At 32.5% G+C, this 288358-nt stretch overlaps 8 protein-coding genes, 1 long non-coding RNA gene and 1 pseudogene across 12 annotated transcripts in view; 4 read left to right on the top strand and 6 right to left on the bottom strand.

The window, feature by feature from the left end:
* LOC143074176 (lysine-specific demethylase 2A-like) overlaps positions 1-27329 on the bottom strand; it is a 39982-nt gene extending 12653 nt beyond the window's left edge. The window contains exons 1-6 of the mRNA XM_076249724.1: positions 27271-27329; positions 18740-18878; positions 17824-17902; positions 17441-17487; positions 8083-8255; positions 1-58 (exon numbers count right to left, since the gene is read on the bottom strand). The exon at positions 1-58 is cut by the window's left edge and continues 49 nt beyond it. Of these exons, the coding sequence (XP_076105839.1) occupies positions 1-58; positions 8083-8255; positions 17441-17487; positions 17824-17902; positions 18740-18878; positions 27271-27318 (544 nt within the window). The 5' untranslated portion in view covers positions 27319-27329. The remainder of the gene's footprint in view (positions 59-8082; positions 8256-17440; positions 17488-17823; positions 17903-18739; positions 18879-27270) is intronic.
* Positions 2110-4578, top strand: LOC143076552 (uncharacterized). The gene is made up of 2 exons (XR_012978691.1): positions 2110-2277; positions 2805-4578. It is a non-coding gene; the product is annotated as an uncharacterized LOC143076552 (long non-coding RNA).
* Positions 27330-35798: 8469 nt separating the features above from the next.
* Positions 35799-88635, bottom strand: LOC143074175 (lysine-specific demethylase 2A-like). The gene is made up of 17 exons (XM_076249723.1): positions 88624-88635; positions 83529-83667; positions 82752-82830; positions 81979-82025; positions 79890-80062; positions 64297-64403; positions 61950-62043; positions 60435-60588; positions 59705-59820; positions 57468-58133; positions 56435-56518; positions 54957-55184; positions 46160-46381; positions 44630-44752; positions 43816-44052; positions 42647-42907; positions 35799-39649 (listed from the first exon to the last, which is right to left on the bottom strand). The coding sequence occupies exons 1-17, from the start codon at positions 88633-88635 to the stop codon at positions 38438-38440; spliced, it is 3954 nt and encodes a 1317-aa protein (XP_076105838.1). The 3' UTR covers positions 35799-38437.
* On the bottom strand, positions 65416-70886 carry LOC143076545 (uncharacterized). 2 transcript variants are annotated; one of them, XM_076252371.1, is made up of 2 exons: positions 70453-70886; positions 65416-66052 (listed from the first exon to the last, which is right to left on the bottom strand). In XM_076252371.1, the coding sequence occupies exons 1-2, from the start codon at positions 70796-70798 to the stop codon at positions 65988-65990; spliced, it is 411 nt and encodes a 136-aa protein (XP_076108486.1). In that variant the 5' UTR covers positions 70799-70886; the 3' UTR covers positions 65416-65987. The 2 variants fall into 2 exon arrangements, 1 of the variants encoding a protein (XP_076108486.1); XR_012978690.1 differs by lacking the exon at positions 65416-66052 and adding an exon at positions 66116-66664.
* On the top strand, positions 71175-74108 carry LOC143076549 (uncharacterized). Its single transcript, XM_076252376.1, has 2 exons — positions 71175-71251; positions 72338-74108. Exon 2 carries the CDS (start codon positions 72341-72343, stop codon positions 74006-74008), a length of 1668 nt encoding a protein of 555 aa, XP_076108491.1. The 5' UTR covers positions 71175-71251; positions 72338-72340; the 3' UTR covers positions 74009-74108.
* Positions 88636-98541: 9906 nt separating the features above from the next.
* LOC143076547 (lysine-specific demethylase 2B-like) lies at positions 98542-132709 on the bottom strand. The gene is made up of 13 exons (XM_076252372.1): positions 132634-132709; positions 127129-127235; positions 124795-124888; positions 123662-123815; positions 122689-122804; positions 120721-121386; positions 117957-118040; positions 115537-115764; positions 113278-113499; positions 112122-112244; positions 110161-110397; positions 108839-109099; positions 98542-99936 (listed from the first exon to the last, which is right to left on the bottom strand). The coding sequence occupies exons 2-13, from the start codon at positions 127149-127151 to the stop codon at positions 98842-98844; spliced, it is 3303 nt and encodes a 1100-aa protein (XP_076108487.1). The 5' UTR covers positions 127152-127235; positions 132634-132709; the 3' UTR covers positions 98542-98841.
* LOC143076548 (uncharacterized) lies at positions 128174-215235 on the top strand. 3 transcript variants are annotated; one of them, XM_076252374.1, is made up of 2 exons: positions 128174-128295; positions 213444-215235. In XM_076252374.1, exon 2 carries the CDS (start codon positions 213447-213449, stop codon positions 215115-215117), a length of 1671 nt encoding a protein of 556 aa, XP_076108489.1. In that variant the 5' UTR covers positions 128174-128295; positions 213444-213446; the 3' UTR covers positions 215118-215235. The 3 variants fall into 3 exon arrangements, with proteins under 3 accessions (XP_076108489.1, XP_076108490.1, XP_076108488.1); XM_076252375.1 differs by lacking the exon at positions 213444-215235 and adding an exon at positions 128883-130654 and having other exon boundaries at positions 128181-128295; XM_076252373.1 differs by lacking the exon at positions 128174-128295 and adding an exon at positions 212805-212922.
* LOC143076546 (lysine-specific demethylase 2A-like) lies at positions 175832-222876 on the bottom strand (annotated as a pseudogene).
* A 7051-nt stretch (positions 222877-229927) lies between these two features.
* On the bottom strand, positions 229928-271412 carry LOC143074174 (lysine-specific demethylase 2A-like). The gene is given in 17 exon segments (XM_076249722.1): positions 229928-232383; positions 235551-235811; positions 238292-238528; positions 239105-239227; positions 242831-243052; positions 243516-243743; positions 244977-245060; positions 246023-246690; positions 248641-248754; positions 249379-249532; positions 251261-251354; positions 253476-253582; positions 261645-261817; positions 268164-268210; positions 268829-268907; positions 270843-271033; positions 271408-271412. Coding segments are annotated over 17 exon segments (3999 nt in total). The 3' UTR covers positions 229928-231171.
* LOC143076544 (uncharacterized) lies at positions 255109-258068 on the top strand. Its single transcript, XM_076252369.1, has 2 exons — positions 255109-255195; positions 256283-258068. The coding sequence occupies exon 2, from the start codon at positions 256286-256288 to the stop codon at positions 257963-257965; it is 1680 nt and encodes a 559-aa protein (XP_076108484.1). The 5' UTR covers positions 255109-255195; positions 256283-256285; the 3' UTR covers positions 257966-258068.
* Positions 271413-288358: the final 16946 nt, after the last annotated feature.

Below are 288358 nucleotides of genomic sequence, written 5' to 3'. Positions count from 1 at the left end.
TCTGACAATCTTTGTAGTGTCTTGGCCATACTGTGTCCACCCAATCCACTTGTCTGACCTACAAAGAAAAAAACAAACAACTTTAGTTGATCCATACATCAAGCAATATGGTATACTCTAACCAGTACAGTGATGGATCCATTTGAATGGGGTAATATAGTTGAACCCCCCCCCCTTTTTTCAAATGGCTGGATGTGCCCCTGAAGGAGCTAAACCCTTTACAATGACCATAAAATACCTTTTAACTATATAGTCATGTAACTTAATCACTGATATTTCAGGTGCAGTCACTGAATCTTGAAAATGAGGCAATGACAATGGACAAATGAAAGACAGAATCTTTGTAAAATACGGAATATGCATACAAGGTATGCATACCTGTCAACCTGTGACGATGAAAATGCAGGTCATGACCTGCATTGAAGAATCAAATCTCGGGTCATAACGCGTACAAACTTTTTCGAGCTGAATTTCAGTATTTATGGTACATTTTCTTATAATGTATATCAAAGATACCAAAACATCAATGCATGTTCACTTTGTAAAGTCATTTTAAATCTTATTAAATATTATTTCATTGCACTTTTAAAGATTTTTATAAATTTTTGTAACTCAGTCTTATGTGCTTTACTTTTTGAGAAAAAATACTACAATCATCAAACACTAGAATTTAATGTACTTCTTATATGTTTGAGACTATTGACTATGTAGCCTTTAACCATAATCTTTTACATTTAACAAAGAAATTAGACTATGATAAAATATAGTAATACAGTTTAAGGAAGTATAAACATAAAAAATATTTTTCAACTTTTTTTAAAAAAATTGTATATTGAAGGTATTAAAATAATGAAAAGTTATTTTTTAATATGTATTTGAATTTTATATTTTTATGATTTAATCTTTTTCACCCATAAAACGTAAATATAAGGAATAATTTTGAATGGTGACAAATAAGGGGAAGTAACTCTAGTTCAGTTTGTAAACCAATGGTGCAATTTATTTACGACCTAAAGCTAAGGTAATTGGTGTTAATTAACAGTGTGTTTGACACCAAAGCTGTCAAGTGAAGCCATGCACTTAATGGGTCACTTAATTTGACAGTTTACATAGCTAGATGAACTTCCTGTTCATGGAAGAATTACGAATTTGCGGGTATTTCAAAGGAATATTACTTATGAAATCAATCTCAAGGCTAAGAAATACGGGTGAAATCGGGTCATTTTCGGAATTCCCGGGTTATTTCAATGACCCGGCGGGTGTTCCGGGTGATCCCTCAAAATTGAGAAAATCTCGGGTCACACCCGCAGAATACGGGTCAGTTGACAGGTATGGGTATGAAGAATCTAGGTCTTCTACATTTTGAAATATTTAGCTTTATACAATTTACTAATAGTTTATGCCGACTCCAGATATTAATCCCTTTGTTTCACATACAACAACTTTTGTGGCAGGCAGGGCAACAATTTTAACTATTATGTTTTCTATTATTTTGTTTCTATTATTTTCAGGTACATGTTACCATGGTTACTGGTGGGTTTTGTTTAAAGATTAGTAAAGTCAATAGATTAGACATTAGACTTTGTGTGGAAGCCAAATATAGTAATTTAACAAAAAAATTATTTAGTTTTATTAGTGAGGCTCATTGAATTATTTATTGACAGGATGATTCCTAAACTGAAACAATTGTTATTGTATAGAAAACATTGTTTCTACATATAGACAAAGGTTTAAATTATAGCAAAATCACACTATAATACAAAATAGCAAATATTTTGTCAACCTACAGATAAGATGAGAAACAAAATATATCCAGATTCTTCAAAAAGAATATTTCTGTATTAAATACTATTTACAAGGGCGGATCCATCCATTTTAAAAAGGGGGGGGGGGGCGGGGTTCCCAACCCACGATAAAGGGGGGTTCCAACCACATGTCCCCATTCAAATGCAATGATCATCAAAAAAAAAGGGGGAGTTCCAACCCCCAGACCCCCCCCCCCCTGGATCCGCCAATGATTTAGAAACATCTGTTAGTATAATAGCCCCAGTTAACATACACCATTTTTCTCTATTAGAAAATTTAAATCCTGTAAATGTCTTTATGACAAAAAAATATTTTGAACTTTTATAATTTGGGTCAATTATTTTCTATGTCATTTAAATATTTAATAATAAGCTGAATCAGGTATAGACATGTCCTAAATAACTTCCTGGTTGGTTGACATTGAAGAAATGGTGATAGAGAACTAAACTTTTGTCATAACAAAATCAACAGGTATTTGGTTAAATTATTAGTTATTTTATTTAATGACTAGGTATAAAATGCAGAGTAATGTGTATGTAACCTATGTCCATACATTGTAAAAAATATGTCTTATTGTTCAGAGGAGTAAGTTGGGTAAGGTCCTAAAATGGCCCCCTTTTTTAGCGTAAATTTCATGTTAGGATTTATTGAGCAATATCACAATAAATTAAAGCTAATACAGTGATAAGTAGGAAATAAACCATTTTGTTGAAAAATCATATTCCTGCGTTTTATGATGACGTCACAAGTTGTACATGTACTAATATTATATTTCCACGAAAAAATCATTGGAAATAGGCAAATTTCCTTAGATTATTGGACAGGAAACATAGAGATCATACATTCGTTCATTGTTATGTCCATAAATCAGTGTGTTAGTTTTCTCCTTTGAATTTTTTTACATTGGTCATTTCTGGCCAAGTATCACCATCCATTCACCATTAACTATTTGGACCTTGACAATAAAGCAATATAACTTTTATCTTTGAAATTTTCAGGTCATGGCATCCAGTAAACCTATTCCATGTGGACCTTGTATAGAAGGAAAAGTAAACACTAAAGCTGATATCTGGTGTTACAACTGTGATGAAGGATTATGCTCAACATGTTCTGGTCATCACAAAAGATCTAAGTTGTCACGTGATCATAAGATTATTGATATCAAAAATTATAAACCATCTGTCCAAGCTATTAGAACAGAATGTGACAAACATGGTCAACAGCTTAACTTGTATTGTCCCAGTCATTTAATGCCTTGCTGTGATCAATGTATTTCCAAAAGTCATTCAAAGTGTACCGGAATAAAAAGTTTAGCTAGCGTTGTGGAGAAAACCAAGATTGAAAAATCTAAAGAATCTGCAAAGAAAGAAATTAACTCCATCTTACAACTCTTAGGTAAAATTGTAAATAACAAATCACAAAACATTAAAAGAGGAGAACAAGAATATGAAAGCATTAAAGAATTCATTGTGAAAATACGCAATGAAATAGATAAACATTTAATCCACCTAGAGAAGAAGATATGCCAAGAGGCAGATACCATCTTGAATGAAGAAAAATCAAAAGCCACAGATTTAATTGCTGAAATTGGAGAAAAACAGAAAAACTTAAAGAAAATGCAAGACCAGTTACATACAGTCATACCCCATGCCTCAAAACTCCAATCATTTCTAGGTGTACATCAGATTGAACAACAAGTACATCAATGTCAACGATACATAGATAATCTGGACAAAGACGACAGGGCAAAAGATTTTACCATCAAAATGGAGAAAAATAATGAAGTAGAAAAGATAATAAAAAAGTTAGGATCCTTAGGAGAATTAACTGTTGTTAAAACAGATATGGATTAGAAGAAAGAGACAGGTGTGAGAAGGGAAGCACAAGTAGAATCACAAGAACAATCAAACATAAACAACATGACCATCAACATTGAGAAAAAGATAAAGATCAATATTAGGCAGGCCATAAACGACATGATTTGTCTGATGGATGGAAGACTTATAATAGTCCAATGGGATGACAAAGTTAACCTACTTACTCCTGATGGCAAACTACAGAAACAATTACCTATACCTGGTAAAGCTTTTAGTGTTACACAGATCAATCAGGACACTATTGCCGTAACTTATCCTAATGTGAAAGCCATTAAGATTTTTAATATGGAGAAAGAAACAGTAACCAAAGTTATCACATTAGACAAACAATGCAGGGGATTATCATCATCAGATAATTCTCTTGTTGTAGGTTTGATTGATAATGAAATCCGTATTATAGACTGGGAAGGAAATACACTGAAGTCAATACAAGTTAAGAGTGAATCAGACCTGGATTACCTTGTTTATATTAATGACAGGGTAATCTATAGTGACTATGATGGTGAAGCAGTATACTGTGTTGATCAATCAGGTAAACAGATCTGGCAATATAAACAGGATTTATCAGGACCATATGGACTTTGTACAGATACTTATGGTAACATTATTGTAGCAGATGAGGGATCTCATAGAATAATAGTTATATCAAAAGATGGAAAGGAGAGTAAAGTACTGCTTAGTGATGGATTGGAGTATCCTAAATATATTTGTTTGAAAAAAAATGAGTCTTCAGGTTTTATTTGTGATAGCAGTGGCAAAAACTTGACAAAATTCAATTTGTCTTCTGGATAAAATTTATATTAAGAAATCAAATGATTTTACCTGACATTGATACATGTACAACAATAAGTAAATTGTATATATTTTTATTAAATATTACACAGAATCAGTAAAATTAGTTGAGTCTGTCATCAGTTATTTTTGATCATATCCTGTGTTAAGATCTTACCATTATTTTGAAAATCTAAAATACTGAGGTCCAATTTGTTAGCCACCATGATGTTAAATTAGAGAATCAAAGGATTCAATGTTAAATATGAATAATATCTATAGGACAATGGCGTTGACAATAACACCACTCAGGTCCTATTATTTTCCTCATTTCACCACTGGTTGGAAAATTGACCCAGGTTCAAATTTTAGGGAGTTCAATTTTCTAATGTCACCAATACCAATAGTAAACATGGTACATGTTGCATGAAGTTTCCACCTGTAGTAATACAAGAGTGCACACACTGAAATGTCTCGCCTTCTATACTAATCATTGATATTATGTTGATAGTCCTAAGTATAAAGCTAAGCTTTATTACATGTTGCATCAAGTTTCCAGCTATAGTAAGAAAACCAGGATGAGTTCAAACAGAAATAGTTTGACACCTTTCTGACACATGTTTCAATTGAATTCCTGACTGAATACATACAAATCTAGGCTAAAACACACTAGTACTTTTCTTGTCCTTGAGGTTTAAAAAAGTTTGCACATCCTGAAATGTCTTATTAAAATAAGGACATCTGGTATGATTTCCAATGAGACAATTATAATTCAAAGTTGCCTGCTTTTTCTTGAATCAGGCCACACTTAAAAATATTTGGTTTGCCCAAACCCTACCCAAAGGTTGAGACAGTAGGTAGGTAGGTAGGCATTTTCTTTTTTTCCCCACAAAACGATATTTTATATATTTGATGTTTATTAGTCTTTGTGCCTATCTGATTAAAAAAAAACTTATTCAAATCAGGAAAATAAAAGATTTTGAGTAGGCAGCTTTTTTTCTAGGTAAGTAGGGTTAGGGCAAACAAACCTATTCTTTTTTATGGCCTCAGTCAAGTGAAAATGAGGGGTGACGATAAAGTGAACCCTGCCATACAGACATACCTTACAAACATTCCATTCAAAACATATATTTGACTATTGCTTAATGTACCTGGAAAACAACAAAACCATGACGTAATCATTGAGCATTGAAAATGAGGTCAAGGTCATAAGAACTCTGCCAGACAGACATGTAGATTTAATAATTCTATACACCAAATATAGTTGAACAATTGCTAAATGTACCTGATAAACAGAAAAATGAAAAAAAATAAAAAGTAACAATGACAAATGAACCATGAAAAGTAGGTCAAGGTCACATGAACCCTGCAAGACAAAGATTTACACTTTGCAAATGTTGTATACACAAGATATGGTTTACCTAATGCTTATAGTATCTGATTAACTGACAAAACAATGACAAGAGGCTGTCACAACGACAGCAAACCGGATTTATTATTATTTATTTGTGTCCTGGCAATATCACAAGAACCATTACTGATGAATGGTGAAAGTGAAAATCGTCAATATCAAATTTGACCTCCATTTTATCATCAGTATCAACATCTTAAAATTTGAAAAGCTTAGATTGAATGGTTCATGAGTAAATGCAACAACGTGAATGGAAACGCCATTTCACAATCTTTCAAGAACCATAACTCCTGAACGGTAAAAGTCAAAATCGTCATTATTGTAGTTGACCTCTAATTTGCCATCAGTAACAACATATAAAAATTTCAAAAGCTTTGGTTGAATGGTTCATGAGAAAATGCACGGACACGACTGGAAACAGCATTTTTCAATCTTTCAAGAACCATAACTCCTGAACGGTAAAAGTCAAAATCGTCATTATTGAACTTGACCTCTATTTGGTCATCAGTAACAACATATTAAAATTTGGGAAGCTTTGGTAAAACAGTTCATGCGTAAATGCACGGACACGACTGGAAACACCATTTTTCAATCTTTCAAGAACCATAACTCCTGAACGGTCAAAGTCAAAATCATCATTATTGAACTTGACCTCCATTTTGTCATTATTAACAACATATTAAAATTTGGGAAGCTTAGGTAGAACAGTTCATGCGTAAATGCACTGACACGACTGGAAACTCCATATTTCAATCTTTCAAGAACCATAACTCCTAAACGGTAAAAGTCAAAATAACCATTATTGATCTTGACCTCCATTTTGTCATCAGTAACAACATATTAAAATTTGGGAAGCTTAGGTAGAACAGTTCATGCGTAAATGCACTGACACGACTGGAAACTCCATATTTCAATCTTTCAAGAACCATAACTCCTAAACGGTAAAAGTCAAAATCACCATTATTGATCTTGACCTCCATTTTGTCATCAGTAACAACATATTAAAATTTGGGAAGCTTAGGTAGAACAGTTCATGCATAAATGCACGGACACGACTGGAAACTCCATTTTTCAATCTTTCAAGAACCATAACTCCTGAACGGTAAAAGTCAAAATCGTCATTATTGAACTTGACCTTCATTTAGTTGTCAGTAACAACATATTAAAATTTTAAAAGCTTTGGTTGAACGGTTCATGAGTTAATGCACGGACAACATTTGATTGAAGCCCACCCGCCCGTCGTACATCCCTAAATCAATAACTGACATTTTTGTCACAAAAATCCGGTTAAAAACTGAAAATTGACCAATGATCCATGAAAACAAGGTCAAGGTCAGATGAACCCTGCCATACAGACGAGCAGAAATTTAAAAAAAAAATCATACACCAAATATAGATGAACAATTGCTTAATGCATCTGATAAACTGGGGAAAAAAACATGAAAAAAGTAACATGGACCACTGAACAATAAAAATGAGGTCAAGGTCATATGAAACCTGCCAGACATACATGTACATGTTACAATAATTCCATTGCTTAAAGTACACTAGAAAAAGACCAAACCACAAACACTTAACATTGTTCAAAGATCCATGAAATAAAGGTTTTAAAAGGACAGATAAAACCAGTGTGTTAGACATTTTGCACATTCAGCTGACATTACAATCTGTCTATATGCAAACTATATTTAACCTATTGCCTATAGTATCTGAAATTCGCATCACAAAAAAATATGATATTTTTTCAAGCCATTACTGAACCATGAAAATGAGATCAAGGGCAATAGACAAATGACAGACAGGAACTTTGTAAAATAAGATATCTGCATACAAGGTATGAAGCATCTATGTCTTATACCATCTGAAATATAAAGCTTTATACAAAAAGTTCAAGCCATCAAATCCACTACAGGATTGTTAGCCCTACGTCTTGCAGTTGCAAGGCAGACAAAATAATAGCTACATATTCAGTTAAATATAGACTTTAATGTAACTGACTTTTAAGAGGGTGGTAAAGGGTTAGTTTCGTGCAACGTGTTTTATCATTTTTATTTCATGTGCAGCTGTGAAAAAAGTTCGTTATTCACCCTATTTCGTGAAATCGGTAAAAAGATCGACGTGCAAGAAATTTTTAATTGTTCTTTCATCGTGAAATGGCAATTTTATTTCGAGTTCTTCCGTGCAGATACCCCCCTTTATGCCCCTCTTTTAACTTACCAAAGCTGGTGATTCCACATAGTTCTCTAACTTGGTGTGACTAAATTCTAAACTGATGACATTTAATAACCTTGACCTTTCAGTATTCTCATAATACTGGACCCAGTCTCTCATGGACATCTCAATCCCTTTCTGAGTATTAACATCCATAACATCAAGCATCCGCCGACTCCCTGCAAAGAAATATAATAATCAGTAGTTACAAAATGTGCCAATTTAGGGACGACATCAAAAGTTCAATGAAGGATAAAAAACTTAATTTACATAGTTTTTTCACTGCCCCCCCCCCCCCTCCTCTTAACTTAATTTGGGAAAAATTGATTGACCAATAGGGATATATGTAAAATCGATTTTAGATTAACAAAACTTGCAGCAATGTTGACCCCCCCCCCACCCCCAAACTATTTGATTTAAGTGTTTTATTCTACATCGATCTTTTGATGTCGTCCCTTAGATATATCCTGTATTAAAGGAGTAGGTCCGGTAAGGCCCAGTTTTGGCCTCAAATTTCAAGTTCATCTGAAAAAAGATTTTGGACACTTTTTTTACACTTATGGGGAATACAATACAGTAGCAGGGGTCAATAATAACATTCTCAATGCTGTTCGTGATGTTTTTGCGATGTTGGTAACCAGAACGTTGTAATTTCCCGTGTTTCTAATAAGAACGTTAACATTTCCCGACGTCACTTTAAAAGAAGTCATTAATTTCGGTTGCGCGAATTTCAAAAAAGTACCTGCTAAAAAAGTGGCCATGCCATTTCTAAAAGATGGAGAAATCCGCCAAAAAGCAGTGAGATTAAAGGAAATACTTGAGATGTACAAAAATAAATCAAATACAATTTTGCATGACGAAATTGAAGAAATGGTGATAGACACAGAAGAGAGTACTGACAGTATAACATTACTATTTGTTGCTTAAACTATAACATGCTGAAAAACATTTTACCAATAACACAATTCAGAACAAAACGACATGCAATAGCTAATTATGAGTATTGGTAGGTGCTTAACGTCCAGTGGCAAATATTTAATTGTACATTTATAATATCCAAATGTTATTTTAATGAAACTTAAAGAAATGAGAAAAAATTAACAAAATCTATGGTGTGTAGGGTGTTTTCATTTATTGACAATGAATTTGAAGTAAATAATACTATCTTGAATTGAAAAACATCAGAATCAAAATAGTTAACTTTGTGTCTTTTTTTTCTTTTCTTGTTTAGCATTTGGCAGCCTCCAAATATTACGGAGAATTGTCATTGTAAGGCCAAATTTAACAGACTATCAATGAAATAACAAAACCGACTACATGTGCGAGACCCTCATTGGTAGACAAGGTCGTATAACACCCCTATTCGTAAATAAAATAATGAATAAAGAGAGTGTCTCATCCTGTTCTGGACTCGAAATTGGTACATAAAAAAAAATTGCTGATTTTAATTGATATTTTGAAAACATATAATATTGTATGTGTATGTAGAAAAACTGTCAATAACAGTCCGTTAAAAAATTTCAAAAAAATATATATTGGTGTCGTTTTTGGTTTGAATTTAAGCAAAATATTACCAATAGATGCAGAATTGTCACACGTTAGTTTGTTTAATTGGTTGTATTCTTTTTGTATATGAAACTAGATGTTATAGACCATTGATACATCTATGAATAGAATAAAACAAGAAAACACCCGTTCACATGCTGTTAAAAGGGCTTGTAATGAAACGCTGTCTTTTGGTATTTTTCATCATATTTGTATTTTGTTCATTGTTTTGTACTTAAATCAGGCCGGTAGTTTCCCGTTTAAGTTGTTTTGCATTTGTCATGTAGGGGCCTTTCATAGCTTACTATGTGGTATTGGTTTTACTCATTGTTGAAGGCCGGCCGATGTCCTATAGTCGTTTAGCCATTTGGTCTCTGATTGAGATTTGCCTCATTGGTAATCATACCACGTCTTCTTAATTGTATAAGCATGTCCCTATTGTACTTCAGTGTATAGAGAGACAAGAGTGCACACACTGAAATGTCTCGCCTTCTTTACTAATCATTGATTATGTTGATACTTCTAAATATAAAGCTTTATTGACTGTCACATAAACTTAACATTAACCAAGAAAACTAAACATTGATCAATGAACCATGAAAATGAGGTGAAGGTCAGATGAACCATATACCAGGCAGACATGTACAGCTAACAATGCTTTTATACAACAACTATAGTTGACCTATTGCTTATAGTTTAAGAAAATAGACCAAACACAAAAACCTAACACTGAGCAATGAACCGTGAAAACCAGGTCAAGGTCATATAAAACCTGCACGACTGACATATAGATCATAAAATATTTCCATACACCAAATATAGTTAATCTATGACATATGGTATTAGATAAAGACCAAAACTCAAAAACTTAACTTTGACCACTGAACCATGAAAACGAGGTCAAGGTCAGATGACATCTGCCCGCTAGACATGTACACCTTACAATCATTCCATACAACAAATATAGTAAAGCTATTGCATAAAGGTAGGAGAAAAACAGACCAAAACACAAAAACTTAACTATAACCACTGAACCATGAAAATGAGGTCAAGGTCAGATGACACCTGCCAGTTGGACATGTACACCTTACAGTCCTTCCATACACTGAATATACTAGACCTATTGCTTATAATATCTGAGATATGGACTTGACCACCAAAACTTAACCTTGTTCACTGATCCATGAAATGAGGTCGAGGTCAAGTGAAAACTGTCTGACGGGCATGAGGACCTTGCAAGGTATGCACATACTAAATATAGTTATCCTATTACTTATAGAAAGAGAGAATTAAACATTACAAAAAATCTGAACTTTTTTTTCAAGTGGGTACTGAACCATGAAAATGAGGTCAAGGACAATGGACATGTGACTGACGGAAACTTCGTAACATAAGGCATCTATATACAAAATATAAAGCATCCAGGTCATCCACCTTCTAAAATATATAGGTTTTAAGAAGTGAGCTAACACCGCCGCCGCTGCCGGATCACTATCCCTATGTCGAGCTTTCTGCAACAAAAGTTGCAGGCTCGACAATAAAAATTGAAGTATCGGCAAATGTACACTAATTGCAGACAGACAGATCAGAAAGTGTACACACGTTAAAACTTGTCATATAGTTAGACGATAGGACAGACGAACAAAGTGTTTTCAATATAGCTCTACTTCTAGACAAACAAGTACGCCAATATCCATACGTATACGCCGTAAAAAAGGTTATGTAACTTATTTATTGATAAAGACCTTGTTCAATATTATTCTCTTATAACGTCTGCTGTACTTCCTATGAAATATTATATTACAACTTCATTTTCTGTCGATTGAGGCAATAATGGCAAGAGTTAAATTGCACAAAACGGCTCTTTTTATAAAACAAGAAGTACTGCTTATAATTTAAATTTGAAAGATGATTATCTTTTGAAAATAAAAAAAAAATAAAAGTACGTCGGGACCTTTTCAAGTTGACTATATGGTATCGGTTTTGTCATTGTTGAAGGTTATAATGTTGTCAATTTATGGTATCGCCTCACTTAATTTATAGTTGGTTCACATTTTTTCATGTCAATAATGTTGTCTATCCTCTTCAGTACATGAAGTAATTTAGAACTAACGTCGGACGGAGATGCACCTTTATACTAATATCAGATTTTCTTTTTTGCTGTACATCTGACAAAGCAATCTGCTAAAATTCTTTTTTATAGTCTTTTTTTTTATTATGAAAAGGTTCCTGTCCAAATTTCGTTTCATAAATGTTTAGCAAAAATGTTTTTCCATTTTATGATTAACCATCTTATAAGTTTTTATGATAAGTATCAACGCTTTGAAAAACACCTGGATATACTTGACAGCGAACTTGTGTACGGCGGGAATGATTACACAACGTTGTTGCGATTAAAACTTAATTTAACGTAATTTAGCGCCATACTGACAGACATTGTAAAAAATTAAGGTATATGGCTTTTATTGAAAAAACAAGCACATGGACCCCAATATTTTTCTTTTGCAATCAATCAAGTACTATCAAATTTTTTCTGCACTCCCGAAAAAGACGCAAAAATATGGTCATTTTTTTATTTCGGATATAGCAATCTAAATCCAGAACATGATGATTTGGTTTAACCTTGAAGTTATTTCAGCATGTTGATGCCATGGATAAAGGGAATATTTTACAAAAAAACCGGTTAAGTTATAACTTTTCGTTCAAAAGTATTGTTACTTTCTTTAAAAGTCATAATTAATGAAATTTCAGGGATTTTCTTCCAAATATGCAAATTTCGAACCAAATTATCTCAAAAAGTAAGTCATGAAGGTACTTTTTTCTTTGCATATTTGAAAAGTACACATTGAAATTGACCTTGTATCAAAATTTTAAGAAAAAATCAACGAGGGATCTCTACTGTATCGTATGCCCTAAATGTCTATTTCAATTGCTTCAATCATTTTTTGTGAAAGATTTTAACTGATTCATTCATTAAAAATGCTACGATTCTACCTTACATGTGAAAAATCTATCAAATATGCTAAAAAATGTCACTTTTCATATGGTTTTTGTCAAAAATGAAAGTGGCGGCATCCGTATTCATCCTCGACCTCTATATATCTGATGTATTATTATTAAACACAACTTACATTTCAATATCAAGAATGAACATGAATGCGGCCACTTTCATTTAAGACAGAAACCGTCTGAAATCTAACTAAATTGCTGAAATTGTGAAGATTTCAGTAATTTAGCATGACTTAGTGATGTAAGTACTCAATATATGTACATTGTAATGACAAAATCAGCCCATATTTATGTAGCAGAGGCCTTATACCTTCCAAAAAAAACCTAAAAGTTTACATTTAAACAATCTTGTAAAACTGCTATATTTTGGGGCCAAAAGGAGGTCTTACTGAACCTACTCCTTTTTATACAGGTGGTCCGAGACCACAGTTATTTCATAGTACATTTCTTTTAGACAATAATGAAAATTCAAAAAATCCCACCTGCACTTTCTCAATAATATTTTTACAGTGTGTTGTACTACTTTTGGGACAAATTATATCAAAATAATAGAAAACTTCATTAGCTTGAACTAAAAATATGGACAATTTTATGTTAATGACGTCTTAAAATCTTTTGACAAGTAACACACTGTCCACACTAAAGACTATATTTGTGGACAACGAAAATCAAAGTACGATAACTGTGTTGTCAGACCACGATAACTGTGTTGTCAGACCAGGCAAACATATAACTTTGGTTTTTAATGTATAAAATTGATTGCACAGACATGACAGATGTTGTGTAAAATCTCTGACTGATGTAATCCAATATTAAAATTCTTTATCCCTTCTCCTGTTTTAATGCAATGGCTCTATCCAGTCAGGGGACTTACTTAAATGAGTGATTTTCTAAATAACTGATTCAAGTAACATTATATTCATCAAGGTTGGAAGTAAGGGTTGTCTTTCTTTAATAATCACTTATTTTTAAAAGTAGTACAATTTTATCACTAGACTAAGTGATTTAATTTTATTGTAGTTTTAAACATAGAATACTAATTATCCAGGGACTAATTATGTATCTAAAACTATCAGAACCATCATCTGTGTTGTCTAGGATGATCAGGTCATTTCAGGTGATGACCTTGTATTGAATCTAGGATAATGACATAAAAATCACTTGTTTAAAGTAATCTGAAATGAGACTGTTATTATAGCATTTTATCCACTAAAATAGAATTTGCAGCTAAATTATTGCACCAAAGGCATAAACCTTTCTACTTAAAAAGAAGCAAAAAGTTCATTTTTTTCAATTATACTAATGAAAAGATATTATCTAAACCTATGTGTTTAAAATTTTGGTAAAACTACAAATTCACAATTTATGACAAAATTTCAAATTTGCTACTTAAATAAGTGATTTAAAAATCACTTATTTCAATAAGTCCCTTGACTGCTATCTTTCTCGTAAATTATCTTTTTGTTAAGTTAAACCTAAATTTTATCTATAAATGTGCAGTGCTTCAGCAGCTTCAACAATTGTTTACAAGTTATACAGGTAAAACATATCTCAGTGTTTTTTACTTTTTCAAAGTAAAGATCTGGTGCGAGTTTAAAAGTACATTTTTCTCAATCAATAGTGTATAAATTTAAATATATATATACTTTTATTTTTATTTTACACAAAATATCAGTTTAAGATGAAAATAAACGTTAAGCTGGTCTGTAAGGTTTGTCCACTTCAGGACCAAATATTTGTTTCAGTCATAAGGTAGATAACTCTGATAAATTTTCAGCTTTAACAAAGAAAAGACAGTTTTTAAGACTTCATGACAACTAAATTTACATTGAAGAATTTTACTTGGGGGTTGCTAAATACCAGATTACAGATCCTGTTTTTTCAAGAATTTTTTTTTTTTGATTGATGATTGATTGTCCTGTCATAGAACTATAAACATCTGTCATACATTTGGGGAAGTTTAGCTAGCTATAAAACTAGGTTTTACTTACCATTTTCTTTGGATGCCAAGTCAGGAATATGGCAGTTGTTTTTCACTTCTGCCGGTAATTGATAGCGTTCAATTGTTGTCAGTTTTTATGGTGTTCCCCTTTTTGAGTTTGCCTTGCATTTCAGCATTATTTTTTTATACTTTCTATACATTGTAGTTTCATTTCAATACAACGTTACAAGGGCTTTATTCTCAATTACTGTTTAATCAAACAGTAACATATGAATTGTAAAACAAGAGGCTCTCAAGAGCCTGAATCGCTCACCTGAATTTTTTTGGTTTAATCTCTCATCAATGATTATTTTGGCTTTTCAATTTATTTAAATGTTCTTTGAATCGTCCTATTTTCTTCAAAAGCAAAAAAAAAATCATTTTCTCCTATGTTCTATTTTAGCCATAGGAGCTATGTTTCTTGACATACAAGGAAATGAAATATAAAATTTATACTAGATACTCTGAAACTCTAAAACTCATTTAGCTTGTTTGAAGTTTGGCTGAAATTGATACAGCAGTTTCAAAGGAGAAGATTTTTTAAAGTAAGTCAACATGATGAACAAATTGTGAAAAAAGTCTTTAAAGGGCAATAACTCCTTAAGAGGTCAATTGACAATTTTGGTCAAATTGACTTATTTGTAGATCTTACTTTGCTTAACATTTTTGCTATTAACAGTTTATCTGTATCTATAATAATATTCAAGATAATGACCAAAAACTGCAAAATTTCCTTAAAATTACCAATTAAGTGGCAGCAACCCAACAATGGTTTGTTTGATTCATCTGAAAATTTCAGGGCTGATAGATCTTGACCTAATGAACATTTTTACCCCATGTCAGATTTGCTCTAAATGCTTTCGTTTTTGAGATATAAGCCAAAAACTGCATTTGACCCCTATGTTCTATTTTAAGTAACGGCGGCCATGTTTTTTGACGGATCAAAAATCGAAGCACACACTTTGTGCAGGATAATCTAAGGAACAATCATGCTAAGTTTCATCCAAATCCATTCAGCAGTTTCAGAGGTGAAGATTTTTTAAAGTTAGCAAATATGATGAACAAATTGTGAAAAATTGTCATTAAAGGACAATAACCCCTTAAGGGGTCAATTGACAATTTTGGTCATTTTGACTTATTTGTAGATCTTACTTTGCTGATCATTTTTGCTGTTTACAGTTTATCTTTATCTATAATAATATTCAAGATAATGACCAAAAACTGCAAAATTTCCTTAAAATTACCAATTAAGTGGCAGCAACCCAACAATGGTTTGTTTGATTCATCTGAAAATTTCAGGGCTGATAGATCTTGACCTAATGAACATTTTTACCCATCGTCAGATTTGCTCTAAATGCTTTCGTTTTTGTGATATAAGCCAAAAACTGCATTTGACCCCTATGTTCTATTTTAAGTAACGGCGGCCATGTTTTTTGACGGATCAAAAATCGAAGCACACACTTTGTGCAGGATACTCTAAGGAACAATCATGCTAAGTTTCATTCAAATCCATTCAGTAGTTTCAGAGGAGAAGATGTTTGAAAAATTGTTAACGACGACAGACGACGACGACGACAACGACGACGACAACGACGACGACGGACGCCAAGTGATGAGAAAAGCTCACATGGCCTTTTAGGCCAGGTGAGCTAAAAATGAAACTACAATCAGGGTTTCCCCTTTGTCAATTATTTTTTTCGCCATGTGACACAAATATATCTTTCTTTTGAATTCCCCCCTCAAAAACCTAAATAAGATTACTTTGCCCCATTGCTGTCTAAGATTATTCTCTAAAACTATTCTTACAGCCAGTATTGTAATAAATAAATACTAAACATTTACCTTATAAAAAAAAGAACTGTATAGCGAAAATTGATTATATTTTGAACAAGTTTAAAAGAAGGAGGCCACTTACTTTTGAAATTAAAGAAGGTATAAATCCTGGAATATAAAAAAATCTTGGTTACCTGAAAGATGTCACAGTTCTTTGGGAACGTTTTAAAAAAAATAATAACATGTGTCCTTTTGTAATAAGAAGTGTTTTTTTTTTAAACAAAACAACAGGTTTTTTATCATTTGAAAATTGATCCCTCATGTAAGGTGTAGTCATAACATTGAAGGGTTATTTTCATTCGAGTGGTTGTTCCCAAACTTTTGAATAGATTTCTTCATAACGACAGTTTTCTTTTCTAGACCATCGTAAATACATGTGTAAGTAAAACTATGCTTTAAACAGGTTTGTCACTGAAACGACTTTAAACTACCCACTCAAATCAATTATCGATATCAAAGTTAAATGATAAAGCTTTAAAGACCTTTTTTGCTTTTGAACATTTTTCTTCATAGCAAGTTTTCTTTTCAGGACTATCATTAAAAGAAGGAGAGGAGTCGTCAAAATTTTGCTTCAAACACTTGCGTCGCAAAGTGGTTAATTGATCCTTTAAGTGACATGTAACGAACGCCATTCAACCATATCATTTGTCATTACAATCAAAACCTTTATTTATTAATTAGTCCTTTGATGTCGATAGGCATCAAATGCAATCAGCTGATTATTGATTTTCTGTCAAAATCTTAACGAGTTCAAGGTGAATTCCGAGTATTGTCTGACCAGGTAAAGACCGAGAAATCCGAAAAAAGTAATCAAACAAGATGGTTGAAAATAAATCGTTATATATATTTCTTTCGCCAATGACGAATTTTAATCGCCACAATTATTATTTTTTCGCAAATTGCGAAAATGGCGACCGCCAGCGGAAACTCTGTACAATATTTGCACAGGCAAAAAATTCATCATTTTCTTTTTACATGAAGGAATAGATTACATACCCACACACTGTTTGACATCACTGACTTTAAAGTTCTCACTAGGTACCCTGGAAATACAAAATATACAATGACAAATGTGTAATCTAATGTCAAATTTTAATGTCAGAAGTCGGTTTCACAAAAATTGCGATTGAAGACATTAAAAACCTGATTGACCTGTAATGTTCAGGGGTGGATCCAGCCATTTTAATAAGGGGCGTTCCCAACCAAGGACAAAGGCGGGCGTTCCAACCACATGTCCCCATTCAAATGAATTGATCGTCCCAAAAATAGGGGGTATCCAACCTCTGGAACCCCCCTGTATATGCCACTGATGTTTATCTTTGTCCTATGAATATGCATATCTACACAATATCTATTTATATGTGTGAATTTATACCCACCGTAAACCTAGACCACTCTTCTCATGGAAAACAATTGGTGTCTCTAACCCATGTTCTTGTAGATACTTTACAGTAAAATCTGAAAAATAAAAGATAGATTGCATCCACCTACCTCTTTAGTTTATACTTATCTGTTCACTGTATCTATATTAGTTTCCAACATTTTGCATTTCATTTACAAAACAACAAGCCTAACTTTCATTTTTGAGGCTATTTGTTTTCCATTTATTCCCATTGTTTACATACCTTGTTGCTCATTTCACAATTTGATTCTTTATATTTTTAATGGATTTAATTTGATATCCACAGTATTTGAATAATTTGAAAATAACAAACCTAGGTTGTATACCCATTTAGGGCTCGCCACAACCAAATTGAAATATTATTTGTTGGACTTGTTAATGTATGTGCAAGGATGTGAATTAAATTTGTTATCCACATTGATAATTCTAAACTTTGATTGTCTGAATTTTAACATATTTTTTGTTTCATTTTATGGATTTAATTTCTAATTCTCGCTGTTTATGCATGGTTTACAAACCCCTCTTCTGAAATAAAAAACATTTTTTTTTGTACTTTTTATTGACAACAAATAAATTTTGGCAAAGGGTACTTTGTTGTCAGTGTAACGGAATAATTGATTGTTATCAAGATCGAACATAGCATCTCCTTAATATGTCTTTTAATTGAGTTAAGCCATTTCAATTGATATTTCATAATGTGTCTTTCTATGTTGTAATGCTACACTTAGTCTATTATTTCAGATAAGGGTGAATGTTTGGTACCATTAAAACATTAAACCCAATTGCTATTGTTTGCACCTGCCTACAACTCAAGAACAAGACATGAACACTTGATTGCAATGAGAGTTACCTCCCCTTGTACATACTTTGTTCTCCATATACAGTATACTAACCTTCCCCTTTCAATATTTTGACAAATTCTTTGTTGTATTTTGTGGATTTAAGTTTTTCCTCCACACTGTATGTTCTTTTCCCTTCAATTTCATCATCGTCAATACCTTCCTCTGAATAAATCTTCTTTTCTTTCACTCTCTGGAAAAAGAGAAAAATATCTATAATACTAAAATTACGAGGTCCAATTTGTCAGCCGTCATCGGGTAAAAATGACAAATCAAAGAATTCAACTCTATATATAACTAATATAGGACAATGGTGTAGATTAAAAATTACACCACTCCAGACCCTTTTGTTTTCCACATAATTAATATTGCCAATAATTAACAAGTTCCGGGTCTAATCCGATACAAACACCAATAGTATATTCACCTGTTAGCTATTACCTTATCTGTACGTTCCGCATTTGACAGGCGCACCACCAAACAGTGTATTTAGGATTTTGCTATATACACGGGTCATAATCAAAGGGCTGACACTACTAAATTCAATCATTGTCAAATTGTTCCCTATTGTACTTTATTCAGCAATCAGCAAGACTTTCTAAGATAACTAATATAGGACAATGCTGTTGATTAAAAAATACCCCATTCCTAGATAGCCTGGACCTTTTGTTTTCCAAATAATTTAATATTTCCAATAATTGATAAGTTCCAGATCGACGGTTTCAAACAGAAAGATTTGAAAGCAGAGAAAACTGTGTATCTTATAATCGACATGACTTTATCAGATGACAATACCAATTACTAAAATAAGGCTTAGGCATAGTTATATACTTTAATTCAGTCATGGACCCACGATATCACGGGTGTGTACTTGTATTATTAAAGATTACTGTTGAAAATCTCCTAACTCTTCAGATTTCTAGTTCTCTGACAAAAAGAGAAAAATATCATTTAAGATTACGATTGACAACCTGAGTGATCTTCATGCTCCTCTAAACAGATCTTCAGATGTCAAGTTTTCAACTCTGTCATAGAAGGATAAATACATAAAAGACAATTCTGAAAAACTTTCTTCAACTCTCTGTAAAACAAAAGTTGTATGCTGAGCTCATGTGTAGAGTCAATGTTTTGCTTTAAAAATCTTTTAGATAGATCTTGACCTGATAAACAATTTTACCTATGTCAGATTTGCTCTAAATGCTTTGGTTTTTGAGTTATAAGCCAAAAACCCCATTTTACCCCTATGTTCTATTTTTAGCCATGGCGGCCATCTTGGTTGGTTGGCCGGGTCACGCCACACATTTTTTAAACTAGATACCCCAATGATGATTGTGGCCAAGTTTGGTTTAATTTGGCCCAGTAGTTTCAGAGGAGAAGATTTTTATAAAACCTCAGCTGATAAAAAATTGTTCAAATAAGGCCTTTGAAAATAGTGGAATAAATTGCTTTTGGAGTGTCAAAATTCGTTCGAAGTACTTGATAAATTGCATGCTCATAATTGGTGCTTTTGATTTTGCTACCCTATATACCACTTTGCCTCATAGTCTTATTAAGAAAAATTCACACACCTCATTAAATGGTCATTTTGAAAAAGTCAGAATATTCAAACTCTTTTAGGTCATTTTTTTATTAGCAACAAAGGGAGCTTCAGTCAATATATATAAACAATACACCAATGTTTCATGAGAACTGCTGAAAGCATTTTTTAGTTATTTTTGAAAACTAGAAAATACCACCTTTTTCTAATGAATTAAATCCCTTTACTCAATAACATAAAATCTAAAATTAATAAAAATCGAAAGGGAGTTTACAACAATGGATATAAACATTTCAGCAAAGTTTCATGAGAACTGCTGAGAACATTTTTGTGTTAATGTCTGAAAACTGGAAAAATCCCCCCTTTTTATTTAATAAAACCCGTTAACTCGGAAACGTAAAATCTAAAATTTATAAAAATTGAAAGTGACCTCATGTTAATTGATATAAACAATTCACCAAAATTCCATGCTTTGTGAAAGCCTTTTTGAGATAATTATCAGAAAACTGAAAAAACCACCAATTTCATTGAATAAAAACCCATTAGCCAGAAACTTAAAATCTAAAATTTATATAAAAAAAAAGGAAAAAAAAGAGAGCTCACGTCAATAGATATTAACAATTTCCCAAAGTTTAATGCAAATTGTTTAAAGAGTTTTTGAGTTAATGTCCGACATGTTGACAACAGTATACCATAATACGTTCCGTAAACGAGCGTATAAAAAATATTATAATATATTGAGTAGTAATTTAAACACATTCTATATATAACGTGACGGTACCCAAATTGCACCTACTTTGACAGTTTTTTCACCTACGTTTTTTTATGATAAAGACAAAAATTTCCAGTCTGTGTTTATTTTGTAGCCGTGACTATATCCTTCTTTATTATATAGGTACATAATATGGAACGCGTAAAGCACATTAATAGATAATCACAGTTTATCGGCGACAATGATAGATTATCGGTCGACCATTATAGATGTACGGCGTAAAGTATACTTTACGGTCGACCATCATAGATGGTCTAATTAATGTGACTCGCGCGCAGACAATGATAGTTACTTCTTTGATAATGCATTTACAGTCGACAAGGTGAATTGTTTCGACAATGATAGTTAACCTCGACCAAGTGAATTAAAACACAAGTCGTAAATTCGATAATTTTAGATAAAACCGGAAATGCTAGCTAATTGTAAAATCGATTTTGATTGGCGGTCAACTTTTTTCTTTGGAAGTTAATTCCTTGAAGTTAATTCCTTAAAATAAAAGTTACCCTTTCTAAAACATGTTCAACAGGTGTTTTAAAAAATAAATTTCGGACTTCACATCCTTGTATTAACTATGATGGTAAAGTGCATCGGACTATTCGTGCAACAGAATGGACACAAGAGGAACATAGTTTCCAATTTTCAATCCTCGAATATTGAAGCTTCTTGTAAAATTTAAAAGTTCCACACATAAATAAAGTTTTGTTTTCTCTATCGTTTACAAAGTAAAATACCTTTTATTATCATATACATGTATATTTGTATTTTTTCTCTAAAAGGTTTGATTTTTACAGGTAAATGCATATTACAGGTGGCTAGATGATCACATGTTTACCTGTAATATTGCTAAGAGGTGTCAGAAGTTAAATTTCTATAACAACTGGCCCCAATAAACGTTGACATAACAGGGAACAAGTGTTTTTTTTAAGAATTTTATAATCAATAAATTAATTCGAGACTGTTTAACAGTAAGAAACAAATTTTCAACATTCATAAACAAGAAATCTTTAAAGATTTATGCTCTATGGTTCTTTTTTTGTGTGTAATTATTTGGGTTGTTCTTTTGTTCAGAAATCTATATATCATTTCATATAATAATATTTTATGAAGTTAGTGTGTCTTAACACTGATTAGGACTCCTAAGTGCACTAAAAACTTATAATATGACACTCTTGACAAGAAGGAGTACTATTAAATGTAAAAAAAAATCATGTTATGTTAGAAATTGATATTTAATGCATAAACTCAAAATAATAAAATAAACAGAATAACAAATAAATGAAGTATTTAACAATGTTAATCTTGCCGGTTTTTCTTTGATTTTACCGAAAATCGATGAACCGCAATATATGGGTCAAATTACATATCTGATTACTCTATTATCTTAAAAAAAAATGAAAATTTTAAACTTATTTGCATAAGAAAATATCTCAGACATTATATATGTTTAACATAGAAAATACTTTAAGATTCCATGATTATTATTTTTAATAAGACATCTATAGATAAAAGCTTAAGTGTACCTTGGTGAATTCAATGTTGTGATGTCATAGCAGATCTTAGAATACAGAAAGTTGTTACTTATAACGATTTTTTTTTTAATGAATTGACAAAAAAAAAGTTTGTCCCGGGTAACCGCCCTCCCCCTCTATGATTTGGTATTGCCGAAGTGGGAGGCTAAAGTTTAAAAAAAAAACGCGACCTAACAGACTACAGAACAGCAGACAGTGGATACAACATTTGATATGTTTTAAAGACACAGTTGGACACAAAATGATTGCACTGGGTAATTTCAACTATCACATGATGCCCTATGAATTAATTGACATACTTGAGCTCGTCTTAGGAATATATTCTCAGTGAACAAAAACGAATTCAGTAAATGTTTACTATAAAAACAGACAACAGACTTGCTGTCTTGAATACAATTGTGGCTTGTATTGTTTAATTCATTTTTAAAGCAACATTTGATCGATTGTTGGTATGTGTTTTCTCATTTTTACGGCTGTAATTTGTTTTCAGCTTTGCCAAATTAGTGGAGATAACTCAGATAAAGTATTTTTACAATTATAGAAATGACCTATTTTAATATGTAGCATTTGATTTTTTTTTTGGGGGGGAGGGGGGGGGGGGTGCTATGGATTTTTTTTGGGAAAAAAGTTTGTTTCCAGGTTTTGGAGAAAAAAAATATTTGTTTTTGACCCTGAGAAAAAAAAGTGTTTGTTTTATCCTCGGCTGCAACTATATGTAATTCTAAAATTGAAAGAAAAAAATTGTTTTCGTCTTTTCGCCAAAAAAAAGTTTGTCCAGAAAAAAAAATCCTTGCCCCCTCCCCCGAAATTCAAATCTGCCTAAGAGCTATATACCGTAATTTTGATTACTTTTTTCTCAGTAAATTTTTAAATAGATATAGAATTAATGAGTGCAATTTAGAAAAAAGGAAAATTCATTTACATTCTTCAAAAATGAATTAAAAAAAAATAAGTATTAAAGGTTATTTTCCAATATTCCCGTTGTTTGTGCATGACTCTTCGATAACTAAAAAGAAGAACCAGACTTTCATAAAAAAAATTAAGAAGATGTAGTATGATCGCCAATGATTCAACTCCAAAATAGACCAAATGACACAGAAATTAACAACTGTATGTTACCATATGGCCTTCAATAAGGAGCAAAGTCCATCCCGCATAGCTATAAAAGGCCCCAAAATGACAAATGTAAAAACAATTTATGCACGGAATCATGAAAACAAATATGTTTTACAGCAACAAACGACAACCACTGAATGGATCCTGACTTGGGACAGGCACATATAGAATGTGGTGGGTTAAAACTTATTCGAAGACACTAACCCTCCTAATATCCTGTGACAGTGATAAAACAGTACAACATAAGAATAAACTATTAAATTTAGTGGAAAAAGCTTATATCATCAGTTGGGTACAAACAAAAATACATCTAACAAACCAAAAAACACAGAGTGCTATGACTATAGGATATTAATCAAGTGACTGCTATGATTGTAGGTTATTCTTCACGTAACTGCTTTGACTAAAGAATATTCATGATATTCATCAAGTAACTGTTTCTACTATATGATTTAAATCAAAGTAATTGTTATGATTAAAGGTTACTTATTAATTACATGCTATGACTATAGGTTATTCATCAAGTGTCTGCTATGACTATAGGTTACTATAGAATATTCGTCATTAAACTGCTATGACACTACGATATTCATCAAGTACCTACTTTGACAATAGGATATTCATAAAGTACCTGCTATGACAATATTATATTTCTTGTGAAACTGCTATCACAATAGGATATTCATTAAGTAACTGCAATGATTGCAGGATATTCATCAAGCAATTGCTATGACGATAGAACATTCAAAAAGAACCTGTTATGACTATATGATAATCAACAAGTAACTGCTTTGCCTATATGATATTCGTCAAGTAACTCCTATGACAATTTGATATTCAACAAGTACCTGCTTTGAGTTAGTATATGATATTTATCAAGTACATGATATAGCAATAGGATATTCATCATGAACTGCTTTGACTATAGGATATTCATCAAGTAACTGCTTTGACAATATAATATTCATCAAGTACATGCTTTGCCAATATGATATCCATCAAGTAACTGCTACGACTATAGGATATTCATCAAGTACATGCTTTGGCAATAGGATATCTTTCAAGTAACTGCTATGACTATATGATAAACTTCAAGTACCTGCTATGACAATAGGATATTTGTCGTATAATTCGTACAACATAGAATTATAGTTTTCCAACCACTCGCTCAACATTGGAATGGAAGTGACGACGCCCCTAAACGCACAAATGACGTTCACTAAAACCAGAGTTTTTGACGGAAATGCATCGAACTCGAAAGTTGTCTATTCCTTTACAAATTGCGAGAACTATTAGAAACAATAGCAACATGTACAAAATGTGTTTCTGAATATATTCTGTCTATAGATATTCATTGGTTATAGTTCTGCCAAATTAAAATATTTTGATTCTTTCAGATTAAGCTGTCTGCCTGTGAGGCTTACTTTCTTTTACAAATGTTTCACCGTCTATATGATTCTTTTTTGTTTCTCTTGATAAACTTTATTTAATTATGTACAATTAGATATTCACTAGACAGTATTTGTCGGCCTCTGATGAGGGTTTACCTTGGAATATTCCTGAAAGAACCCGAAACATTGCATATTAAATTCTATAGAATTAAGCAATATAAAGTACGTAGTGTCAGGTCAGAAATATTGATGCCATACCATGAATAAGTGGATTTATGGTTATTATATACACCAAATAAATTAATAAAAAGCTACTTTCTCGGCATTTCTTTTAATTTAAAAATTAAAATCTGGTAATGATCAGTTGATATTGCAAGAAACTTTTCTGTACCGCATTTATTTGCTAAGGTTTGCTTCTTAATTACACAGTAAAATTATATGTGTCCGATTTTCCAATAATTAGTTCTGTAGCCCGAGTTGTGACTGGATTTACAGGTGTGCGATTGCGCAATTTATTGCCCTCCAATTAATCACCTGAAATTAAGCTGGAGGAGAAGTTCTAAATGGATTATCACTTGGTAATTGTTTTTACAACTAAACAAATTACTTTATTTAAACAGAAGCACTGGGCAATACTATGGTATTCAATCCGGAAAAACAATATATGTCACGGTACATATATATTATATATATGTGTGTCTCTGTTAATGATAAAAAAAAATGCACGATTTTTTAATATAAAATATTTGATATAAAAAAAAATATTTTGTTATATATTAAAAATGATAAATGATGCATTAATATAGAAATTAGAAAGTAAATTATTCTACAACGACTTGCCATGTATATGAAATTAGTACCAGTTATAACTTATTAACTTTGTCACGGTAAAATTATTATAAGTATAATAATTAATAACTGTAAACTTGCATGTAATATGATTTCGTCTCAATTTTTACAGATAAACAGTATTCTAAAATACTATTAATTGCCGGTTGTTGAGATCTAGCTAGACGATCAATTTGACTTAAACGCGTTGTCATTTGAATCGATGGATATGATTGGACAAAATTAATTAGCATTGTCGATAACCTATTGTGATTGGGTACATATGAATTGCTATCGAAAACAGGGCGTAAATGCATTTACGAATCGCCCGTTAAACTGCAATTATCCAATAATGTGGTTCCCGCGTTCCTTTATTATAGATTGTCGACTGTTAATGCATTTATGATCGATAATGATAGATTGTCGACGATAAGTTCGTAAATGCATTTACAACCGTAAAGTATACTTTACGCCGTACATCTATAATGGTCGACCGATAATCTATCATTATCCCCGATAAATTGTGGTTATCTCATTTATGTGGTTCCCGCGTGCCATAGGTACACCAATTTGATTTTTAATCCATATGGAATCATAGAAAAATTGGTCTAAACTGACCTCCAAACCATGATTCTGAAATGAGGAGTACCCAAATTGCATCCATGCTTCAATTCGCACTGTCAAAATTCTAATAACAGAGCTTTTGTTTAATTTCTTCAAATATTTTGAACAATTGGATATTAGTCCATGCTTCCTCTTTAATTTTTTTTAAATGAATACTTGTAACATATTGTTTTTGATCATTTTAAAAAGATGACGTTTTGATGACGTCGCATGCGACGTTTCAGTACATTTTGCTTTTTCAGTAAACACTTCACCTGTTGATAAATACTGTGAACGTTTTATGCATATCTAAATAGTTTTACCTATGTTGAAAGATGTGCATAGTTTCAAATCATAAAAATACAAATTGTTTACGGTCTCTAGGAAATCTTGTAAGATTATTTTTACTATTTTGGCTTAATAGGTGCAATTTGGGTACTCGGTGCAATTTGGGTACCGTTACGTTAGCTAGCTACATTAATTAATAATTATACTAAAAACATAGTCATAGAAAATAGAATGCATTACAAAGGATTATATCCGTAATAAGAAATACTGATTTGTCAAAGACCGAATTATTTTAATATTTCATTTACTGTTATCTGTTTTTGTCCATTTTAATTCCTTATTATCTGTTATGAGCCAAATCAATTTTCTGTTTTGCTGTTATTGGGACCCCCCTTGCCCCCCTCTTAAATGCAACCCCGATTTTGCGACATGTTGTACGCCGGTATAAAGTCAAAAGGTTGTAAATTATAGCACTAGCATCTGCTTTTATCCATTCAAAACATGTGTAAGATAATATTTACCTTTCGTTGCGCTTTCCAAGTACAAAATAGTGGGTACACATGGTACATAAATCCATCGGTATCAGGTCGTTCCGGCCCAAAGTCAAACCGGCCCAAAGTCGATTCGGCCCAAGTCGATCCGGCCCCATAATAAAATATGAATAAACTATATTCACTATATGGAGGAATTTGTGACAAATTTGAACAGTATATATATATACGAAATCATTAGTTTGTTTATTCAACAACTGTCTGATGATTGCGAACTAAGGTAATGCCACTCGTAATCACTTAATTCAATCAAATATCCTGATTAATTAAAGTTACGTAATCAACAAGGTCTTTATAATTCGATCTTTTGTTTGGTGCATATAATAATAATTACTAATAATTGTATTTTTGTTTCAGGTAACATCAGAGGTTTCTATATAACACTTTTTTTTGTAATATCGAATATAGTCAATATATTAATTTTAAGTTTGTATGTATCAGCTCATTAGTGGCAAGGTTTCGGTGCAAAATATCATAGTTGACATGCATTTTGTGTCCGGACACATGGACACAACGATAAATTACAAATATTGAATATAGTAATTCAGTTTAACAAAGATGCTTGATTTAATATACATGACCAAATGACAAATGACACAATTGAAAATTCAATCAGATTCAATTTTCTTAAATAAATAAATTGTTTATCTGTTTATATAGTTATATATATACGTGTCCATGTATCCCCGGACACAAAATGCATGCTAACTATATTTTGCACCGAAAATAGGACATATCTATAGTGGCAAGGTTTCGGTGCAAAATATAGTTGACATGCATTTTGTGTCCGGACACATGGACACAACGATAAATTACAAATATTGAATATAGTAATTCAGTTTAACAAAGATGCTTGATTTAATATACATGACCAAATGACAAATGACACAATTGAAAATTCAATCAGATTCAATTTTCTTAAATAAATAAATTATACTGCAAATCTCTGTTTGCATTGTGTTTAGGCACCGGACACATCCATATAGAACACCGCTATACTAATATTTTTATTTAAATCATGCCTGGATAAAGGTGTGCTATATTCAAAATATAGAGTGGATTAATCGTCAATATAATACAATATTATACCCTTATATGAAGTATGAAAAGGGACAAACTTGCGTTGACCAAATTCTTGCAACTTTTACTGTAATGAACTTAAAATACGCAATGCGCAGGCGCACGTACAATCTATTTATCCAGGGTACAGGGGAACCACTGGAAGGTGTAGAGCCGACTTTTAAATTGGTCTTCATGACTATTGATAATAAAATCAAATGGCAATGCAACTATTTCAAAGTAAGAATATATATTATATTCCTAGATAATTATCAGATATCTATGCGTATTAGACGTTTCACACTCGCCTGGCGTTAATGTTCATAACTATAGCGAAAAAATGGGGGGAATAAAATATTTATAGCAGTATATGTAGTATAACACTAAATGATATAAAATATTTTAGTATAACACTATTTCAAACTACTAAAAATATTTTATTTCCTCCTTTCTTTCCGCTATATTAAAGAAATTGTCAGGCGGCTGTTGCATATCTGTCAACTGACCTGTATCCTGTGGGTGTTTCACAATCTGAGAGTTACCCGTGACCCGCTAGGTCGTTAAATAACCCAGGAATTCCGAAAATGATCCGTTTTCATTATGATTCCTAAGCCATCAGACTGATTTCATAAGTAATTTTCCTTTGAAATACGGCGGCAAATTCGTAATTCTAGCTACCATGAACAGGAAGGGTCGTTTAACTAGCTGTGTGTGCTGTCGGGCGTATGACATTTGCGCCGATTTTGAAAATTTTCATTCTTTCATTTGCGCCGATTTCATTTTTTCATTTGCGTCGATTTTATATTTGCTCCTAATTAGATTTACAGGTAAGTTAATACTTGTACATGTACTGTACTATACCATTGATAAAATCTGGTTATAATTGTTGTTCATTTATGTTTATTTTGATTCATATTGTTCTGGAACTTCGTTGTAACATGATGGACATATTACGCCTGAAACGAGCCGAAGAGTCAATTCTTTAATCATCGAGGGCCATACATATCGGAAGGTTAGTGTCCTGAAACATAAGAACATATCTTACGAATGTACCACAAATCGTGTAAACCCAGAGTCACCACGGATTATATTGTCAAAACACTGATCGAGCATAAACATGTGGCAGATGTCCGAAAGACAGAGGTTAAAGAACCACGGGTACTGTCAAGAAAAAGTCTGGAGGTGTATCTTACAATTGTGGGCCTTCTTACATCTCCCAGTAGTGAGCAGGGGACAACAGTTATATACATGTTATGATTGACAATTCATTAAATTTGTACAAATGGCTGATGGAAGAGGTCTTAAATGATAAATGAAAAATAACATGACTTGGATGGAGAGTTCTCTCATTTGCACTCATACCACATCTTCTTAATATATCTATTCACCTGTAATTTACCTGTAAAATAAATCGGCGCAAATGAAGAAAAAAAAATCGGCGCAAATGAAAGAAAAAATCGGCGCAAATGCAAAACGCCGGTGCTGTCAAATTAACTGACCCATTAAATGTATGGCTTCACTTGACAGCTTTGGTGTCAACCACACACTAATTACCTTAGCTTTAGGTCGTAAATAATTTGTGTATTTCAAATATAAAAAGAATATGTGGTATATGCGGATTGCCAATTCCGACCGTGCGAGGGTTGCCAATGAGACAATTCTCCACAAGAGACCAAATGACACATAAATTAGGTTACCGTACGGTCTTTAACAAATGAGTAAACCCCATACCGCATAGTCAGCTATAAAAGGCCCCGAAATGATAATTCAAAACAATACAAACGAGAATAATAATATAACGGCCTAGTGTATGTACGAAAGTGGTTTACAACAATTTGAGTTACTTCCTCTTTTTGTCACCTTTCAAAACAGACTCCTTGAATTTACGTTTATATAATTTGTAAAATAGACTTAACGAGTCTAAAACAAATCGAATTTAAAATACATACTACTTTTCATTATTTTTCTACCTTAGTACAGCGTGTAGAACACCACATGCTGGATGTCGGCTATGCTTGACATGGGGTGGCGGTTTCGAGCGGAGAAAAACGATCCCGGCAAGTTCAAGTACCAAAATTTCTTTTTTGAGAGTTGTTAGTACCAAATAATATATTGTACGGAAGGAACCGAACCATAATCTGTTTCCTGCAAGCAATAGTAGACGTTTCCAGTGGCCTGTTTTCTCAAAGACCTCTCCCTAGTTCTTCAAATGCAAGTTTCAGGATGAAATACTTCTTATGACGATTTTTTCATGTATAATTTACTTAGAAATGAAGTCCAATCATGGAATTTAACCAAATGCCAGCTTAAGGATGTATTCTTCTGACATTTTGGTCTCGTTCAGTCTCAATGAAATCTCGTTCTAGAATTATTTCCAATTCGCATTAGAATTACGTTTTTGTTAATACGAATTACAAGTTAACGTCGTTTGGACAGTAAAGTGAATTTGACGCGTATAGTCTATTGTAGGCTGGGTATCGATCTTTGTTTTAACTGGTGTGTGAATTGAACTCTTATATTTATTTATAATATCAATGTGACACTTCAATAAAATAACCATTATCTTATCTTATCTATTCATTAGATACTGATATTTTTCAATTATGTGGTCTGTGTACAAAATGGTGCTTTAGTAGCATTCGTCTACTTTTGTCTTTTGCCGAATATTCTAAAATTGAACTCGTCGCCAATATTACAGAATTTACACTAAGTACAACACGATTTTCTCTGTGAATCTTTTACCATCTACCAATTTCGATATGGATTTTTGTGTTCATTTTTCTAAATCAACAAATTGAAGCAACAATTTTGCGGTACGTCATGACATAAAAAAGTCCACCCAGGACAGAGTGAGTGTTAAGGAATGCTAATATATATATATATATATATAGTTCTTTTTTTTAAATCAATTTTATCGGCACGAGCCGTTATTTGGGGTTAGTCATGCATGATCGACGATCATATTCAATACCGTTATTAATCATATGATTAGTAACACAAAAGTGCTCATTTCTAGAAAATGTTGAACATAAAAAATAAAATAAAATAAAAATGACCCTGGAGACCGCTTTCTTTACCCAAAGTCACACGACAAAAATGTTTGGTGAAAAACCTGCACAATCTATTAAAATTGTGCATTTTCTCAATTTAGAAATGTCCTGTCATTATGCTGGTGTGTCCTGATGGTAAACGAAAAAAGTCACGAGGAAAAAAAGTCATAAAATACCTCGAAAAAAAAGTCACAGGAAAAACAGTCACAATATAATTTGTTTGGGTAAAATTCAACTGCAGTTTTTGTATGCATAGAAAAAAATCTTGATATACGTGAATATATAGACAATAACTGTTTAGTGTCTTTAAATATCAGCTGTATTTGTACGAGGCTAGGAAACAAGGTGTATGCGAGCTTTTAGCGAGCTATTACACCTGTTTCGAGACGAGTACAAATACAGCTGATATTTAAAGACACTAAACAGTTATTGTCTTTATCCTGCAATTAATTCTGTATATTATTTGTGTTTTGAAAGACACAAAAACACATGTTTTGCATTTATTTTCGATTTGAAATCCCTTGAGGCCCGTGTAGTAATACGATTCAGTGATCACACATTCAGCTGAAGACGGGTTCGCAAAAAAAGAATCTCGAATGGTCAACAATTATAATGAGGCACTACACAGGCGTCAAAAGGCATCAATATGTAATTTTCCTAATGTAATTTATTTCTAGGTTTGGTTTGTTTGGTTGCTTAGTTTCTATAAATTTATAAATGTTTGCTTTTATCATTGTAATTAAGAGCATATATCCAATCAATAGATAGACAGGGCTTCAGTTTGTGTACTTGAATGTTGTAGGATGCTAAATATAATGCAGAATATAATGTATACAAACTGAAGCCCTGGCTATCTTTCACTTTCAGATGTCCATCTTAATTACAGTGCTTGAACAAGCATGTATACATTTTTATATACACCCAATGGTGGCCTTCACTATTGTCTGATCTATGGTCTGGTTGTTGTCTCTTTCTAACAATCCCAATTTCCATTCTCAATTTTATACAAACAAAGCAAGCAAGCAAGCCAAACTTTTAAACTGCAAGCATTAAAAGATCTTAGAAAAATAGCTCTAATTTATTGGATTCTTTATATTTCTTCCTCTGTCATTTCTGTAAATTCAGAAACTATTGCTAAAAATGCGACCGAGTTGTAAACGCAATAATTTAAACACTCATTTTGAGATATTTTATATAAAATAAACTGTAAAACAGGATTTTTCTCAAAATTGCATTTAAGTCTAAAATGACAAAATCGCAATAATAAATGCATGCAATAATTTCTGAATTTACAGTATTTTAAATTAATAGGAATTGCCTCAGGTTTCAATGTTGTAGTGTATAGTAGTCGTTAAGTTTCATCCCTTTTTGGGTCAAGCCAAACACGTTTAAAAATGGTATTTGTTGCTTCTTCAACAAAGCATCTGACATTTAGGAAAAAGACAAATAGAATGATATGTCCTTGGAGGCTTGCATTGGTGCAACATTCCTAGCTCAAACGGAGTATGCCAGTTTTTACCCACTCTATCTAGAGGTATAACATGAATGTGTCCATAGTACACGGGTGCCTTACTCGCACTATCATTTTCTATGTTAAGTGGACCATGAAATTAGGATAAAAACTCTAATCTGGCAATTAAATTAGAAAGATCATATCATAGGGAACATGTGTTCTAAGTTTCAAGTTGATTGGACTTCAACTTCATCAAACCTACCTTGACCAAATACTTTAACCTGAAGCAGGACAGATGGATGAACAGAAGAATACACAAACAGATGGACGAACAGACATACAGACAAGAAAACATAAGCCCCTCTACTATCGTAGGTGGGGCTTAAAAAACAAGATGTGGTGTGATTGCTTATGAGACATTTCTTTACAAGAGACCAAATGACACTTAAATAATTAAATTAACAACTATTAGTCACTGTGCAGCCTTCAACAATGAGCAAACAAAGCCCATAGTCCTGTTTTACTAACTATAACTTACTTTGAGTAATATCAAACATGAAATGTTGTGTTATATGTTTTATTTTATGTGAATTGAGGCGTCTTATTATCACAGACCAATAATAACAAATAAACTATAAATACTACCAGTAAACATATACATATCAAGATCTCTACTTCTATATTTAAAGTTACAAAACAGCAAAATTATACAATGTAAACAAAATGATGAACTTTTTAATATGACTCCTGCAAATACATTCGGTTTGTGAGTTATATAGGGGGTTAGTAAATTTCATAGGGGGTTCTTGTCATCATTTCTACTGTTAATGATGACGTCATCTGTTAATGTTGTTGTGTTTCATTGTTTATTTTTCAAATAAACAGCAGAAAAATTACAGCGTGCCATAAATTTGTTATACAGTAAATTAATGACCCCCTACTGACCATAGAGGGTGAATAAAATCAAAAGGGGATTCAGCCTCCATCCTCACTCTCTATGGATCGGTTGGGGGTCAGTAGCGAACCATATAACTTACAGTACAAAATTTTATCTGACAATTGTCACAGATTCGTCCTCAACTTCAAAGACATTTTCACATCTGGTTTTTCACATTACAGAATTTTTTACAAAAATTCCAAGGATTTTTCTAAGATTTCTTCAAGACCTATTTTCAAGGATTGTATTGAATTAGATATGGCAGGAAGAAACTATCATTTACTCTCATTTCAGCTGAATGACTTTGGTTTAAACTCTAAATATGGTCTACCAGGCAATGTCTTATTGAAAAAAAAGCTTTTGGAACTGAAGGAAATTGTACTTCATATATAAAAAAACAAGAATGTGTCCACAGTACACGGATGCCCCACTCGCACTATCATTTTCTATGTTTAGTGGACCGTGAAATTGGAATAAATTCTCTAATTTGGCATTAAAATTAGAATGATCTAATCAAAGGGAACATGTATACTAAGTTTCAAGTTGATTGGACTTCTACTTTATCAAAAACTACCTTGACCAAAAACTTTAACCTGAAATTTGCACTATCATTTTCTATGTTCAGTGAACCATAAAATTGGGGTCAAAACTATAATTTGGCATTTAAATTAGAAAGATCATATCATAGGGCACATGTATACTAAGTTTCAAGTTGATTGGACTTCAACAAGGCCGTAGCGCCTGTCCATTTAAAGTGAGGCATTTCGCCGAGCGGAGCGAGGCGAAAAATTTTTGGGCCCTTTTTTTAGGGGGGTTTGGATGCATTAAACGGAAGAAGCTTATTTCAGCATAACTATCTATACTAAAAAAACAAAAATATAACAGAAATGCGGGTTTTTTTATTAGCTAGCCTAATAGGTAACAAAACAAGTTTCAATATTAAAGTTAATCTCTGTTGGTCGGGACCAAAACTTTCCGATTCTCCTGTGACCTGTACTATCAAAAAACTTCAACACACGTTCTTATGTATATATGTATATTTATGCCCAACAGCAAGTTATAAGCTTCTATAAGACGAGAACATATTATAAGCATCAATTAGGATACATCTATTATACATAATCATTAACCATAAGAATAGGCCGTGACAGAGAAGACTAGACCAACATTGTTACTTAATCAGATGTTTGACGTTCTAATGTCATAAGTTAAAACATTCCGCTGGCATGCCGGATGACATGTCAACCTACCTGGACACATTATTCTCCAATTTTCAAGTCATTGGTCTGACCTACCATTCGGTACAGACAATGCTAATCATAATAAAAAAAAAAGGAAACACGAATAAAATAGTTTCAAACATTACCAAAACTATATTTCATACTTTTATGAAAGATAGATAAAAAATCACGAATTGCTTTATACATTAAAGACTTTCATATAAGAGGCGCTTCATTATTTTGTTTAAATTAATTATTATAAATGATCATTATATTTTCAATGGTCAATGATTTATTTTATCGATTTGCATTTGCGGCATGTTTGTTGTTCAGTGTGTAAACATTGGTAGATTCAAAAATAAACCAAGAAAGTAATAAGCCAGCAAACTTATTGGGGCGTTTATTCTCATGAGTTTCCTTTTTAGTCCTTTTTTTCTCTTCAAAGAACCTGTCTTCAACCAGTTTTGTAACGACATAAATAAGATTTGTTTCAGTTTTTTTAATTTTGATTTGTAATCGGAATGTTCACTTATTTTTCAAGTTTACCGTCACCGCTATGGTAAAACAATTAGAATCGCTGCTGCAGATTGGACATACTGTATGTAGTGTGCCGGTAGATAATTTGTAACTTGAAACTCGCATATCAGTTGATAATGTAAAATACATGAAATAAAAAAAGTTTGACACTTTTAAAGTTTGATCGTCGTTTCAAAAGTGAGGCATTTGCCTCATTTGCCTCCATTACGCTACGGCCCTGTTCAACTTCATCAAAAACTACCTTGACCAAAAACTTTAACCTGAAATTTGCACTATCATTTTCTATGTTCAGTGAACCGTAAAATTGGGGTCAAAACTATAATTTGGCATTTAAATTAGAAAGATTATATCATAGGGCACATGTATACTAAGTTTCAAGTTGATTGGACTTCAACTTCATCAAAAACTACCTTGACCAAAAACTTTAACCTGAAGCGGGACAGACGGACGAACGAACGAACAGACAGACAGACAGACAGACGGACGAACGGACGCACAGACCAGAAAACATAATGCCCCTCTACTATCGTCGGTGGGGCATAAAAACAAGCTAAATTCTAAGTAAACAAGCTACAAATAAACTTTAAAAAAACTTCATACAATTAACATAAAACAATGTACAAGAACCATTCTTGTAAACATTAGATATTATAGACTTTTTCCAGGATCCTGACATTGCATTCTTGAAACTATAGCCATTTCAGGACCAGCAATGCTTACAAAAAGTCCTGATTTTTATCAGTTTGCATAATAGCACGGAGATTTTGCATGCAAGACATAAGACTTTTGATACCTGTGGCAATGAATTGAAAAAAGGAGGTAGAAAAAGTATGTTTACAAAATACATTTGTACAACAAAAAACCATAAAAGCTAAATCATCATCATCAACTACCGGTATACAGTAACAACTTATACCTTTGATTTTTGATGTCTATAAAAATATTCAAGAATATCAAAACATAACATGTCCTATTACACTGGAATGAAAAATAAGGAAGACCTGCCTCCATCAAAATGAAATGACTATAAATAATTTGATATTAAAGATTGTAAACCCAAAACATGTCCTGTTGACTTATATTTCATACTGTATGTATACCTTTCAATTGATACAAATTCAGCAAGAGTTACTTCCCTTATAATACCATTTTGGAGGTTTAAGTGCACAAACTCTTTTAAAGAATCTTGCATAAATTAGTCAAATTCAACTGTTATACAGACCGCTAGACTTGAGTAAAAAATAAATTTCTGAACAATTTAAATTTTGTATAGCCTTGCTTGCTTTTAACTCATCCCTATCCCATAAGAAGGATCTCTTATTAGACTTGGTTGTATAGCATGTAGCTGGTTCTCTCCAGCTTCCTCAACCTATAAAAACTCCATGTGACTGCCATGAAATAGCACAATAGTGTTGAAAGTGGCTTTAAACACCAATCAATCAATCGATGTATAGCATGTTGCATTTTGGTTAGTCAAACAAGAAATTTAACCATCAATCTGTCTAAAATGGCGACCAAGGGAAACAACTTAAACATGAAACTCAGAGTATATCAATCGAAACCAATCTATTCATAAAGATGAACTGATTGCATAACCATAGGTATGAATATTGAAATGAAATATAGGTTACATTAGCTTAATTTAACTTGCGTATTTAAATAACCTCTTTGGGTCAAGATAGAAAACTATGCACACAATTGTGGACAGAAACACTTAACAATTGGAAAAGACAACAAAAAGTAATCATAAAAATATATAACATGATTTCAAAAGTATACAAAATTGTCGCATGATAACTTACATACATAAGGTAAATGTTACCCTTTATAAATCTTACACACGGTTTTATGCTGGAACCTAAATATGGTAAATTATGCTGTCAAGTCAAAGGAAACAGGCAATATGGTCAGAAAAAAGCAACACTTCTAATGGGCATTAAACACTTTGTTTAAGGTGATAACATTTAGTTTAGATTTACTCATTTTTCTGATGCCACTTTAATTTTAACCTTTGTACTTATTGTTCATGGCAACGCCAATATGGGTACCGGTAATGGCTAACTGATATAAGTAACTTAACCTTCTATTTCAAAAGGTCACATCCCCTAAACTTTGTTTGATAAACTTCAACTCTCTTTGCTAAACAGTTGTAGTCAATTAAAATAAAAGGATAACATTCTGCTGATATTCTTGTATATATATGTGTGTATGTATAGTAGTATGCATGTAAATGCTTTAACGACTCCAATTACTTCTGAAAGTAATTTGCAAAACAAGAATGTGTCCCTAGTACACGGATGCCCCACTATAATTTTCTATGTTCAGTGGACCGTAAAATTGGGGTCAGAACTCTAATGTAACATTAAAATTAGAAAGATCATATCATAAGGAACATATATACTAAGTTTCAGGTTGATTGGACTTCAACTTCATCAAAAACTACCTCGACCAAAATTTTAACCTGAAACTGGACAGACGAATGAACGAACGGACACCCAGACCAGAAAACATAATGCCCCTCTTCTATCGTAGGTGGGGCATAACAACAATACCTAAGTACTAATCTATCCTATTTTGCTAAGCACTATCAAAATCAAATGTATGACCTGTGTCAGATAGCAATCAAATGTATGCAAATGATTATCAATTGAATATCAATACATATTTTTTTAACATTTTTTTCGGGTTGAAAAAAATTCTCACTAGTATTCCAATTTTGTAACTGTTAACAAATTTAGTGACATAAAAACCCTACAACACAGACCAAAGTTAAATTTTTACTTTATGTTCGAAACTCAGTCAACATCTTATACATGTACACGTACAGGAGGACTTGCATAAGGTCAATTTTTACCTGAGGCAACTCATATCATGTGACAAGTCATGTGATCTGGAATGAGGATTGTGTAATAAACGAGACCACAGGACATTTCTTCCGTATCTTAGCAGAGATATGCGGAGAGGAAGCCATCTTAACTGTTTGTAATTGTGTACAATGTTGGAATGAATCTCCTGCACGATCCGTGATCTTTGTGCATCCACTTATATCCAAAGCAATCAAAGACTGAGTTACAGAGTTGCCTGGCAACAGTAACTGTCGGATACCATCGTCAGTCATCCTTGGGCAGTAGCTGATGTCTAATTTTTCTAGTGATATTAAATGGTTGGGAATTTCTGATAGTGATGTATTGGAAATTTCTGTCCCTGCTACCGAAAGATGTTTTAATTTATGCAGACGACTTATATCTACCATCCCTGGGTGTCTGTCTGCTGGGGGACGAATTATGTCCCGAAACTGTTCGTCGGACATTGTAATCCAGCTGATGTCAAGAGAATACAAAAGAGGACAAACAGCAAATCCTAATGCACTAACAACGGCCCATGAACATGACGACAAAGAAAGAGTTTTCAGCTGAGGAATTCTAGCTAACAACCAAGCTAATTGTTTGTGTGTAAGTTTTGATGATTTAAGAATTAATGTCGACGGCTGTCGTTTCACAATACCAATCAAATGAACTTGATAAATGTATTTTCCACTGAGATTTATAGTTTTCCATAATGTATGATGCATGCACCATCGATTCCAAGTCTTACAGCATCCCAAACTTTTAACCAAGGATGTTGGATTTAGATGAGCAAATATTTTCATCCATATTTCTCTACAGAGTGGATGATTTTTACCATTGTTCATTACAAAATAGTCTGCTGGTGGAGGTGGGGGTGGGGGACGTATCACATATCGCTTTATATCTTTCTGAGGTTCTATTTTTAATGGTGCAATTATTTCTGGAGTTATGTCCCCTCTTCCAGGTGCAAACAGTTTATTTGGTTTCTGCAAATCATTAGTATTATTTGGAGCACTCTCAATCATTTTTTTTCTCTTCTTGCCTTGACCTTGACCTCTGAAACCTGACTTTGAAGGTGTGTGATTGGCTCCATGTTCGACGTATGAAGTAGACGGAACATCACTGTCCATAACATTTTCAACTAAATCTAATGCCTCTGTTGACAATTTCTTTCTGACCTTTGACCCAGCAGACCTCCTGAACTTTTTGAATCCATAAAGACGTCTTCCCCTTGGTGATGTAAGTGCCTATAAGTACAAAGATGTGGAGTTAAGGACACTGATGTTCCAAGTTCAAAGTTCACAAACTAGTTCCTGGTCTGAATTTGTGTTGGATCTTCTCTGTTCAAGAAACAGCTAGAAGGAAAATGTTAATTCAAGATTTTTTATTTATCAACTTTTTTTTGGCTTTTTTTACACCATTTTCAGTTCTCAAGGTCAAAGGTTGGGAGGAAGAACAACACAAATTCAGTTTGAACTATATAAAATTTATTTCATTCAAAAACATATCAAACAATCAATTAAAAGAAACATTAAAATGAAATCTTGATCTTCTGATTAATGATCTTAAAAGTATAGTGCAAAGGAAAATTCTATTAAATTTCGATTTTTTTGACTCACAAAAATGAAATTTGTGATTGTTCCATAAATTTTGCTGTGATTGAATACCAAAAAGGTACAAAAGAATAGCTTTGTCTTTTTTATCCAGTACTTCCTATACATTATAAAAAAAACAAATTTCAGAGAACTTTTTTCATTTTGATGATGTAACAATTTAAAAACAAATTTGTTTGTTTCTTCTTTTTTTTTGCGATTCAAAGAAATCAAATTAATTTAATAATTGAATACTGTAAATTCAGAAATTTTGTGATGTTTCTATTATCCTGAAACTAAGGATAGGAAGTTAAAGATATCATGAAAATTTAAAAACTTGCATTTTAAAAAATCTGACAGAATTATTTGTATGGAGCCATTCCTGAAATAATTACATATAATCTCACATTTTTATCAATTCTTCAACAGTCTTAATAAAAAATGTACACAGCAATTTCTGAATTTACAGTATTTCAAAATGAGTTGATTTACTTCCAATATTATTTAATATACAAAAAAATGAATAAATTTTTTTAATAACTTATATACATAACTTAAACCTGATAGTATGGCATTATACTACAAAATTACCAATGAAGTAATATGTTATGTGATTTATGTAAACTGTCCCTCATATATTTCCCTCAATAATATTACATAAACAATCATACTAAATGAAGAGGTAGCATTGTGTCAATTAAAGATGAATACAGTTGATTCATTTGTTTTCCGTGGGTACCAATAGTCATGGTTTGAGAAAAAATCATTTATTGGATATTTAATTTCAAGGCTTTTCCAAAGTCTGAAATGAGACCTATAGAAATTTGGCACCAGAAATTTGTACTTTGTCCAATATCTGAATTCCTGCTTTAGGCTAATTCATGAAGGTTGGTATCCCACGAACAATAATGAAGCCACAGTCCATTAAAACAAACATATTATTTATTTATATAAACATAAAAACAGCATACCTAATAAAAAAAGCCATTTTCTAATACCTTTCATTGCCCCAAAAGCCCATTAAAATAGGAATGATTCACCTTCTCTAGATAATGCAATGATAAAGAACGGAACACTCTTTGTCTGCTATCTAATTCAGTCATAAAATATTCAACATACAGAAATATATGAAGAATCTGACAGTATAGGTTGTTTGTTGAAAATATGAGGATTTTTTTCAAGAAATTTAAAATTTAGTTTTTTGGCAAAAATAAAGTATCACTAGGTGTTAAAATAAAAAATTTTTTTTAGATTTAAATATTAATTAGTTGAGTATTGATAGTATTCATTATTGGGGATAAGACTTATTGTTCTTAAATTAATTATTGAAAAAAAAAAACATGAAAAATTTTACTGGACAACAAAATCAGTCAATTTATAAAAATTTGCCAACTTCTACAATATTCAATTATGCAACTAATGAAAAATGTTATGTTTGATCAAACATTCATACTTCCTTTCAAAATGATGAAATTAAAAATAAACTTACCTTTAAAAATTATCTAATTACATTATATTAATAATAATCACAATTTCTCTTTCTTTTTTTCGATATGTATTAACAAAATTGGCACATTCAGATATTCATTAACAAAATGTTCTTCGATATATATATATATACATAAGGATTTGTATACAACCCTAGTAATGTCAATTTGGAATATTGGATCGCAAGATCATAAATTGGGATAATTTTCATACTAATCTACTTTAGAACTCAAACTTTATTATTCTTTTAGTTTTAGTACAATTTATTATCCTTTTTTTATTATAATTATTTACTCTCGTCTCAGTAGGTGCATTTTTAAGTTAAAGAAATTTTGATATCTATATTACAGTATCATGATATTATAGAATGTATGAATGGTCATATAATTTTATGTTATGTATATTATGCTCATAATTTGTCCAATATCCACTTTTTTCGAGGAAAAATTTAAAAAAAAAGCTTACTTTACTGAACAGGTATAACTAGTTATCTGATAATTTTATAAATTTCATGAATTTTGTCTTTTTATTTTGTCATTTATTTATTCAATAAAACTTGTCACTGCAAAACCTTTCCTTCTTTCCTATGAAAAATACCCTCCCTTTTTAATTAAAATGAAATCGTGGAACAAAACAAAACATATAGAAAATAAATTAAACATATATGGAATTGAGATCATTGGATTAATTCATTATACTTTTAAAACAAACAATTAATACTCTATATCAGTATCAAAATAAAAAAAAATAAGATAAAAATCAGCTGATTACAAAAAAGTAATAATGATGACATGAACAGAAATTATTTCAACCGCCACAAATCTTTTTAGTATATTGCCCTATATCTAATACAAACATTAGCAATTTAGAACAAAAATGAAATCCATGCCTTATTTTTATCTTGTTTAAATTATAAAGGAAGTTAAATATACTTTTTGGTTCCCAACTTTTATTTTTCAACATCTTAGATGTACCAAAGATTAAACCGTCTTTCTCTTTTACCCATACTGGCCTTTATAAAATTATATACACCGAGAAAAAAAAAGAAAAGTACAACAGATTTGAGCAATGATACACGGCAAGTTTTGAATATCCCCTGAAAGAAACTAGGAACATGAATAACGAATATCAACAGTAGTCCAAAAATCTACGAGGTGTAACTACCTCACGTCTCGGTCGCTTAGCCATGTGATCTGACGTCATGTTTTCATCGCTCAGAGTCGGTGACCTTTTTATGGTTCGTCCCGATCTTGTTTTGACAGACTCTGGTGTTTTTGCAACTCCATTGGTTTTTGGGTTATCTCCCTTGGGTGTCCCTTGTACTTCCACTGATGTTGGTAGAGGGTCATCAATAACATCACCATGGTCGTCAGGTTTGATGGTTTTCTTTAACGGAGAAGCTTTGACATTTGTTATAGACTTCTTCTACAATAGATTAAATATACAGTTAGAATGCATGCTCAATTCCAGCTTCTGTAAACCAACTTATTTTGCTTCATTTTGCATTTAGCCTTTTGTTTCCCAATACGTGGCGACTTAATTTTGCTATTTTCATATTTATTTGATGTAGCTTTAAATTTTCAAGATGATTTATATTGGAGAAAGTTGTAACTAGAGGCTCTCAAGAGCCTGTGTCGCTCACCTTGGTCTATGTGCATATTAAACAATGGACACAGATAAATTCAAGACAAAATTGTGCTTTGTTGATGGTGATTTGTTTGTAGATCTTACTTTACTGAACTTTATCTTTATCTATAATGAACTTGGCCCAGTAATTACAGTGGAAAATACTTTGTAAAAAATTTACAAAACTTTATGGTGAAAATTGTCAAAAATTGACTATAAAGAGCAAATTCTTATGAATATAGAATACTTTTAGAAAGAAAAACTATATGAAAGCTTAGTATTGACATTTTTATAGCAATTCAAAATAATAACAGTTTCTATAATGGTTTACTTTTTAAATTGTTATTTGTGTGGAGAGTTGTCTCATTGGCACTCACACCACATCTTCCTATATCTACCTTCAGCATGGAAATGACTATAATATACCTATACAAACTGATAGACTAATTTTGTCACAACATCATGAAAGTGGAGTTAAAGTCTTATAGGATTGTAGTAAAATTGAGAATGGAAATGGGGAATGTGCCAAAGAGACAACAACCCGACCATAGAGCAGACAACAGCAGAAGGTCACCAACAGGTCTTCAATGCAACGAGAAATTCTCGCACCCGGAAGCGTCCTTCAGCTGGCCTTAAATTTTTCAATTATTTTGCTTCATTCTAATCCATTGTTAAAACAAATTAAATAATATTCAACAATTATTTACCATTTTAAGAGGAGATCTCTGTTTAGACATTGCCGGTGATGACTTTTTCTCTTTGATTCCATCAGTTATTTTCCTTTTTGCTGTCAACTTCTTTTTCAGACCATCTTTCTTCCCTTTGATTGGTTCCTGGTTGTCTGTTGTTACTTTTTGCGGTGATACAGCTGCATCATCATAACATTCCATTTCTAAAGCCACTTCGTCTAAATCTGTTTCACTGGCATAGGATATTGGAGAGTGCTGGAAACAAATTTAAAATCAATTAAAAATACATACCAGTGGCAGATCCAGAAATTTTTATGAGTGGGGGACCTACTGACTGCCAAAGAGGGGACCAGCTCTGGTCATGCTTCAGTGATTCCATTTATAATAAACCAAATTTTCCCCAGAAAAGGAGAGCCCTGAAGAATTGCAGACTCATCTGTAGTTTTACTGTCAAAAATTAAGTTTACCTGGTGACCTGTAGGGGTAACAGGTAAACGGATATTTCGGAGAAATGTTTTCTTTGACAGCACAGCTAGTTGATGTCATAAGTATGTTGGGCGTATGATAGGTAAACACTGGACATTTCATAGCTTCACGCACACCTCAAAATGTAATAAAATTTACAAGCAAGTTGATTTCTAGCTACAAAATGTAATTTTTGCTTATCTTGGAGAAATTACATGTCAAAATTTAGGAATTTAAAATGACAATTCCCTTAGATACACATAAGACAGTTCGAAGAAGAATTGTACACTGATCGTCATTCTATCAGCACCATTGATTCAAAATAATTGAACCGGAATAATCAATATGATTTTAAGTCCTATTTTACCATCTGTTCTTTGACTGTAACCCGTTTTCCTTCAGTTTCCTTTGGTATATTTTTGACATCAGGCATCGATACTGCTGGTACTGCTATTGGATCCTCATTTTTTACTTCAGTTTTAACCCTAAGCTGCAACAGACATTACATAATTTAAATAAGGTATTCTATTGAAATTTTTAAAATTGGTTGATAAAATTTTACCGGTGAACAATATTGCATGTGTTGCATATCCCTACTTGTAATTCAAAGTGTCAGACAAATAGATGTCGGACAAAAGTTCACACACATGACTTTTGAGCTGATGACCAAATATGACATCTTTCTGAGAAAAGTGTGATGAAAAAGTTTCAGTTGATCCATCAGGGTTGAGGTTGTAAACTTCAAAGTATCTTTTCAGTGATTCTGTAAAGTACTTTTATAGTACAGTTTTATTTCATTACAGCTTTAAATAATTACATTGTATTTTATTTTGTAGAAAGTCAACAAGAGTATTTTCCTCTTATATTACTCAAGTTAACAAATTTCTACAACAAATTCAAATACTCTCAGATCTGTCCTTAATGTCCTTTTTTGTTTTACTTGGGTGTTTTATTTTTGTGTGATTTGTATTGATCTGATGAGTTTGGCCCTTTTCAAGTGATTTTTAACCAGATTTTTGTGTCAAAAATGTCGGTTATTGATTTGGGGATGAACGGCGGGTGGGCGGGCGGCAACCAAATGTTGTCCGTGCATTTACTCATGAAGCGTTCAACCAAACCTTTTAAAATTTTAATATGTTGTTACTGACAACAAAATGGAGGTCAAGTTCAATAATGACGATTTTGATTTTTACCGTTCAGGAGTTACGGTTCTTGAAAGTTTAAAAAATGTCGTGTCCGTGCATTTGCTCATGAAGTCAAGTTTGATATTGATAATCATAAATTTTACATATTAGGAGTTTTGGTCCTTGTAATATTGATAAATGCCAGAACACAAATAAATGTTAAAGAATCCGGTTTACTGTCATTTTGACCAGCTCTTGTTATGTTTGTTCTGATATTGTACTGTTACACAACTGTCCCAGGTTAGCAGGAGGGTTTTGTCCCAGCAAACATGTTTAACCTCGCAACATTATGTATGTGCCTGTCCCAAGTCAGGAGCCTCTAATTCAGTGTTTTTCGTTTCTTGTTTTGTACATAGACTGTTAATTTTCTTGTTTGAATTGTGTAACAAATGTCATTTCATGGTCTTTGATAGCTTACTATACAATATCAGTAATAAAATTCTGTTCACCTATCACTAGTATTATAGAAGTTTTAAAGCCATTTCATATACAAGAGTGACCATTTCTAACTGCGACAACTATTTATGACATTACAATTGATATTGTTGTACACATTTCCCTTAGAATCTAACACTGATTTTTTTGTACATGATTTCATTTAATAATCCCTTTAAGAATCCTGTAAACATATTCAAACAATTCTATTGTGGTAGAATGTATGTGTGCAAGTACATATTTGTGTGGTTACACATTAAAAGTACACAAATCTCTACCTGTAGTGGTCCCTTTGTTGTGTCATGTAAACACTTGGGACATTCCCATTGTTGTCGGATATCTTCGTTAATAACACCCTCACTGTTTAAGTTCTCGTACTTCTGATGTAAACAAGGAACGTGGATAATCTCCCAACACAAACTGCACTCCATTAACTGGTTTGGTTCTGGTTGGTCGGCTTTATTACAAATCAAACAGGTGGCATTGTGTGGTAATACAGGCTGTAACATGAAAAAATAATAGCTATTACAAATCAAATAGGTGGCATTGTGTGGTAGTACAGGCTGTAACATGTAAAAATAATAACTATTACAAATCAAACAGGTGGCATTGTGTGGTAATACAGGCTGTAACATGTAAAAATAATAGCTATTACAAATCAAACAGGTGGCATTGTGTGGTAATACAGGCTGTAACATGTAAAAATAATAGCTATTACAAATCAAACAGGTGGCATTGTGTGGTAGTACAGGCTGTAACATGAAAAAACCAGATGCTCCGCAGGGCGTAGCTTTATACGACCGCAGAGGTTAAACCCTGAACGGTTAGGGCAAGTATGGACACAACATTCAAGCTGGATTCAGCTCTAAATTTGGATTGTGATTAAATAGTTGACACAGCATAGGTTTCTGACACAGAATGAATGTGTTCTAATGAACTTAAAATTTTTGTTTCTCTTAGAGCAATTCACTATGCTGTTGAATATTAATCCTCTCAAAAAAATGTTTGAAGAAATTTTCTTTTTTATTTATGAAATTTCAAATGAGAAAAATTGAACCCAATTTTTTTAATCACATCCCCCTTTCCCTTATTCCAAAACTAATCTCAATTAAAATTTCTAATGGAGTTTGCAACAATAACTACTCATTTAAATACATCATAAAATATTAAGATGTAAAAAAACTGCTTGTTATCACTGAATGGTAAAGATTATTTTAATTTATCAGTTGGTAGTAAAAAGTGAATATACATTGTATATTGTATATAACAAAGATTTAAGTTGATTCTGGACAAAGAAAGATAACTCCAATTAAAAAAAAATCTTGCTATTGCACAATATTTTGCAATTAGATATTTCTTGCTTACTATTCTGGACAAAGAAAGATAACTCTAATTAAATTTCTTTTTGATATTTCACAATATTGTGCAATTAGATATTTCTTGCCATTGCGCAATACTGTGCAATTGAAAAGACTTGCTATTGCACAATACTTAATATAATAATTTTAGATCCTGATTTGGACCAACTTGAAAACTGGGCCCATAATAAAAAATCTAAGTACATTTTTGAATTCAGCATATCAAAGAACTTCAAGATTTCAATTTTTGTTAAAATCAGACTAAGTTTAATTTTGGACCCTTTGGACTTTAGTGTAGACCAATTTGAAAACAGGACCAAAAATGAAGAATCTACATACACAGTTAGATTTGGTATATCAAAGAACCCCATTTATTCAATTTTTGATGAAATCAAACAAAGTTTAATTTTGGACCCCGATTTGGACCAACTTGAAAACTGGGCCAATAATCAAGAATCTAAGTACATTTTTAGATTCAGCATATGAAAGAACCTAACTGATTCATTTTTTGTCAAAATCAAACTAAGTTTAATTTTGGACCCTTTGGACCTTAATGTAGACCAATTTGAAAACGGGACCAAAAGTTAAGAATCTACATACACAGTCATGACAGTTAGATTCAGCATATCAAAGAACCCCAATTATTCAATTTTGATGAAATCAAACAAAAGTTTAATTTTGGACCCTTTGGGCCCCTTATTATGTTGGGACCAAAACTCCCAAAATCAAACCCAACCTTTCTTTTATGGTCATAAACCTTGTGTTTAAATTTCATAGATTTCTATTTACTTATACTAACGTTATGGTGCAAAAACCAAGAAAAATGCTTATTTGGGTCCCTTTTTGGCCCCTAATTCCTAAACTGTTGGGACCTAAACTCCCAAAATCAATACCAACCTTCCTTTTGTAGTCATTAACATTGTGTTTAAATTTCATTGATTTCTATTTACTTAAACTAATGTTATTGTGCGAAAACCAAGAATAATGCTTATTTGGGCCCTTTTTTGGCCCCTAATTCCTAAACTGTTGAGACCAAAACTCCCAAAATCAATCCCAACCGTTCTTTTGAGGTCATAAACCTTGTGTCAAAATTTCATAGATTTCTATTAACTTAAACTAAAGTTATAGTGCGAAAACCAAGAAAATGCTTATTTGGGCCCTTTTTGGCCCCTAATTCCTAAAATGTTGGGACCAAAACTCCCTAAATCAATACCAACCTTCCTTTTGTGGTCATAAACCTTGTGTTAAAATTTCATAGATTTCCATTCACTTTTACTAAAGTTAGAGTGCGAAAACTAAAAGTATTCGGACGCCGGACGACGACGACGACGACGACGACGACGACGACGACGACGACGACGACGACGCCGACGCCAACGTGATAGCAATATACGACGAAAATTTTTTCAAAATTTGCGGTCGTATAATAATAGCTATTACAAATCAAACAGGTGGCATTGTGTGGTAATACAGGCTGTAACATGTAAAAATAATAGTTATTACAAATCAAACAGGTGGCATTGTGTGGTAATACAGGCTGTAACATGAAAAAATAATAGCTATTACAAATCAAACAGGTGGCATTGTGTGGTAGTACAGGCTGTAACATGTAAAAATAATAGCTATTACAAATCAAACAGGTGGCATTGTGTGGTAGTACAGGCTGTAACATGTAAAAATAATAGCTATTACAAATCAAACAGGTGGCATTGTGTGGTAGTACAGGCTGTAACATGAAATAAAACCAGGTGCTCCGCAGGGCGCAACTTTATACGAACGCAGAGGTCGAACCCTGAACAGTTGGGGCAAGTATGGACAAAACATTCAAGCGTTATACAGCTCTGAATTTGGATTGTGATAAAATTTTTGACATTACATGGTTTTTTTTTACACAAAAAAATTGTCAAGATTTTACAAATCAATTAAAGATTTCTTCTTCAAACTTTTTAAATCTACAATTAAATAGTTGACACAGCATAGGTTTCTGACACAGAATGAATGTGGTCTAATGAACTTAAAAGGTTTTTTTTGCCTTGAGCAATTCACTTTGCTGTTGAATATTAATCCTCTCAAAAAAATGTTTGAAGAAATTTTCTTTTTATTTATGAAATCTGAAATGAGAAAAATTTAACCCCCCCCTTTTTTTTCACATCCCCGTTTCCCTTTTTCCAAAACTGATATCAATTCAAATTTCTAATGGAGTTTGCAACAATAACTACTCTTTTAAATACATCATAAAATATTAAAATGTAAAATAAAGTGCTTGTTATCACTGAATGGTAAAGATTGGTTGGTAGTAAAAGTGAATACACATTGTTTATTGTATAAAACAATAAAAAAAAACTTCATCAGCAACATTTTATATTGGGAAATTTCCAATGAAGTTATTCACATAAAGTTATTGGCAAATAAAAATAGAAAATGACATCATAGTCATGTCTGGCAAATGTCCAACATACATTATCTTAAAACATTTTAGATAAGATAAGGAAAAAAAGCTTCTTCAGCAACATTTTATATTGGCAAATTTCCAATGAAGTTATTTACATAAAGTTATTGGCAAATAAAAATAGAAAATGACATCATAGTCATGTCTGGCAAATTTCCAACATATATTATCAACTACTATTCTATACAAAGAAAGATAACTCCAATTGAAAATTAATTGCTATTGCACAATATTGTGCAATTAGATATTTCTTGCTATTGTGCAATACTGTGCAATTGAAAATTTCTTGCTATTGCACAATACTTGATATGGAATCCTGATTTGGACCAACTTGAAAACTGGGCCAATAATCAAAAATCAAAGTACATATTTAGATAAAGCATATCAAATAAGCCCAAGAATTTAATTTTTGTTAAAATCAAACTTAATTTAATTTTGGACCCTTTGGACCTTAATGTAGACCAATTTGAAAACTGGACAAAAATTAAAAATCTACATACACAGTTAGATTTGGCATATCAAAGAACCCATTTATTCAATTTTTGATGAAATCAAACAAAGTTTAATTTTGGACCCCCATTTGGACCAACTTGAATACTAGGCCAATAATTAAAAATCTAAGTTCATTTTTAAATTCAGCATATCAAAGAACACCAAGGATTCAATTTTTGTTAAAATCAAACTAAGTTTAATTTTGGACCCTTTGGACCTTAATGTAGACCAATTTGAAAACGGGACCAAAAATTAAGAATCTACATACATAGTTAGATTCGGCATATCAAAGAACCCCAATTATTCAATTTTTGATGAAATCACACAAAGTTCAATTTTAGACCCTTTGGGCCCCTTACTCCTAAACTGTTAGGACCAAAACTCCCAAAATCAAACCCAACCTTCCTTTTATGGTCATAAACCTTGTGTTTAAATTTCATAGATTTCTATCTACTTATACTAAAGTTATGGTGCAAAAACCCAAAATAATGCTTATTTGGGCCCCTTTTTGGCCCCTAATTCATAAACTGTTGTTACCTCAACTCCAAAAATCAATCCCAACCTTCCTTTTGTAATCATAAACCTTGTGTTAAAATTTCATTGATTTCTATTTACTTATACTAAAGTTATTGTGCGAAAACCAAGAATAATGCTTATTTGGGCCCTTTTTTGGCCATTAATTCCTAAACTGTTGGAACAAAAACTCCCAAAATCAATCCCAACCTTCCTTTTGTGGTCATAAACCTTGTGTCAAAATTTCATAGATATCTATTCACTTAAACAAAAATTATAGTGCGAAAAACCAAGAAAATGCTTATTTGGGCCCTTTTTGGCCCCTAATTCCTAAAATGTTGGGACCAAAACTCCCAAAATCAATCCCAACCTTCCTTTTGTGGTCATAAACCTTGTGTTAAAATTTCATTGATTTCTATTCACTTTTACTAAAGTTAGAGTGCGAAAACTAAAAGTATTCGGACGACAACGACGCAGAAAACGACGCCAATGTGATAGCAATATACGACCAAAAAATTAAAATTTTTGCGGTCGTATAAAAATAATAGCTATTACAAATCAAACAGGTGGCATTGTGTGGTAGTACAGGCTGTAACATGTAAAAATAATAGCTATTACAAATCAAACAGGTGGCATTGTGTGGTAGTACAGGCTGCAACATGTAAAAATAATAGCTATTACAAATCAAACAGGTGGCATTGTGTGGTAGTACAGGCTGTAACATGTAAAAATAATAGCTATTACAAATCAAACAGGTGACATTGTGTGGTAGTACAGGCTGTAACATGAAAAGATAATAGCTATTACAAATCAAACAGGTGGCATTGTGTGGTAATACAGGCTGTAACATGTAAAAATAATAGCTATTACAAATCAAACAGGTGGCATTGTGTGGTAGTACAGGCTGCAACATGTAAAAACCAGGTGCTCCGCAGGGCGCAGCTTTATACAACCGCAGAGGTCGAACCCTGAACAGTTGGGGCAAGTATGGACAAAACATTCAAGCGTGATACAGCTCTGAATTTGGATTGTGATCAAATTTTTGACATTATATGGTTTTTTTTTACACAAAACAAATGTCAAGATTTTACAAATCAATTAAAGTCTTCTTCAAACTTTTTAAATCTAAAATTGAATAGTTGACACAGCATAGGTTTCTGACACAGAATGAATGTGGTCTAATGAACTTAAAAGTTTTTTTTTTGCCTTTGAGCAATTCACTATGCTGTTGAATATTAATCCTCTCAAAAAAATGTTTGAAGAAATTTTCTTTTTATTTATGAAATCTGAAATGAGAAAAATTTAAACCCCCCCCCCCTTTTTTCACATCCCCGTTTCCCTTTTTCCAAAACTGATATCAATTCAAATTTCTAATGGAGTTTGCAACAATAACTACTCTTTTAAATACATCATAAGATATTTAAATGTAAAATAAAGTGCTTGTTATCACTGAATGGTAAAGATTGGTTGGTAGTAAAAGTGAATATACATTGTTTATTGTATAAAACAATAAAAAAAAACTTCATCAGCAACATTTTATATTGGCAAATTTCCAATGAAGTTATTTACATAAAGTTATTGGCAAATAAAAATAGAAAATGACATCATAGTCATGTCTGGCAAATGTCCAACATACATTATCTAAAAACATTTTAGATAAGATAAGGAAAAAAAGCTTTATCAGCAACATTTTATATTGGCAAATTTCCAATGAAGTTATTTACATAAAGTTATTGGCAAATAAAAATAGAAAATGACATCATAGTCATGTCTGGTAAATTTCCAACATATATTATCATTTACTATTCTATACAAAGAAAGATAACTCCAATTGAAAATTAATTGCTATTGCACAATATTGTGCAATTAGATATTTCTTGCTATTGTGCAATACTGTGCAATTGAAAATTTCTTTCTATTGCACAATACTTGATATGGAATCCTGATTTGGACCAACTTGAAAACTGGGCCCATAATCAAAAATCAAAGTACATATTTAGATAAAGCATATCAAATAAGCCCAAGAATTAAATTTTTGTTAAAATCAAACTTAGTTTAATTTTGGACCCTTTGGACGTTAATGTAAACCAATTTGAAAACGGGACCAAAAAGAATCCACATACACAGTTAGATTTGGCATATCAAAGAACCCCAATTATTCAATTTTTGATGAAATCAAACAAAGTTTAATTTTGGACCCCGATTTGGACCAACTTGAAAACTGGGCCAATAATAAAAAATCTAAGTACATTTTAAGATTCAGCATATCAAAGAACCCCAAGGATTCAATTTTTTTTTAAATCAAACTAAGTTTAATTTTGGACCCTTTGGACCTTAATGTAGACCAATTTGAAAACGGGACCAAAAATTAAGAATCTACATACACAGTTAGATTCGGCATATCAAAGAACCCCAATTATTCAATTGTTGATAAAATCAAACAAAGTTAAAATCTGGACCCTTTGGGCCCTTTATTCCTAAACTGTTGGGACCAAAACTCCCAAAATCAATACCAACCTTCCTTTTATGGTCATAAACCTTGTGTTTAAATTTCATAGATTTCTATTTACTTATACTAACGTTATGGTGCGAAAACCAAAAAAAATGCTTATTTGGGTCCCTTTTTGGCCCCTAATTCCTAAACTGTTGGGACCTTAACTCCCAAAATCAATACCAACCTTCCTTTTGTGGTCATAAACATTGTGTTTAAATTTCATTGATTTCTATTTACTTAAACTAAAGTTATTGTGCGAAAACCAAGAATAATGCTTATTTGGGCCCTTTTTTGGCCCCTAATTCCTAAACTGTTGGAACCAAAACTCCCAAAATCAATCCCAACCTTTCTTTTGTGGTCATAAACCTTATGTCAAAATTTCATAGATTTCTATTTTCTTAAACTAAAGTTATAGTGCGAAAACCAAGAAAATGCTTATTTGGGCCCTTTTTGGCCCCTAATTCCTAAAATGTTGGGACAAAAACTCCCAAAATCAATCCCAACCTTCCATTTGTGGTCATAAACCTTGTGTTAAAATTTCATAGATTTCTATTCTCTTTTACTAAAGTTAGAGTGCGAAAACTAAAAGTATTCGGACAACGACGACGACGACGCAGACAACGCCAACGTGATAGCAATATACGACGAAAATTTTTTCAAATTTTGCGGTCGTATAATAATAGCTATTACAAATCAAACAGGTGGCATTGTGTGGTAGTACAGGCTGTAACATGTAAAAATAATAGCTATTACAAATCAAACAGGTGGCATTGTGTGGTAATACAGGCTGTAACATGTAAAAATAATAGCTGAAGAGGCCTTTTTTTAGCAGGACCAAAGCAAATAGAGAAATAAATATATAGCGGGAAATTTGGGTAATGACTTTACTTTTTCCTAATTTTGTGAATGAAAGGAACCACGAAATAAGAATGCTAAAAAATGAAATATCAGTCAGATTTGGTCCTTGAAATCATAAAAGAAGAAGGTTCATGAAGGGTTAAAATTGGCCCTAAATTTTTAATGTTTTTTAAAACGGGCCAAAAAATTACAAATTTCACAAAGAAGTACTTGTAATAATACTATTAAGACAAAAACATATTTTTCTGGCACCTTCCTTTACAATTTATGAAGCTATGACCCCTTAAAAAAACATTATTTGTATTTTAAGGTCAATTTTGGTACTTTTTCCCCATAATTTCAATTGTTTTTGGCATAATTAACCATGGCCTCCATCCACGATCCGAAAAGTTTTTATATTGATGAATTCTATATAAAAAATGGAATCTTTTGGTACCAACACATTCTGGATCGTAGGTGGCGGCCAATGTGTTTCTTAAGCTTTTAGGTCTGAAAATTGCACAAAATCATCATATTTTGACAAACTGTCCAAAATGGGCTTACTTTGGAGAATATTATGTACTTTAATGAGAAGAACTGATGTATCTAGCATTAAGATTTATGAAATAGACCCATTTATGAACCAAATTGGGACCTTTATGGTGTTTTATGATAAAGTTGATATTTAAGACCATTTTGTGCCATAAGTGAACCTTGTCGTTTGAACTACATACAATTTTGGCCATTGTAACTTGATTGGATGAATCACTGCTGCCATTTATTGTTTCCAGTTTACAATTTAATCAAAGTGTTATAGCACTTTAAAAAGCATTTGCTGTCTATCTAAAAGAAAATGTAAAAATGTTTATAGTTTCGTTTAAACTGTTTTCCACTAAACTTAAATACATTTGCTCAGCTTTCGCTATACTTACAGAAAGACACTGCTTGCTTTTACAACATTGCTTCATTCTGCCTGATCCACCAAACTTCTTCATATCTTTACAGAAATTACATTCCCCACAATCTGACCGTGTGCATGGTTCACATTTCTTACATCTTGTTCTCCGACGACGCACAACCTCCGACTTTTGTAATTTTCCCTTTGCAGCCTTAGGTGCTTTCTGTCCAGTGGACGTATACTGTTTTTTTGGTTTGATAACCTGTAGCAGAAAATACAGATAAATTAATACTGTAATCTTATACTTTATTTTAATTAAACATCATTATAATAATATTAATTGTTGCATATAAAGTTAGAAACCCTTCTAAGGACCCCCTTTTTCTTACGGTTTGGTATTGTAAAAAAAATATAGTTTTGAGTGTTGTTTACATAAAATCATTTTTTTTCCTGTCAGGGGTGCTTTTGATTGATTTCATTGGCGAACTGTCATCTGATCTCTATTTTCAAATAAAGTATGGAATATTTTGAATCTGGAATAGTCACATGGGAATAGTTTTGAATTCTGGAAAATTGATAAGAAATGTAATGATATTTCCTTCAGAAATAACTACGGTAAATTCAGAAATTATTGCATGCATTTATTGTTGAGATTTTGTCATTTTTGACTAAAATGCACGATTTTGTTATTATAAATGTTATAGTCAGGACCACCAAGGACTAGAAGCACTTAGATAACTGATTTCTTGTTGTTAGCTTAAAGTCCAGTGGCAAATATTTCATAAATAGTCAAAATGATCACTTATACAATATTGCAGTGTAAAGTTTTATGACCAAGAACCCTGCAACTATTTATTTAACATAACAGTGTAAATTTATCTACCAATACGTTTAATAAAAACATCAGAAGTAAAACTTTCATGAAATTTTTAGGGGTTTTATATCAATCATTTAAGTAAGATTTTATAAAATTTCACATTTATTTAAAATCCATATTCCTATATGATTGTCTGATCGCAAATAAATGAGGAATGTACATGGGACAGATGACCCCCCCCCCCTTTTTTTGGCATATAATGTTAAAGGAATATAACTCAAGAACTGTAAAAGTGACGCTATTCAAATTTGTTCTTGATCTGAGTTTTGTAGAAATGAGCATTGTGTATACGTTTCAAAACATTTAGTTGAGGTAAACTTTAGTAAGAGAACCTTAATGAAAAATCAAGCAATTTTTCATTTGTAACATGTGTAAAGGGGCACAACTCAAGAACATTAAAAGTGACACCACAAAAAATCAAAATTTATCTGTATTATGGTAATAAGCATTGTGTATAAGTTTCAAAACATTTGGTTGAGGCAAACTCAAGTTAGAGAACAGAAACCAATTTTGGGACGCAAGTATGGACGGACATACAGACGGACAAGGGCTACGGCGGGGGCATAAAAATGTTCAAGTAGAATTTTAATTAACCACTTAAGATCTTATGTAATTTCCATCATATATACTCTCACCTTTTTTGATGGTGGCCAATAAGTAATTGCCTCTCCTGTGATTGCAAGCTGCGCATTGTCCTGAAGATGGTCTATTACCAATTGCTGCAACAACACACATTACTAATTAACTTGGATAGTTTAAAAGCTTCAAAAACTTTTAAGTTTAACAAGAAAATGTTCACAATTTGTTCTCCTCTATGTCAAAAATAATCAAGATGACAAGCTTTCATTAACTATTTGAAAAAATACAATTTCTTTTCCGAAAAACCTGCAAAATTATCTCCCTTTTGAAAATATAATCTTTATCAAAAGAACAACAGTTAATTTAATGCCTTAAAATTTGATAATGAAGGTACATGTATAACAATAATTAATGAAACAGCAACCTGATAACTTAAAAAGTCACTTGTAAATAAAATGTATATGTTATATAGTTAATTTTATTTTATTTATATTTAATTCAATATAGTTTAAATCATATATTAAAATAAACACAAAACAAATCAGTCGTCTTTTGGTCAAGTTTTTAACTAGCCAGGACAATATCAGGGTGATGGATTTTCTGGAATTGATGTTACTTAAACTTGCATAAAAAGGTCATCTTCAGACACAGAGAAAACTGACATTATCAAATGTAAACTTTGAATTGAAGTTTGTAATTCAAACATTTTTCTACAGTGGGAAAAGAAATTGACATGACAAAATAGGGCTACATGTTATAAAAAATACCTTTATTGCAGGTTTGACTGTATGCAAAAGAAGTGACTTTTATAGTGGGTCTCATTGAGGTCTTAGTGTGACGTGGAATTGCTGATTTTTTGTAAGCGTGACATGTGAAAGTCAAATTATTGTGCCATGAAAACGGGAAATGAAGTCTATAGGGACACAGGAAATTACAAAAAATTGAGAATTGCTTACATACATAGTGTAAGCGGGATACGGTAATCTGACAAAACAGTAAGCGGAATCCTGGATCAAAACCCCACAATATGAGACCCCCTTTATAGTAGGTTTCACTGTATCTTGATATTCTGTTTTCTTAGTAACTTACCTTTGCCTCTCTGAGTACACCCTCGGGATCAATTAGATCTTTAGGGATACCTTTCTTAGATAGAGGCAAGTCTTCCAACCATTCAATCATTTTTTTCAATCCTTTTATCTCCCACTTCGTTAAATGAACATTCTTACGTTCTCTTTTCGTTCGTCTGATTTCGATTGATCCTGCCGAACTATTTGAATCCTCATTCATTTTCAATTTGCTTGCTTTGGAAGTTATTTCTTTTGATACATTTGAAAAATCAATATCACCATGGTGACCAGCAATATCATCTGGTCTCTCGTATATTTCAGTGTCTGCAGAACTACAACTATCAGATGTAGATTTCCGAGGTGATTGTTTCAACTTTATTGCCGATTTTTCATCATCAGTGGAAGGAGATTTTTTCACACTTTGGTGGTCTATTCTAGTGAGTTCTATTTTGATACTTTTTGAAATATTTGAAGTTCCAATTTCAGGTGAATTTTTTGATTCCATTTGTCCATTTTCTTGTGAACATCTTGACGAGGGTCTAGAATCATCTTGACAATCTGGTTTCTCATCCTCCTGATTCTCAGATGGAAGTTCAATGCACTGCTTCCCTGTCAGACAGCACAAGTATTGAGCCAAAACATACCATGCTATTTCGGCATAAAATGGATATCGAAATTTATGAGGCACCTGTAAATAGAAATAAATCTGTCATAATCAGAATCACAGGTATGGTTGCCAAACTTGTTTAAGTACATGGTATAAAAGTATCAATTTGATTTGTTACAACAAATTCAGGTGTTCTTAATTTTGGCGTTTGAATCATGTCAGGATATACAAATGACTGCGATTTAAAATGATGAAGGTATTATTTTCCTTATATTTAAATAATAAGAAATCAATCCACACATTTAGGTGGGTCGCAGGATTGCTGATTTTTTGTAAGCGTGACTCGTGAAAGTCAAATTATTGTGTAGTGAAAACGGGAAATGAGGTCTAGTGGGACCCGGGAAATGACAAATTTGAGAATTGCTTACGTACATAGTGTAAGCGGGATACGGGAATCTGACAAAACAGTGAGCGGGATCCGGGATAAGAACTCCCCAATGAGACCCCCATTTAGTATGTAACCATTATTCACAATAATTGTTTTCATCTATCATCCTGACCTGAACATGACATAATCAGAGGATGTAAGGTGCCTGAATTGATCACTTTTGTTTATTTTGCCAAAATAGCCTTAAAATAAGCTTTTTATCAGTACATAAATCAAAACATAAAACATATATAGCAAGTTTGGTTTCACTTTGTTTAGTGATTCTAGAAAAGACCTTTGAAAATAAGTTTGGTTTCACTTTGTTTAGTGATTCTAGAAAAGATCTTTGAAAATAAGTTTGGGTTCACTTTGTTTAGTGATTCTAGAAAAGATCTTTGAAAATAAGTTTGGTTTCACTTTGTTTAGTGATTCTAGAAATGATCTTTGAAAATCAAACTAATTGGCCTCTATTTTTTTTGCCAGCTAAAGTCAAAGTAACAACATTTGGTAAGTACCTTCGAGGAAACGATTTGTTTTCAATTTACTTTATCTACTATTGAAAAAAAACCTGCCATTTCCTAGAGAGTTTAAATGTCAAATGTGACCTCAGATGGTGCATACCTGCCAACTGGCACTATTGGTGGGAGGATTTCCCACCATGGAGGCTCCAAAATGGAAATTTTAAAAGAGCAATTGTGTCCACAATTTAAACAAAACAATTAATTTTACAATTGCTATAGACTTCAAAAAGTATGACTATGAGAGCCATCTTGCACGCAAAACCCCCATGGGCATTTTGAAAAGTTTGCAGGTATGGTGGCCATTTGTAATTTCAGATAAAGTAATAAGGAATTAAAAAGGGAGTTAACTTTAAGCAATTGTTGCAGGATAATCTGAAATGTTTACTGTTATGCTAATTAAAAGTATATATATATATATATATATCAAACATAAGATCACGTACAATAGTTGATCGATGCTGACTATTGAACTCATAAAAAATCTTGCCGATTCAAACTTTTGATATCAATTTTATTAAACATGTGATACTGTGGATTCAGTTATTTTCGTGCGACCAATTTCGTGGAAAACTTGCAAGTTGGTGGATATTTAATTAAGTGGTTTTGCACAAGTTTGCATACACGCCTATAGGGAATGTGTCATTCGATGAAAATTTAATTTCGTGATTCACTTATACCAACAAAATCCACTAGAAATTACTTACATGTGTTCTGTCCTCAATATCAGACACAGTTAACTGGGTCTCCATGTTGTAATTGTGAAGAAAATTACCTCCAAACACTAGAGAGTCTTCAGGTGTATAAACTCCATGAATCCAACCTAAAAACACATAATAAGTATTATAGGTTATATTGATCTCAAGTTTTATATTTATTTCATTCATACCATTATCAATACGTCAGTAAAATATCTTTATTTCTAGAAATATGAATTTTTGACAAATGAGGAAGGAAAACATTAATGTATGTTTCAATCTTTAAAAAATACAAGATGAAGCATGTGTCTAAAGTTTTTAATATTCACTAAGGTTCCAACATCTTGAAGGGCCCCAACATCTAAATGGTCTAGGTAGTGCATCTCATGGCACAGTGGTTTGTAATCAAAAGACAGACACCAATCAGACTTTTCTATGATTGTCAGTATTTAATATTAAGCAAACTATCAATCAATCCTTGCCCAAGTACATGCCTTTCTTTGATAACGGGCTGTCTTTTTCAATCAACATAAACTGAACTCTTTTCAGCTGTTTTTATTCAAAACAGAAATCCATTGTGAAATATCTTGAAACAAATGATTATCAAACTCTTTCTTTCTTTTACAAAATCTATATTCTTTTTCTAAAGCTCTATTGTGTTACTTGCAATAAATTGTGTACCACTTAAACCATTAACTGAAATACACATATAGTTTCAGTTTCCGTGGTAACTACTTACCTGATGGTATGATGAAAGTGTACCCAGCATGCAATGTAATTCTTTCACATCCCTCAACCTTGTCTGCCAAGAAAATGTCACCTTGTTTCCCTGACAACACCCAGGTTAAGTAGATTTCCATGTTTTTTGGTGTTGGTGGAATTAACCAAAATACCTGAAAACAGAAACAATTTAAATCCACTTTGTATGTACATGTGCTGTTTATTTCTTTTTAATGTGGATATAACTGCATTTTATTTCTTTTATTTCATTTCTGTACATGTGTGTTGCATATCAAAAGTTCAAAATTGTGATGAAAATCTTCACATAAAAATCAAAGGCTATCATTTGACATTTTGAACTACATTGTATTTTATATTAAACTAAGCAATGGAACAAATTTAAACAAAAGTTTTTAACTAGAGTTATTCCTCTTTGTCAATAACAGTTAGATTCATCATTGCAACTTTGATATGAAATCTTTAATACAAGAAATAGATTTTTTTGTTAAATATGGTTATTTTGAAAAATTTACATCATTTCATATCTTTACTTTACTGCAACTCTGTTAGTAATTAGGGTAAAGATAAGGTCTGGAATATAGGTTAATATAGCTGTGTCAATAGGGTTAATATAGCTGTGTCTATAGGGTTAATATAGCTGTGTCAATAGGGTTAATATAGCTGTGTCAATGGGTTAATATAGCTGTGTCAATAGGGTTAATATAGCTGTGTCAATAGGGGTCAATAGGGTTAATATAGCTGTGTCAATGGGTTAATATAGCTGTGTCAATAGGGTTAATATAGCTGTGTCAATAGGGTTAATATAGCTGTGTCAATAGGGTTAATATAGCTGTGTCAATAGGGTTAATATAGCTGTGTCAATAGGGTTAATATAGCTGTGTCAATAGGGTTTTAAGTGCAATAGTGCATACTTGATTCAAAATAAATTTAGAAAAACAAATCAAAGAGTTCAACTAAACATAAATATTCAACTGGTGATCAAACAGCACATTAATTCATTTATGTGTGCAGCACATGAGTTAATTATTAGTATTGTTCAGTCTCACATAGAACATTTTTTTTTATATTCGATTTCTTGGATTAGTAATTCTTTTTATAACCCTGATCATAGGCTTTCAAGTGAAAATATACTTTTTTAATTCACAATATTATGATTATAATGGTATTTAGATAAAGCATAACATTGGTACCTATTAAAGGTTTAAACCCACTGCATTTGTTTGCATCGGTCCCAAGTCAGTAATCTGGTGTTCAGTAGTTGTTGTGTGTTAATTTGGTTCATAACTGTTTCTCATTTTTTGTGTAGATTAGACCGTTGGTTTTCCTGTTTGAATGGTTTTAAACATCATTTTGGGGCCCTTTATAACTTGCTGTTTAGTGTGAACCAAGGTTCCATGTTGAAGACCGTACATTGACCTATATTGATTTACTTTTACAAATTGTGACTCGGATTGAGAGTTGTCTCATTGGCACTCATACCACATCTTCTTAGATTTATATATCTAGCACTTACTTTTTTCCCGTGTAGTATATGATACCATACAGATGTACCACCAAAATCTACATGGAAATCTGTATAACATCCCTTCACACTCATTAAACAATACCTAAAACATATTAATATATATAATATAAAATGTTGTCACAGACGTATGTCCCACCTTGTTATTTTAATATTGCAAATGTTGAAATTATAATAGCAATACTCTAACATGTAAGTTTTGCAAATAATCAAAGTCGATAAACCATGACTGAAGGTACATGGCTACACAATCTCCATAGAAATGAAGATATGCCAATGCCAATACAACTGCAAACCAAAAACCATTGACTTATTGTAAGCTGTTTCATTTAACCAACCCTAAACACAAACTTGTTTACTATGTAAAAGTGTCAGTCAATTAACAATGATGCGGGTTGGGGCTATATGATCCCCAGGCCATAAAAAAGAATAGGTTTGTTTGCCTAAACCCTACCTACCCAGAAAAAAGCTTTCTACTCAAATTTTATTGTCCTGATTTAAAGAAGTTTTTTTTTTAATCAGATAGGCATGAAGACTAATAAACATCTGATACTTCAATTTCTTTAAAAAAAAATTTTAAAAAAAATGCCTACCTACCTACCCACTGTCTCAACCTTGAGTAGGGTTTGGGCAAACCAAAATATTTTTGATTGTGGCCCCATGGAAATGATACTTGCAAATGCCAAAAAAATTTGCATACCAAATATCATTCACTTAACATTAGCATTTCATTTTAAACTAATCTAATCAAAAACTAATACATGAAAAAACTAAGCAAAAGTTTCAAAGTCTATAGACCATGACTTAGAGGGCAAGGCCAAATATTAGTCATGGAACTAAGATGTGCTAATGCTTATGCAACTGTATACTAATCAGCATTGGCCTACCACTAATGGTTCCCATTGAAATGACCTAATCACAAACTTATACATGTACTTTGACCTATAATGGTTTACTTTTATAAATTGTAACTTGGATGGAGAGGTGTCTCATATGCACTCATTCCACATCTTCTTATATCTATGATAAAATATACTAAACTCTTAAGAAAATTCAAAACATAATGTCCCTAATGATAATCAAATGGCAAAATCAAAAGCTCTTGACAATAAGAGTGCACACACTGAAATGTCTCGCCTTTTACTAATCATTGATATTATGTTGATAGTCCTCAATATAAAGCTTTATGACAACTGTCACATAAACTTAACATTAACAAAGAAAACTAAACATTGACCAATGAACCATGAAAATGAGGTCAAGGTCAGATGAACCATGCCAGGCAGGCATGTACAGCTAACAATTCTTCCTTACAACAAATATAAATGACCAATTGCTTATAGTTTAAGAAAAAAAAAGACTAAAACACAAAAACTTTACACTGAGCAATGGACGGCGAAAATGAGGTCTAGGTCAAATAAAACCTGCATGACTGACATAGATCATAAAATATTTCCATACACCAAATATAGTTGATCTATTGCATATAGTATAAGAAAAACAGACCAAAACACAAAAACTTAACTATAACCACTGAACCATGAAAATGAGATCAAGGTCAGATGACACCTGTCAGTTGAACATGTTCACCTTACAGTCCTTCAATACACTGAATATACTAGACCTATTGCTTATAGTATCTGAGGTATGGACATGACCACTAAAACTTAACCTTGTTCACTGATCCATGAAATGAGGTCGAGGTACTGTCTGACGGGATGAGAACTTTGCAAGGTACGCACATACCAAATATAGTTGCCCTATTACTTATAATAAGAGAGAATTTAACATTACAAAAAATCTTAACTTTTTTTTCAAGTAGTCACTGAACCATGAAAATGAGGTTAAGGACATTTGACATGAGACTGACGGAAACTTCATAACATGACGCATCCATATACAAAGTATGAAGCATCCAGGTCTTCCACCTTCTAAAATATGAAGCTGCTGCCAGATCACTAATCCTATGTCGAGCTTTCTGTGACAAAAATCACAGACTCGACAAAAACAATTGTAACTTTCTTAAGTCGTACATAGTAGGTATCAAAAGAAACAAATGTCGGTCCACATGCTCATTTTTTCAGTAATAGAAAACTTATTTTTTTTAATGCTAGAAATCCCACTTCTCTTTTTGTCGCTAAAAACCATTGTTATGCATTCTAACAGAGCAGCTAGTCTAGCCATTGATCAGAACACTAGATGAATTAACCACAGGCACTTGTCTTAGAATTTTTTTTCCCTATATACCGAAACTATTTTTCTGAGACGAGTGCCTGTGGAAGTTATGTCATATACTAAAATCTTGATGGTAGAAAAGTTGCCTCAGATTTAAACCTACTTTTGAACTTTTGGGTATTTCATCTTGTCAATTATGTTAGTGGATTCAGTCTGACAATCTTTGTAGTGTCTTGGCCATACTGTATCCACCCAATCCACTTGTCTGACCTACAAAGAAATTATAAACAATCTTAGTTGATCCATACATCAAGCAATATGGTATACTCTAACCAGTACAGTGATGGATCCATTTGAATGGGGTAATATAGTTGGAATCCCCCCCTTTTTTAAATGGTTGGATGTGCCCCTGAAGGAGCTAGACCCTTTACAATGACCATAAAATACCTTTTAATTATATAGTCATGTAACTTAATCACCGATATTTCAGGCATTCACTGAATCATGAAAATGAGGCAATGACAATGGACAAATGAAAGACAGAATCTTTGTAAAATACGGAATATGCATACAAGGTATGAAGCATCCAGTTCTTCTACATTTTGAAATACTTAACTTTATAAATTTACATATAGTTTATGCTGACTCCAGAAATTAATCCCTTTGTTTCGAATACAACGACTTTTGTGGCAGGCAGAGCAAAAATGTTAACTTTTGCATTTTCTATTATTTTGTTTATATTATTTTCAGGTACATGTTACTGGTGGATTTTGTTTATAGATTAGTAAAGACATTAGATAAGACATTAGACTTTGTGTGGAAGCCAAATATAGTCATTTAAAAAAAAATATTTAGTTTTATTAATGAAGCTCATTGAAATATGTATTGATAGAATGATTCTTAAAATGAAACAAATGTTATTACATAGAAAACATTGATTCTACATATACATGATATAGACAAGGTTAAAATCAGAGCAAAATCACACTATAATACAAAGTTATAGCAAATATTTTGTCACCTTACAAATAAGATGAGAGACAAAATATATCAAGATTCTTCCAAAAGAATTTTTCTGTATTAAATACTATTTAGAAACATTATTAACATCTGTTAGTATAATAGTCCCAGTTAACATACACCATTTTTCTCTATTAGAACATTTAAATCCTGTATTGTAAATGTCTTAATGACAAAAGTTTATTTTGAACTTTTATAATTTGGGTCAGTTATTTTCTATGTCATTTAAATATTTAATATTTAATATTTAATACATAATTTCAACGTAATATCAAATTCAAAAATGTAAAGAAAACACTTTGCAATAGTATAAATAAACAATTAACAACAAAGGAAAAGTTTATATCCAATAAAAAGAGCGAAATAATATAGTGAGTAAATTTAATGCAAGAGTTTATACTAATGAAAATCTAGTTTGAACCAGTGTGATTACTGAGGTGTAAAATATAAATTTCACTGTTTTGCTAATTAAATAATTTAAATCTTAAATTAAACCAATTATCAAGTGGGTGAAATAAAAGGAAGTCAATAGGTATAATTTGTATTGCCTGATATAAATATTTTTTCAATATATTACAAAATACAATATATCATAAATAATTAAATACACAAATGAAAATACATAAACATAGATATATAACCAAATTTTTTGGCAAACATCCGCCAAGCCTGCAAGGCCGCCAAAAAAAAATAAAGATAAAATAATAACTATCAAAACAGTTATAATGATGATAAAAACCAGACATACTATCATCACTCTTTTTTCTCACTTCAAATAAGCTCCATCCTTTCAAAATGTGTATAGATAATGAAAGGACAAAACAGCAAACCAACTCAAAATATATGTAGATCTTGAGTAGTAAGAGGAAAACCAGCATCATATTCAGGATGCAAGTTCTCTGAAAAGAGAAAAAAGAATAATTACAGTAAACAATATACATGTATGAAGTAAATAAAAACACAATTGTAACACATTACAATTTATATACTCTGATGCTTAATAATATTGATTATCTTTTTTCTGAAAAGTTCTGTACCAGCAAAATTTAAATGAAGCCCATCTCTCGGAGCAAATAAGGAAGCATCTGGAATATTGTCGAGTAAGAAACTCCTATACAAATTACAATATAATAAATTATTTCTTTTACACAATCTTTTTAACTCAGTATTAACTTTATTAACTTTAGCTCCAGTTTTCATGTGATCAACTGGTCTAGGAAGAATAGAAGTAAAGATCAACTTAGCAAATGTCATCTTTTTTAACTTGTGAATTAGATCTCCGAAATATGATATAATAGTATCTACGGATTGAGACGAAGAAATATTATTAGTACCAACATGAACTATAACGAAATCTAATGAAATTAAATCTACTTTCCCAGATGAAATTAACTCAGTAAGACGACCAATAGTGGCACCAGGAAAGGCCTGAGTTGTACACCCATCTATTCCACTAACATATTTAGGTATAGACGCTGACACAATGGTCGCCCTTTTTTCAAAGAAATTCCCTGTAAAAATTTATAATAAAACATCTGAAATATGTGCCGTCATCTTTTCTGCTACTGAAATCTTATCATCTAATGAAAATTTTAAATATCTTTTATAAGCATCGCTTTTCCAATCTCCGTACAATTGAATTAATTCAGTAGGTACTTCGGCTGCAAAAGCCCAGCTAGCCCCCCCTCGCCTAAAACTATGTGTAGAATATGAACAAGCATCTAAACCAATCTCAGTAATTAACTGTCTCAATATTGTCTGAAATTGTCTATACGTGACAGGTACACATAATTTATGTTTTATAAAACAATAAGCTGGACTCTTATCAGAAGTACAAACTAAAGACTTCATATTCAAAAAAGCTTGAACGGGACACAATGGGGAATCTGGTATCGAGACTAAAGGTATCAATAATTCTCTCTCACCAAACTGAATGGTTTTCGACCATTTAACACTTATCAATAATAGCTTACGCTTACAATCGAAAATAATACTATCCCTACAAAGCTGCTTATTATGATCAAAAGTAGAAATGGAGTCTGGCACCAAATTAGATTTTCTAAACATTAGAAAAAAGGCATGTAAAAATAAACACCATATAGTAGCATCATATGCACTATTCATATCCAGCTTCTTATAAATTTGAAGTAAAATGTGAGGAGTAATTGGCAAGGCCTGTTTTTGACAATGTGCCTTAATTCTACATAAACCTCTTAATACTAATCTCAAATGAAAAGCTTCAAACTGTGGATATTCTAAATCTAACAATAAATGCAGATATCTTACTGAACTAAGATAATTCTTTATAGAGTCAACAGATTTAAAACTTCTACTTAGAAACTGTGCATATAGTGTCAAAACATGAACTGTAGCAGGAACAGGCATAAGTTCAAAATATATACAAAACATAAAATATGATTCTAACTGAGTTTTCTTATTTTTATAAGTACTCTCCGCAAAAGCATGTTTAGCAGAATCTTTACATTGAAACCGCAGAACCTCTAACTCTGTAAAATAAATTACCAATTATTTAAAAATGAAAAATCTGACATGATAACTGGTACCTCTTCATATCTATCTACTGAAATAGCTGACTTAAATAACTCTCTGTATTTATGACTACAATGCCATCGAGACAAATAGTCAGCAAGTCTATTTTCTACACCTAAAATGTGTCTGGCTCGAACTTCAAACTGAAAACTTGCTTGAATAAAACAAAGCTCTCTCAAACAAGTTTGCATAAAAGCATCCTTAGATGAACCTGAATTGATGACCTGAACAGACGCCTCATTATCACAAAAGATCAGAATTTTTTTCCCGCAAAATGTTTTCCCCCAAATTTTAACCGCAACTACGATAGCAAGTAACTCCAAACAATTGATATGTAATTGATCTTTTGTGATATCAGAAGGAAAAACAGCATGAAAATACTGATTTGAAGTAATAGCTCCAAACCCTTCTAAACAAGCATCGCTTGAAAAAATCTCATCTGGAGACGACCAATCTTCAAGAGACATCATCGAGATACCATTATAGCTCGACAGAAACCTATGCCACCACAATAAGTCTTTCTGTACCTCTACCGGAATCTTTCTATATATCTTATGTCCACTGCCCACGACATTTGAAGGGAAAGCACTACGAAGCCAGTTCAACAAACGACTGACAAATAATCTACCGGGTCGTACACAGGTGGACACAAAATGAAGTTTCCCAAGTATTGACTGTAACTCTCTTAAAGAAGCTTTTTTCTTTCTTAACCAAGCCTGAACTAACAACGAAATCTCTAGAACACGATCTGAAGTAACTTCCAAAGTCAACTTCACAGTGTCAACTGTGATTCCTAAAAATTCCATCCTCGTAGTAGGAGCTACTCCTTTTTGCTTTGACTCCTCTAGCCCACAACTATCTAGTAATGCACCTAAAGCAATATAAGCTTCATCAGCTTTATCCATCGTATCCGCACCACCAAAATCATCTAGATAATTGATAACCATGTATCCCATCTTATAAAACATAAAACTAACAGCTGTAGTGATTCTTTGACAAATCAAAGCACTAGACCGTAAACCCATAGGAAGAACACGATCCGCAAAGAGCTTATTATCCCACTGAAAACCAACTAAATGCAAATCACCTGGGTCAATTGGAATTTGCCTGTAGGCCCTTTTCAAATCCTTCTTAAAAACCAGACACTTACCACCTTTATCCTTAATTATTCCGACTAAATCATCAACTTTCGGATACGATAATTGAACCTTTTCACCTAAATAAACATCCTTTGAGATAAAATCATTTACGGATCTTCCAGGTGGGAAACTTAAGTCTAAAATGACCCTTCGTTCCACCGAGTCTTTTTTATACACCGAATTTAACAGTGAAATTTTGAAATGACAAGAAAAAGGATTTTTGTCAAACGGTCCAATTATTGCTCCATATGTAGCTTCCTTTAATAAGTAAGCCAAAATTTCATCATGAAAATCTGTAGCCCCTTTATGATTCTTAACTTTAGATGAACCTTCATTTAACATTTCTCCCTGATATCCAATCGGAGCACCAAACTGTAAAAACTCGCAAATGATTTCATCGTCATAGTCTATCAAATTTTCCCTAAAAAAATCTACATTAATTCCAGATTTAACTGGAATTCTACAACCCAAATAATTTGGGTAACCTGATTGAACAATTTGATTATGTATTTCAATAGTATTTTTAAACTCAGTATCGTTCAGTTTATCCTGAGCAACTAAACCAACCTTATTAATCTTAATATTCAATGTGTCTACATTTACATCACACAATAAATCTTTCTTGTATTTTTTACAAAAATGTGTACACTTATTAATAAATGCATTTCCATTGTCAAGATTATCAACCTTATCATTATCAAGTTTGTCGTCACTTTCCAACGATTTCATATAACTTGGTAAAAAAACTTCTGCTAGTAGATTTAACATTGTACATTTACCAAACACATTTTTTACTGCCAGTCATTTAGTTTGATGCGGACAAATTTCTGACGATTCCGGATGATAAGCCTTTCTGTTATCTTCTCTCCAGCAAGTCGCACAAATATGTTGAAGGTACTTATCGACACCTCGAATTTTGCCATAATGTGAATCCTTTTGCACACATTTTTTCCTTTGAAAATGCGAACAATAAAACACAGTCTCTTCTTTCTTTACTGGTTTTTTGTTTTCCCCATACTGAATAGATTTTTTAGACTTGACATCTGATTTTACATATTTAATCAAAATGGGAGTTTCAATCTCACTGAAATCTTTGGACCAATCAGCCAAACCATTTTCAATCTGCCTTATTATATGAGCATACATTTTTTTCAGACCCTTCCACTCATACAATTCTGTATAATACGCAATTTTTTTCAACAGCTTTGTTCTACCAATTCTTTCGACATCGCCTATCTTTGAAGAGGACAAAATTTCCAATTCTCCAGCCACAAATAAGTTAAACTCAAGATCATCAAAATTGATTTTAGACCCCGCATATTCAAACTGCAATTTTGATTGCGGCCACAATTGCTTTTTTACTACTTCATCTGACGGATGATCAAATATACCAGACTTTTTCTTGCTTTTATTTTTGTGTCTTTTGGATTTTTTTATAGAATCACTTAATTCATCGGACTCACAGCTAGAAGTGGTATCCCCACTTTCATCAGAAGAATCATCTGAATCAATTTCTAAAATTTTCTTAACAGCCGATTCTGCCTTTTTCTTAATTGAAGGACATTTTCTTAAAGAATTAATGTTAAGAGAATCATCTACTTTAGCAGTACCTTTTTGTTTCTCCGTTTTCTTCTTTAACTCTTTTTTCTCCTTCTCTATTTCCTTCCTGATCTTTTCTTTCTTCTCCTGCGACTTTTGTTCCTTCTTTTTCCGCTTTACTTTCGCCAACTCCTTCTTTAACCTCTGCAACTCCTCATCTTCCTCGCTGCTTTCACCACTGTCATTGCTGTCGACCTCCGACTCAATTTCCTCCACTTTCTGTAGTCTTCTTGACTTCACTGGAGTCATCTCCTTCTCCAAACTGAACACATCCTCCGTAACATTAGGGCTAGACATTCCCACACAATGCAATTGTTTATAGTTAACGTTCTTACTTTCCCTTAATTCCCGAGACATACTTTAACGGCGGAAAAGTTCATTACTATCAACTTCAAAAGTCACTTTAACTCAAAAAAGGCAATCAAAAAATTCCAAGTAGCTTTTACGTAATATATAATTTCAACGTAATATCAAATTCAAAAATGTAAAGAAAACACTTTGCAATAGTATAAATAAACAATTAACAACAAAGGAAAAGTTTATATCCAATAAAAAGAGCGAAATAATATAGTGAGTAAATTTAATGCAAGAGTTTATACTAATGAAAATCTAGTTTGAACCAGTGTGATTACTGAGGTGTAAAATATAAATTTCACTGCTTTGCTAATTAAATAATTAAAATCTTAAATTAAACCAATATTTAATAATTAGCTGAATCAGGTATAGACATGTCCTAAATACCTTCCTGGTCGGCTGACATTGAAGAAATGGTAAAAGAGAACTAAACTTTTGTCGTAACAAAATCAACAGGTATTTGGTTAAATTATTAGTTAATTTATTTAATGACTAGGTATAAAATGCAGAGTAATGTGTATGTAACCTATGTCCATACATTGTAAAAATATGTTTTATTGTTCAAAGGAGTAGGTTTAGTAAGGTCCTAAAATGGCCCCCTTTTTTTGTGTAAATTTCAAGTTTTGATTTATTAAGCAATATCACAATAAATTATAGTAATACAGTGATTAGATAGGAAATATGCCATTTTGTTGAAAATTTACGTTCCTGCAATTTATTATGATGTCACAAGTTGTACTCATATTATATTTCGACAAAAAAATCAATGGAAATAGGCAAATTTCCATAGATTATTGGACAAGAAACATAGAGCTCATTCATCCACAACAGAGATCTTTTAAAATAATCTGTGTAACTCATTTCATGTCTTATTTGAATATTCAGTTTGTTGACGCCTGCACTCTATGTTTCCTGGTCCTTAATTTGGTTAAAATCCAGCAGATTTTCACCAAATCTCTTATCTTAACCTTTTTGGAATGTAAAAATCAATATGTTAGAATTAAACTTTGACAAAAATAATTCTATTTAACTTTCTCACATCATGTTTCTAAGTCAACTTAAAACATTTTTTGTCTTTTAACAATGAACTTTATAATCAGGGCCAAATATGGCCCTTACCAAACTAACTCTTTTATAATCAACAATGTCATCCATCATTTTAACCTTTTTTGTATATTCAAATTAATTTTGTTTTATGTAATCAACAAGAAGCACAGCTAGTGACCAATGCAACAGAGTGAATCAATGCAAGATAAGCAAATAAAATATACAGCAACAAACGACAACCATTGAAGCATTCAACAAGTCACTGTCCCTAGTCAGGAGCATGTAATTAAGTGACTGGAGCTTGTTGTACATTATATTTGCTTTCTTGTTATGTTATATAAATATGTCCATAAATCAGAGTGTTGGTTTTCTCCTTTGAATTTTTTTACATTGGTCATAAAGACTCATTTCTTGCCAAATATCAATATCCATTCACCATTGACTATTTGAACCTCCACAAGAATGCAAAATAACATTTATCTTGGATATTTTCAGGTCATGGCATCCAGTAAACCTATTCCATGTGGACCTTGTATAGAAGGAAAAGTAAACACTAAAGCTGACATCTGGTGTTACAACTGTGATGAAGGATTATGTTCAACATGTTCTGGTCATCACAAAAGATCTAAATTGTCACGTGATCATAAAACCATTGATATTAAAAGTTATAACCCATCTGTTCAAACTATTAGAACAGAATGTGACAAACATGGTCAACAGCTCACCTTGTATTGCCCGAGTCATTTAATGCCTTGCTGTGATGAATGTATTTCCAACAGTCATTCAAAGTGTATGGGAATAAAAAGTTTAGCTAGCGTTGTTGAGAAAACCAAGATTGAAAAATCTAAAGAATCTGTAGAGAAAGAAATCAACTCCGTCTTACAACTCTTAGGTAAAGTTGTAAATAACAAATCACAAAACATTAAAAGAGGAGAACAAGAATATGAAAGCATTAAAGAATTCATTGTGAAAATACGCAGTGAAATAGATAAACATTTAACCCACCTAGAAAAGAAGATCTACCAACAAGCAGATACCATCTTGAATCAGGAAAAATCAAAAGCCACAGATTTGATCGCTGAAATTGAAGGAAAACAGAAAAACTTAAGGAAAATGCAAGACCAATTACATACAGTTATACCACATGCCTCAAAACTCCAATCATTTCTAGGCGTACATCAGATTGAACAACAAGTACATCAATGTCAACGATACATAGATGATCTTGAAAAAGATCACAGGGCTAAAGAATTTACCATCAAAATGGAGGAAAATAATGAAGTAGAAAAGATAATAAAAAAGGTAGGATCCTTAGGAGAATTAACCGTTGTTAAAACAGATATGGATTTGAAGAATAAAACAAGTGTGAGGAGGGAAGCACAAGTAGAATCACAAGAACAATCAAACATAGGCAACATGACCATCAACATTGAGAAAAAAATAAAGATCAACATGGATAAGTCGGTGAGTGACATGATTTGTCTGATGGATGGAAGACTTATAATAATGGAAATGAATCACAAAGTTAACCTACTTACTCCTGATGGCAAACTACTGAAAAAGTTACCTTTACCTGGTAATGCCTGGAGTGTTACACAGATCAATCAGAACACTATTGCCACAACTCATCCCTTGGAGAAAGCCATTAGAATCTTCAATATGGAGAATGAAACAGTAACCAAAGTTATAAAGTTAGATAAAGTATGCTGTGGATTATCATCATCAGATGATTCTCTTGTTGTAGGTTTGAGTACAAATGAAATCCGTATTATAGACTTAGAAGGAAATACACTGAAGTCAATACAAGTTCATAGTGAATCATACCTGGAATACCTTGTTTACTGTAATGACAAAGTAATCTATATTGACCACAGTGGTAAAGCAGTATACTGTGTTGATCAATCAGGTAAACAGATCTGGCAATATACACAGGATTTATCAAAACCATGGGGACTTTGTACAGACACTTATGGTAACATTATTGTAGCAGATTTAAAATCTCAAAGAATAATAGTTATATCAAGAGATGGAAAGGAAAGTAAAGTACTGCTTAGTAATGGACTGAAGGATCCTAAATGTATTTGTTTTAAACAAAATGAGTCTTCAGGTTTTATTTGTGATCTTAATGGCAAAAACTTGACAAAATTCAATTTATCTTCTGGATAAAATATACACTGAGAAATCAAATGATTTTACCTGATTTTGATACATGTACAACAATAAGTAAATTATATATATTTTTATTAAATATTACACAGAATCAGTATTAGTCCAATGATACCTGTACATGTATTATTACTAACAACTTGTTATTTCTATTTATCAAATATTACACAGAATTAGTAAACTTAGTTGAGTCTGTCATCACTTATTTTTTTATTTTTTTACTGTGTTAAGATCTTACCATTATTTTGAAAATCTAAAGTATTGAGGTCCAATTTGTTAGCCACCATGATGTTGAATTAGAGAATCATAGGATTCAATGTTCAATATGAATATTATAGGGCAATGGCGTTGACAATAACACCACTCATGTCCTATTATTTCTCTCATTTCACCACTGGTTGGAAAATTGACCCAGGTTCAAATTTTAGGGAGTTCAATTTTCTAATGTCACCAATATCAATAGTAAACATGGTACATGTTGCATGAAGTTTCCAGCTGTAGTAAGAAAACCAGGATGAGTTCAAACATAAATAGTTTGACACCTTTCTGACACATGTTTCAATTGAATTCCTGACTGAATACATAAAAATCTAGGCTAAAATACACTAGTACTTTTCTTGTCCTTGAGGTTTAAAAAAGTTTGCACATCCTGAAATGTCTTATTAGAATAAAGGAGATCTGGTATGATTTCCAATGAGACAATTATAAATCAAAGTTGCCTGCTTTTTCTTGAATCAGGCCACACTTAAAAATATTTGGTTTGCCCAAACCCTACCCAAAGGTTGAGACAGTAGGTAGGTAGGTACGTATTTGTTTTTTTTTTTCCTACAAAACGAAATTTTATCTATCTGATGTTTATTAGTCTTTGTGCCTATCTGATTAAAAAAATATATTCAAATCAGGAAAATAAAAGATTTTGAGTAGGCAGCTTTTTTCTAGGTAAGTAGGGTTGGGGCAAACAAACCTATTCTTTTTTAAGGCCTCATAGTCAAGTGAAAATGAGTGGTGACGATTAAGTGAACACTGCCATACAGACATACCTTACAAACATTCCATTCAACAAATATATTTGACTATTGCTTAATGTACCTGGAAAAACAACAAAACCATGACGAAATCATTGAGCATTGAAATTGAAGTCAAGGTCATAAGCACTCTACCAGGCAGACATGTAGATTTAATAATTCTATACAACAAATATAGTTGAACAATTGCTAAATGTACCTGATAAACTGAAAAATGAAAAAAAGTAAAAAGTAACAATGACAAATGAACCATGAAAATTAGGTCAAGGTCACATGAACCCTACAAGACAAAGATATACACTTTGCAAATGTTGTATACACAAGATATGGTTTACCTAATGCTTATAGTATCTGATTAACTGACAAAACAATGAAAACTGAAAATTGACCAATGATCCATGAAAACGAGGTCAAGGTCACATGAACCCTGTCAGACAGACAAGCAGAAATTTAAAATAAAAATCATACACCAAATATAGATGAAACATTGCATAATACATCCGATACACTGGGGAAAAAAAAACATGAAAAAAGTAAGATTGACCACTGAACAATAAAAATGAGTCGAAACATCTTGAAAAATTTGGTTAACTTATACAATAATACAAGAGTGCACACACTAAAATGTCTCGCCTTCTTTACTAATCATTGATATTATGTTGATAGTCCTAAATATAACGCTTTATTACAACTGTCACATAAACTTAACATTAACCAAGACAGCTTAACAAAGACTAATGAACCATGAAAATGAGGTCAAGGTCAGATGAACCATGCCAGGCAGACATGTACAGCTAACAATGCTTCCATACAACAAATATAGTTGACCTATTACTTAAGGTTTAAGAAAAAATAGACCAAAACACAACAGGAGTGCACACACTGAAATGTCTCGCCTTCTTTACTAATCATTGATATTATGTTGATAGTCCTAAATATAAAGCTTTATTACAACTGTCACATAAACTTAACATTAACCAAGACAGCTTAACAAAGACTAATGAACCATGAAAATGAGGTCAAGGTCAGATGAACCATGCCAGGCAGACATGTACAGCTAACAATGCTTCCATACATTAAAGATAGTTGACCTATTACTTATAGTTTAAAAAAAATAGACCAAAACACAAAAACTTAACACTGTGCAATGAACCGTAAAATTTAGGTCATGGTCAAATAAAACGTGCGGGACTGACATATAGATCATAAAATATTTCCATTATACACCAAATATAGTTGACCTTTGGCATATAATATTAGATAAAAAGACCAAAACTCAAAAACTAACTATAACCACTGGACCATGAAAATGAGGTCAAGGTCAAATGACATCTGCCCGCTAGACATATACACCTTACAATCATTCCATACAACAAATATTGTAGACCTATTGCATAAAGTATAGGAAAAACAGACCAAAACACTAAAACTTAACTATAACCACTGAACCATGAAAATGAGGTCAAGGTCAGGTGACACCTGTCAGTTGGACATGTACACCATACAGTCCTTCCATACACCAAATATCCTAGCCCTATTGCTTATAGTATCTGAGATATTGAATTGACCACCAAAACTTAACCTTGATCACTGATCCATGAAATGAGGTCGAGGTCAAGTGAAAACTGTCTGACGGGCATGAGGACCTTGCGAATTACGCACATACCAAATATAGTTATCCTATTACTTATAATAAGAGAGAATTCAACATTACAAAAATTCTGAACTTTTTTTTCCAGTGGTCACCGAACCATGAAAATGAGGTCAAGGACATTAGACATGTGACTGACGGAAACTTCATAACATGAGACATCTATATAAACAAAGTAGGAAGCATCCAGGTCTTTCACCTTCTACAATATAAACCTTTTAAGAAGTGAGCTAACACCGCCGTAGCCGCCACCAGATCACTATCCCTATGATGAGCTTTCTGCAACATAAGTTGCAGGCTTGACAAAAAATGATGTCAAGGTCATATGAAACCTGCCAGACTTACATGTACATGTTACAATAATTCCATTGCTTAAAGTACACTAGAAAAAGACCAAACCACAAACACTAAACATTGTTCAAAGATCCATGAAATAAAGGTTTTAAAAGGTCAGATAAAATCAGTGTGTTAGACATTTTGCACATTACAATCCGTCTATAAGGAAACTATATTTAACCTATTGCCTATAGTATCTGAAACTCGATTCACAAAAAAATAAGCCTCCATGTCTTCTACCATCTGAAATATAAAGCTTTATACAAAAAGTTCAAGCCGTAACATCCACAACAGGATTGTTAGCCCTATGTCTTGCAGTTTCAAGGCAGACAAAATAATAGCTACTTATTCAGTTATATAGACTTTGATGTAACTGACTTTTAAGAGGGTGGTAAAGGGCTATTTTCGTGCAATGTGTTTTACCATTTGTATTTCATGTGCAGCTGTGAAAAATGTTCCGTTATTCACTGTATTTCGTGAAATCAGTAACTAGAGGCTCTAAAGAGCCTGTGTCGCTCACCTTGGTCTATGTGCATATTAAACAAAATGGATTCATGACAAAATTGTATTTTGGTGATGGTGATGTGTTTGAAGTTCTTACTTTACTGAACGATTTTGCTTCTTACAATTAAATCTATCATGAACTTTGCCCATTAGTAACAGAGAACTATATTTGGTAAAAATTTACATAAATTTACCAAATTAATGAAAATTGTTAAAAATTGACTATAAAGGGCAATAACTCCTTTAGGTCATGTTGACTTATTTGTAGATCTTACTTTGCTGAACATTATTGCTGTTTACAGTTTATCGCTATCTATAATAGTATTCAAGATAACCAAAAACGGCAAAATTTCTTTAAAAATTACCAATTGGAGGGCAGCAACCCAACAACCAGTTGTCCAATTCATCTGAAAAATTCAGGGCAGATAGATATTGACTTGATTAACAATTTAACTTCTTGTCAGATTTGCTCTAGATGCTTTGGTTTCATAGTTATAAGCAAAAAACTGCATTTTACCCCTATGTTCTATTTTTAGCCGTGGCGGCCATCTTGGTTGAATGGCCAGGTCATCGGACACATTTTTCAAACTAGATACCCCAAAGATGATTGTGGCCTAGTAGTTTCAGTGGAGATTTTGTAAAAGATTACTTAGATTTATGAAAAATGGTTAAAGATTGACTATAAAGGGCAATAACTCCTAAAGGGGTCAACTGACCATTTTGGTCATGTTGACTTATTTGTAGATCTTACTTTGCTGAACATTATTGCTGTTTACAATTTATCTCTATCTATAATAATATTCAAGATAATAACCAGAAACAGCAAAATTTCCTCAAAATTACCAATTCAGGGGCAGCAACCCAACAACCGATTGACCGATTCATCTAAAAATTTCAGGGCAGATAGTTCTTGACCTGATAAACATTTTTATCCCATGTCAGATTTCCTCAAAATGCTTTGGTTTTTGAGTTATAAGCCAAAAACTGCATTTTACCCCTATGTTCTATTTTTAGCGGTGGCGGCCATCTTGGTTGGTTGACCAGGTCACGCCACACATTTTTTAAACTAGATACCCCAAAGATGATTGTGGCCAACTTTGGATTAATTTGGCCAAGTAGTTTCAGAGGAGAAGATTTTTGTAAAAGATTACTTTAATTTTTGAAAAATGGTTAAAAATTGACTATAAAGGGCAATAACTCCTAAACGGGTCAACTGACCATTTTGGTCATTTGACTTATTTGTAGATCTTACTTTGCTGAACATTATTGCTGTTTACAGTTTATCTCTATCTATAATAATATTCAAGATAATAACCAAAAACAGCAAAATTTCCTCAAAATTACCAATTCAGGGGCAGCAACCCAACAACCGATTGACCGATTCATCTGAAAATTTTAGGGCAGATAGATCTTGACCTGATAAACATTTTTATCCATGTCAGATTTCCTCAAAATGCTTTGGTTTTTGAGTTATAAGCCAAAAACTGCATTTTACCCCTTTGTTCTATTTTTAGCCGTGGCGGCCATCTTGGTTGGTTGACCAGGTCACGCCACACATTTTTTAAACTAGATACCCCAAAGATAATTGTGGCCAAGTTTGGATTAATTTGGCCAAGTAGTTTCAGAGGAGAAGATTTTTGTAAAAGATTACTTTAATTAACGAAAAATGGTTAAAAATTGACTATAAAGGGCAATAACTCCTAAATGGGTCAACTGACCATTTTGGTCATGTTGACTTATTTGTAGATCTTACTTTGCTGAACATTATTGCTGGTTACAGTTTATCTCTAACTATAATAATATTCAAGATAATAACCAAAAACACCAAAATTTCTTCAAAATTACCAATTCAGGGGCAGCAACCCAACAACCGATTGACCGATTCATCTGAAAATTTCAGGGCAGATAGATCTTGACCTGATAAACATTTTTACCCCTTGTCAGATTTGCTCTAAATGCTTTGGTTTTTGAGTTATAAGCCAAAAACTGCATTTTACCCCTATGTTCTATTTTTAGCCGTGGCGGCCATCTTGGTTGGTTGACCGGGTCACGCCACACATTTTTTAAACTAGATACCCCAATGATGATTGTGGCCAAGTTTGGTTTGATTTGGCCCAGTAGTTTCAGAGGAGAAGATTTTTGTAAAAGTTAACGACGACGGACGACGACGACGACGACGGACGACGGACGACGACGGACGACGGACGCCAAGTGATGAGAAAAGCTCACTTGGCCCTTCGGGCCAGGTGAGCTAAAAAGATCAATGTGCAAGAAATTTTTAATTATTCATTCATCATGAAATGGCAATTTAATTTCTCTTTCTTCTGTGCAGATACCCGCCCTTTACGCCCCTCCTTTAACTTACCAGAGCTGGAGATTCCACATTATTCTCTAACTTGGTGTGACTAAATTCTAAACTGATGACATTCAGTAACCTTGACCTTTCTGTGTTCTCATAATACTGGACCCAGTCTCTCATGGACATCTCAATCCCTTTCTGTGTATTAACATCCATAACATCAAGCATCCGTCGACTCCCTGCAATAATAATAAATATAGTAATCAGTAGATTTCAAAATGTGTCTATTTAGAAATACCTGTATTATTTTTTTACAGGTAGATTTAAACTGTTCATTTTTGTGCTCTAAAATTGATCATTAAGGTGGTACCCAACACCTTGACAAAAATTAATTTGTCTCGTTTAATTTTAATAAAATTTTGACAAAGTATTTACTTTGACCCTTTAACAAAAATATAAAAAATTCAAAAATTTTGAACCAATCATTTTATCAGAAAAAATACACTGGTTATATAGCAGTATGACAAACACTAATTTTGATCATTGAGAAGCTTAATATTCTCTTAACAATGCAACGTTATTAAAACGTTTAGCTGACTTTACAGAGTTATCTCCCTGTAGTGTTAGGTACCACCTTAAACAGATATTTTGAAAAAATCTCTGACTGCTGAAAGACAATATTAAATTTCTTTAAGACTATACCTGTTTTAATGCAATGGCTCTTTCATTCTCGTAAATTATCTTTTTTTTTAAAGTTAAACTTAAAGGCTATCTATAAACATGATAAATGTGCATTGAATTGGCCACTATGACAATTGTTATAACTATAAGTTATACAGGTCAAAAATATCTCAGTGTTTTTTACTTTTTCAAAGAAAAAAATTGGAACCAGTTTAAAAGTACAGTTTTCACCATCAGCAGTATATATATTTGATTTTTTCCCCCTTATTTTACACAAAATATTATAGTCCAGTCAAACTAAGATTTAACCTCAAACTAATTGCAACAGAAAATATTTTAGTTCTAATCTATAGCATTATGCCTTTTATATACACAGAAAAAAAGTCCCATAAATCTAACTTGAGGAAAACTCAAAATCAGCATTTTTAATTTCCTATGGAAATTAACATTGGAAGGGGAAATTATTTTTACAAAAATGAGTCTTTTTTGGTCATTTTTTGGTTGTTTTTCTTTAAATTTATGGAAGGTATGATACTTTGATGGGGTTGTAAGTTTGTATTTGACTAAATTATATAATCTTCTTCTCAGGAAATGTACAAAACCGAAGTTTTATGGGTAGTTTTATTTTTTTCGTGCCTTTTTCATTAAAGAAATTGCAAATTTGAAGCTTTGTGACCATTTTGAAATAAAAATAATGGGAAAATTTGGTATTGTTTATATCTGTATATTATATTATTTCAGCAACTTACTTAAGAAACTTTAAACCACAAAAAGAAGAATACATGCTTAATTATTTTTTATTAAATTTGAGATTCTTTACCTCAACATGTTGAAAATTTCAATAAACTATGAATTACGAAATCAAATAGATTAAAGCTTGATAAAAGATATGAAAACACCTTTAGAATTGTTTGTTATACTCTAAAGACCTCTAAAAAATCAAGAATCAATACATTCTGATGAATAGAAGCGGTAAAATTATAATTTTGTATCAATTTTTATTGATATTTCTGCCTTTTTTGCAAGAGTTATCTCCGTTCTCAATGCAAATCTCCAGAGAAATTTTAAATGGTGATTTTTTTTAGTCTTCCTCAAGTTAGATTTGATGGGACTTTTTTCTGTGTATATTTGGGGTATAATGCTAAAGATTAAAACTTAAAAATCTTCTGTTGCAATTACCTTCGGGTTAGGGTCAAATTTTTGCTAGATTGACTGGACTATTAGTTTTACATGAAAATAAATGTTAAGCTGGTCTATACAATGCTATAAGTTTGTACACTTCAGGACCAAATATTTGTTTCAGTCATAAGGTAGATAACTCTGATAAATTTTCAGCTCAAACAAGGAAAAGATAGTGTTAAAGATTTCATGACCAGTTGACCTTTTGTTCAACATCAGAGAAATATTACAATATTGTAAGGAGATTGCACAAGAAAAATATCATTATTTTTTTATAAAGGAAAAGAGTACATACCCACACACTGCTTGACATCACTGACTTTAAAGTTCTCACTTGGTACCCTGAAAATACAAAATATACAATGACAAATGTATTAATATTGTCAACTGTCAAATTTTAATGTCAGATTAAAAGAGAGTTGTATATGTTAATGTCTTATATTGGTCAAGTAGTGTTGTTGGGTGGCCAACTTAGTGGTTGACAAGTAAATATATACATTAAGTTTAGTCTTAGATCATAGATGCATGATTTTTTTATTAGTTGTTAGTGGCTTTGAACTAGCTGTCAGATAACTGTGACTACTCTCAGATCTGTTCCTAGTGTCTTTTTGTTGTTGGGATGTACAAGTACCCGGCCACGTCCACTTGTATTTTGGTCCTTCTATTTTTTTATATAAATAAGCCGTTAGTTTTCTCATTTGAATTGTTTTACATTGTCATATCGGGCCTTTTATAGCTGACTATGCACTTTGCTCTTTGTTGAAGGCTGTATGATGACCTATAGTTGTTAATGTCTGTGTCGTTTTTGTCTCTTGTGGACAGTTGTCTCATTGGCAATCATACCACATTTCTTTTTTTATATTTACAATAAGACATTAGTTTTCTCTTCTGAATTATTTCACACTTTTTCATACCAATTCTTTTTATAGCTTACGATACAGTATGGGTTTTGCTAATTGTTGAAGGTTGTAAAGTGACCTGTAATTTTTATCTTTGTCCTGTGATCTTGCATAAAAATGATAAATAGTTGCCCAATTTGCATAAATATATGTATGTATTTATACCTACCGTAAACCTAGACCACTCTTTTCATGGAAAACAATTGGTGTCTCTAACCCATGTTCTTGTAGATATTTTACAGTAAAATCTGAAGAAAAAAAAGATAGATTGCCATCACTGACCACTCTTTAATATTTATCTGTTCACTGTATCTTCAAAACAACAAGACTTGCTTTTATTTTTTTGAATATTTGTTTTTCATTTATCCACACTGTTCCTTATTTCACAATTTGAACATTCTTGATATATTTTACAAATTTAATTTGATATCACAAGTATCTGAATTGTGTAATGGCAATCAAACCTATGTTTTATGTCAGTGAAGTGCTTGCCACTCAAAGTATATTTTGTTGGACTTGTCCAGTCAATACAACCTTTTTGAAGACATGATCAACATTCAAAATATATCTTAGTCTGTGTTAATGTATGTGCCAGGATGTGAATTAAATCTGTTATTTCCACTGATTTCTGAACTTCAATTTTCAAAATTTTAACAAATTTTTTGATTCATGTTATGGATAATATCTTATCCTTGTTGTTTACGAATCTTTTCTTTGAACAATAGCATTTATTGCACTTTGTGGGTTCAATTGACAACAATTGTCAGGGTAAACATTTATTGTTATCAAGTTCAAACATAGCATATCCTGCACTAACCCCAATCTAAACTGAAACCCAACAAGAATGAAACAAGGGGATACAACTCAAGAACAAGTCATGACCACTTAGTTGCCATGAGAGTTACCTCCCATTGTACATACTTTGTTCTCCAAACAGAATACTAACCTTCCCCTTTCAATATTTTAACAAATTCTTTGTTGTATTTTGTGGATTTAAGTTTTTCCTCCACACTGTACGTTCTTTTCCCTTCAATCTCATCGTCATTAATACCTTCCTCTGAATAAATCTTCTTTTCTTTCACTCTCTGAAAAAAAGAGTAAAATATCTTTAAAGATTACAGTTGACAATATCCTAGACCTTCAGAATTCTTGTTTTCATCTCTGTCAAAGGGAGATAAATACATAAAAGACAATTTTGAAAAACTTTTTTCAACTCTCTGTAAAACAAAAGCAGAATGATGTGTAGTGAAAATGTTTTGCTTTAAAAATCTTTTTTCTTTGTCTTTCGTTTTCATGACAGTTAACAAAACATTATTTAAAAGTGACTTACTTGTATTACCCATGACACAATTTTTTTTGTCCAGAACATGAAAGAAATATTTGCCACTGTACATTAAGCAACCAAAAATCCAACAATTAATCAGATTTTTTTAACTGAAACTTTCCCACAGCATCAAAATTTCTCTGTCATTAATGTATACAGCATTGCATTTAAAGAAGTGAATGTCTGTTTACTTTGCTCAGCTATTATTTCCAATAACAATATCTTCAGGGTGAATGTACATGAGACAAAGAGTCATGGAGGTAGGATTAAAAGAAGATCTCTTGAAAAAAAATACTTGAGTTAAATCAAGAAATGCACAATTAACTTAAAAAAAAAAAAAACAAGGTAAGATAAGTAACACCGTGTATCATCGTACAGCGGATATAGGTACTAAGCAAGCGGGCATGATCCATTTTGAACTGACACTGTAACCAAAATCTTTTGTTTTGTTTTATCAACATTCAGTGTACATTTCTCAACCTCTGAAATTCTGTGTACAGCAACTTAACTATGCACCGTACAGAAGGCTTTGTGTGGTCAGCTAAACACCGTACACAACACTTCTTTTCGGAATAAAATCTCGAAAAAAACATATGCATGAAAGATTTCAATGCCAATTATTAATACAACTATACTTATTACACGCGCACAGTGGCCTTCTATCAGAAAAAGAATTACAATGAATATAGAAATATATCGGATGAGACGAGTGCCAACTTCTTTGACAAGTATTTGCACATGTTTTTAGTAATCGTTCTTGTCTTTGGGAAAATAATGAGACATCTGTTATCATCAACCTACGACCAAATCATTTCTTAAAACAACAATTATGTTTAAATTGAGGTACACATTGATATTATGTGAACAAAACACAGGTTTTCGTTATCGTTCGAGGTCGAAATCGATCATGACCGCTTGGTTAGTACCTATATCCGCTGTACTGATGATACACGGTGAGTAAAGTACAGTATAATTGATGATGACTTGGTAAATACTAAGATAATCATTCCTTTTCCTTTCTTATCTACCTTAAATTATATATATATATATTTGTATTATAAATTTCTGGTTATATACGAGGTCACCTACATATATGTATATGATCCTAAATATTGGGTTTTGACTAAAAAATCAAGAAATAAAACAACATGAACAAGGGGCAGTGTGCTTTGATAAAATAAGATAAGATATTTTATTGGTCTAAAATCCAAAATTACAGGATTGATACCAAGACAATACACATGATACATGTTGGTTATACACAAACATACAAACATATATATACAGTATCTGATCACATTTATAAACATTGTACATATATATATATATATGACGGTCACATAGATGAGGATACAATTGGTTATTTGAAGCCAGAGAATGCCAAGCCTGGTCGATTGTATCTTCTTCCCAAAGGTTAACAACCCTGGTAGACCCATTGTATCCGCAAACGGCCATCCAACTGAGAAAATCTCGGAATTCGTAGATTTTCATTTAAGATCTCATGTAGAAAATCTTCCTTCCCTCATTCAAGACACTACAGATTATCTTCGTAAAATGGAATCCTCCGGAAACCCTCCTTGTCACTTTAGATGTCATCTCATTGTATACCAACGTACCTCATGATGACGGCTTACAATCTTGTAGGGACTCGCGCAACATTTTAGAACCACCTACTGAATGTTTAGTCCAGCTGCTTACTCTGGTCCTGAAATGCAACAATTTCACCTTTAATGGTGATCATTACCTTCAAATAAACGGGACAGCGATGGGGACGAAAATGGCATCGTCTTACGCCAATATTTTCATGGGCAAATTAGAAAGCCACTGGCTACGGTTACATGGAAATGTAACAATAATAAAAATATTATTGTTACATTGGAGACTAAAAGCCGGAATGCATGGCTGGGTAAGGACATGTTCAATTATACGACCGCAAAATTTGAAAAAAAAATCGTCGTATATTGCTATCACGTTGGCGTCGTCGTCGTCCGAATAGTTTTAGTTTTCGCACTCTAACTTTAGTAAAAGTACTAGTGAATAGAAAACTATGAAATTTGAACACTAAATTTATGAAAACAAAAGGAAGGTTGGGATAAATTTTAGAAAGTTTTGGTCCCAACAGTTAAGGAAAAGGGGCCAAAAAGGGCCCAAATAAGCATTTTCTTGGTTTTCGCACTATAACTTTAGTTTAAGGCAATAGAAAAGTATGAAATTTTAACACAAGGTTTATGACCACAAAAGGAAGGTTGGGATTGATTAAGGGAGTTCTGATCCCAACATTTTAGGAATTAGGGGCCAAAAAGGGCCCAAATAAGCATTTTCTTGGTTTTCGCACTATAACTTTAGTGTAAGTTAATAGAATTCTATGAAATGTTGACACAAGGTTCATGACAACAAAAGGAAGGTTGGTATTGATTTTGGGAGTTTAGGTCCCAACAGTTTAGGAATTAGGGGCCAACAAGGGACCCAAATAAGCATTTTTCTTGGTTTTCGCACAAAAACTTAAGTATTTATAAATAGAAATCTATGAAATTTATACATACGGTTAATGACCATAAAAGGAAGGTTGGTATTGATTTTGGGAATTTTGGTCCCAACAGTGTAGGAATAAAGGACCCAAAGGGTCCAAAATTAAACTTTTTGTTTGATTTCATCAAAAAATGAATAATTGGGGTTCTTTGATAAGCCGAATCTAACTGTGTATGCAGATTAAAATTTTTGGTCCCGTTTTCAAATTGGTCTACATTAAGGTCCAAAGGGTCCAATATTAAACTTAGTTTGATTTTAACAAAAATTGAATCCTTTGGGTTCTTTGATATGCTGAATCTAAACATGTACTTAGATTTTTGATTATGGGCCCAGTTTTCAAGTTGGTCCAAATCAGGATTCAAAATTATTATATTAAGTATTGTGCAATAGCAAGAAATTTTCAATTGCACAGTTATAAATTCAGCAATAGCAATAAATCTTCAATTGCACAGTATTGTGCAATAGCAAGAAATCTTCAATTGCACAGTATTGTGCAATAGCAAGAAATCTTCAATTGCACAGTATTGTGCAATAGCAAATATTTTCAATTGCACAGTATTGCACAATAGCAAGAAATATCTAATTGCACAATATTGTGCAATAGCAAGAAATTCCAATTGGATTTCAATTGGAGTTATCTTTCTTTGTCCAGAATAGTAGTTGAATCAACTTAAATCATTGTTTTATACAATATACAATGTATATTCACTTTTACTACCAACTGATAGATTAAAACAATCTTTACCATTCAGTCATTGTCAGTGATAACAAGCACTTTTTTTACATTTTAATATTTTATGATGTATTTAAATGAGTAGTTATTGTTGCAAACTTCATTAGAAATTTGAATTGAGATCAGTTTTGAAATAAGGGAGAGGGGGATGCGAAAAAAAATTGTGGGGGGGGGGGTCATATTTTTTCATTTCTGATTTCATAAAAAGAAAATTTCTTCAAACATTTTTTTGAGAGGATTAATATTCAACAGCATAGTGAATTGCTCAAAGGCAATGTAGTTTTTTTAAGTTCATTAGACCACATTCATTCTGTGTCAGAAACCTATGCCGTGTCAACTATTTATTACGAATGTAACAATAAGTATTGAGGCTACGGTTACATTGCGTTATATTGTTACACAAAAAACAGCGATGTGCGATTGGACTAGTAATATGTACTAAATAATAAAAGTTGAAGACATTTATTTTATATTTACCATACATACATTTAGTACATACAATTTCTTTATTGAATTTTTATTTTACATTCACAGTTTCTACAAATCCAGTAAGTGGTTTTTATTAAATCATGTTTAAGTCCCACACATTTTTGATGAACGAAATTACGTCCTCAATGGATACATGTACATACAGAAGTTCCCAGTATTTAAGTTACAGTTAGCAAAGTTTGCTTTTGGTGTTTCAATATTTTTTAGAACTGAGTTTGTATAGCTGTATGAAATTTGTGTCTTGATATTGTTGTTTCGTTTAAAACGCATCCCAAGTTTTAATTTGTTCACCCTTAACAAAATTGGTAATAGGAATCTCTTCATCCATTGTTCAAAGTATAATGACAGTAATAAGACTAGGTCTGCAGTGCAGTTTAATAATTAAAAGTGAAACTATTGAACTATATTTTTCTACTAATCTGGAGTAGTATCTTTAAGAACATCAAAACCATTAATACGAAAAATTATTTAAACACCATTTGTTGAAATATAATATAGGGTTATTGCATTAATATTGGGGAATATTGTCCCGAGTAGAATTTTATATTGCACGAGCTTGCGAGTGCAATATATGTTCTACGAGGGACAATATTCACCAATATTCATGCAATAACCCTTTTATTGTATAGCAATATAATATTTGAAAGTAAAAATTGGTTTAAACTAAAATTTAAACATTGATGACGTCATGAATTTTGAAGACTTATTGCACTAGTGCAATATTAGAATTTATTGCACGCTAACTTTTGGTTACGTTTTGTGGGGAATATTATATTGCTATACAATAATATTTATTATTTATCATTATTACAAGTATTTTTAGTATATATGAAAGAATCAAGCAATAAAACTATTATAGAAGTTTAATAAATCTAGCATACATTGGTGTTTTTTCATGTTACAATAAAGTAATTTAACCGTAGTCTCAATAATTATTGTTACATTCGTAACTAGTCGGTCCCTTACCCAACTTTGCATTCCGGCAATTAGTCTCCAATGTAACAATAATATTTTTTTTCCATGTAAGTTTGTAACCGTCGTGGTAACCGTAGCCAGTGCCAATTAAAAAAACAAATTATTGCAGCATCTTTATCCAAACCTTTGTCTTGGTTCCGTTTCATTGATGATGTTGACATGAAATGGATTGAATCCCAACAAAAACTGGATGATTTCCTCAGACATGCAAACAACATCCACCATTCAATTAAGTTTACGTATGAAATTTCTGACTCTAAGATATCTTTCTTAGACACAACCAGTGCTACTGTTAACCCACAGATAAACATCAGTACCTTTCTCCCCAAAGCTGTCACGTACCCAAACACTGTACAAAAGTATCCCGTACAGTCAAGCTCTTAGAGTCAAGCGGATTTGCTCCTCTGAGGAGGGAGGGTCTAAAACGCGGAAATGGAAAACGCGGAAGAGAAAAATTGGTGTATTATAACTGATATCTTTGGAACCACTAAAGCTAGATTAATAAATAAAACTTATTTTGAAAGCTAACATAATGGTCTATAAGATAAAATTAAAAAAATATATATTTCAATATGTTCTTTTATCGAAAAGTTGACCGGAAGACTATAAAAGTGCAAAAAATTGACCGGAAGGCCCCCTTGTACTAAAATATTGAAGTGAATTTTTCAACTTTGTATTAAAATTCACAAAAATGTGAAAAGCCCGGTCAAAGTCTGTAAATTGTCTCTTAAAGACAATTCAATGACAAATAATATGATATAAAGAACTAAATAAATATATTACTATAAAAAGTAAAAAAGTTGACCGGAAGGACCCCTTGTACACAAATATTGAAGTGAAATTTTCAACTATGACTTAAAATTCACAAAAATTTGAAAAACCCGGTCAAAGTCTGTAAATTGTCTCTTAAAGATAATTCAATGACAAATAATATGATATAAAGAAAATAATAATGACATTACTATAAAAGGGCAAAAAGTTGACCGGAACGCATCCTTATATAGAAATATTGAAGTGAAATTTTCAACTTTGAACTTGCTATTTCTATTACATTTTTTCCCCTCTAGTACTACTGCCTGTTTGCGATTGCTAAGAAAATTTTGTATCCAGTAATTTAATGGTGACATCCCATAAGTCCGACAATCATTATTCCGACAGCCCAGTACTCCGACAGCCCACTATTCCGACAGCCCATTACTCCGACAGCCCATTATTCCGACAACTCATTACTCCGACAGCCCATTATTCCGACAACTCATTACTCCGACAGCTTATTATTCCGACAATGCGTTTTTCTTACATTTGTATGCGTACATTTTTTCTAAAAAATCAACTCTGTTCTCTAGACTATATGATATATGTTCTTGTCCGTTTTGATTCCAAATATTCTTTCCATGCGGGATACTTGTCTCAGTATATTGGAGTTGATTCACATGCTTATAGCAACTGCTCAGGACCTTACCCTCGTCCCTCTTTCGTTTACTGTCTCCGTACTGTTTCCGTATTTCGGGAATGTGAATCCCCGAAATACGGAGACAGTACACAGCACTTCCAATAGAGCTTGGTCAGACATAGTCTGAGAGATAACACTCAATATATTCGTAGGGATACCGATTTTATATACTGAGCTTATTTTAAAATCTAGAAAAAAAATGCCTCATTTATAATGGTTGTTGGAGAAAAACGGAAACATCATTTCACATATTTCCGGATGTTTGGGCTCATGGGTGAGTTTGAATGCTTTTATTGACGCACAGGGAGTCTGTCTTTATTCATTTATTTCTTATTTTCTGATATCAGAAAATGATTTATTGATATCAGGAATTCGATTTTTTGATATCACAAAATCAATTTTTGATATCAGAAAATCTATTTCTTGATATCAAAAAATAATTTATATTTTCTGATATCAAAAATTCGAATTCCTGATATCAAAAATTCGAATTCCTGATATCAAAAAATCGGTTTCCTGATATCAAGAAATGAATTTTTGATATCAGGAATTCGAATTTTTGATATCAGAAAATATGCTTTATTTCTTGATATCAAGAAATCGAATTCCTGATATCAAAAAATAGAATTTTTGATATCAGAAAATCATTTTTTTATATCAGAAAATAAGTATTAAATAGTAAAACGGCGCCTCATAGGACTGATAATTCACAACAAAACTTGTTACGAAAAACAAATATGACGGACATAAATATTTCGACAACTTCTATCTAAATATGCATACGGAAACGTGATATCGGGTCAGTGACTGTATGTCATAGAAATATACAGTCAACGCATTTTGACTGCTCAAAAAGAACGAGTGCAGTATAAAAGCCAATAACAAACTAGTAAAAAAAAAAATAAGACAATGTGGGACATTCTTGTCCCGCTTGTGTCTTTGTCAAATTGTCTAATTGTAAAAATAAAGTACAGTTTGAGTTTTGTGGGAAACTGGAGACTTATTATTTTATTTTAAGATTGTTTTCAAGAAGAAAAATATTTAGATATCATTTATTTTAAGAAAGGTAGTTCATATGTGTTGATTCAGAATAGGTGCTCTTCAATACATTAAGAATTGAAAATGCTAAATACTCAAAATGAAATCGTATTGTACAGCTGATATACTAATAGTTGAGAATATGCGTCATTTTTCAATCGGATGCTCACTTTATAATCATTTGAGGGGGTAACTTTTTCACCATATTTCTAGCACATGTCAGAAATTTAAAAAGTTAGATAAATATGATAAATTTTCGATGTTTAGTTGTTAACACATGAAAACTTTACTATTATGGAGAAAAATGATGATCATATTGGTAATTGTTTTGAATTAGATATAGTACATGTCTTGATACTGACTGTCATTCGATATCAATGGGTTTTTTTCTATTTTGTCTTGGTTCCGATTGTGACTGAGGCTTATAGTGCTATACAAATAATTATATCATATTAGTATTGTAATGTCTTAATATTGACCCAATCATTAGACCGCCGTTTCGAAAAAGTGGGGATATACTGTTTTATCTCTGTCTGTCAGTCCGTCCATTTGTCCGTCCGTCCCATAAATATTTTTGTTGCATCTTTTTTCAGGAATTACATTACAGGGGTCATTGAAAGGCTATTGAAGTCGGCTATATCGTGTGATGCGTTTTCAAATTCATTAAACATGGCAGCCAAGTTGAAAATGTTCGCCATTTTCTCGTCAGGAACTTCAATACAATGATTTCTGAAATTTGGTTTCAAGGTTTATTTAAGTCAGTTATACTGTGTAATGCTTACCATTAACGGTTGTTCTTGGTTTATATGCTCTTCAAAGATCCTTTAATTTGGAAAATGAAATATTTTTTTCTGTTATATTCTATATACAGATTTCGAATTTATTATATAGAAAGTATTCGAACTACCTTAGCCTTATGTTATATATAAGGAGTTATATTATTAATATCAAAACGTAAAAATACAGACAGACATTTTATTTGACACATTTTATTTTACCCTCATACCCTGATACTTGAATTGATAAGTGTCGGACTTATGGGTTGTCGGAGTATTGGGCTGTCGGAGCAATGGGTTGTCGGACTAATGGGTTGTCGGACCAATGGACTGTCGGACTAATGGGTTGTCGGAATAATGGCGTGTAACCGATTTTTCTAAAGCATTCGATAAAGTTTCACATTCTTTTCTAACTAATAACCTTCATCATTACGGGATACAGGGGGGATGTCAGGGTTACACGCCATTATTCCAAAATATCTGTTTGTTTACCGTTTTCCATTTTTAGTGAGACATCGTCTATAAAGTCCAATGGAATTTATTAATAATAAAGTTTTTGGAAAATTTCCAATATACATAGTTTAAGCGCAGTTTAGATGAGATATTAGAATGAGTTTCAATTACAATGTACCAACCTTACACTGCTTTTAAATTATGTTTTGTACTTAAGTAATTGTCCATTAACCTGGAAACCCTCCCCCCTTTTTTGAACCGTATTCCTTAACAGTTAGAGCCATAACTCCCAAAGACAATTCTTACCATCACTTTGTGGTATTCCAATATTCAATATCTAAATACATGGTTAGATTCATCATTTCAAAGAACCCCAAGAATTCAATTTTTGATGAAATCAAATAAAGTTCAATTTTGGACCCTTTAGACCTCAATGTGAACCAATTTGATAACTGGTCCTAATTATTAAAAATCTAAATGCATGGTTAGATTCAGCATATTGATTTTTTGTTGAAATCTAACAAAGTTTAATTTTGGACCAACTTGAAAACTGGGCCCATAATAAAAAAAACTAAGTACATATTTAGATTCAGCATATCAAAGAACCCCAAGAATTTAATTTTTGTTAAAATCAAACTAAGTTTAATTTTGGACCCTTTGGACCTTAATGTAGACCAATTTGAAAACAGGACCAAAAATTAAGAATCTAAATACATGGTTAGATTCAGTATATCAGAGAACCCCAATAGTTCAATTTTTGATGAAATCAAACAAAGTTTAATTTTGGCCCCTTTTGGCCCCTAATTCGTTGGGACCAAAACTCCCGAAATACATCCCAACCTTCCTCTTATGGTCAGAAAACTTGTGTTTAAATTTCATAAATTTCTATTTACTTATACTAAAGTTATGGTGCGAAAACCAAGAAAAATGCTTATTTGGGCCCCTTTTTAGCCCCTTATTCCTAATTTGTTGGGACTTCAACTCCCAAAATCAATCCCAACCTTCCTTTTGTGTTCATAAACCTTGTCTTAAAATTTCATTCATTTCAATTGACTTATACTTAAATTATTGTGCGAAAACCAAGAATAATGCTTATTTGGGCCCTTTTGTGGCCCCTTATTCCCAAACTGTTTGGAACAAAACTCCCAAAATCAATGCCAACCTCCCTTTTGTAGTCCTAAACTTTGTGTCAAAATTTCATACTTTTCTATTGCTTTAAACTAAAGTTATAGTTCGAAAACCAAGAAAATGCTTATTTGGGCCCTTTTTGGCCCCTTTTCCTTAACTGTTGGGACCAATACTTTCAAAATCAATCCCAACCTTCCTTTTGTTTTCATAAACCTAGTGTTCAAATTTCATAGTTTGCTATTGACTTAAACTAAAGTTATAGTGCAAAAACTAAAAGTATTCGGACGATGCAGAGGACAACGACGACGCAGAGGACAACAACGACGCAATTGACGACGCCAACGTGATACCAATATACAACCAAAAAAATTTCAATGTTTGCAGTCGTATAAAAATAGCTTTAATTTATTGGATTCTTTATATAGCTTCCTCTGGCATTACTTTGAATTCAGAAATTATTGCAATGTTTTTATTATTGCAAAAAATGCGACCAAGCTGTAAACGCAATAATTTAAACTCCCATTTTGAGACATTTTATATTTTACATACTTTAAAAATGGTATTTGTTGCTTTTTCAACAAATCATCTGATAATTAGGAAAAAACTGGAAGGTACAAGTAGAATGATATGTCCTTGGAGGCTTGAATTTGTGCAACATTCCTCGCTCAAAAGGAGTATGCCCGTTTTTACCCACTCCCTCTAGAGATATAAACAAGAATGTGTCCCCAGTACACGGATGCCCTGTCCGCACTATCATTTTCTTTGTTTAATAGACTGTGTAAAAGGGAGAAAATCTCTAATTTGGCATTAAAATTAGAAAGATCATATCATAAGGAACATGTGTACTAAGTTATAAGTTGATTGGACTTTAACTTCATCAAAAACAAACTTGACCAAAAACTTTAACCTAAAGCGGGATGAACAGACGGACAGACAAACAAAGGAACGAACAAACTGAGGGACGGATAAGACCAGAAAACATAATGGCCATAAATAGAGCATAAAAACAAGATGTGGTGTGATTTCTAATGAGACAACTCTTCACAAGAGACAAAATTACACAGAAATTAACAACTATAGGTCACTGAACTGACTTCAACAATGACATGATGCAAACACAGCCCATAGTCCAGTTTGATTTACTATAACCTACTTTGAGTAATATCAAACATGAAATGTTGTGTTATTCCATATAGTTCAGGTTAACTTACCAGTAATATCAAACATGAATGTTGTGTTATATGTTTTATTTTATGTGAATTGAGGCATCTTATTATCACAGACCAATAATAACAAATAAACTATAAATACTACCAGAAAACATATACATAAACATCTCTCCTTCTATATTTAAAGTCACAAATAGCAGAATTCTACAATGTAAACAAAATGAACTTTTTAATATGACTCCTGCAAATATATTCGGTTTGTGAGTTTTGTAGGGGGTTAGTAAATTTCATAGGGGTTTATGTTGTCATGTCTACTGTTAATGATGATGTCATCAATTAATGTTGTGATACATTGTTTATTTTTCAACAAAACGCAGCAGAAAAATTCCAGCCTGTGATAAATTTGTGATAAACTACTGACCCCCTACACCCATAGAGGGTAAATAAAACCCATAGGGGATTAGGCCTCCAGCCTCACCCCCTATAGATTTTAATAACCCTCTATTGATCCCTGAGATTGATCCGTAGGGGGTCAGTGGCAAAACATTTAACTTACAGTATAGAATTTTATCTGACAATCGTCACAGATTTGTCCTCAACTTAAAAGACATTTTCACATCTGGTTTTTCACTTTACAGAATTTTATACTCATATTCTAAGGATTTTTTCAAGATTTCTTCATGACCTATTTTCGAGAATTGTATTGAAAAATTTGGGAGGAAGAAACTATCCTTAACTCTTACTTCAACTGAAAGACTTTGGCTTAAACTCTAAAAATGTACTTCCAGACCATGTCATTCTTATTGAGTTACGTGTTTTGGAACTCAAGAAAATTATACTTCATATAATTAAAAAAAGAAGCTAAATTCTTAATAAACAAGCTACAAATAAATTATCAAAAAACTTCAAACAATTAACATAAAACAACGTACAAGAACCATACTTGTTAACATTAGATATTATAGACTTTTTTTCAGGATTCTGACACCCCATTTTCTTTTAACTATATGCATTTTAGGACTAAAAAAAAGTCCTGAAAAAAGTTTGCATATGAGCACGGAGATTTTGCATGCAAGACATATGACTTTTGATACCTGTGGCAATGAATTGAAAAATGGAGGTAGAAAAAGTATGTTTACAAGATACATTTGTACAACAAAAAAATCCATAAAAGCTAAATCATTATCAACTATATAGTAACAACTGCTACCCTTGATAATTGATGAAAATAAAAATATTCACAATATCAAAACAAAACAGGTCGTGTAAATCTGGAATGAAAAACAAGGATGACCTGCCTCCATCAAAATGAAATGACCATAAATAATTTAGTATTTTTGTTTTTTAACGGAATCATGTCCTGGTGGCTTATATTTCATACTGTATAGATACCTTACAATTGATACAACTCCAACAAGAGTTGCTTCTCTTTTGTTACCATGCATGCACGTCTTGAAAAGCTATTCGTAAGGCATCAAAGAAAAAATTATAATAGCCTTTCAAGACGTCATAATTATTTGGACTAGGTTTAAGTGCACAAACTCTTCAAAAAGAATCCTGCATAAATTAGTCAAATTCAACTATTTTACTGACTGCTATACTTAAGAAAGAGAAAAATCTGATTAATTTAAATTTTCTATAGCCTTGTTTTAAATTCATCCCTATCCCATAATAAGGATCTCTAATTAGACTTGGTTGTAGCATGTAGCTGGTTCTCTCCAGCTTCCTTAACCTATAAAACTGTCCACCACGACAGGGGCGGTTCCAGCCATTAAAAAAAGGGGGGGGGTGTTCTTACCCAGGACAAATGGGGGTTAAAATTACATGTCCCCATTCAAATGAATTGATCATTCAAAAAAAAGGGGGGTTACAACCCCCAGAACCCCCCTCTGGATCCGCGCCTACACGAAATACCACAATAGTCAGTTGAAAGTGACTTTAAACATAAACCAATCAATCAATATATGGCATACTTCAGTTTGGTTAGTCAAACACAAAAAGTCAACCATCAATCATTCTAAAATGGAGACCAAGGGAAACAACTCAAACATGATACTCAGATTATATTTATAGAAACCAATCTATTGATAAAGGATGTTATTAATGCCCTTTACTGTTAGGCGTCAAATGGTAATTTTTCTGCTACCCTTAGCGTCAAATTGATTCAAATGTTACTGTGATTCGACAAAATGTCCTTACCGTGACTCGTTAGAGGTCTTAAATAATTATCGTTACCTTATTTTTTGAAAAAAAATATAACGTGATTTGTCAAGTTCATTTGATTGCTTTATCGTCTAAAAGAAATTAAATCGTCATGAACCAAAAAATACTGTTAATGTCATTTTGCAAGAAATTTTACCGTTATTCGTCATGAAGGTACCCTTATTACCACCCTCATAAAGATGACCTGATTGCATAACCATAGGTATGAATATGGACATGAAATATAGGTTACAGTGATTTAATTTAACTTGCATATTGATATACCCTCTTTGGCTCAAGATAGAAAACTATACACAAGATTTTGGAAAGAAACACTAAAAACAAATTGGAAAAGACTATAAAAAGTAATCATAAAAATATATAACATGATTTCAAAAATATACAAAATAGTCGCATACAAACAAGGTAAATGTTACCCTTTATAAATCTATCAGACAGAGTACCTGTGTTATATGCTGGAACTTAAACATGGTAAATTATGCTGGTGAGTCAAAAAGAACAGCCAATATAGTCAGAAAAAAGCAACACTAATGGGCATAATACACTCTATTCAAGGGGATAACATTTAGTTAAGCTTTACCTCTTTTCTAATGCCACTTCAACTTTTAACCTTTGTACTTATTGTTCATGGCAATGCCAATATGGGTACTGGTATAATTTACTTAACCTTCTATTTCACTTCCTCTGAACTTTGTTTGATAAACTTCAACTCTCCTTGCTTAGCAGTCAATTAAAATAAAATGATAACATTCAGCTGATATTTTAAGTTCTTTCATATATAATATATATAGTATTATGCATGTAAATGCTTTTATAACTTAACTAATTACTTCTTAAAGTAATTTGCAAAACAAAAATACCTAACTACTAATCTATCCTATTTTGCTAAGCACTATCAAAATCAAAATTTGAGCTGTGTCGGAAAGAAATCGACCTCATGCAAATGAAGTTCAAATGAATATCAAATGAATATCAAATGGATATCAAATGAATATCAAATGGATATCAAATGGATATCAAATGATTATCAAATGAATATCAAATGATAATCAAATGAATATCAAATGAATATCAACTGAATATCAACTGAATATCAACTGAATATCAACTGAATATCAACTGAATATCAAATGAATATCAAATGATTATCAAATGATTATCAAATGAATATCAAATGAATATCAACTGAATATCAAATGAATATCAACTGATTATCAAATGATTATCAAATGAATATCAAATGAATCATGAATATCAAATGAATATCAAATGAATATCAAATGAATATCAAATGATTATCAAATGAATACCAAATGATTATCAAATGATTATCAAATGAATCATGAATATCAAATGAATATCAACTGATTATCAAATGAATATCAAATTAATCATGAATATCAAATGAATATCAAATGAATATCAAATGCATATCAAATGAATACCAAATGATTATCAAATTAATATCAAATGAATATCAAATGAATATATCAAATGAATATCAAATGAATATTTCAAATGAATATCAAATGAATATCAAATGAATATTAAATGAATATTAAATGAATATTTCGGGCTGAAAATATCTATAAGCCAATTCTGTAACTGTTTACAAATTTAGTAATGTAAAGAAACCTACAACACAGACCAAAGTTAATCTATTATTTTATGTTGGTAATGTGGTCAACATCTTATACATGTACGCATACAGGAGGACTAACATAAGGTCAATTTCTTTCCAGGGCAGCTTATATCATGTGACAAGTCATGTGATCTGGAATGAGGATTGTGTGATAAACGAGACAACAGGACATTTCTTCCGTATCCAGCACAGCTCATATCATGTGACAAGTCATGTGATCTGGAATGAGGATTGTGTGATAAAAGAGACCACAGGACATTTTTTCCGTATCTTAGCAGAGATATGCGGAGAGGAAGCCATTTTTACTGTTTGTAATTGTGTACAATGTTAGAATGAATCCCCTGCACGATCCGTGATCTTTGTACATCCACTTATATCCAAGCCAATCAATGACTGAGTCACAGAGTTGCCTGGCAACAGTAACTGTCGGATACCATCGTCTGTCATCCTTGGGCAGTAGCTGATGTCTAATTTCTCTATTGATGTTAAATGGTTGGGAATTTCTGATAGTGATGTATTAGAAATTTCTGTCCCTGCTACAGAAAGATGTTTTAGTTTATGCAGACGACTAATATCTACCATCCCTGGGTGTCTGTCTGCTGGGGGACGAATTATGTCCCGAAACTGTTCGTCAGACATCGTAATCCAGCTGATGTCGAGAGAATATAAAAGAGGACAAACAGCAAATCCTAATGCACTAACAACAGCCCACGAACATGACGACAAGGAAAGAGTTTTCAGCTGAGGAATTCTAGCTAACAACCAAGCTAACTGTTTATGTGTAAGTTTTGATGATTTAAGAATTAATGTTGACGGCTGTCGTTTCACAATGCCAATCAAATGAACTTGATAAATGTATTTTCCACTGAGATTTATAGTTTTCCATAATGTATGATGCATGCACCATCTATTCCATGTTTTACAGCATCCCAAACTTTTAACCAAGGATGTTGGATTTAGATGAGCAAATATTTTCATCCATATTTCTCTACAGAGTGGATGATTTTTACCATTGTTCATTATAACATAGTCCGCTGGTGGAGGTGGGGGTGGGGGACGTATCACATATCGCTTTATATCTTTCAGAGGTTCTATTTTAAGTGGCGGTATTATTTCTGGAGTTATGTCCCCTCTTCCAGGTGCAAATAATTTATTAGGTTTATGCAAATCGTTGGTATTATTTGGTCCACTGTCAATCAGTTTTTTTCTCTTCTTGCATTGACCTTGACCTCTGAAACCTGACTTTGAAGGTGTGTGATTGGCTCCATGTTCGATGTATGAAGTAGACGGAACATCAATGTCCATAACATTTTCAACTAAATCTAATGCCTCTGTTGACAATTTCTTTCTGACCTTTGACCCAGCAGACCTCCTGAACTTTTTGAATCCATAAAGACGTCTTCCCCTTGGTGATGTAAGTGCCTATAAGTACAAAGATGTGGAGTTAAGGACACTGATGTTCCAAGATCAAAGTTCAAACTAGTTCCTGGTCTGAATTTGTGTTGGATCTTCTCTGTTCAAGAAACAGCTAGAAGGAAAATGTTAAATTAGGACTTTTTATCAATCAATTTCTTGTTTTTTGTGGGTTTTTTTTGCCATTTTCATTTCTCAAGGTCAAAGGTTTGGAGGAAGAACAACACAAATTCAGTTTGAACTATATAAAATTTATTCATTCAAAAACATATCAAACAATCAATTTAAAAGAAACATCAAAATGAAATTCTGTTTTTCTGATTAATGAACTTATAGTACGGTCAAGTATAGTGCAATGACAATTCCATTAAATTTCTATTTTTGACTCATTAAAATCAAAATTGTTATTGTTTCATAAATTTAGCTGTGAGTGAATACCAAAAGGAATAAGACTATGAAGAACTGATTTGTCTTTATATACTTGAGTACTTCATATACATTAAAAGAAAACAAATTTCAGAAAAAAATTTCTTCTTTTTTTTTTGCGATTCAAAGAAATCAAATTAATTAAATAATTGAATACTGTAAATTCAGAAATTTGGCAATGTTTCTATGATCATGAAACTATTAAAGGATAGGAAAGATTTCATGAAAATTAAAAAGTTTCATTTTAAAATTCTGGAAGCATTATTTGTATGGAGCCATTCCTGAAATAATTACATATAATCTCACACATGTATCCATTCTTTAACAGTCTTAATAAAAATGTACACAGAAATTTCTGCATCTACAGTATTTTAAAATGAGTTGATTTACTTCCAACATTATTTAATATACAAAAAAATTTGTAAGGGTTCCGCGGAACCCAGTGTCTCGCCTACTTTTGCTGTAAATCACAGGCTCAACAAAAATTAGGAAAAAAATCAATAAAAATATTCCTCTTGATACTATCTTTTGATTGTAAGAAGCTTCTGTCCAAGTTTGGTAAAAATCTAGGATAGTTAATGAATCTAATAAATGTTTTGAAAACTTTAACTGCAGACTGTATGAAGTATTAACTGGAAGAAAATCTAAGTCCATTTAAAAGTAAAATACAGAAAAAATGGAGTTATCTTTTTACAAAATTTACTTCTGGATACTATCTTATGATCATAAATAAGCTTCTGTCCAAGTTTGGTACAAACCAAGGATAGTTTTAGAAAGTTATTAAAATTCTAAAAACTTTAACCACAGAGTGAATGTAATGTTTCCCCACAGAAAAACTAAGTCCATTTAAAAGTAAATAAAGAAAAAATGGATTTTTTTTTTTTACAAAATTTACTTCTGGATGCTATCTTATGATCATAAACTAGCTTCTGTCCAAGTTTTGTACAAACCAAGGATAGTTTAGGAAAGTTATTAAAATTCTAAAAACTTTAACCACAGAGTGAATGTAATGTTTCCCCGCAGAAAAAAACTAAGTCCATTTATAAGTAAAATACGGAAAAAATGGAATTTTATTTTTACAAAATTTACTTTGGATACTATCTTATGATCATAAACAAGCTTCTGTCCAAGTTTGGTACAAACCAAGGATAGTTTAAGAAAGTTATTAAAATTCTAAAAACTTTAACCACAGAGTGAATGTAATGTTTCCCCGCAGAAAAAAACTAAGTCCATTTATAAGTAAAATACGGAAAAAATGGAATTTTATTTTTACAAAATTTACTTCTGGATACTATCTTATGATCATAAACAAGCTTCTGTCCAAGTTTGGTAGAAATCCAGTATAGTTTAGGAAAGTTATTAAAATTTCAAAAACTTTAACCACAGAGTGAATATTTGTGGACGCCGCCGACGACGACACCGACGACGACGGAAAGTAGGATCGCTTAGTCTCGCTTTTTCGACTAAAGTCGAAGGCTCGACAAAAATGAATATTTTTTTTTAATAACTTATATACATAACTTAAGCCTGATAGTATGGCATTATACTACAAAATTACCAATGAAGTAGTATGCTATGTTATTTATGATAACTGTCCCTCATATATTTCCCTCAATAATATTACATAAACAATCATACTAAATGAAGAGGTAGCATTGTGTGAATTTAAGACGATTACTGTTGATTCATTTATTTTTCATGGGTACCAATAGTCATGGTTTGAGAAAAAATAATTTATAGGCTTTTCCAAAGTCTGTTATGAGGCCTATAGAAATTTGTACTTTGTCCAATATCTGAATTCCTGCTTTATGCTTTTTCACCAAAGTTGGTATCCCACGAACAATAATGAATCCACAGTCCATTAAAACAAACATATTATTTATTTATATAAACATAAAAACAGGATACCTAATAAAAATAGCCATTTTCTAATACCTTTCATTGCCCCGAAAACCCATTAAAAAAGGAATGAAACACCTTCTCTAGATAATGCAAGGATAAAGAACAGAACACTCCTTGTCTGCTATCTCATTCAGTCATAAAATATTCAACACACAGATATTTATGAAGGATCTGACAGAATAGTTTGTTTGCTGAAAAAATGAGGATTTTGTCCAGGAAATTTTGAAAATTACATTTTTTGGGCAAAAAATAGGGCAATTAGGTGTTAAAAGAAATGAACAATTTAAAATCATAATTGAAGCAAAATTTGAAAATTACATAAAATTTGTCAAAACTTGTTGAAATATCACATTGATCAGAAAAAAATCTACTGATAATCCCTTAAACATTTCATTAATGAATTCAAAATTTTAATGTTAGGAAAAACAAATTTGTTGTTTTGATTTTAGATTTAAATATGAATTAGTTGAGTATTCATTATTGTGGATAAGACTTATTGTTCTTAAATTAATTATTGAAAAAAATAAAACATGAAAAATTTTACTGGACAACAAAATCAGTCAATTTATAACAATTTGTGAACTTTTACAATATTCAATTATGCAACTAATGAAAAATATTATGTTTGATTAAACATTCATACTTCCTTTCGAAATGATGAAATTAAAAATTAACTTACCTTTAAAAATTTATCTAATTACAGTATATTAACAATAATCACAATTTCTCTTCTTTTTTTCGATATGTATTAACAAAATTGGCACATTTAGATATTCATAAACAAAATGTTCTTCCATATATATATATAAGGATTTTTATACAACCCTAGTAATTGCAATTTGGAATATTGGATCGCAGGAGCATAACTTGGGATAATTTTCATACTAATCTACATGCATAAAACCTCCGAACTCAAACTTCATTATTCTTTTGGTTTTAGTACAATATGTTATTTATCTTTTTATTATTATTATTTTTTCTCGTCTCAGTAGGTGCATTTTTAAGTTGAAGAAATTTTGATATCTATATTATAGTATCATGATATTAGATATTAGTATCATAGAATGCTTGAATGGTCATATAATTTTATGTTATGTACATTATGCTCATAATTTGTCCAATATCCACTTTTTTCGAGTAAAATTTAAAAAAAAGCTTATTTTGCTGAACAGGTATAATTAGTTTTCTGATCATTTTATAAATTTCAGGAATTTTATCTTTTTATTTTGTTATTTATTTATTCAATAAAACTTGTCACTGCAATACCTTTCCTACAATATTATTCATAATAGAAACCCAAACTCACGAAAAAAGATTGAAGAAATAGAAGAAAGTCTTGAGTTATTAGATCCTTGGCGGACCTGTTATCCAAACGATAGAAAATATACATGGCGTCAATGCTCAACAATAAAACAAAGATCCCACGCTAACTGGCAAGAGAATGGGGAAAAGTGTTCAGAGTTTTTTTGTAAATTGGAAAAGAAAATTTTTATTAAAAAAACGATAACTGAGCTCATAGATGAAAATGGAAAACATATATCAGATCAATCTAGAGTTTTACAAGAAGAAATAAATTTTTATAAAACATTATACTCAAGTAAAAATCTGGAATGTGATGATGATTCCTTTTTCAAGCACAATGTTAAACTCACAGAAGAAGAGAAGGATTTGTGTGAGGGTAATATTTCTTTTAAAGAATGTGCAGAATCTCTAAAATCTATGTCAAATGGAAAGAGTCCAGGCTCAGATGGGTATACTGTAGAATTTTACAAAGTCTTTTGGCGGGATATTGGACCTTTTCTTTTTAGATCATTATATTTTGGCTATGAAAATGGGGAATTTTCTAAATTTCAGTATCAAAGTGTCATTACGTGTATTCCAAAAGAAGATAAAGATAGACGTTATCTAGCTAATTGGCGCCCAATTAGCCTTATGAATACTGACACCAAGATTGCTTCTGCCGTTATTGCTAATAGAATAAAACCTGTTTTACAATCTATTATCAGTGACTGTCAGAAAGGCTTTATTAAAGATAGATTTATGGGTGAGAATACACATCTATTGTATGATTTGATGCACTATTTGGAAAAGCATAACAAAACTGGTCTTTTACTACTAGTAGATTTTGAAAAGGCTTTTGACTCTATTGAATGGTCTTTTTTGAAGAAAGCATTGAAGAGTTTCAATTTTGGGCCATCTATATGCAGATGGTTTAAAGTATTTTATTTGAAAGCATCAAGTTGTGTTATAAATAATGGCCATCTTTCAAGCTTCTTTAATTTGGAGAGAAGCTGTAGACAAGGTGACCCCCTCTCCCCTTATCTTTTTATTATAGGTGTTGAGTTACTTTCTATGACAATAAGGTCAAACCCCAAAATAAAGGGATCTTTTGTTCATGAAAATGAATCCCTTTTGAGTCAATATGCTGATGACACTTTCCATGTTTTGGATGGAACTGAAACATCTTTGAGGGAGACTTTAAATTGTTTCGACTCATTCCAATAAGTATCTGGGTTAAAAATTAATTCTTCTAAAACTAAAGCTGTGTGGGTTGGGAATAAAAAGTATTCAGATCTGATTCTCTGTCCTGATTTAAAACTTCAGTGGTTCTATTCAAATTTTAAACTTTTGGGAATTGAATTCTCTTTAGATCTTGATAGTATGCCAGAAATTAATTTCTCCAAAAAGATAAAGGAAGTGTCAGGCATTCTTAAGAGTTGGCAACATAGAAAATTAACCCTAATGGGAAAGATTACTGTTATCAAGACTTTGGCACTTCCAAAATTAATTCACCTGTTGACTGCACTACCCAACTTGCCAGAATCAAAATTAAATGAGTTGAATACTTTATTCTTTCAATTCATATGGAATGGAAAACCTGATCGAATTAGATGAAGTACTTTAATCGGAGATATTCCACAAGGAGGTTTAAATATGATTAATATACATTATTTTAATATATACCTTAAGCTTGGCTGGATAAAGAGGTTTTCATTATTGTGTAACAAAAAGGCAAAGTTTGTATACAAAGATCTTGTTGACAGAAATGTGCAACTGCCAACAGAAAAGTTCTTACAATGGGAGGAATCACTAGGTATTGAAATTGCAGATTGGTCAGAATATTATGTTATTTTAAGAAAATCATGTAAAGACACTTATTTAAGAACTTTTCAATATAAATTTTTACATAGAATAATTGCAACTAACACTTTCTTATATAAAGTTAAACTTAAAGATTCAAAGCTTTGTACTTTTTGTAAGGTTTCTGATGAAACCATGGAGCATTTATTCTATGAATGTCCAATAACACATTTTATATGGCAAACTTTTTCACAAAAACTGAAAAGATATTTTGTGAACTTTACATTATCTAAGAAGCACATTTTTCTTGGTCTTCAAAATGAGAGTTTACTGTTGAATTTGATTATTATTATTGCAAAGAACTATATATACAAATGTAAATTGTATGAAAAGAAACCAAGTATTATAGGGTTATTAGCAAAAATAAGAAAATATCAGGAAAATGAACATTATATAGCAAAGAAAAATGGTACCACACCTTATTTTCAAAAATTCTGGGCCCCATTAGATTACATTTTTACTGATTAGTCACCATTACTTTTGATTCAAATCATATAAAATAAAAAATGAAACTTACAGTTCATAAAGAGCAGATCTTTACAAAGATAACATTTTTCTTTGCAATACACAAGTTAATTTATGTTATGTTAATGCAAGTGCGAGAGTGTGTGTATGTGTGTGTGATTGTTTCTTTTCCACTTTTTAGTATAATGTTAATATTTAAATAATATATATTCACATAAGAAGAAAAAAATGTAGTCAATTTTTTGTTGTATATATATATATCAAACCTCTTAACACCATAGTCAGGTGGTGATGTAAAGGGATTGTAAAAGCCTGACTACTGAAAAAAAAATAAAAAAAAAAAAAAAAAAAATACCTTTCCTACTTTCCTATGAAAAATAACACGACCCCAAAAATATTTTTTTTTTAATTTAAATGAAATCCAGGAACAAAACATAACATATAGAAAATAAATTAAACATATTCGAAAGTGAGATCATTGGATTAATTCATTATACTTTTAAACTAGAGGGTCCAAGGACCCTGTGTCGCTCACCTGATATTTTTATTTACAATTGTTGCATGATAAATGCAACTGTTGTACTGTCGTTTAGTTTCAGAGATATAATACTAAAAAGTGCATTTGAAACCTATGTTTTATTTCAGCCATGTGGGCAGGCAGGGTCATCATACACAGTGGTCCCTGGATATCCTAGTGGTGATTTAAACCAAGTTTGTTTAAATTCGACAGTTGTTTCAGGGGAGAATTTTTGTAAAATTTATCTAACAAGAAATGCAAAGTAATGAGAAAGTTGTGAAGTAGTTTTGTTGTTGCGTAACACCCCCCCCTCCCCCCCCCCCCCCCCACTTTGCCACCAGTGCAAGGGTTGTATAGCCAGCTGAGGTCGTGAAAAACTCTCTTTCTTTTGTTGTTGCAGATAGATCTTGACCTGATAAACAATTTTACCACATGTCAGATTTGCTCTAAATGCTTTGGTTTTTGAGTGATAAGCCAAAAACTGCATTTTACCCCTATCTTCTATTTTTAGCCATGGCGGGCATCTTGGTTGGTTGGCTGGATCACCGGACACAATTTTTAAACTAGATACCCCAATGATGATTGTGGCCAAGTTTGGTTTAATTTAATCCAGTAGTTTCAGAGGAGAAGATTTTTGTAAAAGATAACTAAGATTTACGAAAAATGGTTAAAAATTGACTTTAAAGGGCAATAACTCCTAAAGGGGTCAACAGACCATTTTGGTCATGATGACTTATTTGTAGATCTTACTTAGCTGAACATTTTTGCTGTTTACAGTTTATCTCTATCTATAATAATATTCAAGATAATAACCAAAAACAGCAAAATTTCCTTAAAATTACCAATTCAGGGGCAGCAACCTATCAAAGAGTTGTCCCATTCATCTCAAAATTTCAGGGCAGATAGATCTTGACCTGATAAACAATTTTACTACAGTCAGATTTGCTCTAAATGCTTCGGTTTTTGAGTGATAAGCCAAAAACTGCATTTTACCCCTATGTTCTATTTTTAGCCATGGCGGCCATCTTGGTTGGTTGGCCGGATCACCGGACACAATTTTTAAACTAGATACCCAAATGATGATTGTGGCCAAGTTTGGTTTAATTTGGTCCAGTAGTTTCAGAGGAGAAGATTTTTGTAAAAGATAATTAAGATTTACGAAAAATGGTTAAAAATTGACTATAAAGGGCAATAACTTCTAAAGGGGTCAACAGACCATTTTGGTCATGTTGACTTATTTGTAGATCTTACTTTGCTGAACATTTTTGCTGTTTACAGTTTATCTCTATCTATAATAACATTCAAGATAATAACCAAAAACATCAAAATTTTCTCAAAATTACCAATTCAGGGGCAGCAACCCAACAACGGGTTGTCCGATTCATCTGACAATTTCAGGGCAGATAGATCTTGACCTGATAAACAATTTTACCCCATGTCAGATTTGCTCTAAATGCTTTGGTTTTTGAGTTATAAGCCAAAAACTGCATTTTAACCCTATGTTCTATTTTTAGCCATGGCGGCCATCTTGGTTGGTTGGGCGGGTCACCGGACACAATTTTTAAACTAGATACCCTAATAATGATTTTGGCCATGTTTGGTTAAATTTGGCCCAGCAGTTTCAGAGGAGAAGATTTTTGTAAAAGTTAACGACGACGGACGCAGGACGACGGACGACGACGGACGACGACGGACGCCGGACGCCAAGTGATGAGAAAAGCTCACTTGGCCCTTCGGGCCAGGTGAGCTAAAAAAGCAATTAATAATCTAAATCAGTATAAAAATTTTAAAAAAATAAGATAAAAATCAGCTGAATACACAAAAGTAATGATAATGACATGATAAGAAATTTTAACCGCCATAAATCTTTTTAGTATATTTCCCTATACTAAATACAAACATCGGCAGATTTAGAAAAAAAATGAAATCCATGCCTTATTTTTATCTTGTTTAAAATATTCAGGAAGTTGAATACTGTAAATCAACTTATTTTCGCGATCGATTTATTTTCGCGACTTTCGAGAGTAGAAAAATAATGTGAATATAAATCGTTGCGCATATGTAAACCTTGGATCTTTCCTTATTAAAATACATCAAGTAAATCAAAAAATTGGGAAATTAAATAGCCGCAAAGTGGTCAAGAAAGGGTAAAAAGCGAAATAAAGTATCCACGAAAATAAGTTGGTTCTTTTATTTTTCAACATCCTAGATATACCAAAAATTAAACCTTTTTTAAAATTATATTCACCAAGAAAAAAAGTACAACAGATTAAACTTTCATTTGGATTCTTTTATCGATACTGGCCTTTATAAAATTATATACACCGAGAAAAAAAAAGAAGAAAAGTACAACAGATTTGAGCAATGATACACGGCAAGTTTTCATTATCCCCTGAAAGAAACTATGAACATGAATAAAGAATATCAACAGTAGTCCAAAAATCTACGAGGTGTAACTACCTCACGTCTCGGTCGCTTAGCCATGTGATCTGAGGTCATGTTTTCATCGCTCAGAGTCGGTGACCTTTTAATGGTTCGTCCGGATCTTGTTTTGACAGACTCTGGTGTTTTTGCAACTCCATTTGTTTTAGGGTTATCTCCCTTCGGTGTCCCTTGTACTTCCTCTGACGTCGGTAGAGGGTTATCAATAACATCACCATGGTCATCAGGTTTGATGGTTTTCTTTAACGGAGAAGCTTTGACATTTGTTACAGACTTCTTCTACAAAAGATAAAATACACAAATAAGTATTGTATATGCGTTTACTTTTCTACATTGGCTAGTGGTATAGGGGGAGGGTTGAGATCTCACAAACATGTTTAACCCCGGCGCATTTTTGCGCTGTCCCAAGTCAAGAGCCTCTGGCCTTTGTCTTGTATTATTTTAATTTTAGTTTCTTGTGTACAATTTGGAAATTAGTAGTGTTCATTATCACTGAACTAGTATATATTTGTTTAGGGGCCAGTTGAAGGACGCCTCTGGGTGCGGGAATTTCTCGCTACATTGAAGACCTGTTGGTGACCTTCTGCTGTTGTTTTTTCTATGGCCGGGTTGTTGTCATTTTGACACATTCCCCATTTTAATTCCCAATTTTACAGTAAGAATACACATCGCATGCTCAAATTATTTTCGCACATACTTTATTTTGCGTTTAGCCTTTTCTATCCCAATTCGTGGATATTTGATTTTGCTATTTTTATATTAATTTGATGTAGTTAGATAAGGAAAGTCCAAGGTTTTAAATATTCAGGACAATTTAAATTGGCATTATTTTTCTTCTCCCAAAAATTATGAAAATTAGTTGGTAACTAGGTTTTATACAGTACTTAAACAGCTAACAAAAGGGCTAATCCAGAATCAAAGGCATAAAGGATTGGAGGCACTGTTTATTTTTGTGACTTTTGTAAGTAGAAAAGTACATGAACATGTGAAACTTGGATCTTCCATTATATAAATTTATCACACAAATGAGAAGGATTGCAGAAAATATGGCAGAAAAGATATCTTATATAAAAGCTTACTTTAACCTAAATTTTCAATTACTTGGAATCAATAGTTAAAACAAATTACATCTTTATACCTCCCAACTGTCACTATTTTATGGGGACTTCCCCCCATGAAAGCGCCCAAATGGAAATTTTGTAAGAACAATTTTGTCTACCATTTTAAACAAAACAGTTAATTTTACAATTCCTTAAGGCTTTTAAAATCATGAAAATGCCAAAAAAACAACAACACAATTTTGAAAAGTTGGCAGGCATAACCTTTCCACTAAATTTTACCATTTTAAGAGGAGATCTCTGTTTAGACATTGCCGGTGATGACTTTTTCTCTTTGATTCCATCAGTTATTTTCCTTTTTGCTGTCAACTTCTTTTTTAGACCATCTTTCTTCCCTTTGATTGGTTCCTGGATGTCTGTTGTTACTTTTTGTGGTGATACAGCTGCATCATCATAACATTCCATTTCTAAAGCCACTTCATCTAAATCTGTTTCACTGGCATAGGATATTGGAGAGTGCTGGAAAAAAAAATTAATATCAATTAACTAGAGGCTCTAAAGAGCCTGTGTCGCTCACCTTGGTTTATGTGAATATTAAACAAAGGAAGCAGATGGATTCATGACAAAATTGTGTTTTGGTGATGGTGATATGTTTGTACATCTTACTTAACTGAACATTCTTGCTGCTTACAATTATCACTATCTATAATGAACTTGGCCCAGTAGTTTCTGTGGAAAATGTTACCTGTAGTAAAAATTAACAAATTTTAAGAAAATTGTTTAAAATTGACTATAAAGGACAATAACTCCTTAGGGGGTCAATTGACCATTTTGGTCATCATACATGTTGACTTATTTGTAAATCTTACTTTGCTGAACATTATTGCTGTTTACAGTTTATCTCTATCTAAAATAATATTCAAGATAATAACCAAAAACAGCAAAATTTCCCAAAAATTACCAATTCAGGGGCAGCAACCCATCAATGGGTTGTCCGATTCATCTGAAAATTTCAGGGCAGATAGATCTTGATCTGATAAACAAATTTACCCTGTAAGATTTGCTCTAAATGCTTTGGTTTTTGAGTTATAAGCCCAAAACTGTATTTTACCCCCATATTCTATTTTCAGCCATGGTGGCCATCTTGGCTGGTTTGGCGGGTCACGCCACACATTTTATAAACTAGATACCCAAATGATGATTGTGGCCAAGTTTGGTTTAATTTGGCCCAGTAGTTTCAGAGGAGAAGATTTGTGTAAAAGTTAACGATGACGGACGACGACGCCGGACGCCAAGTGATGAGAAAAGCTCACTTGGCCCTTCGGGCATACTAAATGCCTAAAGAGGGGACCAGCTCTGGTCATGCTTCAGTGATTACATTTATAATCAACCAAATTTTTACCAGAAAAGGAGAGACCTGAAGAATTGTAGAGTCCATCAGTAGTTTTACTGTCAAAAATTAAGTTTATCTGGCAACGTGTAGGGGTAACAGGTAATTGTATATTTGTGACAGTAAAACTAATATTCAGGAGCCTGTAAATTCAGTGGTTGTCCTTTGTTTATGTGTTACATATTTGTTTTTCGTTCATTTTTTTACACAAATAAGGCCGTTAGTTTTCTCATTTGAATTGTTTTACATTGTCTTATCAGGGCCTTTTATAGCTAACTATGCGGTATGGGCTTTGTTCATTGTTGAAGGCCGTACAGTGACTTATAGTTGTTAATGTCTGTGTCATTTTGGTCTTTAGTGGATAGTTGTCTCATTGGCAATCATACCACATCTTCTTTTTTATATAATGGATGTTCCCGAAGCTTTAAATACCATACAGTCATCTCTATTCTAATGTAAAATAAACAAATCCAGAATTCTAGCCATTATTTTGGCGTATTATTTTCATTAAATGAAAATTGAGAGAAATGTTTTCTTTGACAGTACAGCTTGTTGATGTCATAAGTATGTTGGGCTAATGAAAGGTAAACACAGTCACTGGACATTTCCTGGCTTCTAGCCCACCTCAAAAAGTAATAAAATTTGAGGGCAAGTTGATTTCTAGCTGCAAAATGTGATTTTTGCTTATCATAGAAATTACATATCAAAATTTAGGATTTTAAAAGGACAATTTCTTTAGTTACATCCCAAGACAGTTAGTAGAAGAATTATACACTGATCGTCATTCTATCAGCACCATTGATTCAAAATAATTGAACCAGAATAATCATTAAGATTTTAAGTTCTATTTTACCATCTGTTCTTTGACTGTAACCCGTTTTCCTTCAGTTTCCTTTGGTGTATTTTTGACATCAGGTATCGATACAGCTGGTACTGATATTGGATCCTCATTTTTTAATTCAGTTTTAACCCTAAGCTGCAACAGACATTATATCATTAAAATTAAGAATTCTATTGAAATTTTTTAAATGTAAAAAAAACAAGTAAACTGCGAGCTACTGCTCACTGATGATACCCCGCCGCAAGTGGATAATATTAATAGTGTAAAAATATGCAAGTGTTCCGTAAACAGGAAGTTGTCAACTGATGAATCTGAAAACGCATCACACGGTAGTGCTGATTTAGATAAACCCTGAAACCAAATTTCAGAAATCCTTGTATTGTAGTTCCTGAGAAAAATGTGACGAAAATTTTCAACTTGGCTATCATGTGTAAAATCATACAAGTGTTCAGTAAACAGGAAGTTGTCAAGTGATCAATCTGAAAACGCATCACACGGTATAACTGTCTTAGATAAAGCCTTAAATCAAATTTCAGAAATCCTTGTATTGTAGTTCCTGAGAAAAATGTGACGAAAGTTTCATGGGACGGACTGACTGACGGACGGACGGACTGACGGACAGACAGAGGTAAATCAGTATACCCCCCCCCTTTTTTAAAGCGGGGGGTATAAAAATTTGACAAGAATGCATATGTTGTTGATATAAGCATATTGTTAATTGTAATTTTAAGTGTCAGAAAACAGAAGGTGTCTGACCAATCACAAAAATACACACACATCACTTTTGAGATGTTGACCAAATATGATACCTTTCTGAGAATATTGTTCAGAATATTGTTGAAAGTTATAAAAAAAAACTAGTATTCTTCACTTATGTCACTCAACTCAACAAGTTTCTTCAATAAATGTAAAACTTTCAGATCAGTACTTTGCATCTTTTGTGTTTTTGCTGTTTTAGTGTTTTTTTTTGTTTTTTTGTTGTTGTTGTTTGTTTGTTTTTTTTTTTTGGGGGGGGGGTCTTAAGTGCACACACATTGTGGTAGAATGCATTTGTTCAAGTACATGTTTGTGTGGTCACACATTAAAAGGAAGCAAATATTGTGGTCGAATGCATAAAGTGCAAGTACATATTTGTGTGGTTACACATTAAAAGTACACAAATCTCTACCTGTAGTGGTCCCTTTGAAGTATCATGTAAACACTTGGGACATTCCCATTGCTGTCGGATATCTTCGTTGATAACACCCTCGCTGTTTAAGTTCTCGTACTTCTGATGTAAACATGGAACATGGATGATCTCCCAACACAAACTGCACTCCATTAACTGGTTTGGTTCTGGTTGGTCGGCTTTGTTACAAATCAAACAGATGGCATTGTGTGGTAGTACAGGCTGTAACATGAAAAAATATTAGCTATTACAAATCAGAGAGGTGGCATTTTGTTGTAATACACAAAAGGTAATAAATAAAAAAATAAGTTTGAATAATTTGAAATTTTGGCAATGATTTTATTTTTTGCTTATTTTGTGATTTTGAAAAAATTGTGAATACATCCCTTCGAGGAAATATAATCTAAAATAAATTGCTTTGCTAAGCACAGCTGGATATGACTTCAGAGGACCAACCCTGAACAGTTGGGACAAAAATGGACACAAAATTTGAACTTGACACAGGTCTGAATTTGGATTGCAATTTAATATTTGACACATAATAGGTTCTGACACAGAATATCTGTAGTCAAAGAACTTGAATTGGTTGTGTGATTTGAATTTATATTCATGTTTTTGCTTATTAAAGTGCAATACACTGTTCTGTTGAAAATTGACATATATCATCATGGCAAAAATTAAATTACCTTTATCAGCATTTTTAAAATAGAAACTTGTAAAAATAAATTGACAGCTTATCAACTCAAGACAATACAACATTTCTTAATACATAATTTAGGAGCAGTGAAACAGAAAGGGAGGCAATGCAAACACAACATTGACAATGAACCATTGCTTGCTTTAACTTCACTCCTCTGTCCATTATGTAGTGAAACTTTCCCATTAATAACATCCCCAAGGGTGACTGGGGTATAGAAATATGGTCACTTGGTCTTCTCCCGACCGGCAGTAAAACGCTTGCCGAAATGGGGCGTCCGTTTGGCTGTGCGGGATGTATCAAGTTCACAGTCACGTCCGGTCAGAAGGGGGACGTTAAATCCGATGCCTCATGTACAGAGAGTGCCACGCTCTTTGCACGTTAAGAACCCTTGCAACAACTCTCTGAGGGGTCCGTAGGTGGCCTGTTGCAAGGCAAAATTTCTGTCCCTATCCAATATACCCTCCTTTTCCGGTGGCAGTCCAAATTTCTCCGACCATCATCCCAGATGGCCTTTATTGTATCAACCTACCTATTGTATTTATTGTGAACTTGTTCTGGTCCTGAATATGCATGAAATATTTGCCACTGGACGTTAAGCAACCAACAATCAATCAACCCATTAATACCTACAGAAAGATACTGTTTTATTTTACAACACCCCTCCCCGTAACTAAATATAAGGCAGAATGTCATGAAACTTATGCAAATTTTATCATCTTTCCCATTAATACTTACATAAAGACACTGCTTACTCTTACAACACCCCTCCTTTTAACTAGTTCCCCATAAATACTTACATAAAGACACTGCTTACTCTTACAACACCCCTCCCCTTTAACTAGTTCCCCATAAATACTTACATAAAGACACTACTTACTCTTACAACACCCCTCCCCTTTAACTAGTTCCCCATAAATACTTACATAAAGACACTGCTTACTCTTACAACACCCCTCCCCTTTAACTAGTTCCCCATAAATACTTACATAAAGACACTGCTTACTCTTACAACACCCCTCCCCTTTAACTAGTTCCCCATAAATACTTACATAAAGACACTACTTACTCTTACAACACCCCTCCCCTTTAACTAGTTCCCCATAAATACTTACATAAAGACACTGCTTACTCTTACAACACCCCTCCCCTTTAACTAGTTCCCCATAAATACTTACATAAAGACACTGCTTACTCTTACAACACCCCTCCCCTTTAACTAGTTCCCCATAAATACTTACATAAAGACACTACTTACTCTTACAACACCCCTCCCCTTTAACTAGTTCCCCATAAATACTTACATAAAGACACTACCGATACTTACTCTTACAACACCCCTCCCCTTTAACTAGTTCCCCATAAATACTTACATAAATACACTGCTTACTCTTACAACACCCCTCCCCTTTAACTAGTTCCCCATAAATACTTACATAAATACACTGCTTACTCTTACAACACCCCTCCCCTTTAACTAGTTCCCCATAAATACTTACATAAATACACTGCTTACTCTTACAACACCCCTCCCCTTTAACTAGTTCCCCATAAATACTTACAGAAAGACACTGCTTGCTTTTACAACACTGCTTCATTCTGCCTGATCCACCAAACTTCTTCATATCTTTACAGAAATTACACTCCCCACAATCTGACCGTGTACATGGTTCACATTTCTTACATCTTGTTCTCCGACGACGCACAACCTCCGACTTCTGTAACTTTCCCTTTGCAGCCTTGGGTGCTTTCTGTCCAGTGGAAGTATACTGCTTTTTTGGTTTGATAACCTGTAGCAGACAATACAAATAAATTAATACTGTAATCTTTTACTTTATTTTAATTAAACATCATAATAATAATATCAATTGTTGCATATAAAGTTCGAACCCCTTACCCTTTTAAGAACCCCCTTTTCTTAGGATTTGGTATTGTAATAACAAATGTAGTTTTGAGTGTTGTTTATATATAAAATAAAATGTTTTTTTTCTGTCAGGGGTGAAAGATTCCATTAATGAACTGTCATCTGATCTCTAATTTCAAATAAAGCAAGGAATATTGAATCTGGAATAGTCGTCACATGGGAATAGTTTGAATTCTGGAAAATTGATTAGAAATGTAATGATATTTCCTTTTGAAATAACTAAGTACGGTAAAGTCAGAAATTAATGCAGACATTTATTGTTGAGATTTTGTCAATTTTGACTACAACTTTAATTTTTGCGATATTCAGAAAAATCCTGTTTAATTCATATTAAATATTTCAAAATGCGAGTTAAAAATTTTCCAATTATGACCATTTTGCAATTTTTACAATAATTAGAACTTCACAATAATTTCTGAATTTACATTAACCCCCTTGTAGGGCTTACCATTCTAAATTGGGTGAGTTTCCATCATACATTTCATAGCAGTTTTTCTGAGTTTCAAAATTCCTTATATTAACCATTTGAACCAGTAAGATGAGTTTCATCTTTAGAACTGTTATTATAAATGTTACTGTCAAGAGGACTTCCAAGGACTAGAATCACTCAGATGACTGTTTTCTTGTTGTTTGCTCAAGGTTTAGTGGCAAATATTTTATACCTATTCAAAATGATCACTTATACAATATAGCAGATTTAAACAAGTGTAAAGTTTTATAACTGAGAACCCTGCTCCTGTTTATCTAACTGAATGGTGTTTTTATATCTACCAACACTTTTCAAAAAAACATCAGAGTAAACCTGTCATGAAAGTTTTAGAGGTTTTATATAAATAATTAAACAGACACAAAAATTTCGCTTTAATATTAAATCCATATTTTTGTTCTTGCATGGACATGTTGATTGTCTGATCCCAGCAAATGTTCAGCTAGAATTCTTTTATTATACACTTTTGATCTAATGTATAATTTCCATCTTATATATCCTCATACCTATTTTAATTGTGATTTTAAAATTTCACATTTATTATAAATCCAAAGTTTTGTATGATTGTCTGATGCCAATTTTTTTTCAAGTAGAATTCCTTTATACCCACCAGATCTAATACATACAATCACATCAAATCACATCTTATATATTCTCATAATGTATAGCAGATTATCGCTATTTTGTGCATTTTTCCTTTGATCTCTTTTTGTGATAATTTTCATATCATGCTTCTCGCTTCAGATGGAAAAATTATCGCTAGAAACTGAGGAGGCCACGTGGTGTTGCTAAAGGTGTAATACCACCATTGATTTTCCCCTATTAGTCTTTGTTAAATTTGCACTTTTCAAAAAATTGTGCAGAATTTATCTTTGTTTCAAATAAAGAAATGGCATGAGTAAAGTTTTAAACTGTCCAGTTCTATAGAAAATTTTTCACATAACATTTCATTGCATATAAGAAAATAACCATCATTGGAAGTTGACCAATCAAATGTCTCCCCTTATTCTATGTGTACACAAGGTTTAGTCACCATGTAACCTCAAGATTACCAAATTTTCTATAGAAATCACAAATAAAAAATAATGGTGTTTAGAAATACCCAAGACATATGTTTATGACACAGAAATAGTTTTACTGCAATAAAAGGTAGGATTAATTACCTACAACGGTCAAATTCAAGGGAATATTTTTTTAGACCTACTTTCGTATACAACCGGATGTGATATACCATGATTTGGTGGTATTACACCTAAAGAAATTGACAACATATTCATAGGTAAAATAGCGATAAACAGATTATCATTGGTCATCTCAACTCGATTGCTTTTCTCACTTTCGCCGTACCAGCTCAAGCGAGAAAATCAATCTTGTTGAGAAGATCAACGATAATCTATGATCATTTTCACAGGTGTAGAATTTCGCAATTTTCATTAAATAAGGTAACCAAATATTTTGGCCAATCCAAAACTTTTATCACTACCTTTGCATGGAAATTTTCAATTAGGCAGAAAAAAAAAAAAAAATTACCCCCCCCCCCCCCCAAAAAAAAATAACCCACTATACGGTACCTTTTTAGATGGTGGCCAATAAGTAATGGTCTCCCCTGTGATAGCAAGCTGTGCATTGTCTTGAAGATGGTCTATTACCAATTGCTGCAAAATAACAAAAGAAATATTCCTAGATGACTAATTGGTTCTACTTACAAATATCTAAAATATCTTATCTTAGTAAAAAAATAGGTTTCAAGATATCAAACTCTAAATAAGGGTAGTTTGTGGTACCATGCTTCCTTTATTACAACCAGATGCTCCGCAGGGCGTAGCTTTATACGACCGCAGAGGTTGAACCCTGAACCGTTGGGGCAAGTATGGACACAACATTCAAGCTGGATTCCGCTCTAAATTTGGATTGTGATTACATAGTTGACACAGCATAGGTTTCTGACACAGAATGAATGTATTCAAATGAACTTAAAATTTTTGTTTTCTCTTAGAGCAATTCACTATGCTGTTGAATATTAATCCTCTCAAAAAAATGTTTCAGGAAATTTTCTTTTTATTTATGAAATTTCAAATGAGAAAAATTGAACCCAATTTTTTAATCACATCCCCCTTTCCCTTATTCCAAAACTAATTTCAATTAAAATATTCTTATGGAGTTTGCAACAATTACTACTCATTTAAATACATCATAAAATATTAAGATGTAAAAAAACTGCTTGTTATCACTGAATGGTAAAGATTATTTAAATTTATCAGTTGGTAGTAAAAAGTGAATATACATTGTATATTGTACATAACAAAGATTTAAGTTGATTCTGGACAAAGAAAGATAACTCCAATTAAAAAAAATTCTTGCAGATATTTCTTGCTTACTATACTGGACAAAGAAAGATAACTCTTAATTAAAAAAAAATTTGCTATTTCACAATATTGTGAAATTAGATATTTCTTGCCATTGCACAATACTGTGCAATTGAAAAGACTTGCTATTGCACAATACTTAATATAATAATTTTAGATCCTGATTTGGACCAACTTGAAAACTGGGCCCATAATCAAAAATCTAAGTACATGTTTAGATTCAGCATATCAAAGAGGCCCAAGAATTTAATTTTTGTTAAAATCAAACTTAGTTTAATTTTGGACCCTTTGCACTTTAATTTAGACCAATTTTAAAACTGGACCAAAAATTAAGAATCTACATACACAGTTAGATTTGGCATATCAAAGAACCCCAATTATTCAATTTTTGATGAAATCAAACAATGTTTAATTTTGGACCTCGATTTGGGCCAACTTGAAAACTGGGCCAATAATCAAAAATCTAAGTACATTTTTAGATTCAGCATATCAAAGAACCCAAAGGTTTCAATTTTTGTTAAAATCAAACTAAGTTTAATTTTGGACCCTTTGGACCTTAATGTAGACCAATTTGAAAACATGACCAAAAATTAAGAATCTACATACACAGTTAGATTCAGCATATTAAAGAACCCCAATTATTCAATTTTGATGAAATCAAACAAAATTTAATTTTGGACCCTTTGGGCCCCTTTTTCCTTAACTGTTGGGACCAAAACTCCCAAAATCAATACCAACCTTCCTTTAATAGTCATAAACCTTGTGTTTAAATTTCATAGATTTCTATTTACTTATACTACAGCTATGGTGCGAAAACCAAGAAAAATGCTTATTTGGGTCCCTTTTTGGCCCCTAATTCCTAAACTGTTGGGACCGAAACTCCCAAAATCAATACCAACCTTCCTTTTGTGGTCATAAACATTGTGTTTAAATTTCATTGATTTCTATTTACTTTAAATAAAGTTATTGTGCGAAAACCAAGAATAATGCTTATTTGGGCCCTTTTTTGGCCCCTAATTCCTAAACTGTTGAAACCAAAACTCCCAAAATCAATCCCAACCTTTCTTTTGTGGTCATAAACCTTGTGTCAAAATTTCATAGATTTCTATTAACTTAAACTAAAGTTATAGTGCGAAAACCAAGAAAATGCTTATTTGGGCCCTTTTTGGCCCCTAATTCCTAAAATGTTGGGACCAAAACTCCAAAAATCAATACCAGCCTTCCTTTTATGGTCATAAACCTTGTGTTAAAATTTCATAGATTTCTATTCACTTTTACTAAAGTTAGAGTGCGAAAACTAAAAGTATTCGGACGACGACGACGACGACGACGACGACGACGCCGACGCCAACGTGATAGCAATATACGACGAAAATTTTTTCAAAATTTGCGGTCGTATAAAAACAGTTTCTTTTCTGAAACATTTGCAAAATTATCTCCCTTTTGAATAATATAATCTCTATCAAAAGACCAGATCTGTCAACAGTTTCAATTAAAGTAATGAAAGTATTACATCTATGAGACAGCAACCTAACAACTAATGAAATCAAAAGAGAAACTTAGAAACTTAATATGTGTATAGTCTATTTAATTCATTTAAGAATTGAATGCTCCTTTTTGTAACTTTATTGGGGTGTAAAAGCGTAGACTGAAGTACATTGTTTGAAGCGAGGAAGTTTTATTGTGTAATGCAATTGCTTACGGAATAAAATGTGATGTGCAGTTAGCCAATCAGAATAACGTTTTATAATGAAACATACATCTAATGTAATTATTATTGTTTACATCATATATATTAAACTAAACACAAAACAAGTCAGTCATCTTTATCATGTTTAAGTCTAGTTTCTAACTAGCCATAACAATATCAGAATAAATGATTTTCTGGAATTGATTACTGTATGTAATAGAAGCGACTTTTATATCAGGTTTCACTGTATCTAGATTTTCTGTTTTCTTAGTAAATTACCTTTGCCTCTCTGAGTACACCCTCAGGGTCAATCAGGTCTTTAGGGATACCTTTCTTAGATGGAGGTAAGTCTTCCAACCATTCAATCATTTTTTTCAATCCTTTTATCTCCCACTTTGTTAAATGAACATTCTTACGTTCTCTTTTCCGTCGCCTGACTTCAATTGACCCTGACGAACTATTTGAGTCTTCGTTCATTTTCATTTTACTTGCTCTGGAAGTTATTTCTTTTGATACATTTGAAAAATCAATATCACCATGGTGACCAGCAATATCATCTGGTCTCTCGTATATTTCAGTGTCTGCGGAACTACAACTATCAGATGTAGATTTCCGTGGTGATTGTTTCAACTTCGTTGCCGATTTTTCATCATCAGCGGAAGGAGATTTTTTCACACTTTGGTGGTCGATTCTAGTGAGTTCTATTTTGATACTTTTTGAAATATTTGAAGTTCCAATTTCCGGAGAATTTTTTGATTCCATTTGTCCATTTTCTTGTGAACATCTTGACGAGGGTCTTGAATCGTCTTGACAATCTGGTTTCTCGTCCTCCTGATTCTCAGAAGGGAGTTCAATGCACTGCTTCCCTGTCAGACAGCACAAGTATTGAGCCAAAACATACCATGCTATTTCCGCATAAAATGGATATCGAAATTTATGAGGCACCTGTAAATAGAAATAAATCTGTCATAATCAGAATCACAGGTATGGTTGCCAAACTTGTTTAAGTACATGGTATAAAAGTATCAATTTGATTTGTTACAACAAATTCAGGTGTTCTTATTTTTGGCGTTTGAATCATGTCAGGATATACAAATGACTGCGATTTAAAATGATGAAGGTATTATTTTCTTCACATGTAAATCATAAAGAAATCAATACACATTCAGTATGAAACCAATTTCTATAATAATTGTTTTTATCTATCATCCTAACCTAAAATGGAAATAACTACAGGATGCAAGGTGCCTGAATTACTTACTTTTATTTCATTTTGCCAAAAAAGCATAAGAATAAGTCTTGTATGAGAACATAAATCAATACATAAAACATATGTAGCAAGTTTGGTTTCAAATTGTTTGGTGATTCTAGAAGAGATCTTTCAAAATCAGACAAATTGGCCTTTTTTGGCAAGGTTAAGAAAAAGTAACAACATTTGGTAAGCACCTTCTAGGACATGATTTGTTTTCAATTCAAAGCATCTGCTTTTGAAAAGAAAAAAAAGCAATAATCAATTTTATTGTATAGCAATATAATATTTCCAACAGAAAGTAACCAAAAGTTAGCGTGCAATAAATTCTATTATTGCACTAGTGCAATAAATCTTCAAAATTCATGACGTCATCAACGACAAAATCTTAGTTTAAACCAATTTTTACTTTCAAATATTATATTGCTATACAATAAAAGGGTTATTGCATGAATATTGGGGAATATTGTCCCTCGTAGAACATATATTGCACTCGCAAGTTCGTGCAATATAAAGTTCTACTCGGGACAATATTCCCCAATATTCATGCAATAACCCTATATTCTAGAGAATGTACATATAAAATGTAACCTCAGATGGTGGCCATTTTTTATTTTAAATAAGGTAATAAGGAATTAAAAAGGGAGTTAACTTTTAAGCAATTATTGCAGGATTATCTGAAATGTTTACTGTTATTCTAATTTAAAGTATATATATATATCAAACATAAGATCATGTACAATAGTTGATCAATGCTGACTATTGAACTCATAAAAAATCTTGCCGATTCAAACTTTTGATATCAATTTCATTAAACTTATGATACTGTGGATTCAGTTATTTTTCGTGTGACCAATTTCGTGGAAAACTTGCAAGTTGGTGGATATTTAATTAAGTGGTTTTGCACAAGTTTGCATACAAAAAGGAAATGTGTCATTTGATGAACATTTAATTTTGTGATTCATTTATACCCACAAAATCCTCTAAAAATTACTTACATGTGTTCTGTCCTCAATATCAGACACGGTTAACTGGGTCTCCATGTTGTAATTGTGAAGAAAATTACCTCCAAACACTAGAGAGTCTTCAGGTGTATAAACTCCATGAATCCAACCTAAAAACACATAATAAGTATTATAAGTTATATTGATCTGAAGTTTTATATTTATTTCATTCATACCATTATCAATACGTCAGTAAAATATCTATATTTTTAAATATAAATTTTTGACAAATGAGGGAGGAATTAATTAATGTATGTTTCAATCTTTAAAAAATACAAGATGAAGCATGTGTCTACAGTTTTTAATATTCACTAAGATTCCAACATCTTGAAGGGCCCCAACATCTAAATGGTCTAGATAGTGCATCTCATGGCACAGTTGCACAGTGGTTTGTCATCAAAAGACAGACTCCAATCTGTGGTTTGTCACCAAAAGACGGACTCCAATCTGTGGTTTGTCACCGAAAGACAGACTCCAATCTGTGGTTTGTCACCAAAAGACAGACTTCAATCTGTGGTTTGTCACCAAAAGACGGACTCCAATCTGTGGTTTGTCACCAAAAGACAGACTCCAATCTGTGGTTTGTCACCAAAAGACAGACTCCAATCTGTGGTTTGTCACCAAAAGACAGACTCCAATCTGACTTTTCTATGATAGTCAGTTTGCAATCAACAACCAATCAATCAATCTTACCGCCGGTAGATGATGTTTCTTTGATTACGGATGGTCTTTCTCAACCAACATAAACTGAACTCTTTTCAGCTGTTTTTTTTTTAAAACAGATATTCATTGTGAATTTTTCTCGGAAAGATATCTTGAAACAAACTGTTTGAACTCTTTTTTCCTTTTACAAAATTAATATTCTTTTTTCTATAACATTACTGTCTTACTTGTAATAAATTGTCTACCATTTAAAACCATTAACTGAAATACACATGTAGTTTCAGTTTCCATGGTAACTACTTACCTGATGGTATGATGAAAGTGTACCCAGCATGCAATGTAATTCTCTCACATCCCTCAACCTTGTCTGCCAAGAAAATGTCACCTTGTTTCCCTGACAACACCCAGGTTAAGTAGATTTCCATGTTTTGGGGTGTTGGTGGAATTAACCAAAACACCTGAAAACAAAATTATCTTAATCTACTTTGTATATGCTGTTTCTATGCTGTTTCTTTTTTCAATTTTATTTAAGGAAAAACTGTAATATTTTTTCTGTCTCTGAAGAACTAACACAAAAAATGTGGTGCACACTTAATAACCTGTGTAGCTTATAATTCCTTATAATTCAATTCTTAATTCCATTTTAAGCCAGTGTAAATCATGAAAAAATGTTGATGACGTCACAGTCATATGACAAAATTATGTATATGAGCTGATGGACAAAACACTGTCAGCCAAAATTGTGAAGAAAATCTTAATATAAAAATCAAAGTGCTTTTGATTGCTATTGTTTGACAGTTTGAACTGAATTGTATTTCATATTAAAGCAATGGAACAATTTTAGACCAAAAAAACAATTCAACTAGAGTTATTTCCCTTTGTACATAACACTTAAGATTCATTCATACACCTTATAATGTATAGATCTGCAACTTTTAAAAATACCAAATTTTTAATAACATATTTTATTTATAAAGTATGACTAGATTCAGATTTACATCATTTTATTACACTAATCATGGGCTTTTAAGTAAAATTAGATTTTTTTAAATTTACAATATTATGAATATTATGGTATCTTATGGTATATTACAGCATAAGCTTTGTACCTATAAAAACGTTTAAACCTGCTGCATTTGTTTGCACCTGTCCTAATTCAGTGATCTGATGTTCAGTAGTTGTTGTGTGTTAATGTGATTCATACGCGTTTCTCATTTTTTGTGTAGATTACACCATTGATTTCCCTGTTCGAATGGTTTTACAATGTCATTTTTGGGGCCCTTAATAGAATTGCTGTTTAGTGTGAACCAAGGTTATGTTAAAGACCATTCATTGACCAATATTGATTTACTTTTTTTACAAATTGTGATTCGGATTGAGAGTTATCTCATTGGCACGCATACCACATCTTCTTAGATCTATACAAATTGCACTTACTTTTTTCCCATGTAGTATATGATACCATACAGATGTCCCCCCAAAGTCTACATGGAAATCTGTATAACATCCCTTCACACTCATTAAACAATACCTAAAAAATATTAATATATATAATATAAAATGTTGTCACAGACGTATGTCCCAGCTTGTTATTTTAATATTGCAAATGTTGAAATTATAATAGCATTGCAATACTCTAACATGTAAGTTTTGCAAATAATCAAAGTCGATAAACCATGACTGAAGGTACATGGCTACACAATCTCCATAGAAATGAAGATATGCCAATGCCAATACAATTGCATACCAAAAACCATTGACTTATCGTAAGCTGTTTCATTTAACCAACCCTAAACACAAACTTGTTTACTATGTAAAAGTTTCAGTCAATTAACAATGATGAGGGTTGGGGCTATATGATCCCCAGGCCATAAAAAAGAATAGGTTTGTTTGCCCAAACCCTACCTACCCATAAAAGAGCTGCCTACTCAAATTCTTTATTGTCCTGATTTAAAGAACTTTTTTTTTTAATCAGATAGGCATGAAGACTAATAAACATCCGATACTTCAATTTCTTTAAAAAAAAAAATTTAAAAAAAATGCCTACCTACCTACCCACTGTCTCAACCTTGAGTAGGGTTTGGGCAAACCAAAATATTTTTGATTGTGGCCCCATGGAAATGATACTTGCAAATGACAAAAAAATTTGCATACCAAATATCATTCACTTAACATTAGCATTTCATTTTAAACTAATCTAATCAAAAACTAATACATGAAAAAACTAAGCAAAAGTTTCAAAGTCAATAGACCATGACTTAGAGGGCAGGGCCAAATATTAGCCATGGAACTAAGATGTGCTAATGCTTATGCAACTGTATACTAAACAACATTGGCCTACCACTAATGGTTCCCATTGAAATGACCTAATCACAAACTTATACATGTACTTTGACCTATACTGGTTTACTTTTATAAATTGTGACTTTGATGGAGAGGTGTCTCATTGGCACTCATTCCATATCTTCTTATATCTATGATAAAATATACCAAACTTTGAGCAAAATTCAAACGTAATGTCCCTTATGATAATCAAATGGCAAAATCAAAAGCTCTTGCACACACTGAAATGTCTCGCCTTTTACTAATCATTGATATTATGTTGATAGTCCTCAATATAAAGCTTTATGACAACTGTCACATAAACTTAACATTAACAAAGAAAACTAAACATTGACCAATGAACCATGAAAATGAGGTCAAGGTCAGATGAACCATGCCAGGCAGGCATGTACAGCTAACAATTCTTCCTTACAACAAATATAGTTGACCAATTGCTTATAGTTTAAGAAAAAAAAGACTAAAACACAAAAACTTTACACTGAGCAATGGACGGCGAAAATGAGGTCTAGGTCAAATAAAACCTGCATGACTGACATAGATCATAAAATATTTCCATACACCAAATATAGTTGATCTATTGCATATAGTATAAGAAAAACAGACCAAAACACAAAAACTTAACTATAACTACTGAACCATGAAAATGAGGTCAAGGTCAGATGACACCTGTACAGTCCTTCAATACACTGAATATACTAGACCTATTGCTTATAGTATCTGAGATATGGACATGACCACCAAAACTTAACCTTGTTCACTGATCCATGAAATGAGGTCGAGGTCAAGTGTAAACTGTCTGACGGGATGAGAACTTTGCAAGGTACGCACATACCAAATATAGTTGTCCTATTACTTATAATAATAGAGAATTTAACATTACAAAAAATCTTAACTTTTTTCCAAGTAGTCACTGAACCATGAAAATGAGGTTAAGGACATTGGACATGTGACTGACGGAAACTTCATAACATGACGCATCCATATACAAAGTATGAAGCATCCAGGTCTTCCACCTTCTAAAATATGAAGCTGCTGCCAGATCACAAACTCTATGTCGAGCTTTCTGTGACAAACTTTCACAGACTCGACAAAAACAATTGTAACTTTCTTAAGTCGTACATAGCAGGTATCAAAAGAAACAAATGTGGGTCCACATGCTCATTTTTTCAGAAATGGAAAACTTATTTTTTTTAATGCTAGAAATCCCACTTCTCTTTTTGTTGCTAAAAATCATTGTTATGCATTCTAACAGAGCAGCTAGTCTCAGTAGCCATTGATCAGAACACTAGATGAATTAACCACAGGCACTTGTCTTAGAATTTTTTTTCCCTATATACCGAAACTATTTTTCTGAGACGAGTGACTGTGGAAGTAATGTCATATACTAAAATCTTGATGGTAGAAAAGTTGCCTCAGATTTAAACCTACTTTTGAACTTTTGGGTATTTCATCTTGTCAATTATGTTAGTGGATTCTGTCTGACAATCTTTGTAGTGTCTTGGCCATACTGTATCCACCCAATCCACTTGTCTGACCTACAAAGAAAAAAACAAACAACTTTAGTTGATCCTTACATCAAGCAATATGGTATACTCTAACCAGTACAGTGATGGATCCATTTGAATGGGGTAATATAGTTCAACCCCCCCCCCCCCTTTTTTTCAAATAGCTGGATGTGCCCCTGAAGGATCTAAACCCTTTACAATGACCATAAAATACCTTTTAACTATATAGTCATGTAACTTAATCACTGATATTTCAGGAGCAGTCACTGAATCTTGAAAATGAGGCAATGACAATGGACAAATGAAAGACAGAATCTTTGTAAAATACGGAATACACATACAAGGTATGAAGAATCTAGGTCCTCTACATTTTGAAATATTAAGCTTGATACAATTTACTAATAGTTTATGCTGACTCCAGATATTAATCCTTTTGTTTCGCCTACAATGACTTTTGTGGCAGGCAGGGCAACAATGTTAACTATTGTGTTTTCTATTATTTTGTTTATATTATTTTCAGGTACATGTTACTGGTGGGTTTTGTTTATAGATTAGTAAAGACATTAGACTTTGTTTTGAAGTCAAATATAGTCATTTAACAAAAAATTATTTAGTTTTATTAGTGAGGCTCATTGAAATATATATGTATTGACAGGATGATTCCTAAAATGAAACAAATGTTATTACATAGAAAACATTGATTCTACATATGGACAAGGTTTAAATCAGAGCAAAATCACACTATAATACAAAGTTATAGCAAATATTTTGTCACCTTACAAATAAGATGAGAGACAAAATATATCAAGATTCTTCCAAAAGAATTTTTTCTATATTTAGAAACATTGTTAACATTGTTAACATACACCTTTTTTCTCTAATAGAAATTTAAATCCCACTGATGTCTTAATTTCTAACTTTTATTATTTGGGTCAGTCATATGTTCCACGCCATTTAGATATTTATTAATTATATATGTGAATCAGGTATAGACATGTCCTAAATAACTTCCTGGTTGGTTGACATTGAAGAAATGGTGAAAGAAACGATGAAAGAGAACTAAACCTTTGTTATATAACAACATCAAGAGGTATTTGGTGAAAATATTATTTATATTATTTAATGACTAGGTATAAATTGCGGAGTAATGTGTATGTAACCTATGTGCATACATATAAATATATATATCTTATTGTTCAAACTTATTATCAACTAAGGAATATGTAATTTTTACCTACTGTAAAGTTGATGCTCAAATATGTAAAACTGTGATTTTGTCTTATTTATCTTCATCACGTAAATTTAAGATTTACAAAATTAAATTGCTAAAAGATGGGTTAGAAACAGTGATTCATATTTAATTAACTAGAAGCACAGCTAATGCCCAACATAACAGGGTGAATGCATGATAAACAAATATACAGTATGGCAACAAACAACAACCATTGAAGCATTCAACAAGTCCCTGTCCCATTAGTCAGGAGACTGTAATTCAGTGACTGGACGTGTTGTACATTATATTTGCTTTCATTGATTTTGTTCATAAATCAGGGTGTTAATTTTCTCCTTTGAATTTTTTACATTTGTCATTTCGGGCCAAGGATCACCATCCATTAACCATTAACTATTTGGACCTTGACAATAAAGCAAAATAACTTTTATCTTGGATATTTCCAGGTCATGGCATCCAGTATACCTATTCCATGTGGACCTTGTGTAGAAGGAAATGTAAACACTAAAGCTGACATCTGGTGTTACAACTGCGATGAAGGATTGTGTTCATCATGTTCTGGTCATCACAAAAGATATAGATTGTCACGTTTTCATAAAACCATTGATATTAAAAGTTATAACCCATCTGTCCGAACTATCAAAACAGAATGTGACAAACATGGTCAACAGCTTAACTTGTATTGTCCCAGTCATTTAATGCCTTGCTGTGATGAATGTATATCCATTAGTCATTCAAAGTGTACCGGAATAAAAAGTTTAGCTAGCATTGTGGAGAAAACCAAGATTGAAAAATCTAAAGAATCTGTAGAGAAAGAAATTAATTCCATCTTACAACTTTTAGTTAAAATTGTAAATAACAAATCACAAAACATTAAAAGAGGAGAACAAGAATATAAAAGCATTAAAAAATTCATTGTGAAAATACGCAATGAAATAGATAAACATTTAACCCACCTAGAGAAGAAGATATGCAATGAGGCAGATACCATCTTGAATGAAGAAAAATCAAAAGCCACAGATTTAATTGCTGAAATTGGAGAAAAACAGAAAAACTTAAAGAAAATGCAAGACCAGTTACATACAGTCATACCACATGCCTCAAAACTCCAATCATTTCTAGGCGTACTTCAGATTGAACAACAAGTACATCAATGTCAACGATACATAGATAATCTGGACAAAGACGACAGGGCAAAAGAATTTAACATCAAAATGGAGAAAAACAATGAAGTAGAAAAGATGATAAAAAAGTTTGGATCCTTAGGAGATTTAACTGTTGTTAAAACAGATATGGATTTGAAGAAAGAGACAGGTGTGAGTAGGGAAGCACAAGTAGAATCACAAGAACGATCAAACATAAACAACATGACCATGAACATTAAGAATAAGATAGAGATCAACATGGGGAAGCAGATAATTGACATGATTTGTCTGATGGATGGAAGACTTATAATAGTGGAAAGGTGGGGTAAAGTTAACCTACTTACTCCTGATGGCAAACTACTGAAACAGTTACCTATACCTGGTGGAGCCTTCAGTGTTACACAGATCAATCAGGACACTATTGCCATAACTTATCCTTATGAGACAGCCATTAAGATCTTCAATATGGAGAATGAAACAGTAACCAAAGTTATCACATTAGACAAACAATGCTATGGATTATCATCATCAGATAATTCTCTTGTTGTAGGTTTGATTGATGATGAAATCCGTATTATAGACTGGGAAGGAAATACACTGAAGTCAATACAAGTTCAGTGTAAAACAGACCTGTATTTCATTGTTTACTGTAATGACAGAGTAATCTATAGTGACTATAGAGGTAAAGCAGTATACTGTGTTGATCAATCAGGTAAAAAGATCTGGCAATATACACAGGATTTATCAGGACCATGTGGACTTTGTACAGATACTTATGGTAACATTATTGTAGCAGACTTGGGATCTCGTAGAATAAGAGTAATATCAAAAGATGGAAAGGAGAGTAAAGTACTGCTTAGTGATGGACTGAAGTATCCTAGATGTATTTGCTTGGAACAAAATGAGTCTTTAGGTTTTATTTGTGATCTCGAAGGCAAAAACTTGACAAAATTCAATTTATCTTCTAGATGAAATATACATTGAGAAATCAAATGATTTTACCTGACTTTGATACATGTACAACAATAAGTAAATTGTATATATTTTTATTAAATATTACACAGAATAAGTAAAATTAGTTGAGTCTGTCATCAGTTATTTTTTATCATATCCTGTGTTAAGATCTTACCATTATTTTGAAAATCTAAAATATTGAGGTACAATTTGTTAGCCACTATGATGTTAAATTAGAGAATCAAAGGATTCAATGTTAAATATGAATAATGTAGGACAATGGCGTTGACAATAACACCACTCAGGTCCTATTATTTCTCTCATTTCACCACTGGTTGGAAAATTGACCCAGGTTCAAATTTTAGGGAGTTCAATTTTCTAATGTCACCAATACCAATAGTAAACATGGTACATGTTGCATGAAGTTTCCAGTTGTAGTAAGAAAACCTGGATGAGTTCAAACAGAAATAGTTTGACACCTTTCTGACACATGTTTCAATTGAATTCCTGACTGAATACATAAAAATCTAGGCTAAAACACACTAGTACTTTTCTTGTCCTTGAGGTTTAAAAAGGTTTGCACATCTTAAATGTCTTATTATAATAAGGACATCTGGTATGATTTCCAATGAGACAATTATAATTCAAAGTTGCCTGCTTTTTCTTGAATCAGGCCACACTTAAAATTATTTGGTTTGCCCAAACCCTACCCAAAGGTTGAGACAGTAGGTAGGTAGGAAGGCATTTTCTTTTTTCCCCCACAAAACGAAATTTTATATATCTGATGTTTATTAGTCTTTGTGCCAATCTGATTAAAAATGGCTTGGAGTCAAGTGAAAATGAGGGGGTGCCGATAAAGTGAACCCTGCCATACAGACATACCTTACAAACATTCCATTCAACAAATATATTTGACTATTGCTTAATGTACCTGGAAAAACAACAAAACCAATACGTAATCATTGAGCATTGAAAATGAGGTAAAGGTCATAAGCACTCTGCCAGACAGACATGTAGATTTAATAATTCTATACACCAAATATAGTTGACCAATTGCTAAATGTACCTGATAAACTGAAAAATGAAAAAAAGTAAAAAGTAACAATGACAAATGAACCTTGAAAAGTAGGTCAAGGTCAAATGAACCCTGCAAGACAAAGATATACACTTTGCAAATGTTGTATACACAAGATATGGTTTACCAAATGCTTATAGTATCTGATTTAAGGTCAGATGAACCCTGCCATACAGACGAGCAGAAATTTAAAAAAAAATCATACACCAAATATAGATGAAGAATTGCTTAATGCATCTGATAAACTGGGGAAAAAAACATGAAAAAAGTAACATTGACCACTGAACAATAAAAATGAGGTCAAGGTCATATGAAACCTGCCAGACATACATGTACATGTTACAATAATTCCATTGCTTAAAGTACACTAGAAAAAGACCAAACCACAAACACTTAACATTGTTCAAAGATCCATGAAATAAAGGTTTTAAAAGGTCAGATAAAACCAGTGTGTTACGACATTTTGCACATTACAATCTGTCTATATGCAAACTATATTTAACCTATTGCCTATAGTATCTGAAATTCGCATCACAAAAAAATATGATATTTTTTCAAGCCATTACTGAACCATGAATGAGGTCAAGGGCAATAGACAAATGACAGACAGGAACTTCGTAAAATAAGATATCTGCATACAAGGTATGAAGCATCTATGTCTTCTACAATCTGAAATATAAAGCTTTATACAAGAAGTTCAAGCCATCACATCCACTACAGGATTGTTAGCCCTATGTCTTGCAGTTGCAAGGCAGACAAAATAATAGCTACATATTCAGTTAAATAGACTTTAATGTAACTGACTTTTAAGAGGGTGGTAAAGGGTTAGTTTCGTGCAACGTGTTTTATCATTTTTATTTCATGTGAAGCCGTGAAAAAAGTTCGTTATTCACCCTATTTCGTGAAATCGGTAAAAAGATCAACGTGCAAGAAGTTTTTAATTGTTCTTTCATCGTGAAATGGCAATTTTATTTCGCGTTCTTCCGTGCAGATACCCCCCTTTACGCCCCTCTTTTAACTTACCAAAGCTGGTGATTCCACATAGTTCTCTAACTTGGTGTTACTAAATTCTAAACTGATGACATTTAATAACCTTGCCCTTTCAGTATTCTCATAATACTAGACCCAGTCTCTCATGGACATCTCAATCCCTTTCTGAGTACAAAAATGTATTAACATCCATAACATCAAGCATCCGCCGACTCCCTTCAAATAAATATAATAATCAGTAGTTACAAAATGTGCCAATTTAAGGACGACATCAAAAGTTTAAAGAAGGATAAAAAACTTAATTCACATATTTTTTTCACTGCCCCCCCCCCCTTCCTCTTAACATAATTTGGGAAAAAATGATTGACCAATAGGGATATATGTAAAATTGATTTTAGATTAACAAAACTTGCAGCAATGTTGACCCCCCCCCCCCCCCACCCCCAAACTATTTGATTTAAGTTTTTTATTCTACATCGATCTTTTGATGTCGTCCCTTAGAAATATCCTGTATTAAAGGAGTAGGTCCGGTAAGGCCCAGTTTTGGCCTCAAATTTCAAGTTCATCTGACAAAAGATTTTGGACACTTTTTTAACACTTAAGGGAATACGATACAGTAGCAGGGGCCAATAATAACCTTCTCAATGCTGTTCGTCTTGTTTTCGCGACGTTGGTAACCAGAACGTTGTAATTTCCCGATGTCACTTTAAAAGAAGTCATATTTTGCGGAATATACAATGATGTCATTAATTTCGGTTGCGCGAATTTAAAAAAAGTACCTGCTTAAAAAGTGGCCATGCCATTTCTAAAAGACGGAGAAATCCGCCGAAAAGCAGTGAGATTAAAGGAAATACTTGAGATGTACAAAAAGAAATCAAATACAATTTTGCATGACGAAATTGAAGAAATGGTGATAGACACAGAAGAGAGTACTGACAGTATAACATGGAAGACGGAAGAAGAATTGTGGAGCTTTTTAGTCTGGCACTGAATAACTGCCAAAACTGCACGACCCAGTGGAATCTGCTCAACGTAGAGAAAGAAACAAGAGTGCACACGCTGAAATGTCTCGCCTTCTATACTAATCATTGATATTATGTTGATAGTCCTAAGTATAAAGCTAAGCTTTAATACAACTGTCACATAAACTTAACATTAACCAAGATAACTAAACAACGACCAATGAACCTTGAAAATGAGGTCAAGGTCAGATGAACCATGCCAGGCAGACATGTACAGCTAACAATGCTTCTATACAACATATATAGTTGACCTATTACTTATAGTTTAAGAAAAATAGACCAAAACACAAAAACTTAACACTGTGCAATGAACCATGAAAATGAGGTCAAGGTCAAATAAAACCTGCGCGACTAACATAAAGATCATATAATATTTCCATACACCAAATATAGATGATCTATGGCATATAGTATTAGATAAAAAGACCAAAACTCAAAAACTTAACTTTGACCACTGAACCATGAAAATGAGGTCAAGGTCACATGACATCTGCCCGCTAGATAGGTACACTTACAATCATTCCATACAACAAATATAGTAGACCTATTGCATATAGTATGAGAAAAACAGATCAAAACACAAAAATTTAACTATAACCACTGAACCATGAAAATGAGGTCAAGGTCAGATGACACCTGCCAGTTGGACATGTACACCTTACAGTCCTTCCATACACCGAATATACTAGCCCTATTGCTTGTAGTATCTGAGATATGGACTTGACCACCAAAACTTAACCTTGTTCACTGATCCATGAAATGAGGTCGAGGTCAAGTGAAAACTGTCTGACAGACATGAGGACCTTTCAAGGTACGCACATATCAAATATTGTTATCCTATTACTTATAATAAGAGAGAATTCAACATTACAAAAAATCTGAACTTTTTTTTCAAGTGGTCACTGAACCATGAAAATGAGGTCAAGGACATTGGACATGTGACTGACGGAAACTTCGTAACATGAGGCATCTATATACAAAGTATGAAGCATCCAGGTCTTCCACCTTCTAAAATATAAAGCTTTTAAGAAGTTAGCCAACACCGCCGCCGCCGCCGCCGGATCACTATCCCTATGTCGAGCTTTCTGCAACAAAAGTTGCAGGCTCGACAAAAATGCAAGGAATTGGGATTATCTTACTATTTGTTGCTTAAACTGTAACATGCTGAAAAACATTTTACCAATAACACAATTCGGAACAAAAGCTAATTATGAGTATTGGTATTTGCGTAACGTCCAGTGGCAAATATTTAATTGTACATTTATAATATCCAAATGTTATTTTAATGAAACTTAAAGAAATGAGAAAACGTATGAACCCGTGATTAATGAGAAAAAAAATAACAAAATCTATGGCGCGTAGGGTGTTTTTTTTTATTTATTGACAATGAATTTAAAGTAAATAATACTATCTTGAATTGAAAAACATATCAGAATCAAAATAGTTAAGTTTGTGCCTTTTTTTTTCTTTTCTTGTATAGCATTTGGCAGCCTCCAAATATTACGGAGAATTGTCATTGTAAGGCCAAATTTAACAGACTATCAATGAAATAACAAAACCGACTGCATGTGCGAGACCCTCATTGGTAGACAAGGTCGTATAACAACCCTATTCGTAAATAAAATAATGAATAAAGAGAGTGTCTCATCCTGTTCTGGACTTGAAATTGGTACATAAATAAAAAATGGCCGATTTTAATTGATATTTTGAAAACATATAATATTGTATGTGTATGTAGAAAAACTGTCAATAACAGTCCGTTAAAAAAATTTCAAAAAAATATATTGGTGTCGTTTTTGGTTTGAATTTAAGCAAAATATTACCAATAGATGCAGAATTGTCACATGTTAGTTTGTTTAATTGGTTGTATTCTTTTTTTAAATGAAACTAGATGTTATAGACCATAGATACATCTATGAATAGAATAAAACAAGAAAACACCCGTTCACATGCTGTTAAAAGGGCTTGTAATTAAACGGTGTCTTTTGGTATTTTTCATCATATTTGTATTTTGTTCATTGTTTTGCATTTGTCATGTAGGGGCCTTTCATAGCTTACTATGTGGTATGGGTTTTACTCATTGTTGAAGGCCGTCCGATGTCCTATAGTCGTTTAGCCATTTGGTCTCTGATTGAGATTTGCCTCATTGGTAATCATACCATGTCTTCTTATTTGTATAAGCATGTCCCTATTGTACTTCAATGTATAGAGAGATAAAAATTGAAGTATCGGCAAATGTACACTAATTGCAGACAGACAGATCAGAAAGTGTACACACGTTAAAACTTGTCGTATAGTTAGACGATCGGACAGACGAACAAAGTGTTTTCAATATAGCTCTACTTCTAGACAAACAAGTATGCCAATATCCATATGTATACGCCGTAAAAAAGGTTATGTAACTTATCTATTGATAAAGACCTTGTTCAATATTATTCTCTTATAACGTCTGCTGTACTTTCTATGAAATATTATATTACAACTTCATTTTCTGTCGATTGAGGCAATAATGGCACGAGTTAAATTGCACAAAACAGCTCTTTTTATAAAACAAGAAGTACTGCTTATAATTTAAATTTGAAAGATGATTATCTTTTGAATATAAAAAAATAAATCAAAGTACGTCGGGAACTTTTCAAGTTGACTATATGGTATCGGTTTTGTCATTGTTGAAGGTTATAATGTTGTCAATTTATGGTATCGCCTCACTTAATTTATAGTTGGTTCACATTTTGTCATGTCAATAATGTTGTCTATCCTCTTACAGTACATGAAGCAATTTAGAACTAATGTCAGACGGAGATGCACCTTTATACTAATATCAGATTTTCTTTTTTGCTGTACATCTGACAAAGCAAATTGCTAAAATTCTTTTTTATAGTCTTTTTTTTTTATTATGAAAAGGTTCCTGTCCAAATTTCGTTTCATAAATGTTTAGCAAAAATGTTTTTCCATTTTATGTTAACCATTTTATAAGTTTTTATGATAAGTATCAACGCTTTGAAAAACACCTGGATATACTTGACAGGGAACATGTGTACAGCGGGAATGATTACACAACTTTGTTGCGATTAAAACTTAATTTAACGTAATTTAGCGCCATACTGACATGACTGACAGACATTGTAAAAAATTAAGGTATATGGCTTTTATTGAAAAAACAAGCACATGGACCCCAATATTTTTCTTTTGCAATCAATCAAGTACTATTTCAAGAACACTCCGCCAAACTTTCAGGAAAAAATCAACATCAAATTTTTTCTGCACTCCCGAAAAGACACAAAAATATGATCATTTTTTTATTTCGGATATAGCAATCTAAATCCAGAACATGATGATTTGGTTTAACCTTAAACTTATTTCAGCATGTTGATGCCATGGATCAAGGAAATATTTTACAAAAAACCCGGTTAAGTTATAACTTTTCGTTCAAAAGTATTGTTACTTTCTTTAAAAGTCATAATTAATGAAATTTCAGGGATTTTCTTGCAAATATGCAAATTTCTAACCAAATTATCTCAAAAAGTAAGTCATGAAGGTACTTTTTTCTTTGCATATTTGAAAAGTGCACATTGAAATTGACCTTGTATCAAAATTTTAAGAAAAAATCAACGAGGGATCTCTACTGTATCGTATGCCCTAAATGTCTTTCAATTGCTTCAATCATTTTTTGTGAAAGATTTTAACTGATTCACTCATTAAAAATGCTACGATTCTACCTTACATGTAAAAAATCTATCAAATATGCTAAAAAATGTCACTTTTCATATGGTTTTTGTCAAAAATGAAAGTGGCCGCATCCGTGTTCATCCTCGACCTTTATATATCTTATGTATTATTATCAAACACAACTTATGTTTCAATATCAAGAATGAACATGAATGTGGCCACTTTCATTTAAGACGGAAACCGTCTGAAATTTAACTAAAATGCTGAAATTGTGAAGATTTCAGTAATTTAGCATGACTTAGTGATGTAAGTTCTCAATATATGTATAGTCCGTTTGACTTCTATAAATCTTCAAAAAATAATTCTTAAAAATTCATTTTTAAAGATAAATATTTTTTTTCTTCATGTATGTTAATGTATGATATATACGAACTCTGACTATGCATATCATAATTTTAAACCTATAATCAAAAAAGTTACTCATTAGGTCTCTATGTTACTTCAATTTATTTTAATATAAAATACTCAATGGAGTACGTATGAGTAGTGTAACAGCCTTCCATTCAAAACAAAAACATTAGACATGTGCTCTAAACCTGTTTTATTGTACCATGTGACTTTACTCATTTAAATAACTCTGGTCATGTGTGCATGCTTTTGTATTTCTCATTGAATACAGAAAGCTCAGTAATCACATGACCAGATCATAAAATATTTCCATACACCAAATATAGTTGACCTTTGGCATATAATATTAGATAAAAAGACCAAAACTCAAAAACTTAACTTTGACCACTGAACCATGAAAATGAGGTCAAGGTCAGATGACATCTGCCCACTAGACATGTACACCTTACAATCATTCCATACAACAAATATAGTAGACTTATTGCATAAAGTATGAGAAAAACAGACCAAAACACAAAAACTTGACTAAAACCACTGAACCATGAAAATGAGGTCAAGGTCAGATGACACCTGCCAGTTGGACATGTACACCTTACAGTCCTTCCATACACCGAATATACTAGACATATTGCTTATAGTATCTGAGATATGGACTTGACCACCAAAACTCAACCTTGTTCACTGATCCATGAAATGAGGTCGAGGTCAAGTGGAAACTGTCTGACGGACATGAGGACCTTGCAAAGGTACGCACATACCAAATATAGTTATCATATCACTTATAATAAGAGAGAATTCAACATTACAAAAATTCTGAGCTTTTTTTTCAAGTGGTCACTGAACCATGAAAATGAGGTCAAGGACATTGGACATGTGACTGACAGAAACTTCGTAACATGAGGCATCTATAAACAAAGTATGAAGCATCCAGGTCTTCCACCTTCTAAAATATAAAGCTTTTAAGAAGTTAGCTAACGCCGCCGCCGCCGGATCACTATCCTTATGTCAAAGCTCGACAAAAATGAAACTACAATATTTGCAGAGGCAAAAAATTCATCATATTCTTTTTTCATGAAGGAATAGAATACATACCCACACACTGTTTGACATCACTGACTTTAAAGTTCTCACTAGGTACCCTGGAAAATATAAAATATACAATGAAAAATGTGTAATCTAATGTCAAATTTTAATGTCAGAAGTCGGTTTCACAAAAATACTTACGACTAAGACTGATTGTAAGCACACTGAATTGTTCATGACTTACGACCAATCTTAGTCGTAAGTTTCTTTGTAAAATTGACTCCAGATTATAAGAAAGTTGTATATGTTAATGTCTTATTTTAATCAAGTTGTGTTGTTGGGTTGCCAACTCAACTAACTGGTTTACAAGTAAATATACTGTTGTGCCGGCCAGAAATTGGTTTCTTATTATGTCCTTTTTATGATCCATAAATAAGTTAAAATGGTCTCAAATGTTATATTGTTATCATTTATTGTTGTTAAGATATTTCGTTATTCACACCCCTGTTAAATCCCATCTGGTTCCATTGTTATTTATCCGTTTGTTTACATCTGGTGTTAAAAGTACATTTCTGGAATGTCACCGGAAATTGATTGTTTACATGTCGTTTATGCATGTTGAAGGGACTCCAAAATTAGTAGTTTACGCTTGTTATGCAATAATTATGACTTGATGTTGTAGAAATCATAGAATTGTGTACTTCTATATTGTTTAATTACTTATTCATGTGATTATTAGCTCTCATATTGTAGTTTTTAGTCTACTTTCACTTTTAACTTGCGGTTCAGAATGTCCATTTATGTGGGGACACGAACCACTTCCATTGGGAATTTCACTTACTTTATATTATGTCACGACTTTTATCCTGCATTACTAACTTTGTAATACATTTATTTATCCATCTAGTTAGGTGTGAATCCTTTGTGAAGTCTGAATTATTTGTAATATTGTGCATAAGTGCCCGGAGGATACTTAGAACCACCATCTTTGCGCAAATGAGCACGTTTGCCCGGAGATCGCAAACCGAATTATTTGATTGGTTAATATTATTCTATATATAAAGCGACGTCAGCGTACTCGTGACGTCATTCATCTCAGTTCACTTTCTTGAGACACGTTCATTTTATTTCTTTAGTAAACAAAATGTCCGAATGTACCCAAGTGTCCGAATATACCCAGTCTTCCCCTAGTCGCTTAAAGTTTAACTTTTAAAGTATTTCTTATAATGTCGCAGCAGAATATTTCTTCAGATGTAGCGATGGTACGTTTGCGTAATAGTTTAATATAATTATGCCTTTTTAGGTATCTTTATTTGAGTGTTTCTATTAAAAGAAACCATTCTTTTACTTTGTTGGCACCGGGAGTCAAACTGTAAATTGCACCGGGTGCATTAGTATTTATTTAATAGTTCTGTTTATTGATCCTTTATAGAAAAGTTATGAATATAAATTACATTTTATATTTAGATGATTTTACCAATCAACTAATTCGTTTACTGCATTTAAACCGTTTATAGCGGTACTCAAATTTAGCGGTGCTTCCAAGTTTGGATTTGGCGCACCACATCTATTTTCGGTGTCTCTGCACCGTATACGGCAAAAATTATATACATTGCTAGGGCAATGCACCTGGATAAGAGATGACCATTTATTACTAAATTGTAAACCTTGGTGCAACAGTACCTCGTTTTTATACTGTCACTTGAACCTCGGGTGCACAGGAACTTTGGGTGTAACTGAACCTTGGTGCAACCGCACCTCATTTATATACCTTAATTAATTGAACCTTGGTGCAACCGCACCTCATTTATATACTGTAACCTAAACCTTAGGTGCAATTGAACCTCAGGTGTTTATGCACCTCACCGGAAATATAGCAAGTTAACTATGAGATTGATAAATCTCATACCTTTTTAAGTTTTATGTATCCTCTAGAGACTTCTTCTGTTTATATAATGTCATACAAGTTTGTAGTATAAATATTTACTATTGTTAACCTGCATAAATTCATGTTGTGCCTTACTACTGAAATAAACAGGGTGTGAACTTTTATCAGTTTTATGTCTCTGTGAAGCCTAGACAGTTAGAGTTATAGCAACAGATCGAACCCCTTTTAGAAGTATATATTCAATATATATACACCTTGATATGTCGTCGTCCTATAAGTGGTCAATGCGCTGACTGGAGATACACGCCTGTGGTGGCGACGCAACAATACATACATTAACAATTAGACATTGGTTTTCTTTATTATTTTATTATTTCACACTTTGTCAAACCATGGCTTTTATAGCTTACAATTGAAGGTATTAAAAACCTGATTAACCTGTAATGTTCAGGGGTGGATCCAGCCATTTTAAAAAGAGGGGTTCCCAACCCAGGACAAAAGGGGGGTGGGGGTTCCAACCACATGTCCCCTTTCAAATGCATTGATTGTCCAAATAATAGGGGGTTTCAAACCGCTGGAACCCCCCATAGCCAGAAATTAGTAGTGGTTTTGCTAATTAATATTCATAATATGTAAATGAGAATTGTACCACGTGATAGTACTTTGAACTGGACTGGCCTGATAGGCTTGATATCATAAAAATCTTTAAAACACGGATATTATAAGTTGCCCGTCACAGAGTCCTTATTTACAATCACTTTGATATTTCCGTAAAGTTGTCAGGCGGTCAAAATCAAAACAAAAAACGCGAATTTAGTGAATTTTTCGTGCTTTCGTGAATTTATTCTTCTTGAAATAGTGACATTTTAATTTTACGTGGGAACCTAGAGTTCAACGACTACACATACAAGGTTTGGACCTGCTTATTCTTTGGAAATTCAAGTTTCATATTTCAACCCGGCAACCTGTTTTTGTAATGACCTTGTTAGCCAATGTTCAACACGAAGTTTGCAAATATGACGTTTCAGCCATTTTAGCCTGTATTTTACACTGCAATGTTAAAAGCCTCTCGCTTCGATTTTTAAAATAGCTCAGGAACCTGTATTTTTGCAACAACAGTCATTATGTTTCGTTTAAATGGTGTATATTGTTGTGTATATTCATTTTCTGCCCCGGCAACCTGTCTATCACTTAAATTAAAATTAAAACAGACATTTTTTCAAAATTCCCTATCATTTTAGTGTAATTTCCGTGACCCGTATCCGATTTCTTTAGTATAATATTCAAATAAGCAAAGTGGCGTTGATTTCTGGATATGCCTGTATCTGCCACTGATGTTTATCTTTGTCCTATGAATATGCATATCTACACAATATCTATTTATATGTGTGAATTTATACCCACCGTAAACCTAGACCACTCTTCTGATGGAAAACAATTGGTGTCTCTAACCCATGTTCTTGTATATACTTTACAGTAAAATCTGAAAAATAAAAGATAGATTGCATCCACCTACCTCTTTAGTTTATACTTATCTGTTCACTGTATTTATATTAGTTTCCAAATTTTGCTTTTCATTTACAAAACAACAAGCCTCACTTTCATTTTTGGGGCTATTTGTTTTCTATTTATTCCCATTGTTTACTTACCTTGTTGCTCATTTCACAATTTTATTCTTTATATTTTTGGTGGATTTAATTTGATATCCACAGTATTTGAATTATGTGAAAATGACAAACCTATGTTGTATACCCTTTTAGTGCTCGCCACAACCAAATTGAAATATTATTTGTTGGACTTGTTAATGTATGTGCAAGGATGTGAATTAAATTTGTTATCCACATTGATAATTCTAAACTTTGATTGTCTGAATTTTAACATATTTTTTTGTTTCATTTTGTGGATTTAATTTTCTAATTCTTGTTGTTTACAAACCCCTGTTCTTAAGTGAAAAACATTTTTTTTTGTACTTTTTATTGACAACAAATAAATTTTGGCAAAGGGTACTTTGTTGTCAGTGTAACGGAAATAATTGATTGTTATCAAGATCGAACATAGCATCTCCTTAATATGTCTTTTAATTGAGTTAAGCCATTTCAATTGATATTTCATAATGTGTCTTTCTATGTTGTAATGCTACACTTAGTCTATTATTTCAGATAAGGGTGAGTGTTTGGTACCATTAAAACATTAAACCCAATTGATATTGTTTGCACCTGCCCTTAGTCAGGAATCTGATGTTCAATTGCTGTGGTTGTAAATGTGGTTTGTAAGTGTTTCTTGTTTCTCGTTTTTTACATAGATTAGACCATTGTTTTTCACGTTTGAATGGTTTTACACTAGTAATTTTTGGGAACCTTAATAGCTTGCTCTTTTCGTTGTGTTGGAACCGTACTTTGACCTATAATGAATTACTTTTATTAATTGTGACTTGGATGGAGAAATGTCTCATTGGCACTCATACCACATCTTGTATCTATAGCATCTCCTGCACAAACCACATCTAGAATATAACCCTACAAGAATGAAACAAGGGGATACAACTCATGAACAAGTCATGACCACTTGGTTGCAATGAGAGTTACCTCCCCTTGTATACACTTTGTTCTCCATACAGTATACTAACCTTCCCCTTTCAATATTTTAACAAATTCTTTGTTGTATTTGGTGGATTTAAGTTTTTCCTCCACACTGTATGTTCTTTTCCCTTCAATCTCATCATCGTCAATACCTTCCTCTGAATAGATCTTCTTTTCTTTCACTCTCTAAAAAAAAGAGAAAAATATCATTTAACATTACGATCGACAACCTCTTCATGCTCCTCTCAACAGATCTTTAGACTAAAGGTTTTCAACTCTGTCAAAGGGAGATAAATACATAAAAGACAATTCTGAAAAACTTTCTTCAACTTTCTGTAAAACAAAAGCTGAATTCTGAGCTCATGTGTAGAGTCGATGTATTGCTTTCAAAATCAGTTTTCTTTTCTTTTTCTGTCATGATAGTTAACAATGGTTTAAAAAAACATTAATCTAACAGTCACTTACTTGTATCACCCATGACAAAGAATTGGCTTTTTTAGTCCAGAACATGAATGAAATATTTGCCACTGTACATTAAGCAACTAAAAATCCAACAACTAATCAGAATTTTTTAAAGTGGCTCGTGGGTACAAAAATTACAGCAAAAAATTGAACCTTTATTTTTTCATTACACATTTTATTTATTACACTATTAGTTATTACTTTATGATATGGTAAAAAAATCAACCCAAAGAATCGATTCGGTTTGGCCCCAGATGACTTTTTAAATAGAGAATAATACATGGCAAAATCTGTATCATATGTCGTATCATCCCGAGACACCAATATCAGCCCAAGGGCCTTAAGCCTCGAGGGATGATATTGGTCAAGGGTGATACGGCATGTGATACAGATTTTGCCATGTTTTATACTATTTATCATATATTTCAACAGAAGAGTATTATATTATATGAAAGGATTTCTGATCCATAGCACTGGGTTACCTCAGTTCTACTTTTGTCTTGTTTCAAAGGCCTTAAAAGAACTGCTTAATTACTTACCCTAAGCACCTGGGTTACCTTACAATTTGCGTGCTGTTGTTTTATTTTGTTTATTATTGTATTTTTTTGTGTTTTGTACATGTATTTTTTATAGTTCCATTTAGTGTGCCAAAAAATATGAAAACTTGACTTTCGTGACGTCACATACCAAACAATGACGTCATTCAATAAATTACGTGATGCCTGAATGACTGTTCTATTGGACCTATTTTGAGGAAAATTTTTCTTCAGCAAAAAAAAAGGAAAAACTGACTTTATGTAAAAAAAAAAAAAAAAAGTAGGGGTGTGATAAAGGGTATGCGATAAAGGGTGCCATTAAAGTTGCGTGATATGGATCTAACAGCAGGCTATTTATCAAATATGCAAAACTTCTGTATTTACTACTAAACATATGATAAATGTTTATATCATTGAAAAAGCTCCAAATTATCTCCCTTTGGTGCAAAAATGCCATTTTTTGGCCTTAAATTTGAAATACATGTATATCTTTTTTAACTCATCGGTGACCTATATTTTTTATTATTGTTTTCAAATAAGCTTAACATAAACTAAATAATTGTAAAATTTAAGCGATTTCTGTAGTAAGGCTATGTTTTTATTTCGGTATTACCTCTATTTCTCCTATTAGTTCAACAGAAAAAAAGGACATTAAAAAAAAGTGACCGCATTTTTTTATTTCATTTTTCTTTTAAGTATATGATAAAGTTCGTTTATAAAAAAAATATAGCGAAATCCTATATCAGAAAAAAAATTGATTTACATCAAGGAGCCCCCTTACATGAAACTTGCCCACAGCATTAAAATTAGTCCGTTATTAATGTATTCATTGTTGCATCATTTTAAAGAAATAAATTTTGACTGTTTTGCCCAACTATTATTTTCAGAGTGAATGTACAGGAGACATTTAAAGAGTCATGGAGGTAGGAATAAAAGAAGATCTCTTGAAAAATACTGGAGTTAAATAAAGAAATGTACAATTTAACTTTTAAACAAGAATGTGTCTAAAGTACACGGATGCCCCACTCGCACTATCCTTTACCATGTTCCATGGACCGTGAAATTGGGTAATAATCTAATTTGGCATTAAAATTAGAAAGATTATATATACTATAGGGAACATATGTACTAAGTTTCAAGTTGATTGGACTTCAATTTTATCAAAAACTACCTTGACCAAAAACTTTAACCTGAAACTCCCATTTTCGTTTTCTATGTTTAGTGGACCGTGAAATTGGGGTCAAAAGTCTAATTTGGCTTTAAAATTAGAAAGATCATATCATAAGCAACAAGTGTACTAAGTTTCAAGTTGATTGGACTTCAGCTTCATCAAAAACTACCTTGACCAAAAACTTTAACCTGAAACCCCCACTTTCATTTTCTATGTTCAGTGGACCGTGAAATTGGGGTCAAAAGTCTAATCTGGCTTTAAAATTAGAAAGATCATATCATAAGCAACAAGTGTACTAAGTTTCAAGTTGATTGGACTTCAGCTTCATCAAAAACTACCTTGACCAAAAACTTTAACCTGAAACCCCCACTTTCATTTTCTATGTTCAGTGGACCGTGAAATTGGGGTCAAAAGTCTAATTTGGCTTTAAAATTAGAAAGATCATCATCATATCATAAGCAACAAGTGTACTAAGTTTCAAGTTGATTGGACTTCAGCTTCATCAAAAACTACCTTGACCAAAAACTTTAACCTGAAACCCCCACTTTCATTTTCTATGTTCAGTGGACGGTGAAATTGGGGTCAAAAGTCTAATTTGGCTTTAAAATTAGAAAGATCATATCATAAGCAACAAGTGTACTAAGTTTCAAGTTGATTGGACTTCAGCTTCATCAAAAACTACCTTGACCAAAAACTTTAACCTGAAACTCCCACTTTCATTTTCTATGTTCAGTGGACGGTGAAATTGGGGTCAAAAGTCTAATTTGGCTTTAAAATTAGAAAGATCATATCATAAGCAACAAGTGTACTAAGTTTCAAGTTGATTGGACTTCAGCTTCATCAAAAACTACCTTGACCAAAAACTTTAACCTGAAACTCCCACTTTCATTTTCTATGTATATAATTAATATAATTATTATATTGGAAATGTTGGAGGAAAAGCTATATAGATAGTCTTCCGGATGCCAATTTATTCATTCTTGGGGGACTGGACAGGGGGGTAAGCCTCACCCTGCTCCCGCCCCTCGTCTCCCTTCTCCCACCTCTCTTCTCCCTTCTCCCTCCCTTTTCTCTCTCCATTACCTTTTCCGACATACATTTCATTAAAACCCATTAAACATTCAGGAAGAGTTTCGCTTCGAAGATAAGTAATGCCATACATTAAAGTAACGAGTATCTCCCCTGTAACATTTTTAACTTTCTCATGTAAATATTTCTTTAATATCCATCCAGTTGTTTAGGAGGAGACTTGAGATGCGCTAAACAGAGATACATTGATAGACAGATAGGATGCAATATGCCTGCAACATGATGAGACGCATACAAATTCCCATCAAGGAGGGACATGTATTCCACAGCAACCTCCCATATTTTCAATTTTTGACAAATTTTAATCGGGAATAGTCCTGTCAAGGACGGCAGTAAAACTCGTGAATGTGTCACCTCAGCTTAACTCTGATGCATGCTGTTTCACGATGATCTTTTTCAAAAGTATAAATCCAAACTATAGAAATGCAGGATTATGTGTGAAAATACAGGGAATTTTTGTGACACTATGAGTGCAATTTCGCAAGAAACCAATTCGTTTTAAAATGGAAGCCAAAAAAAATGCTGCTTGCAAAAAATAAAAATAAAATTCTTTTCGAAAATAGTACGGGATATATATAATTTATCGAACATACATATTTTTACAAGCAGTCGTTGGAAATCAGGCAGAAAATAATTTTTGGAATGGAATTAACAAAGAAGAATAAAATTGTCATTGAACTTGGTTATTTTGATACACAACTTTTATGATACATGTATGTTCCAAGTGTAACAAGTTTTGGAATTTTATTGGACTGTACAGAAAATATGGTTCAGGAAGCTTGTAAAAATAGATTGCTAATACTGTAATCCTATAAGCGCAGTTTACATAGGACAGCAACATCGGATGAGGAAAAAGTTAACAAAGACCTGTCATATACTTCAAACTTATCTTATTTATTGCACTCCCTTTTTGAGGAACGAAAGAAAATTATAGAAAATATTGTTGTTTGAAAAAAAAAAAAAAAAAAAAAAAAAAAAATAGAAGAAAATTAAAAACCAATTGTTCAGAGAACAATTGAAGGTCTTTCCACTAGTAAAGATCTATTTTGATATTGAAATATGAAAAATCAGTTAAAAATGTTAGTTCCTATGGCTTTGTGATGTATTAATATGAATTTAAAGCAAAGGTCAAAATCTAGAACGTCCTATTAGCATACGACCTTGACCTCAATTTCAAGGTCACAAACCAAGGACCTTAAATCAAAAGACCCTAGGTCTTTAATATGTTTGGTTAATGAGTAATATCACTTTACACGTAATTCTAAATGTAAGATGGGCATAAACTCCCATTTATTGTCTCCGCACGCTTTCAATCAAAATATACAAGTAAGGAAATGTCGCAACTAGCAATTTATGAAAAATTATTTGTCGAAATGTCGTACGGTATTTGAAAATAAGTGAAAATAAGCCAAAATCAAAATTTAGAAGATGACCTTGACCTTTGACCTTGACCTTATTTTCATTTTTTTGTACCAAGGACCTTAAATCTGAAGACCCTAGTTTTCTATCACTTATGGTTTACCAGTTGAAAATGCATATCACTTGAATCAAATGGAAAAGGGGGAATAACTCTCATACGGAGTCTCCATATAGCTTCGGTCCAAATGAATATCCTTATACTAAAAATGTAACGAGCAATTTGGTAAAATAAATTGAACAATTGAAGGTCTTTCCATCAAAACAATGTATTTTGATATGAAAAGTTGTGAAACTAAGTTTAAAATGTCATTTCAATCGTCAAATGATAGCTCCTAGTAAGCTGATTCCAAAAATATATTGTTTCCATACATTTTTTTTAAATAAGGGAGATAATTTGTTACTTCCGGTTTGAAAAATGTTACTTCCGATTATATTTGAATATTTACTTGACACTGATTCCAAAAATATCTGGTTCTATATACTTTTATATTAAAAAGTACAAAAAAATAGCTATTTCCGGTTTACAAAAGGTCACTTCCGGTTGTTTTTTACAAGGTTAAATGGTTTGATATCTTTTTCTAAAAGTTGTATATCTTTATCATGTATACATATAGAATAAAAGCAAAGGTCAAAATCTAGAACGTCAAATTAAGCTATGACCTTGAGATCAGTTTCAAGGTCATAAACCAAGGACCTCAAATCAAAAGACCATAGGTCTTTATTATATTTAGTTAATGAGTTATGTCACCAAACGCGTATTTTTAAATACAAGAGGGGAGAAAACTCCCTTTTACATTCAACGTACGCTTGCAATCAAAATTTACATCTTACGACATGTCGCAACTAACAATTTAGTAAAAATAATTTGTTGATATCTTATACAGTCTTTGGATATAAGTGAAAATAAGCCAAATTCAAATATTAGAATATGACCTTGACCTTTGACCTTGACCTAATTTTCATTTTTTGGGACCAAGGACCTCAAATCAAAAGATCCTAGGTCTCTATCACTTATGATTTATAAGATAGAAATTCATATCACTTATATCAGATGCATAAGGGGAAATAACTCTCATATGGAGCGGTCATATCGCTTCGGTCAAAATAGGACAAATCATGCGAAGGATATAACGAGCAATTTTGTAAAATAAATTTGTCATAATCTTTTACGGTTGCGAAGGAGATGCGCTAACAAGGAAAACAGTGTTTGGGGAGATAACTCCTACAAAGAAAAGTATTCGTTTACGCAGGGTAAATTTCAAAAGTGCATAAACTGTTCGATATCATATACCAAATATCTAAGCGACATATTGCGAAACAAATGTTTATCGCAAGAACAAAATTAGGCGGAAGAAAAAAAAAAAAAAAATAATCAGAAGAAAAACAATAGGTCTTTCCACAGAAAAGTGGAAAGACCTAAATATATATAGATATATATATATACTAGAACACACCCGCGAAAATTGATCAGGAGTTGTCTCCCATAGGCCTAGAACTATCCTAAAGATTTATGTAATTTCTCCAGGTCACAGTGGCACCCATAACAACTATGTTTTGTCAATATTAAACTTGGTTTATATCAGGTTAATTAGTGTAAATGTGTATTCATGTGGTTTTTTGTTTAAATGTACTTTAATCATTCTAATTATTTTCTGTGCTTTATTTTGTAATTCATTTGATTGTATAGCTCAAATTTTGGGCACCATGATTGGTTAATAAAATTATCTTATCTTATCTTATTGCCATTAATGGGATGTCAACACTTCATGCGCACCCGTTGGGACAAAATAAAATTAGATCATTCAGACCCTGTTACATATTTTTTCTTATCTTTCGATTCCGTATTTCAAAAATTATTTCTTGAAATTTACAATCACATGATTCATTAAATAAAACACAGTGGCCAATAATAAATGAATAATTGGTATTTTGATGAAGGTAAACCAAGAAAAGCGCTCTGAACGCCAAAATAAATGAAGAGATTTGTTTGCTTGCCTATATTTCTTCAAATGCAGAAACAAACTGAAAACACGTCACTTACATTTTAATATCGTTTTGGTACACGTTAATTTACACTTGGGCGTACAGGAATGGTTGTGTTTTGTTGTTGAGTTGGACATGATGTACAATTGAGATTTCCCAACTATATTCCACTATGAGCTGCTTATTCAAAAATAAATGTTGTCACCAAATGCTTTGTAAAATAGAACACAATCATAAACGCTTATTATATATTTTGATCCCTAGACAAACTGCCTCGAGCGTACTGTTTTACCTGTGTCCATTTGTCCACCTGTCCCTCACCTTATTGGTATATAGGATGTAGCTTAGCGTTTATACAACCTATTTCAAAGCTCACATTTCCTTTATGTCAACTTTAAAAATATATATATATACCAAAGTGCGCATATACAGTCAAGAATTTTTTAAATGACAGGTTGCTAAATTTGGTATATACAGGCACACAGAGCACATAGTCGGCCTTCTTCTTTCTACATTGTACAATTTCATGGTGGAACTTTTATAATGACTTTTTATGTACCGAGTGTTTTACTTATTCATGTTATAGAGGATGCATGTATGTTCTCAGAATTTTTTTATTGTATCATTTTTCACGAATAAGTCATTACTCTATATTATAAGTAATGTCATCCTTTTTCTGCCAAATTATATGAAGCAATTTATCTTTAAAAAAAAACAAGGTTGGTGACATGTGTCTCTATACATGCACGGGCTCACAATAAAATCCTGGAAATTGTTAGTTTTTAGTCTTTCTCCATATATAAGAGATCGTAATGAATTAAGTGTCAGACGAGGTTCAGAATATTTTTTTCGTAACTATGCCATTTTGGGAAATTTTCTGCGACTGTAATACAAGTGAAAGGTTTGGCTAGCCAGAAAAACCAGGTCCAGTCCACCATTTCCTACATAAGAAAATGCCTGTACCGATTCGGAATATAACAGTTATCCGTTTGTTTGATTTTGCAGTTAGATGAAGGACTTTCCGTTTTTATATTTCTACGGAGTCGTTTTGTTTGTTATTTGCACTTTCTTGAATCTTTAATTTTGATTAACTGATTTATTAAATAATTGTTTTCTTGCTAAATTTTAATAATTTTAATATACATTTTGTCTCCCTTTTACCCCCCTTCTCTCCTTTCTTCAGCCCCTTCTCTCTTTTCTGCCACCCATCTCTCCCATCTCCTGCCCCTGCTCTCTCATGCTCCCAAAACCCTGTCCAGGCCCTCATTTATCTAGAGCATACTACACAGCTACTTTTGCATAGGTACTATTTCTGTTCTTAAAATATGTAGTACTGGAGATTTACTTTTAATATTTAGTACTATTTCTTTACTTTAAAATTATTGTAATATTTAGGTACTTTTATTTTACAGTACTTGATTTGTACTAAATATTTTGGTACATAAATAATACAATATTCCATGTTTGAAAATCATAATTTTAAGAGATTTGAAATAGAAAAACTTTCAAAATGCTGAAAATGAAACGGTAGTAACCAAAAATCTGTAGTACCTAAATTTCAAGTACAAATTAAGTACTGTAAAATACAGGTACCTAAATATTACAATGATTTTAAGGTAACAAAATAGTACTGAATTTTAAAAGTAGATTTACAGTACTACAGATTTTTAGTACAGAAATAGTACCTATGCAAAAGTAGCTGTGTATGTGTAACGGTTTATTTCTTCCTCTGTGATATTTTATCCTTAGGATAATTTGTCCCGGTAATTTTTTTCCAGGCATGGTATTTCACAGGTTGATTTTTTCCGGAGGAGTAAAATCTATCTGTGTTATGCGGATAACCGGTACATATTTGCTGTACTATATTTCACAGAACCGTGTGAAATAGAGTCCCATTAACTACTATGTAGGGTACTCACAATCAATATATATACCTAATTATAATTATAAAATGTTTCACAAAGGTAGACCAAATTTGCATAATTTATCAAAGGGAGGTAATTATGAGCAATTTATATTTTAAAGATATTAATATAATATATTTCTGAATCTATTTTATTGTGAAATTTTTTCTTGAATCTTATTTTTTATATCTTCATTTATATAAAAATGACAGAAAACATTTCACAGGTAAAAACTATCCAGCTGTTAAACATGCTTTTGTTCCAATATATTGTTATGCTATGATTTATCTGATTTCCATATAATCAACAACTATACATCGATCTCTGTCGGGGACCCAGACAAAACTATTTATATTGTTAAAAATATCATCATAATCAAATTCTTCTATTACTGTTAACAGTAGTTAAATGCAACTATATTTCTACCTTACTTTTAAATTTATATTTGTACTGAGATCTGAAAACAACTCACTTAAATTACATGTAATTCACTAACCTTATTTAATCATGATATTATTTTCACAATTACGATCTTTGAAATTACTTCTGGTTTTCTTCCCTACTGTATGTTTCATGATAATTTTCTTTTTAAATAATACATGATCATACATTATTTTTTTTTAACAATTTCGCTTTATTTCAAATACACTATCATTATTCATAGTATTTTTAAAGGATAAGTTTTTTCTAATAACTATTCAATTAGTTAACTACCCAGATAGAATTTCACGGCAAAGGAAAAAATAACAACAACTGTGACATTTTTTCCTCCAGATCAAATTTCACCCGGATCAAATTTTGCTTTACATATGCCTTAAAACGTTTCAAGATGCACAGTTTTGTTTGTACTCAAGAGTACATTTTTATGTAAAAATACGGCCATTTTTATAGGCAAAGGGTCCACATGAATCTTCACGGGTTTACATGCATCACAGGGTTTTTTTTACACTTTACCGGGTTTACTCATATATGCAACACAGGGGCTTGTTACAATTGCCGGGTTTACTATCCATACGAACCCCTGTTTTTTTAGGGGTTCGTATGGATAGTAAACCCGGCAATTGTAACAAGCCCCTGTGTATGCAACCCCGATTTTGCGACATAATGTACGCCGGTATAAAGTCAAAAGGTTGTAAATTATAGTATTACTGTAGTAGGTGGTTTTCTATGCGTTAATGAATAACACCAACAAGAGCTAAGGGTTCTGATGCTTTATTGTACCAGTATGTAAATAACAAGTCTGAAATAGCAATACAACATATATAAATAACAAGCTATTTCATATAACATAAATATATATACGTTTACGAATATCACAGGTTATATAATACAGATTTATAATAAATAATACCTTTAACTGTTATTAACTAAGTAGCAAGTAAAATGTATTGCAAGTAGAGAATGTTCAATGTTTACATTCAATGAAATTGACATCGGGTGTCACGTGTACTTTTACAAATACTTGACCTTTGAATATTCACTAAATCGGAATGTGATACGTAATTTATGTGTATCTGTGTATTTGTATTAAATACTGGTTTACCTTACAAACGGTATATAATAAATGTTACATCTACATTTATTAATAATGACTTCATTAAAATATATAATACGTATAATAATTAACTACATAATATCATACAACAATCATAAAGTTGCAAATATAATAATCATAAAGACTTATGATGTCAATATTATCGATTCATTAAAAGCTCCAAATTAACGGGAGGTAATTCATGTTTACAATACAATATAAACAATTCTAAACTATAAATAAATATACTCTTACCACTTGTGGAGTGAGTTGTACTGATACGGTTAACGGCACATCATATACACATCACAATCATGTGTTCTACATAATTACATTACATGGAGTCCTGAAACCAAAATACGAACATAAATACTCGGACTCTTAATTATAAAAATATACAATGTAACAAATATTCTTTACTCATTCATATTTGTACTTGATAAAAAACTATTTACTACAAAACTATTACTTTATATAAATGGAAACACTTTTCCGTCTTTCGCTTAATAAGCCGCCATTTATAAAATATAGACTATTCATGACAATAATCAAATAGTAAAGTACGCAAATTAACAATACAATTCTACCGTGGCAAATAAACCGTAGATTATAAAATCATATACTTCTAGCTTAATAAAATACTATCATGTACATCTCGTGTACTTGTGTTACATACATGCGATATGAGGCGAACGTTACAAAACAAAATAGAAACTTTACTAAAATATCATTTACGTGAAAAATATAAATAATGTTAATAAAGAAGTAACTTACAGTATTCTATAATAAAGTTGTCCAAAATATGGTTTACAGGTAAACTATGTGGTCAAGATAAACAGACATAAATTCAATGGACTGTCATGGCTATCGTCCCGTGAAAATGTACAGGTACAAAACAAAGGAAATTAAACTTGACCGCGAAAATATTAACAGCCAATCAAATACAATGATTCAAGTAAATCCCTAATGAATATTCATAGAAAATAACGTGAATATTACTATACATAAAAATAAGGTTTGCAAGTAATAATTTAAACTGAATATACAATATTCAAATACGTAATTAAGCTTTATAATAAATATAGTAATTAAATAAATGATTTTTACAATATATAAAATTATTATAAAAATCACTCTGCTACATTCTCCCCGCTGTAGGAAAATGACTTCCACGTCATTCCCGTCTGTTTCCCCCTTCACTGAAGGTTGACGTCCTCGGCAAGCCATTAACCAGTTCGCATGATGTCGAGGATGGTTCTTGACAACTCCATCTCTAAGCCTTTAAATCTTCCTTTTCTTGCTTCAGACTCCAACCAGTGAATCCTCATTAACCAATCGGGCTGTTGGATAGTAGTAGCCTGCTTAGATAAAACATAGTCATCCAGGTATTTCGGTGGTTTCCTTTCTCTCTGAGGTCTAGTTGCTACTGGTGGGTCTCGTGGTGGTGTCGGTAGAATACGTCTTCTCCTTCGTTGTTCCGGAGCTACATGTATGGTGGGTTCATCTGCCAGTTCTAGTGATAAGTCTGTTGGCGCACTCTCATCTTGATCAATAGAAGTGTGTTCTTCTGTAGTCTGAGCAGTCGCTTCTTCAGGTTCCTCATCACTCACAGGGTTTGGTTCTGCAGCTGTAATAATGTCCACAGGAAGAGCGTCCCCTCCTAAACCAGTTCCCTGCTGATCACTACTCTCAGCTCCATCATGGCCGTCACCAGTGAAACCAAGAGTTCCTTCTTCTTGTAGGTCCACAACTGGTACATCACTGTTAGTGTTGTCCTGTGTTTCCTGTTCAAGTATCCAATATCCATACTCCTGTTCCGACTCCTCATCTGATACTTCATCAGTGGTCCTGTTCTCACTGTTCCCTTCAGATTTCGTCGGTTCCTCGGGCTGCTTCTTTCTTTGCCTGGGCGCAGGACGTTTCTTTTCTTTATCAATATCTTTGGGCAGATCTCCAATAGGCAAGAACAGATTCCTATGTAGAGTCCTCTTTCTTCCTTCTTTATTCTCTTTTTGAACCACGTACACCGGTATTCCACAATTAGGCTGACTAATTATACGGTACGGGTCATCTTCCCACCTATCTGCTAACTTGTGCTTTCCATTAAAAGCTAGAGTCTTGACTAAAACTCTATCTCCAGGCTTTAGCACAGCTCCTTTTACTTTCTGGTCGTAGTGTGTCTTCTGTCGTTTCTGGGCAGCAAAGATGTTCCTTGTTGCTGTATCATATGCTTTGCGTAGTCTTTCTTGCATTTCCTCTGCATACTTAGTTGTGGTAATAGGTTCAGCTTCATCCCCAATTCCAAAAGCGATGTCGATAGGTAGCTTTGGTTGTCTTCCGAACATCAGGAAGTATGGAGAGAATCCAGTTGATGTTTGACGAGTGCAATTGTAAGCATGGACAAGACCAGCAACATGCGACTTCCAATCTTTCTTCTGGACGTTCTCTAGTGTTCCAAGCATACCAAGTAATGTCCTGTTGAAACGTTCAGTGATGCCGTTGCCCATTGGATGGTAAGGTGTTGTTCTTGACTTAGTCATACCAGTGATGTTGCATAATTCCTTGATGATTTTGGATCCAAAGTTGGCACCTTGATCGGAGTGAATTCTTTCTGGCAAACCATAGTGGACGACAAAGTTGTTGAAGAATGCGTCTGCAGTTGTTTTTGCTGTCTGGTTTCTTGTTGGTATTGCCAATGCATATCGAGTGAAGTGGTCTGTTATTACAAGTATGTTCTCAAATCCACCTGTAGATCTTTCAAGTGAGAGATAGTCCATACATACTAACTCAAGAGGTTGTGTTGTCTCTATACTAATGAGTGGTGCTCTGTGACTAGCAGGTTGCTTTCGTCTAATACATCTGTCGCAGTTTGATATCCAGTTGTCAACATCTCGATTCATACCAAACCAAACAAAACGATCTCTAACCAATGATACTGTTTTGTCTCTGCCTTGATGTCCCATCTCATCATGTAATGCTGTGAGTACTTTGGAAATGCAGACTTCAGGTAGTACAAGTTGTTTATGTTGTTCCCCATTGTCGTGGATAATACGGTAGAGTACGCCATCAACCATTTTCAATTTGTCGTAGTTGTTAATAAACCAAGTGTTCCATGGTGAACGTTCTAATTGTTCTTTTCGTGGCTTGCGATGTTCATCAACCCAATATATCCAATCTTTAATGTAAGTATCTTGCTTCTGTTCCATCTTGATGTTGACTAGGTGTTGTGATGGTAAGTATGGATCATCAGTGGCTTTAGGTGTTGTCATCGATAACGTCTGAACATATGGTTGTGCATGCTGTAACTGACAAATGGCTTTCACAGAATCTGTACTAATGTTAGAGGTGTTGGTACGACCAAGTAGTTCTGGAAGTCTGGAAAGTGCATCTGCATCAGCGTTGTTGACACCAGGTCGGTAGACGATGTTAAAGTTGTATGATGACAAACTTGCTATCCAACGATGTCCAGTGGCATCAAGCTTCGCTGTTGTTAAAACGTAGGTAAGTGGGTTGTTGTCTGTAACCACGGTAAATGTGTTGCCATAAAGGTAATCATGAAACTTCTCTGTTACTGACCATTTCAGAGCAAGGAATTCTAACTTATGGACTGGGTAGTTCCTCTCAGTCTTGCTAAGTCCTCTGCTGGCATAGGCTATGGCTCTTTTCTTTCCTTCTTGTGTTTGGTACAGTATTGCTCCAAGACCAAGCATAGATGCGTCTGTATGTAATTCAAAAGGTTCCTTGTAACGTGGATAACCAAGAACAGGTGGCATCGCTAGATGACTTTTGAGCTTCTGGAAGGCATCTTCTTGTGGCTTGTCCCAAACCCATGATGTTACTGTTGGCTTCTTAAGTTTTCGTTTACTAGACTTCTTTGGTGCAGGCATCAAGTCTGTGAGCGGTCTAGCTATCTTGGAGAAGTCTTTGACAAACTTGCGGTAATAGCCGACAAAACCAAGGAAGCGACGTACCTCTTCTGGCGTTGTGGGTCGAGGCCAGTTGATTACTTTCTCAAGTTTATCTGGATCGGGTGAAATACCATCTTTAGAGACAATATGACCGATGTACTTAACTTTGTCTTTGAAGAATGCACATTTCTTGGGCGAAAGTTTCAAGTTGTGTTCTCTTAGTCGTTGTAGTACCATCTGTAGTCTTTCAAGATGTTCTTCATACGTCTCAGAAAAGATGATCAAGTCGTCAAGGTATATAAAACATATATCTAAGTGAAGATCTCCCAGTATCTGTTCCATGAGACGTTGGTAAGTTGCTGGACTGTTTACGAGGCCAAACGGAAGTCTGTTGAACTCGTAGAAACCAAGAGGGCCGACTGTAAATGCTGTTCTAGCCTTGTGTGTCTCTTCTACCTCTACTTGGTGATAACCACTCTTCATGTCCATGACGGTATAGTAGTTGTTTCCTCCCAAGGCGTCAAGGATTTCTTCGCTTCTAGGAAGAGCATATGAGTCTTTAATCGTCAGCTGGTTCAGTTGTCTATAATCTACACACATTCTGAGCTTGTTGTCTTTCTTCCTAACCAATACAACATTCGATGACCAAGGCGAATGTGAACGACGAATGATCCCAGCAGTAAGAAGTTGTTGAAGGTGAGTTCTAACTTCGTCGAATAAGGCAGGTGGAATACGCCGGTGTCGTTGTTTGAATGGTATTTCATCTATCAGTTCTATCTTATGCTGTACGGCGGTGATGTGGCCTATATCAGTATCTGAAGTGCTGAATACATCTCTGAATTGATGAAGTAATTCTCTGGCTTTACGTAGTTGATCATCAGTAAGTGTGTCTGGAAATGTAGATTCATTCCATGCATCTTGTTCGTAGGTGTCTGGTACATCAATGTCGGTGACTGAAACAGGCTGAAGTTCGCAAAGAATGGCATTTGGCGAAACGGTCACTGTTCTGGTAGTTACATTGCTGATATGTACTGGTATGATGCTGTTGTTTCTATACTGATATGATACTAGTGTTGGAGCTATATCTAAGTCTAATGGTATTGCTGCTCTATCAGTTGACTGTAGGAGTCCACAAACTGGATGGTATGGTAGTTCATGGTCCATGTATCCCTGTAGAACGACATCTTTGTTAGGTGGTATACGGATTGTCTTTCCTTCAGCACTCTTGATGATGGCAAGTCTGTTGCATCTCTTCTGTAGTTCTTTATCTCTAAGAAGCAAACATCTAAACGTAATATACCAAGGTGTATGTAGATCTGCTGTTTGTAAAAAAACGTGATCCATATCGTTGCTTTACATCAGTCATGGCTGCTGTCAAAACGTTGGTTCCCAGTAGAAGTGGTACTAGCTGGTTATAAGAACTGTCTGGAACGACTAACAGTAAACATTGCTGAGGATCTGCTGATGTAGATGTACCTGGTAACTGTAAATCTGCTGAGATGTAACCAAGGTATGGCATGTTCTGGCCATCTGCACATTCGATGTTAAGTATCTGGTTGAGTGTCTGAATAGGACTGTCAGCAAGGTACTGTCGATGGAATGACTGGCTAACTGTACTGACTGTAGAACCAGTATCTAGTAGTGCTGCTGCTTGAAGTCCATTGATGACTACTGTGACTTCATTAGGGCTACCAAGTAATCCTTCTGTATCACCTGATAACTGTCGTTGTTGGTATATCTTAGCTTCAGTGTTCATCTGCTGAAAATTACAAGCTTTTCTAGTGTGATCCAATCTAACACAGCAGGCAAAGGCATAGTGGCCTGGTTGTCCACATCTGTAGCATATAACAGGTTCTCTGGATGGTTGAGATACATAAGTCGGAGTAGGAGCAGGTTGGAATTCAGCTTCTATCTGGTCCCAGTATGGACGTTGTCTGTTGCGTCTTCGGTGACGACGACGTTTCCTGCGTGGTGGATAGTACTGTGGATTATAAGTGTCGTAAGTGTTGTAGGGTTGGTCATACATGGCGTTGTAACATGGCTCATTCGGTTGTTCATACATGGCTAACGGTGTAGACTAGTGTACCTATAAACATTCAATTCATTCACCCTAATTCAAGTTCAATAATAATGCACAAATCTAATAAGTGTCAACACCACCACACTAAATGATCAAATGCAAATTTTTAATCAATACTAAAAATAATCAACAATGTCTATCTACAATCTCAAAATCTAGATACTATCTAACTCAGTGAATGTCTAATATGTAAATAATATGATGATAATAAATTTAATTCATATCAACTTAAGTACCAAGTCACTATACAAAGGACGTCTATAAAACGATATATATATACTATGTATCTAATTTAAACTAGCAATGATACACATACAACATAATGTGTGTTATAATTGCTAAGTTCAACTGAGCATTGACCTATACCATGTGGGTTATAGTTCAATGTAAGTACAATACACTACAACTGTATACCGAAAAATAAATTTAAAATATAAAAGTGTATGCTATATACTATGTAGCTATGCTACTGTAATCTACAAAGTATGTTTATCACTATCAGCAATACATGTACACCACAAAGGAACGCCTATATAAACTAAGTGTACATGTCCTCTGATAGACTAAGTCCGTATCCAAGTAAGCCTCGGAAAAAAAAAAAATTTTTTTTTTTTTTTTTTAAATGTATAAATGTTAAAGTATGAAAAGGTCAAAATGTAGGACGTCAAAAAAAAAAATTTAAAGTCCAAAAAGTGGATGCAAAATTTTCAAAAATATGTTCTAAGTGTGTAAATGTTTCAAGTGTATGCTAAGTTTCAATGTATCCCTACGTGGGCGCCATTTGTAGTAGGTGGTTTTCTATGCGTTAATGAATAACACCAACAAGAGCTAAGGGTTCTGATGCTTTATTGTACCAGTATGTAAATAACAAGTCTGAAATAGCAATACAACATATATAAATAACAAGCTATTTCATATAACATAAATATATATACGTTTACGAATATCACAGGTTATATAATACAGATTTAAAATTTAAAAAAGATTATTAAAATGTATTGCAAGTAGAGAATGTTCAATGTTTACATTCAATGAAATTGACATCGGGTGTCACGTGTACTTTTACAAATACTTGACCTTTGAATATTCACTAAATCGGAATGTGATACGTAATTTATGTGTATCTGTGTATTTGTATTAAATACTGGTTTATTTCATAAATTCAAATGTGGCATAACGTTTCTGCCTTTTCGCCATCGTATGTGACGTCACAATTTTTTTAATTACGTTGACGCTTGGACTGATTCGGATGTGTGTCTATTTTGTGATAAACTTGGGTTTAGTTTTCTGTAATTAGTTAATATTTCAGTTTCATTATGTATATCTCTTTCATATTCATTTGTTAACATTTACTGTTTGCAATAGCATTAAGTATTCTATATAATAAGGATGTTCTTATCCCGTGCATAAAAACAATGCCGTATTTGTCAAAACCTTTTCAACTTTTAATCTTCAGTGCTGTACAACTTTGTACCTTTTTCACGTTCGATCTTTTATATCTAGGCGTTATGTATTCAGGTTTAGTTTTCTGTAATTAGTTAATACTTTAGTTTCTTTGTGTATATCTCTTTCATATTCATTTGATAAAATTTACTGTTTGCAATAGCATGAATTGTTCTATATAATAAGAATGTTCTTATCCCGGGCATAAAAACAATGCCGTATTTTGCGAAACCTTTTCAACTTTTGATCTTCAGTGCTGTACAACTTTGTACTTTTTTCACTTTCGATCTTTTATATCTGGGCGTCACTGGTGAGTCTTGTGTGGGCAAGGCGCGTTTTTGGCGTATTGAATTTTAAACCTGATGCTTTTTGTTATCTATTAATCATGTTTTTCTGTGTCTAATATGTTCTCCTATTTATTTGTATTGTAGTCCTGTAATATTATGTTGTCATTTCAATGTTATATTTAACTTTGCCATTAAAGTGCGAGGTTTGGCATGCCTTAAAACCAGGTTCAACCCACCACTTTTATTCCCCTTTAAAAGTGTCCTGTACCAAGTCAGGAAGATGGTCATTGTTATATATTGTTCGTTTCTCTTTGTGTTGCATTTTAACGTTGAGTCGTTTGTGTTTTCTCTTATTTTTGAGATATTGAGATAAGACGTGGCACGGTACTTGTCTATCCCAAATTCATGTATTTGGTTTTCATGTTACATTTGTTATTCTCGTGGTGTTTTGTCTGATGATTGGTCTGTTTCTGTGTGTGTTGCGTTTCGATGTTGTGTCGTTGTTCTCCTCTTATATTTAATGCGTTTCGCTCGGTTTTGGTTTGTTACCCCGATTTTGTTTTTTGTCCATGGATTTATGAGTTTTGAACAGCGGTATACTACTGTTGCCTTTATTTACCTTACAAACGGTATATAATAAATGTTACATCTACATTTATTAATAATGACTTCATTAAAATATATAATACGTATAATAATTAACTACATAATATCATACAACAATCATAAAGTTGCAAATATAATAATCATAAAGACTTATGATGTCAATATTATCGATTCATTAAAAGCTCCAAATTAACGGGAGGTAATTCATGTTTACAATACAATATAAACAATTCTAAACTATAAATAAATATACTCTTACCACTTGTGGAGTGAGTTGTACTGATACGGTTAACGGCACATCATATACACATCACAATCATGTGTTCTACATAATTACATTACATGGAGTCCTGAAACCAAAATACGAACATAAATACTCGGACTCTTAATTATAAAAATATACAATGTAACAAATATTCTTTACTCATTCATATTTGTACTTGATAAAAAACTATTTACTACAAAACTATTACTTTATATAAATGGAAACACTTTTCCGTCTTTCGCTTAATAAGCCGCCATTTATAAAATATAGACTATTCATGACAATAATCAAATAGTAAAGTACGCAAATTAACAATACAATTCTACCGTGGCAAATAAACCGTAGATTATAAAATCATATACTTCTAGCTTAATAAAATACTATCATGTACATCTCGTGTACTTGTGTTACATACATGCGATATGAGGCGAACGTTACAAAACAAAATAGAAACTTTACTAAAATATCATTTACGTGAAAAATATAAATAATGTTAATAAAGAAGTAACTTACAGTATTCTATAATAAAGTTGTCCAAAATATGGTTTACAGGTAAACTATGTGGTCAAGATAAACAGACATAAATTCAATGGACTGTCATGGCTATCGTCCCGTGAAAATGTACAGGTACAAAACAAAGGAAATTAAACTTGACCGCGAAAATATTAACAGCCAATCAAATACAATGATTCAAGTAAATCCCTAATGAATATTCATAGAAAATAACGTGAATATTACTATACATAAAAATAAGGTTTGCAAGTAATAATTTAAACTGAATATACAATATTCAAATACGTAATTAAGCTTTATAATAAATATAGTAATTAAATAAATGATTTTTACAATATATAAAATTATTATAAAAATCACTCTGCTACATTACCATCTGCTTTTATCCATTTAAAACATGTGTAAGATAAAATTTACCTTTCGTTGCGCTTTCCAAGTACAAAATAGTGGGTACATAAATCCATCGGTATCAGGTCGTTCCGGCCCAAAGTCAATCCGGCCCAAAGTGGATTCGGCCCAAGTCGATCCGGCCCCAAGTCGATACGGCCCCATAATAAAATATGAATAAACTATATTCACTATATGGAGGAATTTGTGACAAATTTGAACAGTATATATGTTAGCGGCAATAAGTGAAATTAGACATTAAGCTTAAATCCTAGGCAGTAAGCTAACGCCTAGGCAAAAGTAGACAAAATTAAAATGTGATTTTTTTGCTCACACCATTTTTCAATTTTTTTTTTATAGGATAAGTAAGTTTTCTTTATTAACAGTTTCACAACTTGTGATAACAAAATTATTTGAACACAAATTTTTAAATGAATAAATGTCTTTTATTTACTCACATTTATGTTTTAGGCATTAAGCTTAATGCCTGCACATATTTTTCAGGATTTAAGACTAATGCCTAACATCATTTCCAGATGCACAGTTTTGTTTCCAGATGCACAGTTTATATCAGCTCGACTATAGTGAAGTGAAAAAATTTTCAAATAAATATTAAAATTATTTTATAGAATCTCCCCCTTGTTTAATTGGATTATAACAATCACTTTTTTAAATCTTTTTAATATTTTGTAATATCACAAAAACATGAAAAAAGTATGTGTAAATTCTGTTTTTTAACTGCTAAAATTACTAAATAAACTTACTAAATTTGAAGATCTGTCAAATGAATGTATATTTACACATGTTATATTAGAAATAAATTAAGTAACTCCTTTATATCAAGAATAAATCACCAAATATGCATTAATTCCAGTTAAATTTCCGCTAATTTTATTTCGTATTCACAAAGCCTCCGTTAATTAACGCACCCGTTAACGTCTCCGTCAAATGTTCCGTTAAAATCCGATAACTAACGGGTACGTCCACGTATCCGTTAAACGAGCACTATGCATATGAATACGGATTATTTCAATTAAATCTCAATGAAGACCCACCATAAAATATGCTACTTGTAGAAATGAAACACTTGTATTATATGTTTAGATCTAAATGTGTTCATGATTGTGTTTAATTTTTAAACACATTTCTCAGTAAGCACATATCTAAAATTGACTTGAATTTAAACACTTTTAATGTGTTTAAAAATGAAAGTGTTTAGAAATAACTTATTTCTAATCTAAACACGATTATAAACACAATCCTAAACACATTGTACTGAGACAAGTTTAGACCTTGACATGTAAAAAAAAAGTGCACAAAAGATGTGCTAAGGATCTAAACATCATGTTACAGTGTAGATGTGTTTCATTGTATGATCAAACCTATTGAGGCGTTTTGTCGAGCCTGCAATATTTATGTCGCGATTTCAAGCAAGACATAGAGATCCTATCTTTCGTCATCGGCATCGACAGCGTCAATATTTAGGTTCGTAGATATAGGTAGATGTGGTATGAGTGCCAATGAAACGACTCTCCATCCAAGTAACAATTTAAACCATTATGTCAAGATGCAGCCTTCAACACGGAGCCTTGCTCACACCAAACAGCAATGTATTAAGGTCAGTCTCGCTAAAAAAAATAGACATCAATAACTTTGTCAAACCTTTATGGCGTTTTAGAAAAATTTGGACATGCATAAGCATGTTTATGACCAAAATATAAAAATATAAAAGTCCATGCATATCAAAACCTTACTAGTTCACATTTGTATTTAGGGGCCAGCTGCGGAATTTTCTCACTGCGTTGATGAGCCATTGGAGGCCTTGAGTTGCAATCTGCTCTTTGGTCGGGTTATTGTCACTTTGACTTATTCCCTATTTCCATTTTCAATTTCAAGCTTTTTTGAAAGTAAATATTATGGTCCAGTCTGATGAAACAGTTTTTAAGTCATCAATAACTTTGTCAAACCTTTCATGGAATTTAAGGCAATTTGAACAGAAGCTTATTTATTACCAACATATAGGATTAGCGTAGACATCATCTGGCACTTCATATGTAAGGACTAGTTAATTTTGCTATATGGTTTATTATAAGTTTCAAAATCTGCAGCATCTAGCTCTGTCTCTTAAAAAATAAAAAGAACAAAATTTTAACAAATTCAATCAAAGTGCTGAAGTACTGTCTACTCGTATGACATCAATATCTGTTGGGTGAGGACAGGGATCTTCAGTGCTGTTATACTGACTGTATTTATAATCTAGCCATCATTATAATCTGGATTGCTTATATCTGTTATAATATGTTCACACGGACATTTAATTCGAATTGAATTCGAATCGAATGCGAATCGAATTCGTTTATCGCGTTCACACACTCTTCTTTTATAATTCGAATTGATTCGAATTGGCTAATTCGAATGATCCAATTCGCATTAGAAATACGCTTTTGTGAATACGAATTAAAAGTTAACGTCGTTTGAACAGTGTAGCGAATTTGACGAGCAGTGTAATTCGAATTAAAATTGACGTTAGGACGTATTGAACGTTTCGAATGCGAATTAAACTAATTCGAATTAGTTAATGCGAATCGAATTCGAATTACGTGTGAACTCAGCATTAGAATACCAGTGGTGTAGCAGATCATCATTTCGACCTTAAATAGGCAAAGGTTTATGCATTGAATGCCAACAGTTTATTCTTATCATAGTTTATTGTATGAGTAAAGCAGACACGTTCCTGTATTAATTTGCGTATTTTTAATGAGCTGGAGTTGTGCAGGCAACACAATTTCTATATTTTTTTAGATAAATGCTTTAGTCTTCTTCCTATTTGAATACTCATCAATATACATTGTCTATAGATTTGTGTACTATGCAAGTTATTTGGAAACATGCTTTGTTTAAACTCGTTTATCTATTATGTATGTTCAGTTTTAGATATTTATCACCCGGTCCTTTGGACATTTACCTATTATGGTCCAATATACATTTGTTTTAGTTAGATTCAGCATAGCAAAGAACCCCAATAATCCAATTTATGATAAAAAAAATCACCCTTAAGGCCTCAATGCAATACAGATACACTATAACTATTTCATAGACTAAAGTTGAGATTTTGAAGTTTAAATAATGCCTATCTATAACAATTTTATAACCCTTGGAAGTTATATTTATGCCGGCGTCACACTGTCCCGATTTTTACGCCGATGGCAAAACGATTATGGAAATTTTCAAAATCGGGACTGATCGTATCCAGATCGGGCTATTCGTAGTGCCATATTTAACCATCGTAGAACCATCGGCCACTTTTTCTAGACTTCGGGGACAACTTCGGGAAGGGTTCTAAATTTTTTAACATGTTAAAAAATCCCCGAAGGTGCGTCCGATGTTTAGGGAGTGTATTGAGTTCGTATCACCATCCTCACCATTGTAATTTCACCGGGAATGCATCTTTGAACATCGTATTGCATTCGTGTTTCCATAGTTTCCATCGGGCAGTTTTGACATTACGATGTCTACACGAATGAATCACGAAGCTACCCGAAGGTCTTACGATGGCAACACGACTTCGTGAAGACCTCGTAATTCCGTGTGTTGCCATCGAATAAAAGTACGAAGGCGACAAGATGGAACTACGACGGCAATAAATCCAGCTAAATGTAAGTTACAAAATGTAATTTTCGCGCTAAAATACATTTAAAGTGCCATGCGCGATATGCACTGGTCAGTCTAATACGACAGTTTAGAAAGACGTTCACAAAACATGGAGCTCATATCATATGATTCTATAGAACAAGAAAGGCGACAGCGTTGTTTCTATTAATTCAAATGGAACAAGAAGAGCAGCTATTACAGGCTCAGGATTTACTTTTACAAGAAAAATATTATTTTTTGTCAATTTTTCATATCAAGTAACATAATGAAAATCATAAACGCGCCTCGTACACCAACACTGCAGGTACACGTACATGTATATAGGGAAACCAACTTTTTCTTCATTATTCTGATTTTTTATGTATCGTCTGAGTTGTTGTCACACGAATGTTTACTCCGTAACCATTTTGTTTTCTTTATGTCATATTTTGCCGCATTTGTTGCTTTCCCCACATCCTTCCTTTTGTCTATATTATTATGATATTCTCCTGGAAAAAGCTCTTTTTGAATAAAAGGGATCAACGAACCCATTACATTACCTTTAAGATAGATCAGTAAACATGGGCATAATTATGGGTGATTATTCAGACTAGTGCACACATTTTACAGTTCAAACAAGGCAATGCCGAGCGTGGCATCCCCTCGTATGTAACATATTGGGGACAAATATGGACACTATATTTGTATATGACACATGCAGAAAATGGTAAATTGAATATGCATATTTGATACATACACTATTTTTTTAAAAATCAACCAAAACATTCAGTAACTGGAAATACCTTTAATATTGTCTTTAGAACCAGCAGGTAAAAAAAATGAGCAACCAATTTCCTGTGTATTATGCTATTTCAAGGAGAAAAAACAAGTCCATCTGCATGACCTTGACCTTTGGCCTTGAACGTAAAAACTGTCAGATCATTACAAGGAGGAACAATATACCAAATGTGGTTAAAATCTTTTGAAGCATATTGGTTTTAGAGTGCCCACAAGGGTGATATTGCCTTGTATGCCTTGTGATCGGCTTCGGCTTCGGCTGAGATATGAAGCTTAAATACCCGTCTTCGGTTAACCTTCGTATGTCCATCTTTTGCTATCGTATATAATTTTGGCACCATCGTATAGACTTCGTTAATCATCGTACTTGCTTCGGTCACTTTTTGGTATTTTAACGAGATCGGGACCAACTTCGTACGAACTTAAAATTTTCGCATTCGGGTGTCCATCGTATATAAAAATCGGGACAGTGTGACGCGGGCATTACTGAAAAATCAAGTCGGGATATGCTAGTTATTATTCTGCAAAGATTAGGTGACTCTACTTGATCTAAACGACGTCAGGAGTTCCGGTTAACCGGTCACTGTATTGTGCAGTATACCTAACATATCGATTTACTACCGATTTGATTGGTTAATAGCTATTTTAAAAATGGCATCATCAATTTATTTGAACATTTGGAAAGAAAAAATCCATCAAACTTTATTTAAAAGAGGGACGAAAGATACCATAGGGACAGTCAAACTCATAAATTGAAAATAAACTGACAACGTCATGGCTAAAAATAAAAAGACAAACAGACAAATAATTGTACAGAAGACACACCATAGTGGCGAAATCAGGTCGCAGTAGAAGCGTAGTGAGAGCGCACTAAGGTCGTGCTCAGATCGCAAAGGTCGTTGTACCATCGTAACGAGAGCGTAGCGAAGGCGTGATTCTATTCGGAGAGACTGCGCTACGATCTCACAGCGATATTATTACGACCTCACTACGACCATCACGTTCCCACTGCGACCCAACTACGCTTTTACTACGACTATACCACGTTTACACCACGCTGTTCAAGATCACAGTACGATTCTAGCACGTCCATGCCGTCTTCGTCACGCTCTTCTTCCGACCTGACTACGTTCATACTACGACCACCATGCTCTTAACCATTGTCACATAAAATATATAAAAGCTCTCAAGGTTTTGTTTGTCTGTATGTAATTTGAACCTCTTGTCCTTTTTTATCTAACGGCTCGACCTAAGGCCGTTAGTTTTTTCTCGTTTGAATTATATTACATTGTCATTTCGGGGCCTTTTATTACTGACTATGCGGTATGGGCTATGATCATTGTTGAAGGCCATACGGTTACCTATAGTTGTTAATTTCTGTGTCATTTTGGTCACTTGTGGGTAGTTGTCTCATTGGCAATCATACCACATCTTCTTTTTAGTTCACCTGGCCCAAAGGGCCAAGTGAGCTTTTCTCATCACTTGGCGTCCGTCGTCCGTCGTCGTCCTGCGTCTGTCGTCGTTAACTTTTACAAAAATCTTCTTCTCTGAAACTACTTGGCCAAATTTTACCAAACTTGGCGACAATCATCATTGGGGTATCTAGTTTAAAAAATGTGTCCGGTGACCCGGCCAACCAACCAAGATGGCCGCCATGGATAAAAATAGAACATGGGGGTAAAATGGAGTTTTTGGCTTATAACTCAAAAACCAAAGCATTTAGAGCAAATCTGACAGGAAGTAAAATTGTTGATCAGGTCAAGATCTATCTGCCCTGAACTTTTTAGATGAATCGGACATTCCGTTTATGGGTTGCTGCCCCTGAATTGATATTTTTTGCTGTTTTTGGTTATTATCTTGAATAATATTATAGATAGAGATAAACTGTAAACAGCAATAATGTTTAGCAAAGTAAGATCTACAAATAATTCAACATGATTAAAATGGTCAGTTGACCACTTTAGGAGTTATAGCCCTTTATAGTCAATTTTTAACCATTTTTCGTAAATCTTAGTAATCTTTTACAAAAATCTTCTCCTCTGAAACTACTGGGCCAAATTAAACCAAACTTGGCCACAATCATCATTGGGATACCTGGTTTCTAAAATGTGTAGCGTGACCCGGCCAACCAACCAAGATGGCCGCCATGGCTAAAAATAGAACATAAGGGTAAAATGAAGTTTTTGGCTTATTACTCAAAAAACCAAAGCAGTTAGAGCGAATCTGACACGGTAAAATTGTTCATCAGGTCAAGATCTATCTGCCGTGAAATTTTCAGATGAATTGGACATTTCGTTGTTTGGTTGCTGCCCCTGAAATGATAATTTTAAGGAAATTTTGCTGTTTTTGGTTATTATCTTGAATATTATTATAGATAGAGATAAACTGTAAACAGCAATAATGTTCAGCAAAGTAAGATCTACAAATAAGTCAACATGACCAAAATGGTCAGTTGATCACTTTATGAAATTTTGCCCTTTATAGTCAATTTTTAACCATTTTTCGTAAATCTTAGTAATCTTTTAGAAAAATCTTCTCCTCTGAAACAACTGGGCCAAATTTAACCAAACTTGGCCATAATTATCATTGGGGTATCTAGTTTAAAAAATGTGTCCGGTGACCCGCCCAATCAACCAAGATGGCCGCCATGGCTAAAAATAGAACATAGGGGTAAAATACAGGTTTTTGCTTATAACTCAAAAACTAAAGCATTTAGAGCAAATCTGACACGGTAAAATTGTTCATCAGGTCAAGGTCTATCTGCCCTGAAATTTTCAGATGAATCGGACATTCCGTTGTTGGGTTGCTGCCCCTGAAATGATAATTTTAAGGAAATTTTGCTGTTTTTGGTTATTATCTTGAATATTATTATAGATAGAGATAAACTGTAAACAGCAATAATGTTTAGCAAAGTAAGATCTACAAATAATTCAACATGAACAAAATGGTCAGTTGACCACTTTAGGAGTTATAGCCCTTTATAGTCAATTTTTAACCATTTTTCGTAAATCTTAGTGATCTTTTAGAAAAATCTTCTCCTCTGAAACTACTGGGCCAAATTTAACCAAACTTGGCCATAATTATCATTGGGGTATCTAGTTTAAAAAATGTGTCCGGTGACCCGCCCAACCAACCAAGATGGCCGCCATGGCTAAATATAGAACATAGGGGTAAAATGCAGTTTTTGCTTATAACTCAAAAACTAAAGCATTTAGAGCAAATTTGACACGGTAAAATTGTTCATCAGGTCAAGGTCTATCTGCCCTGAAATTTTCAGATGAATCGGACATTCCGTTGTTGGGTTGCTGCCCCTGAAATGATAATTTTAAGGAAATTTTGCTGTTTTTGGTTATTATCTTGAATATTATTATAGATAGAGATAAACTGTAAACAGCAATAATGTTTAGCAAAGTAAGATCTACAAATAATTCAACATAAACAAAATGGTCAGTTGACCACTTTAGGAGTTATAGCCCTTTATAGTAAATTTTTAACCATTTTTCGTAAATCTTATTAATCTTTTAGAAAAATCTTCTCCTCTGTAACTACTGGGCCAAATTTAACCAAGCTTAGCCATAATCATCATTGGGGTATCTAGTTAAAAACATGTGTCCGGTAACTCGGCCAACAAACCAAGATGGCCGCCATGGCTAAAAATAGAACATTGGGGTAAAATGCAGTTTTTGGCTTATAACTCAAAAACCAAAGCATTAAGAGCAAATCTGACAGGAAGTAAAATTGTTGATCAGGTCAAGATCTATCTGCCCTGGAATTTTCAGATGAATCGGATAATCGGTTGTTAGGTTGCTGCCCCTGAATTGGTAATTTTGAGGAAATTTTGCTGTTTTTTTGTTATTATCTTGAATATTATTATAGATAGAGATAAACTGTAAACAGCAATAATGTACAGCAAAGTAAGAACTAAAAATAAGTCAGTATGATCAAAATAGTCAATTGACCCCCTAAGGAGTTATTGCCCTTCATAGTCAATTTTTAACAATTTTCTTAAAATTTGAAGATTTTCAATAACATTTTCCACAGAAAGTACTGTTATAGATAGAGATAATTGTAAGCAGCAAGAAGGTTTAGTAAAGTAAGATCTACAAACACATCACCATCACCAAAACACAATTTTGTCATGAATCCATCTGTGTCCATTGTTTAATATTCACATAGACCAAGGTGAGCGACACAGGCTCTCAAGAGCCTCTAGTTATATTAGATACAAATTTTATTAAGACTGATTCAGATTTGTCTTGGGTAAGACGTTTCAACTGAGGCACTACACAGACAGCAAAAGGCGTCATTATGTAATTTTCCTAATGTAATTTATTTCTAGGTTTGGTTTGTTTGGTTGCTTTGTTTGTACAAATTTATAAATGTTTGCTTTTATCATTGTAATTAAGAGCAACATATGCAATCAATAGATAGGCAGGGCTTCAGTTTGTGTACTTGAATGTTGTTGGGATGCTTAGTATAATGCAGAATATAATGTATACAAACTCAGAAGCCCTGGCTATCTTTCAATCTTAATTACAGTGCTTGAACAAGCATGTGTACATTTTTATATACACCCAATGGTGGCCTTCACTATTGTCTTCTCTGTGGTCTGGTTGTTGTCTCTTTGACACATTCCCAATTTCTATTCTCAATTTTATACAAACAAAGCAAGCAAGCAAGCCAAACTTTTTAACTGCAAGCATTAGAAGATTATAGAAAAATAGCTCTAATTTATTGGATTCTTTATATTTCTTCCTCTGTCATTTCTGTAAATTCAGAAATTATTGCGAAAAATGCGATCGAGTTGTAAAAGCAATAATTTAAACACTCATTTTGAGATATTTTATATCAAATAAACAGGATTTTTCTCAAAATTGCATTTAAGTCTACAATGTCAAAGTCGCAATAATAAATGCACGCAATAATTTCTGAATTTACAGTATTTTAAATTAATAGGAATTGCCTCAGGTTTCTATGTTGTAGTGTATAGTAGTCGTTAAGTTTCATCCCTTTTTGGGTCAAGCCAAACAAGTTTAAAAATGGTATTTGTTGCTTCTTCAACAAAGCATCTGACATTTAGGAAAAAGACTGGGAGTTACGAATAGAATGATATGTCCTTGGAGGCTTGCATTGGTGAAACATTCCTAGCTCAAACGGAGTATGCCAGTTTTTACCCACTCTATCTATAACATAATGTGTCCATAGTGGATGCCTTACTCACACTATCATTTTCTATGTTAAGTCGACCATGAAATTAGGATAAAAACTCTAATCTGGCAATTAAATTAGAAAGATCATATCATAGGGAACATGTGTTCTAAGTTTCAAGTTGATTGGACTTTAACTTCATCAAAACCTACCTTGACCAAATACTTAAACCTGAAGCAGGACAGATGGATGAACAGAAGAATACACAAACAGATGGACGAACGGACACACAGACCAGAAAACATAAGCCCCTCTACTATCGTAGGTGGGGCTTAAAAAACAAGATGCGGTGTGATTGCTAATGAGACATCTCTTCACAAGAGACCAAATGACACTTAAATAATTAAATTAACAACTATTAGTCACTGTGCAGCCTTCAACAATGAGCAAACAAAGCCCCTAGTCCAGTTTTACTAACTATAACTTACTTTGAGTAATATCAAACATGAAATGTTGTGTTATATGTTTTATTTTATGTGAATTGAGGCGTCTTATTATCACAGACCAATAATAACAAATAAACTATAAATACTACCAGTAAACATATACATATCAAGATCTCTACTTCTATATTTAAAGTCACAAAACAGCAGAATTCTACAATGTAAACAAAATGATGAACTTTTTAATATGACTCCTGCAAATACATTTGGTTTGTGAGTTTTATAGGGGGTTAGGAAATTTCATAGGGGGTTTGTGTCGTCATGTCTACTGTTAATGATGACGTCATCTATTAATGTTGTTGTGTTTCATTGTTTATTTTTCAAATAGACAGCAGAAAAATTCAAGCGTGCCATAAATTTGTTATACAGTTAATAACTGACACCCTACTGACCATAGAGGGTGAATAAAATCAAAAGGGGGTTCAGCCTCCATCCTCACCCCCTATGGATTTTACTAACCCTCTATGGATCGGTTGGGGGTCAGTAGCAAACCATAATACTTACAGTACAAAATTTTATCTGACAATTGTCACAGATTTGTCCTCAACTTCAAAGACATTTTCACATCTGGTTTTCCACATTACAGAATTTTTTACAAAAATTCCAAGGATTTTTCTAAGATTTCTTCAAGACCTATTTTCAAGGATTGTATTGAATAAGATATGGCAGGAAGAAACTATCATTTGATCTTATTTCAAATGAAAAACTTTGGTTTAAACTCTAAAAATGGTTTTCCAGACGATGTCATTCTTATTGAATAAAAGCTTTTGGAACTGAAGGAAATTGTACTTCATATAATAACAAAACAAGCTAAATTCTAAGTAAACAAGCTACAAATAAACTATCAAAAAACTTCATACAATTACCGGTAACATAAAACAACGTACAAGAACCATGCTTGTAAACATTAGATATTATAGACTTTTTCCAGGATCCTGACATTGCATTCTTGAAACTATAGCCATTTCAGGACCAGCAATGCTTAAAAAAAGTCTTGATTTTTATCAGTTTGCATGATAGCACGGAGATGTGGCATGCAAGACATAAGACTTTTGATACTTGTGGTAATGAATTGAAAAAAGGAGGTAGAAAAAGTATGTTTACAAAATACATTTGTACAACAAAAAACCATAAAAGCTTAATCATCATCATCAACTACCGGTATACAGTAACAACTAATATCTTTGATTATTGATGTCTATAAAAATATTCAAGAATATCAAAACATAACATGTCCTATTAAACTGGAATGAAAAATAAGGAAGACCTGCCTCCATCAAAATGAAATGACTATAAATAATTTGATATTAAAGATTGTAAACCCAAAACATGTCCTGTTGACTTATATTTCATACTGTATGTTAACCTTTCAATTGATACAAATTCAGCAAGAGTTACGTCCCTTATAGTACCATTTTGGAGGTTTAAGTGCACAAACTCTTTTAAAGAATCTTGCATAAATTAGTCAAATTCAACTGTTATACAGACCGCTAGACTTGAGTAAAAAATAAATTTCTGAACAATCTAAATTTTGTATAGCCTTGCTTTCTTTTTATTCATCCTTATCCCATAATAAGGATCTCTTATTAGACTTGGTTGTATAGCATGTAGCTGGTTCTCTCCAGCTTCCTCAACCTATAAACTCCATGTGACTGCCACGAAATAGCACAATACTGTTGAAAGTGGCCTTAAACGCCAATCAATCAATCGATGTATGGCATGCTGCATTTTGGTTAGTCAAACAAGAAATTAAACCATCAATCCGTCTAAAATGGCCACCAAGGGAAACAACTTAAACATGAAACTCAGAGTATATCAATCGAAACCAATCTATTCATAAAGATGACCTGATTGCATAACCATAGGTATGAATATGGAAATGAAATATAGGTTACATCAGCTTAATTTAACTTGAGTATTTATATAACCTCTTTGGCTCAAGATAGAAAACTATGCACACAATTGTGGACAGAAACACTTAAAAAATTGGAAAAGACACAAAAGTAATCATAAAAATATATAACATGATTTCAAAAGTATACAAAATTGTCGCATGATAACTTACATACATAAGGTAAATGTTACCCTTTATAAATCTTACCCTTTATAAATCTTACACACGGTTTTATGCTGGAACTTAAATATGGTAAATTATGCTGTCAAGTCAAAGAAAACAGGCAATATGGTCAGAAAAAAGCGACACTTCTAATAGGCATTAAACACTTTGTTTAAGGTGATAACATTTAGTTTAGCTTTACTCATTTTTCTGATGCCACTTTAATTTCAACCTTTGTACTTATTGTTCATGGCAATGCCAATATGGGTACCATTAATGGCTAACTAATATAATTAACTTAACCTTCTATTTCATAAGGTCACATCCTCTAAACTTTGTTTGATAAACTTCAATTCTCTTTGCTTAACAGTTGTGGTCAATTAAAATAAAATGATAACATTCTGCTGATATTCTTGTATATATATGTGTGTATGTATAGTAGTATGCATGTAAATGCTTTAACGACTCCAATTACTTCTGAAAGTAATTTGTAAAACAAGAATGTGTCCCTAGTACACGGATGCCCCACTATCATTTTCTATGTTCAGTGGACCGTAAAATTGGGGTCAGAACTCTAAAATTAGAAAGATCATATCATAAGGAACATATATACTAAGTTTCAGGTTGATTGGACTTCAACTTTATCAAAAACTACCTCGACCAAAAACTTTAACCTGAAACTGGACAGACGAATGAACGAACGGACATCCAGACCAGAAAACATAATGCCCCTCTTCTATCGTAGGTGGGGCATAACAACAATACCTAAGTACTAATCTATCCTATTTTGCTAAGCACTATCAAAATCAAATGTATGACCTGTGTCAGATAGAAATCAAAATATGCAAATGATTATCAATTGAATATCAATACATATTTTTTTAACATTTTTTTCGGGTTGAAAAAAATTCTTACTAGTATTCCAATTTTGTAACTGTTTACAAATTTAGTGACATAAAAACCCTACAACACAGACCAAAGTTAAATTTTTACTTTATGTTCGAAACTCAGTCAACATCTTATACATGTACACGTACAGGAGGACTTGCATAAGGTCAATTTCTACCTGAGGCAACTCATATCATGTGACAAGTCATGTGATCTGGAATGAGGATTGTGTGATAAACGAGACTACAGGACATTTCTTCCGTATCTTAGCAGAGATATGCGGAGAGGAAGCCATCTTAACTGTTTGTAATTGTGTACAATGTTGGAATGAATCTCCTGCACGATCCGTGATCTTTGTGCATCCACTTATATCCAAAGCAATCAAAGACTGAGTCACAGAGTTGCCTGGCAACAGTAACTGTCGGATACCATCATCAGTCATCCTTGGGCAGTAGCTGATGTCTAATTTTTCTAGTGATATTAAATGGTTGGGAATTTCTGATAGTGATGTATTCGAAATTTCTGTCCCTGCTACCGAAAGATGTTTTAATTTATGCAGACGACTTATATCTACCATCCCTGGGTGTCTGTCTGCTGGGGGACGAATTATGTCCCGAAACTGTTCGTCGGACATCGTAATCCAGCTGATGTCAAGAGAATACAAAAGAGGACAAACAGCAAATCCTAATGCACTAACAACGGCCCATGAACATGACGACAAAGAAAGAGTTTTCAGCTGAGGAATTCTAGCTAACAACCAAGCTAATTGTTTGTGTGTAAGTTTTGATGATTTAAGAATTAATGTTGACGGCTGTCGTTTCACAATACCAATCAAATGAACTTGATAAATATATTTTCCACTGAGATTTATTGTTTTCCATAATGTATGATGCATGCACCATCGATTCCAAGTCTTACAGCATCCCAAACTTTTAACCAAGGATGTTGGATTTAGATGAGCAAATATTTTCATCCATATTTCTCTACAGAGTGGATGATTTTTACCATTGTTCATTACAAAATAGTCTGCTGGTGGAGCTGGGGTCGGGGGACGTATCACATATCGCTTTATATCTTTCAGAGGTTCTATTTTTAGTGGTGCAATTATTTCTGGAGTTATGTCCCCTCTTCCAGGTGCAAACAGTTTATTTGGTTTCTGCAAATCATTAGTATTATTTGGTGCACTCTCAATCAGTTTTTTTCTCTTTTTGCCTTGACCTTGACCTCGGAAACCTGACTTTGAAGGTGTGTGATTGGCTCCATGTTCGACGTATGAAGTAGATGGAACATCAATGTCCATAACATTTTCAACTAAATCTAATGCCTCTGTTGACAATTTCTTTCTGACCTTTGACCCAGCAGACCTCCTGAACTTTTTGAATCCATAAAGACGTCTTCCCCTTGGTGATGTAAGTGCCTATAAGTACAAAGATGTGGAGTTAAGGACACTGATGTTCCAAGTTCACAAACTAGTTCCTGGTCTGAATTTGTGTTGGATCTTCTCTGTTCAAGAAACAGCTAGAAGGAAAATGTTAATTCAAGATTTTTTCTTTATCAACTTTTTTTGGCTTTTTTTACACCATTTTCAGTTCTCAAGGTCAAAGATTGGGAGGAAGAACAACACAAATTCAGTTTGAACTATATAAAATTTATTTCATTCAAAAACAAATCAAACAATCAATTAAAAGAAACATCAAAATGAAATCTTGTTTTTCTGATTAATGATCTTAAAAGTATAGTGCAATGGAAAATTCTATTGAATTTCGATTTTTTTACTCACAAAAATGAAATTTGTGATTGTTCCATAAATTTTGCTGTGATTGAATACCAAAAAGGTAAAAAAGAATAGCTTGGTCTTTTTATCCAGTACTTCCTATACATTATAAGAAAAACAAATTTCAGAGAACTTTTTCATTTTGATGATGTAACAATTTAAAAACAAATTTGTTTCTTCTTTTTTTTGCGATTCAAAGAAATCAAATTAATTTAATAATTGAATACTGTAAATTCAGAAATTTTGTGATGTTTCTATTATCCTGAAACTTAGGATAGGAAGTTGAAGATATCATGAAAATTAAAAAACTTGCATTTTAAAATTCTGACTGCATTATTTGTATGGAGCCATTCCTGAAATAATTACATATAATCTCACATTGTTATCCATTCTTCAACAGTCTTAATAAAAAATGTACACAGCAATTTCTGAATTTACAGTATTTTAAAATGAGTTGATTTACTTCCAATATTATTTAATATACAAAAAAATGAATAAAATTTTAATAACTTATATACATAACTTAAACCTGATAGTATGGCATTATACTACAAAATTACCAATGAAGTAATATGCTATGTGATTTATGTAAACTGTCCCTCATATATTCCCCTCAATAATATTACATAAACAATCATACTAAATGAAGAGGTAGCATTGTGTGAATTTAAGACGATTACTGTTGATTCATTTATTTTTGTGGGTACCAATAGTCATAGTTTGAGAAAAAGAGTATTTAGTGGATATTTAATTTCAAGGCTTTTCCAAAGTCTGTAATGATTGAGGACTATAGAAATTTGTACTTTGTCCAATATCTGAATTCCTACTTTAGGCTTATTCACGAAAGTTGGTATCCCACGAACAATAATGAATCCACAGTCCATTAAAACAAACATATTATTTATTTATATAAACATAAAAACAGGATACCTAATAAAAAAAGCCATTTTCTAATACCTTTCATTGCCCCAAAATCCCATTAAAAAAGGAATGATTCACCTTCTTCAGATAATGCAATGATAAAGAACGGAACACTCCTTGTCTGCTATCTAATTCAGTCATGAAATATTCAACATACAGAAATATATGAAGGATCAGAAAGAATTGTTTGTTTGTTGAAAATATGAGGATTTTTTTCAAGAAATTTAAAAATTAGTTTTTTGGCAAAAATTCGTATCACTAGGTGTTAGAATAAAGAAAAACAATTTTAAAATTATAATCGAAGTTAAATTTGAAAATTAACTAAAGTGTGTCAAAAATTGTTGAATTTTTCACATTGATAAAAAAAAAAATTACTGATATCTCTTACACATTTCATTAATGAATTCAAAATTTTAATGTTAGGAAAAGCAAATGTGTTATTTTGATTTTAGATTTAAATATGAATAAGTTGAGTATTCATTATTGGGGATAACACTTATTTTTCTTAAAATTAATCATTGAAAAAAATAAAACAGGAAAATTTTTACAGGAAAACAAAATCAGTCAATTTATAACAATTTGTGAACTTTTACAATATATAATATAAAGGCAACCAATGAAGAATTTGTAATGGTTGATTAAACATTCATACTTCCTTTCGAAATGATGAAACTAAAATTAACTTACCTTTAAAAATTATCTAATTACATTATATTAACAATAATCACAATTTCTCTTCTTTTTTTCGATATGTAATAACAAAATTGGCACATTCAGATATTCATTAACAAAATGTTCTTTAATATTGATGGCGATCCGATGGATACATCTGTTGTAGGGTTGTCACTGACTCAGACGTACTTATATATATATATATATATACATAAGGATTTGTATACAAATCTAGTAATGTCAATTTGGAATATTGGATCGCAAGAGCATAAATTGGGATAATTTTCATACTAATCTACTTTTATAAAACCTCAGAACTTTATTATTCTTTTAGTTTTAGTACAGTTTATTATCATTTTTTTATTATAATTATTTACTCTCGTCTCAGTAGGTACATTTTTAAGTTGAAGAAATTTTGATATCTATATTACAGTATCATGATATTATAGAATGTATGAATGGTCATATAATTTTATGTTATGTATATTATGCTCATAATTTGTCCAATATCCACTTTTTTCGAGGAAAAATTTAAAAAAAGCTTACTTTACTGAACAGGTATAATTAGTTTTCTGATCATTTTATAAATGTCATGAATTTTGTCTTTTTATTTTGTCATTTATTTATTTAATAAAACTTGTCACTGCAATACCTTTCCTTCTTTCCTATGAAAAAAACCTCCCCCCCCCCCAAAAAAAAAAAAAAAAAAATTTTAAATTAAAATGAAATCCAGGAACAAAACAAAACATATAGAAAATAAATTAAACATATATCGAATTGAGATCATTGGATTAATTCATTATACTTTAAAAAAAACAATTAATAATCTAAATCAGTATCAAAATAAAAAAAATAAGATAAAAATCAGCTGACTACACAAAAGTAATAATGATGACGTGAACAGAAATTATTTCAACCGCCATAAATCTTTTTAGTATATTGCCCTATATCTAATACAAACATTAGCAATTTAGAACAAAAATAAAAATTCATGGCTCCTTTTTATCTTGTTTGTAAATTAAAAATATTAAGGAAGTTAAATATACTTTTTGGTTCCCAACTTTTATTTTTCAACATCCTAGATGTACCAAAGATTAAACCGTCATTTTCTTTTACCCATACTGGCCTTAATAAAATTATATACACAGAGAAAAAAAAAAAAAAAGTACAACAGATTTGAGCAATGATACACGGCAAGTTTTGAATATCCCCTGAAAAAAAACTATGAACATGAATAACGAATATCAACAGTAGTCCAAAAATCTACGAGGTGTAACTACCTCACGTCTCGGTCGCTTAGCCATGTGATCTGACGTCATGTTTTCATCGCTCAGAGTCGGTGACCTTTTTATGGTTCGTCCCGATCTAGTTTTGACAGACTCTGGTGTTTTTGCAACTCCATTTGTTTTTGGGTTATCTCCCTTGGGTGTCCCTTGTACCTCCTCTGACGTTGGTAGAGGGTTATCAATAACATCACCATGGTCGTCAGGTTTGATAGTTTTCTTTAACGGGGAAGCTTTGACATTTGTTATAGACTTCTTCTACAATAGATAAAATATAAAATATGCAGTAAGAATGCATGCTCAATTCCAGCTTCTGTAAACCAACTTATTTTGCTTCATTTTGCATTTAGCCTTTTGTTTCCCAATACGTGGCGACTTAATTTTGCTATTTTCATATTTACTTGATGTAGCTTTAAATTTTCACGATGATTTATATTGGAGAAAGTTGTAACTAGAGGCTCGTGTCGCTCACCTTGGTCTATGTGCATATTAAACAATGGATGCAGATAAATTCGTGACAAAATTGTGCTTTGTTGATGGTGATGTGTTTGTAGATCTTTACAAAACTTTATGGTGAAAATTGTCAAAAAATGACTATAAAGAGCAAATTCTTATGAATATAGAATACTTTTAGAAAGAAAAACTATATGAAAGCTTAGAATTGACATTTTTATAGCAATTCAAAATAATAACAGTTCCTTCAGCATGGAAATGACTATAATATACCTATACAAACTGATAGACTAATTTTGTCACAACATCATGAAAGTGGAGTTAAAATCTTATAGGATTGTAATAAAATTGAGAAAGGAAATGGGGAATGTGTCAAAGAGGCAACAACTCAACCATAGAGCAGACAACAGCAGAAGGTCACCAACAGGTCTTCAATGCAACGAGAAATTCTCGCACCCGGAGGCGTCCTTCAGCTGGCCCCTAAACAAATATAAGTATGTTTGATTTTATGTCACTTTGCACTTTCACATTTGTCTGAACAATTTGTTCAATATTCTGACCAGTTGAACAATTTGATTTAAAGGGAAACTTCGCAAAAAAATCAAAAATTGATATTATGTTCATTCTGTATAAAAATGCTCAAATTCATAGATATTAAAGTTTTATTCCGCTAGATAAGCGATCACCATCGATTTTAAATTTAGAGTATCAATTCTCTGCGTTCGGTCATTTTGTCTTCTTTCTCGATTAATAACAACGATATGTCTATAAACCACAAAGGAACAAAACGACAGTAACCGATGTAGTCGTAATTGCGTGTCGATATCTTGTCACTCGTACGGTTGTTTTATCCGACTAACTAACTTGATACGGAAAATATTCTTATTTTTTTTTAATTACCATGGTCTGTTGTTTTAAACTGTTAATATTGGAATTAGGTAAAAAGTCAAAGTTGAAATCATAAATAAGTGATCCGTGAAAATTGTTTTCGAAAATCTAATTTGTTCATAATTCTTTAAAGTAATAAACTTTTTTCAAATAAATTCTGATCTTCCCTCATCTGATCACCAGCATGGCTAAAGGTATTACTTCCAAAGGTATTGTGAGGGGTGTGAGGTGACACGTCCAGGTATTCAAACGATTTCCTGTCGGGCTTGCAAGTTCATGCATCGTTTCACTTCTGCAGGTATTGATCAGTGTACACGGCCGATAACTTATAACTTTCCATTTTGAACTATCAGATGTATAATAATTAAATATACAAGTCTGTCTTACTTGTCATTACTAAACTCATACGCTTGTTTATAAATAACATTTCTGGTGTAAAGAATATTATTCATAAAAATATAAATAATACCCAAAACAAATAAGATTTGATGAAATTAAAATCTATTTAAATATTTTTTCCAAGGGTGAATTTGGGAAAATGTAATATATACTCGTTGTCAATAGTGAAGGACAGAGTGGAACATACCAGAAATATTGATTTAAAAAATGAACGCACTTGTCGACGATTCGTTTATACGACTGGGTAGAAAGTTACGGAACTATAGCGCAATTTAAAATATATACATGTATACATTGAACATAAGAAAAAAATATATATTTTGAATAAATTGGGGTAAAAGTTTTGTAAATAGACTAGTCCACGTATGCCAACAGTATGTAATCATCGAATGTCGATAGACTATTGTATACCAAAAGAAGAAGAAGAAGAGAAACAGGTCGATGTATAACTTGCTTTGGTTCATCCAAGGATTTGTATAGTAACAAATCCTTGGTTCATCGAAGTTGTGGACATAGTAAAATCACAGATTTATATTTCAATAAGATTGTTCTCGAACAAAGGAAGGAATTCGTCATCAAAATTGTTATATATGCCACTGGACGGACACTAATTATAAAAATAAATTGCTTGTCCGCTAAATAGGGGTATTCTAGTCAGATAAAAGACTTTTAGTTATATTAAAAAAATAGGGAAATATGACATTAAATTGGTTCTGTCGTTTTTTTTAAACATCGTTAAAAAGATGTGTGTGTAAGATGAACGCCACAAGAACCCTGTAATACTAGTACGAGAGTATAGCATGTAAACATTCCTTCTCAATAATATGGTTGTATTGGAAATCTTTTCATACAGATTGACAACTCATGGTTCGATATGCATGTAATATTTGCCACATGACGCCCATAGTTCTTTCTACCATCATCATCTTATTCTTTAATATTGCTGTTAACATCGATGGTTCACACCCAAACAAAATGGGAGTGATGTACCTTCAGAGCTTCTCCGTGTTATAACTTGTGAATCTTAATATATAGACGAAATTTCGGTATTGAAATGAATCTACATCTCACAAACAGGATGTTTAAATAACGATTTTGAGTAATCCCCTAACGAACCAATATAAACGTATGGAAAGATATAACCATGATTGAAGGAATTTAGTTTTTGTCAGACGCAAGAACTCATCACTATCGTAAACGTATACGTATATATGCATGCAGTTTCAAATATCAAGAACAAGCGGTCGATGTCGATAGTCCGTTTTCTAACTGTTCAGAGTTAGACATGTCACTTGTTCATTCTTGGAAGCCTTCATATTCCCAGTCCAACGATTGGAACTCTTTCTGGTTGTGTTGACTATATATGCTTGTATGGTTATTCTGTCGTTCAAGTTATCTGTACAACTGGTTGCATTTCCTCTTCTTTCCCAACAAAAAAACTAACGAAACGCTACTAGTCTGCTTTCTCTGGAGCTCATCCTCAATGGCGCTTATACATCAGGAAACTTACATGTATACTAATAATGATTGTTTTAAGAACAACGATGTAGGGACGAACTGTTCTAATTTCGTCAATATCAGTTATGCATGACTAAAATATAAGTTTTATTACAACAACTGTATTTGGTCTCGAATGTATGTTAACTAATTAATGTGTTTTTATAGACTAGCTCAAATCCTCATCCAAATAATATAATCTATATGTAATAATCGTTTCCTACCACACCGAGATTTAATGCCAAGCGGTAGACATATTTTAGGTACTAATTAAGTAATTAAATGAACAATATTATTGATAACAATAATTAATCATTAATGTGCAAAGATTAAACAAGAGTGCACACGATGAAATGTCTCGCCTTCTATACTAATCATTGATATTATGTTGATAGTCCTAAGTTTAAAGCTAAGCTTTATTACAACTGTCACATATACTTAACATTAACCAAGATAACTAAATAAAGACCAATGAACCTTGAAAATGAGGTCAAGGTCAGATGAATCATGCCAGGCAGACAAGTACAGCTAACAATGCTTCTATACAACATATAGTTGACCCATTACTGATAGTTTAAGAAAAATAGACCAAAACACAAAAACTTAACACTGTGCAATGAACTGTGAAAATGAGGTCAAGGTCAAATAAAACCTGCGCGACTGACATAAAGATCATAAAATATTTCCATACACCAAATATAGTTGACCTATGGCATATAGTATGAGAAAAACAGACCAAAACACAAAAATTTAACTATAACCACTGAACCGTGAAAATGAGGTCAAGGTCAGATGACACCTGCCAGTTGGACATGTACACCTTACAGTCCTTCCATAGACTGAATATGCTAGCCCTATTGCTTATAGTATCTGAGATATGGACTTGACCACCAAAACTTAACCCTGTTCACTGATCCATGAAATGAGGTCGAGGTTAAGTGAAAACTGTCTGACAGACATGAGGACCTTGCAAGGTATGCACATATCAAATATAGTTATCCTATTACTTATAATAAGAGAGAATTCAACATTACAAAAAATTTGAACTTTTTTTTCAAGTAGTCACTGAACCATGAAAATGAGGTCAAGGTTATTGGACATGTGACTGACGGAAACTTCGTAACATGAAGCATCTATATACAAAGTATGAAGCATCCAGGTCTTCCACGTTCTAAAATATAAAGCTTTTAAGAAGTGAGCTAACACCGCCGCCGCCGCCGCCGCTGGATCACTATCCCTATGTCGAGCTTTCTGCAACAAAAGTTGCAGGCTCGACAAAAACCACAGTAGTTTTTCTTTATTTGTACGTATTATATTCCGCTTCGGTAGAGTTATCTTCAAATAGTTTCAGATATTCATTAATACATGGGTTTCAAAAGTCTAAATGTAAGTATTCTCGTACATTTTTTTGCCTAATAAAGACTATCAAAATGCTTTGGTAAAGCTATTTCTAATTTCTAAGTTCCCCTTTTTTATGAGACATAAATCAAGGACAAGAGGTGTATATCATTTCATTCTGACACATGAATTAAGTTTCCCGTCTTTAACCGAAAATTGTTTATTTCTTAGTAAATTAATTTATTTGAATTCAAATAAATAATAGCACCAAATATAATTAAATAATTCCACGGCGATCTATTTTCATTTGTCACCAACTTGAATATGTATTTTAAATGTGTGTATTAAATGCTCCCTTGTTTTATAATCCACTGATCCGAATAGACAGTCACACCTGGCAAGGTGTGCCCTAGAGGCGTGGTTAACATGATACCGAAGTGCAAATAACAATTTACCTTTCAACAAGCCATCTACGAGTTTTGCCACAGAACCGTGAATACACACATCGTATAAACCCAGTCATAGCAGAGACAGTAAAAGGTCAATAAGAGTACACCAACATATTGTCTTTACAGATTATTGTACTTTAATCTGTTCACCTTATAAGTCCGAAAATGCATTAATTAAAAATAAATTTATAACATTTTGTGTTGTCTAAAAAATTAATTTGAATATATACGTTTAAAGGAGATGTGACATGATTTTTTTTTTTTTTTTTTTTTTTTAAATAAATATTTATTTATACATAATTACCCCCAAAAAACATCGATAACAAGATAATTATCGTTTAAATGGATAAAAAATAAATTTAAATGTATCGATCTGTCGCCATACTAATTATGCATATTTCAATCCCGGAAGTCACTCAAAACGAGGCTGTGACGTCAGTGGTTACATCAATCATATTTGACTGACGGGTGTAAAGGCATAATAAGCGCAATTTCATATTCGAATATCTTCCAACAAAACCCATGACAGTGATTAAAAATGATTCTGTGTTCTGCCAGTAGATGCAACAATAGGCATAAGGACAATTTGATAAAAAAAATCCGTTTTCTGAGTAACCCGCAGTCTAGTCCCAGGAAGAGATAGGACTTCCTACCAAGCACTAGTCATAGACTTTGTTCCTCCCACTTTACAAATGCATGTTACACGATCGTGACCCAGAAGTTATGAAGAATCTCGAGGGATGTCCTACCATGAAGCCAAAACTTCGTCCAAATGCGGTACCTGACATTCCATTGACACAACCAACAACAGCTGAGCCCCACCTAAGCGGGGAGCTTGTGAGAAGCGGAAAATGGCTGAGGGAGAAAAAAAAATTTTTTCTTCGCAAATATTTTTTGCGTCCCTTATTAATAATTGTTTTAATAGTGTAGTCATATTTGTGTATAATTCTATAGCCAAATATATCTCAATGTTTAAAATTTGGTATTGTGTACCTCTTGCGTGTACCTCACTACCTGTTCACGTGTGCAGGTGTGTACACTGAAATTAGACATAATAAATTAAAAGTCATCAACATCGACCAGAAGTTACAGGTATGCGGCACACTTTCTCTGCAGTGCTGGGTTACCTTTGAAGTTGAAAGCTACAGGTGTCATGCCCCCGGGTGTTGATATATGACATCGGCAATACGCACTATTACGTAACATGCGTCGAATCTGTGTACATCCATGATCACCTGCTGGGTGCACAGGTGAGGTTGGAAAATATACTAGAGCAATGGTTACAGATATAAGTTACGTAATGCATATCTGTTTAACCTGTTTGAATAAACAATGGTCAATACCTTACTGTCGGATATGGGGGTTTACAGAAAAGAGAAAAGAGGACTGACAGTGCAGCTTAAAAAAGGGGGCAGATACAAAATAATGTGTTGGTGAATTTACTTAGTAAAGAATGGAGTATAATAATATTAGATAAGCAAAATAAATAGAGAAAAATAAATAGAGAATTAAGAAAAAATGCTTCTAAAGTAAATAAGTAATTAAAAAAAAAAGCCTGTCAGTCCCCATAACCAAGGACGTATATTAGAGGTTAGTTATACGTCCTTGCCATAACCAATACATAACCTGTAGTGGGTACATAAATTTCCTTCTGAGTTTTCTAATAAAAATTAGGCAGGTATGAAGGGTGTATTGCAATAAGTTATTAGTACTTACCTATTCTATTTATTTATTAAAAATCATTTTATTTCTTAATAAAAAATAAATTGTGAAGAGATATCAAGTGATGCTTTTAAAATGACAGACCATTGACACAAGGTTATCGTGGTGAAAAATTATATGCAAAAGGTGACTTGAATGAGAAACAAATATTTTGGCTAGTGAATGTATGCAAGTCTTATATTGCATAAGACATGGAGATGAATAACATAGTTTTAACTTAAATAATGCAGATAAATCCAACTGATACAGCCCTGGGAGTAGTAGATAATGTATGAGTATAGACTGAGTTAGTTAAAACATATTTTACTTGCTGAATTAAAGCAAAAAGGATTAGACACAAGTAAATCATACTTATGCAGTCTTCTCCATAATACAATATAAAATTACAATAATTGTATGATATAATGGACATGCATATAAGGAAAACAGTTTATAGAATAATACTAGCTTTCATACGTAAAAAAAGAGAAAAAGAAAGTTTAAAAAGGCATATGATTCTGTGACGGTGACGTGTGTACTGATGATGCCAATGTCATTATGATGTTCCGTGCCAGTAACAATAACCTCTATCAAGGCATAAAAAATCTGTTTGACCATTTTATGAAATTTTGAACATGTTTGAAAATTTGAATAATTTGCTCATTCGAAAGTTCTATGTGTCCGCAAATTAATAGTTTTGTATCTAAAACAATGTTTTCGGATAGCCAGTTGAGATTATTAAATAAGATTTTTCTGCATAATGTGTATTTTGGACAAACAAAGAAGTAATGGTAGACATCATCAATATCTGACCCACAATGACAAGAAGGATCATTTATAAATTTATAATATAAGCTCTTAATATATCATTGTTTAAGAATGAAGGGGAACATCTCAATTGCTTTAGATGGTATTCAATTTCCTTGGGCCGTACAAATGAAACGTTTCAATTTTACATAATGGCCTATCTTTTTGTTAATTCTTTCTGTTATTCATTACTACTCTCTGTTTTCTGTCGTGTAGATAATCCTGAAACCAAGTTTCCGTCAATACCATAAGCTTTCATATTACATATAAGGCCCCTATGCCAAACTTTGTCGAAGTTGAAGAGAAGTCACAAAATACAAAACAATTATAGACTGAAGATATACCACACGGAAAAAATATCACAAAAAATAAGCCAGTACTCACAGAACATTTTCAATGGGATTATTATGGAGGAGAAAAAGACCTGAATATATATTACTGTTTTAAAACTTCTTTAAATCTTACTTATAATACCCCCCCTACCCCCCCCCCCCTGTTATGTCATACTTATTACACATTTATTTGGGGCAGCTTTAGTAATTCAAATTTTACACCCAACACACTTGGTAAGGTGATAGGTAATTTATGACGATTGTTGAGAATTGTTTTTAAATTATAAGAGAGTGATCTTGAAATATTTTATTTTATTACATTTATTCATTTTCGAGTTTAGAAAATTTTTCATGAAGCTTGATTAATGCAAAAAATTTAAATCATGCAAAGGATATAATTCATGCCACAATGAAGCCATTTATAGATACCAAGCCACTTTGACATGTTGTTTTTATAACTATTATTTGATCATTATTGATATCTATTTTGAATAAATTTTAGTAACAAAGTAACTTAATATATAATAGATCAAGAATTTTGTATTTTTTAAAATTATTTTTTCTTGTTATATGAAAAATAATTTCGAAAATAAATTGTGACTTTTTGTCCTGTGAATTTTTGTCCGTGACTTTTTGGCTGTGACTTTTTGTCCTGTGACTTTCTATCCTACATTATTTATGACCTGTCTATTTGTATTATTAAATGTAATTCAATTACCTGTTAAACGTAAACATTTTTAAGAAATATCTCTTTATTTTTGGTGAAATTAATTATTGATTTATATATTATATCGGCATTGCTTGAAAGATCGTCAATGTCGGATGACGAATTTATATCTTCTACTTGATTATTTTCAACAAGTAACGGCTCAAACTGATACGGTTGAATATCTAAAGTTTGAGAATTGCCTTGAAAACTGCTGTCAACACCGTCCATTGTTTAATTTTACAGGAATATGATCGACTTCGTCCTTTTTGCGACATTTTCTCAGATTGTATCCACTGACGTCATCACGATCACGTGACCGGTATCTCATTAAAAATCAAAGATTACGACAAGCGCTGGATTCTTTGACCATTAAAAAGGCCGTTAAATGAGGTTTTGACAAGAAAAAATTATTACAATATGTTATTTGACCAATATTTATTAATTAATTAAAAAAAAAAAAAAAAAAAAATTGTGTCACGTCTCCTTTAACATCGAAAATTTATCTCATGAATATGTACAATTGCACGTCTGTGCGTTTTATCTTCTTATTATCGGCTGGTTATTAGATAAAGCAGAAGTCATTGACGCGCTTACGATTACGTTAAATTATGATTAAAAACCAAGACTTTTAATGATTGTATTTTAAATCCCGGCATGCAAAAACCAGGAGAAAACGTCACGACCTACAGGAAGTTGTTAACATTTTTTCATTGATTATTGAATTTCTCCGTTATTACTGAAATTATAGCGATAAAACTTTGTGAATATATATATTATGTCATAATGAACAAATTTAAACCATAAGTAAACAATCGCGAATTTTCCCTTTAATAAAACAAATTGAAATTTGGTCAAAATTTGGAATGCATTGCAATTGGTGGAGAGCAACACTAAGTCAAGTAACTGTAAAAGTTTTCCTATATCCATGAAAATTAAAACCATAAAAATAAATAAATCCACAGTACTTTTACTCTTTAAATCATCAGTACGTTTGTAAAAGTCAAGTTCATCAATGTATTTTAAGCATTTACCTGAAACAGATTGAAAATAATCTATGTAACCTAGAAGCTTAGAATATATTTTTAAAAATGGTTGACACAAACATACGGATGATTTTAAGAGTTATTTCCCTTAACCTAGGTCTACCTCCTTAAATTTTTAAATTATTTTGCTTCATTTTAATCCATTGTTAAAACAAATTAAATAATTTTCAACAATTTTTTACCATTTTAAGAGGAGATCTCTGTTTAGACATTGCCGGTGATGACTTTTTCTCTTTGATTCCATCAGTTATTTTCCTTTTTGCTGTCAACTTCTTTTTCAGACCATCTTTCTTCCCTTTGATTGGTTCCTGGTTGTCTGTTGTTACTTTTTGCGGTGATACAGCTGCATCATCGTAACATTCCATTTCTAAAGCCACCTCGTCTAAATCTGTTTCACTGGCATAGGATATTGGAGAGTGCTGGAAACAAATTTAAAATCTATTAAAAATACATACCAGTGGCAGATCCAGAAATTTTTATTAGTGGGGGACCTACTAACTGCCAAAGAGGGGACCACCTCTGGTTATGCTTCAGTGATTCCATTTATAATAAACCAAATTTTCCCAAGAAAAGGAGAGCCCTGAAGAATTGCAGACTCATCTGTAGTTTTACTGTCAAAAATTAAGTTTACCTGGTGACCTGTAGGGGTAACAGGTAAATGGATATTTCGGAGAAATGTTTTCTTTGACAGTACAGCTAGTTGATGTCATAAGTATGTTGGGCGTATGATAGGTAAACACTGGACATTGCCTAGCTTCACGCACACCTCAAAATGTAATAAAATTTACAAGCAAGTTGATTTCTAGCTGCAAAATGTAATTTTTGCTTATCTTGGAGAAATTACATGTCAAAATTTAGGAATTTAAAATGACAATTCCCTTAGATACACATAAGACAGTTCGAAGAAGAATTGTACACTGATCGTCATTCTATCAGCACCATTGATTCAAAATAATTGAACCAGAATAATCAATATGATTTTAAGTCCTATTTTACCATCTGTTCTTTGACTGTAACCCGTTTTCCTTCAGTTTCCTTTGGTATATTTTTGACATCAGGTATCGATACTGCTGGTACTGCTATTGGATCCTCATTTTTTACTTCAGTTTTAACCCTAAGCTGCAACAGAAATTACATAATTTAAATTAGGTATTCTATTGAAATTTTTAAAATTGGTTGATAAAAATTTACCGGTAATTTGAACAAGATTGCATGTGTTGTTGTTATGCTAAGCATATCCCTACTTGTAATTCAAAGTGTCAGACAAATAGATGTCGGACATATCCCAAAAGTTCACACACATGACTTTTGAGCTGATGACCAAATATGACATCTTTCTGAGAAAAGTGTGATGAAAAAGTTTCAGTTGATCCATCAGGGTTGAGGTTGTAAACTTCAAAGTATCTTGTCAGTGATTTTGTAAAGTACTTTCATAGTACAGTTTTATTTCATTACAGCTTTAAAAAATTACAATGTATTTTATTTTGTAGAAAGTCAACAAGAGTATTTTCCACTTATATTCCTCAAGTTAACAAATTTCTACAACAAATTCAAATACTGTCAGATCTGTCCTTAATGTCATTTTTTGTTTTACTGAGGTGTTGGTTTTTTGTGTGTGATTTGTATTGATCTGATGAGTTTGGCCCTTTTCAAGTGATTCTTATGTTTGTTCTGATATTGTACTGTTACACAACTGTCCCAGGTTAGCGGGAGGCTTTTGTCCCAGCAAACATGTTTAACCTCGCAACATTCTGTATGTGCCTGTCCCAAGTCAGGAGCCTCTAATTCAGTGGTTGTCATTTGTTGCTGTACATCATATTTGTTTTTCTTTTCTTGTTTTGTACATAACCAGTAAATTAGACTATTAATTTTCTTGTTTGGATTGTGTAACAAATGTCATTTCAGGGTATAGCTTACTATACAATATTGGGTTTGCTCATTGTTGAAGGCCCTACAATGACCTATTGTTGTTAACTTCTACTTTTTTGGTCTCTGGTGAAGAGTTTTCTCTTTGGCAATTATATCCCATCTGCTTATTTTTAAATATCCATGATAGACAGGTGTATATAAAGATAATGTGGAACCAGTCATTCTGAAGGTTGTCAGACATTTGGCAAAGTCCAGTAAAAATTGGTTTGGTCCAGTTAAGTGATATGCGTTACTGGACCAAATGACTAGTATTTTGTTTTAACTTTATCCAAATCATATGTGTAAATGTCCTGTAAAAAAGAGTCAGGTACAATTAACAAGAATGGTTTACCGGACCAAATGTCCAGTTGATTTCTCAGAGCCTTTGGAGCCACTTTGGAACCATGCAATTTTTCATTCAAACTTACTCATTTGCTTAACATTAGTAAATGATCATTCATATATGTCACAGATAATTTATTTATATTTTTTTCGTATTCATTTTTTTCTCAATCATAATCACTTTGGTTTCATATACATGTTCTGCTATTATTTCATATATTCATATACATTCATTTTAATGAGTTCATATGGGAGCTGACCTGGTGTGACCTCCAATGCCATGAATTTCTATACATGTTACTAATATTTACATGCATGAGTAAAATGAATGCTTTCACCCGCGGAAAATTGTTATTTTAAGGGTACTAACCACTACCGCTCTTGGTTCATTAGTCACTGTACAAGATGTTAGTTTAAAACTATGGCTATTATATTTTCAGTAATAAAATTCTGTTCACCTATCACTAGTATTATAGAAGTTGTAAAGCCATTTCATAAACAAGAGTGACCATTTCTAACTGCGACAACTATTTATGACATTACAATTGACATTGTTGTATACATTTCCCTTAGAATCTAACACTGATTTTTCTGTACACGATTTCATTTAATGATCCCTTTTAGAATCCTGTAAACATATTTAAACAATTCTATTGTGGTAGAATGTATGTGTGCAAGTACATATTTGTGTGGTTACACATTAAAAGTACACAAATCTCTACCTGTAGTGGTCCCTTTGTCGTATCATGTAAACACTTGGGACATTCCCATTGTTGTCGGATGTCTTCATTGATAACACCCTCACTGTTTAAGTTCTCGTACTTCTGATGTAAACAAGGAACGTGGATAATCTCCCAACACAAACTGCACTCCATTAACTGGTTTGGTTCTGGTTGGTCGGCTTTATTACAAATCAAACAGGTGGCATTGTGTGGTAATACAGGCTGTAACATGTAAAAATAATAGCTATTACAAATCAAACAGGTGGCATTGTGTGATAGTACAGGCTGTAACATGAAAAAATAATAGCTATTACAAATCAAACAGGTGGCATTGTGTGGTAGTACAGGCTGTAACATGTAAAAATAATAGTTATTACAAATCAAACAGGTGGCATTGTGTGGTAGTACAGGCTGTAACATGTAAAAATAATAGTTATTACAAATCAAACAGGTGGCATTGTGTGGTAGTCACTATTATTTTTACATGTTACAGCCTGTACTACCACACAATGCCACCTGTTTGATTTGTAATAGCTATTACAAATCAAACAGGTGGCATTGTGTGGTAGTACAGGCTGTAACATGTAAAAATAATAGTTATTACAAATCAAACAGGTGGCATTGTGTGGTAGTACAGGCTGTAACATGTAAAAATAATAGCTATTACAAATCAAACAGGTGGCATTGTGTGGTAGTACAGGCTGTAACATGAAAAAATAATAGCTATTACAAATCAGACAGGTGGCATTGTGTGGTAGTACAGGCTGTAACATGAAAAAATAATAGCTATTACAAATCAAACAGGTGGCATTGTGTGGTAGTACAGGCTGTAACATGTAAAAATAATAGCTATTACAAATCAAACAGGTGGCATTGTGTGGTAGTACAGACTGTAACATGTAAAAATGATAGCTATTACAAATCAAACAGGTGGCATTGTGTGGTAGTACAGGCTGTAACATGTAAAAATAATAGCTATTACAAATCAAACAGGTGGCATTGTGTGGTAGTACAGGCTGTAACATGTAAAAATAATAGTTATTACAAATCAAACAGGTGGCATTGTGTTGTAGTACAGGCTGTGACATGAAAAAATAATAGCTATTACAAATCAAACAGGTGGCATTGTGTGGTATAGTACTGCAACCAGAGTTCATTTTAAAAAACTTTAATGGTCCGGAAGAACACACACCTAAATTATATATCGATCGAAAAAGGAATACGTGTATAATAAGAAAAGTTGGGTCGTAAAAATCCAGAATGGTCACAATTTTGTGAAATTGAGGTCAAAGGTCAGACCTAAAAATATCAACATTTCAACCACAAGGACAAAAAGGAGAAATATTCTGATATTTATTCAATAGAATGCCACAAAAACGATTCAATCATAAGCATATGGTATAAACGATGTTAAAACGACAAATTTGACTACTTATATGAAAAGCTGCCATTAAAAAATGGCGTTGATTTGGATTCTTCTGATTTTTTTCCATTTAAGACATAGCAAAAGAAGAAGTGGCCTTGACCTTTTCACATCCATAAACTTTCATATTGTGTATAGTATTTCACTAAAGTATATTACAGAATTATTTTCTAACGTATAAAACACCAGTTTATCAAATTATTTCAATATTTTTTCTATCTTTGAAAAAAAACTAAATTCAAGCGCTGAAACAGTGTTTTTAATTTTGCATCTTAAAGGTTGTGTATTTTGTGAAAATTAGTATCTAGTTATAGATAAACACATATTGTGTATTTGCAAAGTCTAGACAGGGCAGTTATAACACAAAATATACTATAGTCACACGAGGCGAATACGAGGTTTAAAAAAAAATGAGTGTAAAACAAAGTCAGTTTGGTTCATTTTTTTTTAAACATTTTTTTAGTGGGATAATCCTGGTAAAAAAGTTAACTCATTAATTTTTTAAGGGAAGGATGAAAAACTATACAATGCAATGCCAATTTTCTAATGTTGTAATTCAAAATCAGTCATGGTCCTTATATAACTTTTAAAAGTGACACACAATAGCTCAAGTATTCATAAAATAGAGACATGAATCAATCTCTTAGTCATCATATGCGGATTCAGTACGCGTATTAGCATTACAAGACACTTCCCTTTTTTATAAGAACAACTTCGGCGTAGGACAGAGTTTGTTCAAAGCAAACACAGTTTTTGAGTACAAATGCTATCTGGAGCGTAAATACCGTCATGCTTCGGTCAAACTCGTCAGATATAGTCTTACCTTTGCATAGGAAACACAAAAGAAATGTGAGTACAAAGTTTCGATCAATGTTAGTGACCCATATTCCCATATGCATATGCATGATGTATCTGCACTGCCAATCCAAAATGTAATGGGGCGAACGTTGCTACAGAAACGATTGATTTTGTAATAGCCATCCATTTACGAATTTTTGTTATCTTTAGGGACAATATACGGTTCAGAAGCGCCTTTGTGTTATTTTTATCAATTAACTAACAAATGAACTTTTGAGCCTAGGCTCCGTGTTGAAGACCGGACCGTGACCTATAATGGTTTACTTTTATAAATTGTGACTTGGATGGTGTGTTGTATCATTGGCACTCATACCACATCTTCCGATATCTATTAACAAGCTATGCATTTCCATAGAAATACCAAAACGAGGACATAGCTCATAAGAGCACTGGTGGCAGGGTGAAGTATTTGTTCTTCTTTTAATGTATCCTTAATATTTTCAGACACACCTTGGTGTAATTCTGAAAGTCTTAACATAGACTTCATTTTTTTTGCAGCAGATATGGCATCCCCTAAATTGAGTTCAGAGCTAAACTCTTTATTTCATATCCCTTGGCCCCACTGTGTCTGAATTGTAAGGTGTCACAATATCAAGTTACATGTAGTTCTGGAGTTTGGCAGTTTGGTAAGCATCAGAGACAATCTTGGGTAAAATTGATCGGTATATATAGAGGATGTGCTACATGAGAAAGGCTTTTTTTTTATGGAAGAACAAATCACATCACTAACAATCGTTATTAATGAACTGACAGCAAGTTCAAATTCTAATTTTTCAGTAACTGTTTTACTTAATTGCACAGGTGTTGACTTCAATAAGTACTTGGTTATGCATGGATAAATGATTACCCACATCAATAAGCACAACTTAAAAGACTGTCAACACGTTTAGAGGACTCAGTTTTGCGTAGTTTTCTGTTTTTTTTTTAAAGGTTTGTCTTTTACACAAAAACCCTGTTTTCATATCCAAACTACAAGGAAGAAACTGAGCGCGAGATCGTATAAAAGAGTCAGGTTGTGAGGATACATGTCGATCAGTTTGATCACATGTATGGATTTCTGTTGTTTCTAATTTAAAGTTTTCCAAGGGTGACTGGGGAAACGAAATGTGGTCACTTGGTATTCTCCCGACCGGCAGTAAAACGGAGTGGGGCGTCCGTTTGGCTGTGCGGAATGTATCAAGTTCGCAGTCACGTCCGGTCAGAATGGGGACGTTAAGTCCGATGCCTCTTGTAAAGGGAGTGTCACGTTCTTTGCATGTTAAAACCCTTGCATCAACTCTTTGAGGAGTCCGAAGGTGGCCTGTTGCAATGGAAAATTTCTGTCCCAATCCAATATACCATCATTTTCCAGTGGCAGTCTAAATTTTCCCGATCATCATCCCAAATGGCCTCTATTATGACAAAACCTACCTATTATTTTTATTGTTAGCTTGTTCTCGTCCTGAACATGCATGAAATATTTGTCACTGGACGTTAAGCAACCAACAATCAATCAATCTAATTTAAAGACGCACCAATTTTGCCTTCTGGTGCAAGTCTCATAACATCACTGATGATTCGCCCACAGAAAGCAGAATATTAAGAGAAGTTGGTTTTAGCATCACCTTGTCACACACCAAATCTCTGCGAATCGTCAATAGTACTTTCCCCCGACCACTTGCATGCATATTAATTGCTCTGAGGTTAAACATTGACATACAATGTATTTTCACACAATGTCAACTATAGTCATTATCCGGAAAAAACTCTTATCCGAAGGATTTGGTTAACTTTTATATAAAGTCAAAATTTTATTAACAAAAATATAACTTATTTACAGAAAATACACGAAAGAACTACTATATATATTCAAATCACTCAAAAATAAATTAACTTCTCCTACAAAATCTACATAATCACATCGAAACTATCAAATTGATGGTGAAGGAAAAAATAAATGGTGGAGCTGACTGACGGATAGGAAGTTTCCGTAATTAGAAAAAGGTACAAATGATGTTTTTATTTTTGAGTTTTTGACAAAATTGTTTGAAATTTGCCCAACAAAATTTGCATGCAGTATCGCAATAATATGTTTTGTCCTCTCAAATGTCAAATACTATTTTTGAATCTTATGTTTTCTCGTTTTCAAAGAAAAACGCGTTAAATTTTTACCTAAAAAACAGCTAACTTTAAGTTTGAAAGTTTTACTTGGAGATGGTATTATATTAATGTCTTCATCATTCCGATGATCCTTGATGATATGTGCATAGAAATTATTTACGAAAATAGCGGGAAATTTAATCACAAAATATATTTTTGGATTTTAAGGTAACTACCCAAAACCGTAAATTGTGGGGAACCCCCATTAAAGGGATAAAATACAAAAATGTGACCATAGAAACTTTTTACGACCCGACGGAAATTAAAATATAGATATTATTCTATCATTTAAAACAATTTGCAGCCGTGTGTTATTCCGGACCATTAAACTCGTTAACTAGGCGTCTTTTTCGATGTCAGTTGCAGTACTAGTAGTACAGGCTGTAACATGTAAAAATAATAGCTATTACAAATCAAACAGGTGGCATTGTGTGGTAGTACAGGCTGTAACATGTAAAATAATAGCTATTACAAATCAAACAGGTGGCATTGTGTGGTAATACAGGCTGTAACATGTAAAAATAATAGCTGAAGAGGCCTTTTTTTAGCAGGACCAAAGCAAATAGAGAAATTAATATATAGCGGGAAATTTGGGTAATGACTTTACTTTTTCCTAATTTTGTGAATGAAAGGAACCACGAAATAAGAATGCTAAAAAATGAAATATCAGTCAGATTTGGTCCTTGAAATCATAAAAGGAGAAGGTTCACGAAGGGTTAAAATTGGCCCTAAATTTTTGATGTTTTTTTTAAACGGGCCAAAAAATTACAAATTTCACAAAGAAGTACTTGTTATAATACTATTAAGACAAAAACATATTTTTCTGGCACCTTCCTTGACAATTTATGAAGCTATGACCCCTTAAAAAAACATTATTTGTATTTTCAGGTCAATTTTGGTACTTTTTCCCCATAATTTCAATTGTTTTTGGCATAATTAACCATGGCCTCCATCCACGATCCGAAAAGTTTTTATATTGATGAATTCTATATAAAAAATGGAATCTTTTGGTACCAACACATTCTGGATCGTAGGTGGCGGCCAATGTGTTTCTTAAGCTTTTAGGTCTGAAAATTGCACAAAATCATCATATTTTGACAAACTGTCCAAAATGGGCTTACTTTGGAGAATATTATGTACTTTAATGAGAAGAACTGATGTATCTAGCATTAAGATTTATGAAATAGACCCATTTATGAACCAAATTGGGACCTTTATGGTGTTTTATGATAAAGTTGATATTTAAGACCATTTTGTGCCATAAGTGAACCTTGTCGTTTGAACTACATACAATTTTGGCCATTGTAACTTGATTGGATGAATCACTGCTGCCATTTATTGTTTCCAGTTTACAATTTAATCAAAGTGTTATAGCACTTTAAAAAGCATTTGCTGTCTATCTAAAAGAAAATGTAAAAATGTTTATAGTTTCGTTTAAACTGTTTTCCACGAAACTTAAATACATTTGCTCAGCTTTCGCTATACTTACAGAAAGACACTGCTTGCTTTTACAACATTGCTTCATTCTGCCTGATCCACCAAACTTCTTCATATCTTTACAGAAATTACATTCCCCACAATCTGACCGTGTGCATGGTTCACATTTCTTACATCTTGTTCTCCGACGACGCACAACCTCCGACTTTTGTAATTTTCCCTTTGCAGCCTTGGGTGCTTTCTGTCCAGTGGAGGTATACTGTTTTTTTGGTTTGATAACCTGTAGCAGAAAATAAAGATAAATTAATACTGTAATCTTATATTTTATTTTAATTAAACATCATTATAATATATTAATTGTTGCATATAAAGTTAGAAACCCTTACCCTTCTAAGGATACCCTTTTTCATGGGGTTTGGTATTGCAAATTAAACTTAAGTTTTGAGTATTGTTGATATAAAATAAATGGTTTTTTTCCTGTCAGGGGTGGTTTTGATTGATTTCATTGGTGAACTGTCATCGGATCTCTATTTTCAAATCAAGTAAGGAATATTTTGAACCTGGAATAGTCACATGGGCATAGTTTTGAATTCTGGAAAATTGATAAGAAATGTAATGATATTTCCTTAAGAAATAACTAACTACGGTAAATTTAGAAATTATTGCATGCATTTATTGTTGAGATTTTGTCATTTTTGACTAAAATGCACGATTTTGTTATTATAAATGTTATAGTCAGGACCACCAAGGACTAGAAGCACTCAGATAACTGATTTCTTGTTGTTAGCTTAAAGTCCAGTGGCAAATATTTCATAAATAGTCAAAATGATCACTTATACAATATTGCAGTGTAAAGTTTTATGACCAAGAACCCTGCAACTATTTATTTAACATTACAGTGTAAATTTATCTACCAATAAGTTTAATAAAAACATCAGAAGTAAAACTTCCATGAAATTTTCAGGGGTTTTATATAAATCATTTAAGTAAGATTTTATAAAATTTCACATTTCTTTTAAATCCATATTCCTATATGATTGTCTGATGCCAAATAAATGAGGAATATACATGGGACAGATGATCCCCCCCCCCCTTTTTGGCATATAATGTTAAAGGAATATAACTCAAGAACTGTAAAAGTGACGCTATTCAAATTTGTTCTTGATCTGAGTTTTGTTGAAATGAGCATTGTGTATACGTTTCAAAACATTTAGTTGAGGTAAACTTTAGTAAGAGAACCTTAATGGAAAATCAAGCAATTTTTCATTTGTAACATGTGTAAAGGGAGGGGCACAACTCAAGAACATTAAAAGTGACACCACAAAACATCAAAATTGATCTATATATTGTGGTAATAAGCATTGTGTATAAGTTTCAAAACAATTGGTTGAGGCAAACTCAAGTTAGAGAACAGAAACCAATTTTGGGACGCAAGTATGGACGGACATACAGACGGACAAGGGCTACGGCGGGGGCATAAAAATGTTCAAGTAGAATTTTAATTAACCACTTAAGATCTTATGTAATTTCCATCATATATACTCTCACCTTTTTTGATGGTGGCCAATAAGTAATTGCCTCTCCTGTGATTGCAAGCTGTGCATTGTCTTGAAGATGGTCTATTACCAATTGCTGCAACAACACACATTACTAATTAACTTGGATAGTTTAAAAGCTTCAAAAACTTTTAAGTTTAACAAGAAAATGTTCAAAATTTGTTCTCCTCTTTGTCAAAAATAATCAAGATGACAAGCTTTCATTAACTATTTGAAAAAATACAATTTCTTTTCCGAAAAACCTGCAAAATTATCTCCCTTTTGAAAATATAATCTTTATCAAAAGAACAACAGTTAATTTAATGCCTTAAAATTTTATAATGAAGGTACATGTATAACAATAATTAATGAAACAGCAACCTGATAACTTAAAAAGTCACTTGTAAAGAAAATGTATATGTTATATAGTTAATTTTATTTTATTTATATTTAATTCAATATAGTTTAAATCATATATTAAAATAAACACAAAACAAATCAGTCGTCTGTTGGTCAAGTTTTTAACTAGCCAGGACAATATCAGGGTGATGGATTTTCTGGAATTGATGTTACTTAAACTTGCATAAAAAGATCATCTTCAGACACAGAGAAAACTGACATTATCAAATGTAAACTTTGAATTGAAGTTTGTAATTCAAACATTTTTTTACAGTGGGAAAAGAAATTGACATGACAAAATAGGGCTACATGTTATAGAAAATACCTTTATTGCAGGTTTGACTGTATGCAAAAGAAGTGACTTTTATAGTGGGTCTCATTGAGGTCTTAGTGCAACGTGGAATTGCTGATTTTTTGTAAGCGTGACATGTGAAAGTCAAATTATTGTGCCATGAAAACGGGAAATGAAGTCTATAGGGACACAGGAAATTACAAAAAATTGAGAATTGCTTACATACATAGTGTAAGCGGGATACGGTAATCTGACAAAACAGTAAGCGGAATCCTGGATCAAAACCCAACAATATGAGACCCCCTTTATAGTAGGTTTCACTGTATCTTGATATTCTGTTTTCTTAGTAACTTACCTTTGCCTCTCTGAGTACACCCTCAGGATCAATCAGATCTTTAGGGATACCTTTCTTAGATGGAGGTAAGTCTTCCAACCATTCAATCATTTTTTTCAATCCTTTTATCTCCCACTTGGTTAAATGAACATTCTTACGTTCTTTTTTCGTTCGTCTGAATTCGATTGATCCTGCCGAACTATTTGAATCCTCATTCATTTTCAATTTGCTTGCTTTGGAAGTTATTTCTTTTGATACATTTGAAAAATCAATATCACCATGGTGACCAGCAATATCATCTGGTCTCTCGTATATTTCAGTGTCTGCAGAACTACAACTATCAGATGTAGATTTCCGAGGTGATTGTTTCAACTTTATTGCCGATTTTTCATCATCAGCGGAAGGAGATTTTTTCACACTTTGGTGGTCTATCCTAGTGAGTTCTATTTTGATACTTTTTGAAATATTTGAAGTTCCAATTTCCGGAGAATTTTTTGATTCCATTTGTCCATTTTCTTGTGAACATCTTGACGAGGGTCTAGAATCATCTTGACAATCTGGTTTCTCGTCCTCCTGATTCTCAGATGGAAGTTCAATGCACTGCTTCCCTGTCAGACAAAACATACCATGCTATTTCGGCATAAAATGGATATCGAAATTTATGAGGCACCTGTAAATAGAAATAAATCTGTCATAATCAGAATCACAGGTATGGTTGCCAAACTTGTTTAAGTACATGGTATAAAAGTATCAATTTGATTTGTTACAACAAATTCAGGTGTTCTTATTTTTGGCGTTTGAATCATGTCAGGATATACAAATGACTGTGATTTAAAATGATGAAGGTATTATTTTCCTTATTTAAGGAATGACTGTAATATTTTTTCTGTCTATGCAGAAATAACATAAAAAAATTTGGTGCACACTAAATAACGCGTGTAGCGGGTTATTTAACAGTGTGCACCACATTTTTTATGTTATTTCGAATAGACAGAAAAAATATTACAGTCATTTCTTATAATTTAATTCTAAATTCCATTTTAAACCTTAGAAAACCATGAAAAAACGTTAATTACGTCACGGTCACATGACTAAGTTATGTCTATGGGCTCATAACAAAATAACGTCAGCCAATCAGAAGACGCGTTACATCCAAAATTGAATTATATTTAAATAATAAGAAATCAATCCACACATTCAGGTGGGTCGCGGGATTGCCGATTTTTTGTAAGCGTGACTCGTGAAAGTCAAATTATTGTGTCGTGAAAACGGGAAATGAGGTCTAGTGGGACCCGGGAAATGACAAAAATATGAGAATTGCTTATGTACATAGTGTAAGCGGGATATGGGAATCTGACAAAACAGAGAGCGGGATCCGGGATAGGAACTCCCCAATGAGACCCCCATTTAGTGTGTAACCATTGTTCACAATAATTGTTGGCTTTACAAGCAGAGCCAAATACAATGAAAGTCCCAACTATGTATTGGCTTCCGAAGCTATACAAAACCCCTTACAAATATAGATTTATTTCGTCTTCAAGCCATTGTTCAACTACTAAATTGTCTATTCTTCTTACCAGCACACTTGGTACAATTAAAAACCTGATAATAAATTGTTCAAATAAGGCCTTCGAAAATAGTGGAATAAATTACTTTTGGAGTGTCAAGAACTCGTTGGAAGTACTTGATAAATTGCATGCTTATATTGGTGATTTTGAATCTGTTCAAAGTTTGGATTTTTCTACCCTGTATACCACATTGCCTCACATTCTCATTAAGAAAAAATTCACACACCTAATTAAATGGGCATTCAAAAAATCAGAATGTGAATATATATGTTCAAACTCTTTTAGGTCATTTTTTAGTAGCAATAAACAAAAAAACTATGTTAATTGGACATGCTTTGATACTATATATGCCCTTGAATTTTTACTAGATAACATTTTTGTTCGCTTTGGGGATTCCGTATATCGTCAGATTATCGGAATTCCAATGGGGACTAACTGTGCACCACTTATTGCGGACCTGTTTTTGTATTGTTATGAGTTACAATTTATGACAAAAATAAGCAAAGACCCATCGAAACAACATCTGATAAACAAATTTAATAATACTTTTAGATATTTGGATGATATTTTGGCTCTCAATAATGACGACTTCAGTATGTATATTAATGAAATTTATCCTGTTGAACTTACTTTAAATAAAGCTAATACTAACAATGACCACTGCCCTTTTCTCGATCTTGATATCTATATCACTAATGGAAAGCTGAATACTAAAATTTATGATAAAAGGGATGATTTTTCATTTCCTATCGTTAATTATCCGTTTTTAGATGGTGACGTTCCCTTGTCACCATCTTACGGTGTTTATATATCTCAACTTGTACGATTCGCTCGTGTATGTAACAATGTTTTAGATTTTAAGAGAGAAATTTATGTATTACTGAAAAATTATTACACCAGGGTTTTCGATATCACAAACTAGTCAAAACATTTACTAAATTTTATCATCGGTATAAAGACATTATTCGTAAATATAGCTCAACATGCAGACTTTTAATACGTTCAGGTATTTCACATCCAATTTTTTATGGTAATATTCTTTATAAAGCACAAAGGTGTCAGTATTCACCTCAGAAACTTACAAAACCTTTGAATAGACTTATTAAGAAGGGATATAATTACGATACTGTTGTCAAGTCATTAAAGATTGCATATTTTGGCGTTAATATTGAGTCATTGATAAGGTCTTTGCATCGGAACTAAACACATTTATTCTAAAAACAGTTGTTGGCATGACACGGGTTATGTTCTTCTCATATATGTTATGATGGTATGATACTAAACCCCTAACGGGAAGGATTGTGCCTGATGTTCATATGATGAAATCATAATCTTTCAGTCAGTTTAGTTGAAGTCTGGAGCTGGCATGTCAGTTAACTGCTAGTAGTCTGTTGTTATTTATGTATTATTGTCATTTTGTTTATTTTCTTTGGTTACATCTTCTGACATCAGACTCGGATTTCTCTTGAACTGAATTTTAATGTGCGTATTGTTATGCGTTTACTTTACTACATTGGTTAGAGGTATAGGGGGAGGGTTGAGATCTCACAAACATGTTTAACCCCGCCGCATTTTTGCGCCTGTCCCAAGTCAGGAGCCTCTGGCCTTTGTTAGTCTTGTATTATTTTAATTTTAGTTTCTTGTGTACAATTTGGAAATTAGTATGGCGTTCATTATCACTGGACTAGTATATATTTGTTTAGGGGCCAGCTGAAGGACGCCTCCGGGTGCGGGAATTTCTCGCTACATTGAAGACCTGTTGGTGACCCTCTGCTGTTGTTTTTTATTTGGGCGGGTTGTTGTCTCTTTGACACATTCCCCATTTCCATTCTCAATTTTATTCATCTATCATCCTGACCTGAACATGACAAAATCAGAGGATGCAAGGTGCCTGAATTGATCACTTTTATTTATTTTGCCAAAATAGCCTTAAAATAAGCTTTTTATCAGTACATAAATCAAAACACAAAACATATGTAGCAAGTTTGGTTTCACTTTGTTTAGTGATTCTAGAAAAGATCTTTGAAAATAAGTTTGGTTTCACTTTGTTTAGTGATTCTAGAAAAGATCTTTGAAAATAAGTTTGGTTTCACTTTGTTTAGTGATTCTAGAAAAGATCTTTGAAAATAAGTTTGGTTTCACTTTGTTTAGTGATTCTAGAAATGATGCTAAAGTCAAAATAACAACATTTGGTAAGTACCTTCGAGGAAACGATTTGTTTTCAATTTACTTATCTACTATTGAAAAAAAAACCTGCCATTTCCTAGAGAGTTTAAATGTCAAATGTGACCTCAGATGGTGCATACCTGCCAACTGTCACTATTGGTGGAAGGATTTCCCCCCATGTAGATCCCAAATGGAAATTTTAAAAGAGCAATTGTGTCCACAATTTAAACAAAACAATTAATTTTACAATGACTATAGACTTCAACCAGATGCTCCGCAGGGCGTAGCTTTATACGACCGCAGAGGTTGAACCCTGAACGGTTAGGGCAAGTATGGACACAACATTCAAGCTGGATTCAGCTCTAAATTTGGATTGTGATTAAATAGTTGACACAGCATAGGTTTCTGACACAGAATGAATGTGTTCTAATGAACTTAAAATTTTTGTTTCTCTTAGAGCAATTCACTATGCTGTTGAATATTAATCCTCTCAAAAAAATGTTTGAAGAAATTTTCTTTTTTATTTATGAAATTTCAAATGAGAAAAATTGAACCCAATTTTTTTAATCACATCCCCCTTTCCCTTATTCCAAAACTAATCTCAATTAAAATTTCTAATGGAGTTTGCAACAATAACTACTCATTTAAATACATCATAAAATATTCAGATGTAAAAAAACTGCTTGTTATCACTGAATGGTAAAGATTATTTTAATTTATCAGTTGGTAGTAAAAAGTGAATATACATTGTATATTGTATATAACAAAGATTTAAGTTGATTCTGGACAAAGAAAGATAACTCTAATTAAAAAAAAATTTGATATTTCACAATATTGTGCAATTAGATATTTCTTGCCATTGCGCAATACTGTGCAATTGAAAAGACTTGCTATTGCACAATACTTAATATAATAATTTTAGATCCTGATTTGGACCAACTTGAAAACTGGGCCCATAATAAAAAATCTAAGTACATTTTTGGATTCAGCATATCAAAGAACTTCAAGATTTCAATTTTTGTTAAAATCAGACTAAGTTTAATTTTGGACCCTTTGGACTTTAGTGTAGACCAATTTGAAAACAGGACCAAAAATGAAGAATCTACATACACAGTTAGATTTGGTATATCAAAGAACCCCATTTATTCAATTTTTGATGAAATCAAACAAAGTTTAATTTTGGACCCCGATTTGGACCAACTTGAAAACTGGGCCAATAATCAAGAATCTAAGTACATTTTTAGATTCAGCATATCAAAGAACCTAACTGATTCATTTTTTGTCAAAATCAAACTAAGTTTAATTTTGGACCCTTTGGACCTTAATGTAGACCAATTTGAAAAAGGGACCAAAAGTTAAGAATCTACATACACAGTCATGACAGTTAGATTCAGCATATCAAAGAACCCCAATTATTCAATTTTGATGAAATCAAACAAAAGTTTAATTTTGGACCCTTTGGGCCCCTTATTATGTTAGGACCAAAACTCCCAAAATCAAACCCAACCTTTCTTTTATGGTCATAAACCTTGTGTTTAAATTTCATAGATTTCTATTTACTTATACTAACGTTATGGTGCGAAAACCAAGAAAAATGCTTATTTGGGTCCCTTTTTGGCCCCTAATTCCTAAACTGTTGGGACCTAAACTCCCAAAATCAATACCAACCTTCCTTTTGTAGTCATTAACATTGTGTTTAAATTTCATTGATTTCTATTTACTTAAACTAATGTTATTGTGCGAAAACCAAGAATAATGCTTATTTGGGCCCTTTTTTGGCCCCTAATTCCTAAACTGTTGAGACCAAAACTCCCAAAATCAATCCCAACCGTTCTTTTGTGGTCATAAACCTTGTGTCAAAATTTCATAGATTTCTATTAACTTAAACTAAAGTTATAGTGCGAAAACCAAGAAAATGCTTATTTGGGCCCTTTTTGGCCCCTAATTCCTAAAATGTTGGGACCAAAACTCCCAAAATCAATACCAACCTTCCTTTTGTGGTCATAAACCTTGTGTTAAAATTTCATAGATTTCCATTCACTTTTACTAAAGTTAGAGTGCGAAAACTAAAAGTATTCGGACGCCGGACGACGACGACGACGCCGACGCCAACGTGATAGCAATATACGACGAAAATTTTTTCGCGGTCGTATAAAAAGTATGAAGAAGCCAAAAAACAACTTCAAAATATATTTGAAGGCCCCCTTAAAGGTTTTGTAGGACTATGAGAGCCATCTTGCATGCAAAACCCCCATGGGCATTTTGAAAAGTTTGCAGGTATGATGGTGGCCATTTGTAATTTCAGATAAGGTAATAAGGAATTATAAAGGGAGTTAACTTTTAAGCAATTATTGCAGGATTATCTGAAATGTTTACTGTTATACTAATTAAAAGTATATATATATATCAAACATAAGATCATGTACAATAGTTGATCAATGCTGACTTTTGACTCATAAAAAATCTTGCAGATTCAAACTTTTGATATCAATTTTATTAAACATGTGATACTGTGGATTTAGTTATTTTCGTGTGACCAATTTCGTGGAAAACTTGCAAGTTGGTGGATATTTAATTAAGTGGTTTGCACAAGTTTGCATACAAAAGGGAATGTGTCATTTGATGAACATTTAATTTTGTGATTCACTTATACCCACAAAATCCACTAAAAATTACTTACATGTGTTCTGTCCTCAATATCAGACACGGTTAACTGGGTCTCCATGTTGTAATTGTGAAGAAAATTACCTCCAAACACTAGAGAGTCTTCAGGTGTATAAACTCCATGAATCCAACCTAAAAACACATAATAAGTATTATAGGTTATATTGATCTCAAGTTTTATATTTATTTCATTCATACCATTATCAATACGTCAGTAAAATATCTATATATTTAAATATAAAATTTTGACAAATGAGGGAGGAAAAAATTAATGTATGTTTCAATCTTAAAAAAATACAAGATCAAGCATGTGTCTAAAGTTTTTAATATTCACTAAGGTTTGAACATCTTGAAGGGCCCCAACATCTAAATGGTCTAGGTAGTGCATCTCATGGCACAGTGGTTTGTCACCAAAAGACAGACTCCAATCTGTGGTTTGTCACCAAAAGACAGACTGCAATCTGTGTTTTGTCACCAAAAGACAGACTCCAATCTGACTTTTCTATGATAGTCAGTTTGCAATCAACAACCAATCAATAAATCTTACCGCCGGTAGATGATCTTTCTTTGATTACGAATGGTCTTTCTCAACCAACATAAACTGAACTCTTTTCAGCTGTTTTTTTTTTAAAACAGATATCCATTGTGAATTTTTCTGGGAAAGATATCTTGAAACAAACTGTTTGAACTCTTTTTTCCTTTTACAAAATTAATTTTCTTTATTCTATAACACTACTGTCTTACTTGCAATAAATTGTCTACCATTTAAAACCATTAACTGAAATACACATATAGTTTCAGTTTCCATGGTAACTACTTACCTGATGGTATGATGAAAGTGTACCCAGCATGCAATGTAATTCTCTCACATCCCTCAACCTTGTCTGCCAAGAAAATGTCACCTTGTTTCCCTGACAACACCCAGGTTAAGTAGATTTCCATGTTTTTGGGTGTTGGTGGAATTAACCAAAATACCTGAAAACAAAATTATCTTAATCTACTTTGTATATGCTGTTTCTATGCTGTTTCTTTTTTCAATTTTATTTAAGGAAAAACTGTAATATTTTTTCTGTCTCTGAAGAACTAACACAAAAAATGTGGTGCACATTTAATAACCTGTGTAGCTGGTTATTTTAAAGTGTGCACCACATTTTTTTATGTTATTTTGAATATTCCTTATAATTCAATTCTTAATTCCATTTTAAGCCAGAGTAAATCATTAAAAAATGTTGATGACGTCACAGTCATATGACAAAATTATGTATATGAGCTGATGGACAAAACACTGTCAGCCAAAATTGTGAAGAAAATCTTAATATAAAAATCAAAGTGCTTTTGATTGCTATTATTTGACAGTTTGAACTGAATTGTGTTTAATATTAAAGCAATGGAACAATTTTAGACAAAAAAACAATTCAACTAGAGTTATTTCCCTTTGTCCGTAACATTTAAGATTCATTCATGCACCTAATACTGTATCTGCAACTTTTAAAAATACGAAATTTTTAATAACATATTTTATTTATAAAGTATGACTAGATTCAGATTTACATCATTTTATTACACTGATCATGGGCTTTCAAGTAAAAATAGATTTTTTTTTAATTCACAATATTATGAATATTATGGTATCTATTTACAGCATAAAGTTTGTACCTGTTAAAATGTTTAAACCTGCTGCATTTGTTTGCACCTGTCCAAAGTCAGTGATCTGATGTTCAGTAGTTGTTGTGTGTTAATGTGGTTCATATGCGTTTCTCATTTTTTGTGTAGATTACACCATTGGTTTCCCTGTTCGAATGGTTTTACACATGTCATTTTTGGGGCCCTTTATAGAATTGCTGTTTAGTGTGAACCAAGGTTTCGTGTTTAAGACTGTTATTGACCAATATTGATTTACTTTTTTACAAATTGTGACTCGGATTGAGAGTTGTCTCATTGGCACGCATACCACATCTTCTTAGATCTATATAACTTATACTTACTTTTTTCCCATGTAGTATATGATACCATACAGATGTCCCCCCAAAGTCTACATGGAAATCTGTATAACATCCCTTCACACTCATTAAACAATACCTAAAATCATGATAAAAAATGTTAATATATATAATATAAAATGTTATCACAGAGATATGTCTCGCCTTTTTGTTATTTTAAAATTGCAAATGTTGAAATTAAAATAGCAATACTCTAACATGTAAGTTTTGTGAATAATCAAAGTTGATAAACCATGACTGAAGGTACATGGCTACACAATCTTCATGGAAATGGAATATGCCAATGCCAATACAATTGCATACCAAAAACCATTGACTTATCATAAGTCTTTCCCTTTCAACAAACCTAAACACAAACTTGTATACTATGTAAAAGTGTCAGTCAATGAACAATGATGAGGGAGTGGGGCTATATAATTTCCATAGAACAATACTTGCAAATGCCAAAAAAAATTGCATACCAAATATTATTGACTTAACATTAGCAGTCCGTCTTAAACTGATCAATGACAAACTTATACATGTATATAAACTAAGCAAAAGATTCAAAGTCAATAGGCCAAATATTAGCAATGGAACTAAGATGTGCTAATGCTTATACAACTGTATACTAATCAACATTGGCCTACCACTAATGGTACCCATTGAAATGACCTAATCACAAACTTATACATGTACTTTGACCTATAATGGTTTACTTTTATAAATTGTGACTAATGGATGGAGAGTTGTCTCATTGGCACTCATTCCACATCTTCTTTATCTATGATAAAATATAATAAACTCTTTGGAAAGTTGAAACGTAATGTCCCTAATGATAATCAAATGGCAAAATCAAAAGCTCTTGACAACAAGAGTGCACACACTGAAATGTCTCGCGTTTTACTAATCATTGATATTATGTTGATAGACCTCAATATAAAGCTTTATTACAACTGTCACATAAACTTAACATTAACAAAGAAAACTAAACATTGACCAATGAACCATGAAAATGAGGTCAAGGTCAGATGAACCATGCCAGGCAGGCACGTACAGCTAACAATTCTTCCTTACAACAAATATAGTTGACCAATTGCTTATAGTTTAAGAAAAAAAGACTAAAACACAAAACCTTCTCACTGAGCAATGGACAGTGAAAATGAGGTCTAGGTCAAATAAGACCTGCATGATTGACATATAGATCATAAAATATTTCCATACACCAAATATAGTTGACCTATTGCATATAGTATTAGAAAAAAAGACCAACTCAAAACACTTAACTTTGACTACTGAACCATGAAAATGAGGTCAATGTCAGATGACACCTGTCAGTAGAACATGTTCACCTTACAGTCCTTCCATACACCGAATATACTAAACCTATTGCTTATAGTATCTGCGATATGGACTTGACCACAAAAACTTGTTCACTGATCCATAAAATGAGGTCGAGGTTAAGTGTAAACTGTCTGACAGGGATGAAAACTTTGTAAGGTACACAGATACCAAATATAGTTGTCCTATTACTTATAATAAGAGAGAATTTAACATTACAAAAAATCTTAACTTTTTTTCAAGTAGTCACTGAACCATGAAAATGAGGTCAAGGACATTGGACATGTGACTGACGGAAACTTCATAACATGAGGCATCCATATACAAAGTATGAAGCATCCAGGTCTTCCACCTTCTAAAATATGAAGCTGCTGCCAGATCACTCAACCTATGTCGAGCTTTCTGCAACAAAAGTCACAGACTTGACAAAAACACTTGTAACCTTCTTGAAGTCGTACAAATGTTGGTCCACATGCTTATTTTTTCAGAAATAGAAAACTTTTTTTTTTAATGCTAGAAATCCCACTCCTCTTTTTTCGCTAAAAATCATTGTTAATCATTCTAAATGCAACACCACAGAGCAGCTAGTCTAGCCATTGATCAGAACACCAGATGAATTAACCACAGGCACTTGTCTCAGAATTTTTTTTCCCTATATACCGAAACTATTTTTCTGAGACGAGTGCCTGTGGAAGTAATGTCATATACTAAAATCTTGATGAAAAGTTGCCTCCAATTTAAACCTACTTTTGAACTTTTGGGTATTTCATCTTGTCAATTATGTTAGTGGATTCTGTCTGACAATCTTTGTAGTGTCTTGGCCATACTGTATCCACCCAATCCACTTGTCTGACCTACAAAGAAAAAGGAAGGAGCTAGACCCTTTACAATGACCATAAAATACCTTTTAATTATATAGTCATGTAACTTAATCACTGATATTTCAGGCAGTCACTGAATCTTGAAAATGATGCAATGACAAAGGACAAATGAAAGACGGAATACGCATACAAGGCGTATATATATGAAGAATCTAGGTCTTCTACATTTTGAAATATTTAGCTTTATACAATTTACTAATAGTTTATGCTGACCCCAGATATTAATCCCTTTGTTTCGCATACAATGACTTTTGTGGCAGGCAGGGCAACAATGATAACTATTGTGTTTTCTATTATTTTGTTTATATTATTTTCAGGTACATGTTACTGGTGGGTTTTGTTTATAGATTAGTAAAGACATTAGATTAGACATTAGACTTTGTGTTGAAGCCAAACAAAAAAAATATTTAGTCTTATTAATGAAGCTCATTGAAATATTTATTGATAGGATCATGATTCTTAAAATGAAACAAATGTTATTGCATAGAAAACATTGATTCTACATATGGACAAGGTTAAAATCAGAGCAAAATCACACTATAATACAAAGTTATAGCAAATATTTTGTCATCTTACAAATAAGATGAGAGACAAAATATATCCAGATTCTTCCAAAAGATTTTTTTCTATATTTAGAAACATTGTTAACATTGTTAACATAAACCTTTTTTCTCTAATAGAAAATTTAAATCCCACTGATGTCTTTATTTCTAACTTTTATTATTTGGGTCAGTCATATGTTCCACGCCATTTAAATATTTATGAATTATGTGAATCAGATATAGACATGTCCTAAATAACTTCCTGGTTGGTTGACATTGAAGAAATGGTGATAGAGAACTAAACTTTTGTCATAACAAAATCAACAGGTATTTGGTTAAATTATTAGTTATTTTATTTAATGACTAGGTATAAAATGCAGAGTAATGTGTATGTAACCTATGTCCATACATTGTAAAAATATGTCTTATTGTTCAGAGGAGTAAGTTGGGTAAGGTCCTAAAATGGCCCCCTTTTTTAGCGTAAATTTCAAGTTAGGATTTATTGAGCAATATCACAATAAATTTTAGCTTATACATTGATTAGATAAGAAATAAACCATTTTGTTGAAAATTCATATTCCTGCGTTTTATGATGACGTCACAAGTTGTACTAATATTATATTTCCACGAAAAAATCATTGGAAATAGGCAAATTTTCATAGATTATTGGACAGGAAACATAGAGATCATACATTCGTTCATTGTCATGTCCATAAATCAGTGTGTTAGTTTTCTCCTTTGAATTTTTTTACATTGGTCATTCCTGGCCAAGTATCACCATCCATTCACCATTAACTATTTGGACCTCTACAAGAAAGCAAAATAATTTTTATCTTTGAAATTTCCAGGTCATGGCATCCAGTAAACCTATTCCATGTGGACCTTGTATAGAAGGAAAAGTAAACACTAAAGCTGACATCTGGTGTTACAACTGTGATGAAGGATTGTGTTCAACATGTTCTGGTCATCACAAAAGATCTAAGTTGTCACGTGATCATAAGATTATTGATATAAAAAATTATAAACCATCTGTCCAAGCTATTAGAACAGAATGTGACAAACATGGTCAACAGCTTAACTTGTATTGTCCCTGTCATTTAATGCCTTGCTGTGATCAATGTATATCCATAAGTCATTCAAAGTGTACCGGAATAAAAAGTTTAGCTAGCGTTGTGGAGAAAACCAAGATTGAAAAATCTAAAGAATCTGTAGAGAAAGAAATTAACTCCATCTCACAACTCTTAGGTAAAATTGTAAATAACAAATCACAAAACATTAAAAGAGGAGAACAAAAATATGAAAGCATTAAAGAATTTATTGTGAAAATACGCAATGAAATAGATAAACATTTAACCCACCTAGAGAAGAAGATATGCAATGAGGCAGATACCATCCTGAATGAAGAAAAATCAAAGGCAACAGATTTAATTGCTGAAATTGCAGAAAAACAGAAAAACTTAAAGAAAATGCAAGACCAGTTACATACAGTCATACCACATGCCTCCAAACTCCAATCATTTCTAGGCATACATCAGATTGAACAACAAGTACATCAATGTCAACGATACATAGATGATCTGAAAAAAGACGACAGGGCAAAAGAATTTACCATCAAAATGGAGAAAAACAATGAAGTAGAAAAGATAATTAAAAAGTTAGGATCCTTAGGAGAAGTAACCATTGTTAAAACAGACATGGATTTGAAGAAAGAGACAGGTGTGAGAAGGGAAGCACAAGTAGAATCACAAGAACAATCAAACATAAACAACATGACCATGAACATTGAGAATAAGATACAGATCAACATGGGGAAGCAGATAAGTGACATTATTTGTCTGATGGATGGAAGACTTATACTAGTCGAATGGGGTGACAAAGTTAGCCTACTTACTCCTGATGGCAATAAACTACTGAAACAGTTACCTATACCTGGTAAAGCTTTGAGTGTAACACAGATCAATCAGGACACTATAGGCATAACTTATCCTAGTGAGAAAGCCATTAAGATCTTCAATATGGAGAATGAAACAGTAACCGAAGTTATCACATTAGACAAACAATGCTTTGGATTATCATCATCAGATGATTCTTTTGTTGTAGGTTTGGATAACGATGAAATCCGTATTATAGACTTAGAAGGAAATACACTGAAGTCAATACAAGTTAAGAGTGAATCATACCTGGGGAACCTTGTTTACTGTAACGACAGAGTAATCTATAGTGACTATGATGGTAAAGCAGTATACTGTGTTGATCAATCAGGTAAACATATCTGGCAATATAAACAGGATTTATCAGGACCATATGGACTTTGTACAGATACTTATGGTAACATTTTTGTAGCAGACCAGGAGTCTCAAAGAATAATAGTTATATCAAAAGATGGAAAGGAGAGTAAAGTACTACTAAGTGATGGACTGAAGTATCCTAGATGTATTTGTTTGAAACAAAATGAGTCTTCAGGTTTTATATGTGATTACAGTGGCAAAGACTTGACAAAATTCAATTTATCTTCTGGATAAAATATACACTAAGCAGTCAAATGATTTTACCTGACTTTAATACATGTACTACAAATAACAACTTGCTATGTCTATTTATTTAGTATTATACAGAATCAGTAAACTTATTTGTTTTTTGTTCAATTTTTACATAAATTAGGCCCTAGTTTTCTCGTTTAAATTGTTTTAAATTGTCATTTCGGGGCCTTTTATAGCTGACTATGCGGTATGGGCTTTTCTCATTGTTAAAGGCCGTACGGTGACCTATAGTTGTAGATTTCTGTGTTATTTTGATCTCTTGTGGAGAGTTGTCTCCTTGGCAATCATCTAATTTTTTATACAAGTTGAGTCTGGTATCAGTTATTTTGGAACATATCCTGTGTTAGATCACTCAATCATGTTCATAATTTTAAACATCTATAATTCTAAAATATTGAGGTACAATTGACAGCTGGTATGATGTTACAACAGAGAATCAAAGGATTCAATGTTAAAAAATATGAATAATGTAGGACAATGGCATTGATTAAAAATAACACCACTCCCGTCCTATTATTTTCCACATTTTACCCCTAGTTGGAAAATTGACCCAGCTTCAAATTTTAGGGAGGTCAATTTTCTATATGTCACCAATAGTTCACATCGTATATGTCACATGAAGTTTTCAGTTGTAGTAAGAAAACCAGGATGGATTCAAACAGTAGTTTGAAAGCAAAGAAAACTGTGCACCTTATAATTGCATTCATGACTGAATCAGATGATAATACGGATACATAAAATGTAGGCTAAAACATCCTAGTAATTCTTGTCCTTTAGGTTTAAACAAGTTTGGCCACCCTGAAATGTCTTATAAATTAAGGAGATGTGGTATGATATAATGAGACAATTATCAATCAAAGTTGCCTGCTTTTTCTCAAAATCAAGTAATAATGAGGGGGTGAAGGTCAAGTGAACCCTGCCATACAGACATACCGTACAAACATTCCATTCAACAAATATAGTTGACCTTTTGCTTAATGTACCTGAAAAAATAACAAAACCATGACAAAATCATTGAGAATTGAAAAGGAGGTCAAGGTCATAAGCACTCTGCTAGACAGACATGTAGATTTAATAATTCTATACACCAAATATAGTTGACGGATTTCTTAAACTACCTGATTAACTGAAAATGAAAACTAGAGGCTCTAAAGAGCCTGTGTTGCTCACCTTGGTCTATGTGAATATTAACAAAGGAAGCAGATGGATTCATGACAAAATTGTGTTTTGGTGATGGTGATGTGTTTGTAGATCTTACTTTACTCTTACTTTATTAAATAGTCTTGCTGCTTACAATTATCTCTATCTATAATGAACTTGGCCCAGCAGTTTCAGTGGAAAATGTTAATAAAAATTTACCAATTTTATGAAAATTGTTAACAAGAGGCTGTCACAATGACAGCAAACCGGATTTATTAACATTTATTTGTGTCCTGGCAATATCACAAGAACCATAACTGATGAATGCTAAAAGTGAAAATCGTCAATATCAAATTTGACCTCCATTTTGTAGTCAGTATCAACATATTAAAATTTGAAAAGCTTAGATTGAAGGGTTCATTAGTAAATGCAACAACGTGAATGGAAACGCCATTTTACGATCTTTCAAGAACCATAACTCCTGAATGGTAAAAGTCAAAATCGTCATTATTGAACTTGACCTCTATTTTGTCATCAGTAACAACAAATAAAAATTTCAAAAGCTTTGGTTGAATGGTTTATGAGAAAATGCACCTACATAACTGGAAACACCATTTTTCAATCTTTCAAGAACCATAACTCCTGAACGTTAAAAGTCAAAATCGTCATTATTTAACTTGACCTCCATTTTGTCATCAGTAACAACATATTAAAATTTTAAAAGCTTTGGTTGAACAGTTCATGAGTTAATGCACGGACAACATTTGATTGCCGCCCGCCTGATCACCCACCCGCCCGCCGTACATCCCCAAATCAATAACCGACATTTTTGTCACAAAAATCCGGTTAAAAACAGCAAAATTTCCTTAAAATTACAGATTCAGGCCTAGGGCAGCAACCCAACAACGGGTTGTTCGATTCATCTGAAAATTTCAGGGCATATAGATCTTCACCTGATAAACAATTTTACTCTGTCAGATTTTCTCTAAATGCTTTGGTTTTTGAGTTATAAGCCAAAAACTGCATTTTACCCCTATATTCTATTTTTAGCCATGGCGGCCATCTTGGTTGGTTGGCCGGGTCACCGGACACATTTTTTTAACTAGATACCCAAAAGATGATTGTGGCCAAGTTTGGATTAATTTGGCCCAGTAGTTTCAGAGGAGAAGATTTTTGTAAAAGATAACTAAGATTTACGAAAAATGGTATTAATTGATTATAAAGGGCAATAACTCCTATAGGGGTCAATTGACCATTTCGGTCATTTGACTTATTTGTAAATCTTACTTTGCTGAACATTATTGCTGTTTACAGTTTATCTCTATCTATAATAATATTCAAGATAATAACCAAAAACAGTAAAATTTCCTTAAAATTGCCATTTTAGGGGCAGCAACCCAACAACGGGTTGTCCGATTCATCTGAAAGTTTCAGGGCAGATAGATTTTGACCTGATAAACAATTTTACATGAAAAAAGTAACATTGACCACTGAACCATAAAAATGAGGTCAAGGTCATATGAAACCTGCCAGACAGACAGACAGACAGACAGACAGACAGACAGACATGTACACCTTACAATAATTCCATTGCTTATGGTACACCAGAAAAAGACTAAACCACAAAACTAAACATTGTCGAATGAACCATAAAATAATGGTAAAGATCAGATGAAACATTTTACACATTAAATCCTTCTTTACGCCAGATATATGTGACCTATTGCCTATAATACAGTATCTGGGATACAGACTTGACCACCAAACTTTAACCTTCATCACTCATCTATGAAATGAAGATAAGGTCAGGTGAACCATGTCTGATACATGTATAGACGTATAGAGTATATTACTCATAACAAGTGAGAAATTCACATCCCCAAATTCCAAGCCATTACTGAACCCTGAAAAAGATGTCAATGAACAAATGACTGAGGAACTTCGTAAAATAAGGTATCTGCATACAAGTTATTAAGCATCAATGTCTTTTACCATCTGAAATATTTAAGCGTTATACTAACAAGAGTGCACACGCTGAAATGTCTCTCTTCTTTACTAATCATTGATACAATGTTGATAGTCCTAAATATAAAGCCTTATTACAAGTGTCACAAAAACTTAACATTAACCAAGAAAACTAAGCACTGACCAATAAACCATGAAAATGAGGTCAAGGTCAGATGAACCATGCCAGACAGACATGCACAGGTAACAATTCTTCCATACAACAGATATAGTTGACCTATTACATAAAGTATAAGAAAAACAGACCAAAACACAAAATCTTAACTTTAATTACTGAACCATGAAAATGAGGTCAAGGTCAGATGACACCTGCCAGTTGGACATGTACACCTTATAGTACTTCCATACACAGAATATACTAGTCCTATTGCTTATAGTATCTAAGATATGGACTTGACCACCAAAACTTAACCTTTTTCACTGATCCATGAAATAAGGTCGAGGTCAAGTGAAACTGTCGGGCATGAGGACCTGACAAGGTACGCACATACCAAATATAACTATCCTATCACTTATAATAAGAGAGAATTTAACATTACAATAAATCCTAACTTTTTTTCAAGTAGTCACTGAACCATGAAAATGAGGTCAAGGACATTGGACATGTGACTGACGGAAACTTCGTAACATGAGGCATCTATATACAAAGTATGAAGCATCCAGGTCTTCCACCTTCTTAAATATATATCTTTTAAGAAGGAAGCTAACACCGCCACTGCCGGATCACTATCACTATGTCGAGCTTTCTGCAACAAAAGTTGGCTTGACAAAAATTCAAGTCGTCACATCCACTACAGGATTATTATCCCTATGTCTTGCAGTCACAGGTGAGACAAAAACGGCTACTAACTCACATGACTTAGTAGCTGTTATATAGACTTTAATGTAACAGACTTTTAACTTACCAGAGCTGGTGATTCCACATAATTCTCTAACTTGGTGTGACTAAATTCTAAACTAATGACATTCAGCAACCTTGACCTTTCTGTATTCTCATAATACTGGACCCAGTCTCTCATGGACATCTCAATCCCTTTCTGTGTATTTACATCCATAACATCAAGCATCCTCCGACTCCCTGCAAATATATAATAATCAGTAGATTTCAAAATGTGTCAATTTAGAAATACCTGTATTTTTTTTACTGGTAGACATAAACTGTTCATTTTTATGGTCTAACATTGATTACCTGTACAAAGATATTGTGTAAAATCTCTGACTGATGAAAGACAACATTAAAATTCTTTATCCCTACTCCTGTTTTAATGCAACGGCTCAATCTTTCTCGTAAATTATCTTTTTTTTAAGTTAATCTTAAAGGCTATCTGTAAACATGATAAATGTGCATTGAATCGGCCGCTTCGACAATTGTTTTGACTATAAATTATACAGGTCAAACATATCTCAGTGTTTTTTTTACTTTTTCAAAGGAAGACTCTGAAACCAGTGTAAAAGGACAGTTTTCTCCATCAGCAGTATATAAATTTGATTTTTTTTCTTTATTTTACACAAAATATTAGTTTTACATGAAAATAAATGTTTAGCTGGTCAGTAATATTGTCAACTTCAGATCCAAATATTTTGTTTGTCATAAGGTAGATAACTCTGATAAATTTTCAGCTTAAACAAGGAAAAGATAGTTTTAAAGACTACATGACCTTTTATTCAACATCGAGAAATATTACAGTATTTTAAGGATTTTGCACAGGCAAAAAATTCATAATTTTTTTTTCATGAAGGAACAAAGGAATAGAGTACATACCCACACACTGCTTGACATCACTGACTTTAAAGTTCTCACTTGGTACCCTGAAAAATACAAAATATACAATGACAAATGTATTTATATTATCAACTGTTAAATTTTAATGTCAGATCAAAAGAAAGTTGTATATGTTAATGCCTTATATTGGTCAAGTTGTGTTGTTGGGTGGCCAACTAACTCTTTTACAAGTCAATATACATTAACAATTAGACCTTGGTTTTCTCTTCTGAATTATTTCACACTTTTTCATACCATTTCTTTTATACCTTATAACATATGATACAGTATGGGTTTTGCTAATTGTTGAAGGTCGTAAAGTGACCTGTAATTTTTATCTTTGTCCTGTGATCTAGCATAAATTTGATGGATAGTTGCCCAATTTGCATATATATATATATGTGTGTATTTATACCCACCGTAAACCTAGACCACTCTTCTCATGGAAAACAATTGGTGTCTCTAACCCATGTTCTTGTAGATACTTTACAGTAAAATCTGAAAATAAAAGATAGATTGCATCCACTATCCACCAAGTTTATACTTATCTGTTCAAAGTATCTACATAAGTTCCAACCTTCTGCTTTTCAAAACAACAAGACTTGCTTTTATTCTTATTAATATTTTTTTTCATTTACTTACCTAGTTCCTCATTACACAATTTGATTATTGTTTTTTTAGTGGATTTAATTTGATATCCTCAGTTACTTAATTGTGTCATGGCAAACCTAGGTTACATATCCCTTTAGGGCTCGCCACAACCAGACTGGAAATATCATTTGTTGGACTTGTTAATGTATGTGCAAGGAGGTGAATTAAGTTTGTTAACCACACTGAAAACTAAACTTCTATTGTTGGAATTTTTACATAATTTTTGTTTCATATTGTGGATTTAATTTCTAATTCTCACCATTTACAAACACCTTTCTGAACAATAACACATTTTTGTACTTTGTAGATTTTATTGACAACAAACAAATTTTGGCAAAAGGTGCTTTGTTGTCAGTGTAATAATTTATTGTTATCAAGCTCAAACATAGCATCTCCTTAATATGTCTTTTGATTGAATTAAGCCATTTCAGTTGATATTTCATAATGTGTCTTTCTATGTTGTAATGCTACACTTAGTCTATTATTTCAGATAAGGGTGAGTGTTTGGTACCATTAAAACATTAAACCCAATTGCAATTGTTTGCACCTGCCCTAAGTCAGGAATCTGATGTTCAATTGCTGTGGTTGTAAATGTGGTTCGTAAGTGTTTCTTGTTTCTCATTTTTTACATAGATTAAACCATTGTTTTTCACATTTGAATGGTTTTACACCAGTAATTTTTAATTATTAGCTTGCTCTTTTTTTTGTGCTGGAACCGTACTTTGACCTATAATGAATTACTTTTATTAATTGTGACTTGGATGGAGAATTGTCTCATTGGCACTCATACCATATCGTCTTGTATCTATAGCATCTCCTGCACAAATCACATCTAGAATGAAACCCAACAAGAATGAAACAAGGAGATACAACTCAAGAACAAGACATGAACACTTGGTTGCAATGAGAGTTACCTCCCCTTGTACATACTTTGTTCTCCATACAGTATACTAACCTTCCCCTTTCAATATTTTAACAAATACTTTGTTGTATTTTGTGGATTTAAGTTTTTCCTCCACACTGTATGTTCTTTTCCCTTCAATTTCATCATCGTCAATACCTTCATCTGAATAAATCTTCTTTTCTTTCACTCTCTGGAAAAAGAGAAAAATATATTATTAAAGATTACTGTTGAAAATCTCCTAGCTCTTCAGATTTCTAGTTTTCACTCTCTGAAAAAAAGAGAAAAATATCATTTAAGATTACGATTGACAACCTGAGTGATCTTCATGCTAGGAACATTTTTGTGTTAATGTCTGAAAACTGGAAAAATCCCCCCTTTTTAATTAATAAAACCCGTTAACTCGGAAACGTAAAATCTAAAATTTATAAAAATTGAAAGTGACCTCATGTTAATTGATATAAACAATTCACCAAAATTCCTTGCTTTGTGAAAGCCTTTTTGAGATATTATCAGAAAACTGAAAAAACCACCAATTTCATTGAATAAAAACCCATTACCCAGAAACTTAAAATCTAAAATTTATATAAAAAAAAACAAAAAGAGAGCTCACGTCAATAGATATAAACAATTTCCCAAAGTTTAATGCAAATTGTTTAAAGAGTTTTTGAGTTAATGTCCGACATGTTGACAACAGACGGACAACAGTATACCATAATACGTTCCGTAAACGAGCGTATAAAAAATATTATAATATATTGAGTAGTAATTTAAACACATTCTATATTAGTAATTTAAACACATTCTATATATAGCTAGCTACATAAATTAATAATTATACTAAAAACATAGTCATAGAAAATGGAACGCATTACAAAGGATTATATCCGTATAAATAAGAAATACTGATTTGTCAAAGACCGAATTATTTTAATATTTTATTTACTGTTTTATGTTTTTGTCCATTTTAATTCCTTGTTATCTGTTATGAGCCAAATCAATTTGCTGTTTTGCTGTTATTGGGACCCCCTTGCCCCCCCCCCCCCTCCCTCTTAAATGCAACCCCGATTTTGCGACATGTTGTACGCCGGTATAAAGTCAAAAGGTTGTAAATTATAGCACTAGCATCTGCTTTTATCCATTCAAAACATGTGTAAGATAATATTTACCTTTCGTTGCGCTTTCCAAGTACAAAATAGTGGGTACATAAATCCATCGGTATCAGGTCGTTCCGGCCCAAAGTCAAACCGGCCCAAAGTCGATTCGGCCCAAGTCAGTCCGGTCCCATAATAAAATATGAATAAACTATATTCACTATATGGAGGAATTTGTGACAAATTTGAACAGTATATATAAACGAAATCATTAGTTTGTTTATTCAACAACTGTCTGATTGTGAACTAAGGTAATGCCACTCGTAATGATCACTTAATTCAATCAAATATCCTGATTAATTAAAGTCACGTAATCAACAAGGTCTTTATAATTCGATCTTTTGTTTGGTGTATATAATAATAATATTAATTGTATTTTTGTTTCAGGTAACATTAGAGGTTTCTATATAACTTCTTCTTCTCTGGATCTTTACACCCTTTATAGGGTAACCATATCTTTTGTATGTCGAACAGTTCCACCACCAAAAAAATAATTGAAGAATAAATTAACAATCGTAACACAACAACATTATATACACTATATACATTTTTTAAGTCTTTATGTGTTTTTATAAAGGAGGTTTACAGGTTTTATTTTGACCTTTACATAGGAAGTTTACAGTTTAAGACTTTTAACATACAATTAAAGGAAAAATTATGATTTTTACTTTAAGCAGTTATTTTTCATATATTTTTGGTTTACTGATCAATATTTAATATAATATTTACAGATTAGGTCACATATTCACTTTTTAGATAATTCACTTTTTAGATAATTTACAAAATGAAAAAAGACAAGATTTTGGTCTTTGATCTTTAGGAATTCGCCTTTATATCTTTAAAGATAATTTGACATTAATTTATTCACTGTGTATAACACTTTTTTTTGTAATATCGAATATAGTCAATATATTAATTTTAAGTTTGTATGTATCAGCTTGGGGATCGGCTTGTACCCGTTGTGTATATATGTAACTATTTGTTATTACACAAGACAATTGAAAGAAAATGTCACAATTTGAACAGAACGTTGCCTTTTACAGTGCTTATTTAAGGGGGTTTGTCCGACCCCCCTGGCTACGGGTATGTTAAATAAGCAATTATTATATAATATCATATAGACTGATTATTATTTATTTCGTTTAAGTCATTAACTTATTTTACATTTTCAGAATCCATGATTCAGAATCAAGTTACTCTGCTGAGGGGTTGACATTCTTCTGTGCCCCCTTTTGTGATGTGGGATGTGTAGTGTGTTTGTGGAGGAGGGGGACATGGAATTTGGGAAAGTTGACAAACGAGAATTAATCAAATCAGAGAATTTAGAAATCTTATAGTGTAAATAAATAAAATACAACACATAGGAATACTCTTGGTTTGTTAGTGTTCCTGTCGAAGATCTCTCCAGCTTCCTCCATTAATAAAAACTTACCACCACGAAATAACCTTCGAGAAATAGTCAATACTGTTGACAGTGGCGCAAAAATGATCAATCAATAAGTCTTGAATGCAGATACATGTATATTCATTTAACAAGTGAATTATACATTTTACCAGAGACATATAATGTATTATACTGTCTCTGATTTTTACTAATCTGAATTTAAAGACGTATTATATTATTAGGAAATATACTTTAAGTTTGCTACTGTCTCTGTGACTTAGAATTGCACACTCTACAAAGCTCTACACAAATAATAGCCAGTGCTAGCCTACATTATCAGCATAGTTGATCCTTGAAATGGCTAAATTTTGGACTCGATCTATTGGTCCAAGGTTAAACAATAATTTTTTTTTCTTTTATAATAATCAACTCATGGATTTATTAACTATGCAAATACTTTTAACACTATCTCTTATATTCCACGAAAAGCTCGCCAAACCTTATGTTCACTATGTTAGTATAATAGTCCCAGCATCATTTGTAATTTTACTAAAACCTGTTGAGGCTAGGTTGCCACATGTTGACAGCAGAAAGTTCCGAACTGTTTACCATCTATAGTACCTAAGTTCAACCATGTATTTTGGAGGTTCGTGTTCCACAAAGAAGGCAATGGATCATATAGGGAACCACTGAAGCATGACTATAGAGCGAAAGTAACAGTCAGTGCCCTCCCCCTTTTAAAGTTATCAAAATTTCTGGATCCGTCCCTGGCACAATCGTTAGTTTCTTTGTAATGGTAATGCAAAGTTATTGGTGTTTTACTGCATGAACATTTTATATTTTAGGCTTTCTTGTTTTATTGGATTTATGGTAATCCTCCTTTGATTTCACGGTTAACAGCAGACACACAGCTAAAGACCCTGTATTGTTATTTTTTATCTTATCTTTTCTTACCCAATTTTATTTTCACCAGTAGGCTGGAGAAATCTGTCAAAATTTCTTACCAAGTCTGTTTTGGTATACTAAGTACATCGCAATTTTAAAATGTGTTCAGATTTGATCTTATAACTAACGACTTTTTGCAACTTTAATCAAAATCCGTTTCGTGAATGTTTTCCCGCACACTGGTATTTATAAATGCCTCGAAAACTGACATTTTTTGTTTCCTTTATACATGTATAGAATAGAGAATTGAGGAGTTATGAACTTTGAAAAACCACAAACACGGGTAACTTTTGAAACCACCCGCAGGACAGCAGTGGCGGATCCAGAACCTTTCTGATGAACTTAGCTTTCATGTGTAAATCATGTGTTAACAATATATGTGATACACGCATGTATTTATTACGTGCGAACACCGCATGTGAAGATCATGCGTTTAACGCATACTTCAGATACCGCATGATTTTCGCACGATTCACACACGATTTACGCATGTAATAGCCTTCATGCGTAAATCATGCGTTTAAGAAATGATGCGATACACGCATGTTTAAAACGTGTGAAAACCGCACGTAACGATCATACGATTTACTCATATTTCATATTTCGCATGATTTACGCATGATTCACGCATGATATACGCATGTAATGGCCTTCATGCGTAAATCATGCATTGCACTTTTGCCTGTGTAGGAATTGCCTTAGTTTTCCTTGTTGTTGAGTACCCATGGAAAGACTTGAAAATTATAGAACTTGCAGTAGAGAGTAGATTCGAAGAGAGGCATTGTGGTGTACTGGTCACCATGTTATCAAAAATTTATTTTTAATACTTTCCCTGTTTGCTAAAATCTTTGTTCTCATTAACCCTTTCCTCCATGAAAATTATTTTTAACACACTTGATTGGCATAGGATTTTTTCAATAAAAAAAAATCATCATGTTTAAAGTGTTAATTTGCATTGGTAAAACAATTATTTTATCAATGAAATTCCAGTCAGATATTCTCATGTATATCCTTTTTAGCTCACCTGGCCGAAAGGCCAAGTGAGCTTTTCTCATCACTTGGCGTCCGGCGTCCGTCGTCCGTCGTCGTCGTCCTGCGTTAACTTTTACAAAAATCTTCTCCTCTGAAACTACTGGGCCAAATTTAACCAAACTTGGCCATAATCATCATTTGGGTATCTAGTTTAAAAAATGTGTCCGATGACCCGGCCAACCAACCAAGATGGCCGCCATGGCTAAAAATAGAACATAGGGGTAAAATGCAGTTTTTGGCTTATAACTCAAAAACTAAAGCATTTAGAGCAAATCTGACACGGTTAAATTGTTCATCAAGTCAACATCTATCTGCCCTGAAATTTTCAGATGAATCGGACATTCCGTTGTTGGGTTGCTGCCCCTGAAATGATAATTTTAAGGAAATTTTGCTGTTTTTGGTTATTATCTTGAATATTATTATAGATAGAGATAAACTGTAAACAGCAATAATGTTCAGCAAAGTAAGATCTACAAATAAGTCAACATGACCAAAATGGTCAGTTGATCACTTTAGGAGTTATTGCCCTTTATAGTCAATTTTTAACCATTTTTCGTAAATCTTAGTAATCTTTTAGAAAAATCTTCTCCTCTGAAACTACTGGGCCAAATTTAACTAAACTTGGCCACAATCATCATTGGGGTATTTAGTTTAAAAAATGTGTCCGGTGACCCATCCAACCAACCAAGATGGCCACCATGGCTAAAAATAGAACATAGGGGTAAAATGCAGTTTTTGGCTTATAACTCAAAAACCAAAACATTTAGAGCAAATCTGACATGGGGGTAATATTGTTTATCAGGTCAAGATCTATCTGCCCTGAATTTTTCAGATGAATTGGACATTTCGTTGTTGGGTTGCTGCCCCTGAAATGGTAATTTTAAGGAAATTTTGCTGTTTTTTTGTTATTATCTTGAATATTATTATAGATAGAGATAAACTGTAAACAGCAATAATGTACAGCAAAGTACGAACTAAAAATAAGTCAGTATGACCAAAATGGTCAGTTGACCATTTTAGGAGTTATTGCCCTTTATAGTCCATTTTTAACAATTTTCTTAAATTTGAAGATTTTCAATAACATTTTCCACAGAAAGTACTGTTATAGATAGAGATAATTGTAAGCAGCAAGAATGTTTAGTAAAGTAAGATCTACAAACACATCACCATCACCAAAACACAATTTTGTCATGAATCCATCTGTGTCCATTTTTTAATACTCACATAGACAAAGGTGAGCGACACAGGCTCTTCAGAGCCTCTAGTTGGGTCAAGCCAAACAAGTTTAAAAATAGTATTTGTTGCTTCTTCAACAAAATATCTGACATTTAGAATAAGACTGGGAGTTACAAACAGAATGATATGTCCTTGGAGGCTTGCATCGGTGCAATGTTCCTAGCTCAAACGGAGTATGCCAGTTTTTACCCACTCTATCTAGAGATATAACATGAATGTGTCCATAGTACATGGATGCCTTACTCGCACTATCATTTTCTATGTTAAGTGGACCATGAAATTAGGATAAAAACTCTAATCTGGCAATTAAATTAGAAAGATGATATCATAGGGAACATGTGTTCTAAGTTTCAAGTTGATTGGACTTCAACTTCATCAAAACCTACCGTGACTAAATACTTTAACCTGAAGCAGGACAGATGGATGAACAGAAGAATACACAAACAGATGGACGAACGGACATACAGACCAGAAAACATAAGCCCCTCTACTATCGTAGGTTGGGCCTAAAAAAACAAGATGTGGTGTGATTGCTAATGAGACATCTCTTCACAAGAGACCAAATGACACTTAAATAATTAAATTAACAACTACAAGTCACTGTGCAGCCTTCAACAATGCGCAAACAAAGCCCATAGTCCAGTTTTACTAACTACAACTTACTTTGAGTAATATCAAACATGAAATGTTGTGTTATATAATTTATTTTATGTGAATTGAGGCGTCTTATTATCACAGACCAATAATAACAAATAAACTATAAATACTACCAGTAAACATATACATATCAAGATCTCTACTTCTATATTTAAAGTCACAAAACAGCAGAATTCTACAATGTAAACAAAATGACGAACTTTTTAATATGACTCCTGCAAATACATTCGTTTTGTGAGTTTTATAGGGGGTTAGTAAATTTCATAGGGGGTTCGTGTCGTCATGTCTACTGTTAATGATGACGTCATCTATTAATGTTGTTGTGTTTCATTGTTTATTTTTTCAAATAAACAGCAGAAAAATTCCAGCGTGCCATAAATTTGTTATACAGTTAATAACTGACCCCCTACTGACCATAGAGGGTGAATAAAATCAAAAGGGGATTCAGCCTCCAGCCTCACCCCCTATGGATTTTACTAACCTTCTATGGATCGGTTGGGGGTCAGTAGCAAACCATAATACTTACAGTACAAAATTTTATCTGACAATTGTCACAGATTTGTCCTCAACTTCAAAGACATTTTCACATCTGGTTTTTCACATTACAGAATTTTTTACAAAAATTCCAAGGATTTTTCTAAGATTTCTTCCAGACCTATTTTCAAGGATTGTATTGAATTAGATATGGCAGGAAGATACTATCATTTACTCTTACTTCAACTGAAAAAAACTTTGGTTTAAACTCTAAAAATGGTTTTCCAGGCAATGTCATTCTTATTGAATAAAAGTTTTTGGAACTGAAGGAAATTGTACTTCATATAATAACAAAACAAGCTAAATTCTAAGTAAACAAGCTACAAATAGTCTATCAAAAAACTTCATACAATTAACATAAAACAACGTACAAGAACCATGCTTGTAAACATTAGATATTATAGAGTTTTTCCAGGATCCTGACATTGCATTCTTGAAACTTAATAGCCATTTCAGGACCAGCAATGTTTAAAAAAAGTCCTGATTTTTATCAGTTTGCATAATAGCAGGGAGATTTTGCATGCAAGACATAAGACTTTTGATACCTGTGGTAATGAATTGAGAAAAGGAGGTAGAAAAAGTATGTTTACAAAATACATTTGTACAACAAAAAACCATAAAAGTTAAATCATCACCATCAACTATACAGTCACAACTAATACCTTTGATTTTTGATGTCTATAAAAATATTCAAGAATATCAAAAATGTCCTATTAAACTGGAATGAAAAATAAGGAAGACCTGCCTCCATCAAAATGAAATGACTATAAATAATTTGATATTAAAGATTGTAAACCCAAAACATGTCCTGTTGACTTAAATTTCATACTGTATGTATACCTTTCAATTGATACAAATTCAGCAAGAGTTACTTCCCTTATAATACCATTTTGGAGGTTTAAGTGCACAAACTCTTTTAAAGAATTTTGCATAAATTAGTCAAATTCAACTGTTATACAGACCGCTAGACTTGAGTAAAAAATAAATTTCTGAAAAATTTTAATTTTGTATAGCCTTGCTTTCTTTTAATTCATCCTTATCCCATAATAAGGATCTCTTATTAGACTTGGTTGTATAGCATATAGCTGGTTCTCTTCAGCTTCCTCAACCTACAAAAACTAAAAACAAGGAATTATTTGAATCTGGAATAATTTTGAATTCTGGAAAATTGATTAGAAATTATTGCTGAAAACTAAACCAACTAAATAGGGTTAGCCATGCATGCATGACTAAGGTTAATTTTTCTTTCACTATCATTTCAGTATGAACTAACTAACCCCCCTTAGCCATGCGCACATGGCTAACCCTATTTAGTTGGGTTAGTTTTCATCAAAAATTTCTGATCAATTTTCCAGAATTCAAAATTATTCCAAATTTAAATAATTCCTTGTTTAAACGTGACTGCCACGAAATAGCACAATAATGTTGAAAGTGGCTTTAAACGCCAATCAATCAATCGATGTATGGCATGCTGCATTTTAGTTAGTCAAACAAGAAATTGAACCATCAATCCGTCTAAAATGGCGACCAAGGGAAACAACTGAAACATGAAACTCAGAGTATATCAATCGAAACCAATCTATTCATAAAGATGAACTGATTGCATAACCATAGGTAGGAATATGGAAATGAAATATAGGTTACATTGGCTTAATTTAACTTGCGTATTTATATAACCTCTTTGGATAGAAAACTATGCACACAATTGTGGACAGAAACACTTAAAAAATTGGAAAAGACTACAAAAAGTAATCATAAAAATATATAACATGATTTCAAAAGTATACAAAATTGTCGCATGATAGCTTACATACATAAGGTAAATGTTACCCTTTATAAATCTTACACACGGTTTTATGCTGGAACTTAAATATGGTAAATTATGCTGTCAAGTCAAAGAAAACAGGCAATATGGTCAGAAAAAAGCGACACTTCTAATAGGCATTAAACAATTTAAGGTGATAACATTTAGTTTAGCTTTACTCATTTTTCTGATGCCACTTTAATTTTAACCTTTGTACTTATTGTTCATGGCAATGCCAATATGGGTACCGGTAATGGCTAACTGATATAATTAACTTAACCTTCTATTTCATAAGGTCACATCCTCTAAACTTTGTTTGATAAACTTCAACTCTCTTTGCTTAGCAGTTGTGGTCAATTAAAATAAAATGATTACATTCTGCTGATATTCTTGTATATATATATGTGTGTATGTATAGTAGTATGCCTGTAAATGCTTTAATGACTCCAATTACTTCTGAAAGTAATTTCGAAAACAACAATACCTAAGTACTAATCTATCCTATTTTGCTAAGCACTATCAAAATCAAAATATGACCTGTTTCGGATAGAAATCAACATATGCAAATGATTATCAATTGAATATCAATACATATTTTTTTTAACATTGTTTCGGGTTGAAAGAAATTCTTACTAGTATTTCAATTTTGTAACTGTTTACAAATTTAGTGACATAAAAACCCTACAACACAGACCAAAGTTAATCTATTACTTTAAGTTTGAAACTTGGTCAACATCTTATACATGTACACGTACAGGAGGACTTGCATAAGGTCAATTTCTACCTGAGGCAACTCATATCATGTGACAAGTCATGTGATCTGGAATGAGGATTGTGTGATAAACGAGACCACAGGACATTTCTTCCGTATCTTAGCAGAGATATGCGGAGAGGAAGCCATCTTAACTGTTTGTAATTGTGTACAATGTTGGAATGAATCTCCTGCACGATCTGTGATCTTTGTGCATCCACTTATATCCAAAGCAATCAAAGACTGAGTCACAGAGTTGCCTGGCAACAGTAACTGTCGGATACCATCGTCAGTCATCCTTGGACAGTAGCTGATGTCTAATTTTTCTAGTGATATTAAATGGTTGGGAATTTCTGATAGTAATGTATTCGAAATTTCTGTCCCTGCTACCGAAAGATGTTTTAATTTATGCAGACGACTTATATCTACCATCCCTGGGTGTCTGTCTGCTGGGGGACGAATTATGTCCCGAAACTGTTCGTCGGACATTGTAATCCAGCTGATGTCAAGAGAATACAAAAGAGGACAAACAGCAAATCCTAATGCACTAACAACGGCCCATGAACATGACGACAAAGAAAGAGTTTTCAGCTGAGGAATTCTAGCTAACAACCAAGCTAATTGTTTGTGTGTAAGTTTTGATGATTTAAGAATTAATGTTGACGGCTGTCGTTTCACAATACCAATCAAATGAACTTGATAAATGTATTTTCCACTGAGATTTATAGTTTTCCATAATGTATGATGCATGCACCATCGATTCCAAGTCTTACAGCATCCCAAACTTTTAACCAAGGATGTTGGATTTAGATGAGCAAATATTTTCATCCATATTTCTCTACAGAGTGGATGATTTTTACCATTGTTCATTACAAAATAATCTGCTGGTGGAGGTGGGGGTGGGGGGCGTATCACATATCGCTTTATATCTTTCAGAGGTTCTATTTTTAGTGGTGCAATTATTTCTGGAGTTATGTCCCCTCTTCCAGGTGCAAACAGTTTATTTGGTTTCTGCAAATCATTAGTATTATTTGGTGCACTCTCAATCAGTTTTTTTCTCTTTTTGCCTTGACCTTGACCTCTGAAACCTGACTTTGAAGGTGTGTGATTGGCTCCATGTTCGACGTATGAAGTAGATGGAACATCAATGTCCATAACATTTTCAACTAAATCTAATGCCTCTGTTGACAATTTCTTTCTGACCTTTGACCCAGCAGACCTCCTGAACTTTTTGAATCCATAAAGACGTCTTCCCCTTGGTGATGTAAGTGCCTATAAGTACAAAGATGTGGAGTTAAGGACACTGATGTTCCAATTTCAAAGTTCACAAACTAGTTCCTGGTCTGAATTTGTGTTGGATCTTCTCTGTTCAAGAAACAGCTAGAAGGAAAATGTTAATTCAAGATTTTTTATTTATCAACTTTTTTTTGCTTTTTTTACACCATTTTCAGTTCTCAAGGTCAAAGGTTGGGAGGAAGAACAACACAAATTCAGTTTGAACTATATAAAATTTATTTCATTCAAAAACATATCAAACAATCAATTAAAAGAAACATCAAAATGAAATCTTGTTTTCCTGATTAATGATCTTAAAAGTATAGTGCAATGGAAAATTCTATTGAATTTCGATTTTTTTACTCACAAAAATGAAATTTGTGATTGTTCCATAAATTTTGCTGTGATTGAATACCAAAAAGGTAAAAAAGAATAGCTTGGTCTTTTTATCCAGTACTTCCTATACATTATAAGAAAAACAAATTTCAGAGAACTTTTTCATTTTGATGATGTAACAATTTAAAAACAAATTTGTTTGTTTCTTCTTTTTTTTTGCGATTCAAAGAAATCAAATTAATTTAATAATTGAATACTGTAAATTCAGAAATTTTGTGATGTTTCTATTATCCTGAAACTTAGGATAGGAAGTCGAAGATATCATGAAAATTAAAAAACTTGCATTTTAAAATTCTGACTGCATTATTTGTATGGAGCCATTCCTGAAATAATTACATATAATCTCACATTGTTATCCATTCTTCAACAGTCTTAATAAAAAATGTACACAGCAATTTCTGAATTTACAGTATTTTAAAATGAGTTGATTTACTTCCAATATTATTTAATATACAAAAAAATGAATAAAATTTTAATAACTTATATACATAACTTAAACCTGATAGTATGGCATTATATTACAAAATTACCAATGAAGTAATATGCTATGTGATTTATGTAAACTGTCCCTCATATATTCCCCTCAATAATATTACATAAACAATCATACTAAATGAAGAGGTAGCGTTGTGTGAATTTAAGACGATTACTGTTGATTCATTTATTTTTGTGGGTACCAATAGTCGTAGTTTGAGAAAAAGAGTATTTAGTGGATATTTAATTTCAAGGCTTTTCCAAAGTCTGTAATGATTGAGGACTATAGAAATTTGTACTTTGTCCAATATCTGAATTCCTACTTTAGGCTTATTCACGAAAGTTGGTATCCCACGAACAATAATGAATCCACAGTCCATTAAAACAAACATATTATTTATTTATATAAACATAAAAACAGGATACCTAATAAAAAAAGCCATTTTCTAATACCTTTCATTGCCCCAAAAGCCCATTAAAAAAGGAATGATTCACCTTCTTCAGATAATGCAATGATAAAGAACAGAACACTCCTTGTCTGCTATCTAATTCAGTCATAAAATATTCAACATACAGAAATATATGAAGGATCTGACAGAATTGTTTGTTTGTTGAAAATATGAGGATTTTTTTCAAGAAATTTAAAAATTAGTTTTTTGGCAAAATTAGTATCACTAGGTGTTAGAATAAAGAAAAACAATTTTAAAATTATAATCGAATATAAATTTGAAAATTAACTAAAGTGTGTCAAAAATTGTTGAATTTTTCACATTGATAAAAAAAAAAAAATACTGATATCTCTTACACATTTCATTAATGAATTCAAAATTTTAATGTTAGGAAAAGCAAATGTGTTATTTTGATTTTAGATTTAAATATGAATAAGTTGAGTATTCATTATTGGGGATAACACTTATTTTTCTTAAAAATTAATCATTGAAAAAAATAAAACAGGAAAATTTTTACAGGAAAACAAAATCAGTCAATTTATAACAATTTGTGAACTTTTACAATATATAATAAGGCAACCAATGAAGAATTTGTAATGGTTGATTAAACATTCATACTTCCTTTCGAAATGATGAAACTAAAATTAACTTACCTTTAAAAATTATCTAATTACATTATATTAACAATAATCACAATTTCTCTTCTTTTTTTCGATATGTAATAACAAAATTGGCACATTCAGATATTCATTAACAAAATGTTCTTTAATATATATACATAAGGATTTGTATACAACCCTAGTAATGTCAATTTGGAATATTGGATCGCAAGAGCATAAATTGGGATAATTTTCATACTACTTTTATAAAACCTCAGAACTTTATTATTCTTTTAGTTTTAGTACAGTTTATTATCCTTTTTTTTATTATAATTATTTACTCTCATCTCAGTAGGTACATTTTTAAGTTGAAAAAATTTTGATATATATATTACAGTATCATGATATTATAGAATGTATGAATGGTCATATAATTTTATGTTATGTATATTGTGCTCATATTTTGTCCAATATCCACTTTTTTAGAGTAAAAATTTTAAAAAAGCTTACTTTACTGAACAGGTATAATTAGTTATCTGATAATTTTATAAATTTCATGAATTTTGTCTTTTTATTTTGTCATTTATTTATTCAATAAAACTTGTCACTGCAATACCTTTCCTTCTTTCCTATGAAAAATACCCCCCCCCCCCCAAAAAAAAAAAAAAATTTTTTTTTTTTTTTTTTTTAATTTAAAATGAAATCCAGGAACAAAACAAAACATATAGAAAATAAATTAAACATATTGGGAATTGAGATCATTGGATTAATTCATTATACTTTAAAAAAAACAATTAGTAATCTAAATCAGTATCAAAATAAAAAAAAAATAAGATAAAAATCAGCTGATTACACAAAAGTAATGATGATGACATGAACAGAAATTATTTCAACCGCCATAAATATTTTTCTTATATTGCCCTATATCTAATACAAACATTAGCAATTTAGAACAAAAATGAAATCCATGCCTTATTTTTATCTTGTTTAAAATATAAAGGAAGTTAAATATACTTTTTGGTTCCCAACTTTTATTTTTCAACATGCTAGATGTACCAAAGATTAAACCGTCATTTTCTTTTACCCATACTGGCCTTTATAAAATTATATACATAGAGAAAAAAAGAGAAAAGTACAACAGATTTGAGCAATGATACACGGCAAGTTTTGAATATCCCCTGAAAGAAACTAGGAACATGAATAATGAATATCAACAGTAGTCCAAAAATCTACGAGGTGTAACTACCTCACGTCTCGGTCGCTTAGCCATGTGATCTGATGTCATGTTTTCATCGCTCAGAGTCGGGGACCTTTTTATGGTTCGTCCCGATCTAGTTTTGACAGACTCTGGTGTTTTTGCAACTCCATTTGTTTTTGGGTTATCTCCCTTGGGTGTCCCTTGTACTTCCTCTGACGTTGGTAGAGGGTTATCAATAACATCACCATGATCGTCAGGTTTGATAGTTTTCTTTAACGGAGAAGCTTTGACATTTGTTATAGACTTCTTCTACAATAGATTAAATATACAGTTAGAATGCATGCTCAATTCCAGCTTCTGTAAACCAACTTATTTTGCTTCATTTTGCATTTAGCCTTTTGTTTCCCAATACTTGGCGACTTAATTTTGTTATTTTCATATTTACTTGATTTAGCTTTAAATTTTCACGATGATTTATATTGGAGAAAGTTGTAACTAGAGGCTCTCAAGAGGCTGTGTCGCTCACCTTGGTCTATGTGCATATTAAACAATGGACACAAATAAATTCATGACAAAATTGTGCTTTGTTGATGGTGATGTGTTTGTAGATCTTATTCTACTGAACTTTATCTTTATCTTTAATGAACTTGGCCCAGAAATACAGTGGAAAATATTTTGTAAAAAATTTACAAAACTTTATGGTGAAAATTGTCAAAAATTGACTATAAAGAGCAAATTCTTATGAATATAGAATACTTTTAGAAAGAAAATCTATATGAAAGCTTAGAATTGACATTTTTATAGCAATTCAAAATAATAACAGTTCCTTCAGCATGGAAATGACTATAATATACCTATACAAACTGATAGACTAATTTTGTCACAACATCATGAAATTGGAGTTAAAATCTTATAAGATTGTAATAAAATTGAGAATGGAAATGGGGAATGTGTCGAAGAGGCAACAACCCAACCATAGAGCAGACAACAGCAGAAGGTGACCAACAGGTCTTCAATGCAACGAGAAATTCTCGCACCGGGAGGCGTCCTTCAGCTGGCCCCTAAACAAATATAAGTATGTTTGATTTTATGTCACTTTGCACTTTCACATTTGTCTGAACAATTTGTTCAATATTCTGACCAGTTGAACAATTTGATTTAATAAAACAAATTGAAATTTGGTCAAAATTTGGAATGCATTGCAATTGGTGGAGAGCAACACTAAGTCAAGTCACTGTAAAAGTTTTCCTATGTCCATGAAAATTAAACCCATAAAAATAAATAAATCCACAGTACTTTAAATCATCAGTACGTTTGTAAAAGTCAAGTTCATCAATGTATTTTAAGCATTTACCTGAAACAGATTGAAAATAATCTATGTAACCATAAGCTTAGAATATATTTTAAACAAGAGTGCACATGCTGAAATGTCTCGCCTTCTATACTAATCATTGATATTATGTTGATAGTCCTTAGTATAAAGCTAAGCTTTATAACAACTGTCACATAAACTTAACATTAACCAAGATAACTAAACATAGACCAATGAACCTTGAAAATGAGGTCAAGGTCAGATGAACCATGCCAGGCAGACATGTACAGCTAACAATGCTTCTATACAACATATATAGTTGACCTATTACTTATAGTTTAAGAAAAATAGACCAAAACACAAAAACTTAAGACTGTGCAATGAACCGTGAAAATGAGGTCACGGTCAAATAAAACCTGTGTGACTGACATAAAGATCATAAAATATTTCCATACACCAAATATAGCTGACCTATGGCATATAGTATTAGATAAAAAGACCAAAACTCAAAAACTTAACTTTGACCACTGAACCATGAAAATGAGGTCAAGGTCACATGACATCTGCCCGCAAGACATGTACACCTTACAATCGTTCCATACAACAAATATAGTAGACCTATTGCATATAGTATGAGAAAAAGAGACCAAAACACAAAAATTTAACTTTGACCACTGAACCATGAAAATGATGTCAAGGTCACATGAAATCTGCCCGCTAGACATGTACACCTTACAATCATTCCATACAACAAATATAGTAGACCTATTGCATATAGTATGAGAAAAACAGACCAAAACACAAATATTTAACTATAACCACTGAACCATGAAAATGAGGTCAAGGTCAGATGACACCTGCCAGTTGGACATGTACACCTTACAGTCCTTCCATACACTGAATATACTAGCTCTATTGCTTATAGTATCTGAGATATGGACTTGACCACCAAAACTTAACCTTGTTCATTGATCCATGAAATGAGGTCGAGGTCAAGTGAAAACTGTCTGACAGACATGAGGACATTGCAAGGTACGCATATATCAAATATAGTTATCCTATTACTTATAATAAGAGAGAATTCAACATTGCAAAAAATTTGAACTTTTTTTTCAAGTGGTCACTGAACCATGAAAATGAGGTCAAGGACATTGGACATGATACTGACGGAAACTTCGTAACATGAGGCATCTATATACAAAGTATGAAGCATCCAGGTCTTCCACCTTCTATAATATAAAGCTTTTAAGAAGTTAGCTAACACCGCCGCCGCCGCCGCCGTAGCCGCCGCCGCCGGATCACTATCCCTATGTCGAGCTTTCTGCAACAAAAGTTGCAGGCTCGACAAAAATGGTTGACATAAACATACGGATGATTTTAAGAGTTATTTCCCTTAACCTAGGTCTACTTCCTTAATTTTTTCAATTATTTTGCTTCATTTTAATCCATTGTTAAAACAAATTAAATAATTTTTTACCATTTTAAGAGGAGATCTCTGTTTAGACATTGCCGGTGATGACTTTTTCTCTTTGATTCCATCAGTTATTTTCCTTTTTGCTGTCAACTTCTTTTTCAGACCATCTTTCTTCCCTTTGATTGGTTCCTGGTTGTCTGTTGTTACTTTTTGCGGTGATACAGCTGCATCATCGTAACATTCCATTTCTAAAGCCACCTCGTCTAAATCTGTTTCACTGGCATAGGATATTGGAGAGTGCTGGAAACAAATTTAAAATCTATTAAAAGTACATACCAGTGGCAGATCCAGAAATTTTTATGAGTGGACCTACTAACTGCCAAAGAGGGGACCAGCTCTGGTCATGCTTCAGTGATTCCATTTATAATCAACCAAATTTTTTCCCAGAAAAGGAGAGCCCTGAAGAATCGCAGACTCAATCTGTAGTTTTACTGTCAAAAATTAAGTTTACCTGGTGACCTGTAGGGGTAACAGGTAAATGAATATTTCGGAGAAATGTTTTCTTTGACAGTACAGCTAGTTGATGTCATAAGTATGTTGGGCGTATGATTGGTAAACACTGGACATTTCATAGCTTCACGCACACCTCAAAATGTAATAAAATTTACAAGCAAGTTGATTTCTAGCTGCAAAATGTAATTTTTGCTTATCTTGGAGAAATTACATGTCAAAATTTAGGAATTTAAAATGACAATTCTCTTAGATACACCCAAGACAGTTAGAAGAAGAATTGTACACTGATCGTCATTCTATCAGCACCATTGATTCAAAATAATTGAACCAGAATAATCAATATGATTTTAAGTCCTATTTTACCATCTGTTCTTTGACTGTAACACGTTTTCCTTCAGTTTCCTTTGGTATATTTTTGACATCAGGTATCGATACTGCTGGTACTGCTATTGGATCCTCATTTTTTACTTCAGTTTTAACCCTAAGCTATAACAGACATTACATAATTTAAATTAGGTATTCTATTGAAATTTTTAAAATTGGTTGATAAAAATTTACCGGTGAACAAGATTGCATGTGTTGTTGTGCTAAGCATTTCCCTACTTGTAATTCAAAGTGTCAGACAAATAGATGTCGGACATGTCCCAAAAGTTCACACACATGACTTTTGAGCTGATGACCAAATATGACGTCTTTCTGAGAAAAGTGTAATGAAAAAGTTTCAGTTGATCCATCAGGGTTGAGGTTCTAAACTTCAAAGTATCTTTTCAGTGATTTTGTAAAGTACTTTTATAGTACCGTTTTATTTAATTACATTGTATTTTATTTTGTAGAAAGTCAACAAGAGTATTTTCCACTAATATTACTCAAGTTAACAAATTTCTACAACAAATGAAAATCTCTCAGATCTGTCCTTAATGTCCTTTTTTGTTTTACTTCGGTGGTTTTTTTTTTGGTGTGATTTGTATTGATCTGATGAGTTTGGCCCTTTTCAAGTGATTTTTATGTTTGTTCTGATATTGTACTGTTACACAACTGTTCCAGGTTAGCGGGAGGATTTTGTCCCAGCAAACATGTTTAACCTCGCAACATTCTGTATGTGCCTGTCCCAAGTCAGGAGCCTCTAATTCAGTGGTTGTCATTTGTTGCTGTATATAATATTTGTTTTTTGTTTCTTGTTTTGTACATAACCTGTAAATTAGACTGTTAATTTTCTTGTTTGGATTGTGTAATAAATGTCATTTTAGGGTCTTTGATAGCTTACTATACAATATTGGGTTTGCTCATTGTTGAAGGCCCTACGATGACCTATTGTTGTTAACTTCTACTTTTTTGGTCTCTGGTGAAGAGTTTTCTCATTGGCAATTATATAACATCTGCTTATTTTTAAATATCCATGATAGACAGGTGTATATAAAGATAATGTGGAACCAGTCATTCTGAAGGTCGTCCAGTAAAAATTGGTTTGATCCAGTTAGACCCCACCAATTTGATTCCTTGTTCGATGGACCCGCCCGCACCTATTTTTTTCAAAACAGATTTTTTTTTTTTTTTATATCCGCTTCACGCATCCGGAAATGTAATCATGTCTATTTCACGCACCGTTTTTTTTTGTTTGTAAATATTATAAAAAGATATCAACATTGGTTTCTTTCCCCCTTACTTATATTCCCTATCAAAAAATGTTCGTTGTTAGAATAAAGTACAAAGAACTTCTGCAGGATTTGCCTTCAACTGCAATTATATTGTATGCTGGCAAAACAAAACTATCTATAGCCGCTGCATGTTTATGCACCTGTCCTGATTGATTCAGGGGCCTGTCGTTCAGCAGATATCGTTTGTTGATGTTGTTCATTGGTATTTTGCCGTTTAGAAATATAAATAGATCGTTGGTTTTCCAGTTCGAATTGTGTACGCTAATAATTTTGGGATCCTTTATAGCTTGCTGTTTGGTCTGTATCAAAGCCCTGTGTAAAAGGCCATACTTTGACCTGTGTTTGTTATTGTCAGGTTGAGAACAACCCTCCCTCAGGGCAATAACTCCTTAGGGGGTCCATTGACTATTTTGGTCATACTGACTTATTTTTAGTTCTTACTTTGCTGTACATTATTGTTGTTTACAGTTTCTCTATCTATAATAATATTCAAGATAATAACAAAAAAACAGCAAAATTTCCTAAAAATTACCAATTCAGGGGCAGCAACCTAACGACCGATTATCCGATTCATCTGAAAATTCCATGGCAGATAGATTGTGACCTGATCAACAATTTTACTTCCTGTCAGATTTGCTCTTAATGCTTTGGTTTTTGAGTTATAAGCCAAAAACTGCATTTTACCCCCATGTTCTATTTTTAGCCATGGCGGCCATCTTGGTTTGTTGGCCGAGTTACCGGACACATTTTTTTAACCAGATACCCCAATGATGATTATGGCCAAGTTTGGTTAAATTTGGCCCAGTAGTTTCAGAGGAGAAGATTTTTCTAAAAGATTACTAAGATTTACGAAAAATGGTTAAAAATTGACTATAAAGGGCAATAACTCCTAAAGTGGTCAACTGACCATTTTGGTCATGTTGATTTATTTGTAGGTCTTACTTTGCTGAACATTATTGCTGTTTACAGTTTATCTCTATCTATAATAATATTCAAGATAATAATCAAAAACAGCAAAATTTCCTTAAAATTACCATTTCAGGGGCAGCAACCCAACAACGAAATGTCGGATTCATCTGAAAATTTCAGGGCAGATAGATCTTGACCTGATGAACAATATTACCTGATGAATAATATTACCCCATGTCAGATTTGCTTTAAATGCTTTGGTTTTTGAGTTATAAGCCAAAAACTGCATTTTACCCCTATGTTCTATTTTTAGTCATGGCGGCCATCTTGGTTGGTTGGCTGGGTCACCGGACACATTTTTTAAACTAGATACCCCAATGATGATTGTGGCCAAGTTTGGTTAAATTTGGCCCAGTAGTTTCAGAGGAGAAGATTTTTGTAAAAGTTAACAACGACGCCGGACGCAAAGTGATTGGAAAAGCTCACTTGGCCCTTCGGGCCAGGTGAGCTAAAAAGTGTTTGGTACAATTAACAAGAATGGTTTAACGGACCAAATGTCCAGTTGATTTCTCAGAGCCTTTGGAACCCCTTTGGTACCATGCAAATTTTCATTCAAACTTACTCATTTGCTTAACATTAGTAAATGATCAACATATATGTCACAGATAATTTATTTATATTTTTTTCGTCTTCATTTTTTTCTCAATCATTCTCACTTTGGTTTCATATACATGTACTGCTATTATTTCATATATTCATATACATTCATATTCATGAGTTCATATGGGCGCTGACCTGATGTGACCTGCAATGCCATGAATTTCTATACATGTTACTAATATTTACATGCATGAGTAAAATGCATGCTTTCACCCACGGAAGTTGTTATTTTAAGGGTACTAACCACTACCACTCTTGGTTCATTAGTCACTGTACAAGGTGTTAGTTTAAAACTATGGCTATTATATTTTCAGTAATAAAATTCTGTTCACCTATCACTAGTATTATAGAAGTTGTAAAGCCATTTCATAAACAAGAGTGACCATTTCTAACTGCGACAACTATTTATGACATTACAATTGACATTGTTGTACACATTTCCCTTAGAATCTAACACTGATTTTTCTGTACACGATTTCATTTAATGATCCCTTTAAGAATCCTGTAAACATATTTAAACAATTCTATTGTGGTAGAATGTATGTGTGGAAGGAATCTGATGTACAGTAGTTGTCGTTTGTTTATGTAATACATACATGTTTCTCGTTTCTCGTTTTGTTTATATAGATTAGACCGTTGGTTTTCCCGTTTGAATGGTTTTACACTAGTAATTTTGGGGCCCTTTATAGCTTGTTGTTCGGTGTGAGCCAAGGCTCCGTGTTGAAGGCCGTACTTTAACCTATAATGGTTTACTTTTTAAATTGTCATTTGTATGGAGAGTTGTCTCATTGGCACTCACACCACATCTTCCTATATCTAAGTACATATTTGTGTGGTTACACATTAAAAGTACACAAATCTCTACCTGTAGTGGTCCCTTTGTTGTGTCATGTAAACACTTGGGACATTCCCATTGTTGTCGGATATCTTCGTTAATAACACCCTCGCTGTTTAAGTTCTCGTACTTCTGATGTAAACAAGGAACATGGATAATCTCCCAACACAAACTGCACTCCATTAACTGGTTTGGTTCTGGTTGGTCGGCTTTATTACAAATCAAACAGGTGGCATTGTGTGGTAATACAGGCTGTAACATGTAAAAATAATAGCTGAAGAGGCCTTTTTATAGCAGGACCAAAGCAAATAGAGAAATTAATATATAGCGGAAAATTTGGGTAATGACTTACTTTTTGTTAATTTTGTGAATGAAAGGAATCACGAAATAAGAATACTAAAAAATGAAATATCAGTCAGATTTGGTCCTTGAAATCATAAAATTTGAACTACATAAAATTTAGGCCATTTTAACTTGATTGGATGAATCAATGCTGTCATTTATTGTTTCCAGTTTACAATTTAATCAAAGTGTTACAGCACTTTTAAAAGCATTTGCTGTCTATCTAAAGAAAATGTAAAAATCTTTATAGTTTCGTTTAAACTGTTTCCACTAAACTTAAACACATTTGATCAGCTTTCGCTATACTTACAGAAAGACACTGCTTGCTTTTACAACCACCCTCTCCCTTAACTAGTGACCCATAAATACTTACAGAAAGACACTGCTTGCTTTTACAACACTGCTTCATTCTGCCTGATCCACCAAACTTCTTCATATCTTTACAGAAATTACATTCACCACAATCTGACCGTGTACATGGTTCACATTTCTTACATCTTGTTCTACGACGACGCACAACCTCTGACTTTTGTAACTTTCCCTTTGTAGCCTTGGGTGCTTTCTGTCCAGTAGAAGTATACTGCTTTTTTGGTTTGATAACCTGTAGCAGAAAATACAGATAAATTAATACTGTAATCTTATATTTTAATTAAACATCATTATAATAATATTAATTGTTGCATATAAAGTTAGAAACCCTTCTAAGGACCCCCTTTTTCTTACGGTTTGGTATTGTAAAATAAATATAGTTTTGAGTGTTGTTTACATAAAATCATATTTTGTTTTCTTTCAGGGGTGCTTTTGATTGATTTCATTGGTGAACTGTCATCTGATCTCTATTTTCAAATAAAGTAAGGAATATTTTGAATCTGGAATAGTCACATGGGAACAGTTTTGAATTCTGGAAAATTGATAAGAAATGTAATGATATTTCCTTAAGAAATAACTAACTACGGTAAATTCAGAAATTATTGCATGCATTTACTGTTAGAGATTTTGTCATTTTTGAATAAAAATACGATTTTGTTATTATAAATGTTATAGTCAGGACCACCAAGGACTAGAATCACTCAGATAACTGATTTCTTGTTGTTAGCTTAAAGTCCAGTGGCAAATATTTCATAAATAGTCAAAATGATCACTTATACAATATTGCAGATTTTCACAAGTGTAAAGTTTTATGACCAAGAACCCTGCAACTATTTATTTAACATAACAGTGTAAATTTATCTACCAATAAATTAATAAAAACATCAGAAGTAAAACTTTATATAAATCATTTAAGTAAGATTTTATAAAATTTCACATTTATTTAAAATCCATATTCCTATATGATTGTCTGATGCCAAATAAATGAGGAATATACATGGGACAGATGATCCCTCCCCTTTGGCATATAATGTTAAAGGAATATAACTCAAGAACTGTAAAAGTGACGCTATTCAAATTTGTTCTTGATCTGAGTTTTGTTGAAATGAGCATTGTGTATACGTTTCAAAACATTTAGTTGAGGTAAACTTTAGTAAGAGAACCTTAATAATCAAGCAATTTTTCATTTGTAACATGTGTAAAGGGGCACAACTCAAGAACATTAAAAGTGACACCACAAAACATCAAAATTGATCTATATATTGTGGTAATAAGTATTGTGTATAAGTTTCAAAGCAATTGGTTGAGGCAAACTCAAGTTAGAGAACAGAAACCAATTTTGGGACGTAAGTATGGACGGACATACAGACGGACAAGGGCCAAGGCGGAGGCATAAAAATGTTCAAGTAGAATTTTTAATTAACCACTTAAGATCTTATGTAATTTCCATCATATATACTCTCACCTTTTTTGATGGTGGCCAATAAGTAATTGCCTCTCCTGTGATTGCAAGCTGTGCATTGTCCTGAAGATGGTCTATAACCAATTGCTGCAACAACACACATTACTAATTAACTTGGATAGTTTAAAAGCTTCAAAAACTTTTAAGTTTAACAAGAAAATGTTCAAAATTTGTTCTCCTCTTTGTCAAAAATAATCAAGATGACAAGCTTTCATTAACTACCTTTATTTGAAAAAATACGATTTCTTTTCCGAAAAACCTGCAAAATTATCTCCCTTTTTGAAAATATAATCTTTATCAAAAGAACAACAGTTAATTTAATGCATTAGAATTTTACAATGAATATAGAACAATAAATAATGAAACAGCAATCTGATAACTTAAAAAGTCACTTGTAAAGAAAATTTATATGTTATACTTAATTTTATTTTATTTATATTTAATTCAATATAGTTTAAATCCTATATTGGTCTTATTGAAATAAATACAAAACAAATCAGTCGTCTTTTGGTCAAGTTTTTAACTAGCCATAACAATATCAGGGTAATGGATTTTCTGGAATTGATGTTACTTCAGTAAACCTGCATAAAAAGATCATCTTCAGACACAGAGAAAACTGACATTATCAAATGTAAACTTTGAATTGAGGTTTGTAATTCAAACATTTTTCTACAGTGGGAAAAGAAGAAATTGACATGACAAAATAGGGCTACATGTTATAGAAAATACCTTTACTGCAAGTTTGACTGTATGCAAAAGAAGTGACTTTTATAGTGGGTCTCAATGAGGTCGAAGTGTGACGCAGAATTGCTGATTTTTTGTAAGTGTGACATGTGAAAGTCAAACTATTGTGCCATGAAAACGGGAAATGAAGTCTATAGGGACACAGGAAATTACAAAAAATTGAGAATTGCTTACTTACATAGTGTAAGCGGGATACGATAATCTGACAAAACAGTAAGCGGGATCCTGGATCAAAACCCCACAATGAGACCCCCTTTATAGTAGGTTTCACTGTATCTTGATATTCTGTTTTCTTAGTAACTTACCTTTGCCTCTCTGAGTACACCCTCAGGATCAATCAGGTCTTTAGGGATACCTTTCTTAGATGGAGGTAAGTCTTCCAACCATTCAATCATTTTTTTCAATCCTTTTATCTCCCACTTCGTTAAATGAACATTCTTACGTTCTCTTTTCGTTCGTCTGATTTCGATGGATCCTGATGAACTATTTGAATCCTCATTCATTTTCAATTTGCTTGCTTTGGAAGTTATTTCTTTTGATACATTTGAAAAATCAATATCACCAAGGTGACCAGCAATATCATCTGGTCTCTCGTATATTTCAGTGTCTGCAGAACTACAACTATCAGATGCAGATTTCCGAGGTGATTGTTTCAACTTTATTGCCGATTTTTCATCATCAGCAGAAGGAGATTTTTTCACACTTTGGTGGTCTATTCTAGTGAGTTCTATTTTGATACTTTTTGAAATATTTGAAGTTCCAATTTCAGGTGAATTTTTTGATTCCATTTGTCCATTTTCTTGTGAACATCGTGAAGAGGGTCTTGAATCATCTTGACAATCTGGTTTCTCGTCCTCCTGATTCTCAGATGGAAGTTCAATGCACTGCTTCCCTGTCAGACAGCACAAGTATTGAGTCAAAACATACCATGCTATTTCGGCATAAAATGGATATCGAAATTTATGAGGCACCTGTAAATAGAAATAAATCTGTCATAATCAGAATCACAGGTATGGTTGCCAAACTTGTTTAAGTACATGGTATAAAAGTATCAATTTGATTTGTTACAACAAATTCAGGTGTTCTTATATTTGGCGTTTGAATCATATCAGGATATACAAATGACTGTGATTTAAAATGATGAAGGTATTATTTTCCTTATATTTAAATAATAAGAAATCAATCCACACATTTAGGTGGGTCGCAGGATTGCCGATTTTTTGTAAGCGTGACTCATGAAAGTCAAATTATTGTGTAGTGAAAACGGGAAATGAGGTCTAGTGGGACCCGGGAAATGACAAAAATATGAGAATTGCTTACGTACATAGTGTAAGCGGGATACGGGAATCTGACAAAACAGTGAGCGGGATCCGGGATAGGAACTCCCCAATGAGACCCCCATTTAGTGTGTAACCATTATTCACAATAATTGTTTTCATCTATTATCCTGACCTGAACATGACAAAATCAGAGGATGCAAGGTGCCTGAATTAATCACTTTTATTTATTTTGCCAAAATAGCCTTAAAATAAGCTTTTTATCAGTACATAAATCAAAACATAAAACATATGTAGCAAGTTTGGTTTCACTTTGTTTAGTGATTCTAGAAAAGATCTTTGAAAATAAGTTTGGTTTCACTTTGTTTAGTGATTCTAGAAAAGATCTTTGAAAATAAGTTTGGTTTCACTTTGTTTAGTGATTCTAGAAAAGATCTTTGAAAATAAGTTTGGTTTCACAGTGTTTAGTGATTCTAGAAAAGATCTTTGAAAATAAGTTTGGTTTCACTTTGTTTAGTGATTCTAGAAAAGATCTTTGAAAATAAGTTTGGTTTCACTTTGTTTAGTGATTCTAGAAAAGATCTTTGAAAATAAGTTTGGTTTCACAGTGTTTAGTGATTCTAGAAGATCTTTGAAAATAAGTTTGGTTTCACTTTGTTTAGTGATTCTAGAAAAGATCTTTGAAAATAAGTTTGGTTTCACTTTGTTTAGTGATTCTAGAAAAGATCTTTGAAAATAAGTTTGGTTTCACTTTGTTTAGTGATTCTAGAAAAGAACTTTGAAAATAAGTTTGGTTTCACTTTGTTTAGTGATTCTAGAAAAGATCTTTGAAAATAAGTTTGGTTTCACTTTGTTTAGTGATTCTAGAAATGATCTTGGAAAATCAAACTAATTGGCCTCTATTTTTTTTGCCAGCTAAAGTCAAAGTAACAACGTTTGGTAAGTACCTTCGAGGAAACGATTTGTTTTCAATTTACTTTATCTACTATTGAAAAAAAACCTGCCATTTCCTAGAGAGTTTAAATGTCAAATGTGACCTCAGATGGTGCATACCTGCCAAATGTCACTATTGGTGGGAGGATTTCCCCCCATGGAGGCTCCAAAATGGAAATTTTAAAAGAGCAATTGTGTCCACAATTTAAACAAAACAATTAATTTTACAATGGCTATAGACTTCAAAAAGTATGACTATGAGAGCCATCTTGCACGCAAAACCCCCATGGGCATTTTGAAAAGTTTGCAGGTATGGTGGCCATTTGTAATTTCAGATAAAGTAATAAGGAATTAAAAAGGGAGTTCACTTTTAAGCAATTATTGCAGGATTATCTGAAATGTTTACTGTTATGCTAATTAAAAGTATATATCAAACATAAGATCACGTACAATAGTTGATCAATGCTGACTATTGAACTCATAAAAAATCTTGCCGATTCAAACTTTTGATATCAATTTCATTAAACATGTGATACTGTGGATTCTGTTATTTTCGTGCGACCAATTTCGTGGAAAACTTGCAAGTTGGTGGATATTTAATTAAGTGGTTTTGCACAAGTTTGCATACACGCCTATAGGGAATGTGTCATTCGATGAACATTTAATTTCGTGATTCACTTATACCAACAAAATCCACTAGAAATTACTTATATGTGTTCTGTCCTCAATATCAGACACAGTTAACTGGGTCTCCATGTTGTAATTGTGAAGAAAATTACCTCCAAACACTAGAGAGTCTTCAGGTGTATAAACTCCATGAATCCAACCTAAAAACACATAAGTATTATAGGTTATATTGATCTCAAGTTTTATATTTATTTCATTCATACCATTATCAATACGTCAGTAAAATATCTTTATTTCTAAAAATATGAATTTTCGACAAATGAGGGAGGAAAACATTAATGTATGTTTCAATCTTTAAAAAATACAAGATGAAGCATGTGTCTAAAGTTTTTAATATTCACTAAGGTTCCAACATCTTGAAGGGCCCCAACATCTAAATGGTCTAGGTAGTGCATCTCATGGCACAGTGGTTTGTCATCAAAAGACAGACACCAATCAGACTTTTCTATGATTGTCAGTATTTAATATTAAGCAAACAATCAATCAATCCTTGCCCAAGTACATGCCTTTCTTTGATAACGGGCCGTCTTTTTCAATCAACATAAACTGAACTCTTTTCAGCTGTTTTTATTCAAAACAGAAATCCATTGTGAATTTTCTAAGAGAAATATCTTGAAACAAATGATTATCAAACTCTTTCTTTCTTTTACAAAATCTATATTATTTTTCCAAAGCTCTATTGTCTTACTTGCAATAAATTGTGTACCACTTAAACCATTAACTGAAATACACATATAGTTTCAGTTTCCATGGTAACTACTTACCTGATGGTATGATGAAAGTGTACCCAGCATGCAATGTAATTCTTTCACATCCCTCAACCTTGTCTGCCAAGAAAATGTCACCTTGTTTCCCGGACAACACCCAGGTTAAGTAGATTTCCATGTTTTTTGGTGTTGGTGGAATTAACCAAAATACCTGAAAACAGAAACAATTTAAATCCACTTTGTATGTACATGTGCTGTTTATTTCTTTTTAATGTGGATATAACTGCATTTTATTTCTTTTATTTCATTTCTGTACATATGTGTTGCATATCAAAAGTTCAAAATTGTGATGAAAATCTTCACATAAAAATCAAAGTGCCTTTGATTGCTATCATTTGACATTTTGAACTACATTGTATTTTATATTAAACTAAGCAATGGAACAAATTTAAACAAAAGTTTTTAACTAGAGTTATTCCTCTTTGTCAATAACAGTTAGATTCATTATTGCAACTTTGATATGAAATCTTTAATACAAGAAATAGATTTTTTTGTTAAATATGGTTATTTAAATTTTTTTTTACATCATTTCATATCTTTACTTCACTGCAATTCTGTTAGTAATTAGGGTAAAGATAAGGTATAGAGTATAGGTTAATATAGCTGTGTCAATAGGGTAAAGATAAGGTATAGAGTATAGGTTAATATAGCTGTGTCAATAGGGTTAATATAGCTGTGTCAATAGGGTAAAGATAAGGTATAGAGTATAGGTTAATATAGCTGTGTCAATAGGGTAAAGATAAGGTATAGAGTATAGGTTAATATAGCTGTGTCAATAGGGTAAAGATAAGGTATGGAATATAGGTTAATATAGTTGTGTCAATAGGGTAAAGATAAGGTCTGGAATATAGGTTAATATAGCTGTGGCAATAGGGTAAAGATAAGGTATAGAGTATAGGTTAATATAGCTGTGTCAATAGGTTAATATAGCTGTGTCAATAGGTTAATATAGCTGTGTCAATAGGGTAAAGATAAGGTATAGAGTATAGGTTAATATAGCTGTGTCAATAGGGTAAAGATAAGGTCTGGAATATAGGTTAATATAGCTGTGTCAATAGGGTAAAGATAAGGTCTGGAATATAGGTTAATATAGCTGTGTCAATAGGTTAATATAGCTGTGTCAATAGGGTTAATATAGCTGTGTCAATAGGGTTAATATAGCTGTGTCAATAGGGTAAAGATAAGGTCTGGAATATAGGTTAATATAGCTATGTCAATAGGTTAATATAGCTGTGTCAATAGGGTTAATATAGCTGTGTCAATAGGGTTAATATAGCTGTGTCAATAGGGTTAATATAGCTGTGTCAATAGGGTTAATATAGCTGTGTCAATAGGTTAAAGATAAGGTCTGGAATATAGGTTAATATAGCTATGTCAATAGGTTAATATAGCTGTGTCAATAGGGTTAATATAGCTGTCAATAGGGTTAATATAGCTGTGTCAATAGGGTTAATATAGCTGTGTCAATAGGGTTAATATAGCTGTGTCAATAGGGTTAATATAGCTGTGTCAATAGGGTTAATATAGCTGTGTCAATAGGGTTAATATAGCTGTGTCAATAGGGTTAATATAGCTGTGTCAATAGGGTTAATATAGCTGTGTCAATAGGGTTAATATAGCTGTGTTCAGTAGTTGTTGTGTGTTAATGTGGTTCATAAGTGTTTCTCATTTTTTGTGTAGATTAAACCGTTGGTTTTCCTGTTTGAATGGTTTTACACATCATTTTGGGGCCCTTTATGTTTTGTGTGAACCAAGGTTCCATGTTGAAGACCGTACATTGACCTATATTGATTTACTTTTACAAATTGTAACTCGGATTGAGAGTTGTCTCATTGGCACTCATACCACATCTTCTTAGATTTATATATCTAGCACTTACTTTTTTCCCGTGTAGTATATGATACCATACAGATGTACCACCAAAATCTACATGGAAATCTGTATAACATCCCTTCACACTCATTAAACAATACCTAAAAAATAATAATATATATAATATAAAATGTTGTCACAGACGTATGTCCCACCTTGTTATTTTAATATTGCAAATGTTGAAATTATAATAGCAATACTCTAACATGTAAGTTTTGCGAATAATCAAAGTCCATAAACCATGACTGAAGGTACATGGCTACTAATCTTCATAGAAATGAAGATATGCCAATGCCAATACAATTGCATACCAAAAACCATTGACTTATCGTAAGCTGTTTCATTTAACCAACCATAAACACAAACTTGTTTACTATGTAAAAGTGTCAGTCAATTAACAATGATGAGGGTTGGGGCTATATGATCCCCAGGCCATAAAAAAGAATAGGTTTGTTTGCCTAAACCCTACCTACCCAGAAAAAAGCTTTCTACTCAAATTTTATTGTCCTGATTTAAAGAAGTTTTTTTTTAATCAGATAGGCATGAAGACTAATAAACATCCGATACTTCAATTTCTTTAAAAAAAATTTTTTAAAAAAAATGCCTACCTACCTACCCACTGTCTCAACCTTGAGTAGGGTTTGGGCAAACCAAAATATTTTTGATTGTGGCCCCATGGAAATGATACTTGCAAATGCCAAAAAAATTTGCATACCAAATATCATTCACTTAACATTAGCATTTCATTTTAAACTAATCTAATCAAAAACTAATACATGAAAAAACTAAGCAAAAGTTTCAAAGTCAATAGACCATGACTTAGAGGGCAGGGCCAAATATTAGTCATGGAACTAAGATGTGCTAATGCTTATGCAACTGTATACTAATCAGCATTGGCCTACCACTAATGGTTCCCATTGAAATGACCTAATCACAAACTTATACATGTACTTTGACCTATAATGGTTTACTTTTATAAATTGTAACTTGGATGGAGAGGTGTCTCATTGGCACTCATTCCACATCTTCTTATATCTATGATAAAATATACTAAACTCTTAGGAAAATTCAAAACATAATGTTCCTAATGGTAATCAAATGGCAAAATCAAAAGCTCTTGCACACACTGAAATGTCTCGCCTTTTACTAATCATTGATATTATGTTGATAGTCCTCAATATAAAGCTTTATGACAACTGTCACATAAACTTAACATTAACAAAGAAAACTAAACATTGACCAATGAACCATGAAAATGAGGTCAAGGTCAGATGAACCATGCCAGGCAGGCATGTACAGATAACAATTCTTCCTTACAACAAATATAGTTGACCAATTGCTTAAAAGTTTAAGAAAAAAAAGACTAAAACACAAAAACTTAACTATAACTACTGAACCATGAAAATGAGGTCAAGGTCAGATGACACCTGTCAGTTGAACATGTTCACCTTACAGTCCTTCAATACACTGAATATACTAGACCTATTGCTTATAGTACATGTATCTGAGATATGGACATGACCACCAAAACTTAACCTTGTTCACTGATCCATGAAATGAGGTCGAGGTCAAGTGTAAACTGTCTGACGGGATGAGAACTATGCAAGGTACGCACATACCAAATATAGTTGTCCTATTACTTATAATAAGAGAGAATTTAACATTACAAAAAATCTTCTTTTTTTTTCAAGTAGTCACTGAACCATGAAAATGAGGTTAAGGACATTGGACATTGGACATGTGACTGACGGAAACTTCATAACATGAGGCATCCATATACAAAGTATGAAGCATCCAGGTCTTCCACCTTCTAAAATATGAAGCTGCTGCCAGATCACTAACCCTATGTCGAGCTTTCTGTGACAAAAATCACAGACTCGACAAAAACAATTGTAACTTTCTTAAGTCGTACATAGTAGGTATCAAAAGAAACAAATGTTGGTCCACATGCTCATTTTTTTAGAAATAGAAAACTTAAATTATTTTTTTTAATGCTAGAAATCCCACTTCTCTTTTTGTAGCTAAACATCATTGTTATGCATTCTAACAGAGCAGCTAGTCTAGCCATTGACCAGAACACTAGATGAATTAACCACAGGCACTTGTTTTAGAATTTTATTTCCCTATATACCGAAACTATTTTTCTGAGATGAGCGCCTGTGGAAGTAATGTCATATACTAAAATCTTGATGGTAGAAAGGTTGCCTCAGATTTAAACCTACTTTTGAACTTTTGGGTATTTCATCTTGTCAATTATGTTAGTGGATTCTGTCTGACAATCTTTGTAGTGTCTTGGCCATACTGTGTCCACCCAATCCACTTGTCTGACCTACAAAGAAATAATAAATAACTTTAGTTGACCCTTTCATCAAGCAGTATCGTATCATCTAACCAGTACAGTGGGGTTGTTTCCTTGGGTTGCAACCCCCCCTTTTTTTGGACAATCACTGCATTTGAATGGGGGCATATAGTTGGAACACCCCCCCCCTTTTTTTAAATGGCTGGATGTGCCCTTGAAGGAGCTAGACCCTTTACAATGACCATGGATTATTACACATGTTTTTCATATAAAATCAATCCTTACACCACATATAGTTTACCTTTTAATTATATAGTCATGTAACTTTAACCTTAAGCAGTCACTGAATCTTGAAAAATGAGGCAATGACAATGGAAAAATGAAAGACAGAATCTTTGTAAAATACAGAATAGGCATACAAGGTACGAAGCATCCTGGTCTTCTACATTTTGAAATATTCAGCTTGATAAATTTACATATAGTTTATGCTGACTCCAGATATTAATCCCTTTGTTTCGCATACAATGACTTTTGTGGCAGGCAGGGCAAAAATTTTAACTATTGTGTTTTCTATTATTTTGTTTCTATTATTTTCAGGTACATGTTGCTGGTGTGTTTTGTTTATAGATTAGTAAAGACATTAGATTAGACATTAGACTTTGTGTTGAAGCCAAATGTAGTCATTTAAGGTGGTACCCAACACTTTCACCAAAAATAATTTGGCTAATCTAATTTTCATAAAATTTTGACAAATTATTTACTTTGACCCTTTTACAAAAATATAAAAAAAATCAAAAAATTTGAACCAAGCATTTTATCAGAAAAATTACACTGGTTATATAGCAGTTTGACAAACACTAATTTTGATCATTGTGAAGCTTTATATTGCCTTCACAAGGCAACGTAATTAAAACGTTTAGCTGATATTACAGAGTTATCTCCCTGTAGTGTTAGGTACCACCTTAACAAAAAATTATTTAGTTTTATTATAGTGAGGCTCATTGAGATATGTATTGAAAGGATGATTCCTAAACTGAAACAATTGTTATTGTATAGAAAACATTGTTTCTACATATTGACAAGGTTATAATTATAGCAAAATTACACTATAACATACCCGTAGCCAGGGGGGTTCGGGTGTTTCGGACTAACCCCCCCCTTAAAAACAAATAAGCACTGTTAAAGTCAATGCTTTATTCGAATTGTGACTGTTAAAGTCGAGTTTGTGAGTCCAAATACCCCCCCCCCCCCCTTGGAAATTCTTGGCTAGGGGCCTGTATAACACAAATAGCAAATATTTTGTCATCCTACAGATAAGATGAGAAACAAAATATATCAAGAGTCTTTAAAAAGAATATTTCTGTATTAAATACTATTTAGAAACATTATTAACATCTGTTTGTATAATAGTCCCAGTTAACATACACCATTTTTCTTTATTAGAAAATTTAAATCCTGTAAATGTCTTTATGACAAAAAATTATTTTGAACTTTTATAATTTGGGTCAGTTATTTTCTATGTCATTTAAATATTTAATAATTAGCTGAATCAGGTATAGACATGTCCTAAATACCTTCCTGGTTGGTTGACATTGAAGAAATGTTGAAAGAGAACTAAACTTTTGTCATAACAACAGCAACAGGTATTTGGTTAAATTATTAGTTATTTTATTTAATGACTAGGTATAAAATGCAGAGTAATGTGTATGTAACCATGTCCATACATTGTAAAAAATATGTCTTATTGTTCAAAGGAGTGAGTTCGGTAAGGTCCTAAAATGGCCCCCTTTTTTAGCGTAAATTTCAAGTTAGGTTTTATTGAGCAATATCACAAGAAGTTATAGCTAATACAGTGATTAGATAGGAAATAAGCCATTTTGTAGAAAAATTTACGTTCCTGCAATTTATTATGATGTCACAAGTTGTACTCATATTATATTTCGACGAAAAAATCAATGGAAATAGGCAAATTTCCATAGATTATTGGACAGGAAACATAGAGCGCATACATCGACAAAAAAGATCTTTTAAAATAATGTGTGTAAGGCATTTCATGTCTTATTTGAATATTTATTTTGTCGACGCCTGCGCTCTATGTTTCCTGGTCCTTAATGGTGTTAAAATCCAGCAGATTTTCACCAAAATCTCTTATCTTAACCTTTTGGAATGTAAAAATCAACGTGTTAGAATTAAACTTTGACAAAAATAGTTCTATTTAAATTTCTCACATGTCTCTAAGTCAACTTAAAACATTTTTTGTCTTGTAACATTGAACTTTATAATCAGGGCCAAATATGGCCTTTACCGAACTAACTCTTTTATAATCAACAATGTCATCCATCATTTTTACCTGTGTGATTGAGAATTATTATTTAATATTCAAATCAATTTTGTTTTATGTAATCAACAAGAAGCACAGCTAGTGGCCAATACAACAGGGTGAATCAATGCAAGATAAACAAATAAAATATATAGCAACAAATGACAAACATTGAATCATTCAACAAGTCCCTGTCCCTAGTCAGGAGCCTGTAATTAAGTGACTGGAGATTGTTGTACATTATAAATTATTTGCTTTGGTTCATTGTTATGTCCATAAATCAGTGTGTTAGTTTTCTCCTTTGAATTTTTTTTACATTTGTCATTTTGCCAAAATTCACCATCCATTCACCATTAACTATTTGGACCTTGACAATAAAGTGATATAACTTTTATCTTGGACATTTCCAGGTCATGGCATCCAGTAAACCTATTCCATGTGGACCTTGTATACCAGGAAAAGTAAACACTAAAGCTGATATCTGGTGTTACAACTGTGATGAAGGATTATGCTCAACATGTTTTGGTCATCACAAAAGATCTAAGTTTTTACGTGATCATAAGATTATTGATATCAAAAATTATAAACCATCTGTCCAAGCTATTAGAACAGAATGTGACAAACATGGTCAACAGCTTAACTTGTATTGTCCCAGTCATTTAATGACTTGCTGTGATGAATGTATATCCATTAGTCATTCAAAGTGTACCGGAATAAAAAGTTTAGCCAGTATTGTGGAGAAAACCAAGATTGAAAAATCTAAAGAATCCGTAGAGAAAGATATCAACTCCGTCTTACAACTTCTAGGTAAAATTGTAAATAACAAATCTCAAAACATTAAAAGAGGAGAACAAGAATATAAAAGCATTAAAGAATTCATTGTGAAAATGCGCAATGAAATAGATGAACATTTAACCCATCTAGAGAAGAAGATCTACCAAGAAGCAGATACCATCTTGAATCAGGAAAAATCAAAAGCAAGAGATTTAATAGCTGAAATTGAAGGAAATCAGAAAAACTTAAAGAAAATGCAAGACCAACTACATACAGTCATACCACATGCCTCCAAACTCCAATCATTTCTAGGCATACATCAGATTGAACAAAAAGTACATCAATGTCAACGATACATAGATGATCTGGACAAAGACGACAGGGCAAAAGAATTTAACATCAAAATGGAGAAAAATGATGAAGTAGAAAAGATAATTAAAAAGTTAGGATCCTTAGGAGAAGTAACCATCGTTAAAACAGATATGGATTTGAATACAGAAACAGGTGTGAGAAGGGAAGCACAAGTAGAATCACAAGAACAATCAAACATAAACAACATGACCATCAACATTGAGAATAAGATACAGATCAACATTCGGGAGATAAGTGATATGATTTGTCTGATGGATGGAAGACTTATAATAGTCAAATGGGTTGACAACGATAACCTACATGTACTTACTCCTGATGGCAAACTACTGAAACAGTTACCTATACGTGGTGAAGCCTTCAGTGTTACACAGATCAATCAGAACACTATAGCCATAACTTATCCCAATGAGAAAGCCATTAAGATCTTCAATATGGAGAAAGAAACAGTAACCAAAGTTATCACATTAGATAAAGAATGCTGTGGATTATCATCATCAGATGATTCTCTTGTTGTAGGTTTGGGTTATGATGAAATCCGTATTATAGACTTGGAAGGAAATACACTGAAGTCAATACAAGTTAAGATTGTATCACCACTGTCAAAACTGTATAACCTTGTTTATTGTAATGACAGAGTAATCTATAGTGACTATATGTTTAATGCAGTATACTGTGTGGATCAATCAGGTAAACAGATCTGGAAATATAAACAGGATTTATCAGGACCATATGGACTTTGTACAGATACTTATGGTAACATTTTTGTAGCAGACCAGGAGTCTTATAGAATAATAGTTATATCAAAAGATGGAAAGGAGAGTAAAGTACTACTTAGTGATGGACTGGAGGAACCTAGATGTATTTGTTTGAAACAAAATGAGTCTTCAGGTTTTCTTTGTGATTACTATGGCACATACTTGGCAAAATTCAATTTATCTTCTGGATGAAATATACACTGAGAAATCAAATGATTTTACCTGACTTTGATACATGTACAACAATAAGTAAATTGTATATATTTTTATTAAATATTACACAGAATCAGTAAAATTAGTTGAGTCTGTCATCAGTTATTTTTGATCATATCCTGTGTTAAGATTTTACCATTATTTAGAAAATCTAAAATACTGAGGTCCAATTTGTTAGCCACCATGATGTTAAATTAGAGAATCAAAGGATTCAATGTTAAATATGAATAATATAGGACAATGGCGTTGACAATAACACCACTCAGGTCCTATTATTTTCCTCATTTCACCACTGGTTGGAAAATTGACCCAGGTTCAAATTTTAGGGAGTTCAATTTTCTAATGTCACCAATACCAAAAGTAAACATGGTACATGTTGCATGAAGTTTCCAGCTGTAGTAAGACAAGAGTGCACACGCTGAAATGTCTCGCCTTCTATACTAATCATTGATATTATGTTGATAGTCCTAAGTATAAAGCTAAGCTTTATTACAACTGTCACATAAACTTAACATTAACCAAGATAACTAAACAAAGACCAATGAACCTTGAAAAAGAGGTCCAGGTCAGATGAACCATGCCAGGCAGACAGGTACAGCTAACAATGGTTGAGATCTCACAAACATGTTTAACCCCGCCGCATTTTTGCGCCTGTCCCAAGTCAGGAGCCTCTGGCCTTTGTTAGTCTTGTATTATTTTAATTTTAGTTTCTTGTGTACAATTTAGAAATTAGTATGGCGTTCATTATCACTGAACTAGTATATATTTGTTTAGGGGCCAGCTGAAGGACGCCTCCGGGTGCGGGAATTTTTCGCTACATTGAAGACCTGTTGGTGACCTGCTGATGTTTTTTTCTATGGTCGGGTTGTTGTCTCTTTGACACATTCCCCATTTCCATTCTCAATTTTATTCTATACAACATATATATTTGACACATTACTTATACATGTAGTTTAAGAAAAATAGACCAAAACACAAAAACATAACACTGTGCAATGAGCCGTGAAAATGAGGTCACGGTTAAATAAAACCTGCTCGACTGACATAAAGATCATAAAATATTTCCATACACCAAATATAGTTGACCTATGGCATATAGCATTAGATAAAAAGACCAAAACTCAAAAACTTAACTTTGACCACTGAACCATGAAAATGAGGTCAAGGTCACATGACATCTGCCCGCTAGACATGTACACTTAACAATCATTCCATACAACAAATATAGTAGACCTATTGCATATGGTATGAGAAAAACAGACCAAAACACAAAAATTTAACTATAACCACTGAACCATGAAAATGAGGTCAAGGTCAGATGACACCTGCCAGTTGAACATGTACACCTTACAGTCCTTCCATACACCGAATATACTAGCCCTATTGCTTATAGTATCTGAGATATGGACTTGACCACCAAAACTTAACCTTGTTCACTGATCCATGAAATGAGGTCGAGGTCAAATGGAAACTGTCTGACGGGATGAGAACTTTGCAAGGTACACACATACCAAATATAGTTGTCATATTACTTATAATAAGAGAGACTTTAACATGACAAAAAATCTTTTAATTTTTTTTCAAGTAGTCATTGAACCATGAAAATGAGGTCAAGGACATTGGACATGTGACTGTTGGAAACTTCATAACATGAGGCATCCATATACATAGTATGAAGCATCCAGGTCTTCCACCTTCTAAAATATGAAGCTGCTACCAGATCACTATCCCTATGTCTAGCTTTCTGTGACAAAAGTCACAGACTCGACAAAAACACTTTTAACCTTCTTAAGTCGTACATAGTAGGTATTAAAAGAAACAAATGTTGGTCCAAATGCTCATTTTTTCAAAAATAGAAAACTTATATTTTTTAATGCTAGAAATCCCACTTCTCTACCTTCTAAAATATAAAGCTTTTAAGAAGTGAGCTAACGCCGCCGCCGTAACCAGCAGGATCACTATCCCTATGTCGAGCTTTCTGCAACAAAAGTTGCAGGCTCGACAAAAACCAGGATGAGCTTAAACAGAAATAGTTTGACACCTTTCTGACACATGTCTCAATTGAATTCATGACTGAATACATAAAAATCTAGGCTAAAACACACTAGTACTTTTCTTGTCCTTGAGGTTTAAAAAAGTTTGCACATCCTGAAATGTCTTATTAAAATAAGGAGATCTGGTATGATATCCAATGAGACAATTATAAATCAAAGTTGCCTGCTTTTTCTTGAATCAGGCCACACTTGAAATATTTGGTTTGCCCAAACCCTACCCAAAGGTTGAGACAGTAGGTAGGTAGGTAGGCATTTTCTTTTTTTCCCCCACAAAAGGAAATTTTATATATTTGATGTTTATTAGTCTTTGTGCCTATCTGATTAAAAAAAAACTTATTCAAATCAGGAAAATAAAAGATTTTGAGTAGGCAGCTTTTTTTCTAGGTAAGTAGGGTTGGGGCAAACAAACCTATTCTTTTTTTAGTCAAGTGAAAATGAGAGGGTGACGATAAAGTGAACCCTGCCATACAGACATACCTTACAAACATTCCATTCAACAAATATATTTGGCTATTGCTTAATGTACCTGGAAAAACAACAAAACCATGACGAAATCATTGAGCATTGAAAATGAGGTCAAGGTCATAAGAACTCTGCCAGACAGACATGTAGATTTAATAATTCTATACACCAAATATAGTTGAACAATTGCTAAATGTACCTGATAAACTGAAAAATGAAAAAAAATAAAAAGTAACAATGACAAATGAACCATGAAAAGTAGGTCAAGGTCACATGAACCCTGCCATACAGACGAGCAGAAATTAAAAAAAAATCATACACCAAATATAGATGAACAATTGCTTAATGCATCTGATAAACTGGGGAAAAAAACATGAAAAAAGTAACATTGACCACTGAACAATAAAAATGAGGTCAAGGTCATATGAAACCTGATAGACATACATGTACATGTTACAATATTTCCATTGCTTAAAGTACACTAGAAAAAGACCAAACCACAAACACTTAACATTGTTCAAACATCCATGAAATAAAGGTTTTAAAAGGTCAGATAAAACCAGTGTGTTAGACATTTTGCACATTACAATCTGTCTATATGCAAACTATATTTAACCTATTGCCTATAGTATCTGAAATTCGCATCACAAAAAAAAATGAAATTTTTTCAAACCATTACTGAACCTTGAAAATGAGGTCAAGGGCAATAGACAAATGACAGATAGGAACTTCGTAAAATAAGATATCTGCATACAAGGTATGAAGCATCTATGCCTTCTACCATCTGAAATATAAAGCTTTATACAAAAAATTCAAGCCATCACATCCACTACAGGATTGTTAGCCCTATGTCTTGCAGTTGCAAGGCAGACAAAATAATAGCTACATATTCAGTTAAATAGACTTTAATGTAACTGACTTTTAAGAGGGTGGTAAAGGGTTAGTTTCATGCAACGTGTTTTATCATTTTTATTTCATGTGCAGCCGTGAAAAAAGTTTGTTATTCACTGTGTTTCGTGAAATTGGAAAAAAAGATCAACGTGCAAGAAATTTTTAATTGTTCTTTCATCGTGAAATGGCAATTTTATTTCGCGTTCTTCCGTGCAGATCATACCCCCCTTTATGCCCCTCTTTTAACTTACCAAAGCTGGTGATTCCACATAGTTCTCTAACTTGGTGTGACTAAATTCTAAACTGATGACATTTTATAACCTTGACCTTTCAGTATTCTCATAATACTGGACCCAGTATCTCATGGACATCTCAATCCCTTTCCGAGTATTAACATCCATAACATCAAGCATCCGCCGACTCCCTGCAAATAAATATAATAATCAGTTGTTACAAAATGTGCCAAATTAGAAATATCCTTGTATTAAAGGTGTAGGTCCGGTAAGGCCCAGTTTTGGCCTCAAATTTCAAGTTCATCTGACAAAAGATTTTGAACACTTTTTTAACGCTTAAGGGAATACGATACAGTAGCAGGGGCAGATAATAACTTTCTCAATGCTGTTCGTGTTCTTTTCGCGACGTTGGTAACTAGAACGTTGTAATTTCGCAATGTTTCTAATAAGAACTTTAACATTTCGTGACGTCGCTTTAAAAGAAGTCATATTTCGCGTCATTAATTTCGTGCGAATTTCAAAATTCAAAAATTCAAAAAAGTACCTGCTAAAAAAGTGGCCATGCCGTTTCTAAAAGACAGAGAAATCTGCCGAAAAGCAGTGAGATTAAAGGAAATACTTGAGATGTACAAAAATAAATCAAATACAATTTTGCCTGACGAAATTGAAGAAATGGTGATAGACACAGAAGAGAGTACTGACAGTATACCATGGAAGAGGGAAGAAGAATTGTGGAGCTTTTTAGTCTGGCACTGAATAACTGCCAGAACTGCACGGCCCAGTGGAATCTGCTCAACGTAGAGAAAGAAAAAATGCAAGGAATTGGGATCTATCTTACTATTCGTTTAAACTTAAACTGTAACATGCTGAAAAACATTTTACCAATAACACAATTCGGAACAAAACGACCTGCAATAGCTAATTATGAGTATTGGTGGCTGCTTAACGTCCAGCGGCAAATATTAAATTGCACATTTATGATATCGAATGTTATTTTAATGAAACTTAAAGAAATGAGAAAACTTATGAACCCCTGATTAATGAAAAGGTTCCTGTCCAAATTTCGTTTCATAAATGTTTAGCAAAAATGTTTTTCCATTTTATGATTAACCATCTTATAAATTTTACTGATAAGTATCAACGCTTTGAAAAACACCTGCATATACTTGACAGCGAACTTGTGTATGGCGGGAATGATTACACGACGTTGTTGCGATTAAAACTTAATTTAACGTAATTTAGCGCCATACTGACAGACGTCGTAAAAAATTAAGGTATATGGTTTTTATTAAAAAACAAGCACATGGACCCCAATTTTTTTCTTTTGCAATCAATCAAGTACTGTTTCAAGAACACTCCGCCAAAATTTCAGGAAAAAATCAACGATCAAATTTTTTCTGCACTCCCAAAAAGAAGCAAAAATATGGTCATTTTTTTTTATTTCGGATATACATGTAGCCATCGAAATCCAGAACATGATGATTTGGTTTAACCTTAAACTTATTTCAGCATGTTGGTGCCATGGATCAAGGGAATATTTTACAAAAAACCTGGTTATGTTATGACTTTTCGTTCAAAAGTATTGTTACTTTCTTTAAAAGTCATAATTTATGAAATTTCCGGGATTTTCTTCCAAATATGCAAATTTCGAACCAAATTATCTTAAAAAGTAAGTCATGAAGATACTTTTTTCTTTGCATATTTTAAAAGTACACATTGAAATTGACCTTGTATCAAAATTTTAAGAAAAAATCAAGGAGGGGTCTCTTCTGTATCGTATGCCCTTAAATGTCTATTTCAATTGCTTCAATCATTTTTTGTGAAAGATTTTAACTGATTCACTCATTAAAAACGCTCCGATTCTACCTTAAATATGAAAATCTATCAAATATGCTAAAAAATGTCACTTTTCATATGGTTTTTGTCAAAAATGAAAGTGGCCACATCCGTGTTCATCCTCGAACTTTATATATCTTATGTATTATTATTAAACATAACTAACGTTTCAATATCAAGAATGAACACGAATGCGGCCTCTTTCATTTAAGACGGAAACCGTCTGAAATTTAACTAAAATGCTGAAGATTTCAGTAATTTAGCATGACTTAGTGATGTAAGTACTCAATATATGTACATTATAATGACAAAAACAGCCCACATTTATGTAGCAAAGGCATTATACCTTCCAAAAAATAACTAAAAGTTTACATTTACCGGTAAACAATTTTGTAAAACTGCTATATTTTGGAGCCAAAGGGGGTCTTACTGAACCTACTCCTTTTTATACAGGTGGTCCGAGACCACAGTTATTTCATAGTGTATTTCTTTTAGACAATAATGAAAATTCAAAAAATCCCACCTGCTCTTTCTCAATAATATTTTTACAGTGTGTTGTACTACTTTTGGGACAAATTATATCAAAATAATAGAAAACTTCATCAGCTTGAACTCAAAATATGGACAATTTTATGTTAATGACGTCTTGAAATCTTTTGACAAGTAACACACTGTCCACATTAAAGACTATATTTGTGGGCAATGAAAATCAAAGTACCTACAATTACTGTGTTGTCAGACCAGGCAAACATATAACTTCGGTTTTTAATGTATAAAATTGGGATCAAATGTCTAATTTGGCTTTAAAATTAGAAAGATCATATCATAAGCAACAAGTGAACTAAGTTTCAAGTTGATTGGAATTCAGCTTCATCAAAAACTACCTTGACCAAAAACTTTAATCTGAACGGACGGACGAACGAACGGACGGACGAACAAACAAACGAACTCACAAACGGAGCCACAGTCCAGAAAACATAATGCCCCTCTACTATGGTAGGTGGGACATAAAAATCACTTCTTTAAGTATCATTATTCTAATAACCCCTACTAAAGTAATTTCAACACCCCCGAACAGTGAAATTACAGTGAAAACAGTAGAATTTTATTACATAATCTGAAAGATGAAACCTTGAACTTTACAGGAAATATACTCCCACTGTAAAAAAAGTCTCTTACTCTTAGGAAAGTATCAGTTCATTAAGTTAGACCGTTATTATAGCATTTTATCCACCAAAATAGAATTTGCAGCTAAATTATTGCACCAAAGGCATAAACCTTTCTACTTAAAAAGAAGCAAAAAGTTCATTTTCTTCAATTATACTAATGAAAAGATATTATCTAAACCTATGAGTTTAAAATTTTGGTAAAACTACAAAATCACAATTTATGACGAAATTTCAAATTTGCTACTTAAATAAGTGATTTAAAAATCACTTATTTCAATAAGTCCCCTGATCGATATCTTTCTCATAAATTATCTTTTTGTTTAGTTAAACCTAAATTTTATCTATAAATGTGCAGTGCATCAGCAGCTTCAACAATTGTTATACAGGTAAAACATATCTCAGTATTTTTTTACTTTTTCAAAGTAAAGTTCTGGTGCGAGTTTAAAAGTACATTTTTCTCAATCAATAGTGTATAAATTTGAATATATATATACTTTTATTTTTATTTTACACAAAATACCAGTTTAAGATGAAAATAAATGTTAAGCTGGTCTGTAAGGTTTGTCCACTTCAGGACCAAATATTTTGTTTCAGTCATAAGGTAGATAACTCTGATAAATTTTCAGTCTTAACAAAGAAAAGACAGTTTTGAAGACTTCATGACTACTAAATTTATATTGAAGAATTTTTCTTGGGGGTTGCTAAATACCAGATTACAGATCCTGTTTTTTCAAGAATTTTTTTTTGATTGATGATTGATTGTCCCTTCATAGAACTATAAACATCTGTAATACATTTGGGAAGTTAGGTTTTACTCACCATTTTCTTTGGAAAGTGCCTGTACCAAGTCAGTAATATGGCAGTTGTTTTGCACTTTTGCCGGTGATTGATAGTGTTCAGTTGTTGTCAGTTTTTACGAACTTCCCCTTTTTGAGTTTGCCTTGGGAGTTCGGTATTATTTTTTATACTTACTATACATTGAACTGAATTTTAATGTTCGTATTGTTATACGTTTACTTTTCTACATTGGCTAGAGGTATAGGGGGAGGGTTGAGATCTCACAAACATATTTAACCCCGCCGCATTTTTGCGCCTGTCCCAAGTCAGGAGCCTCTGGCCTTTGTTAGTATTATTTTAATTTTAGTTTCTTGTGTACAATTTGGAAATTAGTATGGCGTTCATTATCACTGAACTTGTATATATTTGTTTAGGGGCCAGCTGAAGGACGCCTGCGGGTGAGGGAATTTCTCGCTACATTGAAGACCTGTTGGTGACCTACTGCTGTTGTTTTTTTTTTCTATGGTCGGGTTGTTGTCTCTTTGGCACATTCCCCATTTCCATTCTCAATTTTATTGTAGTTTCATTTCAATACAACGTTACAAGAGCTCTATTCTTAATTAATGTTTAATCAAACAGTAACATATGAATTGTAAACCAGATGCTCCACAGGGCGCAGCTTTATACGACTGCAGAGGTTGAACCCTGTACGGATAGGGCAAGTATGGACACAACATTCAAGCTGGATTCAGCTCTAAATTTGGATTGTGATTAAATAGTTGACACAGCATAGGTTTTGGACACAGAATGAATGTGGTCTAATGAACTTAAAATATTTTTTTTTGTCTTTGAGCAATCACTATGCTGTTGAATATTAATCCTCTCAAAAAAATGTTTGAAGAAATTTTCTAATTATTTATCTGAAATGAGAAAAATTTAACCCCCCCCCCCACCATTTTTTTTTCACATCCCCCTTTCCCTTTTTTCAAAACTGATCTCAATTCAAATTTCTAATGGAGTTTGCAACAATAACTACTCATTTAAATACATCATAAAATATTAAAATGTAACAAAAAGTGCTTGTTATCACTGAATGGTAAAGATTGTTTTAATTTATCAGTTGGTAGTAAAAGTGAATATACATTGTGTATTGTATAAAACAATGATTTAAGTTGATTCAACTACTATTCTGGACAATTGAAAATTTCTTGCTATTGCACAATATTGTGCAATTAGATATTTCTTACTATTGCGCAATACTGTGCAATTGAAAATATTTGCTATTGCACAATACTGTGCAATTGAAGATTTCTTGCTATTGCACAATACTGTGCAATTGAAAATTTCTTGCTATTGCACAATACTGTGCAATTGAAGATTTCTTGCTATTGCTGAATACTGTGCAATTGAAAATTTCTTGCTATTGCACAATACTTAATATAATAATTTTGGATCCTGATTTGAACCAACTTGAAAACTGGGCCCATAATCAAAAATCTTAAGTACATGATTAAATTCAGCATATCAAAAAAGCCAAAGAATTCAATTTTTATTAAAATCAAACTTAGTTTAATTTTGGATTCTTTGGTATTTAATGTAGACCAATTTGAAAATGGGACCAAAAATTAAGAATCTACATACACAGTTAGATTTGGCATATCAAAGAACCCCAATTATTCAATTTTTGATGAAATCAAACAAAGTTTAATTTTGGACCCTGATTTGGACCAACTTGAAAACTAGGCCAATAATCAAAAATCTAAGTACATTTTTAGATTAGCATATCAAAGAACCCCAAGGATTCAATTTTTGTTAAAATCAAACTAAGTTTAATTTTGGACCCTTTGGACCTTAATGTAGACCAATTGGAAAACGAGACTTAAATTTCAGAATCTACATACACAGTTAGATCCGGCATATCAAAGAACCCCAATTATTCAATTTTTGATGAAATCAAACAAAGTTCAATTTTGGACCCTTTGGGCCCCTTATTCCTAAAAACCTGTTGGGACCAAAACTCCTAAAATCAAACCCAACCTTCCTTTTATGGTCATAAACCTTGTGTTTAAATTTCAAAGATTTCTATTTACTTATACTAAAGTTATGGTGCGAAAACCAAGAATAATGCTTACTTAGGTCCCTTTTTGGCCCCTTATTCCCTAACTGTTCAGACCTCAACTCCCAAAATCAATCCCAACCTTCCTTTGTGGTCATTTCATTCATTTCTATTTACTTATACTAAAGTTATTGTGCGAAAACAAAGAAAAATGCTTATTTGGGCCCTTTTTTGGCCCCTAATTCCTACACTGTTTGAACTAAAACTCCCAAAATCAATCCCAACCTTCCTTTTGTGGTCATAAACCTTGTGTCAAAATTTCATAGATTTCTATTTACTAAAACAAAAGTTATAGTGCGAAAACCAAGAAAATGCTTATTTGGGCCCTTTTTGGCCCCTTATTCCTAAAATTTTGGGACCAAAACTCCCAAAATCAATCCCAACCTTCCTTTTGTGGTTATAAACCTTGTGTTAAAATTTCATAGATTTCTATTCACTTTTACTAAAGTTAGAGTGCGAAAACTAAAAGTATTCGGACGACACAAGACGACGACGCAGGACGACGGCGTCGCCAACGTGATAGCAATATACGACGAAAAATTAAAATTTTTGCGGTCGTATAAAAATGTTACTACAATATTTGCACAGGCAAAAAAAATCATCATTTTCTTTTTTTTTATAAAGGAAAAGACTACATACCCACACACTGCTTGACATCACTGACTTTAAAGTTCTCACTTGGTACCCTGAAAAATACAAAATATACAATGACAAATGTGTAATCTAATGTCAAATTTTAATGTCAGAAGTCGGTTTCACAAAAATACTTACTGTCTTACAACTAAGATTGATTGTAAGTACACTGAATTGTTCATGACTTACGACCAATTTTAGTCATAAGTTTCTTTGTGAAATTGACTCCAGATTATTAGAAAGTTGTATATGTTAATGTCTTATTTTAATCAAGTTGTGTTGTTGGGTTGCCAACTCAACTAACTGGTTTACAAGTAAATATACATACATTAACAATTAGACATTGGTTTTCTTTATAATTTCATTATTTCACACTTTGTCAAACCATGGCTTTTATAGCTTATGATTGAAGGCATTAAAAACCTGATTGACCTGTAATGTTCAAGGGTGGATCCAGCCATTTTAAAAAGGGGGGTTCCCAACCCAGGACAAAAGGGGGTGAGGGGGGGTTGGTTCCAACCACATGTCCCCTTTCAAATGCATTGATTGTCCAAATAATAGGGGGTTTCAAACCGCTGGAACCACCCTGTATCTGCCACTGATGTTTATCTTTGTCCTATGAATATGCATATCTACACAATATCTATTTATATGTGTGAATTTATACCCACCGTAAACCTAGACCACTCTTGTCATGGAAAACAATTGGTGTCTCTAACCCATGTTCTTGTAGATACTTTACAGTAAAATCTGAAAAATAAAAGATAGATTGCATCCACCTACCTCTTTAGTTTATACTTATCTGTTCACTGTCTCTATATTAGTTTCCAAATTTTGCTTTTCATTTACAAAACAACAAGCCTCACTTTCATTTTTGGGGCTATTTGTTTTCCATTTATTCCCATTGTTTACTTATCTTGATCATCATTTCACAATTTGATTTTTTATATTTTTGGTGGATTTAATTTGATATCCACAGTATTTGAATAATGTGAAAATGACAAACCTATATGTTGTATACCCATTTAGGGCTCGCCACAACCAAATTGAAATATTATTTGTTGGACTTGTTAATGTATGTGCAAGGATGTGAATTAAATTTGTTATCCACATTGATAATTCTAAACTTTGATTGTCTGAATTTTAACATATTTTTTGTTTCATTTTATGGATTTAATTTCTAATTCTCCCTGTTTACAAACCCCTCTTCTGAAATAAAAACTTTTTTTTGTACTTTTTATTGACAACAAATAAATTTTGGCAAAGGGTACTTTGTTGTCAGTGTAATGGAAATATTTGATTGTTATCAAGATCGAACATAGCATCTCCTTAATATGTCTTTTAATTGAGTTAAGCCATTTCAATTGATATTTCATAATGTGTCTTTCTATGTTGTAATGCTACACTTAGTCTATTATTTCAGATAAGGGTGAATGTTTGGTACCATTAAAACATTAAACCCAATTGCTATTGTTTGCACCTGCCTTAAGTCAGGAATCTGATGTTCAATTGTTGTGGTTGTTAATGTGGTTCGTAAGTGTTTCTTGTTTCTCGTTTTTTACATAGATTAAACCATTGTTTTTCACGTTTGAATGGTTTTACACTAGTAATTTTTGGGAACCTTATTAGCGTGCTCTTTTCGTTGTGTTGGAACCGTACTTTGACCTATATATAACAGTCAGGGGACTTACTTAAATGACTGATTTTCTAAATCACTGATTCAAGTAACATTTTGTTCATAAAGGTTGAAAGTAAGAGTTGTCTTTCTTTAATAATCACCTATTTAAGTAGTACAAATTTATCACTAGACTAAGTGATTTAATTTTATTGTAGTTTTAAATATAGAATACTAATGATCCAGGGACTAATTCTGTTTCTAACTTATCAGAACCAACATCTGTGTTGTCTAGGATGACCAGGTCATTTCAGGTGATGACCTTGTACTGAATCTAGGATAATGACATAAAAATCACTTGTTAAAGTACCATACCTCAATTTTTTTTCCCAAAAATCACTTCTTTAAGTATCATTATTTTAATAACCCCAACTAATTTCAACATCCCCAAACTGAATTTTTTATCGCGAACAGTAGAATTTTATTACATAATCTGAAAGATGAAACCTTGAACTTCACAAGAAAAATACTCCCACTGCTAGGAAAAATCTTTCAAGAAAGTATCAGTTCATTATGTAAAGCCATTATTATAGCATTTTTTCAACTAAAATAGAATTTTCAGCTAAATGATAGCATGAAAGACATAAACCTTGCTAATCAAAAGAGGCAAAAAGTTCATTTTTTTCAATTCTAATAATTAAAAGATATTATTAAACATCTATGTGTTTAAAATTTTGAAAAAACTACAAAATCCTAATTTGTGACCAAACTTCGAATTTGCTACTCAAATACTAATAGTAAGTGATTTTTAAAAATCACTTATTTCAGTAGGTCCCCTGACTGTATAATGAATTACTTTTATTAATTGTGACTTGGATGGAAAATTGTCTCATTGGCACTCATACCACATCTTCTTGTATCTATAGCATCTCCTGCACAAACCACATCTAGAATGAAACCCAACAAGAATGAAACAAGGAGATACAACCCAAGAACAAGACATGAACACTTGATTGCAATGAGAGTTACCTCCCCTTGTACATACTTTGTTCTCCATACAGTATACTAACCTTCCCCTTTCAATATTTTGACAAATTCTTTGTTGTATTATGTGGATTTAAGTTTTTCCTCCACACTGTATGTTCTTTTCCCTTCAATTTCATCATCGTCAATACCTTCCTCTGAATAAATCTTCTTTTCTTTCACTCTCTGGAAAAAGAAAAAAATATTATTAAAGATTACTGTTGACAATCTCCTAGATCTTCAGAATTCTAGTTTTCATCTCTGTCAAAGGGAGATAAATATCTCTGTCAAAGGGAGATAAATACATAATACTAAAAAGACAATTCTGAACAACTTCCTTCAACTCTCTGTAAAACTAAAGATGTATGATGTGTAGTGACAATGTTTTGTTTTAAAAATCTTTTTTTCTTTTTCTTTCGTTTTCATGATGGTTTACAAAACATTATTTAACAGTGACTTTCTTGTACCACCCATGACACAATTTTTTTTGTTCAGAACATGAATGAAATGTTTGCCACTGAACATTAAGCAACCAAAAATCCAACAATTAATCAGATTTTTTTAACTGAAACTTTCCAACAGCATCAAAATTTCTCTGTCATTAATGTATACAGCATTGCATTATTTTAAAGAAGTAAATGTCTGTTTACTTAAAGTTTGCTCAGCTATTATTTCCAATTACAATATCTTTAGGGTGAATGTGCATGAGACAAAGAGTCATGGAGGTGGGAATAAAAGAAGATCTCTTGAAAAAAAATACTTGAGTTAAATTAAGAAATGCACAATTTAACTTTTAAAAAAACAAAAACAAGGTAAGATAAGTAAAGAACATTATAATTTATGATGACTTGGTAAACAGGTAATCATTCCTTTTCCTTTCTTATCTACCTTAAATTATATATATATATATATATGGGCCATAATTTGCTATTGGGCTCCGTTTCCTATAACTATAAAAAAGTGATAAAATGTGAATTACTGTAAGAAAAGTTGTAACTACATCTTAAGATGCCATTATTTTTATCAACATACAAGTGTATGCTACTCTTCTCTAGAAAAAAAATTGAAATTAACAAATTTCAAAGATTATACGACCGTATTTGTGTGTCGTTTCTCGCGTTACTTTTCGCGTCCGAAGTGCATAACGCTGACTAATTTATAGATAATCGTCACCGGCAAATTTGTAATTTTTGCTTTAAAATAACAAAGAACATCGACCAATAAGAATAGTGAGAAGAAAATGCCGAGAACTATAAGTATTTCTGTAGCAGGTGTAAGAACACTGTCGTTATTTTGGTTTCCCATTTCGTAACGCACATTTTAGATGGTTTAATCTGCTTTGTTGTAAAAGAATTCTTTGCAACAATATGCAAATACGAACTCTCGCGAGATGTTCAAACAGGTAAATCAGAGATGATTTACATTCTTGTTTTGTTCTTCGTAATAATTAAGTTAGAAAATGACGTTATCGTTATGCGTTACATTTCACACGAAACAGAAGTCCATTTATTTATTAAAATTGTTTTTGTCGTTAAGTTCTAATCATTTCCGGTCATATGTGAAACATGTGACTAACATGTGATCACGCCCTTACAGCCGGATATACGAAATACTAGGTCTAAACATTGTATTTGTTTCCAACGGGATGTAAGCAAACATAATCTGTAGGCTTGTTTCGTCTTGTTTAAAAAAGGAAAATACAATTTTCAAAGAGATTGAGCCGGGGGTCTATTATATTTCCTATGTGCATATAATTTTACATACGATCTTGTGTGAAAATAAATGCCCAATGACTTGACAAAATCGATTTCAGATTTGACCGACGTTTTAACACACTTCGTTTCCCAATAACGATGTAAAGGGTCCTTGGAAAATTCAATCGAAATTACGTCTCCTATCATGGTGCCGATGTTCGTTGGATTGATTTAGCTTCAACAGTAAATACATGTATTACTGGATATTTTAGGTGAATAAAGATAATTTAATAAAAAATACATGTTAATGTACCGTTACACTTGGAATGTACAAAGTTGGTATCTTTGTCACAATTTTTAATTAATTTTTTTTATTCATGTTCTGCAAACACTTATCACTTACGCAATAAACTTGTCAAAGGAAGAGTAAACTTTTACCATGCATGACTTGAAAGGAAGTACTTTATTGATTTTAGCCCACTAAAGTAGGTTAAAATGTGGAAACCATGTAGATGGTGTACAGGTCACAAATATCACATGGTGCCTATTTTAAAGATGCTAATTCCAAGTTAAAAGTTGCTTTCTTTACTGGATTTAAAGAATTTTACATTACCAATGATTTGGAATAAATTTTATATAACTGGAATTTCAAAACCAAATATAAATACATTTTTTTGGCTAAAACATCAAGATACAACGATTATGGTATCCTGTATCAATGAAGAAAATACGGAAATTCCTGAATAAATTGTACTAATTGTTTTCAAAACAAGCACATATTTAGGAGTTTTATAATACTGTTACATTTAAGATGGATTTTTAGAAAAAGTATACTGTTCAGATCATTTTAAGCAGATTTTGCAATAAAATAAAACTAAAAAAATGCTTTCGGTTTCTTATGGTTTCCTGTCGCGTTTAAAAAAACTTTAATTTAACATTGAAAATAGATTTTAAATATTAACATGAAGCAAGTAACACTAGTAATGGTGTTCATTTATGTCTTTTGAAATATATTGTGCAAAATAAAGAAAATAAAGATTGGTTTCCTGTTTTGTTTCCTGTCACGTAAACGGTGAATCAAAATGTATTAATTTTTTCTCGAAAAACTCAATTGTTCCATTAATACTATTCTAACATCAACACAACCCACAGAATAAAAGTTAAAGTTTTAGAACTTATAACCAGATGCTCCGCAGGGCGTAGCTTTATACGACCGCAGAGGTTGAACCCTGAACGGTTAGGGCAAGTATGGACACAACATTCAAGCTGGATTCAGCTCTAAATTTGGATTGTGATTAAATAGTTGACACAGCATAGGTTTCTGACACAGAATGAATGTGTTCTAATGAACTTAAAAATTTTTTTTCTCTTAGAGCAATTCACTATGCTGTTGAATATTAATCCTCTCAAAAAAATGTTTGAAGAAATTTTCTTTTTTATTTATGAAATTTCAAATGAGAAAAATTGAACCCAATTTTTTTAATCACATCCCCCTTTCCCTTATTCCAAAACTAATCTCAATTAAAATTTCTAATGGAGTTTGCAACAATAACTACTATATCATAAAATATAAGATGTAAAAAAACTGCTTGTTATCACTGAATGGTAAAGATTATTTTAATTTATCAGTTGGTAGTAAAAAGTGAATATACATTGTATATTGTATATAACAAAGATTTAAGTTGATTCTGGACAAAGAAAGATAACTCCAATTAAAAAAAAAATCTTGCTATTGCACAATATTTTGCAATTAGATATTTCTTGCTTACTATTCTGGACAAAGAAAGATAACTCTAATTAAATTTTTTTTTTGATATTTCACAATATTGTGCAATTAGATATTTCTTGCCATTGCGCAATACTGTGCAATTGAAAAGACTTGCTATTGCACAATACTTAATATAATAATTTTAGATCCTGATTTGGACCAACTTGAAAACTGGGCCCATAATAAAAAATCTAAGTACATTTTTGAATTCAGCATATCAAAGAACTTCAAGATTTCAATTTTTGTTAAAATCAGACTAAGTTTAATTTTGGACCCTTTGGACTTTAGTGTAGACCAATTTGAAAACAGGACCAAAAATGAAGAATCTACATACACAGTTAGATTTGGTATATCAAAGAACCCCATTTATTCAATTTTTGATGAAATCAAACAAAGTTTAATTTTGGACCCCGATTTGGACCAACTTGAAAACTGGGCCAATAATCAAGAATCTAAGTACATTTTTAGATTCAGCATATCAAAGAACCTAACTGATTCATTTTTTGTCAAAATCAAACTAAGTTTAATTTTGGACCCTTTGGACCTTAATGTAGACCAATTTGAAAACGGGACCAAAAGTTAAGAATCTACATACACAGTCATGACAGTTAGATTCAGCATATCAAAGAACCCCAATTATTCAATTTTGATGAAATCAAACAAAAGTTTAATTTTGGACCCTTTGGGCCCCTTATTATGTTGGGACCAAAACTCCCAAAATCAAACCCAACCTTTCTTTTATGGTCATAAACCTTGTGTTTAAATTTCATAGATTTCTATTTACTTATACTAACGTTATGGTGCGAAAACCAAGAAAAATGCTTATTTGGGTCCCTTTTTGGCCCCTAATTCCTAAACTGTTGGGACCTAAACTCTTAAAATCAATACCAACCTTCCTTTTGTAGTCATTAACATTGTGTTAAAATTTCATTGATTTCTATTTACTTAAACTAATGTTATTGTGCGAAAACCAAGAATAATGCTTATTTGGGCCCTTTTTTGGCCCCTAATTCCTAAACTGTTGAGACCAAAACTCCCAAAATCAATCCCAACCGTTCTTTTGTGGTCATAAACCTTGTGTCAAAATTTCATAGATTTCTATTAACTTAAACTAAAGTTACAGTGCGAAAACCAAGAAAATGCTTATTTGGGCCCTTTTTGGCCCCTAATTCCTAAAATGTTGGGACCAAAACTCCCAAAATCAATACCAACCTTCCTTTTGTGGTCATAAACCTTGTGTTAAAATTTCATAGATTTCCATTCACTTTTACTAAAGTTAGAGTGCGAAAACTAAAAGTATTCGGACGCCGGACGACGACGACGACGACGACGACGACGCCGACGCCAACGTGATAGCAATATACGACGAAAATTTTTTCAAAATTTGCGGTCGTATAAAAAAGGATACAAAAAGAAACCAAAGGCCGAATACCAAATTATGGTCCATATATTTGTATTATATATTTCCAGTTATATACAAGGTCACCTACATATGTATATATGATCCTAAATATTGGGTTTGACTAAAAAATCAAGAAATAAAACAACATGAACAAGGGGCAGTGTGCTTTGATAAAATTAGATAAGATATTTTATTGGTCTAAAATCAAAAATTACAGGACTGATACCAAGACAATATGCCTGATACACATTGGTTATACACAAACATACAAACATATATATCTGATCACATTTATAAACATTGTACATACATATATATAAACGAGTCTAAATTGAAAACTACATTCAAACCTATGATTGCGTTGGATAAAACCACAATTTTTATACGTGTGCATGTAAAACAAATTTCAGAAAACGAAATCTGTAACAAACATAAACTTTTAGCCACCGCTTTACAAGCAGAGCCAAATACAATGAAAGTCCCAACAATGTATTGGCTTCCGAAGCTACACAAAACCCCTTACAAATATAGATTTATTTCGTCTTCAAGCCATTGTTCAACTACTAAATTGTCTATTCTTCTTACCAGCACACTTGGTACAATTAAAAACCTTATAATAAATTGTTCAAATAAGGCCTTCGAAAATAGTGGAATAAATTACTTTTGGAGTGTCAAGAACTCGTTGGAAGTACTTGATAAATTGCATGCTTATATTGGTGATTTTGAATCTATTCAAAGTTTTGATTTTTCTACCCTGTATACCACATTGCCTCACATTCTCATTAAGAAAAAATTCACACACCTAATTAAATGGGCATTCAAAAAATCAGAATGTAAATATATATATGTTCAAACTCTTTTAGGTCATTTTTTAGTAGCAATAAACAAAAAAACTATGTTAATTGAACATGCTTTGATACTATATATGCCCTTGAATTTTTACTAGATAACATTTTTGTTCGCTTTGGGGATTCCGTATATCGTCAGATTATCGGAATTCCAATGGGGACTAACTGTGCACCACTTATTGCGGACCTCTTTTTGTATTGTTATGAGTTACAATTTATGACAAAAATAAGCAAAGACCCATCAAAACAACATCTGATAAACAAATTTAATAATACTTTTAGATATTTGGATGATATTTTGGCTCTCAATAATGACGACTTCAGTATGTATATTAATGAAATTTATCCTGCTGAACTTACTTTAAATAAAGCTAATACTAACAATGACCACTGCCCTTTCCTCGATCTTGATATCTATATCACTAACGGAAAGCTGAATACTAAAATTTATGATAAAAGGGATGATTTTTCATTTCCTATCGTTAATTATCCGTTTTTAGATGGTGACGTTCCCTTGTCACCATCTTACGGTGTTTATATATCTCAACTTGTACGATTCGCTCGTGTATGTAACAATGTTTTAGATTTTAACGAGAGAAATTTATGTATTACTGAAAAATTATTACACCAGGGTTTTCGATATCACAAACTAGTCAAAACATTTACTAAATTTTATCATCGGTATAAAGACATCATTCGTAAATATAGCTCAACATGCAGACTTCTTATACGTTCAGGTATTTCACATCCAATTTTTTATGGAAATATTCTTTATAAAGCACAAAGGTGTCAGTATTCACCTCAGAAACTTAAAAAACCTTTGAATAGACTTATTAAGAAGGGATATAATTACGATACTGTTGTCAAGTCATTAAAGATTGCATATTTTGGCGTTAATATTGAGTCACTGATAAGGTCTTTGCGTCGGAACTAAACACATTTATTCTAAAAACAGTTGTTGGCATGACACGGGTTATGTTCTTCTCATATAAGTTATGATGGTATGATACTAAACCCCTAACGGGAAGGATTGTGCCTGATGTACATATGATGAAATCATAATCTTTCAGTCAGTTTAATTGAAGTCTGGAGCTGGCATGTCAGTTAACTGCTAGTAGTCTGTTGTTATTTATGTATTATTGTCATTTTGTTTATTTTCTTTGGTTACATCTTCTGACATCAGACTCGGACTTCTCTTGAACTGAATTTTAATGTGCGTATTGTTATGCGTTTACTTTTCTACATTGGTTAGAGGTATAGGGGGAGGGTTGAGATCTCACAAACATGTTTAACCCCGCCGCATTTTTGCGCCTGTCCCAAGTCAGGAGCCTCTGACCTTTGTTAGTCTTGTATTATTTTAATTTTAGTTTCTTGTGTACAATTTGGAAATTAGTATGGCGTTCATTATCACTGAACTAGTATATATTTGTTTAGGGGCCAGCTGAAGGACGCCTCCAGGTGCGGGAATTTCTCGCTACATTGAAGACCTGTTGGTGACCTTCTGCTGTTGTTTTTTATTTGGTCGGGTTGTTGTCTCTTTGACACATTCCCCATTTCCATTCTCAATTTTATTCGTTGTAGAAGGGTCTAAAAACAGCACAAACAACATTTTCCAAAAGACCAAAAGAGAGAAAAAGTATATTTAAACAAAACGCATTTGACTAACAGGTCGAACAACTGATGTTCTTTAACCCTGCTGACTGCCATTGGCGATTGCCAAATAAAATTGATCACAAGGTGTCACAAAATGGATCTTAATATAAATTTAATACTAAACAGAAAAAAAATTTAACTTGTGGCCACGATGTTATGCCACAAGCATACGGTGTCAATATTTTTTTAGTACACCAGATCCGGATTTCGACAATAAATGTCTCTTTAGTGATGTTAGGGATCGAAACGGTATTTGGAAGGCTATATAAAAAGTACCCTCATTTTTAGAAAAAGTACCCTCATTTTTAGATAGACTCTTGAATTTTAAGAGTCAATGTAGGATGAACGGATCATATAAACCGCAGGGAAAATATGATACAAGCCCAAACGAAAAAATATAAACGAGTCTAAATTGAAAACTACGTTCAAACCTATGATTGCGTTGGATAAAAACCGCAATTTTTATACGTGTGCATGTAAAACAAATTTCATTGTAGAAGGGTCTAAAAACAGCACAAACAAGATTTAAATATATATGAGGAGGCGGTACATGTACCACAAAGTTATTTAGTACTCAATATTTTAGCATTTCTAGAATTGTACATGTCGATGCTTTGAGAGTGTCAAAGAAAATCATCTTTATATCAAATTTTACTGAGCTCCATCACCAGCTACTTGTTATGGTTTTAAAAAATTATCTTGTCATTTCATAATTGATTATTTCATATCAGTCATATTCCTGAGGCTGCATAAAACATGGTAACACGTTTTGTTCACAATTTATTTTAATTACGTAAAATTTACAGATTATGTTACATTGTACCAAGGATTTGTATGGTAGTTACAAATCCTTGATTGTACATACACGTTGTAATTTCTCGAAGAAAGCTCAGTTATGTAAATTATCAATTTTTATTTGAAAACATACTTTGATGAAATCTAAATGTTAACATATTACATATATATTTATCTTTAAAATGTAGGTAACCGTAATGTTTGTGTATTCGAAACTACACTTTCATAAATCACCTATACCAAGTATAGAAATCCAATAGTTTGTTATTAAATAGATTCCCTAATTCGACAGCAGGTTGAATCTAATCACAAAAAAAATACCATTTATCTATTTAAAAATATGCCTTAAAATAGAGCAGATATATTATATTTGTAAATAAATATTTACCAAATATATTCACAATGAATGAGAGCAGAAAAGAAAGTTTTATTCACTCTATCTTGGGCATATGTTGGGAGAGAGAAGGCTTTCATAGATTTAGAAAAAAGGCATTGTTTTAAAATGAAAACGATTTGAATGTAAGTTAGCATTTTATATATAAAAAAGAAGATGTGGTGTGATTGCCAACGAGACCAACATGACACAGAAATTAATCATACAGCCTTCAACAAAGAAAATTGCATTATAGGGTAAGCAAGTTCATAGACTTTTAAGTTGACAACACTCATATTCAAACATATATCATTTTTTATTATACAAATAATTCAGAATAACAGTATAACAATGTAGTACAGTTTACACATTTCGAGCCCCCAAAAAATCTACATTTTTCAAGCAGTTGAGAAATGTAAAATATAATTATGGTAAATGTTCAATCAATGTAATTCGGCAAATATGTTAACAGAAGCCCCAAACGAAATGTATGTATAGCAACAAAATGTGTTCATGAATGCTGAACATTTCATTGTGTTCCAATGGTTGAAATCCCCTTTTCAATTAAAATGGCTGGATCCTCGCCTGCAAATTATAAACACATGAAACATGCCAAAGACTATACTTTAAGATATTTTGGCAAAATTTGTGTTGAATAATATATATATATTTTCCCCAAGATGTGTAACAAAACTAAAGCTATATTGGACATGTTAGAGAAAAAGCTATAGATAGTCTTCCGGATGCCAATTTATTCATTCTTAAAGGGGCTGGACAGGGGGGTAAGCTTCTCCCTGCTCCCGCCCCTCGTCTCCCTTCTCCCACCTCTCTTCTCCCTCCCTTTTCTCTCTCCATTACCTTTTCCGACATACATTTCATTAAAATCCATTAAACATTCAGGAAGAGTTTCGCTTAGAAGATAAGTAATGCCATACATTAAAGTAACGAGTATCTCCCCTGTAACATTTACAACTTTCTCATGTAAACTTATTTCTTCAATATCCATCCAGTTGTTTAGGAGGAGACTTGAGATGCACTAAACAGAGATACATTGATAGACAGATAAGGTGCAATATATATGCCTGCAACGTGATGAGACGCATACAAATTCCCATCTAGGAGGGACATGTATTCCACAGCAACCTCCCATATTTTTAATTTTTGATAAATTTTAATCGGGAATAGTCCGGTCATAGACGGCAGTAAAAATCGTGAATGTGTGACCTCAGCTTAACTCTGATGCACGCTGTTTCCCGATGATCTTTTTCAAAAGTATAAATCCAAACTATAGAAATGCAGGATTATGTGTGAAAATACGGGGAATTTTTGTGACACTATGAGTGCAATTTCGCAAGAAACCAATTTGTTTTAAAATGGTAGCCAAAAAAAAAAATGCTGCTTGCAAAAAATAAAAATAAAATTCTTTTCGAAAATAGTACGGGATATAATTTATCGAAAATACATATTTTTACAAGCAGTCGTTGGAAATCAGGCAGAAAATAATTTTTGGAATGGAATTAACAAAGAAGAATAAAATTGTCATTGAACTTAATTGGTTATTTTGGTACACAACTTTCCCTATGATATGTTCCAAGTGTAACAAGTTTTGGAATTTTATTGGACTGTACAGAAAATATGGTTCAGGAAGCTTGTAAAAATAGATTGCCAATACTGTAATCGTATAAGCGCAGTTTACATAGGACAGCAACATCGGAATGAGGAAAAAGTTAACAAAGACCTGTCATATTGCCATTAATGGGATGTCAACACTTAATGCGCACCCGTTGGGACAAAATAAAATTAGATCATTCAGACCGTGTTACATATTTATTCTTATCTTTCAATTCCTTATTTCAAAAATTATTTCTTGAAATTTACAATCGATTCATTAAATAAAACCCAGTGGCCAATAATAAATGAATGATCGGAATTTTGATGACAAATGGATGAAGGTAAACCAAGAAAAGCTCTCTGAACGCCAAAAAAATATGAAGAAATATGTTTGTTTGCCTATATTTCTTCAAATGCAGAAACAAACTGAAAACACGTCACTTACATTTTAATATCCTTTTGGTACACGTTAATTTACACTTGGGCGTACAGGAATGGTTGTGTTTTGTTGTTGAGTTGGTTATGATGTACAATTCAGATTTCCCAACTATATTCCACTATGAGCTGCTTATTCAAAAATAAATGTTGTCACCAAATTAAATGCTTTGTAAAATAGAACACAATCATAAACGCTTATTATATATTCTGGTCCCTAGACAAACTGCCTCGAACTACTGTTTACCGGTGTCCATTTGGCCACCCGTCCCTCACGTTATCCGTATATAGGATGTAGCTTAGCGTTTATACAACCTATTTCAAAGCTACATTTTCTTTATGTCAACTTTAAATATACCAAAGTGCGCATATACAGTCAAGAATTTTTTAAATGACAGGTTGCTAAATTTGGTATACACAGGCACGCAGAGCACATAGTCCGCCTTCCTCTTTCTACATTGTACAATTTCATGGTGGAACTTTTATAATGACTTTTTATGTACCGAGTGTTTTACTTATAGATGATGCATGTATGTTCTCAGATTTATTTTATTGTATCATTTTTCACGAATGACAGAATGTTGAACTTACATTTAATACAATTTGCTAGGTTTGTCTGCAACTATGCACACTACCCAAACGTTTACATCATACAGATCTAGAGAATATACTATATTAAAAACATGTATTATTTATCTTTCACTTTTACAACTGACGGAATGTTTTTATTAGTAACCTTGTTTGATGGCTTCATTAGCAATGCGTCTTTTAGACACAACAATTTCAAATTGTATTGTATCGTCCTGAACATGCCTGAAATATTTGCAAATGTATATTTGCAACCTCAAATCAATCAATTCAAATAGTACTTGAAAATCACTGACCACTCAATAACCTTTTTAAAGCTGAATGGGCACCCTGTTAGTTGGAAATGAAACTAAATCAGTAGAATTTTACGAAACCAGACAAAGGAAATGAAAACAAAATAACAAACACCATTCAGATCCCGTTACATAGTTTTTCAATACCTATCAGGAAAAAACACATTACTCTTTATTAAGTAATGTCATCCTTTTTCTGCCAAATTATATGCATATCGGTTAACTTTGACGCCATTTATCTTTAAAAAAAAACCAAGGTTGGTGACATGTGTCTCTATACATGCATGGGCTCACAATAAAATCCTGGAAATTGTTAGTTTTTAGACTTTCTCCATATATAAGAGATAGTAATGAATTAAGTGTCAGACGAGGTTCAGAATATTTTTTTCGTTACTGATGCCATTTTGGCAAATTTTCTGCGACTGTAATACAAGTGAAAGGTTTGGCTAGCCATAAAACCAGGTCCAGTCCACCATTTCCTACATAAGAAAATGCCGGTACTGATTCGGAATATAACAGTTATCCGTTTGTTTGATTTTGCAGTTAGATGAAGGACTTTCCGTTTTTATATTTCTACGAAGTGGCGAGTCGTTTTGTTTGTTATTTGCACTTTCTTGAATCTTTTGATTAACTGATTTATTAAATAATTGTTTTCTTGCTAAATTTTAATAATTTTAATATACATTTTGTCTCCCTTTTACCCCCCTTCTCTCCTTTCTTCTGCCCCTTCTCTCTTTTCTGCCACCCCCTCTCTCCCTTCTCCCGCTCCTGCTCTCCCATGCTCCCAAAACCCTGTCCAGGCCCTCATACTACACAGCTACTTTTGCATCTATAGGTACTGGAGATTTACTTTTAATATTTAGTACTATTTCTTTACTTTAAAATTATTGTAATATTTAGGTACTTTTATTTTACAGTACTTGATTTGTACTAAATATTTTGGTACAGAAATAATACAATGTTCCATGTTTGAAAATCATAATTTTAAGAGATTTGAAATAGAAAAACTTTCAAAATGCTGAAAATGAAACGGTAGTAACCAAAAATTTGTAGTACCTAAATTTCAAGTACAAATTAAGTACTGTAAAATACAGGTACCTAAATACAAAATGTATTACAATGATTTCAAAGTAGCAAAATAGTACTGAATTTTAAAAGTAGATTTACAGTACTACAGATTTTTAGTACAGAAATAGTACCTAAAAAGTATGCAAAAGTAGCTGTGTATGTGTAATGGTTTATTTCTTCCTCTATGATATTTTATCCTTAGGATAATTTGTCCTGGTAATTTTTTTCCTGGCATGGTATTTCACAGGTTGATTTTTTCCAGAGGAGTGAAAATCCATCTGTGTTATGCGGATAGTATGTTCCGGTATATATTTGCTGTACTATATTTCACAGAACCGTGTGAAATAGAGTCCCATTTACTACTATGTAAGGTACTCACAATATACCCGACTATAATTATAAAATGTTTTACAAAGGTAGACCAAATTTGCATAATTTATCAAAGGAGGTAATTATGAGCAATTTATATTTTAAAGATATTAATATAATATATTTCTGAAATTTTTTCTTGAATCTTATTTTTTATATATATATATTCATTTATATAAAAAGATGACTTACAACTTGATTTAATAAGACAGATAACATTTCACAGATAAAAACTATCCAGCTGTTAAACATGCTTTTGTTCCATTAATATATTGTTATGCTATGATTTATCTGATTTCCATATAATCAACAACTACATCTCTGTCCCCAAACAAAACTATTCATATTGTTAAAAATATCATCATAATCAAATTCTTCTACATTTGTATTACTGTAAAACAGTAGTAATGCAACTACATGTATATTTCTACCTTACTTTTAAATTAATATTTGTACTGAGATCTGAAAACAACTCACTGTTACATGTATTTCACAAACCTTATTTAATCATGATATTATTTTCACAATTACGATCTTTGAAATTACTTCTGGTTTTCTCACCTATGTTTCATGATAATTTTCTTTTTAAAAGGATGATATTGACTTGAATATTTGAGGAAATTTTTCTCAAGGATAATTTGTGAAATTATTTCCCATTATAATACATGATCATACATTTTTTTTTAACAATTTCGCTTTATTTCAAATACACTATTATTATTTCATAGTATTTTTAAAGGATAAGTTTTTTCTAATAACTATTCAATAAGTTAACTACCCAGATAGAATTTCATGGCAAAGGAAAAAATAAGGAAAAAATAACAACAAAAACTGTGACATTTTTTCCTCCTGATCAAATTTCACCCGGATATAATTTTGCTTTACATATATGCCTTAAAACGTTTCGAGATGCACAGTTTTGTTTGTACTCAAGAGTACATTTTTATGTAAAAATACGGCCATTTTTATAGGCAAATGGTCCACATGAATCTTCACGGGTTTAATACATGCATCACGAGATTCACTTGTTGTCGAGTATCGAGTTGAGAGTTAAGACAGTCGAGTTGCGAGTTACAAAAGTCGAGTTGCGAGTTACAAAAGTCGAGTTGCGAGTTAAGAAAGTCGAGTTGCGAGTTACGAAAGTCGAGTTGCGAGTTACAAAAGTCGAATTGCGAGTTAAGAAGGTCGAGTTGCGAGTTACAAAAGTCGAATTGCGTAAAAATATGGAAACTAAAATATTTTAATTTTTTGGTGTAACTGTATAACATTTTGGAATGATGATTGCTTATAGAATTGTACATAGTGTTGTTGATTATTTTTGTGGTTTGGACTTTATCTGAGTCCTTGTAAAAGAAATTTGTAAGGGTTCCGCGGAACCCAGTGTCTCGCTAGTTTTGCTGTAAATTGCAGGCTCAACAAAAATGAGGAAAAAAATCAATAAAAATATTCCACTTGATACTATCTTATGATTGTAAGAAGCTTCTGTCCAAGTTCGGTAAAAAACTAGGATCGTTAATAAATCTAATAAATGTTTCGAAAACGTTAACTGCAGACTGTATGTAATGTTAACTGTAAGAAAATCTAAGTCCATTTAAAGGGGCACTAGCTACGATATATATAAAAAAATAAAGTATGATTTTTTTAGATCAATCATTAATCAAATTGGAATAATGAAATAATAATTTGCTTTTAGCAATCAATTTCCTTTAATTTTGTTGAAATAAGTGATTAAACATAATTTTTGACTGATTCACTTGCAAGTGAAAACGTCATCATCATTCTAACCGGTATTCATGTGAACTTCAAGTTAACCCCTAGCTAGAGATTGACAACGCATGCATTGTACGTGTACTGGTTATTTAAAGAAAAAGAATGTCAACAATGAAAGTGAAACTACGGTAAATCATTTGATTACTAATTCTATGCACATAAAATCATTTTTATACGGTTAAAAACAATGAGAAACATCTATTTTTAATCTATAAAATAAAATCAAACAGACCTATAAAAATGCAATTGCACGTGTTGGTTTAATCTATTCGTATCTTTATTTTTGTTTACATCGCTTATATGGTCATCTGAGGTCAAATCGATAGTTAATTAGATGGCGTCTGGACTAAAATACACACGAAACGAACCTATATATTATCTACCCCATGCTCTGTAAACTGTTTATTTTTAGACTTTTGATAGTTTGGATAAATGGTTTACATTGTTATAAACCAAATATGAGAATTTGAGTCAAATCGGTTACAATGAATTTGACAGCTAGTGCCCCTTTAAAAGTAAAATACAGAAAAAATGGAGTTATCTTTTAGCAAAATTTATTTCTGGATACTATCTTATGATCATAAATAAGCTTCTATCCAAGTTTGGTACAAACCCAGGATAGTTAAAGAAAGTTATTAAAATTTTAAAAACTTTAACCACAAAGTGAATGTAATGTTTCCCCGCAGAAAAACTAAGTCCATTTAAAAGTAAAATACGCAAAAAATGGATTCATTTTTTTAACAAAATTTACTTCTGGATACTATCTTATGATCATAAACAAGCTTCTGTCCAAGTTTGGTACAAACCCAGGATAGTTTAAGAAAGTTATTAAAATCATAAAAACTTTAACCACAGAGTGAATGTTATGTTTCCCCGCAGAAAAAACTAAGTCCATTTTTAAGTAAAATACGGAAAAAATGGAATTTTATTTTTACAAAATTTACTTCTGGATACTATCTTATGATCATAAACAAGCTTCTGTCCAAGTTTGGTAAAAATACAGTATAGTTTAAGAAAGTTATTAAAATTTCAAAAACTTTAACCACAGAGTGAATATTTGTGGACGCCGCCGACGACACCGACGACGACGGAATGTAGGATCGCTTAGTCTCGCTTTTTCGACTAAAGTCGAAGGCTCGACAATAGAATGGACTAGATAATAACTGCGTATAGTATTTTCTGAAGAAGCAGATAGCCTTTTGAAATACAGCAGATGGCTTGCAGTTTAATCATTTTTAAATTTCATACATAGCACCGTCGTATTACACGTAAAGGGAGACAGCAACTAAACTACATATGTATAGTACATATATAAATGCACAACACCCCTTCTGCAGATTTCGTTTAAAGTTGGCTTTTTGTGGCAGCTGCAGAGCCGGGCAATATTCTTTAGGGACCGCAAAATTTATTGTTTGTCAGTGACATTCAAAATTGAGGATGTTAAAATATATATGTCTTATACATTGGCTAGAGATGAAGGGGAAATGATGGGCGTGAATAAAACCAGTTTAAACCCGCCGCATTTTTGTGTCTGACCTATGTCAGGAACCTTTAGCCTTTGATGCTCTTGTATATGTTTTAATTTTTGTTCATCTTTATATTTGGCAGCATAGAATGGCGTCTATATTCTTGATCTATCTAATATTGTGTTTCGGGGCCTGCTCAGGGCTTTCCTAGGTGTGCTGTGTTGTAGACCCAATGACCTTTGGTTGAATTGTATATTTTGATTTGGTTGCTGTATCTTTGACTCATTCCCCGTTTTTATTCTTTATTTTATAAATGTAGCTGTCAAAGACACTATTGTAAAAACTACATTTGCGCCATTTTACAGGTTAGTTTTAATTGGAAAGTATAAAATGATTATTGCTACATCGTGATTTCATAAGTATTTTTTTTAATTTTTAACTTAATTAAAACCGTCAAAATAGCAAAACTCTATATCAATCGCTTTTCTGCTGGAGCTGGTAAAATAGCCCCGAAGGGAGTCGACAAAACAGCCACTGCCATATTTTATACGTTGAAACGAAATAGTATTCTAAATAAGTCACATACATTTAATTCAAGACAGGACCTGAACTATAAAATCATTACAATTATCATTGTTAAGTAACATATATTCATTTACATTTCGTTTAACATCTAGACTTGTAATAACATACACATGTAGTTCCCTAAATATTTATGTACAGACACATTCTCAAATATACATAACAACACAAATTTTGTCTCATTTGAAAAATTAGCAAAAGTACTGAAAATATCTCCTTGAAAAACATCTCCCTACATATCTTCTTTGTACATGCTGGACAACTTGTAATGAAATGTTGTTCATCTTCAACTACATTTCTTACAAATCCTTTAAAATGGTATCTTGCTATATACAAAGTTGTATATCTTGTCTCTTTCTATTTTGAGATCGTGGGCACTGATTCTGATTTTACATATGACGACACTTCATCAAAAAATTGTTTAAAGATTCACGTAGATACATTTCTTTAGAAAAACAAGTTTTTAATTTGAAATAAAAATCTAATTTACTACTCTATGTATCTATTCTTTTTGTGTTCCAAAATTTTACCAAACTATAACAAAGTTTTAGCTTAACTGACCTGATAACAAAGTCAAGCTTTACTTCACAATTATGAATATTTCAGCTTTTTGAAAAAAATAATGTATGTGTATGGATGAATTAAAGCATTCAATATTATTAGTGAACATGTTTTTGTTACACATAAAGGTATAATATAGTAAAGCATCTTTCATATTGATTTTTTTTAATTCTAAACCGATATTTCAAAATTGATAATACAACTGAAAAATATAAAGGGAATATATATCAAGCTCTCCTAGCACAGCTATACAATTAGAATACTATTTGTTTAACCTAAAATATATT

Source organism: Mytilus galloprovincialis, chromosome 5 (assembly GCF_965363235.1).
Source record: "Mytilus galloprovincialis chromosome 5, xbMytGall1.hap1.1, whole genome shotgun sequence".
Classification (NCBI taxonomy): Eukaryota; Metazoa; Mollusca; class Bivalvia; order Mytilida; family Mytilidae; genus Mytilus; species Mytilus galloprovincialis.
This window is presented reverse-complemented; position numbering and strand designations above follow the sequence as displayed.

What these genes read in the sequence shown, in the direction of transcription:
- LOC143076545 (XM_076252371.1), bottom strand. Translation starts at nt 70,798, where the DNA reads ATGTCTCGGGAATTAAGGGAAAGTAAGAACGTTAACTATAAACAATTG. An exon ending in GAAAACGGAGAAACAAAAAG is followed by an intron (nt 66,053 to 70,452) that starts GTACTGCTAAAG and finishes TTCTCTTTTCAG; the next exon opens with AGAACTTGCATCCTGAATAT.
- LOC143076549 (XM_076252376.1), top strand. Translation starts at nt 72,341, where the DNA reads ATGGCATCCAGTAAACCTATTCCATGTGGACCTTGTATAGAAGGAAAA.
- LOC143074175 (XM_076249723.1), bottom strand. An exon ending in TGATGTCAAGCAGTGTGTGG is followed by an intron (nt 80,063 to 81,978) that starts GTATGTACTCTT and finishes TTATTATTGCAG; the next exon opens with GGAGTCGACGGATGCTTGAT. An exon ending in GTGTACTCAGAGAGGCAAAG is followed by an intron (nt 56,519 to 57,467) that starts GTAAGTTACTAA and finishes GTGTTGTTGCAG; the next exon opens with CAATTGGTAATAGACCATCT.
- LOC143076547 (XM_076252372.1), bottom strand. Translation starts at nt 127,151, where the DNA reads ATGAAATACCCAAAAGTTCAAAA. An exon ending in AAATACCCAAAAGTTCAAAA is followed by an intron (nt 124,889 to 127,128) that starts GTAGGTTTAAAT and finishes AATATTTTTTAG; the next exon opens with GTATTGTTTAATGAGTGTGA. An exon ending in ATTGGCCACCATCTAAAAAG is followed by an intron (nt 115,765 to 117,956) that starts GTACCGTATAGT and finishes TGTCTGCTACAG; the next exon opens with GTTATCAAACCAAAAAAGCA.
- LOC143076548 (XM_076252374.1), top strand. Translation starts at nt 213,447, where the DNA reads ATGGCATCCAGTAAACCTATTCCATGTGGACCTTGTATAGAAGGAAAA.
- LOC143076544 (XM_076252369.1), top strand. Translation starts at nt 256,286, where the DNA reads ATGGCATCCAGTAAACCTATTCCATGTGGACCTTGTATACCAGGAAAA.